We start from the raw sequence: 243,793 nt of genomic DNA, 5'->3' as shown, positions 1-243,793 counted from the left end.
GATTATGTATGTGATCTATGTATATAAAGGTCATACAGAACACAAAGAAGAATTTCTGAAAACATTAATAAAAGAAGATAAAAGGGTGCGTGCATGAACATACATCACGGCCAAGCACACATTACACCACTTCATCACATCTTAGAACACTAAGGCATTTCAGAGGTCAGTAACTTCTAACACCCTTATAATGTACAGCAGAGATAGGTCACACTGTGTAAATATATACTGTGATATAGTTCAAAGAGACCAGTAGAATTTCATTAAAAAAATCCTAAGGAAAAATAAACAAATTGAGCCGTTTGTAGGGTCACAGTACAAGTCACTTGGAGAAACGCTTGTCTTTACATTGTATATACATACGCACACACATACAAAGCTGGAGGATCTCACATACTGACTACAAGGCACAAAGACGTATTATTACTGAATAGTATTCTAGCACATTCCACTTTTATCATTTCAGGAAAAGAGGTACAGTACAAAATTAAGCCGTCAATAGTCGTCCTAATTTTCCTATGTTTTTTTTTTTTTTATGGATTATTTTTTGGGTCATAGCACAGAATATTGCATCTAAACATTCTGTAATCCAGTTCAAAGAAATGCATACAACAAAGCAAGGGGAGACACTATAGGTGCAGGTTCTGTTATGCATATATTAGTGCAAATCACTACTTCCACTGGTTCCTCTTTGTTAAGGCTTCACCCTGTTGTGACAAGTAGTACCAAGAAAAATGGAGGAAAACTTTAGCAGTGCTGCCATTAATTGCTTTCCTTGTGGAAGTAATATCTCACGGGGGGTCCAGGTAAATCTTCATCTTCATCGGCTTCTGGGGCAAAAGACACAGTCAGGTCGACATATTTTCGATCAGCTCCAGCCTTCACAAGCTTGTGCATTCTAGAGAAGGAAAAAAGTGCTCAATATACAATCCAAACAACCCTACCGCAAAGGGGAAAATTTAGGAAAAAGTGTCTGTAAGATAAAACTCACAAAATACGTGAAGACAAGAAGAAGAAGTATCTCCCAGTCGGCACCTTTCTAGTTGAAGACGAAATGAAATGTTTGTTGTGAAATAACTATTTCAGGTGATTAGCATTCAATGCGCTTTGGGTATAGACTGCCCCATTCATCAGTTCTTTACCTGATGAAGGGGAGCAGACTAGCCATTGTAGGCCAACCACCTGTAATAAATAAGTTATTTCACAGCCAACATTACAGTTATTCCTAAACAAGACATATGCCAACTTGGAGATCACTCTCTTCCTCCTAAACCAATGAGGAGGAGTCTTTGAAAGCAGGTCCGCTCCAAAAATGCCTGGGAAAAAAAAACACATATTCAAAAAGCACTTGAGAGACTATATTTATTTCTTTGGCGGTTACCGTAATATGTACAGTTGTTAATTGGCTTCAGTTTTTCAAAAATGTCAAGAGTTTAAAAGAAGCGACCCGCCAATTCTTCTAGTGTTTTCTGCTATAAGACCGCTTCATACTTACTTTACAACAGAAGTCAAGGTTGCAAAACTCCAAAAAGACGCCTGGGAGTCTGAGCGTTTTGTAAAAATGTTCTTCTTTGCTTAATGGATTTAAAAAAAACTTGAGCAAATTGCTGACAAAGACAGTAAAAATAATAAATAATAAACAGTAAAATAATAAACAATCCTACTCACCTTATATGCGGGCGCCATTCAGCAGCGTTGCCATTAGCTCAATATGTCTCACGATCCTTGCGGCCAATCAGCGCTGGCTTCGCTCGGCTACCGCTGTAATGGACATCGAGAGGAGGTGAGGGCAGCCACAGCGCTGACTTCCTCTGATTTGTAAGAAGGTGGGAAGAGTGAAGCCAGTGCAGATTGGCGTGACAATGTGATGCGAGTCCAGGAGAGCCAGTGCAGACATCCCTGTAACAGTGCTGGCACCAGCGGTGAGAAGAAGTGTTATTTTACTAAGGGGAAACATAGGGATTGAAAGGGGCTTGTCTGAATAGTGGACTATCCCTTTAACGTGTGACTTACAAGTTGGACCAACACAGGCAATCGGACAGGAAAGGACCAGCATCATCCATCATCTGGTTTATGACAGGCATCCATTAGGTTATGTCTCAAGCCCAGAAAGGTTAGAGTCTCAAACACCTGATACACTGCTGTATCTGGAGTCTGGTTATTGTTTTTTTCACTTTCCTATATAGATTACGTGTAACATATAAGGATGTCCCAAAACTGCAAAAGAAAGTACATGGACCTCACATGCAAATATACAGAACTGACCAAAAGTTTGGACACACCTTCTCATTTAAAGATTTTTCTGTTTTTTCATGACCATGAAAATTGTACATTCACACTGAAGGTATCAAAACTAGGAATTAACACATGTGGAATTATATACTTAACAAAAAAGTGTGAAACAACTGAAATTATGTCTTGTATTCTAGGTTCTTTAAAGTAGCCACCTTTTCCTTTGATGACTGCTTTGCACACTCTTTGCATTGTCTTGATGAGCTTCAAGAGGTAGTCACCGGAAATGGTCTTCCAACAATCTTGAAGGAGTTCCCAGAGATGCTTAGCACTTGTTGGCCCTTTTGCCTTCACTCTGCGGTCCAGCTCACCCCAAACCATCTCGATTGGGTTCAGGTCTGGTGACTGTGGAGGCCAGGTCACCTGGCGTAGCACCCTATCACTCTCCTTCTTGGTCAAATAGCCCTTACACAGCCTGGAGGTGTGTTTGGGGTCATTGCCCTGTTGAAAAATAAATGATGGTCCAACTAAACGCAAACCGGATGGAATAGCATACCGCTGCAAGATGCTGTGGTAGCCATGCTGGTTCAGTATGCCTTCAATTTTGAATAAATCCCCAATAGTGTCACCAGCAAAGCACCCCCACACCATCACACCTCCTCCATGCTTCATGTTGGGAACCAGGCACGTAGAGTCCATCCGTTCACCTTTTCTGTGTCTCACAAAGACACGGTGGTTGGAACCAAAGATCACAAATTTGGACTCATCAGACCAAAGCAGATTTCCACTGGCCTAATGTCCATTCCTTGTGTTCTTTAGCCCAAACAAGTCTCTTCTGCTTGTTGCCTGTCCTTAGCAGTGGTTTCCTAGCCGCTATTTTACCATGAAGTGCCTGCTGCACAAAGTCTCCTCTTAACAGTTGTTGTAGAGTTGTGTCTGCTGCTAGAACTGTGCGTGGCATTGACCTGGTCTCTAATCTGAGATGCTGTTAACCTGCGATTTCTGAGGCTGGTGGCTCGGATAAACTTATCCTCAGAAGCAGAGGTGACTCTTGGTCTTCCTTTCCTGGGGCGGTCCTCATGTGAGACAGTTTCTTTGTAGCGCTTGATGGTCTTTGCCACTGCATTTGGGGACACTTTCAAAGTTTTCCCAATTTTTCGGACTGACTGACCTTCATTTCTTAAAGCAATGATGGCCACTCGTTTTTCTTTACTTAGAATTTTTATTATGGCAAGAAAAAAAGCAGCTAACAGTCTATTCAGTAGGACTATCAGCTGTGTATACACCCGACTTCTGCACAACACAACTGATGGTCCCAACCCCATTTATAAGGCAAGAAATCCCACTTATTAAACCTGACAGAGCACACCTGTGAAGTGAAAACCATTCCCGGTGACTACCTATTGAAGCTCATCAAGGGAATGCCAAGAGTGTGCAAAGCAGTCATCAAATCAAAAGGTGGCTACTTTGAAGAACCTACAATATAAGACATATTTTCAGTTGTTTCACACTTTTTTGTTAAGTATATAATTCCACATGTGTTAATTCATAGCCTTCAGTGTGAATTTACAATTTTCATAGTCATGAAAATACAGAAAAATCTTTTAATGAGAAGGCGTGTCCAAACTTTTGGTCTGTACTGTATATTAATCTATTGCTGCTAAGCAAAATTAGCAAAACTAAACCTGAGGCACATAGTTTACATTTGATCAAATTGTATGACACCTTCTGCCATGAGTCAGCGAACCTCTGTAGTGCTTCATTTAGTATAGCACTGCACGGGGACCATCGCTAACACCACACTGCCACAGCAGAGGGAGCAAACCAGCTGCCCAAAAGTGCCTATGCTGCTACATAAGGGTATGTGCACACGTTGCGGATTTCTTGCAGAAAATTCCTGAAGAAAACCGGAAATTTTCTGCAAGAAATCCGCATTTTTTTTTTTGCGTTTTTTTTCCGTTTTTTTCGCGTTTTTTTAGCATTCTGCAAGCGTAATTAGCTTGCAGAATGCTAAAGTTTTCCCTGCGATCTGTAGCATCGCTTGGAAAACTGACTGACAGGTTGGTCACACTTGTCAAACATAGCGTTTGACAAGTGTGACCAACTTTTTACTATAGATGCTGCCTATGCAGCATCTATAGTAAAAGATAGAATGTTTAAAAATAATAAAAAAAATAAAAAAATGCTTATACTCACCCAGACATCTCACCGGCGTCCGTTCCGTATAGCTGGTCTGTGCGCACAGGACCTCCCGTGACGTCACGGTCACGTGAGCGGTCACATGACCGCTCACGACCAATCACAGGACAGTGACGTCATTCGGCGAGGTCCTTCAGCGCACACCAGGTACAGAAACCGAACGGCAGCGTGCGAGGAGGCGGCAAGACATCGAGGGTGAGTATAGGACTGTTTATTATTTTATTTCTTATTTTTTGACCACTTATATGGTGCCCAGTGCGTGGAGGAGAGTCTCCTCTCCTCCACCCTGGGTACCAACCGCATATAATCTGCTTACTTCCCGCATGGTGTGCACAGCCCCGTGCGGGAAGTAAGCAGATCAATGGACCCCTAGGTGTGCGGAATCCCTGCAATTCCGCATTTTTAATGAACATGTTGCTTTTTTTTCCGCTATGCGATTTTTTCGCGGAAAAAATCGCAACATTTGCACCAAAAATGCGGAATACCCTGTAAATAATAGGAGGCTTATGTAAGCGTTTTTTTTCGCGTTTTTATCACGTTTTTATAGCGAAAAAACGCGAAAAAAACGCTAACAATCCTGAACGTGTGCACATGGCCTAAAAGCTCCCATGGCTATGGATCAGACCACCCCACTAGACACAGCAACAATGACCAATTCACTAGCTGTGCAATGTGATAAAAATCAAAACAAAAGAAAACAAAAACTAAAAACATCCCACCTCACCTTGGACAAAAAAAACCTGACAACAAAAATAGGTGGGACCCTGCTGCTGGAGCAGAGTTTGGTGGCTCTCTATGCATTGCTTCACGTAAGACAGCAGGTTCGGCATGATGTGGCAGTGGGCTTATAAACTTTGATCAAAATGTTACTAAGAATCTCAGATTCAGTTTTGAAAATGTTTATTTTAATCAGTAGATTAATGCATATAAATTGGATGTGCGGTCCACTTTTTGTTGTTTACCAGTTTTGCCTTATTTTAAATTGTCTTTATTGTCGACAGCAGTCAATCACAGCACAATGCAGTATTTTGTATTTATGAGTAAGAAGGCGGAAACTTTAAAATAACAGCAGTTATCGGTGAAACTTAACTTATAATAAAGCAAAAAGGGTGCCCTTCCTCATCAGTGCTTATTAAGTAGTAGTTTACAAAATATTAGTCTATGGTGATAATGTCCTTATAAAAAACCTGCAACATTACAACATTAATATTGTTATTTTTCACTAAATACTTACGTAAGTTTCAGTCTTTTTGCATGACCGGGCATAACTGGGATGTACAACATTTTGACTCCTTGCACAACCATTGTTGGTTCTATTCCATAGTGCTCCTGTGAAAAGTGCACACATGTTCATTATATATTATAATGAATATATATCTGTTTACATAATTGCCTTGTAATATTTTCATTTCCTGTTCTGTCCAGATGTCACCGTATCCCAGAATTCCAAGCGGAGGAAGGTCACTGACCGCCATATTGGGACACCCAATTCATGTAGGAATGCTCGGACATGACACCCAAGATGGGTGCAGTTAAATGCAAAGTCTGCTTGTGGTCGAGCGCATCAGTTCCCTTTGAACCCCTAGCAACTTGATCACAGGGGACAGATCAGCTGCTACTGTAATCTGGCTCCCGCCTGCAAAAAAAACCCCATCACTGTCATCTCCACACTCCTGTAAAGCGCAGCCATAGGTTGAGCTCAATAGGAGGCTGAGATTTGCACTCTATGCTATAACAGGGGTGAGGAATCTTTTTTACTGAGAAGGGCCATTTGGATATTTATACCATCCTTCGGGGATCATACAAACTCTGCCCACAAAGTACATCCTGACTCTGGCACTGGTGTCAGGACGTAATCTTTCATTGCAGGCCCTTCAGTGTTCAGTAGTGAACACGGTGTGTGTGCTAACAGAGCAAGAAGAAATTAATGAGCTGGTTGTAATCAAAATACAGCTCCCTGCCCAAGAATGTGGTCCCTGAGAATCTGCTCGGGGCCTGATAAAAGGTCATCGAGGGCCGTAAATGGCCCTGGGGCCTGAGATTCCCCACCCCTGTGCTATAATATTCTGCACTATATGCTGCAATAAACAGGTCACAGGTTGAAGTGAACTAAAGAATAATGTAAGAAAAAAAAACTTAAAAAAAACTTAAAAAAAAGAAAAAACCAAAACAAAAAAACCAAAAAATTTTGTATCACTATATTTGTAAAAGGCCAATTAAACATGGAATTAACCGCTACACTAAGTCACTTAAAAAGAAAAAAAAAAGAAAAGAAAAGAAGAAATGAAATACACCAGAACCGAGAATTGTTTCGGAAAATGGTGACACAAAGCAAAACATTATTTACAATATTCTGAATTTTTCAATCACTTAAATTTAAAAATGTATATACGTTTGTTATGGTTGTAATTGTAGTGACCTGGACAAGGACCTTTCCAGGTTATTTTTACCATACAACGAACGCCAGAAAAACAAACCCCCAAAACAATGGTAGAATTGCATTTTTTTATTTTTTTTTTAACCACTTCATCCCACCTGGATATTTTTTTTCCATTTTTCATGTCAAAACGAATATTATTATTATTCAAAACTACAACTTGCCCAGCAGATAAGCTGTCATACATTTATATTAATACAATAAAATGAAGTTACGGCTCTTGGAAGAAGGTGAGGGAAAAAATAATAATAATGAATTCACTGGTCCTTAAAGAGTTAAAAGGTAGTTCAACTTTTTTATTCCACAGCAACTTCACTTTAATTACATACGTTTCTACAGTTTTAACTAATGCAAGCTATGCTAATGTATCAAAGGACATAATCTTACTTTGACAGCGTTAATAAAGTCCAAAAGCGTAAACTCTTCTTTGCCGTATATTGTCCATCTGTCCCAGATTGTAAAGGAAATGCCATTTCTGGAAGACAGAAAACAATCAAGTTATTAATCAGAACCTTTACATCAGGGGTGGGGAGTCTAATTTCTGCCAAGGGCCATTTGGATATTTATACCATCCTTCTGGGGCCGAACTAACTCCGCCCACAAAGTACATTGTGACTTTACGTCCGGACACCAGTGACAATCTTTCATTGCATGCCCTTCAGTGTTCAGTAGTGAGCACTGAGTGTGTGTGCGCTATCAGATGGTGGCAATCAGAATACTCCTCCCTGCCCAAGAATGCGGTCCCTGAGAATCTGCTCGGGGGGCCTGATAAAAGGTTATCGAGGTCCATAAATGGCCCGGGGGCCTGAGGTTTCCCACTCCTGCTTTACATGGACATTCTCCAACTACAGCCCAAACTTCTAAAACAGTTTTGGCTAAGCTTGGAAGATCATTGCATAACAACATATAACTATTCTAGTCCTTTTTTCAGATTTGGTCAGTGTCCCATATTGTCTACAGATGTTTTTGAATCCCTAAGGCCATGAACTAGTCATAAATGGTTCCTTTAATGCCTTATAAAGCACCTATGTACTACCTTTTTACTTTCAAAGGGAATCTGTCAGAAGGATTTCGCTATGGAACCTGAGAGCAGTTTGATCTAGGCAGAGAGCCCAATTCCAGCTATGCATCACTTACTGGACTGTTTGGCACAGTTTTGATAAAGTCCCTGTTTTCTCTGCTGTAGATGTAGCAATGATCAAAATATGGAGCTGTGTATAACCCCGCTCACACCACCGACTGGCACTTTCATGTGTACACAATACATTATCAGCAAGCTGCCAATCAGTGGCGGGGACGGGGTTACACAGAATAGACTGACTGCCCAACACGAGACACCTAGTCCTGCAGTAATAATCTCTTACTGATAAAACACTGATTGTATTGAAATTAAAGCAAGCTGCTGAGCAAGTTCAATTGTACCCTTGTATGACGTCTGACTGGTGAAAAGTGGCAAATAAAAGGAGGCTATGTCGGATAAATAAATAAATATAAAAAAAAAAAAAATACAGCTGGATCCAAAAGTAGTGGTGGTAAGCATTCCCTAATATGAAAAAAAATAAAGAAGACTAGTTCAGATGGATAAAGAAGGGAAAAAACTGGATAGATAGGTAAACTTGAAGGTCATTGAGCTATGCACGCATTGGGCTACAACTTAACTGATTGATAGCTTGGCATATTATTTCAATGACCCTTGCTTCATACACTAATTGGCACAGATTATTCGGTCTTCTCCCCAAAAAATAGCACGTTTAAAGGGAACCTGTCACCCCCAAAATCGAAGATGAGGTAAGCCCACCGGCATCAGGGGCTTATCTACAGCATTCTGTAGATTCTGTATATAGACTATCCTTAGATACCGGGTAGATCAGTTTAGTGCCAAAAGCAGTAGAGTAACTCGAAAGATATGAAAAATTCTAAAAACAAGAAAACAAAGACAGGAATCAACATGACTTGCACCCAGGGATGAAAAACTTATAGGCCACAGGCAACCAGAACTGTTCCAGAGCCAGGAACAGTGTGGGGGTTATGTCCCCAACGTGATTTTATGGTAAGTACAATGGAACATCTCAGAGCAGTCCCAATGGGTGGGAAAAAACAACAGGCGCCCATGGGAGCCGCCAAGCAGACAGTGGTCTGCAGCACACTAGGCCCCGAACGTGATAGTCAACAGAGGCGACTCAGAAGTTGAAAAAAGTCCCTGCTGGTTAGGGATAAAGTGACTCTTAGAAAAAAAGAAGACCGTTGTGGTCACTAAAACTCCAATGCGATCGCATGTATAGGGTACAGGTAAAGATCACAATGCAGGTTAGGCCTCCATTAAAAGTGATTGTGAACTGGAGGTAGTGGGCCATTTGCAGACTCAAGTGGCCGGAGAAGGAAGAATATATAGATAAGAAGGCCACAATGATGGCAGAGCCCTAATTAGTTTTGTGGTCATGACGCCAGCAAATTTTGCCATGTTTGCATAATTCCATTTTCCCATCCCATGTTCTTTCTTTTCACATAGGCTGGCATGGAAGATAAATAGCACCCCCCCCCCAATCAGCGACTAACAATCTTGTGAGAGCACACAGAGTATGGGGGGCATACCCATTGTAAACCCATGGCTGGCAGAAAACGGAAGCTAGACTGTTCTGCTCCTGGAGAGTAACAGTCTGAGGATTCAGCACCATGTGCCCTACCCACTTAGGGACAATTAGGGAGGCCATGTTGTCCCAGTTTCCCACTTAGAAGCAAAGAAAGAAAAAATAACAGCAAACAATAACTTATTTTATACATCTGACCAATGTTCACAGCTCAGAAAACATTGTTTAACATGGTTGTAAAATTTCTACCAGTGTTGGTTTAGGGTTTGCTGCAACTGGTCGCATAATTGGAAAACTCAAACCAAAGGAAGGCTTTACACAAGAATGAGGAAACGGATAAAAGGCCTCATCTGGGCAGGGTACCTGATCGGGGTCCTTTTTACTTCTGCAGTCTCCGTGAATACTATTATTGGAATTGCTAGATTAAAGAAGCAGTTCTTGTAAGCTTCAAATGGATGTCCTCCAACAACTTTAATCAACTCCAGTGCAACCTGCAAAAGTAAAGGGAAACCCAAGCTTGAAGAGGGGCACAATTCCCCAAATATTTACAAGAAAAAAGGACCACAACAATGAAACGACGTGGCGCTAACGTTAATGTGCAAAATCGGCAAATGTCCGACATGTGGTGCACTTAAGGATAGACCACCTTGTTCCATATGCAATTAATTTCTGTAGCAATTCTGTAATGTTTCCTGCATGGGAAAAATTGACATGATGCAGGAAAATATGTGCAGAAAAAAAAAGGTGTTCAAATAACCTTGATATTAATTTTAATAGGTAACGGCATCTATACTGAAGTGCATTCATTACATGGATATCGATACAAAATCCAAATAAATGATGGATATTCTGGGCATAGGTACAATTTAAAGGCTAGAAGAGAGAACACAAAACAAAAGGTTCAGATTTCCACTAACCAGGCCAGACACGGCTGCCGTAGCTGTAGCTATGGCTGGGATGATCTTCCCTGCAATACGCTTGGTCTTTAGTCTGTCGGCTGGTTCAATGCTATACATTTTTGCTCTCAAATTGGAAGCTGCTGTGATAAAGTTGATATGTTCATTGCGGTCATCATCCTTTTCAAATGACAACATCTTCATTTGAAGATCCTCTACCGGGAAAAAAAAAAAAATTGTGAAAGGAAAGCAAGAAAAGTCATGACGAGTTATATATAGAGAGTTTAGTAATTAATGGGGTTGTCCGCCCTTGGGGTACAAGTCTGTAGTCACTGTAGAATCCTCACAGCGTGTGCACTTTGAGGATTTTCTGATGCTGGGAATGGGCAGTCACAACAAATATTGCGATTTGCATACTTCTGGCCACATTCCGACTAGACGTGTCTGGCCTTGATCAATGCACTTGCATTGAGCGAGGCCGATAATGTCTAGTCGGCACGTGGCCACGTGTATGCAAATAGTATCATGAGAGCAAGCACGAAGTGAGGATTCAGATATCTGCACTCACAGAGTGACTGCAGACTTGTACCCCAAGGCCAGAAAACCACCTTATAGGGTTGTTGCAAGTTTGAAAGCTATAAGGGATAAACTTACTGATTGCTGGGGGTCTGACCGCTGGGACCCACACTGCTCCAGAGAATCGGGGCTTTGAAAAGCCCTGTACGAATACAAATAGAGCAGTGGTCAATCATAACAGGACTGCCAGAGATAGCGGAGTGTTGTGTTTGGCTGGTCTTCATCACACCCATAAGAATGGAGAAGTAGCGCACATGATTGATAGCCGCCTTATTCACATGAATATCATCAGAGCAACGGTAACTGGGATTGGTGGTGGTCCCAGCTGGCACACCCCTAACAATTGGGAAATTGACTCCTATGATAGGGGATAACTTTCAATGCCTTTAATCAACATTCAGGAATACCTGATGATCTGTGACATGAGCGGTTTGTAGGATATAGTCAAAATCTAAGTTTTATTTAGAACTGACCTTGTGAGGCTCGGCCCTCTGCAATGACTCTTTCTAACTGCAGGACAGCCAGCCTCTCATCTTCACTGCTTACTGGCATTTGGTCAGGCTTCTTCGCATTTTCATCTGTTTCTACAATCTAAAGGGAAAAAAAACACAATGAAAAAAGGTTTCCAATTGTTAAAAAACAAAATGTAATAACAAATCTAATATATTTATAGAACATTACGTAACAGATTCTAGGAGGTCAGCATAAACTGCAAAAACCTATCAATTTAATTGTACAAACTACAAAGTACTTCCAGCCTTTACCAAACGGGTAAAAGTAGAAAATTGTGAACAAAAACAGAAGAAAAAAAAAAAAAAAAGCTAGAAAACACAATTACGGTATTATTGCTGCCTGTGTTTAAACACCTTCCAGCAACAGGACATAACTGTGCGTCCAGACCAAGTATCTTACAGCAATCAGACAGTTCAGTCACCGGCATAGCCATAGAAGATGGCTTCAGTGTCTCCCATATGTATCTCTCAGCATATCGGATTGTGGCGGAGGAGGGGTCTAATAGGCTTCACTGACAGTAAATTGTACTATCATTGCAATCAAAGGACTGCAAGTTTAAGTCCCGTCACGGAACTAGAAAGAGGTGCAAAAAATACAATTTTAAAGTGTAAAAAAACAAAAACTCTAGAAATTTAACAAAGTTTTAATACAAGAATGTTTTTTTCTATAAAAAAAAAAACCTTGTAAAAATGCCATATCTTTAGTACTGCAGCATTTATAATAACCCACAACATAAGACTACAATGGCATGTTAAACTTTGGGCACCCCAGGTTAAAATTACTGTTATTGTGAACAGTTAAGCAAGTTGAAGATTAAATGAGCTCTAAAAGGTCTAAAGTTAAAGATGATATTTCCTTTGTTTCAGGCGAAAACACATATACCGTATATACTCATGCATAAGCCGACCCGAGTATAAAGCCGAGGCACCTAATTTTGCCTCGAAAAACTGGGAAAACTTATTGAGACGAGTATAAGCCAAGTATGCATTATCAGCTAATCCCCATCCTGGCATGCATGGGCTACTTATTGCCATCCTTGTATGCATGGTATATACATATTTATTTATTTATGTGTGTATGATTATAATATTATATATATATATATATATATATATATATATATATATATATATATATATACACACACACACATACATACACACACACACACACATATATATATATATATACATATACACACACAAAAAAGAGAAACATCCTACTCACCTTCCCTGCGTACCCTCGCAGCATCTGTTCCGGTTTCCAGCAGCTCATGTGGTCGTGTGTCCCCGCTTATTAAGGTAATGAATATTCACCTCTCTCCAGTCTATAGGAGTGGAGAGAGGTGAGTATTCATTACCTTAATGAGCGCGCACCCGTGAGAACCCGACAGCTGCTGAAAGCCGGCGGCTGCAACTGTGCTCACGCTATAAAAAAAATTAATATTCATTGCCAATGCAGTGAATATTCATTTTTTTTTTTTTTTAGCAGCTGGCACAGTTAGTCGCAGCCGCCGGCTCCTGCCTCCTGTGACCCGCTGCTCCCCCGCTTTAAACTGGGACAATGACTCGTGTATAAGCAGAGGGGGGCATTTTGAGCACAAAAAAAATGTGCTGAAAAACATGGCTTATATGCGAGTATATAAGGTATATCTTTTAATTTTTCACATTTTTAAAATTACAAAAAGGAAAGTGGGCTGATGCAAAAGTTTGGGCACCTTTGGAGATGTGCGTGCTCAGATAATTTTAAATGGAGTCCGTCACCCCCAAAATCGTATATGAGCTGCTGCCACCGGCATCAGGGGTTTATCTACAGCATTCTGTAATGCTGTAGATAAGCCCCCGATGTATCCTGAAAGATGAGAAATAAAGGTTAGATTATACTCACCCGGGGCGGTTCAGTCCGATGGGCATCGCGGTCTGGGGCCTCCCATCTTCATATGATGACGCCGTCTTCTTGTCTTCCTGCCGCGGCTCCGGCGCAGGTGTACTTCGTCTGCCCTGTTGAGGGCCCGGGAAAGGTCAGAGAGGCCCAGCGCCTGCGCACTGCAGTACTTTGCTCCGCCCTTAACAGGGCAGACAAAGTACGCCTGCGCCAGAGCCGTGGCAAGAAGACAAAAAGAGGACGTCATTGTATGAAGATGGGAGGCGATTGACCGGACCGCGACACCCATCGGACCGGGACCGCCCCTGGGCGAGTATAATATAACCTTTATTTCTCATCTTTCAGGTTACATCGGAGGCTTATCTACAGCATTACAGAATGGTGGCCACAGCTCATATACGATTTTGCGGGTGACAGACTCCCTTTAACCAATGTTTCAGACCTTAATTAGCCTGTTAGGGTTATGGCTTGTTCACTATCATCACTAGGAAAGTCCAGGTGATGCAAATTTCCCAGCTGTATAAAAACACAGCCTCCTCTAATCTTGTGCCAAAAAGGAGCAGACATGGGTTCTTCTAAGCAGTTGCCTAGCACTCTGAAAATAAAAATGGTGGAGACGCACAAAGCAAGAGGAGGCTATTAGCAGATTGAAAACACTGTGCTAGTTGCCTTTTCCTCAGTTAGAAATGTAATTAAGAAATGGCAGTTAATAGGAACAATGAAGGTCAAAATGAGGTCTGTAAGACCAAGCAAAATTTCATTGAGTGCTGCTTGTAGGATTGCTAGAGAAGAAATCAGAACTGGCAAATCTGACTTGACCGGAAAAAAAACAAACCACACCTTCAGAAACATTTAGCAGACTCTGGAGTTGTGGTACATTGTTCTACTGTTCAGAGACACCTGCACAAATATGGCCTTCATGGAAGAGACATCAGAAGAAAACCTCTCCTGTACCCTCACCATAAAATTCACTATGAGAAGTTTACAACAGAATATCCAAACAAGCTTGATGCATTTCGGAAACAAGTCCTGTGGACTGATGAGGTTAAGATATAACTCTTTGGCCACAATGATCAAAAAGGTATGTGTGGAGAAAAAAGGGCACATAATTTCAGGAAAAAAACATTTTGCCAACCATTAAGCATGGAGGTGGATCAATCATGCTTTGGGGTTCTGTTGCAGTCAATGGCATGAGGAACCTTTCAAGAGGAGGGAAGAATGGATACAATGAAATTTCAAAAAAATTCTTGATGCAACATTACACCTGTAAAAAAGCTGAAGTTGAAAAGAGGATGGCTTCTACAAATGGATAATGATCCTAAACACACGTCATAACCCACAATAAACTACCTGAAAAGGTGCAAGCTGAAGGTTTTACAATGGCCCTCACAGTCCCCTGATCTGAACATTATTGAAAATTGTTTGTTTAGTTCATGCCTTGTACCAGAAAAAAAAAGTAAAGGCAATTGTGTGTGCAAAAGTAGCAAATAAACTATTTATATATAATACTGACCCACATAAAAATAACCATGAACAATGTTTTTTTAATAAACAAACAAAATAATAATCTAAAATTGCAGTTTGTTTATTTTGCCTTCCAAAGAGTGTAATAAGTGAATAAACAGTCACATGTACCACGCAATGGCACCAAAGAAAACAAGCTATTGTCAGCTAATAAATAAGCTCTCACACAATTCTGCCAACTGAAAAACAAATCAACTATTTTAAAGTGGCCATATTCCGAGAACCATAAGTTTTGCCGAACATATTTATTATACAAAATAAATAGAAAAAAAAACAAAACTAAAGCTTGATATGACCATAAGCGTACTAACCTACAGAATAACGTTAAAACCTTATTTGTGCAGTAGGGCGAATAGCATAAAATAGCATAGCATAAAATGTAAAATGCCAAAGACACCAGGGGCAGAACTGCTGTTTGATTTATATTTCTCCCCATAAAGAGACAATAAGTTTGTTAATAAGTTATATGGTCCCCAAAACAACTGACAAAAAAAAAATTGTTCAGCATAAAAAGGTACCAGTGGAAAAGATAATACCACATCAAAATATACATTCACAGATAAAGGAAAAAAACGATGTAAAAAAATCTGCAGAGAATACAGTGGTCTCACTGTAACAATAATACCTGCTGACATGTCAGAAGGACCCCCAATACCTACAAGGGCACAGGATTATAGTCCTTCGTGAAGCTTTGTACAGTTTCCCTTACCAGGACTGTAAAGACCATTAGATTACTTTTACACATCTTTATGTTGCAGAGAAAGTAATGCCATTGGAGTGTTAGCGATGTGCATGTAACCCAGCTGCTGGAAAAACAAAGCATGTTGCGGACTGAACGCACGTACCTTATTGGATGGGGTAAACTCTTTGATGTTCACTTCTGAAATGATTTTCTTTACCATATCTAGAGACAAGTCCTGGAAGAATATGAATGGTAAAGAAAGTATTTGCTCAGTGTAAAACAAGTGATCAATACAGGATACTGTTACAGGGAATATAAATAATGCACAAAGCACCATTACACCAGCCCTGACAAAGATTATTCCCTGCTCCCCAGTCACTAACTAAGGTGCAGTTCACATTTGTGTATATGTGCGCAGCTTATTATCAGCATACACAAACGCATGCCAAAACACACGTTTACACAGAGTTTATCCGCATCAGCTTACGCATAACGGCAAACAAAAAGCTGCGTGTGCATGCGTTTTTTGCCTGCGTTTGCGTTTTTTATGCACATGCGTTCGATATTTCCGGGAGGGCGTGTCTCAATCAGTTCCTGGACATGGGCAGCCTGAAGTACGCAAGCGCATAGAACGCCTGCGTGCGCAAGGACATGCATACGCCTGCGTTCCTATAGACAGTAATGCATTTTTTTAACGCACTCATCTGCATGTGCATGCCTGCGCATATTTGACGGATTTTTGATGCCTCCAAAAATGCAACATGTTGCGTTTGTCGGACCCCAACGCACACCTCGAAATGAAGCATGCGTACGCATCCGCAAGGGAATGCATGTCTATGCGTACATCATGTTAAAGGTAGGTACGCATGACACATGCGGATCAATGCGGATGAAACGCAGGGCGCACAGACGCAAACGTGAAACCAACCTAACAGATGGACTCGATAGGATAGATCGATTGACTAGACAGACACACCCGATAGATAGATAGATAGATAGATAGATAGATAGATAGATAGATGGATGACTGGATAGATAGAAACAAATGTGTTTGCAGCAGCAGGTACAACAGTAACATCTGTGGACCCAGCTGAATGGAGTGTCACCCACTCATGAGACAAGCCACGCCCACATGAGTTTCCAAAGCTCAGAATTTAGGGAGATTTTCATGTGACAGCAGAGGAAGCCAGGAGCTTCTGATCCAGAGATCATTCGATCATTAGAGCAGCTCAGACTATAGAAGGATTTGGCACAGCAAGGTACAGTATATGGTGACGTGCTTGTCTATGGCAGTTAGATCACACAAGGGACTTATAAAGCAGTGGCCAACCCCTTAGGCTGGGTTCACATTACGTTTACACCAGCCCGTTCAACACATACGGTAACGGGCTGCTGTAAATGTAAGTGCCGGTATGGCAGCACGCTAGCGCAGATAGAGCATCTGCCAGCTCTATCTGCGCTACCAGTGACAGACCTGGAAACGCTGCAGCCCACACTCAGGGTCCGTCACTCAATGACGGCACATGGCTAGCGCACGCCCATTGTGGGCGGGCGCTAATGATGCGTCCGACATTGGAGTCAATGGCGGTGTTAGACTACATTACACCACGTTATGCCGCGGTGTAACGTAGTCCGTCTAACGGATGCCAGCAACGCAGTGTGAACCCAGCCTTAAGCCCATGACCAGTATGTTAATAGGACATAAAGGGAACCTGTCACCAGTATTTTGCCACCTAATCTGAGAGCAGCATCATGTAGAGAAAAAGATCCTGATTCCAGTGATGAGTTACTTACTAGGCTACTTAGTGTAGTTTTGATAAAATCACTGTTTTACTCAGAGGGAGATCACCACTACAGGACTAGCAAACCTGCTACTAAGTGATGCTCTATATTCATAAGCTCGGTATAACCTCACCCCCACCAATGATTGGCAGGTCTCTGTGTACACTGGGCATAAGGACAAAGCTGTCAATTAGTAGTGTGGGTGTTGATATAAAGAACTCAGCAGAGAAAACCGTGATTTTACCCTAACTGGACCAAGCAGCCTAGTAAGAGATACACTGCCGGTATCAGAATTTGTGCCTATATCATGGCGCTCACAGATGGGAGAACAAAAAACCTGGTGACAGATTCCCTTTAAAGGGGATTCTCCAAGAAATGTAATAAAATGAATACATAAAATAAATGATACATATTTAAATCTAATATATAATTGCCTAGAATACTACTTCCTGCAATTTGTGCCAACTTCCGTGGCTTTGTCCAGAGCTATTGTCCGGAGCTAATGTCCGGAGATAAGTGACGTCACCAGTGTCCTACCCCCAGGCAGAGCACAGGGGCCCCAGGCAGAACATGGGGCCCCAGGCAGAGCACAGGGGCCCCAGGCAGAGCACAGGGGCCCCAGGCAGAGCACAGGGGCCCTAGGCAGCATATGGGGCCCCAGGCAGAGCACAGGGGCCCCAGGCAGAGCACAGGGGCCCCAGGCAGAACATGGGGCCCCAGGCAGAGCACAGGGGCCCCAGGCAGAGCACAGGGGCCCTAGGCAGCATATGGGGCCCCAGGCAGAGCACACACCAAATCGGAGGCCGAGGGGCCCCGCCAACCAAATCGGAGGCCGAGGAGCCCCGCCCACCAAATCGAAGGCCGAGCGGCCCCGCCCACCAAAGCGGAGGCCGAGGGGCCCGGCCCCGCCCACCACATCGGAGGCCGAGGGGCCCCGCCCACCAAATCGGAGGCCGAGGGGCCCCGCCCACCAAATCGGAGGCCGAGGGTCCCCGCTCACCAAATCGGAGGCCGAGTCCCCGCCCACCAAATCGGAGGATAAGGGGCCCCACCAACCAAATCGGAGGCCGAGGGGCCCCGCCAACCAAATCGGAGGCCGAGGAGCCCCGCCCAACAAATCGAAGGCTGAGCGGCCCCGCCCACCAAAGCAGAGGCCGAGGGGCCCGGCCCCACCCACCAAAGCGGAGGCCGAGGGTCCACACCAACCAAATCGGAGGCCGAGGGGCCCCGCCAACCAAATCGAAGGCCGAGGAGCCCCGCCAACCAAATCGAAGGCCGAGGGGCCCCGCCCAACAAATCGGAGGCCGGGGGTCCCCGCCCACCAAATCGGAGGCCGAGGGGCCCCGCCCACCACATCGGAGGCCGATGGGCCCCGCCCACCAAATCGGAGGCCGAGGCTCCCCGCCCACCAAATCGGAGGCCGAGGCTCCCCGCCCACCAAATCGGAGGCCGAGGCTCCCCGCCCACCAAATCGGAGGCCGAGGGGCCCCGCCCACCAAATCGGAGGCCGAGGGGCCCCGCCCACCAAATCGGAGGCCGAGGGGCCCCGCCCACCAAATCGGAGGCCGAGGGGCCCCGCCCACCAAATCGGAGGCCGAGGGTCCACACCAACCAAATCGGAGGCCGAGGGGCCCCGCCAACCAAATCGAAGGCCGAGGAGCCCCGCCAACCAAATCGAAGGCCGAGGGGCCCCGCCCAACAAATCGGAGGCCGGGGGTCCCCGCCCACCAAATCGGAGGCCGAGGGGCCCCGCCCACCACATCGGAGGCCGATGGGCCCCGCCCACCAAATCGGAGGCCGAGGCTCCCCGCCCACCAAATCGGAGGCCGAGGGTCCCCACCCACCAAATCGGAGGACGAGGGGCCCCACCCACCAAATCGGAGGCCGAGGAGCCCCGCCCACCAAAAGTAAGTGCGGTCCCAAAAGTAAGTGCGCCCCCGGGTGCAAAAGTAAGTGCGCCCCCGGGTGCAAAAGTAAGTGCGCCCCCGGGTGCAAAAGTAAGTGCGCCCCCGGGTGCAAAAGTAAGTGCGCCCCCGGGTGCAAAAGTAAGTGCGCCCCCGGGTGCAAAAGTAAGCGCGCCCTCGGGTGCAAAAGTAAGTGCGCCCCCGGCCCCGGGTGCAAAAGTAAGCGCGCCCCCCAGTCCCGTGTGTGAAAAGTGCTGCTGTAAAGCTGGTAGCGCTGTTCAAGCACCATGTATTTCCTTCAGGAAATGCCCATCTAATATATAATTGCCTAGAATACTACTTCCTGCAATTTGTGCCAACTTCCGTGGCTTTGTCCGGAGCTAATGTCCGGAGATAAGTGACGTCACCAGTGTCCTACACCCAGGCAGAGCACAGGGGCCCCAGGCAGCATATGGGGCCCCAGGCAGAGCACAGGGGCCCCAGGCAGAGCACAGGGGCCCCAGGCAGCATATGGGGCCCCAGGCAGAGCACAGTGGTCCCAGGCAGAGCACAGGGGCCCCAGGCAGCCTATGGGGCCCCAGGCAGAGCACAGTGGCCCCAGGCAGAGCACAGGGGCCCCAGGCAGCATATGGGGCCCCAGGCAGAGCACAGTGGCCCCAGGCAGAGCACAGGGGCCCCAGGCAGAACACAGGGGCCCCAGGCAGAGCACAGGGGCCCCAGGCAGCATATGGGGCCCCAGGCAGAGCACAGGGGCCCCAGGCAGAGCACAGGGGCCCCAGGCAGCATATGGGGCCCCAGGCAGAGCACAGGGGCCCCAGGCAGCATATGGGGCCCCAGGCAGAGCACAGGGGCCCCAGGCAGCATATGGGGCCCCAGGCAGAGCACAGTGGCCCCAGGCAGAGCACAGGGGCCCCAGGCAGAGCACAGGGGCCCCAGGCAGAGCACAGGGGCCCCAGGCAGAACATGGGGCCCCAGGCAGAGCACAGGGGCCCCAGGCAGAGCACAGGGGCCCCAGGCAGAGCACAGGGGCCCCAGGCAGCATATGGGGCCCCAGGCAGCATATGGGGCCACAGGCAGAGCACAGGGGCCCCAGGCAGCATATGGGGCCCCAGGCAGAGCACAGTGGCCCCAGGCAGAGCACAGGGGCCCCAGGCAGCATATGGGGCCCCAGGCAGAGCACAGGGGCCCCAGGCAGCTTATGGGGCCCCAGGCAGAGCACAGTGGCCCCAGGCAGAACACAGGGGCCCCAGGCAGAGCACAGTGGCCCCAGGCAGAGCACAGGGGCCCCAGGCAGAACATGGGGCCCCAGGCAGAACATGGGGCCCCAGGCAGAGCACAGGGGCCCCAGGCAGCCTATGGGGCCCCAGGCAGAGCACAGTGGCCCCAGGCAGAACATGGGGCCCTAGGCAGAGCACAGGGGCCCCAGGCAGCATAAGGGGCCCCAGGCAGCATAAGGGGCCCCAGGCAGAGCACAGTGGTCCCAGGTAGAGCACAGGGGCCCCAGGCAGCCTATGGGGCCCCAGGCAGAGCACAGGGGCCCCAGGCAGAGCACAGGGGCCCCAGGCAGCATATGGGGCCCCAGGCAGAGCACAGGGGCCCCAGGCAGCTTATGGGGCCCCAGGCAGAGCACAGTGGCCCCAGGCAGAACATGGGGCCCCAGGCAGAGCACAGTGGCCCCAGGCAGAGCACAGGGGCCCCAGGCAGAACATGGGGCCCCAGGCAGAGCACAGGGGCCTCAGGCAGCCTATGGGGCCCCAGGCAGAGCACAGGGGCCCCAGGCAGCATATGGGGCCCCAGGCAGAGCACAGGGGCCCCAGGCAGCATATGGGGCCCCAGGCAGCATATGGGGCCCCAGGCAGAGCACAGTGGCCCCAGGCAGAGCACAGGGGCCCCAGGCAGAACATGGGGCCCCAGGCAGAACATGGGGCCCCAGGCAGAGCACAGGGGCCCCAGGCAGAGCACAGGGGCCCCAGGCAGAGCACAGGGGCCCCAGGCAGCATATGGGGCCCCAGGCAGCATATGGGGCCCCAGGCAGAGCACAGGGGCCCCAGGCAGCATATGGGGCCCCAGGCAGAGCACAGTGGCCCCAGGCAGAGCACAGGGGCCCCAGGCAGAGCACAGGGGCCCCAGGCAGAGCACAGGGGCCCCAGGCAGCTTATGGGGCCCCAGGCAGAGCACAGTGGCCCCAGGCAGAACATGGGGCCCCAGGCAGAGCACAGTGGCCCCAGGCAGAGCACAGGGGCCCCAGGCAGAACATGGGGCCCCAGGCAGAGCACAGGGGCCCCAGGCAGCCTATGGGGCCCCAGGCAGAGCACAGTGGCCCCAGGCAGAACACAGGGGCCCTAGGCAGAGCACAGGGGCCCCAGGCAGCATAAGGGGCCCCAGGCAGCATAAGGGGCCCCAGGCAGAGCACAGTGGTCCCAGGTAGAGCACAGGGGCCCCAGGCAGCCTATGGGGCCCCAGGCAGAGCACAGGGGCCCCAGGCAGCATATGGGGCCCCAGGCAGAGCACAGGGGCCCCAGGCAGCATATGGGGCCCCAGGCAGAGCACAGTGGCCCCAGGCAGAGCACAGGGGCCCCAGGCAGAACATGGGGCCCCAGGCAGAGCACAGGGGCCCCAGGCAGCATATGGGGCCCCAGGCAGAGCACAGGGGCCCCAGGCAGCATATGGGGCCCCAGGCAGAGCACAGCGATATTTTGGACCACTGTGCGGTGTTTCAGACCCCCTGTGTGATGTCTGGGGCCCTGTTCTTAAGTATATTAAAGATTAAAGTAACGTATATTAAAGTATATTATAGATCAAATTTGACACGTTTATGAGCACCATTGAGTGATATACTCAAGAATGACATAATTTTTCAACATTTTATGGTTTCAAACTGTAAACACTCAGAATTTTTTTTACTTCAACCAGAAAACCTTAACGGTTCATAAAAAACTTGACTGTTCAGGATATGATAAAAGTCATAGTATTCTGAATCTTTAACTTATAAAGATACCTTTACATGGGGTGATTATTGGTTCCAGAGAGGCTTTCGGCCGATAATCGTACACATGGCTGGTGACAGGACAATACAATATAAACGTTCAAAGGTAAACACTGATAACATTAAAATCTAATATATAATTGCCTAGAATACTACTTCCGGCAATTTGTGCCAACTTCCGTGGCTTTGTCCGGAGATAATGTCCGGAGATAAGTGACGTCACCAGCGTCCTACACCCGCTCAGGGTGGACAAAGATATATGCCTTCGTGGTGCGCGGCACTTTTCTGATTGGTTGCCGCCTGCCGCGAGCGACCAATCAGAAATGTGCCGTACTGTCAAGAATTGTCAAGAGCTGGTGAGTGCAGCCATTTTTTGTTCTTTCTTACTATTATTTATTAATTGTATTATTCTTACATTTGAATAAATAAAGTATATATGGATTCTAGACTCCCGATTCTTTAGAATCAGGCTGCCATCTAGTACAATATATTTGTATAAATACATTTATTTAGCTAAAAGGTTTTCTTCATCTAGTGCACTATGTCAGGATTGTCACCATGGCGACTGCCAGGACACGCAGTAGGACTGACTGTGAAGCAAGAGACAGATGCACTAAAACGGACAGGCTGACAGACGGAATCCCTGTATGCTCTGTCGGACATCATTTTCAGCTGTATCCGCCTATCTGAAGCAGGAACCAAGATACGGCCGACTGTATTTTGGTGCTTTCATCTGTGAAAGTCTTCTCTAAAAGTCCAGAAAAACAAGATTGCTCACGTGCCATCATGCCGCCTGCATGCCACTTATCCACACAGTTCAGAATTGCATAGATCAAGTTCAACCAGGAGACTCGATTCGGGGTTAATTAAGAAAAAAAAGCACTAACTAACAGGAGAGTGCAAGTAAAGCATGAGTGGCGAGCATACGGCGGTGTGAGAACGCGCACAAAGGTGTCATGCTCTGTTAGAACAGTGTGGCCTTTCATTTAACAGACGGAATCTGCATTCTTCTTTCATCACCTGCAGGGGACATTTTACCAATTACAAGTCCTTCCCGGGACTTTTCCATTTGTACTTTCATTTTTCCTTCCCCTTCTTTCAAGCGCCATAACATTTTCACTTTTCAGGCCACATTGCGGTACGAGAGCTTGCTTTTTGTTTTTTTTCTTCTTTTTGCGGGACAAGTTGTAGTTTTCAATGACAACATTCCTTTTTATGTACAGGAAGACGGGAAAAGAAAAATTCTAACAGCAGTAAAATGTAATTTCATCATTGGTTTTGTGGTTCTGATTTTATATCATACACTGTGTAGTAAAAATGATCTGGCAGTATAGGTCTTTTTTTTCCAAGTGGTGAACAGTTCTTTTTTTTGCTAGTGTTGTCATGTTCCAAGACCCATAGTGATTTCATTTTTTGGTTTATGAGGAGCGAGCAGGCATTTTCATTGATACCATTTTAGGGTAGACCCGATGTTTTGACTAGTTTTATAATCTAATAGATCGGACTTTTACAGACAAATGATGATAAAACTGTATATTTTTTCCAATTTCTTTATTTTTAATAGGGGAAAAGGGGTGATTCATATTATGGAATTGCAGTATACAGTAAAAATTACACTCCATTACACAACACATTGGCCCCACATGATTATGATGTTGGGTATCAATGCCTCCTCCTCCAGTTCACACACTTTAAATGCTGCGGTCAGAGATCGACAGTTGCATTTAACCCCTTCCCGACATCAAATGTACTGCTATTCCAATGTCTGGTTTCTGACTTTGATGCAGGCATAGGAGACGAGTTTTTTCATTGCTGGCGGCAGATGATGGCTGCGTTACATAGCCATGATAATAATAATAATAATAATTTTATTTATATAGCGCCAACATATTCCGCAGCGCTTTACAACTTATAGAGGGGACTCGTACAGACAATAGACATTACAGCATAACAGAAATCACAGTTCAAAACAGATACCAGTAGGAATGAGGGCCCTGCTCGCAAGCTTACAAACTATGAGGAAAAGGGGAGACACGAGAGGTGGATGGTAACAATTGCTTTAGTTATTTGGACCAGCCATAGTGTAAGGCTCGGGTGTTCATGTAAAGTTGCATGAACCAGGTAACTGCCTAAGTATGTAGCAGTACAGACACAGAGGCTATTGACTGCATAAAGTGTATGAGAACACGATGCGAGGAACCTGATTATTTATTTATTTATTTTTTTAATTTTTATTTATTTATTTATTTTTTTATTTGGCCACACAGGGATAGTTAGGTTAATGCATTGAGGCGGTAGGCCAGTCTGAACAAATGCGTTTTTAGGGCACGCTTAAAACTGTGGGGATTGGGGATTAATCGTATTAACCTAGGTAGTGCATTCCAAAGAATCGGCGCAGCACGTGTAAAGTCTTGGAGACGGGAGTGGGAGGTTCTGATTATTGAGGATGCTAACCTGAGGTCATTAGCGGAGGGCACGGGTAGGGTGGTAGACTGAGACCAGAGAGGAGATGTAGGGTGGTGCTGAGCCATGGAGTGCTTTGTGGATGAGGGTAGTAGTTTTGTACTGGATTCTGGAGTGGATGGGTAGCCAGTGTAATGACTGGCACAAGGTAGAGGCATCGGTGTAACGGTTGGTGAGGAATATGATCCTGGCAGCAGCGTTCAGGACAGATTGGAGCGGGGAGAGTTTGGTAAGAGGGAGGCCGATTAGTAGAGAGTTACAATAGTCCAGACGAGAATGAATAAGTGAGACAGTAAGAGTTTTTGCAGAGTCGAAAGTAAGAAAAGGGCGAATTCTAGAAATATTTTTGAGATGCAGATAAGAAGAGCGAGCCAGTGATCGGATGTGGGGGGTGAATGAAAGCTCGGAATCAAGGATGACCCCAAGGCAGCGGGCATGTTGCTTGGGAGTAATGGTGGAACCGCACACGGAGATGGCAATGTCAGGCAAAGGTAGGTTAGTAGAGGGAGAGAACACGAGGAGTTCAGTTTTTGACAGGTTCAGTTTCAGATAGAGGGAGGACATGATGTTAGAGACCGCGGTAAGACAATCACTGGTGTTTTCTAAGAAGGTCGGCGTGAAAGCAGGAGAAGAGGTGTATAATTGGGTGTCGTCAGCATAGAGATGGTACTGGAACCCAAATCTACTGATTGTTTGTCCAATAGGGGCAGTATACAAAGAGAAGAGGAGGGGGCCTAGGACTGATCCTTGAGGAACCCCAACAGTAAGGGGAAGGGGAGAGGAGGAGGACCAAGAGAGAACGGTGTCCTTGATGCCGATGGAGCGGAGCATAGTGAGGAGGAGCTGATGATCCACAGTGTCGAATGCTGCGGAAAAATCCAAGAGAATTAGCATGGAGTAGTGACCATTAGATTTAGCTGTTAGTAGGTCATTAGAGACTTTAGTGAGGGCAGTTTCAGTAGAGTGTAAAGAGCGGAAGCCAGATTGAAGAGGGTCGAGAAGAGAGTGATCTGAGAGATAGCGGGTAAGACGGGGGTGGACCAGGCGTTCCAAGAGTTTAGAGATGAAGGGAAGATTAGAAACAGGTCTATAATTAGCAGCACAGTTTTGGTCGAGGGAGGGTTTTTTAAGTAATGGATGTATGATGGCATGCTTAAATGAGGAGGGAAAAATACCGGAAGTGAGGGAAAGGTTGAATATTTTTGTTATGTGAGAGGTGACAGCCGGGGAAAGGGACTGGAGGAGATGTGACGGAATGGGGTCACTGGTGCAAGTGGTCAGGCGAGAAGATGCAAGGAGCCTGCTTACTTCTTCTTCTGTAACTGGTTCAAAGTCAGAGAGTGAACTAGATGCAGTGGGGGAGGGAGGACAGTGCCTGGTATGAAGAGATTGGGAGATGATTTCCTGTCGAATGTGGTCAATTTTTTCTTTGAAGTAATTGGCCAGATCGTCAGCGCGGAGATCTGTGGTTGGGGCCTGCTCTCTTGGGTTGAGTAGGGACTGGAAAGTGTCGAAGAGACGTTTAGGGTTATTGGACAGTGAGGTGATGAGGGTGTTGAAATAGGTTTGTTTGGAGAGGTGAAGGGCAGAGTTGTATGTTTTTAGCATGAACTTATAATGGATGAAATCTTCGGGTAGATTAGATTTTCTCCACATACGTTCGTCGCACCTGGAGCACCGCTGCAGGAAACGTGTTTGCAGCGTGTGCCACGGTTGTCGCCGTCTGTGTCGAGTTGCTCTATGTATAGGAGGAGCAGCTTCATCCAGGGCACTTTGCAGGGTTTCATTGTAATGCTTCAGAGCAGAATCAGGACATGAGATGGAGGAGATTGGGGCCAATGAGGACTGCAAGTTCTTCATAAGTTTCTGGGTGTTAATGGCCTGTATGTTTCTATAAGTGTGGAAAGTGGGGGTGACCCGAGTGGGATGGCAGTTCTTGATAGAGAATGAAAGAAGGTTTTGGTCAGAGAGCGGGAGAGGGTAGTTTGTAAAATCATCCACTGAGCAAAGCCAGGAGAAGACCAAGTCAAGGGAGTTTCCATCTTCATGCGTTGGAGAGTTAGTATGCTGCGAGAGGCCGAAAGAGGAGGTTAGAGATAAAAGGTGAGAAGCAGATGGGGAGAGGGGAGAAGCAATGGGGATGTTGAAATCACCCATGATAAGGGTGGGGGTGTCACAGGAGAGAAAGTGTGGAAGCCAGGTGGCAAAATGATCCAGGAACTGATGAGAGGGGCCAGGAGGACAATACACCACCGCCACTCGCATGGAGAAGGGGACGTAGAGTCTGACAGCATGGACCTCAAAGGAAGGGAATACAAGTGAGGGTACTTGGGGGATAACTTGGAAGGTACATTTGGGTGAAAGGAGCAGACCAACGCCTCCCCCTGCTCTGTTGTCTGATCTTGGGGTATGAGAAAAGTGTAGTCCACCATATGAGAGAGCAGCAGCAGCGGTGGTGTCTGACTGCTGGATCCAGGTTTCAGTAAGAGCCAGGAGATTAAGAGAATTAGAAAGGAAGAAGTCATGAATGAAGGAAAGTTTATTACACACAGAGCGAGAATTCCAAAGAGCACAATTGAAAGAGACAGAAGGCATGCATGGAATATTAATAAGGTTAGAGGGGTTTCTGGGTGTAGCAGTTGGGAGGTTTGACTGGCTATAACATGGGGGGCCGGGGTTTGGAGAGATGTCTCCAGCGACTAGGAGAAGGAGGATAGAAAGAGTGAGCAGATGGTTAAGTGATTTGTGACAGCGTCTCTTGGGTTGGATGGTGGGACTGAATGGATCTGCGCTGTTCAGCAATGTGAACAGAGCATGAGTGCTATACATAGGAGAGGCAAGGACAGAGGGGCCGATATGGATGGAGTTTAAAGAGTTTATGCAAGGGCGGTGAATGTGAGTGAATGCAGCAGCCAGGATATAGATTATACAGATACATATGGTGTGTATTTGTTCTGTTTCAAGTGAATAGAGAATAGATTTAGATTGTCTTACCTGTCTCCTGCCCTGTCTCACTGCCATGTTATAACTGCCAAATACTTATAAAAAAATACTTTGAATAAAACTACACGAATAATAGTGCACGAATGCACCCCTGCATGAATGCATCCCCAAGCTATGTCTACATTTATAGAAGGCTGGCTCTTAGATCTCATTTTTTTTTTTTTTTAAAGGGTGTTTCTCTCCCTCTCGTTACCAATCAATCTAACTCAGTTGAGACAGCAGGACACAATAAATGTAGTGATCAGATAAACAAATGTCCAGGTCTACATGGATCATAAACCCCTTTGAAACAGTTATGTGATCTCTCTACATAGGGACATGCAAAAGTGAGTTAAATATCTATAAACACAAACAAATGCATAATAAGATGACTAACATATATAGATATATGCAGGATTCAATGCCGAAGATAGAATGACTCAGATACCATCCAAGCCGCTTGCTGTCAGGGAATGGAGCAATAGACATGCAGGATATTTCAGTTCAGGGAATGAATGATATGTTTACCATCCAAGCCGCTTGCTGTCAGGGAATGGAGCAATAGACATGCAGGATCTGCCTCCAACAGCAGTGAGCAGAGCTGAGCTCCACCTGCTGCTGTTAGCTTCTTAAAAGTAGCTACAAATTACGTTTTCAAAAGGGAAAACCTGCTTAAAACAATCTAATGATATGATGTACTTGTGAGAAAATCTGGCACAGATCTCAAAAATTAAACAACTATGCAACCATTAAAGGAATTATCGAGGTTTATTTTTTTTTACTGTGCGCCTAAGAACCAACATGCAAATAACTGCCAACTACCTGACTGTTCTGCCCTGCACCCATCTCTGCTTTCTCAGAGCGGTCATGCTCCTGTGGCTTTCACTGACATCACGTTGACAGAGCAAATGCTTCTCCTCGTCTTTGCTCTGTTGATGGGTTGTGACTGTTGATGTCATGCTGACTGACAGCCGCCTGCCCGCTTTGTGACTGTGAGAAGCCAGCTGTTAATCAGCATGATGTCGGCAATCACGAGTCGGAGACAGAATAGCCCTAAAGCAATGGATCCAAAAGGTCTTGCATCGATAATGGGTTTATTTATTAATGGCTGTAAGATGTGGGCATTACTCCAAAAGTGACGCCTGCATCTCCTGTAAACTGAGCATCCACCATGGCTGACCATGAGATGCGACTGAACACTGACAGCAGTGACTGCTGCAACTACAACTTGAGCTATGGTACACACAATACAAATACACCAAGAAAACACCAATCTGCTTACTGTACTTTACCTTTTCAGTGAACTTGATGCTGTAAATTTCTGCGAATAGTTTGGCTGCACTGAGTATGAAGCTGGTATGCCTAGACAAATGGCAAACACGCTGTGAGAACACTGTGTAAGTAGCACGCTTATATGGCAAGAAACACTATGGCCTTTTATCCAAGGACAGAATCAGTGTAAACTTAGAACCACCGCACTAATATTATGCAAGTCCTCCTCGCACTGCCAAACAGCTGAGACATGGATTAGTGATGAGCGAGTGTACTCCTTGCTCGGGTTTTCCCGAGCACGCTCAGGTGATCTGAGTATTTATGACTGCTCAGAGATTTCGTTTTCCTTGACGCAGCTGGATGATATACAGCTACTAGCCAGCCTGAGTACATGTGGGGGTTGCCTGGTTGCTAGGAAATCCCCAAATGTAATCAAGCTGTCTAGTAGCTGCAAATCATTCAGCTGTGGCAAGGAAAACTAAATCTTCGAGCAGTCATAAATACTCGGAGATCACCCAACTGAGTACACTCGCTCATCACTAGTCCTGTGCCATCCGGTACAAAGTCATTACAGATGATGATCTTTTAAGTGCATGTTTCTCCAGCATATCCCACAGATGCTCAATCAGGTTGATCCAGGGAATTTGGAGACTTAATGGGATTGTCCCAATCACAAAATACGTTTTAAATCAATAGATCTTGGAATAATAATATGTTCCACAATTGGATGTGTTAAAAAAAGTCCCTGTGCTAAACTAATGTTAGAGATGTGCCCCAGCTGTGTACTATGTAATGGCCGTGTCTGACTGCAGGAACATGGTCTGATCATACCACAGCTCCTGGGCAGGGAGGGGAGGAAGCAAAGGAGAGTCTACAGACATTACAGCAGGGGATCACAAATTATTATTTTTGTGAGGTAAAACATTTTACTACTCATTTATTTTTACACTGTTATCTCATAGAAATCAGCTGTGATCCCCTTCTGTTCTATCTGTATACTCTCTTTTGCTTCCTCCCCCACCCAGGAGCTGTGGTATGATCAGACCATGTTTCTGCAACGTCAAATGAACAGTATGGGCACTTTTATAAGAGTATCTCAGCACAGGAACATTTTTTTTTGTTTAACACATCCAATAGTGAAACTTATTATTCAAAGTGTTGATTAAAATTAACTTGCTCATGGGTAAACCGCTTTAAATGACTTTCTCTGTCTGCTCCACAGCTGTGCTGTGATTCTCTCTGTGCGGGAGGCTCGGAGCACAGACGCATGACACTCGGCTCACGCCGGCAGCAGAGCAGGAGCCAAGGGTAATTAGCACATCGCATCTGATGCTCTCGCATGAGAGAATCATCGGATGCCATACGCTAATGGCAAGCCGGCCTAAGACTAATATTTGTCAAACCTGCCGATATCGATGGGTTCAGTCAATGGTCTAATGTGTATGCCGACTGATTGTTGGTGGACATGTTGATTTCAGACTGAAGATCAACTTCTATCACTTAATTACCAAGTTCTGATATGGTCATGTCTGTTTTAGGCAAGATCCAGCATTTCCAAAATAGTTAAAATCACACACCTTTATTTAAAAAAAAAAAAAAAATCATAGTCATCATGGTGAGGGAAAAATGGGAGAGGAAAGCAGGCGATTAGACAATTCATAGAGTAGGTGACGTGTTTCAAACCAGCAAGGGTTCTTAGGTAGTGATGAGCGAGTATACTTGTTGCTGGGGTTTTCCCGAGCATGATCGGGTGGTCTCCGAGTATTTATGACTGCTCAGCTGTAAATTATGCTGCTGAGGCGACAAAAACTTAATCTCTATTACCCAGCTTGACTACATGTGGGGATTCCCTAGCAACCAGGCAACCCCCACATGTACTCAGCCTGGCTAATAGCTGTAAATCATTCAGCTGCCGCGATGAAAACTAAATCTCCGAGAACTAAAATGTACTCAGAGGACACCCGATCATGCTCGGGAAAACCCCAGCAACGAGTACACTCGCTCATCACTATTCTTAAGCAATTCATAGCTGGGGCTTTTTGGTATATTTGCTCTTAGTGGTTCTATACATTTTTTTCTTGTTCAGATATTCAAATAATTTTTGCCTTTCTTTTCCTAGATACATGGGGCTTAATTTCTACATATTTATTTATGGTATGAGGAGAAAACATTAAAGGGAACTTGTCACCCCCAAAATCGAAGGTAAGGTAAGCCCACCGGCATCAGGGGCTTATCTATAGTATTCTGGAATGCTGTAGATAAGCCCCCGATGTATCCCAAAAGATGAGAAAAAGAGGTTAGATTATACTCACCTGGGGCGGTCCCGCTGCGGTCCGGTCCGATGGGTGTCGGGGTCTGGTCCAGCGCCTCCCATCTTCTTACGATGAAGTCCTCTGTTGAGGGCAGCGTAAAGTACTGCAGTGCGCAGGGCCTCTCTGACATATCCCGGCGTCTGCGCACTGCAGTATTTTGCTCTGCCCTCAACAGGGCAGACAAAGTACGCCGGAGCCGCAGCCTGAAGACAAGAAGAGGACGTCATCGTAAGAAGATGGGAGGCCCCGGACTGGACGCCCATCGGATTGGACCGCCCGCGTCAGTATAATCTAACCACTTTTTCTAATTTTTCAGGATACATCGGGGGCTTATCTACAGCATTCCAGAATGCTGTAGATAAGCCCCTGATGCTGGTGGGCTTAGCTCATCTTCGATTTTGGGGGTGACAGGTTCCCTTTAATGGCAGAGAACCATAAATATGTTCATTTAATTTTCTGGTTATACATTCAATATTTTTTTTTTTTTTTAACATTCATGACAGTTAGTGGCATACACGACATGTGCTGTGATATAAGTAATAAAGACATTGAGGTTATCAAATGTATTGGTTGGATTTGATTTCCTTGGATTTTTTAATTTTAGAGCATTTAGCACATCGAGATACAACACAAGTAAATGATCCTTTGGTAGGGAGTATCTGAGCATGATCATGTGCTAACCGAGTGACTTCGGCGTGCTCAAAGAATATGTTCGAGTCCCTGAGCCTGCATGGCTTGCAGTTGTTCAACAGCCACAACACATGCAGGGATTTCCTGATAGAAACTTTGTTCATCACTTGTGAAGTGTGTTTTGAGACTGAGTATGGAGTGTACAGGCTGGGTGAGACCAATATCACTAGTGATGAGCGAATATTCTCGTTACTTGAGATTTCTCGAGCATGCTCTGGGGTCCTCAGAGTATTTTTTACTGCTGGGAGATTTAGTTTTTATTGCCGCAGCTGAATGATTTACATCTGTTAGCCAGCTTGATTACATGTGGGGGTTCCCTAGCAACCAGGCAACCCCCACATGTACTTATGCTGGCTAACAGATGTAAATCATTCAGCTGCCGTGATAAAAACTAAATCTCCGAGCACTAAAATATACTCGGAGGACATCCAAGCGTGCTTGGGAAATCTCGAGTAACGAGTACACTCGCTCATCACTACAAATCACCAATAGGCAGACCATGTCTCGTGGCACACCTACCAATATTTAGAATCTCTGCCAAGTTGGCATCTTGACATGAGATGGGAATATAGTGTAATACCGATTGTGATATTTTTTAAAATCAGAAACGAAAGTGGTAGAGAAAACAATATTAGTGTTATTGATAGAAGTTTGTTTCGGTGAGGTAGAGAGGTATGGTCACGCCTTTTAAGATCTACAACATGTTTTTAAAGCTTTATTGTTGTAATGGTCCCCATCAGGTGCACTTAGACGTTTTTTATAGACCCATTTAGGTGATCTTTCTCTTGCTGGTGTACAAGGAACAGAGAGAGAGTTAACAGAGCTATTAGAGGGAGCAATTGTCAGCATACTTTTAATGAAGGAGGCACGTTGGATTTTTAACACGAAATCCCGCATACTGACAGATTCAAAACTGATCTAATGTATATTTATTGACTAAAGACTAATTGATACTATACCTGTGCTGGTATTAATTCATATACATTTCTGAAGTTCTTGATTCTTTAGCTACTCCCTTTGATGGAAAATGGTATAAATACCTTGGCTATCAATAGTTTTTGGCTATGACTGGAAACCATTGGAGGTTCGAAACTCATCAACTACACTTAATTTTTAATCACCCACTCTTTTTTAAAAAAAATTTTTTGGAATAAAAGGTGTATTTTTTTTCCAACTACCGTATTTATGGGAATGCTGGATCACAACTCAACCATTTTCTAACCACATTGCTGGCCAGAAACCACAGCAGGGTTTCATGATCCGTTCCAAACGAGGACTCTTCTATGGATTCTAAAACCAAGGAAGCTCTGAGAGAGGTAATACAGTTAATTACTTTTTTTCCACGTTTCCAGAGGTGAACAAAAAAACAGCCATTCCAGAAATTCTCCTAATGAATCATTCAGGAGTCAGTCCCTGGACCACTTTCTTGGTTTGTTTTTGAAATGCTCTGACCCAATGTAACTATCACAGTTTGTCTCATCTCAAAGTTATTCAGATCATTAGTAGGACCAGCCTTCGTAAGCCGTATAAATGGACATTGTGATCCAAGGTCTTATTGCAGAGAAATCAACATTTTTCTTAATTTGTAAATTGTTAGGATCTAGGGGCTGAACAGAGATCTGAAGAGTGTGCCGCCAGATCTGGTTTTAAATGAAAAAGAGGTCTTACATGTGTGAGGCATGTAAAGACTGACAGTCAGCTCTCCTGATCTACATGTCTCACACTGGTAACGCTATCTTACATTTAAAATAAGCTCTGGAGGCAGATTTTTCAGGGAGATCTATGTCCGGCTCATCAATCTTAATTCAATTCATTTACATTTTAAGAAAAACATGGATTTCTTGGGACATTGGATTGAGGATATCAAGATATCATTTTATTCAACTTTCTAAGACCTACATGCCTATGCAGATGGCTTAGGAGGATTGATCCTACTGACTGATTCCCTTTAAGCTTGCTCACTTTTTCTGCTTCCAAAAATCAACTTCAATAACTCTGTTGCTACCCAATATATCTCACCACTCAACAGGAGCCATCATGACACTCAGTGTTATTCGCTTCAACGAACAGTCATTTTAATGTTATAACTCATCAACTTATGTAAAGCACAAATAGCAGCAAATGTAGGTCTCACTTTAAGAAACCATTCCATGTACCCACAACCCAAATACATACTTACAATTGATCGTCTATATCAAATTCTATTGGAGTAGGTGGACGTTTTGGAGATTGCCAAAATAAGCCTAAAAAAAGGGTAAAGAAGCATTACAAACATAATAAACAATTTAATGTTGATTTGCTGGATTTAATATTACTTTCCAGTTTAACCTCTTAGTGACGGAGACAATTTTTCATCTTCATGACAAGGCTAAATTTTACAATTCTGACCAGTGTCACTTTATGAGGTAATAACCCCTGGAATACTTCAACGGATCCTGGTGATTCTGAGATTGTTTTTTTCGCGACACATTGTACTTCATAATAGTAGTAAATTTTGTTTGATACGACTTGCCTTTATTTGAGAAAATATCGGAAATTCGGAGAAAATTTTGAGATTTGCAAACTTTTAATTCTTTTTAATTCCCTTAAACCAGAGAGTTATGTCACACAAAAAGTTAATAAATAATATTTCCCACATGTCTCTTTTACATCTGCAAAACGTTTGAAACATACATATTTTTTTAAGTTGGGAAGTTAGAAGGGTTAAAAATTGACCAGCAATTTCTCATTTTTCCAACATAATTTGCAAAGCCATTTTTTTAGGAACCACAACACATTTATAAAATGACATTGAGGGGTCTATATGACAGAAAATACCCAAATGTGACACCAATCTAAAAACTGAACCCTTCAAAACCACATTCAAGAAGTTTATTAACACTTCAGGTGCTTCACAGGAACTAAAGCAAGGTGGAAGCGATTCTCATTGGCCCCGATTGGTTGCAAAATCAGCTGGGGCCGATACTGCAAGGTGTCAGCTGTCATGTACAGCTGACACCCGCGGAAATTGCTGCCACCGGGAGTTGCTATTCCCTTATTCCTGATCGCCATTTTAAATCAGCGATCAGGGAATAAGACCCCTTAACGATCGCAGTTTTAATGTGTAATCGGTGGCTGTTAAGGGGTTAATAACCTGTGGTACTAATGCCGCTGCATTGCTGATCCCCACTGGTCTCTGTTTACATCCTTGTAACTAATCAAGTGCTGCTTACCCAGGTGGACATTGCAGCCAGTCACTGACCTCAATGATGATTCCTGCTTGTATAACATAAGCCTACGAAAAATTGCTGCATCGGTCAAGTTTATAGAAGGTCAGAAAGGTGGCTCAGTGGTTAGCACTGTTGCTTTGCAGAATGGGGGTCCTGGGTTTAAATCCCACCAAGGACAACACAATCCGTCTATTTCTGAGAATGCAGGATCCTGCAAAAAAATTTGCAGGATCCTGCATTTTCCTATAGACTTGTATTAGTGATGGATTGTGACGGATAGCCATCCGTTTCATCCGTCGTGCACTGGATCCGTCGGAAAATAGCGGTCCGTCGTGCAGAGAAAACGTTCATTGTAACGTTTTTTGTGCACGTCGGAAAATCGGTCAGCGACGCATCCTGCGCTGCCCGTCGTCGACTACAATGGAAGTCTGTCTCTCTCTCTCCAGACATTTAATTTCTGTACGACATCATTACACTGGATCCGTCGCACACGTTTTTACCTATTTTCATGACGTCAGTCGATGCGTCATTTTACTGGACCACGACGGACCCCAGAAAACGGAAGTGTGAAAGTAGCCCAAGTCATACTAATAGGGAATCTAGATTGTGAGTCCCAATGGGGACAGCGATGATAATGTCTGTAAAACACTGCAGAATACGATGGTGCGAAACATCAAAGTATCCACTTCTTATAGGGTTTTCTAAATGATTTGCCTAAGTAGTACATTTATATCCATTGGAAGAAAACTTAAAAGTCTTACAAAGCTATCCTAGTCTGGAAGGAGCTTTTATATAGATAGAACGTTTGGGGTTTTAACCACTTATTGTTAAAGTGCTTTTTTTTCTTTTTGCTTAAAAAAACCAAAACAAAACCTTTTTCAATTTTTCCACTGACTGTCATATGAGAGCTTCATTTCTGGGGGATGAATTTTAGTTTTGAGAGACACCATTTATTTTATAATATGAAACTCAAAAAGAGGGAAAAATGGTAAAGAGAAAAAACAAATCTGCCACTGTTTTTTTGGATTTTGTTTTTACAACGTTTATTAGGTTTTAAAAACAAACAATAATAATACTTCAAAGATGAGGTTGGGGACCACAGCAGGACACCAGACTAGTATGGCGTCACCCCTGGCCGGGTCTTCCAAGCTCTGCTACAGGCGACTGAACAGTCTCTCCCTGTGTACACAAGAGGAAGACTTGTCAATCACCTGCAGCGGCACTAAGAAAAGGGACGGAACTGGACTAGTCTGGTGTCCAGATATGGTCCCCAACCTGATCTCCAAAGTATTATATTTCTGTAATTTCAGAGTGATCCGGAGAATTATATACCTGGCTGCAATCATGCAGGCAAGCTGGGATTCATACTGCTCAAAGTACAGGCAGCATGAATCACCAGACAGTGTAGCATTAAAAAAAAATAAAAAACTCGTGTGTCAACATTTTTGAGACCCCTAACTTTTTTTTTTTTCACTTTACTATCGACGAAGCAGTGTGAGGGCTTTTTTTTTTTAATTATTATTTTAAACTTGCACTGTATACTATAGGATACTTTGATAGAACGGACATTTGCAGACATGCATACCATACATATTTATTTTTACATTTCTTTATGTATGTACTAGCTGAAGAGTCCGGCGTTACCCGGGCATAGTAACTAACTGTGGTTACTTATAGCACCTCACTTCTCTCATTTTCCCCCTCATATCTCTCATTTTCCCCCTCACATCTCTCATTTTCCCCCCTAACACCTGTCATTTTGACCTCACACCTGTCATTTTCCCCCTCAGTATAAACCTGTATGTCATCTCCTGTATATAGTATATACTATGTACTTGTATGTCATCTCCTCCTGTATAGTATATACCTGTATGTCATCTCCTCCTGTATATAGTATATGCCTATGTCATCTCCTCCTGTATATACCTGTGTCATCTCCTCCTGTATATAGTATATACCTATGTATTTTATAAATCACTCCGGCACACCAAAAATAAACAGAAAGTGTATATTTATTTCAATTCAACAGACAGCGGGATGCCATAAAAAAGAAAAAAGCGGTCACAATTGTAGACGTATAATGGTATCCCCAACGTTTCGGCATTAAGTTGCCTTTCTCAAGGGGTATTAAGTATATTTGTAATGTGACCAGCACGGTGAGCGGCTCCCTCTTCACATAATAATAACAGCGTCTGGAACAAGGCTCCAAGGTAGGACAGGTTGCTGTGTGCAGGTGATGTAAATCATTCCGCTGCGGCGAAGAAAACTAATTCTCCGAGAACTAAAAAATACTCGGAGGACCCCCGAGCATGCTGGGGAAATCTCGAGCAACGAGTATATTCGCTCATCACTAGTTGTGGTGTGGGCGGGGCTATGTGGAGTGGGCGTGGCCGATACACACACACACACAAAGCTTTATATATTAGATTGTGAAAAGCAGGCTAATCAAACTCTTGTTTTTTGAATTTTATAAGATTGTTAACGTTTTTGTTTTTTTTGGTCTCTCAAACCAGCTGTCATTTGAGCACTTATACTGCAATAACGCAGTATACAGTACATTCTAAAATATCATCATGATTTATGAAGTCCCAGGTCTAATGAGGACTGGAATGGATGCCCCACTTAAATGACAGCAGCATTTACAGAGTTAAACAGAAGCGATTGGAGCTAGCACCCAAGTCTGTTCTGAGCGCCTACATTCAGTGTTGCAGAAATACGTACGTCCTACGTTGGGAAGGGTTTAATCTGTATACACAAATGTGTCTAAAACATTAAAATAAGCAATTGACTAAAATTATTGTTTGTCGCAAGTGTGCGGAACTTCAATCTGTGAAGCCACGCGTCCAGGTTTCCATACTCTTTTTTCCCAGGCATTGTGTTGTTCTGTCCAGAATGATATTGCAGATGGAGGGACATGTCACGAGACCTCTGTCCGCAACTTAAAGGAAATCTGTCAGCAAGGATGTGTCACTTAGTAGGCTGTGTGCTATAGTTTTATTGCAATCAGTGTTTTATCAGCAGGAGATCATCACTGCCTAACTAGGTGTCACATGCCAGACAGTCAGGCTAATTTGTGTAACTTCGCCCTACCACTGATTGTAAACGGTGAATTATTATCAAGCTGCCAAAGGAAGCCGCATATCAGAGGCATGCGAGTGAGATGTGAGGGTTTCTGCACAGCTCAGCATTCATAGCACTGCAACAGAGAAGACAGTGATTCTAACAAAACTGCACCAAGCAGCCAAGTAAATGATACATCACTGGAATCAGGCTCTCTGCCACTACACCATGCTGCTCTCAGATTACATAGAAAAAAAAACCTGATGACAGATTTCCTTTAAGATACAAATCCGCTGTGCATGCAGTATTTCCTGGACTGTACAAGACCTGAGCATGCAAAGAGGTTCATTGTAGGTTGCAATTAGATGTCCCTCCATCTGGCAGCCATATTATATAAGGATTGCTGTGTTGTTGGAAGGGGGGCAGGGTTTCACTAACCTTGCAGGACTTCTACAAAAATCTGTTAATGTAGTTGCCTATTTTAATGTTTAACTCACATTTACACATTGTGTACCTCACAAAGTAGACCCTTTTAAAATGGTAGAAAATGACAACATAAAAGCAATAGTTGCATAATGACAGTACAGATCATTATTAATATCAGCAGGTACTTACTGCCATCTTTTAACCGGGTGTCAAGAGGGAATGAATGCAATAACTGCTGAGCCTAAGATGACAAAAATATTGAATAAGACTTAAAGATGCTTTAATGTGCAAAAACAGTATAAAAAAATAAGAGCTTTTCATTTAACGTGAAACTAAATCGCTATGACCTATTCAAATAAGGACACCAGCAGAACACCATAAGGTACAGAACTGGATGGCTAAAAGTACAGATTTTAAATGGGTTTTCTACTATGATACTGATGACCTAGCCTCCTTGGTTCTAGGAGCTGAGCTGCAGCACGTGGAATGGTCCACTAGACAGTGTGACGGAGCTGTAGTGTTCCACTACTATATACATGGATAACATACAGGAAATAATAAATAAATAAATAAGTTGAAAAGATGGTTCCAGCTTCTTAGAAAATGTAAAAATATATTTAGATTAAAAACACGGCGGTGTTCTTTATCTCAGCTAGATATCACAAGTCCCAGATTGCCTCAATGTGCATAGGGAAACAATGTTTCATTACTGATAAAACAGGATTTTTGGTTGCTTACCGTAAAATCTGTTTCTCGGAGCCTTCATTGGGGGACACACGAACCTTGGGTGTATGCTGCTGCCACTAGGAGGCTGACACTATGCAAAAGAAGTTAGCTCCTCTCTAGCATTATATACCCACCAACTGGCAGAGAGATAATCAGTTTTAGTTTAGTGTCAGTAGGAGGTGGACACAAGGATTCCCCCCCCGTTTCTACCTTATTTTTATTGTTTTTTTCATTAATGATTTCCATTTTTGCAGGTTCAGATTAGGATTTGGACAACAGTGTTTAATTCATCACTTTGTTCTCCCCCCTAAAGGCTGAGAGCACAGTGTGGAATTGCGTCCATCCAGCAGGACCCTATCGCCCTAACACATCAAGTGTGTTCAGGGCATCTGCACTGAGGATAGGCGGACTTGGTCCCTCTGGTCAGACCTTGTCCGTATTCCAGAACTGAAATCCATCTAATATGCCACCTCAGGAGCCCCCCACTGCCCGTGACAAGTGTGCGCCCCACCCTGAGTAGGCTGCATCTCTCTCCCATTCAGTAGCCGACCTTACCAAGGTATCCAAGACCCTGGTTTCGATCTTAGAACAACTGTCCAGTCTTGCCTCCACCACGGGTCCCCTGATCGCTTCCCTTGGTGTTCCGGACCCCGCAGCCTCTCAATCCCAAAGGGTTACACCACGCAGGCACTCCAAGGGTTCTAAAAAGCGTGCCTGCAATATCTCCTTGTCTAGATCCTCATTATCCTCCAGGATCCCATTTCTCTCCCCATCCCTCCTCTCCAAGGCTCCAGCTCTGCTGGAGTCAGAACCTCAATCTGTTGAGATTCTGATTTAGACTCCCAACAGATCTCGAAGCTCGACTCACTCTTTGGATCGACTAATCACGCTCCCTCCACAGATAAAGAAGTCCCTGGAATGGTGGACTCAATCTCACCTAGCCCATGAAGGGAGATCTTTTCAGACACCTCGTTGGATGATAGTTACAACAGATGCCAGTCTTCTCGTTTGCCAGTCCAGCATCGTTGGACCACCCAGGGATCATCTCTTCTCAACATTCTGGAGCTCAGGGCAATTTTCCTTGCTCTAGTTCACTGACAGGATCTTCTCCTCAACCATCCGATTTGGGCCCAAACAGACAATGCCATGGCAGTGGCATACATAAACCACCAAGGAGGAACCCGAAGAAGTCGAGCAATATTGTCAGAAGTGACGCGGATTATTTTATGGCCAGAGAAGAACAAAATTGATCTCGGCACCACACATCCCAGGAGTGGAAAACTGGGCCACCAATTTCCTTAGCCGAGAGGGTCTTAATGGTCCCTCAACCCGTTAGTCTTCCACAAAATTTGTCTACGATGGAGAACTCCTGACGTCGACCTGATGGCGTTCAGACTAAAATCATAAGGTTCCTCTGTTAGTCTCCAGATCACGTGATCCGCTAGCAATCGGTCACTGACTGGTAATCCCTTGGTCTCGGTTCTCCCTTCTGCCACTGATCCCTAGGGCGGTGAAGAAGATCAAGATTGAGAGAGTGCCTGTCAGTCTCATCGCTCAAGACTGGCCCAGAAGACCCTGGCACTCAGAAGAATCAACCTCCCTGTGGACACTCCGTGGAAACTCCTGGACCTTCCAGACCTTCTCTAGCAGGATCCGCTCTTCCACCAGAATTATCAGTTGCTAAATTTAACGGCATAGCTGTTGAGACTGCCGTTTTGAAATCCGCCGGTTTCTCCAATTTGGTTGCTCAGTCCATGATCAGAGCTAGGAAGCTTTCTTCCTCTGGCATATACCACAGTGTGTAGAAAGCTTTTCTCCGCTGGTGCAAAAGGACTCAGAGCTCCCCAATGGTTTTTGTATCTGCCTTCTGTTTTATCCTTCCTATAATAGAGTCTGGAATCTGGCTAGTCACTTAGTTCTCTCACGGTGCACGTGTCTGACCTTTTCATACTTTACCAAAATATACTAGCGTCTCGTTTGCAGATCAAGACTTTTCTGCAGGGAGTCTCACACTCAGTTTCCCCCTACCGGCATCCAGTAGAACCTTGGGACCTCAATCTAGTACTCTGTTTTTCAAGAGTCACTATTCGGACCTCTACAAGAAATTTCTCTTTCACTCCTTTCCTTTTACAGCTGCGGTTATCCCGGTTGCTTGTGCACCTTTTTCTACCACTCATTTTCCTTCCACTCAACTTTCCATTAATATGCTTGGATACAGCACTCTGAACAGCCAGCTTATTTAGCAATGACCTTCTGGACGTCTGTCAAGTTAGCAGTCTTCTCCATGATTGTGGAGCCTACTGAAACAGACTAAGGGACCTTTTAAATGCTTAGGAATCCTTTGCAGATGTTTTTTGATATTTATTCTAATTTACTGAGATAATGACTTTTGGGTTTTCATTGGCTGTCAGCCGTTATCATCAACGTTAACAGAAATAAACACTTGAAATAGATCACTCTGTTTGTAATGACTCTATATAACATGAATCTCACTTTTTATATTGAACAACTGAAAGAAATGAAAACTTTTTGATGATATACTAATTTTGTAAGAAGCACCTGTATATCCAGCCCACTCGTCAGTAAATTGAGTAATCTGTCTACTATATGCACTATCACTATTCATTTGATCTGTATACAACAGCCTGGGCAAACAGGTAGCCCACAGATTAGAGCCCCTATTAGTCACTGTTGTCCAGATTCATCGATAACACTTTAATCAACACACCTGGATAATGTACCGAAGCTCTGCAGCGCTGACTGCTATTTATGCAGTCAGCTGGAGCCGCCGACATTCAGTCTCAGTCATCGCTGATGGTACACAGCTAGCACAGCGGCTGTAACTGTGGCGTCTGACATTCAATCCTGCATGCGGCTGGCGAGAGAGGCGGCGTGCAGCTGTATCGCCATGCATGCAGACTCAACTAGCAGATAAGCACAGCCCACAGCTTGTAGGTTACAATGCTATGCATGGATCAGTTCAGAGCTCATAGGAGAATTAGGGTATGTGCACACGTAGAAAGGAGCTATGCGGATTTTTCCGCAGCGGATTTGAGAAATCCGCAGGTAAAAGGCACTGCGTTTTACCTGCGGATTTACAGCGGTTTTTATGCGGATTTTGTGCGGATTCCACCTGCGGTTTTACACCTGCAGATTACTATTATGGAGCAGGTGTAAACCGCTGCGGAATCCGCACAAAGAATTGACATGCTGCTGAATGTAACCCGCAGCGTTTCCGCGCGTTTTTTTCGCAGCATGGGCAAGGCGGATTGCGTTTTCCATAGGTTTACATTGTACTGTATACACATGGAAAGCTGCTGCGGATCCGCAGCTGCAGATCCGCAGCAAAATCCGCAACGGGTGCACATAGCCTTAGAGTGCACAACATGTTGATTGGCATTATGCCCCTAATCTCAGTCTGGGATCTATAATTATAGGGACATTCGACCCTGACGCGCACAATGTACAATGCTATTAATATGATCCGTTAAGAAGTCTTGAGTATTAAAAATCCAAAATGTGGCAACATTCTACATGCTCCCCAGAATCCAAAAGGATGTTGAGAAGCCACCAGGTAGACCGATTTCTCTAGTATAGGGAACCTGACAGAGAAAGCCAGTCAATGGCTGGATCAGGAATTAGGAGGATATGTACACGACCCTCCCTCCTATACCAGAGACACAAAGCAAATACTGAAGGAATTGCAGGGTATTATATTAGATCAGTAGGAATTCTATCGGAAATTATTGGGCAACAGTGGTGAATATAATATAACAACACCATCAACGGTGACCCAAAATACATCTTTAAATTAGATGTACCGTATATACTCGAGTATAAGCCGACCCGAGTATAAGCCGACCCCCCTAATTTTGCCACAAAAAACTGGGAAAACTTATTGACTCGAGTATAAGCCTAGGGTGGAAAATGGAGCAGCTACCGGTGAATTTCAAAAATAAAAATAGATGCTCCATACCGTTCATTATGGCCCCATAGCTGTGCCATATAGTGCTCTGCACCATTCATTATTGCCCCACAGCTGTACCATAGAAAGCTGTGCCATATAGTGCTCTGCACCGTTCATTATTGCCCCATAGCTGTGCCATATAGTGCTCTGCACCGTTCATTATTGCCCCATAGCTGTGCCATATAGTGCTCTGCACCGTTCATAATTGCCCCATAGCTGTGCCATATAGTGCTCTGCACCGTTCATTATTGCCCCATAGCTGTGCCATATAGTGCTCTGCACCGTTCCTTATTGCCCCATAGCTGTGCCATATAGTGCTCTGCACCGTTCATTATTGCCCCATAGCTGTGCCATATAGTGCTCTGCGCCGTTCATAATTGCCCCATAGCTGTGCCATATAGTGCTCTGCACCGTTCATAATTGCCCCATAGCTGTGCCATATAGTGCTCTGCACCGTTCATTATTGCCCCATAGCTGTGCCATATAGTGCTCTGCACCGTTCATTATTGCCCCATAGCTGTGCCATATAGTGCTCTGCACCGTTCATTATTGCCCCATAGCTGTGCCATATAGTGCTCTGCGCCGTTCATAATTGCCCCATAGCTGTGCCATATAGTGCTCTGCACCGTTCATAATTGCCCCATAGCTGTGCCATATAGTGCTCTGCACCGTTCATTATTGCCCCATAGCTGTGCCATATAGTGCTCTGCACCGTTCATTATTGCCCCATAGCTGTGCCATATAGTGCTCTGCGCCGTTCATAATTGCCCCATAGCTGTGCCATATAGTGCTCTGCACCGTTCATAATTGCCCCATAGCTGTGCCATATAGTGCTCTGCACCGTTCATTATTGCCCCATAGCTGTGCCATATAGTGCTCTGCACCGTTCATTATTGCCCCATAGCTGTGCCATATAGTGCTCTGCGCCGTTCATAATTGCCCCATAGCTGTGCCATATAGTGCTCTGCACCGTTCATTATTGCCCCATAGCTGTACCATATAGTGCTCTGCACCGTTCATTATTGCCCCATAGCTGTGCCATATAGTGCTCTGCACCGTTCATTATTGCCCCATAGCTGTGCCATATAGTGCTCTGCACCGTTCATTATTGCCCCATAGCTGTGCCATATAGTGCTCTGCGCCGTTCATAATTGCCCCATAGCTGTGCCATATAGTGCTCTGCACCGTTCATTATTGCCCCATAGCTGTACCATAGAAAGCTGTGCCATATAGTGCTCTGCACCGTTCATTATTGCCCCATAGCTGTGCCATATAGTGCTCTGCACCGTTCATTATTGCCCCATAGCTGTGCCATATAGTGCTCTGCACCGTTCATTATTGCCCCATAGCTGTGCCATATAGTGCTCTGCACCGTTCATTATTGCCCCATAGCTGTGCCATATAGTGCTCTGCACCGTTCATTATTGCCCCATAGCTGTGCCATATAGTGCTCTGCACCGTTCATTATTGCCCCATAGCTGTGCCATATAGTGCTCTGCACCGTTCATTATTGCCCCATAGCTGTGCCATATAGTGCTCTGCACCGTTCATTTTTTCCCCATAGCTGTGCCATATAGTGCTCTGCGCCGTTCATAATTGCCCCATAGCTGTGCCATATAGTGCTCTGCACCGTTCATAATTGCCCCATAGCTGTGCCATATAGTGCTCTGCACCGTTCATTATTGCCCCATAGCTGTGCCATATAGTGCTCTGCACCGTTCATTATTGCCCCATAGCTGTGCCATATAGTGCTCTGCGCCGTTCATAATTGCCCCATAGCTGTGCCATATAGTGCTCTGCACCGTTCATAATTGCCCCATAGCTGTGCCATATAGTGCTCTGCACCGTTCATTATTGCCCCATAGCTGTGCCATATAGTGCTCTGCACCGTTCATTATTGCCCCATAGCTGTGCCATATAGTGCTCTGCACCGTTCATTACTGCCCCATAGCTGTACCATAGAAAGCTGTGCCATATAGTGCTCTGCACCGTTCATTATTGCCCCATAGCTGTGCCATATAGTGCTCTGCACCGTTCATTATTGCCCCATAGCTGTGCCATATAGTGCTCTGCACCGTTCATTATTGCCCCATAGCTGTGCCATATAGTGCTCTGCGCCGTTCATTATTGCCCCATAGCTGTGCCATATAGTGCTCTGCGCCGTTCATAATTGCCCCATAGCTGTGCCATATAGTGCTCTGCACCGTTCATAATTGCCCCATAGCTGTGCCATATAGTGCTCTGCACCGTTCATTATTGCCCCATAGCTGTGCCATATAGTGCTCTGCACCGTTCATTATTGCCCCATAGCTGTGCCATATAGTGCTCTGCGCCGTTCATAATTGCCCCATAGCTGTGCCATATAGTGCTCTGCACCGTTCATTATTGCCCCATAGCTGTACCATATAGTGCTCTGCACCGTTCATTATTGCCCCATAGCTGTGCCATATAGTGCTCTGCACCGTTCATTATTGCCCCATAGCTGTGCCATATAGTGCTCTGCACCGTTCATTATTGCCCCATAGCTGTGCCATATAGTGCTCTGCGCCGTTCATAATTGCCCCATAGCTGTGCCATATAGTGCTCTGCACCGTTCATTATTGCCCCATAGCTGTACCATAGAAAGCTGTGCCATATAGTGCTCTGCACCGTTCATTATTGCCCCATAGCTGTGCCATATAGTGCTCTGCACCGTTCATTATTGCCCCATAGCTGTGCCATATAGTGCTCTGCACCGTTCATTATTGCCCCATAGCTGTGCCATATAGTGCTCTGCACCGTTCATTATTGCCCCATAGCTGTGCCATATAGTGCTCTGCACCGTTCATTATTGCCCCATAGCTGTGCCATATAGTGCTCTGCACCGTTCATTATTGCCCCATAGCTGTGCCATATAGTGCTCTGCACCGTTCATTATTGCCCCATAGCTGTGCCATATAGTGCTCTGCACCGTTCATTTTTTCCCCATAGCTGTGCCATATAGTGCTCCGCACTGTTCATTATTGCCCCATAGCTGTGCCATATAGTGCTCTGCACCGTTCATAATTGCCCCATAGCTGTGCCATATAGTGCTCTGCACCGTTCATAATTGCCCCATAGCTGTGCCATATAGTGCTCTGCACCGTTCATTATTGCCCCATAGCTGTGCCATATAGTGCTCTGCGCCGTTCATAATTGCCCCATAGCTGTGCCATATAGTGCTCTGCACCGTTCATAATTGCCCCATAGCTGTGCCATATAGTGCTCTGCACCGTTCATTATTGCCCCATAGCTGTGCCATATAGTGCTCTGCACCGTTCATTATTGCCCCATAGCTGTGCCATATAGTGCTCTGCGCCGTTCATAATTGCCCCATAGCTGTGCCATATAGTGCTCTGCACCGTTCATTATTGCCCCATAGCTGTGCCATATAGTGCTCTGCACCGTTCATTATTGCCCCATAGCTGTGCCATATAGTGCTCTGCACCGTTCATTATTGCCCCATAGCTGTACCATAGAAAGCTGTGCCATATAGTGCTCTGCACCGTTCATTATTGCCCCATAGCTGTGCCATATAGTGCTCTGTGCCGTTCATTATTGCCCCATAGCTGTGCCATATAGTGCTCTGCACCGTTCATTATTGCCCCATAGCTGTGCCATATAGTGCTCTGCACCGTTCATTATTGCCCCCATAGCTGTGCCATATAGTGATCTGCGCCGTTCATTATTGCCCCATATCTGTGCCATATAGTGCTCTGCACCGTTCATTATTGCCCCATAGCTGTGCCATATAGTGCTCTGCACAGTTTATTATTGCCCCATAGCTGTGCCATATAGTGCTCTGCACCGTTCATTATTGCCCCCATAGCTGTGCCATATAGTGCTCTGCACCGTTCATTATTGCCCCATAGCTGTGCCATAGAAAGCTGTGCTGCTGCTGCTGCAATAAAAATAATAAAACACATACTCACCTCTCTTGCTTGCAGCTCCTCAGCGTCCCGGCGTCTCTCTGCACTGACTGATCAGGCAGAGGGCGGCGCGCACACTATATGCGTCATCGCGCCCTCTGACCTGCACAGTCAGTGCGGAGAGAGAGACGCCGGGAAGACAGAGCGGCGCCCGGCGTGTGGAACGCGGACAGGTGAATATGTAATACTTACCTGCTCCCGGCGTCCCGCTCCTTCCCCCGGACAGCTGGTCTTCGGTGCCGTAGCCTCTTCCTCTGTCAGCGGTCACCGGCACCGCTCATTAGAGAAATGAATAGGCGGCTCTGCCCCTATGAGATCCACTCCCATAGGGGCGGAGCCGCCTATTCATTTCTCTAATGAGCGGTCCCACGTGACCGCTGACAGAGGAAGAGCTGCGGCACCCGGAGACCGTGGGACGGGCAGGGGGAGCGCCAGGAGCCCCGGAAGCAGGTAAGTATACCTCAGCGCCCTCTCCCCCTCACCCGCCTACCATGACTCGAGTATAAGCCGAGAGGGGCACTTTAAGCCCAAAAATTTGGGCTGAAAATCTCGGCTTATACTCGAGTATATGCGGTATATTAATTCTTTTATAAATTCAATTATATTAAAAGAATAAAACTTAATTTTTACTCACATTTCCCCTTTCCCTTTATTACTTCTATAGTAGATTTATGATATGCGCTGCTGATTTAAACACAATCCAAGTCATAGAATGAAACAGTGGTTTAATGTCAACGCGTTTCAGAGACCATCTGACTCCTTCCTTCCTTATTTGTGGTTGTCCTGAGGAAGGACTCTGATACGCGTTGACATTAAGCCACTGTTTCATGATATCCCTTGGATCATGTTTCAGTCATTAGCGCATATCATAAAGCCACTCTACCCTGGTATCTCTGGATATTGCAGGACATTTTGCGCCTCATCAGTGGTTGTGTCTTACACAGCCTTGTCAGGTTAATTTATAGCGGTTTTGTCTTCACAAATTTTCTAGGAGAAGACCAGATTGCGCTTTGCATTTTTTTGTTTAGCAATGCCTTAATCATAGAATTGATTATCTTAATCTATCATTAAGGAATTGCTGGTCTGACAATTTTTAATGTCATCTTTGCACATGGAATTTCAATAAAGAATTTATTTGATGAGTAGAGTGCCGACCTTTATAGAATTCATATGCAAACTGAAAAAAGCGGGTGAAAAATAGAGACAAAAGACCTGTCATAGGGACAACAAATCGTCATTTTTTCTGCGAGTTAAAGAGATGATTTAGCATATGCTCGTGTGAACCATCCTAAAGACTAGCCAAAGTTATTATCCAGCAGGGGTCAGTGCGATCAAGTTAGTGCATCCAGTGTAATCCTATGCAGTCTACACTTAAGGCCGAATTGGTAAATGTGGCCCAGACTAATTCATCCCAAGGAATTAGGAAATCGGCTGCATCTTCTAGCTTTTAAGGAGTGCAAAAAAGCTTCAATAAATTTATAAGGAGGAAAATAAATGTGACCAATGTAATCCTGGTGACTGGAATGGTTTTACTGACCTTGTGATCAAAATACTTTTCGAACTTTAATCTTGCGAGTTCCACACACTGCGACCAGCATCTGGGTTTCCTGCTTAGTAGTTTAACAACATGGAAGCAGCCTTCCAAGCTCTCACAAGACTTCATTTTCTAAGAAGCATGGTTACAAAACAATAATATCATTACGGTTAGGTCTAGAAGATTGATTTTTCTTTCATTTTCTGTGTATTACAAATGACACGGACTTGGTTTAAAAGTTCCTTGATGCAGCATGAATAACATTCCTGGGGGTGGCCATACTGGAGGCACACTGTTCCTTCACAAGTCAGCTGTGTAGATGCAGCACAAACTACAGGTAAGTGGCAGAGACATGGAAAATATGGCAGTCTCCAGGAAGTGCAGGCATACAACCCCTCCCCTGAGGAGCAGGGGGTCAAAAAAGAAATGGAGTCTGTATGGTATGTTCACATTGCATCTGCAGGACATGTTTGATATATGAAGCTTTTCCTGCACATATGCCAAACGTATTCATAGGCCCTATGCACGCCATAAAGGCTAAAACAATCTTTTTTAGCCTCAGTGGGGGAGATATATATTAACTATATCTTTTATTTCATGAATAGCAGTGTAGATAACGGAGCTTTGTATGCAGAGGCATCTCAATGAATGGAGCAAGCAATGTGAACAGAGTCTTGTTTGTGCACCCTGTGTTGCTATCCTGCCTTATTTAGGTTTGCATAAAAATATAAGTCATTAAGTCCGTGTGAGAACAAAGCTTAAAAAGAGGTTGTCCAGCACAGGACCACCAACCCTGTTAGGCCTCTTTCACACTTCCGTTTTTACAATCTGCACAGGATCCGTCAAAATGTTGAAAAGACGGATCCTGTGCAGATTGTAAAAAACGGGTGCACTGGCCCGTCTTTCTGACGGACCCGTCGAGGCTATGTGCACCTGTTGTGTATGCGTCTTTGCAGGGGTTTTCCGCTGCGAAAACGCATACACAACACAACCCAGGTTAAAAAAAAAATAAAAAAAAAAAATTGCAATATTCTCACCTTCCGGCGTCCCGCACAGCGTTACCGATGCTCACGGCAGCTGGCGTTCCCAGTAATGCCTTGCGTGCAATGACCTCTGATGACGTGCAGAGACCGCGACGTCATCGGGTCATTTCGCAATGCATTATTGGGAACGGGAGCATCGGTAACGCTGCGCGGGATGCCGGAAGGTGAGAATATTGCAAATTTTTTTTATTTTCAACATTATATCTTGTTACTATTGAGGAGAGAGAGAGAGAGAATTTCCCTGACTGCAAATTCTTCCTCGCATGCTCAGTTTCAAAAGACGGAACCAGTCGCTGGATTCCTCCTTTTCACAGTCAGCGACGGATCCTGCGTCCATAGGCTTCCATTATAGCCAACGACGGGCAGCGCAGGATCAGTCACTGAGCGATTTTCCGACGACGTACAGAAAAAAACGTTCCTCTGTGCGTTGTCCCCGCCCGACGGTCAACAATTTTCCGACAGATCCAGTGCACGACGGATAAAACGGATGGCCATCCGTCACAATCTGTCACTAATACAAGTCTATGGGAAAAAACAGGATCCAGCAGAAAGATTTGCTGGATCCTGTTTTTTCAAAAATCGACAGATGTCGACAGGAGCTCAAAGATGTAAGTGTGACAGAGGCCTAAGTGACCCCAGTTTGCTAAATAAAATGTCATGAGATCACCGGCAGACAGCTCTGGGAGCAGCACAGGCTTTCAAATAGGTTAGTTACCTAATAATGGACAGTTCCCTTATTACCATAGATAATTGCACTGAACATTTCCTGACTAAATGTTAGTTACTAATGTGTGTATATGTGCAGGAGCCTAGGAGATCAGTGTGTAGCGGTAGGGGCTTCAGCCCATTTGTTACGGGGCTACATACATACCCGTAGAACGTCTTGTGCAGTTGAATGTGTCTGCCAAAATTTGCTGTATAGAGACGGCTTATGGGTAAAAGAGCTCTCAAACTGGAAATACCAAACAATAAAGTAAATGAGTGACCACAAGGCTCAAATAAAAAGACAGATTTTTATAGAACTGCAACTAGTCATAATCTCGTACCTTATCTCTGGCCCACTGAATTGTGTGTTCAATAGTTGCTGGAAATGACTTTAAGGTGCAAAATGGGATTTCTTCATCCGGAGGGTCTCGCTACATAACAAAAGGCAAGAATGATTTTAAAATCTATTGTTTTCCGTAACATTTCTGCTTTTTTCCCCTGACTTGTAATAACCACTATTACTAGTCACCTCCGTTACGACAACTCCTACTGACAAACCATGAGATGTTGCCAGATCACACCTTTTATTGGTTGCTAATCTATATCCATGCGCTCAGGGAACGCATGTAGAAAATATTTAAGTGCCTTTTACACCCAATGTGGCGTCTGTCAGCCACTTGCCAGGTCTCGTGTGTGGCTAGCAGGCATAATCTAACTGTCCTATTAGAATAGGACAAGTGCACAATTTATATATTTTATTTACTTTATATTGCATTATTATTTTCACACCGTTACAGACCATCATGGTCCCCATTGGGGCTCACCATCTAAAGTTCTGTAGGAAACCCACCCAAACAAGGGGATGAACCAAGTTATCCCTTTAAAGGGAATCTGTCAGTAAGATGAACACCTTTGAAATGTAAATCCATTGACACCTTTAAAACATATATGAAGCTGTATTTTTAACAAATGAGTGTTTTCATTTATTATGCAAATGTGGTGATAAGTGCTCTGGGTGTGACCCAGCTCTTAAGGAGCCTCTGCTTACAGAGCTTGTTTCCTGCCCAAGACCAGTCTCTTTAGCTTAAAGGATAGCTCTCTGTCTGTATGACATCAGGTGCCAGGATAGGAAATTCAGGCAGGAAGCCATCAGTCAAACTAAGGAGGCTGGTACTGGACAGGGAAACAACCTTGGGAGGCAAAAGCTCTTTAAGTGCTCAGTTGTGCCCAGACCACTTGATGCTTCATTTACATATGAAAAAGCTAATTACTTTCCAATGCAGCAATAGAAAATATAAAGGAGTGAATGAATTTACATTTCATAGACCTGCAAGCCCATATATGTTGTTGAAGGGGCTGATGTTACTGACAGATGCTGCCCTTTAAAACACTTGAGGACGCTGATGCAAAAGATGGCAGAGCTTTAAGAGATGGGTGGGTAATTTATATTTCTGAAAACAAAATTAATGGCATGTGATTTGATATTTTCCTTACATAACTGTTATACGACTCTGTTAAGCAAGGTACAATAATTTCTGTGTGTCCTTTCGTCCCCATGGTCCCGGAGTCAAGTAAGGAACGCATGTTGGATACAGATCGACTGTGGGGAGGGAAGAAAAAGAAAGAAATGACATAAAAGTTTCCAGGATATCACACAGCTTAATGAATACATCTGCTTCAGACACAGAAACGGTCACATGTACAGCTACCTGTCTACGTATCTTCTGGCTTCCACGTTGTCCAGTGCGGTCACAATGATGTCCTGCTTAGTGTAAAAATCATCTGTGTAGATATTCTCGGTGGCAGGACACACCTTATCTAGACGTGGTTCAATTTTCAACTGGGGATTAATGCCCAATGTTACAGCAGCAGCAGTGCAGCTTTTAGGTTTCTGACAAAACAAAAGGAAAAAATATAAGACTATAGATGCTTAGAAGGTGTCCTAAAGCATACTCCATGAGTCCACTTGTCCATGCTGAACACTTCCCCTAGGCCAGCCGACAAATATTTGCATTACCTCATTTGTTAATAGTGATTTAGAAATACCATATATACTCGAGTATAAGCCGAGATTTTCAGCCCATTTTTTTAGGCTGAAAATGCCCCTCTCGGATTATACTCGAGTCATTGTCCCAGGGGGTCGGCGGGAGAGGCAGGAGCCGGCGGCTGTCACATCATACTGACCTGCTCCCGGCGCGTCTCTGCATGTCCCTGCTTCTCAGATGGTCTCTGGCGCCGGCAGCTCTTCCTGTGTTCAGCGGTCACGTGGTACCGCTTGTAACGGAGTACCACCCCCGCCCTGATTTCATAGACCATACTTCATTAACATTTCCTACCCTGCTTCTGGTGGGGGGCATTGTGTTCATTTGTTGCTCTCTGCAGGGGGCTTCTCAGACTGGCTGGGACAGTGGGACTGGACATCTGGAGCCTCTTTTGTACTTTCAGCTCCAGGTAACAAATGTTTGAGGGTGGGTGTGAGCCCCTCCACCCATCCAAGGGGCTGATCCCTAGAGGGTGGAACAATAAGCCCATGGATATACTATCATTCTTCTGGGACCTGTGTGGTGTGAGGAGCTAGGATCTGCTGCTGCGGCCAGATCCTGGTGCCTGTCTATGAACTAGTGTTTTGTTTTCCCTGGAGTCGGATTATCGGGTGTCGCCCTGGATTTGTTATTTTGTTGCGGCCTTATTGTAAGTTGAAGAACCTGATCACTGTTTGCCGGAATATTCTCTCAGTTGCAATAAAGGTCTCTTGGATTATTCATCGGTCTGCTGTCCCTGCTTGCTCTGTCACACACCCCGTCACACCGCTCATTAAAGTAATGAATATGCAAGCGACTCCACTTCCATAGGCATGGAGCCCATATTCATTACTTTAATGAGCGGTACCACGTGACCGCTGAACACAGGAAGAGCTGCTGGCGCCAGAGACCATCTGAGAAGCAGACACCGCGCCAGGAGGGTGAGCCATGCGATATTCACCTGTCCCCGTACCGGGCTGTGTCTTCCGGGTCCTCTGGCTGGGACATTCAGGTCAGAGGGCGAGGATGTGTTTAGTGCACGCGCCGCCCTCTGTCTTAACAGTCACTGCAGAGACCCGGAAGACACAGAGGCGCGCGGCGGTGGAATGGGGACAGGTGAATATCGCAAGTGATGGGGGCCTGAGCCAGCGGCGACTCCAGCACCTGGGCCTCATAGCGTGCTGCTGTCCCCGCCTGCTCAGGACACCGGCACCTGGCACCCAACAACGAGAGGTGAGCATGTCTTTTTTTTTTTTTTTTTTTTAAATCACAGCAGCATATGGGCAATATTATTCTACGGAGCATCTTATGGGGCCATCAACCTTTATGGAGCATTATATGCGGCATATTTTAATATGGAGCATCTTATGGGACCATCATTAACCTTTGTGCAACATTATTTGGGGCATATTATTCGATGGAGCATCTTATGGGGCCATCATTAACCTTTTTTGGAGCATTATATGGGGCATATTTTTGTATGGAGCATCTTATGGGGCCATCCTTAACCTTTATGGGGCATTATATGGAGTATATTTTAATATGGAGCATCTTATGGGGCCCATCATGAACTGTATGGAGCATTATATGGGGCTCCTGATTCAATATGGATTCAAAAACATTTAACCTACTGATGTCTCAATTAATTTAACTTATATTGGCATCTATTTTTATTTTTGAAATTTACTGGTAGCTGCTGCATTTCCCACACTAGGCTTATACTCGAGTCAATAAGTTATCCCATTTTTTGTGGCAAAATTAGGAGTCTCGGATTATACTTGGGTCGGCTTACACTCAAGTATATACGGGTATATTTACTTAGAAAATTGGTGATATGTTCAACACTTATTTCACCAGGTGTATACTTTAAGGAAATGCTGCAGAGAAATTCTGCATCGTGCAACCAAAAGCTAAATTTAGGCCATGTTCACATGGCCAGTAATCAGTAATCATCCATTCGAATCGATCCAGCAGCAATTCGTTGACTAAAAAGTTGTGCAGATAACTTTTTGTCCAGCTTAAAAAAAACAAACAAAAAAAACTGATTTAAACTGGATTTGTTATTTTTTTATTTATTTATTTTTTAACATCGAAGTCTATGGAAAAGGATCTGTTAAATAGCCATCTGTTTTTCTTTAATTTGAAAAAGATTGGTTTTAAATGGAAGAAAACGAATGGCTAATTAATGGATCCGTTTTCCATTTTTTGGCAAACGGACTGATACGGATGATTACTGAACGTGTGAACATAGCCGTAGGGTACGTTCCCACCATCAGGAAGTAGAGGTGCTTTGGATGCAGCGTATCTTTGCAGCGTCCAAAATGTTGCATTCTAATCACGCAGGTAATCCGCATGTGTTCACCGATTTACCGCATCCAAATACATTTTTATTGTTGAAGTTTCTGTTGTGTAGACTGGGGTCTCCGCAAGAGAAATCGACATGCTGCGGCTCGTAAACCCGCACCGCATGTCAGTGTCTGCAGGGCACATACACGCATAGTGGACATGGGAGTTCTAGAAATCCTACCCCCTATGCTGTAACATGACAACTGTGGTTTTGACGCTGCATAAGTAGTCTAAACTGGCTACACCCGATGATCAAGCAAGACGCTTGTTTGTAGGATGAAATTATCTTTTGGTTTGCAAAAAAAAAAGATCACTGTTCATGGCAGCACACCGTCAAAATCAGCAACTGCCTACGTGTGCTGAATGAACTATTACAGATTGTTCTGTGCATTCCGGAAGCGCGATCAGCAAACATGTTGGGGGTCGCTAAAACTCTGCATCGCATACTGTAAGCAGACGCCATGAGGCCATTCACTACAATTTCTCAAAAATCATCATTTTAAATGTTATCATACCTGAATGTGGTAAGGCCGGAAAAGAAACTGTCTGTTCAAGTTTGATTTTTCAATTAAGTCAGGGTCTGTTACAGTAATCTAAAAAACAAAAAACAAACCAAATAAAAAAAAACAGAAAAAAAAAGCAGCAGCAACAAACAAATACAGTATCTCTAGAACAGATCTCAGGGTCGTTGTCATTTCATCAAAACGTTATTTAAATAGTACAATCATTAATAAAAGCAAATGTTAGAAACTATGCACTAAATCACAGTGTGGAAGTTCAGGTTTGTCCAAACTTTGGACTAAAGTTCAGTTTGGGTACCAGAACTGTACCCGAACCCCACAGAAATCAATGGTGACCCGAACTTTGGATCTCTCTCTCGCTCTATTCCCCAGACTGGAAAACGGACCCCAATCTTTACAGTTCCGGCTCACTAATCTCCGCTTCTGTGCTCCATAACCCATGATCTCATTCTGCCGAAATTGGTGGAATGTCTATAGCAAGTCTACTGGATGACAGGCATAAGTAATCAGTTTTCCTATACACTATGTGCACACATATTAGGCATTATTATTAGAATTTTGACCATATCATTTTATGCAGATTTTCCAACTCCAAGCTGTATAAACTTGAATGCTTATTGGATAAAGCAGATCAGGTGATGTGTATCTGTGTAATGAGGGAGGGTGCGGCCTAAGGATATCCACACCCTTTATTAAGGAGTGGAGAATTATTAGGCAGCTTGCTTTCCTCATTCAAAATGGACCAAAAAAAAGATTTAACTAACTCTGAAAAATAAAAAAAATGGTAATAAGTCTTACAGAGGGCCACAGCACTCAAGATATTGGGGCGAGATCACAGAATCAAAGGTTTTGTTGCAAATAGTTAACAGGGTCACAAAAACGTGTTGAGGAAAAAAGCTGCACATGAATAGGGCTGTCCAGGTTTGGCACAGAAGTCTGTAGTCACTCTATGTAACTGCAGACTTGTGAATGCTCACAGTGCGTGCGGTCTGAGTCTCTGGTACCAGCAGCGGGCAGTCATGTAACCACAAGTATGCAATATATATATATATACACTGCATGGATGTGCGCGTCCTCGCTCAATGCAAGAGAAACGAGCAAGGTCCCGCATGTCTGCTCGGACTGTGGCATATTGCATACGTGCAGCGATATGACTGTGTGCACAGTGCGGATTCACAAGTCTGCAGTTACATAGACTGACTTCAGTGCCAAACCTGGAAAATCCCTTTAACTGCATAAAATTTGAGAAAAATCAAATGTGGAGTGACCAGGAAGCCATTATCCTCCGCTGCTGCCAACGTTCAGAACTCTCTCTCTGGAGTGCCCAGAAGTAACAGATGTTCAGAGACATGGCCACGGTTAGGGAGGCCGAAACCCGACCACCACTGAACAAGACACAAAAGTTTTAATGTCAAAACTAGGCCAAGACGTATCTGAAGACGGATTTTTAAAAGGTTTTATGGACTGAAGAAATCAGAGTGACACTTGACCTAGATCAGGTGTGGGGAACCTTTTTTCTGCCAAGGGGCCATTTGAATATTTATACCATCACTTGCGGCCCGTACAAAAATTATCAATATGAAATGTATTCAGCTATATTTGGTCAAACAAACAATTAATCAACTACCCCCCTAATGTGATGGCTGGAGCTGGTTTGCAATTGTGAGAAGTTAGGCGGTAATGATGATATTACTTGCAACTGCTTTTCCAGGTTTGCGTTGGTCTGGAGTCAATTGTTTTTATGAATTTTGAAAAGAACTCACAGAATGAAGTTCTTAACAGAGGAGAAGCTAGAGGCATCACAGGAGGGGGCTGCCGAGGGGAATATAGGAGTCACAGGAGGGGGCTGCCGAGGGGAATATAGGAGTCACAGGAGGGGGCTGCCGAGGGGAATATAGGAGTCACAGGAGGGGGCTGCCGAGGGGAATATAGGAGTCACAGGAGGGAGCTGCCGAGGGGAATATAGGAGTCACAGGAGGGGGCTGCCGAGGGGAATATAGGAGTCACAGGAGGGGGCTGCCGAGGGGAATATAGGAGTCACAGGAGGGGGCTGCCGAGGGGAATATAGGAGTCACAGGAGGGAGCTGCCGAGGGGAATATAGGAGTCGCAGGAGGGGGCTGCCGAGGGGAATATAGGAGTCGCAGGAGGGGGCTGCCGAGGGGAATATAGGAGTCACAGGAGGGGGCTGCCGAGGGGAATATAGGAGTCACAGGAGGGGGCTGCCGAGGGGAATATAGGAGTCACAGGAGGGGGCTGCCGAGGGGAATATAGGAGTCACAGGAGGGGGCTGCCGAGGGGAATATAGGAGTCACAGGAGGGGCTGCCGAGGGGAATATAGGAGTCACAGGAGGGGGCTGCCGAGGGGAATATAAGAGTCACAGGAGGGGCCTGCCGGGGGGAATATAGGCGTCACAGGAGGGGCTACAGGGGGGCATATAGGTGTCACAGGAGGGGGCTGCCGAGGGGAATATAGGAGTCACAGGAGGGGGCTGCCGAGGGGAATATAGGAGTCACAGGAGGGGGCTTCCGAGGGGAATATAGGAGTCACAGGAGGGGGCTGCCGAGGGGAATATAGGAGTCACAGGAGGGGGCTGCCGAGGGGAATATAGGAGTCACAGGAGGGGGCTGCCGAGGGGAATATAGGAGTCACAGGAGGGGGCTGCCGAGGGGAATATAGGAGTCACAGGAGGGAGCTGCCGAGGGGAATATAGGAGTCACAGGAGGGGGCTGCCGAGGGGAATATAGGAGTCACAGGAGGGGGCTTCCGAGGGGAATATAGGAGTCACAGGAGGGGGCTTCCGAGGGGAATATAGGAGTCACAGGAGGGGGCTGCCGAGGGGAATATAGGAGTCACAGGAGGGGGCTGCCGAGGGGAATATAGGAGTCACAGGAGGGGGCTTCCGAGGGGAATATAGGAGTCACGGGAGGGGGCTTCCGAGGGGAATATAGGAGTCACGGGAGGGGGCTTCCGAGGGGAATATAGGAGTCACGGGAGGGGGCTGCCGAGGGGAATATAGGAGTCACAGGAGGGGGCTGCCGAGGGGAATATAGGAGTCACAGGAGGGGGCTGCCGAGGGGAATATAGGAGTCACAGGAGGGGGCTTCCGAGGGGAATATAGGAGTCACAGGAGGGGGCTTCCGAGGGGAATATAGGAGTCACAGGAGGGGCCTGCCGGGGGGAATATAGGAGTCACGGGAGGGGGCTGCCGAGGGGAATATAGGAGTCACAGGAGGGGGCTGCCGAGGGGAATATAGGAGTCACAGGAGGGGGCTGCCGAGGGGAATATAGGAGTCACAGGAGGGGGCTTCCGAGGGGAATATAGGAGTCACAGGAGGGGGCTTCCGAGGGGAATATAGGAGTCACGGGAGGGGGCTGCCGAGGGGAATATAGGAGTCACAGGAGGGGGCTGCCGAGGGGAATATAGGAGTCACAGGAGGGGGCTGCCGAGGGGAATATAGGAGTCACAGGAGGGGGCTGCCGAGGGGAATATAGGAGTCACAGGAGGGGGCTGCCGAGGGGAATATAGGCGTCACAGGAGGGGCTGCCGGGGGGAATATAGGCATCACAGGAGGGGCCTGCCGGGGGGAATATAGGCGTCACAGGAGGGGCTACAGGGGGGCATATAGGTGTCACAGGAGGGGCCTGCCGGGGGGAATATAGGCGTCACAGGAGGGGGCTGCCGAGGGGAATATAGGAGTCACAGGAGGGGGCTGCCGAGGGGAATATAGGAGTCACAGGAGGGGGCTTCCGAGGGGAATATAGGAGTCACGGGAGGGGGCTGCCGAGGGGAATATAGGAGTCACAGGAGGGGGCTGCCGAGGGGAATATAGGAGTCACAGGAGGGGGCTGCCGAGGGGAATATAGGAGTCACAGAAGGGGGCTGCCGAGGGGAATATAGGAGTCACAGGAGGGGGCTGCCGAGGGGAATATAGGAGTCACAGGAGGGGGCTGCCGATGGGAATATAGGCGTCACAGGAGGGGCTGCCGGGGGGAATATAGGCATCACAGGAGGGGCCTGCCGGGGGGAATATAGGCGTCACAGGAGGGGCTACAGGGGGGCATATAGGTGTCACAGGAGGGGCCTGCCAGGGGGAATATAGGCGTCACAGGAGGGGCTGCTGGAGGGCATATAGGCGTCACAGGAGGGGCTGCTGGAGCATATAGGCATCACAGGAGGGGTTGCTGGGGGAATATAGACTTCAGAGGATGGGATGGAGCTGCCGCTGCTGTTTTTTTTGTTGGTGGGACTAGAGCGCAGAGCGTGCTGACTCCAAGGTAAGTCAATGTCTTCAGTGCATGCGCCATCATGTTCTTTACTGAACGCTGCATTTATGCAGTCTCAGGAGCAATTAAAAGGCCCATGGCCGGCAAAACGCGGCCACCGGCCCGATCACTGCGGTCCTCGGGAATATGCCCAGGGGTGGAGAAAAGGACACCATGGGCCGGAGGTTGCCCACCCCTGGACTACATGGATGGGCCAATGTCAGTAATGGGCAAAAACACACACTTCAACTCAGACGCCAGCAAGGTGGAGGTGGGGTACTGTTATAGGCTGGTATTATTAAAGATCAGCTAGTTGGACCTCTACGAGTTGAAAATGGACTCAATATGAACTCCAAACCTACTGCAGGTTTTTATAAGACACTTTCTTCAAGCAGTGGTAGAGGAAGAAAATAGGGATTTTTGTGTACTCACCGTAAAATCCTTTTCTCCGAGCCATTCATTGGGGGACACAGACCATGGGTGTATGCTGCTGCCACCAGGAGGCTGACACTAAGTATTACAAAGAAAGTTAGCTCCTCCCCTGCAGTATACACCCCTCTGCTGGCTCCCAGCTAACCAGTTCGGTGCAAAAGCAGTAGGAGATCAATAACAACATATAAGCGTATAGTATGTCACATTATATATGAGAGTATAACATATCAAATGATAAAAACAAATACAACTAATAATAGGGAGGGAGCTGTGTCCCCCAATGAATGGCTCGGAGAAAAGGATTTTACGGTGAGTACACAAAAATCCCTATTTCTCCTTCGCCTCATTGGGGGACACAGACCATGGGACGTCCCAAAGCAGTCCCTGGGTGGGGACAACATCAGATCAGGCCGTGTAACCGCTACTTACAAGTGCGCCAAGGCGGCCTGCAAAGTCCGCCTGCCCAGACTCACATCTGTGGAAGTGTGTGAATTATAGTGCTTCAAGAATGCATGCGGACTGGAAGAGTTCGCAAGCTTGCGGTCGTGCTTGCCGACGCCTGGTGCCTAGAGCCCTGAGACAGGGAGATAGGCTGACATCTAGCACGGAAGGACTCCTGGATGGTGAAAAGAATCCACCAGGCTAACGTGGCCGATGAACACGGCTAAACCCTTCCTGTGACCGTCGGGAAGCCTACTTACCATCGAGAAGCCCAAGCAAAGTGTCCAACCTTCGGAAGGACGCCGTCCTCGATACGTACCCACTTGGAGCACTCACTTCTTCCAGATTATGGAGAACCCATTCCGTTGTGTGGACTGGAGCCGAAAGAGATGAGAGGACGATGCCGCTGCAACAGTGGGAATACAAAACCACCTTGGCAACGAGGGAAGGGGATGGCTTGAGGGCAACGATGCATTGATGGTAATAAGGAAAAAAGACTGAAAAGAACAGAGTGGCAAGCTCTGAAGACTCATCAGGATGACAAGAACGCAGAGAAAAAAGGGGAGTGACGTTCCCTGATAGTAAAGTCTTTCTGGATCGAAAAAGGAGTCTACTGTAAGATCCCCAGGACCATTAAGGTCCCCCAGATCTAACGGTACGCGGTAGGGAAGAACTACAGGTGAAGGCTCCCTGCGAGAAGGTCCATATTTCCAGTTTTGATGAAATAAGATGGAGAAATACTAGTACCGCAAGCGAGAAAACCTGACATGGTCAGTGCGGGTCTCCCGGGATCACTGGGGGCCTTTTCTGCTTCCAAAAAGATCTCAAGACGTAGTGGAAGAGGAGTTATGGAAATTGGTACCGTGGAAGAAACGGAGTATGCACTGCGATGGACTTGGATCTTGAAGCCAAACCTTGAACTGGAGTACATAGGCGTTCAGCTTGGACGCCATCCGACCTACATCTGGAGTACTCCAGTGAAGGCAGATGTGAAGGAAGACTTCCGAGTGAAGTTCCCACTCACATGAGGAGAAAAAACCCTGACGGCTGAATATGTCAGCCGCCCAGTGTTCTACTCCAGGGACATGTACTGTTGAGATCACCGAATGATAGATCTCGGCCCATCAGAGAGTGCGAGGTACCTCGGCCATGGCGCTTGACTGTGGGTACCTGCGAGATGATTGACGTATGGCACAGCCGTGGCATTATCCAAATTGAAGATGGATGGTTGACCCGCCTAAGGGCAGTGGACCTGCTGTAGGATTAGCCGTACTGTTCGGATCCCCAGAGAAATGATCGGGAGAAGAAGACGGGCATTGGTATCCCTAAAAACCATTGGACCAGAAGAAGGCTCTGGATGAGGAAGGAGCTTAGAGACTACCTTTTGAAAGCCTGATTGACTTGCTGAAAACGAGCGGAGCAAAAGAAAACTACTTCCGTTTTCGTCTTATTGCTCAGAACCCTCCTAGCTAATTGAATGAACCGAGGGAATGAGTGATCAAGTGCACAAGCTCTGTGTTGAAGGGCCACGACCTTGACTCGAGAGAGAGAATTACCATCCTTCTTGTGCAGGATCATCGTCAAAGAGGATCTGCTGGGCTGGGAATGAGGAAAAAACTTGTCTAAGTTTAGCTGCTAGCCCAAGTGAGAGGGTATTGCAAGTGATATAGACAACTTAGCGTAGTCCTTGTAGAGCGGCTAGAAAGTCGACCGAGTAGGGCAGGACGACCATGTTTCTAGGGTGCAAGAAGCACATGACAACTGCTATGAGCGTTGCGACCACTGTGGTGCAGTAGCCAGGCTGAAGGGCGAGGTCGTGACTTGAAAATGCTGTTCGCGAATGGAAAGGAGAAGAGATAATTGTAGAGGGGAAAAAAGTAGGCAGGTGAGGGTAAGAAAACCGAATGTCGAAGGATGCCAGAAAACTCCACTTTTTTTTTTTTTTTTTTTGTTGTTGTTGTTGTTGTTGTTGAAGTAATGGCTGAGCGGAGGAACTGCATCTGAAAAAGGAGGGCCTTGTCAAAGGTTGTTAGAAGTTTGAGGTCCAGGAATGATCATACTTTTCATTTTCTCCTTCGTGAAACCAAGATCTCTTAGATCTAGACTGTCCAGGACAATGCTTCTACTGCTGGATGGGTCTGTAGAAAAAATACGATCCCTTGTTAGTCTCCCGCTCAGAAGATTTGATTTGAATTGAAGTAGATAAGGTCTCTGACCAGGAGACTATTGGTCAAGCAACATCATGTGGCGCTAAAGAAGGGTAGAGCGCTGAACCCGAAGCCACAAGACAGAACGAACCAGATTTGCTATCCGACCGTCTGTGGTTTTTTAATTGATGATACATCGGGCAGGGATACTGGTAGGTATACCACAAGAAATTCCACCCGGTTAGACTGCCAAGTGGCAGAATGCGGGGCTGCAACCAGCAGGCCTCTTGCCATCTTCGTGCAGAGTAGAAAATTAGGAACCTTCGATCCACCATTCTGTTAACAGGGACGAGGAGAGGAATCGTCCGCTTTCTTGCATCATCCCCTAAATTGATACAAAGGGGGGTGCTCGGACGCCAAAGATGTGTGCCTCTGTACATCCCCAGAGTTGAGGTCTCCGGGTGGACAGGGCAGGTTGTTTGGCATTAGGCCTGGATGCAGAAGAGGATACATGGAGGCAACACTGCATGTGTTCGTCTGTTGAAGATGTGGGGGGAATCGGTGCCCTTAAAAGGACCCGTCGCCCATAAAAATCAGACCAGGTATGGCAACCTACTTAGCGGCTTCTGTCCAGTGAATTGCTCGTCGATTTGTTGATGGTATAAATAGGAGAGTCCCTCCTTTTCTGAAGCTCTTGCAATCCAAGGCAATATGCGATCCATATTCAGCGTTGTTCTCAACAAATCATGGGGGAGAGATTAGGAAATGAAAAACTTCCGTTTTGCAGACGCCTGTACGTTTTTCTAGAACACTTGCGGCCCCTGCTAGCGGACGCTCCCATGTAGGAGAGGGACCATGTATCTCGGTCCTGCGAGCACTCCGAGCCACAGAGGGTTCACAGAGGGATTCAATCTCTTGGTCTGAGAAAACCATGGGTTGCGGTTAGGGGATGAGTGGCGAAGGCTCCAGAGCTCAGTTAGGGTGACCAGCTTCGGATTGATGATGTGCCCTTAAGACCAGTAAATACTGGTCATGCGCCTTTAAGACTAGGGAATACTGGTCGTGCGTCTTTAAGACCAGGGTATACTGGTCTTGTGCCTTTAGGAGGAGGGCATGCTGGTCATGTGCCTTTAAGAACCAGGACATACTTGTCATATGCTTTGAAGACCAGGGCATACTGGTTATGTGTCTTTAAGTCCAGGGCATATTGGTCACGTGCCTTTAAGACCAGGGCATACTGATCATGTTCCTTTAAGACCAGGGCATACTGGTCATGTGCCTTTAAAAACCAGGTCGTACTGGTCATGTGCCTTTAAGACCAGGGCATACTGGCCAAGTGTGTAAGACCAGGGCCTACTGGTCATATGCCTTTAACCCCTTCCCGACATGTGACGGAATAGTACGTCACATGTCGGGACCCCCGCTTTGATGTGCGCTCCGGCGGTGAGCGCACATCAAAGTCGCGACATGTCAGCTGTTTTTTACAGCTGACATGTGCGCGCAATAGCGGCGGGTGAAATCGCGATCACCCGCCGCTATTAACTAGTTAAATGCCGCTGTCAAACGCAGACAGCGGCATTTAACTACCGCATCCGGCCGTGCGGCCGGATATGAGCGCATCGCCGACCCCCGTCACATGATCGGGGGTCGGTGATGCTCCTCCATTGTAACCATAGAGGTCCTTGAGACCTCTATGGTTACTGATTGCCGGTGGCTGTGAGCGCCCCCCTGTGGTCGGCGCTCACAGCACACCTGCATTTTAGCTACATAACAGCGATCTGATGATCGCTGTTATGTAGCAGAGCCGATCGGGCTGTGCCTGCTTCTAGCCTCCCATGGAGGCTATAGAAGCATGGCAAAAGTAAAAAAAAAAAGTTTTTAAAAATGTGAAGAAAATAAAAAAAATATAAAAGTTTAAATCACCCCCCTTTCGCCCCAATCAAAATAAATCAATTTAAAAAAACCCCAACCTACACATATTTGGTATCGCCGCGTTCAGAATCGCCCGATCAATAAAAAAAAAGCATTAACCTAATCGCTAAATGGCGTAATGAGAAAAAAAATCGAAACGCCAGATTTACGTTTTTTTGGTCGCCACGACATTGCATTAAAATGCAATAACGGGCGATCAAAAGAACGTATCTACACCAAAATGCTATCATTAAAAACGCCAGCTTGGCACGCAAAAAATAAGCCCTCACCTGACCCCAGATCACGAAAAATGGAGACGCTACGAGTATCGGAAAATGGCGCAATTTTGTTTTGTTTTGTTTTTTGCAAACTTTTGAATTTTTTTTCACCACTTAGGTGAAAAATAACCTAGTCATGTTAGGTGTCTATGAACTCGTAGTGACCTGGAGAATCATAATGGCAGGTCAGTTTTAGCATTTAGTGAACCTAGCAAAATAGGCAAGCAAAAAACAAGTGTGGGATTGCACTTTTTTTGCAATTTCACTGCACTTGGAATTTTTTTCCCATTTTCTAGTACACGACATGCTAAAACCAATGATGTCGTTCAAAAGTACAACTTGTCCCGCAAAAAATAAGCCCTCACATGGCCAAATTGACGGAAAAATAAAAAAGTTATGGCTCTGGGAAGGAGGGGAGCGAAAAACGAAAACGGAAAAACGGAAAAAGCTCCGGGGGTGAAGGGGTTAAGACCAGGGCATACTGGTCACGTGCCTTTAAGACCAGGACATACTGGTCATGTGCCTTTAAGACCAGGTAATACTGGACATGTGCCCTTAAGACCAAGAAGTACTGGTCATGCGTCTTTAAGACCAGGGAATACTGGTTACGTGTTGTTAAGACCAGGAATACTGGTCACGTGCCTTTAAGACCAGGAATACTGGTCATGCGCCTTTAAGACCAGGGCATACTGGCCATGTGCGTAAGACCAGGGTATGCTGGCCATGCGCCTTTAAGACCAGGGAAAACTGGTCACGTGCCTTTAAGACCAGACAATACTAGACATGCGCCTTTAAGACCAGACAATACTGGACATGCTCCTTTAAGACCAGACAATACTGGACATGCGCTCTTAAGAACAGACAATATTGGACCTGCGCCTTTACGACCAGCCAATACTGGACATGCGCCTTTAAGAACAGAGAATACTGGACATGCGCCTTTAAGAACAGACAATACGGGACATGCGACTTTAAGACCAGCCAAAACAGGACATGCGCCTTTAAGACCAGACAATACTGGACATGCGCCCTTAAGAACAGACAATATTGGACCAGCGCCTTTATGACCAGCCAATACTGGACATGCGCCTTTAAGAACAGAGAATACTGGTCATGCGCCTTTAAGAACAGAGAATACTGGTCATGCGCCTTTAAGACCAGACAATACTGGACCTGCGCCTTTAAAACCAGATAATACTACATGTGCCTTTAAGAAGGGAGAATACTTGCGCGTTTAATGCCTTGATGTAGAGTGGTTGTGCCCCCTTAATGCTAAAAATCGTTGCCCCAGTGTGAGCCGGCCGGGTGGACCAAGATGGCCACTGTGAGCTGCAGAGTAGATAAAATCTCGCAGAGAGCGAGAAGCGCCAACTCGGGGGGCGGAGCGACGGACACGATGCTGAATAGGCCCAAGCCGGGGCCTAAATTTCTGTAGCAGGCGGGCGACACCAGCGGGGCGTTTCAGGAGACTTCCGGGATGCGGCCTACACATCGGCCGAAGCCAGGGGCTAAATTTTTGTAGCCGGCCAGAGCGTTACCTCAGAGAGGTGGGCCACAGGAAAGTGGCTAAGGCTGCCTGCGCCTTTATGGATATCCCTCTGAAGATGGATCCACTCACCATCGTTGCGCGTCCCGGCATGGAGCCGCCGCGGATGTGGGTTTCAGCGTTGTTCTGTGCAGCGTGGACGGTGTAGGGATAAACCTCAATCCATCATCCGTTTGTTAGGGAGGAGGAGAGGAACCGTCCGCCTCCTTGTACCATCCGCTCTTAATAGTGGTGGTGCAGTGGGGGCTGCTCGGACGCCACGTTGTAAAGTGCCTCTGAACAGCCGAGGGTAAAACCTGGTGGTCAGGGCTGATGTCCGGCAATAGGCCTGGCTGCAGAAGAGGATACTGGAGGTGACACTCCAGTGCTCGTCTGATAAGTGAGGGGGGAGATCGGTCCCATGAAAGGGCCCGTCGCCCCTAGAATCAGCTCAGGCAGTGGCTTCCCACGTCGCAGGAGAGGATACGGAGAGGTGAAACTCCCGTGCTCGCCTGTTGTTGGTTCGGGGGAGATCGGAACATGAAAGAATCCGTCGCCCCCTTCGTCCGGTAAAAGGTAAAAGTAAAAAGATTCTTCGGGTCTGAATAGCAGACCAGTCCGTGTGCCTCCTACGGACACTAAGCAAGAACTGGTTAGCTGGGAGCCAGCAGAGGGGTGTATACTGCAGGGGAGGAGCTAACTTTCTTTGTAATACTTAGTGTCAGCCTCCTGGTGGCAGCAGCATACACCCATGGTCTGTGTCCCCCAATGAGGCGAAGGAGAAATTACATTTTTCGAGGAAATCAAGATTTTTATGCAGGACAATGCTCCATCACAGGCATTAAAGTATTCCACTGCTTGGCTGTCAGTAAAGGTCTTAAAGAATAATGACATGGCCCCTTTCTCACCTGCCCTAAACCCTACTGAGAATTGGAGGCTCTTCTTAAATGGGAGATTAAGGCTACTTTCACACTAGCGTCGTGCACTGCACGTCGCTATGCGTCGTTTTGGAGAAAAAATGCATCCTGCAAAAGTGCTTGCAGGATGCGTTTTTTCTCCATTGACTTGCATTAGCGACGCAGTGCGACGCATTGCCACATGTCACAACCGTCGTGCGACTGTTGCGTCGGTCCGTCGCCACCAAAAAACGTTGCTTGTAAAGTTTTTTGGTGCATCGTTCCCGTCTTTTCCAACCGCGCATGCGCGGCCGGAACTCCGCCCCCGCCTCCCCGCACCTCACAATGGGGCAGCGGATGCGTTGGAAAACTGCATCCGCTGCCCCCGTTGTGCGGCGCTTTCACAGCTAGCGTCGGTGCGCCGCAATGTCGCATAGCGACGTGCAGTGCCCGACGCTAGTGTGAAAGTAGCCTTACAGTGAACTAACACAATACACCTCTCTGATCAGTATCTGGGAGGCTGTGATTGGTTGATAGTCCACACGTTAAACTGGCAGACTCCATGGATGGAAGGCTTATGACTTTTACTGAAAAGAAGAAATGCCTTTTTTGTACATGTTGAGCCGTTTATTTTCATCTATTAACTTGAGAATAACTAAAGAACAAAAATATGACAATTTACATTTTTTATTTAGTTACATAATAATTCTGCACACTTAGGCCACGTTGCTTTTTTTAATGCTTTTTAGTTGCATTTTACAGTACCAGCAAAGTCTATGAGACTTCAGAAATCTCATGCACACAGCTTGTTTTTTTTGTCCTCAGTATTTTGTTCTATTCTGTAAAACCCAAGGTTTTGTACATGGCACTTCTTTCAGCATTTTTCACACACTGAAAGCAATGGGTGGTACAAAAAAACACTGCAAAAAAAAAAAAATAAAAAAAATCAGGAATCCATTTTTGCTGCGTTTTGGTGCCAAAACCTGATGAAGTAGAATCAGAATTTTTTTTATGCACTAAACTTTATCAGCATGCACAAAATGCAAAACGTACCCTGACAAAAATGCAAAAAAAAAAAAAAAAAAAAAAAAAAGCACCAAAAACTAAGCAAAACCTTTTTTCAGGCAAGTTTCTGAAAGCAAAGAGAGCAGGTTTTGCCTGCAGAAAAAACACAACGTGGAACATAGCCTAACAGTGGCCCAATAATTATGCCCACAGAGATTCTTTTCAGACAGATAAAACCTCTCTTTTACCTAAATATTTAGGTTTATTAACCTTTTGGATTGTCCGACAGCACTGTAGTTGTTCAATAATATAATTAATCAGCAAAAATCCAAATTGCCTAATGATTGTGCACATAGTGTAAATCTACATTTTGCAATCACTTTTGGATGTATTATGTATGGTCTGTGTACTTACCAAACCTCTGTTGGAGTCAGAGCCTGCCCCCAAGAGTGCAAAATTTTTCAGCATTTCACAGCCAATAGCACCGCATCCAACCTGTCGATAGAAGTCAATCAAACCCTTAATATATGTGCAAAATAGATCAATGCACTAAATCTAGTCGGCAAATGGAAACTGAAAATTAAAAAACAAACAAACATAGGCATCTCATTAAAATAAAAAAATACAAAGATAAAATACTAGGATTCCGTGTCACAACCCCTAGAATATTTTCACAAAAATAATGGTCCGTTTCTGAAAACTGCATGTCCATCACTAATTCATGCTGTCCAACATAAAGCTGGTGGCAGATTCCCTTCAAACAATATACGGTAAGCTAGTCCCCATTGACCAATAGTAGCCGTGGGGTCCTTATACAGACAGAAATGTGTGTAGACAAGCACCAATCAACAAGATTGCAAGTGGTTAATGCTTTAAATACATGTATTTATATTGAATCATGATCATATCAACCCATGCGGTTTTGATCACTTTTCCAGTTTGGTATGCCAACGACAAACCTGATACCTGTTTACACATGGGGATATACGGTTGACAGAGTCTTTTTAGGCTATACAATCACTGCCTATTTACTAGCCAGTGATTGCAATGTTATATAAGAAGTTATACAAGTTAATCACTGCTAGATTTCAACTTTATAGCTGTGGGCAGGAAGAAGGGAACTGTGTGTTCAGATAGTCAATCTGTAAATAGGAAGGTCATGAAACGAATGAGGTAGGGACGTTACTTACTAAAAAAATATTTAAGCTGTGAATCTTCCGGCAAAAAGTATCTCCTATACAAGCTCGGAGAGCATCATATCGATCACCTCTGTGGATTAAACAAAAATGCCAACAAATTAGCACATCGGGTTGGACAATAAAGATTTAGTAACCATTTTTCTTTAATACTGGTAGCAATATCTGTAACTGTGCTTGAAGCACAATTTGGGATAAGTTTTTTTTATTTCTATGTTTTACCATTTTGTAAAATATAACACAATACAACCATCCTATTCAATCCCCCATTACAAAGCAAAGTGCACCCAAACCGAGCTAAATACATTAGGAAGAGGACAATGTATAGTACACAAAGAATTACTATAGGCATACAGTGGTTAGGTGGCCGTTTCAAAGAAAATAATTATATATAATAATTATGTCTATCAATCATGGGACCGTCGCTCTTCACCTCCGGTCTATCCAAAATACTTAGACTATTTGGAAGGCCACACAGGACTCAGAAAGTATACATGTTCTGCACTATCTACCTCTCCATGAGTGGGAAACAATCTATAACCCCACTGTAATCACTGTAATATAGTTGTCAGGACTGGTATCTACCACTACATGGTGGCAACATCAGTTTTTTTTTTTTATTATTTAGTAACTGTTTAATGCATCTCGGTCATCATATAGTATTAAGTGTATGGTGGTATTATTGGTCTTTGTATATTATGTTTTGTTATGCAGAGGTAATGGTCACATTATGTACTCACTGTAGTGGCAGTGATGATGGAAGAGAAAATTATGTAGCTGTATTATTTTGCCCTTGTACAGTACGAAGTTGATAATATTGGTCTTTGTATGGTGTTTAGGGTTAGTAACAGTGGTATACTGGAATTCTATATGTATAAAGCCTCTCTTAAGTGGCGGGAAGGTCTATAAGGAGACATGTGCTGTGGGGCTTGGGCCCCTGATCTTTCCGGACCCTATCAATGCCCCTGTATACAGTATAAATATTGCTAGAATTATGTCAGTTATTTCCTTCCAAAACCTTTCCAGGTCTGGACAGGTCAAAAACATGTGGAGCAAATATGCAGGTTGTGACCCCCATCTAGAACATAGGTTGTCATCTCTAAGCCTTAATTCACAGAGGAATTAGAGAGTTTCATAGATGTGATGTAATAAATAGAGATGTGACAACCTGTGCGCTTCGCTCAGTGGAGGTTGGGGGACCTGCTCTAACATTTCACTACATAGCCTTTCTTCAAGGGGCTATATACATCCCCACTCGAGTATAACCCCAGGTCGGCGTATACTCCAGTATATACGGTACATTTCTAATTGGAGGCATTTTCTAATATTATTACACCTACTACATATTGGGATAGGATCTTGGAGATGGGAATACCCCTTTAAGGATCCTCTAACCTCATCCAACAGGGTGGGGAAGGCACACCTACTCCATGATTTTTTTTAATTTGTGCACATTATGTTCCAGTTTAGACTCAAAGAAATAATCCCTACAATCTGAATAATTTGGCCAGTTTCATACAACATTCTTCTATCGCCATTATTCATGGAGTCCATTTGTGTTTCTCTTATTAAGGAACGTTATTGGAAGGGAGTGAAATGTTTAATTAATAATGCATATGTTGTGTATTCTGTAGTATGTTGAAGACCTTGACCATGATGAGTCAATGAAGATTGCTAAGGGGAAAATGCTTTATACGGCAAGAAAGTAATTCGCACAACACTGGATAGATGACAACGTCCGTCTGTACAAGACTTTATTGAGAAGGTAAACTGGATATTGACTCATGAGGGGATGTACGCTAAACGGGAGAAATACAATTAGACAATCAACTAGATTTTGATTAGAGCAGTTCTAACTAGAGGACAGTGATAAGATGTGCAATAACAGAGGGGCCGTGTCCCCCACTAATGGAGAAGTGGTCATGCAAGATATACAGGTCCTTCTCAAAAAATTAGCATATAGTGTTAAATTTCATTATTTACCATAATGTAATGATTACAATTAAACTTTCATATATTATAGATTCATTATCCACCAACTGAAATTTGTCAGGTCTTTTATTGTTTTAATACTGATGATTTTGGCATACAACTCCTGATAACCCAAAAAACCTGTCTCAATAAATTAGCATATTTCACCCGTCCAATCAAATAAAAGTGTTTTTTAATAACAAACAAAAAAACCATCAAATAATAATGTTCAGTTATGCACTCAATACTTGGTCGGGAATCCTTTGGCAGAAATGACTGCTTCAATGCGGCGTGGCATGGAGGCAATCAGCCTGTGACACTGCTGAGATGTTATGGAGGCCCAGGATGCTTCAATAGCGGCCTTAAGCTCATCCAGAGTGTTGGGTCTTGCGTCTCTCAACTTTCTCTTCACAATATCCCACAGATTCTCTATGGGGTTCAGGTCAGGAGAGTTGGCAGGCCAATTGAGCACAGTAATACCATGGTCAGTAAACCATTTACCAGTGGTTTTGGCACTGTGAGCAGGTGCCAGGAAGCATGAAGTGCTCCAAAATCTCCTGATAGCTAGCTGCATTGACCCTGCCCTTGATGAAACACAGTGGACCAACACCAGCAGCTGACATGGCACCCCACACCATCACTGACTGTGGGTACTTGACACTGGACTTCAGGCATTTTGGCATTTCCTTCTCCCCAGTCTTCCTCCAGACTCTGGCACCTTGATTTCCGAATGACATGCAAAATTTGCTTTCATCAGAAAAAAGTACTTGGGACCACTTAGCAACAGTCCAGTGCTGCTTCTCTGTAGCCCAGGTCAGGCGCTTCTGCCGCTGTTTCTGGTTCAAAAGTGGCTTTACCTGGGGAATGCGGCACCTGTAGCCCATTTCCTGCACACGCCTGTGCACGGTGGCTCTGGATGTTTCCACACCAGACTCAGTCCACTGCTTCCTCAGGTTCCCCAAGGTCTGGAATCGGTCCTTCTCCACAATCTTCCTCAGGGTCCGGTCACCTCTTCTCGTTGTACAGCGTTTTCTGCCACATTGTTTCCTTCCAACAGACTTACCATTGAGGTGCCTTGATACAGCACTCTGGGAACAGCCTATTTGTTGAGAAATTTCTTTCTGGGTCTTACCCTCTTGCTTGAGGGTGTCAATGATGGCCTTCTTGACATCTGTCAGGTCGCTAGTCTTACCCATGATGGGGGTTTTGAGTAATGAACCAGGCAGGGAGTTTTTAAAAGCCTCAGGTATCTTTTGCATGTGTTTAGAGTTAATTAGTTGATTCAGAAGATTTAGGGTAATAGGTCGTTTAGAGAACCTTTTCTTGATATGCTAATTTATTGAGACAGGTTTTTTGGGTTATCAGGAGTTGTAGGCCAAAATCATCAGTATTAAAACAATAAAAGACCTGACAAATTTCAGTTGGTGGATAATGAATCTATAATATATGAAAGTTTAATTGTAATCATTACATTATGGTAAATAATGAAATTTAACACTATATGCTAATTTTTTGAGAAGGACCTGTACTCGTTCTACGGCCTACCAAATGTTTCAGGTACTCCGGAGGAGAGATGAGGGGAGCGTTCCTGGCTGCGGATGGTTATACATCGCTTTATGCTCATCACTACCAACATTATATCATCTTCTAAATATTATACTTTATGCATTTTCTAATGTGACTGTACACAATAAGGATAATTTTTGTGGGGATTTTTTTTTCCTGAAAGGGAAAGTGGGCTGGAATTTGTATTGCTTGTGTTTTGTAAAAAATTTAACTCTTTCAAAAAAATAAAATAAAAAAAACAAACAACAAATTATTATTTAACCACTTCACGACTTTGGGGTTTCCTGTTTTTGCCTTTCCGTTTTTTTGCCCCCCTTCTTCCCAGAGCCATAACTTTTTGATTTTTTCATCAATATGGCCATGTGAGGGCTTGTTTTTTCGTGGGACGAGTTGTACTTTTGAACAAGACCATTTGACTTTACCGTATAGTGTACTAGAAAACAGGAAAAAAATTCCAAGTGTTGCGAAATGGCAAAACAAAACAAGCACAATTCCACCACTGTATTTACTATGTTCACGAAATGCTAAAACTGACCTGACATTAGGATTCTCCAGGTCATTACAAGTTCACAGATGCTAAACATGTATAGGTTCTTTTTTTATTTAGGTGCTGAAAAAAATTGCAAACGTTTGTAAAAAAAAAATAACAAAAAAAAAATGGCACCATTTTCTGAGACCCGTAGTTTCTGAATGCAGTGATACCAAATGTGTATTTATGGGTTTAGTTTGTATGAGAAAAAAAGGGTGATTTGAACTTTTAATTTTTTTTTTTAAACTTTCTTTTTCTACTTTTTGCTTGCTTCAATAGTCCCCTTAGGAGACTTGAAGCTGTGATGTGATTAACCAATCGCTTGTGCTACACATAGCAGGGCTAGCGTTCATTATTTGCTATGAACGCTGGCCACGGGACAGCATCCATAGAAGATCAGCAATGACATGCACGGGGTCTTCTGCACCCTGCGATCATGTGACAGGGGCGCCAATGGCGGGATTAGTGACACGCTTCCGGTAAGCGTGAATAAAGGCTATTCAACATACATGTGCTGCTATCACAATTGCTGTATAATGCCAAATGATAAATAAGTACGTCTCCAGCACATTGCTGTGCACCATAGATCATACATAGCCAAGCATAGGGATAACAAGTACAATAAGAATGGGGGCACCGAAGGAAGTGGTAAGATAAATACTTAGCTCTAGCCCGGTCAAGCAGTCACCCCCGGAACCAAACAGTCCAGCTGTATGTTGAATAGTCTGCATTCAGTCTGAGACTGGTATATACCTTGTACCTTAGGGACTATGCAACAATTAGAATCATCACTAGAAATAGGTCCTATGCTATCGCATCAGGAGTGCGGTGAAAATAACATCTGTGCGCGTCTCCGCTATTCCCCATGCAGGCGCAGTAACAGCCGCGTCGTTACCGCGCATGCGCGGGTAGAGAGCACAGTTGTGGCTGTTACTGCGCATGCGCGAGAACGTGAATGACACTGCCGTGGTGCCTTATGGGATTTGGGGACAGGGGCCGGAAGTCCCAACTTGCGATTATTATATAGGAAGTATTTATGATATAATGGCTTGTACGTCTACGAGTATTATACTCTTTATTGTGGATCTTTTTCTGTGTTATGTCATTATGGGATTTTTTTAAGTGAATTGTGTGTTGCATCTCAATAAAAATGTGTACATTTTATGGTGATCCCTGGCCATTTGCATATACTTTTTTCTTTTTGTGACAATAAGCCCTATCGTTACATTTATTAACCAAAGATTAATTCTATACAATATTAAAACAAATCTATCAGCAGGTTTCCCTATTTAATCTGTGAGTAGCATAACGTAGGAAGTGGAAACCTGAGGGTTATTTCTCTTTTAAATCTGTGTGCTATACTTTCAATACAATCAGCATTTTATCAGCAGGAGATTATCACTAGACGACTGTCTCACATATCAAGCTAACTGTGTAACCCCGCCCCCACCAGTGATTACCAACTTGCTGCCTATGCACAGTGTACACAGGAAGATGCCAGTCAGTGGTGTGAGCGGGGTTATACACAGCTCCGCATTCTGACCACTGCTACATCTACAGCAGAGAAAACAGGGACTTTATTAAAACGGTACCAAACAGCCAGTAAGTGATACATTGCTAGAATCAGGATTATTGTGTCTACATTAGTTTGCACAGCAGAAACATGCAAAATAATTTCCTTTGAGTGATAAAATTGAAAATAATAATCAGAACAAAGTTTAGCTGGTTGGTATGTCCCTCCACAACAGTTAAGGTTTCTCATGTGCCCCCTTGGGAAAATTTATTGCCCACCCCTGGGATACACAATTCCACTGACATCACAGGTAAAAATCATACCTAGGAAGGAACTCTTCTTGGCTTATCTGGTCTAATGGCTTCACAATTTCCATGGCATCTAGAAAAAGCTAAAGGAGAGAAAACAAACTATGAAAAAACAGGATTTTTGGTTGCTTACCGTAAAATCTGTTTCTCGGAGCCTTCATTGGGGGACACAGGAACCATGGGTGTATGCTGCTGCCACTAGGAGGCTGACACTATGCAAATAAAAAAGTTAGCTCCTCCTCTGCAGTGTACACCCTACCGACAGGAAGTAGGATATTCAGTTAGTGAGAAAGCAGTAGGAGAAGCAACGTGTAAACGAGAAAGAATAATAATAATATTATAATAATAATAATAATCTTCATTTATACAGCGCCAACAAACTTAAGCAGCGCTTTACAGTCTAACAGTTTCAAACACTCAAAGAGTGCTCAAAGAACACAAACGTTAACAGTATAACACAATAAACAGAGCTGTTCATCTTGGGAGGGTGCTGTGTCCCCCAATGAAGGCTCCGAGAAACAGATTTTACGGTAAGCAACCAAAAATCCTGTTTTCTCTATCGCCTCTCATTGGGGGACACAGGAACCATGGGACGTCCCAAAGCAGTCCCTGGGGTGGGAACAGCAGAAAAACTCCATTCAGGTCAAACACTCAAAGAGTGCTCAAAGAACACAAACGTAACCTTGGAGGCCGGCAGGCCTCTTGACGTAACGTCTGGAATGACAAAAAGACAGTCAGTCTTCCTAAAGAAGGCGGTCCTAGACAAATAGATCCTCACCGCCATGACCAGGTCTAGCCTGTTCAGCGAATGCCCCAGAGCAGGACAAAGGTGGGAAGGACGATCTTATTCAAGTAAAAAAGGAGGACACCACCCTGGGAAGAAAAGGCGACGAAGGCCTTAAAACTACCTTATCCTTGTGAAATACCAAGAAGTGGGGAGACAGGAGAGAGCCACCAACTCCGAGGCGTGCCTAATGGAGGTGATGGTCACCAGAAACGCCACCTTGCGGGACAGGACAGTGAGGCCTCATGGGGAGGTTCAAGGGGGGGAACCCCACTGAGCCTCCAGAACAAGATTGAGGTCCCAGGGATTCGCGGGAGTCTGGTACGGGAGAGCCGCATGCGCCACTCCTTGAAGAAAAGTTCTGATCTGAGAACGGGATGTATATAAATCTTTGTACCGTGATAGCCAGTAGCTAAGGACCTCTAAAAGGGACTTCAGAAAAAGGATGGAAAAGGTCGCTATCTGACCCTTCAGAGAACTAAGGGCAAGACCAGCATCAAGTTCTGCCTAGAGAAAACAGCCAAAATGGAAGGTTTCAACAGCAAAGCTGTTAACTTGAGTCACCAAGAACTCTGCGGCAGATGGGTCCCTGGTACAGAAGATCTGACCAGACTGGGGACCTCCAGTGGGAGTCCGCGAGAAGATGACGATCTCAGCGAACCAGAACCTTCTGGGCCAATGTGGTGCGGTCAGAATGACCAGCACCCCCTCCGCATTGATCTTCAACAGCCTGGGAAGGAAGGGAAGAGAGGAACAGAAAGGGAAGTACAAATTGCGACCCAGGAATGGTCAAAGTATCGGTATCCACAACAAGAGGATCGCGGACTTGGAAACAAACGGTGGAATTTTCCTAAGCAGACGGGCCGCCAGTAGATCCGTGTCCGGAGTTCCTCATCAAAGGCAAAATTGAAGGAAGACCTCCTGAAGCAGGAGCCCCTGTCCTGCCGCAAGGCCGTCGCGGCAGAGAAAACACTGCGGCCTAGTAATCCACGCCGGGGATATGCACTGCAGATAGTGCAGAAACCGTTGCCTCTGCCTAGAGGAGGATATTGGATACCTCCGCCATTGCAAAGAGACTGATTCCCTCCCTGGTGATTGACATAAGCCACAGCTGAGGCATTGGATGTCCGGATTCTGACTGGCAGACCTCTGAGAAGCCTTTCCCAGAGACTCAGGGATAGAAGACCCCTATCTCAAGGGTATCGATCCGCGGAGAGGACTCTTACTCTGACCAACGCCCCATTCAATGACGGATGGTGAGAAAACGCACCCCAGCCGGGGAGGCTGGTGACCGTCGTCACCACCTGCCTTGGGAGGACCGGACCTGGGGAATGAGAGGTGATGACAGCCACCAGTTGAGAGGCTATTAGAATCGGTCGGATTGGAGGATCCAGAGACAGTACAGACGTGTCCCACTGAGGAATGGGCTGCTGAATTGGTTTCAAGTGGAACAGCGCAAAAGAGAACGCTTACGGAGCTGTCACCATGCATCACAGTAACGTCGTAGCTGAACGGTAGGAAGGCAGCCGAGGACCCTACAGAGAGCAAACTCCGTATGGAGAATTGCCAGCTTTTCAAGAAGAAAAAACCCCCGGCGGTGTCGAACAACATGCGTAAGAGGACGAGACGCTGACTCGGAACAAGACAAGACTTTGTTCTGTTGGCCAACCACCAGAAACGGGACCGGGAGTCGAGGACGATGGTCAGACTCTTCTGGGCCTGAGACTTGATGAGGATGACTTCAAGGTATGGAAAGAGCACTAGGCCCTTGATCCTCAAGGAAAATCAGGACATGGAGCAAGGCATTTAGGATAGCCATGGAGCACAGGATGCCTGTGGATCCATGGAAGCCAGGACTGAAGAGAGGAACTTCATCCTGAAATGCCTCAGGCGGAGCCTTCTGTTCACTAACTTCAGAGACAGAATGGGTCGAACAGCGCCGCTCTTCTTCGGCACTACAAGCAGGTTTGAATAGAAACCTGTGAAGCGTACCTGCTGTGGAACGGAAACAATAACCTCCGAACAAAGAAAGAAGGAAATGGACGCAAAGAAACCCGAGATCAGAGGAGGACTTTTAGAGGTTGGGATTCGAAGAAGCAATTCCGGGCCGCGAAGCGAGCCGTATCTTGTATCCGGAGGATACCACCTCCCTGATCTAAGCGCCCTCCACCGGAGCTAGCCAAACATCTCTGAAAAAGACAGGAGATGCCTGCCCAAACTGGAAGAAATGCTGGGCCGTTGGCACGAGTTATGCCGAGGAAGATCTGCCAGGTCTAGGCCTGGTGGACCAACCATGGGAGTTGTGGGAATGCCGGGAAGGGATAGGCGTAAAGGGAGCCTTTTCTCTAGCCAGATGAGATTGCAGTCTGTGTTAGCTAGAGGAATATTCCGACGCCACAAAAGAGCGAAAGGACAAAGGGAACTCGTACCTCCCGTGGCATCATTAATAATTTGTTCCAGCATGTGGCCAAAGAGACAGGCCCCCTGGAAGGGGAGGCCGGTAAGCGACTTCTTGAAGACAAGTCCGCCTGCTGCGTCAGATGGCCACCATATTGCTGGACGCGTGAGCTGCAGAAGCCGCGCATCTAGGGAGGCAGATACTAAATATTTCCCTGCATAGGAAATTTGGTCCGACAGGTCAGCTAGCTCCCCCGGAGGAGCTCCAGCCGGGGTGCTCTTACAAGGCTGTTTGGTCCATCTATCTATGGTCCCTGAGACCCAGGTAGAGGCAATGACCGAGGCACAAAGTAGAAGCAGCCGTTCCAAAGGCTAATTTATCCAGCGGATCTATAATTGTATCCTTTGAACCCATGCCAAGTTGGCAGACAGTCTGGGAACTGACGAGTCCAGAATTGCCGAGGAATTAGTCCAGTTAGCGATGAGCTCAGGAGAGAAGGAATATAGGATGGCGAGATGCTTCCCTGTCTGAAAGCATCTGGTATGGCTCGCATTTCCCCTGGTAAGTACCACTACAAATTCAGTGTGTGGGGCAAAGACCTTGGAAGGTGGTTTGACCGTTTCTCTCGAGAGGAGGAGAGGAAGAGGGATCTCACTGGTCCAGACCAGAGGGCAAGATGGAGCGGGAAAGAAAGTTGTCAGACGTCCATGGGGCTGATGGTAGACATCCTGGTCTCCACCAACCGACAGGCTCCGGAGGGCGAGTGGGTGGGGAATGGAGCTGGGACCGAACCTCTAAGCACGCTTGTGTGCTAGGATCATGGTCCTGTTGTCGGATCAATGAGTATACGGGGTGGCGGTACATGCCGTACTCATAGTCCATAATGTGGGATTACAGGTGTGACTGTTCACCCTGTATCCCTTCTTGTGGCCTAAGTTGAACAAGGCTCGTCGGAAAATCCTGTGACCCACTAGCCATTGCGGTCAGTCACGGACACCAAAGGCGTGACATCCTGGTGAGGTCCGCCCCAGACTGAGACAGAAGGAAAGCCCACCAGGGATAATCATGGGTCTCGGTCTCACCCTTGGTAGGGACTCCTGGACAGGGAGTTGCTGCAGCTGACAAGAGGAAGCAGGAGGACAGGAACGCTCTCCTTATAGGATTAGGCCTGGGAGCAGACCCACTAAATGGATGCCCAAAGGTTAGGGAAACAGGAGAGGGGAGTAATAGACTGCATAGCAGAGTTACTCACAGTAATAGTAGAGTCCTGTAGACTGCTCACGGCTGTAGCTGCGACCGGCATCATGGCACAGGTCCAGGGCACCAGCGATGAGACGGCAACCTAAGGAGGATGCAGGGGACCCCGCTGGAGAAAGCGTGTGCTGGCCAATGTGGTGACCGCTGAAAGGGCGCTGGAACGTGCGCCCTGCTGCGAAGTTGGGGCAAGCAGCGGCATAGAAGTCATGGGCCCGGGAGCACCAAGATGGCGCCGGTGGGCGGGGAATAAATAGATTGTCGGGCGGGAGAAAGCCCGCCCGAAAAAAACGGAAGTGGAGGAGCGCGGTACCGGAAGTAGGCCCCGGCAGAAGCCGGGACCTAAATTAGAAGCCGGCGCCGCCGGAAAAGAGACCGCGGCTCCGAAGCAGTGCGCCGCAGAGCAGCGCGGCCACCTGCCAGGGCCGCCAGAGGGAATGAAATTGCCAGGGTCGCGGCGCCGAAGTAGGCCCCGGCCGAAGCCGGGGCCTAAATTAAGAGGTCGGCGCCGCCGGATATAGGAGACGCCGCCTCGCAGCGCCAAAGCCCGTAGGAAGTAAGTAGCGCGGCAGCCTGCCAAGGCCGCCGCGCAGGCACTGCATTGCAGCCGCAGGGGGAAGTGGTGCCCCTGTAAGAGGTGACATTGCGGCCGCCGAACAGAGCGGCCGCAGGGATGAAGGGGATAGGAAGGGGGAAGCGCGGCGGCCTTTACCACGCGAGATAAGCTCATCTAGGGGCCCCTTGGATCTCTATTAATATAAGATCAGCGCCGCAATAGAGGGTCATGCAGCGCCTATGGGAACTTCTACTCCCACACACTGTGAGGGTGGGCTTCAGGGAAAGATCTGGGGGATATAGGGAAATACTCACCTAAACATCCCACGTCGTCCGCTACTAACCTGAGGGGAATGAGACGTCCACGGCTCTGTGATGGACGTCCTCGTCTCCTCCAACCGACAGGCTCTGGTGGGCGAGTGGGTGGGGGACGGAGCCAGGACCGGACTTCTAAGCACGCTTGTGTGCTAGGCTCTTGGTCCTGGAGAGGGATCTATGAGGATACGGGGTGGCAGTACACGCCGTACTCATAGTCCGCTTTGTGGGACTACAGGTGTGACTGTTCACCCTGTATCCCTCCGGAAAATCTGAAAAGAAACGACGCACATTGAGGTAGATAAGGGTCTAATGAAAGACCCGTGTCCACCTCCTACTGACACTAAGCTAAACTGAATATCCTACTTCCTGTCGGTAGGGTGTACACTGCAGAGGAGGAGCTAACTTTTTTATTTGCATAGTGTCAGCCTCCTAGTGGCAGCAGCATACACCCATGGTTCCTGTGTCCCCCAATGAGAGGCGATAGAGAAAGATATAATTTAATGTAACTTCCAGTGGTTGCGAGTCGAGGGGCTTTCACAATAAATAAAATACAAGGGATGGCTTGCCAGAATCTCACAAATGAATTTGGTTTCTTGGCAATACATTATATCATTAAAGGGATATAACCTACAAGAAAGAGAAGGGAGCTAGAAATAGATGTAAATTTATAAAAATATATTTATTAAATCAGCTGTCATGTGTGGGGAAAAATGCGGGCTCCGGCATGGAGTTGGGGACACGACATATGACGTAAATATACAATCATATGTCGTGAAGGGGTTAAGCCATTAGTGGGACATACTTACCCATTGTTGTAAAGGAGAGAACTTCTCCGAGACAGCTTTCAGAACTTCTTGGCTGATAATTCCACCTGTGGCTGCGGCAAGAGGAGCAAGAAAACCTCGAGCTGTCCAGGAAATCCACTTCACCAAGTGATTGTCAATCGAGGGCTGGAATTCAGGACAATGAGAGAGTTGGGTGAGAATAGGTGAATCTACCAAATGTAGAAATTTTACACTAACGTCATTAACTTCTTTATTATACGGGTTGAAGAGGTAAAAACAAACAAACAAACTAAAATACTAGATGATGAATAAATAAATAAAAAAGAGCAATGATGTCACAACTTCACCACAAATCACTGGGCTCAGCCATTATCTCTATGTAGACATCATATGACTGCTCAGACCAGTGATTGGCTGTAAAGGTCACATGTGATGCAATCCTGATATCAGCGCTGCAGCCTGTCACAGACCTGAAGCAGCGGGAGAGCGGCATTGTTGGAGCAGCAATAAACCAGTACAGAAAATATTAGTTTTACACTCCCCAAGAATCCAGAATAATAAAAAAAAGTCACAGAAACCCCCCTTCAAAACCGACAATAAAAATTCAAAGTTAAAGGGGATGTCTGATTCAAATAATGTCTATTTGTCTCTGTATTAAAAAAACTAATCACACACACTGCTAGCACGCTCCACTAGCCAGGGTTAAAGGTACCTTCACACGAAACGACTTTGTAACGATATCGCTAGCGATCCGTGACGTTGCAGCGTCCTCGCTAGCGATATCGTTTCGTTTGACACGCAGCAGCGATCAGGATCCTGCTGTAATGTCGCTGGTCGCTGAATAAAGTCCAGAACTTTATTTGGTCGTCCGATCGCCGTGTATCGTTGTGTTTGAAAGCAAAAGCAACGATACCAGCGATGTTTTACACTGGTAACCAGGGTAAACATCGGGTTACCAAGCGCAGGGCCGCGCTTAGTAACCCGATGTTTACCCTGGTTACCAGCGTAAAAGTAAAAAAAAACAAACAGTACATACTCACCTGCGCGTCCCCCAGCGTCTGCTTCCTGACACTTACTGAGCGCCGTAAAATGAAAGTGAAAGCACAGCGGTGACGTCACCGCTGTGCTGTTAGGGCCGGAGCTCAGTCAGTGTCAGGAAGCAGACGCTGGGGGACGCGCAGGTGAGTATGTACTGTTTGTTTTTTTTACTTTTACGCTGGTAACCAGGGTAAATATCGGGTTACTAAGCGCGGCCCTGCGCTTAGTAACCCGATGTTTACCCTGGTTACCCGGGGACCTCGGCATCGTTGGTCGCTGGAGAGCGGTCTGTGTGACAGCTCCCCAGCGATCAAACAGCGACGCTGCAGCGATCGGCATCGTTGTCGCTATCGCTGCAGCGTCGCTTCGTGTGAAGGTACCTTTAGAGATGATCCTTTACGCTTTATTCACACATCTCAATTTGGTCCGTTTTTTTTTTTTTTTTTTTTAAACGCCATTCGTTTTCCAAAACCAGGTCTGTGATTTGGGGACACTCCTGGTCTTGGCATGAAATACTGATGACAGAGTGACCAAAAATACTGACGTGTGAATAAAGCCATAAAGGAAGACTTTGTTTACCCAAGCATCACAATGCGCAACATATATAGGTAGCAGTTGTTCAAACCCCAAAATCCATTTAGCCATGTCATTTATTTTTATTTTCTTGAGACCAAAGCCAATTTTGGCCTCTACGGCAATATGTTTTTTTTACACTTTTCTATTGTCAAAGTTTCAAGAGCCATGACTTTTTATGACAATTATTTGAGCATTTGTTTTTTAAAATGGGATTGTTGGTTTTGTGAAATCATTTTGGTGTATAAATTAATTTTTATTAAAGAGGTGGTCCAAAATTAACAATGATTTTAATCCTAAATGGTTGTAAATGGTTGGCTATTTAAAGGGAACCTGTCACGCCCCCGCAGGCGTTTTTAACTAAAAGAGCCACCTTGTGCAGCACTAATTCTGCATTCTGTCAAGGTGGCTCTTTTAGTTGGGGTGCCTGCCAACGCTGAAATATTAGTTTTTAGAATTTGCCTTTCCTACCTGTAGTTTGTCAGGAGGGCATGTCCTTTCCCCCTGACACAAACACATCCCAGTGGTCACTCAGGGCCTCCGTGTGCCGCCTCCACTTCCTTCATTAACGCCCCCTGCGTTGTGATGGGAGTCGAAGGGCAGCGCAAACTGCGCATGCACAAAAAAAAACAACTTACAGCGCAGGCGTCGGGGACGTTAATGAAGGAAGCAGAGGCAGCACCCGGCGCACGGAGGCCCTGAGTGACGGCTGGTAGGCGTTTGAGTCAGGGGGGAAAGACATGCCCCCCTGACAAACTACAGGTTGGAAAGACAAATTCTAAAAACAAATAGTTCAGCATTGGCAGGGACCCCAACTAAAAGAGCCACCTTGACAGACTGCAGCATTACTGCTGCACAAGTGACTCTTTTAGTTAAAAATGCCTGGGGGGGGGGGGGGGGGGGGGGGGTGTGACAGGTTCCCTTTAATGTCATAATCTGATCTTTTCTTATATATTTTAATTAAAAAGTCCCACTACATTATAGGACTTTTTTTTTTGAGAGAGAGAACCCCCAGTGCATGTTGGGATTCTCAAATGAGTCGTCCTCAGGGGGCAGAGGCAGCAGTCACTGCTGTAGCCTCTGATCCCACCCTGAAAGGAAGAGTGAGGTCTGGGCTAGTCCCTACTGTGCTGAACATGCATCAGTTGTCAACTCGGCTCTCTTGCCGCTTGTCACTGCTCATCAGAGCTGGCAAGGGAGAGCTCCGTCTTTGTGCATTAAAAAGAATATTGCATAGTGACAAGATCCTACTGAGCATACATTGGAACTGACAACCCACATATGCTTAGTAGAGAAAGGACTAGCCCAGCCCATGAAATGGAAGATATTGATGACGGTTCGTTTAAGGGTGGGGACTGAGACTGCAGCGGCGACCGGTGACTACTCATCTCAGTAATGCCGTGCACATAAAAGCCGTTCTATGCTGCCTGTCCACATTGGACATTACCTTTCTGAATCCTGCTCATACAGGTACTTATACATATGACCAGGTTTTTAAATACATCAGATAGGGATTGCTCAAATATAGGTATACCTTGACGTTTGGTAGAGCGGCTTAATATACATTTTTTGCAAAAAAAACTATTAGGCTGTGTGCACACGTTGCTGATTTTTCGAGGTTTTTTCGCGATAAAAACGCTATAAAACCACAAAAAAACAGCATACAATATGCATCCCATCATTTAGAATGGATTCCGCATGTTTTGTGCACATGATAAAAAACGCAGCATGTTCATTACTTTTGCGTTTTTTTTGCGGATTTCCCACTATAAAATGCATTGTGAAATGTCCGAAAAAAAAACGCACCAAAAACGCGTCAAAACCGCGGCAAAAACGCATGCAGATTTCTTGCAGAAAATTTCAGGTTTTTCTCAGGAATTTTCTACAAGAAATCCTGACGTGTGCACATAGCCTTAACCAAATACCCTGTATTTTTCCATCCTTTTATTAGCACTTGCTGTTTACTGATATTTTTTTATTGGTTTCACTGTGCTTTTTTTGTGCTTCAGTTTCCTGGTGGTGTGAACAATGTCCCTACAGGCTTGTTCACCGTGTGCACGGCTCATGTGTTTCTGTTTCATCTCAGTAATGCACTGGGGGCTCTCAAGCGAGGTGTTGCCACACATGAAGTAGGTGAAAATAATAATAAAGCAGTTAAATAGCACAGTGAGGAAACAATGGGGGCTTTTTAATTACAGTATATTAGAAAAGAGATGAGATTATTACATTAAAAAGACAGACATTTAGGATTAAAATTTAAGTTAGTTTCGGCCCACACGTTTAACTCTATTGGGATGAGTGTAAACCAACCAACAATCCTGCCATTTTTTCTCACATCTTAAATTTGACACTATTCACGATCCTGTATAGATACAGTGTTCATTTATTTTGTAGGTTTGTATTCATTTTTGAGATACCAAATTTCATAGAGTGATGCTTTACTATTTTATTATAATACATACCCTATTTTGAGGTATATGAGGGCTTATTTATGGAGTGACGAACTAGTTTTCATTGGTACCAATATGTTGTACATGAAACTTTCTTATCACTTTTATACACCTTTATCCTACAGTTTGATATGTTCACAACAATACCAACTCTAAAAACCAGATGTCTCCGTTCCTCCCGGAACCACTTTTAAGCTCCAGTTACTGGATTTCTTCACTGGAGGAGTGCCACCATTTTTGGCGATATTATGCACACAGCCATTTTATCTGTAGACAAACTAGGACTGTTCTTTGAGGGACAAGATGTAGTTTTTCCTGGTACCCCTTTTGGATACATTTGGCTTTTTGATCTCTCTGCAATTTAATTTATTTTAGGAGGCATGAACAGACAATACATCTAAAATTGCTGTTTTAATGGGATTCACATACTTGGGACACGATTGTTTTCATCATTTTTTTCCTTGTCATGAGGCAAGATAAACACAGACAGCAATTCTGTTTTTCATATTTTTATGGCTTTTACTGTGCAGGATAATCAATTTTTTTAGGTAGATGATAATATCAGTGCAGAGATACCAAATGTGTGTTGTTTATGCAGGTTTTTTTTTTTAAGAAAATGTTTTTGTTTTTCTAACACCTACCGTAAGTCAAAGGGGTTAAACTTTTGGGAATGGAGCTCGCGCTGGTCCCAACAAATGCAGCAGGCGCTTAGCTGTATATGGCAGCCGTCTCCTGTTGGCACGGGCACAACTCCTCAGCCTGTGCCATCTCTATGACATAACTCTACCCTGGATTGCCGGAAAGGACTTGCAATCTGCAACTACAGTTATGTCATTTTGCGGAAGGGGTTAATACTAAGAAACTAAGACAGCTATAAGATGGCAGTCTGCTGATAAAGTTGTGTGCCTGAAAACCAGAGATATCGTACATGTGAAAGTATTACCGTACTTCCATATGGAAGATAAATCAATAGTCGCAGATGTAAAATAATCAAACCAATAAATCCTTTAACCCGAGCAGCAATCTTTAGGCTGTGAAACCTACTTTACTCTGCAGATTCTCATTTACAGATGCCGCTAAGGTCTGCATCTCTTCGGCATCCTGAAGGCACCTACAGAAACAAGATTTCATATACATTCATAGTTTTACTCAAACTTGAGACTCAAATCCTAAAATGGTCTTGTTACATAATATGCAAGTAGGGGGCTGCATCACTATTAGTTATGTACAACGACCAGGATAAGTGAGGGGCTACCCTTGTGGGAGCTGGAACACCCAGCTGTGCCCAGCACTGGCCAACTGGAGAATTGTAACAAGATTTTCAATAGTAGCTATTTTTTCCAGGTTTTTTAAGTGCTTAAATTTACATAACCCAATTCCAGCACCAGGTCTCCTTTAGGACTGCACTACACACCAATTCAGGGCGAACGCAGGACCAGCAAGCCATGTTTGTTGGTTTACAGCTGCCCCGTGCCAAAATTAATTTAACACATCCCATACATGTAAGGATAGGGACATGCTGATGATATGAGAACCGATGTATAGTGTGTGTAGTTTGACAATAGGGATAGCAATAATTAATGTTTGGGACTAGCCTAAAGTGGGAGGGACTGCGTTGCAGGGAAAGTCACAATTTCTGGTCACATAGGGCCTGGAGTGTATGACAAGTGGACCCAAGGGTCCAAGGTGAGCAGTGCCACATTCTGGGGGGGTCCCTAAGTGAGAAGAGTCCAAAGTAAGGAGATAGTCACTTCTGTTCCAGATCTGACAAAGAAACAGAGTGAACTTCCGGAGACGGGTCCTGGGAGAAGACACCTAGCAGAGAGGCCAAGAAGTTACAGCTCGCAAGGTAAATGGGCCTGGACAGGACAGAGTACAAAAGATGCACAGATTGCCCGGGCGGGAGTTCCAGAGCGTCAGGGATCTGTAAGCCAAGTCCGGCCATAATGGCACCTTAAGGGGAAGAAAAAGGCGGAACGAGTAAAGGAGTCTTTTGAGCAGGACTTTAAGGTTAAAGCTGGCTTATGGTGAACTAGTGAGAAACAGTGGAAACAGAAGACCAGTAGAAAGAGTAAAAGAGGAAAAAAGTGAAGATGGAGCACAATAGAGAAACAAAGGAAACAGTGTGGAAAATGCTTCAAGATGTAATAGAAACGTTCATAAGACTGTGTACCCACTATCTCTTGTATATATTCCCTACAAAGTTTCTGTTCAGTAAAAAGTTCATTTTCGAATAGTGGTCTCCCTCATTGAGATGTAAAAAATCTGGTCCTGGCAACCAACATCAGTTACATGTGGCCTGCACGAGTGTAGCGCCCTCACAGCACAAGTCTACACACCCAGCCAGGACCCCCACGTTCACGTAATGTGCTGGGGCTCAAGAGACTAGTACCTCGCCCACGGCTGCCGCGCCACGTTACGTACACTCGTCATATTAAAGCGTGCTGGGTAAAACACGTCTGGCAGTTATCATTTACATTTTCAGTACTCATAATAATATATTCAGTGCATCTATTAATGTGGGTGAGGTGACCTAGCAACATTCATGCATAACATCCTAAGCATTGCACAATCAGCTCTTCATGGCTGCATCATACCGCAGTCTTACATTTACTAAAACTACCTTATGTTTGGCAGACGACCGTGCTTCTCCTGGAAATGATCCAATGCCAGCATTGCCACGTGGATGCTTAATGGTGCCTGAAAATTTAGAAGAAAAATAAGGCACACTTACTGAACTGCTCGGGCTTACAAAATACACAATACAAGCTCACATAACTCTCCAGCTTGCAAATCTTTGTTATTCTGCATTTACCAAGGACATTTGTACCGTATTTTTCGGACTACAAGACACACTTTTTCCCCCCCAAAAAAGGGGGGAAAATGAGGGGTGCGTCTAATAGTCGAAATGCAGGCTTACCCCCCCTATCACCCCTACTTTTCAACTTGGCCCTTGAACCCCTAGCCGAACACATTCGTAGCAATGCCAAAATTAAAGGTATCCATACCCAACACAAGGAACACAAAATAAGCCTATTCGTGGACGATATCATTTTGACTTTAACTGACCCCCAAAACTCTTCATCTGAGGTTTTTAGTGAGCTGGACGAGTTCTCAGATCTATCTAACTACAAAATCAACCAATCAAAATCGAACATCCTTCCTCTTAATCTTGACACTAAACAAACGGATGCAATAAAGGATAAAACATCCCTCAACTGGTGCAACAGAGAGATTCCTTATCTAGGTATTACTCTCTGCAACAATCTCCAACTTACGGTGAAGATAAATCTGAGAAATTTGACAGACTCAATAAGCAAAGACTGCTTAATCTTTAAAGAAAAAAATCTCTCTTGGTGGGGAAAAAATTATATCCTTAAAACACATACCCTTCCAAAAATTCTATATGTTCTCCGATGTCTCCCTCTGCCCATCCCGGTCATACTTCTAACAAATATCCAAACCTTGTTCAAAACCTTCTTGTGGGGAGGAAAAAAAGCCAGGACTTCTTCCTCATCATTATACAGGAGGAAAGGGAATGGTGGGATGGGCCTTCCTAACATTATTGCCCATTATCAAACCCTTCTGATTAAACAAAGTGTCCATTGGATTTCCCAACGTGAACCTCCGGCCTGGTTTGACTTGGAATTATTTTTAAATAATGGCAAACAGTTAAGTAATATCATCACTCAAGCAATCTCAAACCATCTTCCTAACTGCAACGCTCACCCTCTATTCCAGGCCATCGCCCAAGCCTGGCGTAAATTCTCCAAACCAAGCAGACGGACACACAAATTCTCCATTCTTAAAAACATACCCCTTACTCTTATCTTTAGTTTATCTAATATAACCCTCCCTACAATCTGGCCAGAATTTAAAATCACAAAATTGGGAGATATCCACAACGGCTCCAATTTCTTAGACTTTTCATCCCTGAGGAAAAACTTTAACATTCCTCACTCCTTTTTCTTAGAATTCATCCTCCTAAAAGATAACGTCCTCGCTTTTCTTAAAAAAAAAAAAGAACTTTACCCACTCCTCAATAAAAGTCTTACTCAATCCTCATCATAAAATCTTCTGGAGTCATGGTTTTCTCTATGACTCTTTCAACAATGACGATAGTTTGTCAAAAAGCCCTTATATGATCACCTGGGAAAAAACCCCAAAATCCACCTTTTCTCCTGAGCAATGGGAAGAAGCTCTCTCCAAAACGTACGACTCCACAATCTCATTCTCTCTTCAAGAAACATACTTTAAAACTATTAGTAATTGGTACCTTACCCCGGCAAAATTAGCACACTTCGGTCCTTCAAACTCATCCTCACCCCTTTGCTGGAGAGACTGCGGCTTCAAGGTAGATCTATTACATATGCTCTGGGAATGTCCTAGAGTCAAAATAGTCTGGTCTTGGATCTCTACCACTCTCAACAAACTCTCTAACAAAACTTTAACCCTCACCCCTCAAATGGCCCTTCTTTCCCTCAACCTGGACGAATTAGACTTGGCACTCCAACCCATTTTTATTCATCTTTGTCTTGTAGCAAAAAATCTCATCACTTTCCACTGGAAAAACAAAACACTCCCAAATCCAGAGGCTATCCTACACCTAGTCCAGCAACATAGATCACATGAACTGAAATTTGCTCTGATTAGCAATCAGTTTGCAAGATTTTACAAAAAATGGAACAAATGGGACAAGGCCTTTCCGTCCCCCATTACTTAATTCCCTCACCACCAAATTCTAGGTGCAATACCATTTAATTTTATACTCTGTGCACTAACGGTTCAATCCTTGTTAAATATTTGCTCACATATGATTGGCCTTAATTGGCTTGCAATCTCTCGTCTGTTTATTTGTCTATGCGTTGGTTTGCAGTTGTTTCGTTTAAACCTTATGACCTGGACATTATGTACCTTATAAGTGTATATCACTGTTATATTGATATTTTTCCCTATGCCCCTCCCTCTTCCAACGCCCCCCCCCCCCCCCTACCGTCCTATCCCACCCTTATTCCCTTTTCTTGCCTGTTATTTTAAAATCCAAATAAAATCTTTGGAAAAGAAATGCAGGCTTACCCGAGGCGGCAGAGGTGCGGTGGCAGAGGTGCGGCGGCATCCCAGCACCTCCTCATCCCAGCACCTCCTCATCCCAGCACCTCTGCCGGTAACCAGTACTGCAACCCTCCCATGGACACCAGGCCGTGGCGTCGCCCACCTAAGCAGGAAGGGACCCTGCTCAGGGGCACGCCGTACCGCATCACCCCACCTCTGCCGACACCATGCCTCCTGTGACCCTGCTCTGCCACCGCCAGCCTTCAGGTAAGATACTGTAAATTCGGACAATAAGACGGACAACCATCTTATAAAAAATCTTTTTTTCTGCAATTTTCACCCCAAATTTGGGGTGCGCCTTATGGTCCGGTGCGTCTTATAGTCCGCGAAATACGGTAATTCTCAGTATTAGTAATGAGCAATTTATCACCTGGATTGCTAGAATCTGGTGGTAGAATATCAGGACCCCATGGATGTATTTAAAATTTATCGTTAACCCCTTCATGACCCAGCCTATTTTGACCTTAATGACCTGGCCATTTTTTGCAATTCTGACCAGTGTCCCTTTATGAGGTAATAACTCAGGAACGCTTCAACGGATCCTAGCGGTTCTGAGAATGTTTTTTCGTGACATATTGGGCTTCATGTTAGTGTTAAATTTAGGTCGATAATTTCTGCGTTTATTTGTGAAAAAAACGGAAATTTGGTGAAAATTTTGAAAATTTCGCAATTTTCACATTTTGAATTTTTATTCTGTTTAACCAGAGAGTTATGTGACACAAAATAGTTAATAAATAACATTTCCCACATGTCTACTTTACATCAGCACAATTTTGGAAACAAATTTTTTTTTTGCTAGGAAGTTATAAGGGTTAAAATTTGACCAGTGATTTCTCATTTTTACAACAAAATTTAACAAAACCATTTTTTTTAGGGACCACCTCACATTTGAAGTCAGTTTGAGGGGTCTATATGGCTGAAAATGCCCAAAAGTGACACCATTCTAAAAACTGCACCCCTCAAGGTGCTCAAAACCACATTCAAGAAGTTTATTATCCCTTCAGGTGTTTCACAGCAGCAGAAGCAACATGGAAGGAAAAAATTAACATTTAAATTTTTAGACACAAAAATGATCTTTTAGCAACAATTTTTTTATTTTCCCAAGGGTAAAAGGAGAAACTGGACCTCGAACGTTGTTGTCCAATTTGTCCTGAATACGCTGATACCTCATATGTGGGGGTAAACCACTGTTTGGGCGCACGGCAGGGCTCAGAAGGGAAGGAGCGCCATTTGACTTTTTGAATGAAAAATTGGCTCCAATCTTTAGCGGACACCATGTCGCGTTTGGAGAGCCCCCGTGTGCCTAAACATTGGAGCTCCCCCACAAATGACCCCAGTTTGAAAACTAGACGCCCCAAGGAACTTATCTAGATGCATAGTGAGCACTTTAACCCCCCAGGTGCTTCACAAATTGATCCGTAAAAATGAAAAGGTACTTTTGTTTTTTTTTTTTTTTTTTTCCACAAAAAATTTCCTTTAGCCTCAATTTTTTCATTTTCACATGGGCAACAGGATAAAATGGATCCTAAAATTTGTTGGGTAATTTCTCCTGAGTACGCCGATACCTCACATGTGGGGGTAAACCACTGTTTGGGCACACGGCAAGGCTCGGAAGGGAAGGCGCGCCATTTGACTTTTTGAATGGAAAATTAGCTCCAATCGTTAGCGGACACCATGTTGCGTTTGGAGAGCCCCTGTGTGCCTAAACACTGGAGCTCCCCCACAAGTGACCCCATTTTGGAAACTAGACCTCCCAAGGAACTATTCTAGATGTGTGGTGAGCACTTTGAACCCCCAAGTGCTTCACAGAAGTTTATAACGCAGAGCCATGAAAATAAAAAATAATTTTTATTTTCTCAAAAATGATTTTTTAGCCCGAAATTTTTTATTTTCCCAAGGGTTACAGGAGAAATTGGACCCCAAAAGTTGTTGTCCAGTTTCTCCTGAGTACGCTGGTACCCCATATGTGGGGGTAAACCACTGTTTGGGCACACGTCGGGACTCGGAAGCACCATTTGACTTTTTCAACGCAAGATTGGCTGGAATTAATGGTGGCACCATGTAGCATTTGGAGACCCCCTGATGTGCCTAAACAGTGGAAACCCCTCAATTCTAACTCCAACACTAACCCCAACACACCCCTAACCCTAATCCCAACCCTAACCACAACCCTAACCCCAACACACCCCTAACCCTAGTCTTAACCCTAATTCCAACCCTAACCCTAAGGCTATGTGCCCACGTTGTGAATTTTTGTGCGGATTTTTCGCACCGTTTTTGAAAAATCTGCAGGTAAAACGCACTGCGCTTTACCTGCGGATTTACCGCAGATTTCCAGTGTTTTTTGTGTGGATTTCACCTGTGGATTCCTATTATGGAGCAGGTGTAAAACACTGCGGAATCCGCACAAAGAATTGACATGCTGCGGAAAATACAACGCAGCGTTTCCGCGCTGTATTTTCCGCACCATGGGCACAGCGGATTTGGTTTTCCATAGGTTTACGTGGTACTGTAAACGTGATGGAAAACTGCTACGAATACGCAGCGACCAATCCTCTGCGGATCCGCAGCCTAATCCGCACCGTGTGCACATAGCCTAATTCTAACCCTAATTCCAACCCTAGCCCTAATTGTAACTCTAACCCTAATTGCAACCCTAACCCCAATTCTAACCCTAATTCTAACCCTAATTCTAACCCTAGCCCTAAGTGCAACCCTAGCCCTAAGTGCAACCCTAGCCCTAAGTGCAACCCTAACTGCAACCCTAACCCTAAGTGCAACCCTAACCCTAAGTGAACCCTAACCCTAAGTGAACCCTAACCCTAAGTGCAACCCCAAGTGCAACCCTAACCCTAAGTGCAACCCTAACCCTAAGTGCAACCCTAACCCTAAGTGCAACCCTAACCCTAAGTGCAACCCTAACCCTAAGTGCAACCCTAACCCTAAGTGCAACCCTAACCGCAACCCTAACCCTAAGTGCAACCCTAACCCTAAGTGCAACCCTAAGTGCAACCCTAACTGCAACCCTAACCCTAAGTGCAACCCTAACCCTAAGTGCAACCCTAACCCTAAGTGCAACCCTAACCCTAAGTGCAACCCTAACCCTAAGTGAACCCTAACCCTAAGTGCAACCCCAAGTGCAACCCTAACCCTAAGTGCAACCCTAACCCTAAGTGCAACCCTAACCGCAACCCTAACCCTAAGTGCAACCCTAACCCTAAGTGCAACCCTAACCCTAAGTGCAACCGTAACCCTAAGTGCAACCGTAACCCTAAGTGAACCCTAACCCTAAGTGCAACCCTAGCCCTAAGTGCAACCCTAGCCCTAAGTGCAACCCTAGCCCTAAGTGCAACCCTAGCCCTAAGTGCAACCCTAACCCTAAGTGCAACCCTAAGTGCAACCCTAACCCCAAGTGCAACCCTAACCCCAAGTGCAACCCTAACCCCAAGTGCAACCCTAACCCTAAGTGCAACCCCAAGTGCAACCCTAACCGCAACCCTAACCCTAAGTGCAACCCTAACCCTAAGTGCAACCCTAACCCTAAGTGCAACCCTAACCCTACCCCTGACCCTACCCCTAACCCTACCCCTAATGGAAAAACAAAAATAAATATAATTTCTGTATTTTATTATTGTCCCTACCTATGGGGGTGATAAAGGGGGGGTTTATTTACAATTTTTTTTTATTTTGATCGCTGTGATAGAACCTATCACAGCGATCAAAATGTACCTGGAAAGAATCTGCCGGCACTGCGCATGCGCCCACCATTTTGGAGGATGGCGGCGCCCACGGAGAAGACCGAGGACACCGGGAGGGACATCAGAGCTCGGTAAGTATGGGGGGGGGGTGCGATCGGAGCACGGGGGGGATAGGAGCACGGGGGGAGCAGACAGGAGGACGGAGGGGAGCATGGGACATGACAGGACGGAGAGGAGATCGGTGGCGGTGGGGGCAGATCGGGGTCTCCAGCCGTGGCAGATGCTATTGCAGCATCGGCTATGGCTGGATTGTAATATTTCACCAATTTTCATAGGTGAAATATTACAGATTGCTCTGATTGGCTGTTGAAAGTGAAACAGCCAATCAGAGCGATCGTAGCCACGGGGGGGGGGGGGCTAAAGTACCATTCCCCCTGTCCCTGTAGGTCGGGTGAAATTGGAGTTAACCCTTTCACCTGGCCTGCAGGGACGCGATCATTCTGTGACACAGCATATGCGTCACAGGTCGGATTGGCACAGACTTTCATGAGGCATACGCTGTGTCACAGGTCGGGAAGGGGTTGAAGATTATTATTTTTATTCTTTATTTATATAGCCGTTATTATTCACTTAATTGATTTAGGGATTAAATCAGACTTTGCTGTTTTTTTTGCAAAAAAAAAAACAAAACAAAAAAAGGGAGCCAGGACTAAAGTAAAAGCATTATAAAAAACCTGCAATAAAAATCCTAAAATACAGATGAGGACAAATCGTTGGATGAGCCACTGTAAACACCCCAATAGTATGAAAATTATCAGTCATTTCTCTCTCTTTTTTTTTGCAGTTTGAATACCAAAACTTACACCAAAAGTGGAGCCAAACACAGAATGCTTTTTTACCAACGACTCGGTGATCTTGCAAGCCTTAGGGTACTGTCACACAGTGGCACTTTGATCGCTCCGACGGCACGATCCGTGACGTTGCAGCGTCGCTTGACATAGTTGCGATGTAGAAGTCATACGGGACATTGGGAATATAATGCACACCTTTGTTACACGCTGCGATCATGCCCCCACAGCGGGACACTTGACGACGAAATAAAGTTTCAAACGATCTGCTACGACGTACGATTCTCAGCGGGGTCCCTGATCGCAGTAGCGTGTCAGACACAGCGATATCTTAACTATATCCCTGGAACGTCACGGATCGTGCCGTTGTAGCGACCAAAGTGCCACTGTGTGACAGTACCCTTACTAGGGTACTGTAATAGACTATACAACAGATCAAAATCTAGATTTGCCCAATCTACCATTTCTTTTTGGAGTGTGAATCAAATAAAAAAAAGAAAAGAAAAAAGCGTAGTTACTCACCGATAACGGTGTTTCTCAGAGCCCACGACAGCACTACCAGAGAGGGGATCCGCCCTTCAGGGACAGGAAACCTACAGGATAAAAGGGCGGTACCTCTTCCCTGCATCAGTTTTGTTTACAGAGCATCGGAGGTCCTCCAGGTTAGTCACAACAACAAAAAATATACAACTTTATCATATTGCTTAACAAGTGAACACCGTGTCCGTGTCGCGTATAAAAAAACCCACATTTTATGCAAAAGAATGTGCTCAACGCACACGTGAGGGTGGAATAAGCAGGTGCTGTCATGGGCTCTGAGAAATACCGTTATCGGTGAGTAACTACGCTTTACTCAGTCGCCCATGACAGCACTACCAGAGAGAATTGCAGAGATTAATGCTTAGGGAGGGACCACAGCCTGCAGAACCCTTCTTCCGAAGGTTAAGTCAGATGAAGAGGCTAGGTCTAAGCGGTAGTGTCTAAAAAAGGTTGAAGGTGATGACCACGTGGCTGCCTTACAAATTTGATCTAATGGTACCTCCTTTCGGCCCAGGAGGTCGCCATAGCCCTTGTAGAGTGGGCCTTCAGACCCTCTGGAACTGTGTTCCCGGTGGACGAGTACGCCAGGGCTATCGCATCTGTTATCCACCGTGCTATAGTGCCTTTGGAAGCCCTGAGTCCTTTCCTGAAGAGACCCTTCCTTCTTATGCTGCTGGGTGGTTTTAATATATTGAACTAGACACCTTCTCACATTTAGTGTGTGGAATTTTTCTTCTTTCTTATTTCTAGGGTCTGGACAAAAGGAAGGAAGGATTAGTTCCTTAGACCTATGGAATGTGGACGCAATTTTTGGTAGATAGGCAGGGTCTGTTTTTAGTACAACCTTGTCATCCAGGATTTGTGTAAAGGGAGGGTTTGCAGACAAGGCTTGGAGATCACTTTTTCTGCGGGCCGATGTCAGGGCTATCAGGAGGGCCGTTTTAAGTGATAGAATCCTAAGGGGTACTGATTCTATAGGCTCAAATGGGGATTCCGTTAAAGCTGACAAGCCTAAGTTTAAATCCCAGGTTGGTAATCTATGTATAGTTACAGGTTTAGACCTTGCGGCTGCTCTGACAAACCGTATTACCCAAGAGTTGGCCGCTATGTTTTCACAGTACAATGCTCCTAGAGCTGCTATCTGTACTTTTAAGGTACTTACTTGAAAGGCCTAGGTCTAACCCCTTTTGTAGAAATTCTAATATTTCAGCAACTGGGACCCCGTCTTGCAACCTTACCCCGGAGGAGGACAAAAATTTGTTCCAGGTTTTGCCATATATTTTTGTGGTCACAGGTTTTCTACTTTTCATTAGTGTAGAAACTAGCTTGTCGGAAAACCCCCTTTCCTTCAATAGTGACCTCTCAAATTCCACGCTGTCAGGTGGAGATTCTCTGACTGAGGGTGGAACACCGGTCCCTGTGACAGGAGGTCCGGAAGATCCGGAAGAACCCAGGGATCGGTGATCGATAGCATCCTTAGCCAGGAGAACCATGCCCTTTTGGGCCAGAAGGGGGCTATTAGGATGAGCCTGGATCTGTCCTGTCTGATTTTCCGCAGGACTGCTGGAATGAGGATAGTGGGAGGAAATGCATATGCAAGTCTGTGTCCAGGGAATCGTAAATGCATCTACAGCCTGAGGGTTCCCCCTGGGATCAAGGGAGCAAAAGGTTTCCACCTTTCTGTTGTGTATGTTTGCGAAGAGGTCTATTACAGGGATTGCCCACAGCTCTATAATTTTGTTGAAGATGTCCTGATTTAGAGACCATTCCCCTTGCTTTAGTTGGGTACGACTCAGGAAGTCCGTTTTCTGGTTCTCTACACCTTTTATATGTAGGGCCGATAGGGATAGAAAGTTGTTTTGTACCAAGCTGAAAATTTCGGAGGTGATTTTCATTAATGTTTGAGACCTGCTCCCTCCTTGGTGGTTTAAGTAGGCTACTACTACTCTGTTGTCCGAAAATATTCGGACATGATGCCCTTGTAATTTGTCTAGGAAGAATATTAATGCATGACTCACTGCCCTCAGTTCTTTTTGGTTTGAGGAAGCCCCGAGTTCCTGACTTGTCCATACCCCCTGAGTGACTCTGTTGTCCAGATGAGCCCCCCCACCCTGTGGGACTTGCGTCTGTGGTAACTATCTGAGACACCTCTATCAGCCAGGGAATCCCTTTTGATAGGTTTGCTGGGATTTAACCACCAAGTTAGGGAATGAATAGTAGGTAAACTTAGAGTCTTACGACCCTCTAACCGTCCCCTTAGCAAATTCTGGTTCCTTAAAATGTCCCACTGGAGCGGTCTCGTGTGGAGCTGTGCCCACTGAACTGCTGGAAGGCAAGCAGATAGGGACCCCAGTAACGACATCACCTTTCTCAGAGACATGGATGGGTTTGAGCAAGCTTCCGACACTAGATGTATTATCTTTTGTCTTTTTTAGACTGGGAGGCAACATTCTTGAGAACTTGAGTCCAAAGTAAGACCCAAAAATTCCTGAACCCTGGTTGGTTCTAGTTTTGATTTTTGAAGGTTCACCAGCCAGCCTAATTTTTTTTAGAGTGTCTATCACTCTGTCGCATTGCTGACGGCAGAGTTGGGCCGAGTTGCTCACAATCAGAAAGTCGTCCAAATATGGAACAATCAAGATGTCTTCCTCTCTTAGATGTGCCATCATCTCTGCTATCAATTTGGTGGAGATGCGAGGTGCAATTGATATGCCAAAGGGAAGAGCTCAGTATTGGTACTCCCTTATCTGTCCTTTTATGACTACTGCCAGTCTTAGGAATTTTTGAGAGTTCTTGTGGATGGGGACGTGATAATAAGCGTTGCTGAGTTCTAGAACTATCATAAAACAGTTTGGAAACAAGTTTTTATTGTTGATTTTATTGACTCAATTTTGAATCTCTGGTTCTTTACATAAGTATTTAACTTCCGTAAGTTTATTATAGTCCGGAAGGTCCTGTCCGGCTTGGGAACCAGGAATAATGGGGAGTAAAATCCCTTTCCTCTCTCCAGAGGGGGGACTTCCTGGATGACAGCTTTGTCTATCAGTTTCAAAATTTGTAGTTCTAGAGTTTCTTGTTGTTTTGTTGTTGAGGAGAGGACCTCAGCGGTGTTACCACATAGTTCCGGGGGGGGGGGGGGAAATAAAAATTCTATTCGAAGCCCTGCTCCTATTAAATTTAGTATCCAAGGGCTGGTCGAGATTTTCTCCCAGGCCGGGAGGAATTGAGACAATCTCCCTCCCACCCTGGGGGAGACGTCACTTGGGGGGGGGGGTTTGTTTCTATCCCGTGAGGAATTACCGAAAAGGAACCCCCTGTCTCTTCTTTTCCCATCATCCCATCGGTTTTGTTCCCTTGGTGGTCTTTTCCTAAAAAACTTACTATTCCGAAAGGGCTGCTTAGTAAACGTTGGGGCCAGGTTGGGGAACCCTTTCTTTTAGTTACCTGCTTTCTGCAGGATATCGTCCAGAGTCTCTCCAAACAGAAACTTGCCCTCACATGGGATTGAACAAAGTTTTTGCTTGGTTTGTAAACCACCTGGCCAGCTCTTTAGCCATAAGGTTCTACGCGCTGCATTCGAAAGAAGAGCAGATTTAGATGCTAGTTTAATTGAGTCGGCCGATGAATCTGCCAGAAATGCCGCGGCTCCTCTAATCATAGGGATAGACTCTAAAATTTTATTTCTGGGCACCCCATCCCTTAGCTGTTTTTCTAAGTTATCAACCCAGAACATTAAGGATCGTGACGTGCAAGCAGCTGCTATGGCTGGTCTTAAACATCCCCCTGCCACTCCCAGGCCCCTTTAAGAAAAGTATCTGCTCTTTTATCAAGAGGATCTTTCAGGGTTCCCATATCCTCGAATGGTAATGCAAACATTTTTGAGGCCTTAGCTACCGCAACGTCGAGTTTGGGGGCTTTATCCCACGAAGTAGAAGCCTTCTCTTCAAAGGGATATTTCCTTTTTATCGAGGGAACCGATGTGTTCTTCCTCTCTGGCTTTTCCCACTCCTTTTTAATTATTAACGCTTGTATGTTTTCATTAAGGGGAAAAACTTTACGCTTTTTTTGGCATAGTCCTCCAAACATGATATCCTGTACTGTTTTGTCAGGACGAGGGTCCAATACCCCCATCGCCGATCTTACTGCCTTTACAAGGGCGTCAACCTCATCTAGGGGGAAGCAATGAAGACCTCCACTCTCATTATCCGAAGAAGAGAAGGAGGAGTCCTGTGTATCTGAGTTTCCACTCTCAGAGCTGGAAGAATCAGAATTCCTATAAGGAATAGGTTCCTACTGACTTTCTTTTCACCTTTAAGGGAGTTAAACACAGTTTCCACCTCTGATTTAATTACGGATCGTAACTCAGAGGCGAAGTTTGGGGTTTCCTCACAGAGGACTCGTCCTATACAGGAGTCACATAACTTCTTATCCCAAGATTGCGGTAAAGCTTTTTCGCACAAGGGGCAGGTTCTGTGTTTTGTTTTTCCCGTTCTCTTCCTTGCCTAAGATAAATGGAGAAGAGGGACCCCAATTACAAAAAATGAGCTTTCACGAAGATCACTCACCAATCTGACGCAGCCACAGGTACCGGTTCTGGAGGAGGGGTAGGATCCTGAAGTGTGAGATCCGTAGATGGTGGCTGGTTCACCACGCTGGAGTTCTGGCTATGCTGCGTGGAATGGCTACCAGACCGAGAACTCCGGGTGCCAGCAGAAGTTCGTTTCTTCTGTGCGTCCGGCTTCGGTCGCTGGTGGTGGCGCTGCTGCTGCTGTGGCGGCGGCTGGATCTGCTGATCGCCGTCTTCCATGGTACTACCTTGGGACGGCATGCAGCAAGGAGCTTCCATGTCCACCTTCTTTTTAAAGCTGGCGCTTATTATCAGCCCCGCCCTCTGTGGCTGCATTATTGAGGAAGCGTTCGTCATTTTTTTTTTTTTTTTTTTAAACTCTACTGCGCATGCGCGCGCAGTCAGGGACCCGGAAATGAAGAAATCTGGTTCCGGGGCAGCACCATCTTGGTGCACCTCACTCACTGCGCCGCCCCCGAACCGGAAGTCCTCTCACCACATCCGGTGCGGCACCATCTTGGAATGCAGGTGCCCTGTACGCGGCAGAATGCCGGGAGCCCCTAACTCCTATCCGGAGTGGCGGCTGCGCTTCCCCCCGCTCACGCTCCGGACCCATCGGTCGTAGCCGTGGCAGCCTCGGACACCGCACCATCCGTGGCAGGGGACCCCCAGCTGCCAGAACTCGGACTGGCCGGCTCCGGATTCCTCAGTCGGTCTTCAGGTTCCGGTCTTCTTTAGCAGGTACCGTTCTAGAAGGTTCCCCGTCAGGGACAGGAAACCAAACTGATGCAGGGGAGAGGTACCGCCCTTTTATCCTGTAGGTTTCCTGTCCCTGAAGGGCGGATCCCCTCTCTCTGGTAGTGCTGTCATGGGCGACTGAGAAAAAACACTTGACGCAATACAGTGGCTCAGTGGCTAACACATGTAGCCTTGCAGTACTGAGGTACTGGGTTCAAATCTACCACGGGCAAAATTTTTAAGGAGTCAGTATGTATGCCTCGTTTTTGCTTGGGTTTTTACAGGTTATCTCCTACACTCCAAAGTCATTTATAAAGAATTTAGATTGTGAGCCCCAATGGGGACAGTAACGACAATGTCTGTAAAGTGGTGTAGAATAATGATGAGCGAATGTGCTAGGATACATTGTTATCTGAGCATGCTTCATGTGCTAACAGAATGTCTTCGAAGTACTAGTAAAATATGTTCAAGTCTGTTCGACAGCTGCAACACATCCGGAGCTGGGACTCGCAAATTATTCGAGCACGCTTAAGACACTCGGTTAGCACATGAGCATGCTCAGATAAATTATCCGAGTATGTTCGCTCATTACTACTGTAGCATTAATGGCGCTTTATAAGTAAAATACATAAAAGCTCTAATGTACTGTATATACTCGAGTATAAGACGACCCGAGAAAAAGCTGAGACCCCTAATTTTGCAACAAAAAACTGGGAAAACTTATTGACTCAAGTATAAGCCTAGGGTGGAAAATGCACCAGCTACCAGCAAATGTCAAAAATAAAAATAGATACCAATAAAAGTAAAATTGAGACATCAGTAGGTTAAGTGTTTTTGAATATCCATATTGAATCAGGAGCCCCATATAATGCTCCATACAGCTCATGATGGGCCCCATAAGATGCTCCATGCAAAATGCGCCCCATATAATGCTCCATAATATTTATGATGGGCCCCATAAGATGCTCCATATTAAAAATATGCCCCATATAATGCTGCACAAATGTTGATTATGGCCCCATAAGCTGCTCCATACAGACATTTGCCCCATATAATGCTCCACGAATGTTGATTATGGCCCCATAAGATGCTCCATAGACTATTATGCCCCATATAATGCTGCACAAATGCGGATTATGGCCCCATAAGATGCTCTATATAAAAAAAAAGTGCCACATATAATGCTACATACAGTTCATTATGGCCCCATAAGATGCTCCATATAAAACTATGCCACATGTAATGCTGCTGCAATAAAAAAAAATAAAATGAAAAAAATGACATACTCACCTCTCGTTGCTGCCCGCTGCTCCTCAGAGTCCAGTCTCTCTGCAGTGACTGTTCAGGCAGAGGGCGGCGCGCACACTAAAACATCATCACGCCCTCTGACCTGAACAGTCACTGCAGAGGACGCGGAAGACGGAGCGGCGGTGGAACGAGGAAAGGTGAATATGAAATGCTCGCCTGCTCCCGGCACGGTCCCTGGCAGCTTCTCCTGGACAGATGGTCTCCGGGAGCCGGTAGTTTCATCCTCTCTTCAGCAGTCACTGGTACCGCTCATTACAGTAATGAATATGCAGCTCCACCCCTATGGGAGTGGAGTCCATATTCATTACTTTAACGAGCGGTACCACGTGACCGCTGAACAGAGGAAGAGCTGCGGGCGCCGGAGACCATGGGACATGCAGGGACCGTGACAGAAGCAGGTGAGTACGTGACAGTCGTCGCTCCCCCTCACCCGCCGACCATGACTCGAGTATAAGCCGACAGGGGCACTTTCAGCCCAAAAAAATGGTCTGAAAAGCTCAGCTTATACTCGAGTATACACAATATATAAACTCAGAGAAGGAAATATTGAGGAACACCGTATGCTTCTCATTATGACATTAGACTTTATACAATATATTTCTAATAGCATTCTCATTTTATTTACCTCAAGTTTGCTGAAATCTGCAATCAGATATTTTGGGTCCATTAACTGTTTTTCTAGTCTTTCCTATAAAAAAAAAAAAAAAAAAAAGGAAAAAAAAAAAAGTTTTCTATTAAGAACAGTGAAGGTTATGTTCTGCTGCTAAATATAAGCGGAGGAGGAAGCATCATTCAGTAAGGGAATATTTGCAATATACCGAATCTTTTATTGGGAATTCGTGGGATGATGCAATTTAGGAAAGTCCTTCAGCCAATTTTAGCGAGAAAGTTATTTATAAAAGAAAAAAAAAAAAAAAAAAAAGAGAGAGGTTTGGTGCAGTGTTAGCCAGTTGGAACATTAATGCTCTCAGTGTGAAAAACAAGAGTCTTGTAGTTATAATACCTTTTAAAAGGGAACCTGTCACCCCCAAAATCGATGATGAGCTAAGCCCACCGGCATCAGGGGCTTATAAGCCCCCGATGTATCCTGAAAGATGAGAAAAAGAGGTTAGATTATACTCACCCAGGGGCGGTCCCGCTGCGGTTTGGTCCGATGGGCGTCGCAGTCCGGGGACTCCCATCTGCTTATGATCACGTCCTCTTCACGCTGCGGCTCCGGCGCAGGCGTACTTTGTCTGCCCTGTTGAGGGCAGAGCAAAGTATTGCAGTGCGCAGGGAGCGAGAAAGGTCAGAGACCCGGCGCCTGCACACTGCAGTACTTTGTCTGTTGAGGGCAGACAAAGTACGCCTGCGCCGGAGCCGCAGCGTGAAGACAAGAAGAGGACGTCATCGTAAGAAGATGGGAGGCCCTGGACCACGACACCCACCGCAGCGGGACCGCCCCTGGGTGAGTATAATCTAACCTATTTTTCTCATCTTTCAGGATACATCGGGGGCTTACCTACAGCATTACAGAATGCTGTAGATAAGCCCCTGATGCTGGTGGGCTTAGCTCATCTTCTATTTTGGGGGTGACAGGTTCCCTTTAATGGCTAACAAAAATAAAATAAATGATGTTACAAAGCAAGCTTTCAGGATTTCTTAGGACCCATCCTCCGGTATTGTATAACAAAGTTTGTAACATCATTATTTTATTTTTGCTAGCCATTAAAATGTACCATAACTAGAGTTGAGCGAATTTCTTCTTGTCCCCGCTTATTCGGCAAGCTATAGTGCTTACTCAATAACCTGCAGAGGGAACCCCGGATACACGGAGCGCGCCGGCTGATCGGCACCACAGCTGCATGTGTCGCGGCTGTGTGACAGTCACAACACATTTATGGATAGCCCAACACACAGGCTCTCCATGCATGAGCTGTGAGTGACACAGCTGCGACACATGCAGCCTCGGTGCCGATCAGCTGGAGCGCTCCATGTATCTGGGTTCCATCTGCAGCTTATTTGGCAAGCGCTATAGCTTGCCGAATAAGCGGGGACCTGAAGAAATTCGCTCAACTCTAATCATAGCTACAAGATTATCTTGTTTTTCACACTGAGAGCATAGTTATATATAAGGAACATATACAGTATACTATATTTACATTGTTCTGTACATAACCAATATTATACATTTGTGGAATGGGAGCTCATTAGCTAGTAAACATCTCTGCTGTTTCCCTCCAACTGCTACCAAGTATTGCTTATTTCTTTATGACATGATCAGCGGTCATTGAATTGATTTTCGCCTTCACTCCTTGGCTGTGCTTACACGTTGCAGTCATGCTGCGTCTTTTAACCTCCTCAGCCCTGTGCGGTTGCGATCTTTCCACCGTTTCCCAATGCAAATCACCTATCTTTGGAAGAAAACAGCTGCTTAACCTGCAAAACCGTGTGGTTGAACGCAATTAATAACCATGTTTTGTAGGCGAAACAGTGTTTCCCTAAGTAATTGTGCAGGTAAACAGAGGAAACACTGCAGTGGCACAGGGCTGTTGTGGCTAAAAGCCGCAGCATGGCGCGTGTACGTGTGCGCATGCACGTGTATGTGGCCTACTACATCTACTTTTTTCTATTCTCCAAAAACCTCTCTTACCCTAAGAATAGAAGGGGATGTCTGGCCTTAGGGTACAAATCTGCAGTCGCTCTACTTGAGTGCAGACTTCTGAATTCTCATAGCACGCTGTGAGGTTTCTCTGGTGCCAGGAGTGGGCAGTCATGTGAGCGCTATTTGCACATTTCACAACCAACTACACTCAATACACTAATATTGGAGCAAGATCACGCACATCTAATCGGCACGTGACCGTATGTATGCAAATTACATATTTGCAATCACGAGCTCTCTGACGGCAATGGACAATCTGCTTAGCGAACAGTGTCATAACTGATAACTTGTACCCTAAATCCAGAAAACCCCTTTAATATAATTACTATTTCAGCTGAAAGCAGGTTTTTTTGAAGTTACACTTTACCAAACATATGCCTAGCGCATTTCTCAGGAGCTACTTACGAAGGTGAATGATTGTGGCATTTTAATCTGAACAGCTAGCCCACCATGCTCGTATGGGTCCATGTCTGACGTATCACCAATGCTGAATGAGTAAGGCGATGTAACTGCAAAGAGTATAAAAGTTATAAGAGACAGATATAGTTCACACACTGAATATATTCTGGGAAAAAAGAGAAAAAAAAAGTACAAATATGCAAAAATAAAAAAACAAAATATCACAGTCCTTGTACTGTGTGGGCGAGTACCGTATTTTTCGGACTATAAGACGCACCGTACCATAAGATGCACCCCAAATTTGGGGTGAAAATTGCAGAAAAAAAGTTTTTTATAAGATGGGGGTCCGTCTTATTGTCCGAATTTAAGATCTCTTACCTGAGGGCAGGCAGTGGCAGAGCAGGGTCACAGGAAGCATGGTGGTGGCAGAGGTGAGGTGATGCTGAGGTGCGGTGGGCGGAACGGCGTGCACCTGAGCAAGGTCCCATCCTGCTTAGGTGGGCGACACCATGGCCTGGTGTCCATGGGGAGGTTGTGGCAGTGCTGTGGCGGCGGCAGATGTGCGGTCACTTCCTCAGGTGGTGGCGGCCAGGGTCGCTTCCACATTTGAGGTGACGCCGCAGCCCGGTATTGAAGGAGAGCAGCAGAGCTGGGTGAGTCACGGTTTTCCCGGTGGCGGCGGCCATCTTCCTGAGGCCGCGCGTGCGCAGATTCAATACTCTGCTTCCCAGGGCTTCAGGAAAATGGCCGCGGGAGGCCGCGCGTGCGCAGATGGAAGCAGAAAACTCAATCTGTGCACGCGCGGCTCACCCGTAACTCACCCAGCTCTGCTGCTCTCCTTCAATACCGGACCACGGCGTCACCGCAAATGTGGAAGGGACCCTGCTCACGCCATACCGCTCACCGCGCCACATCATCCCCGCACCTCTGTCGCTGCCACAATGCCGGTAAGCCTGCATTCCAACTATAAGACGCACCCCCCATTTTCCTCACAATTTTTTTGGGGGAAAAATGCGTCTTATAGTCGGAAAAATACGGTTTTCAATATACGAGGATCTGTAGATAAGTCTTTGGCTTTGTGATCTTTTTTTGTCTCTATGGTAACGAATGTTACATCACATGAAGGCCTTGTGTCTAATATATGTTTTCAAAATTTTGTGTTTTTTAGCTTATGGCAACAGTGTTCTACCCATGTGGGAAAACAAAATGGTGGAGTCTAATGCGATATTCACAGCAAATGAGAGCAGAGGAGTGATAAAATTCTTGTTTCTGCAAGGAAAGTCTGCGAAGGATATTCATGGTGATATGTCGCAGACATTGGGGATCAATTCCCTTCATATTCTACAGTTAAGAACTGAGTTGTCAAATTTAAAACGGGCCACTTCAGTGCCAACAATGAGGAACGTCCTGGATGACAGAGAGTGGTTGTTCCAGATATTGTCGATGCTGTGCACAACCTCATACTGGAGAATCGGCGAATTTCAGCTAAAGCAATAGCATACATCATGGGGATTTCCCATGAACGTGTTTGTGTAAATATCCATGAACATTTGGACATGAAGAAGCTATCTGCAAAGTGAGTCCTAAATATGTTTGACAACAGATCAGAAAAGCATGAGAGTGAAAACTTCCCAGTCCATTTGTCAGCATTTCCAGACTGATAAGAACCTCCTGGATCGACTGGTCACTATGGATGAGACCTGGACTTATTTGTATGACCCTGAAACCAAGCAGCAGTTAAAAGAGTGGAGACACAGTGGTTCTCCTTGTCCAAAGAAGTTCAGGGTGCAAAAAAATCAGCCTTTAAGGTGATGGCGCCTGTGTACTGGGAAAAGGAGGGCGTGCTGCTAGTGGACTACCTTCAAAAAAGGGTTCCATCATCAGTGCAAGGTATTACATTGAACTTTTGGACCAATTGAAGGCAGCTCTGAAGGCCAGAAGGCGCGGCAAGCTGTCCAAAGGAATCTTATTCCTGCAAGACAACGCCTCTGCTCACACTGAAAAAGCAACCAAGGCAAAACTGTGGAGCTGGGCCTCCAGCTGGTTGATTACCCACCTTATTCACCACATCTAGCTCCCTCTGACTATCACCTGTTTCCAAACCTGAAGAAACATCTCAAGGGAACCAAATTTCACATAATTTCTGATGCCATGGCTGTTACGGATGCCTGGTTAGAGGCACAACCGAAATTCTTCTTTTTGCAAAGCTTACAGAACTTGGAATACTGATGTAAGAAGTGTGTTGACATCAGTGGAGAGTATGTGGAATAAATGTAAAGTTTCATCTTCCAATCTTGTTTCTTTCTGGGTAAAGCCAAAGACTTATCAGCAGCCCCTCGTTAATGCAGTGCTTTAGATGTAGCCCAGCCAAAAAGTCTGAAAGTTTGTGTATTTACCACCTGCAATACATTAAAGTACCAGGCAAGCAGATATTTGTTAACATAGCTCGCCTACAAGTTGCAGATATTTTCATGCCATGCTCTTTGTGTTGTGCATTGATTGAGGAGATACACTAAGTATTTTATGAATTGTACAAAAAAGAAAATCTGCATGTAAAGCACATGGATTTTTCTGTAAGATCAGCAAAAGAAATGGACCCAACCCTGAACACATTATTTTTCCTTACATGCGTGCCAATTCTATCAATATTTCTCTATTTGGTCAAAACTATGTTTTAGACCTTATCTGAAAAAGCAGCTTTATTGTATTTTTATGAAAATTTGGTGTCCTAATATGATGTTAATGACAATATAGGTACTACTTGGTTAAACATCAGAAATATGAATTCACTTAAGAAGCAAACATGAGATATACAGATAATCCACTTGTGCAACTCACCTGTAATCTGGTGCGTGGAGCCATTTAAAGAAGTCATTCCATTAACTTCACGAAAAGTCATAAACTGGCCAGATTCAAGATTATGAGGGCGATTATCAAAGCATGTGACCACACCAGGATTAGACTAAAACACAAAACCATCAGAAATTAGATTTTATTTACTACTAGACATTAAAAAAAAAAAAATATTGTTAAAATGTCAAGTATTTAACTACTTCTAGTCCGCCCATTAACTGTACAAGACTGGGCAGGAGGCACTTTACTCTGCGCTGACATTCTAAAATGTCAATACAGAGTAAGTATCCTGCATGACATTGTTAGGCAGTGGGGGCAGGGAACCGACTGTCAGACACTACCAGACTCCCCACAGAGAAGATTAAAAAAAAATTAAATAGTTAATTACCATGTTTACCTTCTTGATCTCTGTATACACATAGATGAACAAGCAATTGTGCATACAGATTAGAAGAAATAATATGATTGCTGGGTGGAGAGCGGTCACAGTAGCTGCTGTGTTCTAGGAGACCTAGTCAGCTCTGCTGTGCAGCAGGAGGTCGAATTTCCCCTGTAATTGGGGCTAATATACCTGCCCCAGTTATATGGGAAATCAGTGAATAAAAGTTTTTTATTAATATGTTAATATGGCCGTCAAAAGTCTTCCTTGCAGAGGGCATAGTGTGTAAAATAAAATGAAAAAAAGAAAAAAAAATAATATAAGGGAAACTAAAATAAATGTTAAACAAAAAAGCTGGCAGTCTGAAATGCTGTTTGTACATACAGGGTGATGAGATTTAAAATGATTTTAGTAATGTTTTGAGGTCGTAAAAGAAAAGATAAATGTGAAAAATAGACATATATTGCTTATTTTGTGTACCTATTCCCGATATCAACATGATGACCTAAAAATGAAGCTCCATTTATAAAAAAAAAAAAAGAAAAAAAAAAAAAAAAAATACCGTATTTTCTGGTGTATAAGACGACTGGGCGTATAAGACGACCCCCAACGTTTCCATATAAAATATGGAATTTGGGATATGCCTGCTGCATAAGACGGGGGTCATCTTATACGCCCAGTCATCTTATACGGCATGTGGTTCCCAGGGTCTGAAGGAGAGGAGACTCTCCTTCAGGCCCTGGGATCCATATTCATGTTAAAAATAAAGAATAAAAATAAAAAATATGGATATACTCACCCCTCCGAGAAGCCTGGCTGTCACCGCTGCAAGCGTCTGCCTCCGTTCCTAAGAATTGCAGAGCGTGAAGGACCTTCGATGACGTCACGGTCTTGTGATTGGTCCGTGACCGCTCATGTGACCGGTCACCTGACGTCATCGAAGATCTTTCACGCTCTGCAATTCTTAGGAACGGAGGCAGACGCTTGCAGCGGTGACAGCCAGGCTTCTTGGAGGGGTGAGTATATCCATATTTTTTATTTTTATTCTTTATTTTTTACGTGAATATGGATCCCAGGGCCTGAAGGAGAGTTTCCTCTCCTTCAGACCCTGGGAACATCCAGGATTGCTCCTTGCACACGCCGTATAAGACGACCGCCGACTTTTGGGACAATTTTTAGGGGTTAAAAAGTCGTCTTATACGCCGCAAAATACGGTAAATAAAAATGCACCACTTTTTTTTTCCTTCAGCGCTGGAGTGGTGCTTTAAATGTAAGCAACCTGCCCCCTTTCTTATACTCACCTTCATCTTTTACAGACACCGTTCAGGTCCAGTGACACCATCTTGTGCCCGTAACTTCTGACTGGCCGGAAGTCAGAAGCTATGTCACAAGAGCTAAATGCAAGTCTATGAGAACCAGAGCATGGCTTTTATAGAGGTATAGTGAAAAGGGACCTCCGGCGCACGACATAAAAGACTGGAGCTGCTGGAAGGTCACTTTTCACTATAGACAGACACTGGAAAAGGATGAAAGCGGAAGCCAGTGAGTAGGAGACAGGGGAATTACATTTAAAGCACCACTCCAGCGGTGCAATAAAGAAAAGAAAACAAAAAACTAAAACACTGGAATGGTGCTTTACAGAGAAAAATAGTTTGAATGTGAAAAATACTTCGAGTGCTTGCTGTTAAAAACCCAAAAATAAGGCCAGTCAGGAACATGAGAAATGGATGGGCTTTATTTAATGCAGATTTCACTTCAAAAACCACTTGAAAAAGTGCTACCCAAATGCTCAAAAGAAGGAACATATGCATTGTTATACAAAAAGCACTTGCAGTTCATATGTTCAGGCTTTTGAGCCTCTTTTAACCCCTTCACGACCTTGCCCTTTTCCATTTTTGCGTTCTCGTTTTTCGCTCCCCTCCTTTCCAGAGCCATAACTTTTTTATTTTTCCATCAATAAGGCCATGTGAGGGCTTATTTTTGCGGGACAAGTTGTACTTTTGAACGACATCATTGGTTTTAGCATGTCGTGTACTAGAAAACGGGAAAAAAATTCCAAGTGCAGTGAAATTACAAAAAAAGTGCAATCCCACACTTTTTTTTTGTTTGGCTTTTTTGCTAGGTTCACTAAATGCTAAATGTGACCAGCCATTTAGATTCTTCAGGTCATTACGAGTTCATAGACACCAAATATGTCTAGGTTTTACCTAAGTTGTAAAAAAAAATTCCAAACTTTGCTAAAAAAAAAAATAAATAAAAAAATAAAAAATTGCACAATTTTCCAATACCCGTAGCGTCTCCATTTTTCGTGATCTGGGGTCAGGTGAGGGCTTATTTTTTGCCGAGCTGACGTTTTAAATTATACCATTTTGGTGCAGATACGTTCTTTTGATCGCCCGTTATTACATTTTAATGCAATGTCCCGGCAACCAAAAAAACGTAATTCTGGCTCTTCAAATTTTTTTCTCGCTAGGCTGTTTAGCGATCAGGTTAATCCTTTTTTTTTTTTTATTGATCGGGCGATTCTGAAAGTGGCGATACCAAATATGTGTAGGTTGTTTTTTTTTAATTGTTTTATTTTGAATGGGGCGAAAGGGGGTGATTTAAACTTTTATATATATATTTTTTTCATATTTTTTTTAAACTTTTTTTTTTTTTTTTTTACTTTTGCCATGCTTCAATAGCCTCCATGGGAGGCTAGAAGCTGACATAGCCTGATCGGCTCTGCTACATAGCAGCGATCATCAGATCACTCTTATGTAGCTGAATTACAGGCTTGCTAGGAGCACCGACCACAAGGTGGCGCTCACAGCAAGTCGGCATCAGCAACCATAGAGGTCTCAAGGAGACCTCTGGTTGCTATGCCGACGCATCGCTGACCCCAGATCATGTGACGGGGGTCGGCGATGTGCTCATTTCCGTCCGCGCTGGTTAAATGCCACTGTCAGCATTTAACAGCAGCATTTAAGTAGTTAATAGAGGCGGGTGAATCGCGATTTCACCCGCCGCTATTACGGGCACATGTCAGCTGTTCAAAACAACTGACAAGTCCAGGCTTTGCGGTGGGCTCAGCGCCGGAGCCCACATCAAAGCAGGGGATCCGACCTCCGCAGTAATAGTACGGCGGAGGTTGTTAAGGGGTTAACTGACAAGGGGTCAAATGACAGATAGGTGTCTTTTTAAGCATTTTAGCAGTATTAGGCTGGGGTCACACTGGCGACTAAAACGGACGAGTGCAATGCTACTAAAAAAAAAAAAAAATCATATTGCACTCGGACCAATGTTAAACTATGGGGCAGCTCCCAGCAGCCAATTTTTTGGCATATAAGCCTATGGGTGTGAGTGAGACAACGCACATCACTCAGATATCATCCAAGTGATGTGCGTTAAACGCTGACCCCGGCAATGGAGGAGATGGAGAAATTAGTTTCTCCGCCTCCTCCGCAGCTGTGCTCCGATCCTCACTCTGCGAGAGGCTCGGAGCACAGACGCATGACACTCGGCTCCCACTCGCAGCAGAGCAGGAGCCGAGGGTCATCAGCATATCACATCCGAGCAATACGCTAGTGTGACCCCGGCCTTACTGTTGAAAAGACAAGTTTTTTTTCTTATTGCAGACAGCAGTGAGGGGAGGCTCCTGCTGCAGTGCTAGTCCTGTAGACGCAGATGTGTCAAACTGCATTCCTCGAGGGCCGCCAACAGGTCATGTTTTCAGGCTTTCCTTAGCATTCCACAAGGTGCTGGAATCATTCTGTGCAGGTGATTAAATTATCACCTGTGCAATACAAGGAAATCCTGAACACATGACCAGTTGGCGGCCCTCGAGCAATGCAGTTTGACACCTCTGCTGTAGAGCATGCACAGCACTAGTATATTTAATATGATGGGAATCCCTATAGCATATGTACATTAACCCCTTAAGCCCCGAGGGTGGTTTGCACGTTAATGACCAGGCCAATTTTTACAATTCTGACCACTGTCCCTTTATGAGGTTATAACTCGGGAACGCTTCAACAGATCTTAGCAATTCTGACACTGTTTTCTCTTGACATATTGTACTTCATGATAGTGGTAAAATTTCTTCGATATTACCTGCGTTTATTTGTGAAAAAAATGGAAATTTGGCAAAAATTTTGAAAATTTCGCAATTTTCCAACTTTTAATTTTTATGCCCTTAAATCACAGAGATATGTCACGCAAAATACTTAATAAGTAACATTTCCCACATGTCTACTTTACATCAGCACAATTTTGGAACCAAAATTTTTTTTTGTTAGGGAGTTATAAGGGTTAAAAGTGGACCAGAAATTTCTCATTTTCACAACACCATTTTTTTTTTTTTTAGGGACCACATCTCATTTGAAGTCATTTTGAGGGGTCTATATGATAGAAAATAACAAAGTGTGACACCATTCTAAAACCTGCACCCCACAAGGTGCTCAAAACCACATTCAAGAAGTTTATTAACCCTTCAGGTGTTTGACAGGAACTTTTGGAATGTTTAAATAAAAATGAACATTTAACTTTTTTTTTTTTCACACAAAATTTATTTCAGCTCCAATTTGTTTTATTTTACCAAGGGTAACAGGAGAAAATGGACCCCAATAGTTGTTGCACAATTTGTCCTGAGTACGCTGATACCCCATATGTGGGGGTAAACCACTGTTTGGGCGCATGGCAGAGCTCGGAAGGAAAGGAGCGCCATTTTACTTTTCAATGCAAAATTGACTGGAATTGACATGGGACGCCATGTTGCGTTTGGAGAGCCCCTGATGTGCCTAAACATTGAAACCCCCCCACAAGTGACACCATTTTGGAAAGTAGACCACCTAAGGAACTTCTCTAGATGTGTGGTGAGCACTTTGACCCACCAAGTGCTTCACAGAAGTTTATAATGAAGAGCCATAAAAATAAAAAATCATTTTCTATTCGCCACGACAGCACCCACTAGAGAGAGAGGGGATCCGCCCCTAGGAACAGGAAACCTACAGAGAGATAAAAGGGGCGGCCCCCCCTCGCTCCTCAGTTGGTTTCCTGTTCCTAGAAGGGAACCCACAGAGAAGCTCTATGGTGTAGCTAAGAAGAGGAAGGCCTGCCTGGACTGTCGCCTGTACGACTCTGCTGAGCGGCAGGGGCTCCAGAGCAGGTAGACAGTGTCGGGGGTTCCTGCTGGCTCCCCCCTCATCTGCTGTGGCTATTGTAAAGCCTGAAGATTATCAACGGTCTCCCTGCTGAGATACCGTTGTATGAGCCGACAGACAGAGCGGTGTACCTTGACCGGCCCGGACCTGGAGCAGGTAATGCTGCCCTCCTAGGTTATGTGGAGCTGAAGGCTGTATGGGTCTCCCCCCCTGATTCCTCCGAGGTAGAGGCGACAGGGTTGCGGGTGCGGCATTCACTGCAGTGTCTCCCGGTGTGCAGAGACACGCGCGCATGCGCAGTAGCGTCGGCGTCCCAGAAGCAGATGTTTGTACTTCCGGGGTCGTGGAGTTGGAGTATCATTTCCGGGGGAACCGCCATAGGGTCATTCCATGTCAAGTGAACCAATGATTTTTACCACTATATTTTTAATTCTTTTGAGATTTTGTTATTTGGTAACAGTGTGTCAGAGAATGCAAAATGTGAAGAAAAAAAAATTCTAGATTTTTTTTTTTTTTTTTTATTGATTTTCAAAGTTCGGAAAAAGTGCGAATTTTGGTGTTGCCTACCTTTACATTTCTCCCCATAACTCAGGCTAGAAAAGAGATAGAGAAACAAAATAAACACCATTCTACTCAGAACAGTACAGGCTTTCACCAGGTATGTCACAAGAGTATCTTTGATAATAATTTACCTATGCGAACGCAAGCTCAAAATTTTAAAACGCATTTCCAAAAAAAAGTTTAATTTAAAAATTTCAAAAACTGCACATGTGCCTGCTATGCTCCTATTCACATCTGTACCAAAATACAAGATGGGATCATGATGGGATCATATTATAAAAAATAAAATTATTACAGTGTCAGTTCAAAAATCTTGATTTCAGATCTGCTCAGCTTGTGGTCTAACAGTGTGGGGTCTAGATTTACCAAATAATCCATGATTGTTAGATATTCCTGTATTATTTTATTATGTTACCACTTAGAAGCAGGAGAGGACAGAGGAGAAACTGTGTTAGGGCTGAGGATGACCAGGGGTAGACGGTGACTGCAGAGCAGATGACAGGCCGGCAGCTCAGGCCATATTCACACCAAATCTTATCACCCAGGAAACTCCTCAAATGTAGGGAGAAAAATATTCCTAACATCTAGTTCATGTATTGTACAAACCAGGACTACGAAGAGGAGGAGGAGGAGTTTGTTATAACATCGGTTACAGGAAGCAGAACCCATCACAGGGACTCAGCAATACCACACTGTCATCCCATGTAGTGGAAATAAAGACAGTGACGTCCATGAAGTGGTAGAAGGCGGCACAAGATCGGCCATGGATGACAACTGGTGATGTGATCTGTGAATATGATTAGCGCTGACAGCTACTGGACTCTCCAAAGATTGTGAAAATAAAGAAGTAGAAGTGACTTTTCTGCACCTTCTGGTCCAGCGCCGTCCTTTGTGTATCCAAGAAAATCAGACATTGTAAAAGTGAACAAAAATCAGATATAACTCAGGTGGAGCCGAGCACCATGACAGCCGCACATACTCAGACACAAAAGGAAACGGCCATTGCTAATGAGCGCTTATGGGCAAGATGACATTTCACCCACTAGAAGGGACACATTGATGATAACAGGCCAGTGTAAAAACCTACTATTAATTGTTTGATTAGTTCATATTTTATAGTACGAGGATTTAACTACTGTACTATTCTTCTTAAACACTTCAGAAATGACATGTTTAGTGATATAGTAGAAAAAAAATTGTTCCATGTATAAATAGGTGGTAGAAATATTGGTTCTTTTAATCTTGTTTTTAACATAATTAGGACGAGACTGTATTTAGAAAACCACACTTGAGGATGTGATCACCTTTTATCTTTTGGCTTGTTCAATGAATTCAGGTTGAAAATGCAGAGCAAGTTATGATGATTAAGATGTAATTATTCTGGCACTTCGGTATTTGTTTTTTGTGTTTCTTTATTGTTACATATAAATGTTGAATGCAGTAAGTTGTAATTTGAAAAGAAAAAAGGAAGAAACTCACACAAACATAAAATCAGATGATTCAAGGATTAAAAAAAAATACAAATGTGATAGATCCCAAGTTGAATCCCTGTACAAATATAAACAAGGACACAAGTAACACACATGCATGTTTTCACAATTTTAAAATATACGTTTTTTTCAGAATTGCGCATCAAAATGTTTAATTTGATTTCTCCAAAACAAAATATAAAGAAACATAGTCTTGTGACATATCAAATGAAAGCCGGTACCGTTCTGAGAAAAATGATGCCTCTCCCACCTCTTTATCTTAATTCTAGCCCGAGATATGATAAAAAATGTAAAGCCATACCAGGCCAAAATCCATGCTTTTTCAAAACTTTAAAAATCTGTAAAAAATTAACTGATGAAGAAAAAAATTCTACACTTTTAATTTGTAATTAACTAAAGTTGTACTTCATAAAAACAAAAAATAAAAAAAAAATCTAAAGACGTAAGGTAAAAAAAATATTCATATTTGGATCACTTGATATGGAATGACCCCATATTGGATTTCTCCATGAGGTTCCCTTCTCCCTGGCATTATACTGGAGCAGGTAAAAAAAAAAAAAAAAAAAAGGGGTGTGTATTAAGGGATGCACTATAAATTGCACTTCAGCAATGTAAAAGGTGCGCTATCATGTCGGCCCAAGAGGAAGTCTGTGAGCGCTCTATGGAAGAGCCACTAGTACCCAGTGGTGATGCTAGGAAAAAGGGAAGTGGACGCTCTAAAATGAGTGACTCCACTGACAAATCAGGAAGGAGATCGTCCCGTTCCACACCCCAAGCCAAACGAACACCCCAGCAGCCGGTATACAAAATATACTTCGGGGTAAGTGTATACATGGCTTCGCTGAGGCTCATATTAGTTTCCTCTGCTTATGTTCTTCTGTAGGCAACGAGGACGGAGAAGACCAAGCACAAACAATGTGCTATATGTACCGAGCCCCTGCCTGACTCGTATTCTAAAAAACTGTGTCAGGCTTGTATAGATAACACCTTGCGGCAGGAAGGGTCCGTTAAGATGAATGAGATACGGGTAATGATTCGGGAAGAACTTCAGTCATTGGGAGGTGGTCCCTCAGTAAATATTGAAACGAAAAGCAGGAGAGTATCCTCACCTAAAGCTGACACATCAGCAGAGAGTGGGGAAGTTGACTCAGAAGTCTCTCAGCTGTCTGAGTCGTCAGATGAAGAGGACTATGTCTGTTTTCCAACTGATGGCGTAAACAACTTGGTTAAATCAGTGAGGAGTACGATGGGGTTGTCTGAGTCAAAAGAACCCCAAACGCCACAGGAGATTATGTTTGCGGGTCTTTCTCAGCGAAAAGGCCACGTATTTCTGGTAAACCAGGCCATAAAAGACCTCGTTAAGAAAGAATGGAGTAAGGGACAAAAGGGGTTTGTGCCAATATCCTGTAAGAGACGCTACCCCTTCGATGACGAGGATTTGAATTCATGGGCTAAAATACCAAAAGTTGATGCGGCTGTGGCGTCTACATCTCGCCGTTCTTCTTTACCTGTAGAGGATGCAGGTTCTTTACCCGATCCCATGGATAGAAAATCAGACGCACTTCTTAAAAAAATCGTGGGAAGCCTGTGTCACTGCATTCAAGCCGGCAATCTCAGCCACGTGTACTAGCAGGTCTATGCTAGTTTGGCTGGAGCAGCTGGATCAAAACATCAGGAGTGGCGTGTCCAGGGAGAAATTACGTGTGTCTATTCCCTTGATTAAGGGTGCTACGGCTTTTATATCTGATGCCTTAGTGGATTCTCTCCGCCTGGCGGCCAGGACAGCTAACTTCTCCAATGCTGCTCGGCGAGCATTATGGCTAAAAAACTGGAAGGGGGATGCCCAGTCTAGATCCAAATTGACTGCCATACCCTGTCAGGGTGAGTACCTCTTTGGTGCCGTTCTGGATGACATACTCACTAAGGCGGGTGAAAGGAAGAAGGGGTTTCCTAATCCCTTTGTTCCTTCTTACAGAAGGGCATTCAGGAAGCCATCATTTGGCAGGAAGGGAGGCTTTAAGGACCAATGGAGAAACAAAGAATTCAGGCAGAAGGGCAATTTATTCAACAAGCGTCCCTTCAGGCCAGCAGAAAAATTCCGGGAACCCTATTCCACCAGTGGGCGGTAGACTTCTGGGATTTATTAATCAGTGGAAGATGATAACTGTTAATCCATGGGCCATAAATTTGATATCTTCAGGCCTCACCCTAGACTTTATCTGAAAACCTCCGGATTCCTTCGTGCTCACCTCCCTAAAATCCAGACTGCAGCAAGAGGCACTGGAAATTGAAATTAAGTCCCTTTTGGCCAAACGGGTCTTAATAGAGGTTCCATCATCTCAAACAGGGAAGGGGTTCTACTCCCCCTTGTTTCTGATTACTAAACCTGACGGATCCTTTAGAACTATATTTAATTTAAGAAAGCTGAACACCTTCATAAAACCCAGAGCATTTAAAATGGAATCCATTCGGTCAGCCATTAAAAATTTGTTCCCTAACTGTTACATGGTAGTACTGGATCTTAAGGATGCTTATTACCATCTTCCTATACACCAGTCACACCAGCAGTTTCTTCGGGTAGCAGTTTTTATAGACGGTCAGGTTCGTCATCTACAATATAGGGCAATGCCCTTTGGCCTATCTATGGCTCCAAGGGTTTTTACTAAATTGTTTTTGGAGGTAATGTCCTTTCTGCGATTAAAGAACACACTGGTCATTCCATATCTGGATGATCTTCTGTGAGCAAAGGTTGGAGGAAGTGGTGTTTTCTTTACAAACGCTTGGCTGGATTGTCAACTGGGAAAAATCCAGACTCCAACCTGTTACTTGTCAAAAATTCCTAGGACTCCTTCTGGATTCAGTTGACCAAGTATGTTGGTTGCCTGACGATAAGAAAGCTTCCATAATTGACAAAGTAGGCTTAGCAATCAAAAAACATAGTATGTCACTAAGAAGTGCCATGTCGTTGCTGGGTTCACTAACCTCATGTATCCCTGAAGTTAAATGGGCACAATTTCATACCAGGCAGCTCCAGAAATTTATATTACAGGAGGACATTAAAAGTCAAGGACATTTGGATCAGACAGTTTTTCTAACATCAGAAGTAGTACACTCCCTTACATGGTGGTTAGATTGGGAAAACCTATCAAAAGGGGTACTATGGGTTATCACCCCTTCTAGTATAGTGACCACAGATGCTAGTCCTGAAGGCTGGGGGGCACATTTTCAGGATCAGGTGGTTCAGGGTCTTTGGTCCAGATCAGAATCTGATAAATCCTCTAATGTTAAAGAATTAAAAGCTATATATTATTCCCTACTCCAATTTCTTCCCCAGCTACGAGGCTCTCACACAAGGGTTTTCTCCGACAACTCCTCTGCGGTGGCCTATCTGAATCATCAAGGAGGTACACGGTCAGACAATCTCATGGAAGTCGCATCAGACATCATGATGTTGGCCGAAAATCTGTTGTCCTTGTCAGCGGTGCACATCAGAGGCATACACAACTTTCGTGCCGATTTCCTCAGCCGTCACACCCTTCATCAAGGGGAATGGATGCTAAACAGGAGAATTTTCAGATTGATAACAACCCGGTGGGGCATGCCTCAGATAGACCTGTTCGCAACAAGGGCCAACCGTGAGGTCAAAATATTTGCCTCTCTATGCAGACTAGACAACCCGGACATATTCGATGCCCTCCAGGTGCCATGGACATTCGACCTGGCTTATGCATTTCCTCCATGGAATTTATTGCCCATAGTAATAAGAAAAATAAGAGAAGAAGGGGCAAGAGTTCTGTTGGTAGCCCCATTTTGGCCCAAAAGGCCATGGTTTTCATGGCTCAGGGCAATGTCAACTACAGACCGTTGGATTCTGCCTCAGACCAGGGACCTACTGTCTCAGGGACCGTTTTTCCATCCTCGGGTAAAGGGCATGAATTTGACTGTCTGGAGGTTTTTCTAGTGGGCTTATAGATACCCTCATGAAGAGTAGAAAGCCTTCTACTACCAAAATCTATGTCAGGGTCTGGAGAAAATTTCTTGAATTTCATACAACACAACTTTCTTCTGAGGTGCCTATATTTTCAATATTGGAGTTCTTGCAAAAAGGGCTTTAATTGGGGCTTTCTGTAAATACTCTGAAGGTTCAAGTTTCAGCTCTAGGAGCTCTCTTCAGTTATGATGTGGCAGGTGATAGATGGATATCTCGTTTTATATCGGCATGTGAGCGGTCAAAACCAATAGATATACCACAGGTGCCTCAGTGGGATCTAACTTTGGTCCTAGATGCCTTGACGCAGAGCCTGTTTGAGCCTCTTCATACAGCCTCATTAAAGAACATCTCGTTAAAGACGATATTATTAGTAGCATTGGTATCTGCTAGAAGAGTGAGTGATCTACATGCCTTATCAATTGATCCTCCTTTTTTATCTGTGACATCTGATAGAATAATTTTGAAGACGGACCCTTGTTATCTCCCTAAAGTAGCCACTAGTTTTCATAGATCCCAGGAGATCTTATTACCTACCTTTTATGAAGACCACTCGACTCCAGAAGAAGTAAGACTTCATACCCTAGATGTAAAGAGGGCTGTTCTAGCCTATTTAGAAAGGACTAGGGACTGGAGGAAGAGTAGGGCTCTCTTTGTATCTTTTCAGGGTAAAACCAAAGGTTCCAGAGTCACAAAAAGCACGCTATCACACTGGATCAGAGATGCCATAATCTTCGCGTATAAAGCTAGAGGAAGAGATCCTCCAATGCATGTGGGCGCACACTCTACAAGAGCCTTGTCGACTTCCTGGGCAGAAAGGGCGAACGTGCCAACAGACCTTATATGTAAGGCTGCAACTTGGTCTTCGCCTAATACCTTCTATAAGCACTATAGATTAGACCTATCTGCTGCTTCTGATCTAACCTTTGGGGTTTCGGTTCTTGACTCAGTTAACCCACCCAATTTATAGTCTCTGTAAATCTCTCTAGTGGGTGCTGTCGTGGCGAATAGAAAATACCGGATTACTCACCGGTAATGCTCTTTTATAGAGCCCACGACAGCACCCATTCACATCCCTCCCTTTTCCTTTATTTAGTTGCACATGGTGCCTTGGTAAGGAGATGTAAATAATAGAGTAATATAGTATAAGGTTGTAAATATGTATATATGTCTGAACCTGTTAACTAAAACCTGGCGGCGGTTCCTCCTTTTCTCTGTAAAACAACTGAGGAGCGAGGGGGGGGGGGCCGCCCCTTTTATCTCTCTGTAGGTTTCCTGTTCCTAGGGGCGGATCCCCTCTCTCTCTAGTGGGTGCTGTCGTGGGCTCTATAAAAGAGCATTACCGGTGAGTAATCCGGTATTTTTTCACAAAAATGATCTTTTCGCCCCCAATTTTTTATTTTCCCAAGGTTAAGAGAAGAAATTAGACCACAAAAGTTGTTGTGCAATTTGTCCTGAGTACGACGATACCCCATATGTGGGGGTAAACTACTGTTTGGGCGCATAGCAGAGCTCGGAAGGGAAGGAGCGCCATTTTACTTTTCAATGCAAAATTGACTGGAATTGAGATGGGACACCATGTCGCGTTTGGAGAGCCCCTGATGTGCCTAAAAATTAAAACCCCCACAAGTGACACCATTTTGGAAAGTAGACCCCCTAAGGAACTTATCCAGATGTGTTGTGAGAACTTTGAACCCCCAAGTGTTTCACTACAGTTTACAACGCAGAACAGTGAAAATAAAAAATCTTTTATCTAACCACAAAAATGATTTTTAGCCCCCAAAATTTGTATTTTCCCAAGGATAACAAGAGAACTTTGACCCCAAAAGTTGTTGTCCTATTTGTCCCGAGTATGCTGATACCCCATATGTTGGGGTAAACCCCTGTTTGGGCGCACGGGAGAGCTCGGAAGGAACACTTATTTTTTCAACGCAGAATTGGCTGGAATTGAGATCGGACGCCATGTCGCGTTTGGAGAGCCCAAATGTAATCCAAACCCTAACCCTAACTTTAGCCCCAACCATAACTTTTAGCCCCAACCCTAAATACATTTTTTTAATTTTATTATTTTTCCCTAACTAAAGGGGTGATGAAGGGGGGTTTGATTTACCTTTATAGCGTTTTTTTATAGCGGATTTTTATGATTGGCAGCCGTCACACACTAAAAGACGCTTTTTATAGCAAAAAAGTTTTTGCGTCTCCACATTTTGAGACCTATAATTTTTCCATAATTTGGTCCACAGAGTCATGTGAGGTCTTGTTATTTGCGGGACGAGTTGACGTTTTTATTGGTAACATTTTCGGGCACATGACAGTTTTTGATCGCTTTTTATTCCGATTTTTGTGAGGCAATTACCAAAAACCAGCTATTCATGAATTTCTTTTGGGGGAGGTGTTTATTCCGTTCCACGTTTGGTAAAATTGATAAAGCAGTTTTATTCTTCGGGTCAGTACGATTACAGCGATCTCATTTATATCATTTTGTTATGTTTTGGCGCTTTTATACGATAAAAGCTATTTTATAGAAAAAATAATTATTTTGGCATCGCTTTATTCTGAGGACTATAACTTTTTTATTTTTTTGCTGATGATGCGGTATGGCGGCTCGTTTTTTGCAGGACAAGATGCGGTACCATGGTTATTTATATCAGTCTTTTTGATCGCGTGTTATTCCACTTTTTGTTCGGCGGTATGATAATAAAGCGTTGTTTTTTGCCTCATTTTTTTTATTTTTTTATTACGGTGTTCACTGAAGGGGTTAACTAGTGGGACAGTTTCATAGGTTGGGTCGTAAAGGACGCGGCAATACTAAATATGTGTACTTTTATTGTGTTTTTTTTATTTAGATAAAGAAATGTATTTATGGGAATAATATATATATATTTTTTTTTTCTTTATTTAGGATTTTTTTTTTTTTTTTTTTACACGTGGAATTTTTTTTTTTTACTTTTTGCAAAGCACTCTGTCAGATCAGCGATCTGACTTACAGCGCTGCAGGCTTACCAGCGCCTGCTCTGGACCCGGAAGTAATCCCTGCAGGACCCGGATGCAGCCCCGCGGCCATTTTGGATTCGGGGCCTGCAGGGATAGGAGGTAAGAGACGCTCGGAGCAACGCGATCATGTTTGATCGCAGTGTGCCGGGCGTTAATGTGCCGGGGGCGGTCCGTGACCGCTCCTGGCACATAGTGCCGGATGTCAGCTGCGATAGTCAGCTGACACCCGGCCACGCTCCCCACGTACTATCCCGCCGGTGGGAATTAAGGCCCACCCCACCTCGACGGGATAGTGCGTCATATGGGATTAAGGGGTTAATATCAATAATTAGAACATGGCTTTCTTATCTTCAATAATAAAACTAATAAGGGATTGTTCTTGGCTAGTTTGCACTTCATTACAAAAGATCATGACTGTGAAGCTATTAAAAGCAAACACTGTTAAATGAGAAACCTGCACTTACCTGTGTTATATTAGAAATAAAGATCTCCTTTGGCTCTTCCCCTGTGGTGTCGAAGACTTGAAACTCATCTCCAAAGTCACAAAACACATAGGAGCAAACACCGTAAGAATCGGAGCAGATAAACTGTAACAAAATAGAGTGTTACTAAATCCTGAATTTTGAGAAGACATCTTACTATGGACACATGTATTCTTTACCTTGATAGGTGGCTGTTGATCATGACAAAAATTATTGATCCGTGTCCTCATGGAAAGAATTGCCTCAGTTAATATTACGCACTAAAAGTTCAGAGAAAATATAAAATTCAGACATTTGTGTATGGTTCAAGTTTAGCAATGTAATGGATTTGAATTTGTGCACCTGTCAAATCACAGACGGAGGAAATCTGCCAGGTTTTTGCCATCTCATCTGAGAGCAGCCTGATGTAGGCAAAGAGACCCTCATTCCAGCAATGTATCACTTAGTTTACTGGGTGCAGCCATTCTGACATAATCAGAGTTTTTAGATTTAGCATGAAGCAGAGCTGAAGAATCTAACCCCGCCCACACCAGGCTCTGTATATGCAATGTCCATAGACAGTGAGCTGCCTATAACAGGAAGGGGCGTATCGGGACTAGCTTGCACAGCTGCTGCGTCTGAGCAAAGATAATCTCCTGGGTGCTAAATCATTGTAAGCAAACAAAAGGACAGAGCTTGATAAGATAGGCATCGTTGAAATATGCGTTTTAAGCCGTACATTATACTGTCTTCATATTATATAGCAAAAACCTGCCAACAGATTCCCTTTAATAGTAAAGGATTCACAATGACAGGAAGAGTAACATCTTTACCTGGTACTGCTTCAGGAATGACAGATCAGAAGACTCATCCAGAAGTATAGTTGATGAGATTACTTGGACGTAAGGGTTGAGCTCTTCAACGTGGTGAAGGCATGCTTCAGCCCTTTAAATTCAATTACAGAAAAAAGATAAAAAAATCTACATGGTATTTATGATCTTACATAACAACACTCTCGCACCCCTCCAATCTATTCTAAACTCTGCTGCCCGACTAATCCACCTGTCCCCCCCCCGCTATTCCCCGGCCTCTCCCCTCTGTCAATCCCTCCACTGGCTCCCCATTGCCCAGAGACTCCAGTACAAAACCCTAACCATGACATACAAAGCCATCCACAACCTGTCTCCTCCATACATCTGTGACCTCGTCTCCCGGTACCTACCTACACGCAACCTCCGATCCTCACAAGATCTCCTTCTGTACTCCCCTCTTATCTCCTCTTCCCACAATCGTATACAAGATTTCTCTCGCATATCACCCCTACTCTGGAACCCTCTACCAAAACACATCAGACTCTCGCCTACCATCGAAACCTTCAAAAAGAACCTGAAGACCCACCTCTTCCGACAAGCCTACAACCTGCAGTAACCACCGATCAACCAAACCGCTGCACGACGAGCTCTATCCTCACCTACTGTATTCTCACCCATCCCTTGTAGATTGTGAGCCTTCACGGGCAGGGTCCTCTCTCCTCCTGTACCAGTTATGACTTGTATTGTTCAAGATTATTGTACTTGTTATTATGTATACCCCTCCTCACTTGTAAAGCGCCATGGAATAAATGGCACTATAACAATAAATAATAATAATAATAATAATAATCTTAGTAAAAGCAGATAACTAAGGTACAAAAAAAGTCGCATTCCGAATGAGATCCTTTTAAATATTCAATGCCTTATACAGTCAAATATAGGAAAAAAAAATATTGTCAGATAGCACTAACCTGTTTTTCTTATTTGTGATATCATCTTCCCTGATAAAGAAATTAGTGCCAAGGTCCCATGTTTCACAATGTCTTGTGTCATGGATTGTCAGTGCCTAAACGAATAAAAGAAAAAAAAATTATATATCTAGCTCCAGTGGAAAAAAAAAAACCATACTCAAAAAAAGAAAAATGTGGATTTTTTTTGTCATTACCTTTATTCCAGCTAATACAATGTTCTTTGCTATGACAAAGAGAAAAAATAGGTGAAAAAATAATCTTAGATTTTATCTTTTTAGCACTTTAAAGCATCTAAAAATGTAAAGACAATTTTGCTACTGTGAAAATTAAACAGTGACCTGTAGCAGCAACAGTTGTAAGACATGAAGGCATCAAGGACCAGTATTTTCCCCTGGGCTCAACCTATGTTTATGTGCCCATGAAGATAAAGATTTTTTTTTGGCAGTCTTTACTAAAGGGAACCTGACAGCAGATTATGTAGTGAGGAGGAGGCTCCATTTCTCACCCCGCCCCAGCGATTTGGTCGCAGTATGCAAATAGTGATCATTGTAACTGGTAGCAAATAGATCAATGGCTGCACTCAACTGTACTAAAGCAAGGAAATGTGCGATACATGAAATGTGAATAGCTTAATGGCTTGTGAAATCTATGAAAAAACACATGAGATGCTTAGCACAAGATTTGGCCAAAAAATGTGAGCCCATCCACCAAAAGTCAAGGTAATTTCAGATCGGATGGGTCCCTGACCTGACTGCCTAGTGTGAACACTTACCTCTGGCTAATATCATGGTAAAGCCTGCATTTATAGGAAGGTTGGAACCAACTGTGTTTGGATGTAATTAAAATAACAGCATTTCACAAGTCTTAGGCAGTCAGGTCAGGGACCCATCCAATCCATGAGATTACCTGGACGTTGGTGGATGGGCTCACATTTTTTGGCCAAATCTTGTGCTAAGCATCTCAGGTGTTTTTTCATAGATTTCACAAGCCATTATGCTATTCACATTTCATGTATCGCACATCTCCTTGCTTTAGTACAGTTGAGTGCAGCAATTGATCTATTTGCTATGTAAGTCTTTTTTGGTTATGCACCAGTTCAGACTAGATTGCTTTTCAGTCAGTTTACGTATATTTACATAGTAACCGGTAGTCATAGAATATTACATTTTCTACACCTCTAAAAATATGGACACAGCCAAACAGAAGCATTAGAGAGTCCAAAGTGACTATCTGCCTTATTATAGTGAATGGTTCTGACTCAATCCCATATTACAAAGATTTAGAAGAAACCGTGATGTAGGTGCTCAGCATAGAGCACAGGATAAATGTGAACTGAGCCTTAAAGCAAGCCAAAATTTTATATACGGTACCCCAAAAATTGTATCAAAACAAAGCTTCGACCCACAAACAAAAAGCCCCCACTCAGGTCCCTTACTGTTACCAGACATACAAGTGGCTTCCACATTACTGGTAGCACAAAAACTGAAATAGCGACACTGCAACTTCCTCCTCCAACCCCCCCTAAAAATAATGTATCAAAACATCTACAATCCCTGCTGAGTCCCACACAATAGTAAAGGTAAGTGCACACTGTCTTTTAGATGCTGTGGAACCCACAACATTTGTGTAGCAGAGGATAGTATAGGAAAACAAGTTTTTCTGGAAGCTTTTTTTTTTTTTTATACATATTTTGCTTCAATTCATTTATTGTGGTTTTTATTTTAGTGCTTTTTCACTTCCAGGAGGGTTCTACACCGAATCTGTCAAAAAACCCATAAAGATGTTGTGTGCACATACCCTTAGCGTCCACATGTTTAGCATTACTGTAGCAAGGAGAGCCCAGTTAATTTACAGGGTGCGTCTCTACAAGTACAAGCTGGGCACTACAATGTACTGGGCACAACAATGGCATGTTTGCAATTTTTTTTTTACTCCACAACATCAATTACTTGCTTATTTTTTTTAAAACACCCATCAAAATAGTCACTTCACCAGTATATGAATTGCCAGAGGTAATGAGGGGATTTCTGCTGTTCTGGCACTTAGGGGGTCTGCAAATGGCTCCTGAAAACGCTTTCATGAAAATCTGTCCAAAAGTCAAATAGAACGTCTCTCCTGAGTTTTGACCTGTGGCCAAATAGTACTGTACAGCCACATGTGGGGTATTGCCACAATCAGTAGAAATTGTGTAACAAATTATACAGTTCATTCACCTATTGCTTCTTGATAAAATGAAACACTTTTGGCTAAACATGTAAATCCTTTTCTTCACTGCTCAATGATATTGTAAAGTGATGCTCCTTTTTGGAGAAGAGGGATGTGCCGTTTTGGTACCTTAGGGGCTCTTTAAATGGGATACCGAGTCCATAATTTAATTTGAGCTCCAAAATTCAAGTAGCGCTCCTTCCTTTCTGTGGCCTTACATGTGCCCAAACAGTAATATCCGACCACATATGGAGTATAGACGTACTCTGGGGAAATTCTACAAAAAACTAAGATGTCCTTTTTTTTTCCTGTTTCCCGTCAAAATTAAAACTTTAGGGACAAAGCAACATTTAAGTGGAGAAAACATAAGATTTAGTTTTCACGTCCTCTATTATAAAATTCTGTGAAACACCTGTGGATTTAAGATGCACATCATACCCTTAAAAGAATTTCTCAAGGGGTATACTTTCCAAAATGGGGTCACTTGTGGGAGATTGCAACTGTTTTGGCATCTCTGTGACTTACCAGATGCAACGTGGTGTCTGATCTATTCCAGACAATTTTGGGCTCCAAAAGTCAAGGGACTCCTTCCCTTTTTCACTCTGCCATGTGCCAAAACAGTAGTGCATGACCACATATGTAGTATCAGTGTACTCAGAAAAAAGTGGACTGCTCTATTTTTTGTGCAATTTCTCCTCTTACTCCTGGTGAAAACAGAAAAATTTGGGGCTAAAGAACCATTTAACAACAACAAAAAAAAGAGAGTAAATAATAATAATTATTTGGCTAGAATGTACACTGAAATGCTCATCAACGCCAAGGGTGCACTGAGCGACTGCGCTTGGTTTGAACAACCTCATTTATTACCATTTAAAGGGAAGGTGCCATAAAAAAAAAAAAATTTCCAGCGATTGAAAAAATGTAAAGAATTAATATTTAAATTTCCTTAAAAAATATTATCATTTGTTTATAATTTAGTAAAATATGAAAAATTTTTAAAAGGTTTGGCATTTCCACTTTTAAACACTAGGGGGAGCAGCTAATGAAATTTGACAAAAACCTAGTGTACAACTAGCTGACATTACTGCACTGCAGTAATTATGGGCGGAGTCTGCTGATATGGGTGTGATGTCTCCTCTCCTCCCCTTCTGGGTGTTTGCTAAGTGATAAGAGGATGATATTCAGGAACCCAGTGAGCAGCCATTTTGTTGGTGACTGCAGAGTTATACTGACAAGTAGACAGTCACCGAGGATGGCAGGCAGCAAGGATTCTGGGAGATATATGGTGGAGGGAGCAGGGTGACAGCAGCACGGAGTATTTCAGGAGAGCAGTGTGCTGGTCTATGGGGGGCACCATGTTCAGTGCGCGGAGCAGCCAGGGATTGTACACAGAGCACTGTCTTTTATACACATGGATGGACCGTCTCCTCAGAAATCCAGGAAACATTTCTGCGGATTGATGGCCTGTTCTGATCCAGACTTTGCATGCAAAGACCCCATTCCCCTCCTCAGATCCTGTCTTCTCCATCCTGTCCTGGCGATGTGTGAAAGCGAGGCGACAGGCGCAGTCCGGGGTGACGCTGGGAAGGAAATGTAGCCTTATAGTAACGATAAAAATGAGACCCCTCTCTTCAGCTGCCTCACCAGCCTCCCCTGACTGCACCTAACTGGAGGTCATGCTGCCCCCTCTATTACCCCAGACCCATGTGCAGGTGCTCAGCCAGAACAACCCTAGAATGGGTCCCCTTTATGAAGATAATACTGCCATAGTGTTCTCACATAATACCGCCATATATATCAAACATAATACTATCCTATCCTATAGTTCTCACATAATACCATCATATAGATTGCAAATAACGACACCATAGTGTTCTCACATAATACCGCCATATAGATCACACAATACCGCCATATAGAGCACACATTACTGTCCTATAGTTCTCACATAATACCATCATATAGATCGCAAATAACGACGCCAGTGTTCTCACATAAAACCAATATATAGATCTCACATAATACCGCCATATAGAGCACACATAATACCGCCATAAAGAGCACACATAATACCGCCATATAGATTTCACATAATACCACCAGTGTTCTCACATAATACCGCCATATAGATCACACATAATACCGCCATATACTTCTCACATAACGACGCCATATAGATCTCACAATACCGCCATATAGAGCACACATAATACTGTCCTATAGTTCACATAATACCATCATATAGATCGCAAATAACGACGCCAGTGTTCTCATATAAAACCAATATATAGATCTCACATAATACCGCCATATACTTCACATAATACCGCCATATAGATTTCACATAATACCACCAGTGTTCTCACATAATACCGCCATATAGATCACACAATACCGCCATATACTTCTCACATAACGACGCCATATAGATCTCACATACCGCCATATAGATCACACAATACCGCCATATAGAGCACACAATACCGCCATATAGAGCACACATAATACCGCCATATAGATTTCACATAATACCACCAGTGTTCTCGTATAATACCGCCATATAGATCACACATAATACCGCCATATACTTCTCACATAACGACGCCATATAGATCTCACATAATACCGCCATATAGATCACACATAACGGGGGAGAGGAGTGCATAGGAGAGGATTAGATACACAGCTCAGCAGTCAGTATCACACAGGACAGTATTAGATACACAGCTCAGTCAGTATCATACAGGATAGGATTAGATACATGGCTCAGCCGTCAGTATCACAAAGGATAGCATTAGATACACAGCTCAGCAGTCAATATCACACAGGGGAGGATTAGATACACATCTCAGTACAGTATCACACAGGGTAGGATTAGATACATGTTCAGCAGACTATCACACAGGAGAAGAGTAGATACACAGCTCAGCAAAGTATCACACAGGAGAGGATTAGATACACAGCTCAGCACACATTATCACACAGGAGAGGATTAGATACACATCTCAGTACAGTATCACACAGGGTAGGATTAGATACATGTTCAGCAGACTATCACACAGGAGAAGAGTAGATACACAGCTCAGCAAAGTATCACACAGGAGAGGATTAGATACACAGCTCAGCAAAGTATCACACAGGAGAGGATTAGATACATGGCTCAGCAGACAGCATCACACAGGAGAGGATTAGATACACGTCTCAGCACAGTATCACACAGGATAGGATTAGATACATGGCTCAGCAGACAGTATCACACAGGATAGGATTAGATACACAGCTCAGCAGACAGTATCACACAGGCCAGGATTAGATGCAGGGCTCAGCAGACTATCACACAGGAGAAGAGTAGATACACAGCTCAGCAAAGTATCATACAGGAGAGGATTAGATACACAGTCAGCACAGTAACACACAGGATAGGATTAGATACACGGCTCAGCAAAGTATCACACAGGAGAGGATTAGATACATGGCTCAGCAGACAGTATCGCACAGGAGAGGATTAGATACACAGTCAGCACAGTAACACAGGATAGGATTAGATACACGGCTCAGCAAAGTATCACACAGGAGAGGATTAGATACACATCTCAGCAAAGTATCACACAGGAGAGGATTAGATACACAGCTTAGTTAGTATCACACAGGATAGGATTAGATGCATGGCTCAGCAGACAGTATCACACAGGAGAGGATTAGATACACAGTCAGCAGACAGTAACACACATGGGAGGAGATAACTGCTCAGAGTCAGCACCACAAAGGCTAGGATTAGATTGCCTCTCCCCCTCCCCCACTGATACTTACTTCACGGCTCCCTGCTGAGTCCTTTCTCCCTCCTGTCCTTGGTCTCCTCCTCCTCCTATAACTGCAGGGCTCCTGTGATTATCCTGGGAAGCTGGAGCTCACAGAGGCAGTGTGAGCTCCAGGAAGATGGCGCCGATCTCCTGCCTCTGCTGTGATGTGGACGGCTCAGGGGGCGTGGCCAGATCACAGCAGGGAGCAGCTTATAATGCTAGGTATGGGGTCGGGAGCCGACCGCAGATCTCTATGCCCAGGGCTGCCGTATTTGCAGAGTATAAGTGTCGTGCAGCTACACTTACACTCCTGCAAAGCAAAATGGCGGCGCCCAGTGGCTGAAAAAAAAAATAATAAAAAAAATGTTAAAGTTAAAAAATGTAAATTTGTATTAAAAATAATTGTTTATATAAACAATCATTTTTAATACAAAAAAATAAAATGTGGCACCTTTCCTTTAACACAGTCAAATTATTGGATGAACTCATAATGCTTGTTCCCCATCATTTTTCTGTACACACATGTAAGATCAGCTGCACACATGTTCTAGGTGGATCTAATAAGGATTTTTACTCTGCAGCACATGGCCTCGTATAAACTATGTACTTACAATTGCTCATTTTGCCCTTCTACCCAACTAATCCTTCTCTTTTCCATTTGTCTATGACATCACGTGATTAAATACTGACTAGCTGAATCCTCTAAGCTCTATGTAGAAACAGGAGGTCTATTTTCTCTGCACAAGTCATAAGTCACTGCAAAAGTCTATAGCAGGGGGAGGAGCAGCTGGGGAAGATAAGTGCAGGGACAAGACACTTCCTGTTTCTACATTGAGCCGAGAAAAGAGTAGAATTAGTAGAGTAGAATAGCAAAATGAGCAATTGTAAGTACATAGCGCTATATAGTATGGTGACTGCAATATATTAAGAGGATGAAAACTTTGATGGGAGGAGGGCTTCTTTAATAAACACTGATCACCTTCCTATGTCATTAATCAGCATAGGGTCCCACAGCTGTATGATGGAAAAGCTGCGTCTACCAGTGAGAGACCATGAAAACACATTTTGCAGTAACACTCAAGCATGAAATGTACCTAAGCTCACTAAAGGGAGAAAGTTATCAGAAAAGTCTATTGTTTAACTCAGGTTTTTGTTTTATAGGTATTAAAAAAAAATATAAAAAATATCAAAACATTTTTGGGTATTCATTTCATGATTCTTACATAAAAAACCCACAATACAAAAACAAAATTCATAATTGTGCAATTTTCACACTGGTCACTGGAGCTAGTTTAGCCTCATACTTTATCCTTTCAGGAAGCGTTTTCAAGAGGCTAATTATCATCAGAGGCAGAATTACAGTGACAGGTAACACCTCTATACACAGCCGATAACACAGGATCCAAATCACAATAGACGATGTCACACCTGACCTGGCATCCTCTCCCTTCACAATAACCTTTGCACACACACATTAGATGCTTCAATACTAAAGAGTCTATTGCCAACAATGTACATGTGAATTTCCTGAAACAAGAAGTTAGAATCTAGATGAGCCTCTGTGACCAGAGTTAAAATTGCAAGATTCCTCTTTTTTTTTTTTTTTTTTTTTTATAAATGGATTTTGATATGGGAAAAAAAAAGACACATACTGCAATACAGTTGGCCCTAAAACCTTATTAAAACTATGGGTACTTTTCTGATAACACATTCCTTTTATGAGTAAAAAATGGATCTTAGATGATTAAATCTTCTTAAACATAAAAAAGGCAATTGGCTTCCCTTACCTATCTCAACACCAAGTCCGCCCATGCCACTAAGGAACACATGAGACTGGGCCATCTTCTGCATAGCTGTGTCTCCCAGAACATATCTTTGTCGGCTGAAAAAAAAAATTATTATTAATAATTTTATTTATATAGCGCCGACATATTCCGCGGCACTTTACATTTTAGAGGGAACTTGTACAGACAATAGACATTACAGCATAACAATAATCAAAGTTCAAAATAGATATCAAGAGGAATGAGGGCCCTGCTTGCAAGCTAATAATCCATGAGGAAAAGGGGAGACACGAGAGGTGGATGGTAACAATTGCTTTCGTTGTTCGGACCAGCCATAGTGTAAGGATCGGGTGTTCATGTAAAGCTGCATGAACCGGTTATCAGCCAGAATACGTAAAAGTACAGACAGAGAGGACTATTAAATGCATATGGCGTACGAGAACATGATACGAGGATCCTGGTTATGGTGAAAATTTTGAATGGGCAACACAGGGATAGTTAGGTTAATGCACTGAGGTGGTAGGCCAGTCTGAACAAATGCGTTTTTAGGGCACGCTTAAAACTGTGGGGATTGGGGATTAATCGTATTACCCTGGGTCGTGCATTCCAAATAATTGGCGTAGTACGTGAAAAGTCTTGGGAGACGGGAGTGGGAGGTTCTGATTATCGAGGATGTTAATCTCAGGTCATTAGCAGAACGGAGGGCACGGGTAGGGTGGTAGACTGAGATTAGGGAGATGTAGTAGGGTGGTGCTGAGCCATGCAGTGCTTTGTGGATGTGGGTAATAGTTTTGTACTGGATTCTGGAGTGGATGGGTAACCAGTGTAATGACTGGCACAAGGTAGAGGCATCGGTGTAACGGTTGGTGAGGAATATGATTCTGGCAGCAGCATTCAGGACAGATTGGAGCGGGGAGAGTTTGGTAAGAGGGAGGCCGATTAGTAGAGAGTTACAATAGTCCAGACGAGAATGATTAAGAGAAACAGTGAGAATTTTTGCAGCGTCGAAGGTAAGGAAGGGTCGAATTCTAGAAATGTTTTGGAGGTGCAGAACACAAGAGCGAGACAGTAATCAGATGTGGGGGGTGAATGAAAGCTCGGAATCCAGGATGACCCCAAGGCAGCGGGCATGTTGCTTGAGAGTAATGGTGGAACCAGACACGGAGATGGCAATGTCAGGCAAAGGTAGTTTAGTAGAGGTAGAGAACATGAGGAGTTCAGTTTTTGACAGGTTCAGTTTCAGATAGAGGGAGGACATGATGTTAGAGACAGCGGTAAGACAATCACTGGTGTTTTCTAAAAAGGCAGGCGTGATATCAGGAGTACAGGTGTACATCAGCATAGAGATGGTACTGGAACCCAAATCTACTGATTGTTTGTCCAATAGGGGCAGTATACAAAGAGAAGAGGAGGGGGCCTAGGACTGATCCTTGAGGAACCCCAACAGTAAGGGGAAGATGAGAGGAGGAGGAGTCAGCAAAAGATACAGTGAAGGAGCAGTCAGAGAGATAGGAGGAGAACCGGGAGAGAACGGTGTCCTTGAGGCCGATGGAGCGGAGCATAGTGAGGAGGAGCTGATGATCCACAGTGTCGAATGCTGCGGAGAGATCCAAGAGAATTAGCATGGAGTAGTGACCTTTAGATTTAGCTGTTAGTAGATTATTAGAGACTTTAGTGAGGGCAGTTTCAGTAGAGTGTAAAGAGCGGAAACCAGATTGAAGAGGATTGAGAAGAGAGTTATCTGAGAGATAGAGGGTAAGACGGGAGTGGACCAGGCGTTCCAGGAGTTTAGAAATGAAGGGAAGATAAGAGACAGGTCTATAGTTAGCGGCACAGTTTTGGTCGAGGGAGGGTTTTTTAAGTAATGGATGTGTAATGGAATGCTTAAATGAGGAGGGAAAGATACCAGAAGAGAGAGGTAGAAAGGGACTGGAGGAGATGTGATGGAATGGGGTCACTGGTGCAAGTGGTCGGGCGAGAAGATGTAAGGAGCCTGAAAAAGAAAAATTTGGTAAATGTGGAAGTGGAACGCAAATACATGTGTTTGCAATGTCCACCTGGAGGGTATTCCACATAACGGAATTGATGTAACTGGAATGCCTGTTAGTCCAGCGATCTGGAATCAGACGCTGGGGATGTGATGTAATGACAGGTGGCTTGCACGCCTGTAACCTGGAAATGATCCGGCTGGGAGCGTGTGTTACACAGGCCAGAAGTGGGGTATATGGAATGCTTTCACATATGAAATGAACGCCGGTGACGTGGCAGGACCCGTTACACATTAAGATATGTATATCTTACCATGGGATGGAGATGAAGAGGCAGGAACAGGTGAGGGATGTTATTGGGATTAAGCTTTTTGTGTCTACGCCTCATATGAACAATGAGCGAATGGGACGTCTTTTGACAAAGTTTGGATAACTCCCAGTATGATGAAGAGCCTGATTTAATATAAGTCAGGTGTTTTTGACCTTTGAAACACTAATTGATATATGCTATATAAGAGGGGTGTTGTTTGGAATGGACGCCATTGCCTCTTTGATATCCCTGGTGGAGGGAGGTGCTGCCCAGTTACTCCTGATGAATCAAGCTGTGGAAGAAATACGTCAGGAGGCACACAGGGTCAGTCCAGGGCTGGCTAGTGTCAGGGCTAGCTGTGGACTGCCCTTGTAAGGGCGGGAGTCTTGGGGTACCAGGGTCAGCCAAAATAATAGGGAACAACAGGGACTATACTGGGACCCCCACTCCATGAAGGTGCAGTTAAGAGAGAAAAAGGAAAAACAACAACTGGTGAGATTGTTCCTTTTCATTTTTTGCAACTTGTAATAAGTATGTGTGACAGATGTTACTCTTTGATATAATATTACATGTGTGAGCTAATTTTATCCATATTGTTCAATCTGAACTTCCCTTTAGTGGTGATTTGGGCTACTTGTTGGTTCACAGAATTATTTCATTTGATGTGACAAGTGTCCAAAACCTGTTCTTTCCCTAACAGGGAGTTGAAACATTTTGTTTTATGTGATGGTAAAATTGTTCACAATCTTGAGGTATGGACCCCCCTTTTTTAAAAAAACAAACAAAAAAAACAAACTGACTAGTAAAAGCTACATTTTGAAAACCACATCTTCTTGCTAAGATTTCTGAATTTTTTTTTTTTTTTTTTTCTTTAGTAGAAACTATGGAGGGAGATTTTGCCTATTACATTATTTCTCTGGCTATATACTAACATTCAGCAGCATTACACTACTCACCTGTATAGACCATCATCAATTTCCATTGAGTCTGCCGCCATTCTGATTCTTATGTGTCCTATAGAACACCAGAAATAATTATCAAATCAAAATATGGTTTTTAGTGTCAAAAACACACAACTGTAGCAATATGCTGTTAGCAAAGTGATACATCAGGGATAATGTGCTTTCAGGTGAACGTCTACATAGTCGCATTTTGAGAAAATGAGGAGTTTCCCATTTCGCTCATTTGGTCCATCATACCAGATGTTTTTTACCATACAACATGGACGGAGGGGGAATAGATGAAGCATTCAGAGTACACAGGATGGTCTACGTAACCTATAGAGGTCTAGGTTTGCTACTTTGAATAAGCTTTAGATATAGAACTGCCTAATGTGGCAGTATATTATGGATACAAGTCCGAACTCTTGGCAGCCAAAAAGTCACATAACATTGGGCCATTAGGCTACTAAGAGCATTGAATAAAAAATACTCCAGACACATGGTATGAGTTCAACGCAATCGTGAGAAGATTCTGCCTCCTCTTCGACCAGGCTGCTGCACGTAGTGGACCCCCAGGGCTGCCCATGCCATTTTTGTGCCGTTTTGGCTAATAGGAGAACGGATCTGTAAAGAGCTGCCCTTACATGTGGCATCACATTAAGCTGGCAGATCTGCGTTCATGTTGTCTATGTAGTGATATCGTGGAAAATGTACCATTTCTTTGGCAAACAACTTTGTTACCCTTAATGCCATTTTAGAAGCCCCTGTCACCCAGGCTGTAATGATCCCGTACTCCGCTATGTAGAGCAATCTGATGGTATATAGAAACTGACCTTCCCTAGGAAGGAGTTCGGCTATGGGCCAAACACCATGTCTGGCTACAGTGTTAACCCTTTAATATGCTGGATTGGCATTGAAGGGTTCACCCATATTTTTTTTTCTACTATGGACCAAAAACGAACTAGCTGTCTGTATCTGTACATTGTCATGACTGACACAGCAGTCAGCAGAGCAGCTCTTCCTCTTCCGGCTGCTCAGCCAGCGGGGTGTCACTGCCGATGTCACGCTGACTGACAGCCGGCCCCCGCACTTGGTCAGCTGCTGCTATGACAACCTGTTGTACCCGATGCTACTCTGTCTGAATTGCGGGCAGAGATCAGCACTGGGCACCAGAGGCAAGTAGGTAGCAAATGGCTGCCTGTGGAGCGTTTTTTTTTTTTTTTCTGGGTAACCCCTTTAAATCAGAATGACCTGCGCAGCTCCCCTCCGCTGCTTGCCGCCCACTTGGCATGGCAGGTGGCCTTTAGGTATGGATGAGGGCAGTGCCCAGATTACTACTTGCCCTGGAGTAGCCCCCAGGGGTGGGTCACTGCACTGAACACTCTGGGGGGCACAGACTAAGCTCCAGCAGCTTAGTGCTGGCTTCCTACATGGCTGCCTCCCCATGCACACTGTAGCCACGGAGCATGGTGCCGCACACAGCCTCTCACAGATGTCAGCAGGCTCCTCCAGCAGCGGCGCGTACAATGGGGACACTCACTGCCAGCACACAGACGGGCGCCGAGGCCACGGTCACACACGCACACAATGAATCAACCACGAACCTGAACTACAGCTGCTGCAGTTCCGTATCGGCCGGGAGAAGAGAAAGATGGCAAACTACAACTCCCACAACCCTTTTCACCAACAGGAAAGCGGGGAAGTTCAAAATGCTAAAACTTTATTAAACGGCAGACTACATTGATGCCACGTGACAGCGCTGACCGGAAGTGTTTAGTCAGCTTCCTGTGTCAGGGGATAAAAGCGCGGTGGCGTAACGCCACGCTTCAGAGACATAATGCTTGTATGACTGAGTGGTTCTATGATACTGGAGGCTGTAGAGAATCACCTCACGTTACTAACTACTGGCCTGTGCAATGGCTCTGTGGCGCCAGGGAAAGGGACTGTTACACGACCACTAAAAAGAGACGTGTAGGAATGGCGGGAGACCTGTTCCTAATCCTGAAAATAGAACAAACCTGTCAGTAACTACCGACTGCAGGAACTAGTGACAGGCGCCATATTGTTTCAAACCTTCCTCTAAAAAGAGCAGGTTTACTAGGAAGGGACCGAAGCAGTGGCACCTGCCATGTGATATGTGCTTCGCCCCGCAGTGACAGCCAAGTGTCACCATAATGACCAGGCCGATTTGTACAATGCTGAACACTCACTTTATGTGGTAACGCTTCCATGGGTCCCACTGAGTCTGAGATTTTTTTGAGATTTTTTTTTTTTTTTTTGTGGCATTGTACTTCATGGATGTGTTACAAATTGGTCGATATGATGCATTTGTTAACGAAACCATCCACCGTTTGACCCAAGAATTATGAAAATGTAGTTTTCAAACTTTAAATTTACCCTTTAAATCAGTTATACCCCACAAAATATTTAATCATTAACATTTCCCATATGTCAACTTTACATCTACATCATTGAAACGTTAATTTTTTTTTTTTTGTTAACGTGAGAGGGGTTTAAACTGCGCAGCAATATCTAATTTTTCTCAACAAATATACATAAACCTGTTTCTCTAGGGACATAATTCAGATTTAAAATGTCTTTATGGGGCTTATATATTGGAAGCTCCCCAAGGTTCATGCCATTTTCACCACTTCGCCCCAAAAACTATTTTCACCTTACTCGCCAAGCCAATTTTTTCTATTCTGACCACTGTCACTGAAGTATTAACTCTGGAACCCTTCAATGGATCCCAGTGATTTTAAGATTTTTTTTTTTTTTTTTTTTTTTTTGTGACCTATTGTTCATGATCGTAAAATTTCTACGATATGACTATTTGTGAAAATTATTGGAAATTTGGTGAAAATTTTTATGCCCTTAAATCAGGGCGTTAAATCACACAAAATAGTTAATGACCTTTCCCACAGGTCTACTTTACACCTGCACAATTTTTCAAACTTTTTTTTTTTTTTTCTTTTAGGAAGCTTAAAAGTTGACCAGCGTGTGGTGTGTGTGTGTGTGTGTGTGTGTGTGTGTGTTTTTTTTTTTTTTTTTTTGGATCACCTTGCGTTCAAAGTGACTTTGAAGGGCCAATACGACCTGAATTAACCATTCAGGTGCTTCACAGGAATTAATGGAATGAGAAAGGAAAAGATTAGCAATTAACTTTTTTTTTTCACAAAAATGTTACTTTAGCTCCAAATTTTTTATTTTCACAATGGTAACAGGAGAAATTGGACCCCAAAATTTGTTGTGCAATTTCTCCTGAGCACGCCAATACTCCATATATGGGTGAAAACACCGGGGTGCCCAAACAGTAGGTCTCAAAAGGGACGGAGCATCATTTGACTTTGAATGCAAAATTTCCTGGATTCATTAGTGGATGCCATGTAGCTTTTGGAGAGCCCCTGATGTGCCTAAAAAATGGAAACTCCCCATAAGTGACCCCATTTTGGAAACTAGACTAGCTGTAAATAATGCCGCAGGACAGGAGATTCTAGCTAAAAAAATAAAATTAAAATGCCCCGCTCCAATCTGTCCTGAATGCTGCTGCCAGGATTATATTCCTCACCAACCGTTAACACCGATGCCTCTACCCTGTGCCAGTCATTACACTGGTTACCCATCCACTCCAGAATCCAGTTCAAAACTATTACCCTCATCCACAAAGCACTGCATGGCTCAGCACCACCCTACATCTCCTCCCTGGTCTCAGTATACCACCCTACCCATGCCCTCCGTTCTGCTAATGACCTGAGATTAACATCCTCGATAATCAGAACCTCCCACTCCCGTCTCCAAGACTTTTCACGTACTACGCCAATTCTTTGGAATGCACGACCCAGGTTAATATGGTTAATCCCCAATCCCCACAGTTTTAAGCGTGCCCTAAAAACGCATTTGTTCAGACTGGCCGGGACGGACTAAACTGCATATTGGGATGATGGGCTGCAATACTAGACTCGACCACTAGATGGCAGCACATTTTACAAATGCAGCCCAGGAAATGACTTCTTGTAATATAGCAAGAAGGGAATTCAATGGAAATACTTAAATGAATCAGAACATCCACAGGGCTGGATTAAAGTTTAATGATAGAACCAGGGAAAAAAGATTGTAACTATATGGGATTATGTGTAGAATATCGGGTTACACACGCCTGGGGATATATCTCATCAACATCTCATAGGAATATGGGTATATCTATTGATCTGTATGGGGATTATGGGTGAAATATCACAAATACACATGCCCAGGAACATACTTCATCTACTTCTGATAGGAATATGGGTATATCTATTGATCTGTATGGGGATTATGGGTGAAATATCACAAATACACATGCCCAGGAACATACTTCATCTACTTCTGATAGGAATATGGGTATAATGGTTCTTTGTGGGTATTATAGGTGATATATCATGAATACACATGCCCAGTGTCATATTCGATCAATTCCTGGTAAGAACACGTATGTGTACAATTATTGTTTTATATGTTGATTATTGGTAAAATATGATGAAACCTTTCATTAACTTCTGGTAAGAATATGGGTATATTTATTATTCTATATGGGGTTATGGTCAGAATGCCATGCATATACAGATCCTGTAACCTATTTGCATCTGACAGGGTTACATGTCCATTGACTTCTCCCACCCCTGGGAGATGTGAGCCCTGGCATCATAGGTCTTTGACCCAGTGTTCTCACCTCCTTATTAGGCCGGCCATGTCATAGAGATGAGCAGTCTTGCACCATACTTCTTGCTTATATACCTATATTATTCTCAATACATTGTTCTTTATAGGATGTTGGATCTTTTGCAGGATTTTATTGGTTACTTAGGTTTGTTGACATCAATAACTTTTAATGGAGATATATAGAATTTAAAAAAAAAAAAACTTTTAATAAAATAGGTTTTATCTTAACAAAAATATTTGGAAATGGAACATGTATTTTAGTGTATACTGGTCTCTAGGTTAATACGAAGGCCATCATAACAAATCCAACAAAATAGCTTTCATGGAACAATAAATGATCCTGCTTACGTTCACATGTCTGATATAGGACTCAGTATTGCTTCTTCGTCAGTAGGCAAGGCATAATTGAATCTTATGTGCCTGTTTTCCATCCAGGTTCACTTGAATGGGAATGGAAACTTTCATATTGTTCCCCGCTATACAGGGCAGATTTTTGGTGTGGCTGTTTCTGTGCTGCCACTATCATCCTCTGCTGTGCTTCGGAAACCCAGGTCCAGTGCGTGGCATATTTCCTTCTACTTCTTCAAGAGAATTCTGACCTCTGCCGGAACACTCATGTGGAGGGGTGGACATCAGAGGAGGATGATGTCTGCCTGACATGGGTCACAGACATCATCCTCCCTCTCCACTGCAATAGGGATTGGCGGTGGGCAGACCTACCCACCCCTCTCCCTCTGCCCTCACTGCCTCCCTGATTGCACAGTTTAGCTGTGCCACCATCAAAAAGTCCTATGTTCAGCACATTCGTTCCTGATGTACAGAACACACATTATGCCAATTCAGAGCCTTTATATACTCTTTACTGTATTTTATGGGCACTTTTGGAAAATAATGAAAGTCTAAAGCGCCCATAAAATACAAATTACTTGTAAAATTCTGGATTCCAAGCTAAAAATACACCGGATTACGTACCGGTAATGCTCTTTTATAGAGCCACGACAGCACCCACTGAGAGAGGGGATCCGCCCCTAGGAACAGGAAACCCTACGGAGAGATAAAAGGGGCGGTCCCCCTCGCTCCCACAGTTTGGGTTACAGAGATTGCGAGGAACCGCCCACAAGTTTTAGTAGGTCATTCTATATTAACATTTCATCTTTGACTTAATCACGTATATTTACAAGAACCAATCACCCTTATCAGTGCTCATATGTAAACTAATATATAAGGGAGGGAAGTGAAGGGGTGCTGTCGTGGCTCTATAAAAGAGCATTACCGGTACGTAATCCGGTGTTTTCTCTTCGCCACGACAGCACCCACTGAGAGACTTTCAGAGACAGCTATTTGGGGGGGATTATCGTGTTAAGAACTGATCTACCGAAACACAAATCAGTGGAAGCAGATAGATCTAATCTATAGTGACTATAGAAGGTAATAGGCGAAGACCAGGTTGCGGCCTTACATATGAGTTCTATTGGAACCTCTGCTCGCTCTGCCCAGGATGATGCTATTGCCCGGGTTGAGTGTGCCTTTACAGTCTCGGGTGGATCTTCCCCTTTAGATGAATAGGCCAGGTATATCGCCTCCCGAATCCATCGAGATAATGTGCCTTTTGTGACACCAGCTCCTTTCCTTTGACCCTGGAAGGAAACAAAGAGAGCCCTGCTCTTCCTCCAGGCGCTAGTCCTGTCTAAGTAAGTCATTACAGCCCTTTTCACATCTAAGGTATGGTATTTCTCCTCTTCCTGATTTGTAGGATTATCATAAAAAGTAGGAAGAAGAATTTCTTGAGATCTATGAAATTTAGTACATCTCTTAGGTAGGTAGGAAGGGTCTGTTTTCAGGACGATTCTATCTGGAAATATTGACAGAAAGGGAGGATCTACTGATAGTGCCTGTATGTCACTTACCCTTCTTGCCGATACTAATGCGACAAGAAGAGTAGTTTTGAGAGTAACGTGTTTAATGTGAGCTGAGTGTAGCGGCTCAAATGGGTGACCTGTCAAGGCCTCAAGGACTAGATTAACATCCCAAGGCGGTATGCGGGGAATCTGAACTGGTTCTGACCTCTGGCAGGCTGAAATAAATCTAGTTATCCACCTATCACCCGCTACATTGTGACTATACAATGCCCCTAGAGCAGAGACTTGTACTTTTAAGGTATTAACAGAAAGACCTAAGTCACGTCCTTTCTGGAGAAATTCTAAAATGTTAAGTATAGGAATTTCGTTTGACAAGGCCAATGGATAAAGACTTAGAAACTTCCTCCATACTCTTACATATATAGAAGTAGTGGATCTTTTCCTACTTAATAATAGAGTATTAATTACTTGATCAGAGAAACCCCTTAATTTCAACAATTGCCTCTCAAATTCCAGGCTGTCAACCGTAGACCCTTCACATGAGGGTGGTTGAATGGCCCCTGGAAAAGAAGATCCTGATCCTCTGGGAGAATCCATGGATCTGAGATGGACATAGCTCTGAGCAGGGAGAACCATGGTCTCTTTGGCCAAAATGGGGCAATCAGGATTATATTGGCTTTGTCCTCTCTTATCTTCCTGATTACTGTTGGTAGAAGTATCAGAGGAGGAAAGGCATACGCTTTCTGAAATGTCCAGGGTACCTGGAGAGCATCGAGAAAATCGGGTTTGTCGGATTGGAACATTGAAGCGAACTTTTTTAATTGCCTGTTGTCTCTTGTAGCGAAGAGATCTACTTCTGGTAAACCCCATTTTACGGTTATCATTTTGAAGATTCGATGATTTAAAACCCACTCCCCTTGGTGGAGGGTATGGCGACTGAGGAAGTCCGCTTTTGAATTGTTCACTCCTCTGACATGTAGTGCTGATAGAGACAGTAGATGTTTCTCGGCTATAGTTAGGATGTCTTCGGCTATAGACATGAGTGTTCCTGATCTTGTTCCTCCTTGATGATTGATATACGCTACTGATGTCATGTTGTCTGACAGAATCCTTGTATGTGTTCCGTGTAGCTGCGGAAGGAATTCACAAAGAGCGTGATGGATAGCTTTCAGCTCTCTTATATTAGACGAGTCGTCTGACTCCGTAACCGACCATAGACCTTGGGCTACCTAATCTCTCATATGTGCTCCCCAACCACTAGGACTGGCATCCGTGAATATTGTGTTTGAAGGTTTAACTACCCAGGGGACCCCACTAACCAAGTGATCTGGTTCTAGCCACCAGGATAGAGATTTAATTACGTCTTCAGAAAGGGAAATTTTACCGTCTAGATGACCTTGTAATTTTATTTCCTCATGTAAAATTGCATATTGTAAACACCTTGAATGAAATTGGGCCCATGGTACTGCTGGGATACATGACGTGAAGGAGCCAAGGAGGGACATGCCTTGTCTTAAAGATATTAGAGGTTTATCTATTACCGACTGTACCTTATTTCTTATTGTCAATTGCTTGGATTGTGGTAAGAAACATTTTTGGCTTATGGAGTCTATTATAATCCCCAAGAATGTTTGTCGAGTAGTTGGAAGAAGTCTAGACTTTTCCCAATTCACCAACCACCCTAGCCTCTGCAGGGACGAGACCATATTACACAATCGTTGGTGACATTGTGACGGGGAACTTCCTACCACTAAAAGATCATCAAGGTACGGAATTATGAGGGTATCTTTTACTCTTAGGTATGACATTACTTCCGACATTAACTTAGTGAATACCCTTGGAGCTATTGATAGTCCAAAGGGCATTGCTGTATACTGAAAGTGTCGTATACGTCCATTCAACACAATCGCCACGCGGAGATATTGTTGATGTTCTATAAAAATTGGCAGATGGTAATACGCATCTTTTAGGTCGAGTACCGTCATAAAACAATGGGGAGACAACAGTTTTATGGTGGATCGGATAGACTCCATTTTAAAGGTTTGATTCTGCAAAAAGGTGTTCAATTTTTTAAGGTTCAATATGGTTCTGAAAGATCCATCTGGCTTTGGGATTAAAAATAGAGGGGAATAGAACCCCTTTTTTTGCTGAAGAAATGGGACTTCCACCAAAACCCCTTTGGCTAGAAGGTTCAATACCTCCTGCTCCAAAGCCTCCTGCTGTAACTGGGTTTTTAAAGAAGTCAATAGAAATGAGTCCGGCGGGACTCGGGAAAATTTTAATTTTAGGCCGAAGGTGATGATACTATTTGCCCAAATGTTCGAAGTTATTTTCTGCCATTGATCTGAGAAGGAAGACAATCTACCTCCGACAGGCAGATCTGTTCTAACGGGGTTTTTCCTCAGTTTTGTAAGGGCGCTTCCCAAAAAGTGCTCCTCTCTGTCTGGTGTCTCGTGGCCCAGCGATCTTGGCTCTTGAAATCCTTCCTCTTGTTAAACATGGGCTTTCGGAACGCCCTCCTATAAGATGGAAGGTAATTATTATTAGGGAAGCCCTTTTTCCTCTCCCCTGCTTTAGTCAGGATCTCGTCCAGCTTAGTACCAAATAGGTACTCACCCTGACATGGAAGACCACACAATTTGGATTTTGTCTGGGGATCGCCTTTCCAGCCCTTAAGCCACAGGGCTCTACGTGCTGCATTAGTCAGCCCCGCCGACTTGGCCGCTAATCGTATTGAGTCAGCAGATGAGTCTGCCAGGAAGGCTGTAGCACCCCTAATTAAAGGTATAGAGGCTCTCAACTTGTCTCTAGAGAGACCGTTTTTAAGTCTTTCTTCCAAGTCATTTAGCCAGACTAGCATGGACCTAGCGGTGCATGTAGCTGACACAGCCGGTTTTAGGGCTCCCGCACAAGATTCCCACGCTCTTTTAAGGAGAGAGTCGGCTTTGCGGTCCAAAGGATCTTGTAGTGAACCTGAATCCTCCACAGGTAGCAGGGATTTTTTAGATGTGGAAGCCACTGCTGCGTCTACTTTTGGGGCTTTTGACCAGGTCGAGAATTCCTCATCATTAAAGGGATAACGTCTCTTTGAAGATGGTGGTAGTCCCCTCTGCCCCTGGCTTTCCCACTCTTTTTTAATTAAATTTTTAACTGCTGCTATCACCGGAAAGGAGGGTCTTTTCCTTTCGGACAGCCCAGCGAACATTATGTCCTGCTGTGTTTTAGGGGTCTTAGAATCCTCAATGCCCATAGTGTTACGGACGGACTTCACCAGGTTATCTATACTGTCGGTGGGGAAGCACGTATCTTGATCCTCATCCGAGGAAACATAATCCCTAGAAACATCCGAATCTGCATTCTCTAATTCGGAAGATTGGTCAGATATGGGTGAAACATACTCTCTTGTCCCCTTAGGACGCGTTTCTTTTCCCGAACTATGCAGGGCTTGTAGTTCTTCTCTAATCAACACTCTAATGTCCTCAGATTTAACCGAGGCCTCTTCCCGTAAGGTGGAATCAATGCATGGTTTACAAAGTTTCTTTGTGTAACTATCCGGAAGGGGCTGAAGACATATCGCACACTGTTTGTGTTTCGTTTTTTCAGTACATTTTGCCTAGAGTGTTAGAGAAGAGGGGACAGCAATCGGCTTAATAGGGTAGATGTACACTCACCCCAGTGAAGCGTCTGTGAAGGTACCGGCTGACGGGGAGGAGACTGCAGAGGCTTGCTCTTTTTAGAAGATCCACTCCGCTTGGAGCGGCTGCTGCTGCTGGCATGGCTGCGAGGAGTAGTTGCGGTGGCCTCAATAGAAGACATCGCAGGGTCCTGTGCCGAATCCATATTGGACGCCGGAGCGTTACCGCCGGCGTCCTTTTCACATGGGGGCCGCCATCTTCTTCCTGTTGAACCCGGAAGTGCTAATCACTTCCGGGTCGCGGCCATATTCCATATGCCCGCGCTGTCACCGGCACCAGCGACGGCGCCGTCTCCTCCCTCTCCTCGGAAGCTTTTCAGCTTATACTTCCGGGGGGCATACTGGGGCTCCACGCCGTATAAGCGCTCGCCGAGGACGGCGCAGCGTTCCCCATTACAGCGCTAACTCCCCGCAGACGTTCCGGATGATTTTCTGTGAGCCAGCACTCTCCAGCCCTGGCCTCACAGCGTCTGCCAGCAGAGGGGGGAAGCTGACACCAGGACCCCCGACGCTGCTTCCAGCTCTGGAGCCCTTGCCGTCCTCACAGGTAAACCGCGCAAGCGGCATCCAGGCTAGGCATCCTCTTCTCCGTGGATTTCCCATAGGAACAGGAAACCAAACTGTGGGAGCGAGGGGGACCGCCCCTTTTATCTCTCCGTAGGGTTTCCTGTTCCTAGGGGCGGATCCCCTCTCTCAGTGGGTGCTGTCGTGGCGAAGAGAAAATCAATCTTCCTTGTTTCTGATCTGTTTAAAGCGTCAGTGTACTTTTTACTTGTCATTTTCAGCTCCGTGCCGTCCTCCAGATGCTTTTTGGACCCACGATGCCGGGTCTCCTCATGCTCCTTCACCGCTTCTGACCCGCCGCAGCTCCGGAGTCCGGTCTCAGCACTGCGCTCCAACAATTGAGAAAAATCGGAGCGCAGCACTGAGACCGTGTGCCTGATTGGCTGGCTGCTTGCAGGAGTTTGCAGCTAGCCAATCAGGATCGCTGTATTAGCGCTGGCACTTCCGTGTCATGTGACACAGCTTGCTCAGCGCTGATACAGGATCCGGGCTCTTCAGCGGGTCAGAAGCGGGTGAAGGAGCGCGAGGAGACCTGGCACCGCTGGACTGAGGAGGATCTGGAGGACAGTGCGGACCTGAAAATGAAAAGTTAGTAAAAAGGACAGTAACTCTTTAAAAAGTAAGTCCACATTAAAATATAAAGGTTTTTTTTTTTTTAATTATCATGTCTCTCACCGTAAACAAAATGGCAGTAACATTTTGCACTAGTTTCTTTTACATTGTAAACATAGGAAATATTTTGGTGGTCGGCCCATCGGTCCCGCACACTTCTGGTGATAACAATTTTGACACATTACACACAGGATCTGTTTTGCTTCATGATAAATGTCACCTGTGCAATAGCAAGAGCTGCAAAATGTCCACCCTTCTGAATTGTTGTAGCGGGATGCAAGAGTACTTATTTCCTGCTCTGTTTCCTTTTCAGTTATTTTGATCATTGATGGGCTGTAGGTCTTCATTTTCTCAGCCACAATTTTTTGTTGTGTTTGTTTGTAGCTGAAATGTGAGTAATTAACTTTCCTAATCTTCGTCTGTATCCACCTTCTAACATTATTGCTGTCAAACCAATGAACATTTAGTATGACATGCACTCCACAGTCATATGAATTATTCTGTTTTGGGCAGTCGGCGCTCACAATAAAAGTCCATTCATCTTCAAAAAACTCCACTGAGGAGCATAGAGAGTGGATGCCATAGAGAATTTTTTTTGAGAACAGCACAGTGTATGTTGTATTCGGAGATCATAGAGTCCATTATTGTCACTGTTTTAGATTTTAGGTCTGCTAAAGCCAAAAACCAGTGGAAACCTCATCCGTATAAAGTGAGGTCACTGTTTATTGGAAATGGCAAAATGTCATAGTTTAACATTGCTAAGGAATCAGCAAATCTTAAAAAAGATGCGTGTCCTCCATTACTAATAGCATTGAAAAAATGTGGAGGGACAGTCAAACAACCACTGGAAATTCCAGATTCCTTAACCAGCTGTATTATGGCACTGTCTATTACTTCTCCTTCAAGCCAGGCCTTTGGTTTTAGACAGTGTCAGACTGTCAATTAGGTCTACTGGTTGATCCCAAGGCTTTGTCTATAAAGCTATCAGACTTTCTTGGTGTGCTTTCATACTTTGGAGATTGTACTGCAATATTCTCATCAGTTAATTCTTTAAACGTGAGACTTTCACAGGAAAACGGTGACACTGGTTGGTTATCAATTTGTTTGTGTGAACTGGCAGACTGGTCTTGAGTATTCTCTATTAACTGCATAACTGTAGGTATCAAGATTGCATGAGATTCATTTGCTACATTCTCCTCTAGGTTTTTTTTGGTTAAGATTTGGCTGTGAAGAGTTTGGCTAAGTTGCCTTCTCGGAATCTGGTGCAGCCTCTATTTCAGTCATAATCTCTTTCTTGCCTTTTTACGTCCTGATTTTCCATCTTTCCGACGTTGTCGTTTCCTCAAAGTGGAAAGATTATAAGTGAAATTATCTGGGATAAAAATTCCACATGCCTTTTGGACTGCTATTAAATGGAAACACAGTCCAGAGCTATTACAGGAACATTGAGGTTTTCGTGACAAGCACACTGAATGGACATCATTTTTAAATGGACTCTTAACAACAAACACCTGTAGTTGCCCATTTAAAGAAACTAAATTGTTCTCAATGCATAAGTTTGCAATAGCTGTCTGTGTCATTCTGTTAGTGGATTCTTTTTTTAAGGCTGGGAACAATTGTGGAATTTTCTGATTTCACCTTCTCAACAATTTTCTCAACTGGTGTATATATAATGGGAATTGTGTGTACTCATTGGGGACTTTCTGCAATTTCTTGAATGTCGCTTTCAAGTGATACATTCCTAGACTATAGTAAGACCTTTGGAATTCATAAACATAAAACAATTGTAAATGGAGTAAGCACAATAGAAGGCAGTCCAAAGACAATTCTTTCCAATCTGTTGCGTTTTTCAATATTTTGTTCATGCTTTCACTTACATTATTTGTTGACCCTTTATCTTGAAATGCTGCAAACTTCTTAGTATAGAACCTGCTTGCAAATTTGAATGTGTTCATGCAAATTATGTTCAAAATATTCAGCGAACGAGTGCGACCACAGTATTTTGAACTCTTCATATTTGTTCCTCCATTCTTTTTCACTTTCAGAATCTTTAAGCTGTTCTACATGATCTTTCAATACATTTATGTCATCGTTTTTTCCTCTAGCAGACTTCACCCAATATTCAGTATCTCTCAAAATGTGATTTTCACATAACACAAGTGAAATAGATTGTGGCACTTTCTTCACAGCATTAAGAATTCCTTTTTCACAATCAGTCACAAATGGAATAGTTTTGATGTCTTTTAGATTTAACTGATTAACAAGTTCTCCAATGAAGAGTTCATGGTATTTTTGAAACTTCCTTTCATGAACCATAAAAGCTACTGGAAATATTGGATTTTTCTCCAACATTGTATTTCTCATAACAAAAGTTGACATGTAGAAATCACCAAGGTTAAAGGTGGTGTCATAGGCAAACATTTGTTCTATTTCAATGTCTTGTAAGGCACTTTTTATTAACTCTTTTCCAAAATCCAATAACTCTTTTGACCACGCAAACACCACAAGATCTGGATATATTGTGACATGTCTTACAAAATCTGTTTGTTCTGCCAGCTGTATTGTACTAAAAATTTCATCTTTACCAATTTTGCGTCTGATAATTTCTGAATAGCGAACATTCTGTACTTGTTTTAGATTTCTTGGGTGATTTACGGCTGCTCTTCCATCATCTCCTCCTGCAGATGCCTCACTATGCAATTTTGAGTGTGTTTTTTGGAGCAGTGGAGTAATGTCTACATTTTAGTAATAGCGATGGAGTGGACGGTATGAACATACGGTTAGATTTTGAACTTCCATGAGGGGTTGGAAGATTTACAGAATGATCTCCAAGATATTGTATAACTTTTATGTTTGTGTGGCCCAGTCATGTATTGCCATACCTGGGAAAAAATGAAATCTAATGTTAAACATCTTTTTGAGATGAGAACTAAAGAGACAGTAAAACATTGTCATAAGTTATTTTGCACATTCAAAATGCTATGCATGTTGTGTTGATCAAATGATAACAGTCCGTTTAAAGGGTTTGGCCCAACTATTGGGTCTTTTGGGGAGGTGTTGTGAACTCTGTTTTCAGGCTCCCTCTTGTGGTCACAGGTGGTATTGTGTGACTTTTGTTTTGGGCTCCCCCTGGTGGCTTTGTTTGTTATCCTGCGGGTCTTTGGCTGATCAGCTGCCTCGTTATTCACTTGGGAGTTTCCTATTTAGCTCTGTTTCACTTCCACTTGTTGCCGGCTGTCAATGTACTCAGTGCTATTCTGATTACTCCTGATTATCTTCGGTTTCAGTCTCTTCAGGAGAAACTAAGTTCTGTTTAATTATTTTTTGCTCATCAGTCTGCAATATGATTTCTGTGTATGATGAGTTTAGTCCAGCTTGCTAATATGTGATTTCTTCTGCTGGTTTGCTCTGGGGTACAGAGTTGCTTCCCCTGCACCGTTAGTTGGTGCGGGCCTCGAGCGATCTCTGCGTGGATATTTTGAATAGGGTTTTTAATTGACCGCACAGTTCCCTTTCTATTTTCTGCTTTCTAGTGTTAGCGGGCCTCATTTGCTAAATCTAATTTCATCTCTGCGTTTGTGCTTTCCCCTTAACTCACCGTTAATATTTGTGGGGGGCTATTCTATATCTTTGGGGTCATTTCACTGAGGCAAGTGAGGACTTATGTTCCCTCTAGGAATAGTCAGTTTCTCAGGCCGTGAAGAGACGTCTAGGATTTTCAGGTAACGTTCCACGGCTGCCTATAGTTGTTTGCGGATAGGATCAGGTTGCGGTCAATTCAGTTACCACTTCCCCAGAGTTTGTAGTCGGTTTAGTTACTTAGCTAGTCCTACTTGCGATCCTTGCCACTAGGATCATAACAGGGAGGGCTGCCCAGTCGCCCCAGCAGCCTAATGATGCGTGTTGCACTGTGGTGCCAGCTCCCGCCACCGCAGCGTGAACCACAAAAGTCCCGGCGCGCGCTCCCGCTGAACGTGGTGGATGGATGACCACCGCTAGGGGGAACGCGACTGTGTACCTGAGCTCATGGGAGACTAAATCTCCCATAAATGCTCGTGGTCATGGCACACATGGCACATGTGTGGCTATAGCAATGGCTATAGACACACATGCGCTGCAGCGAGCTATAGCCAAGAATGCTGGCCAGGGTATGCGCTAGTGCTCATGTCTGGCCAGCCCAGTTATAGAACTACAGGACATATACCTGGGTGATGCAAATAGCATTGCTCTAGGGGTGTCCTGCTTCAGCCCCCCCAGCGGCCACAGGGACATAGGAAGCATATTACAAAAAGTAATATGCTGCTGTGTTCTGTATAATGAGGGGGGATCTTTAAGTTGGTCCTACCCCTTTAAGTCTATTGGATTTGAATTTGTGTTTGACAGTAGCAAAAAGGACAAATGGTCCCGCTCAGCGCTCCGACTTTTCTGGTGGTGCATGGAGCGCTGTGTCGGGACTTAACCAGGCCAAGAAGAGGGTGAAGGAGCCGTCGGGGACCAGGAGAAGCTAATCCAGATGTGATAATCGTGCCGCTGTGGGTCTGAATCCGGCAGGTAAGTTAAACCTATACTTCCTCTTTAACAAGACCTCCGGCTGCCATGTGAGTTTCATGGACGGCCATGAATTTAATTGCGGGTGTATGTGTTTCTGCAAGACCATGTAAATGGCACTTTCAGTGTTCACAGTATGTTAAACAGCCACAATCAGTTATCTCTGGTCATAGCCGTTTGCAGGTGTCAGCTTTCACAGTAGACAAGCACCATGCATGTACACAGCATATACCGACACCAGACAAAAGATGTGTGTGTGTGTGTGTATATATACAGCTGATGTCAGGAAGGGGTTAAATATGAAAACATAAAAATACTGTATCGTTTGACAGTAAACTACAATTGCTCTTATTGCTGTACCTGCTTTCTGAATGTCAGTAGGTACTGTTTACCTTTGCCATTTGGATCCTTTAAAGCAAAATACCTGTAAAAGGAGTATTTACAAAATTAGTTGTAGTACACAATATAAACCTTTGACATTCACAGTATAAATGGAAAGAGAACATAAATTTACTTCAGGTCAAAATTGTACTGTCTTGTATTCATTTACTTTTTCATTTACCTGCAGCGCATGTCATAGGCACTCTGCAGCCGGCCTAAAGGTGTCGGCTCCTCCGAGGCAGCAGCGCTGAGAGGGTGCTCGCTATTGTCTGGTTAATATGTCATGCTTGATTGACACCGCAATCAGCCAATAGCCTTCTCAGCGCTGTTCCCATGCATGAAACCATGTCGGGTCGGCTGCAGAGCATCGCACCGGGACCCAAAGCTGCAGATAAGAGGGGAGAAAACAGTGTATTCTCCTATACTAAGGTTAGGAGAATACTGTTTCCAGGGGTCGAACAGTTGCAGCACATTGCTGCAATAAAAATTTTGCATTCAGTTGCTCTTTAACCCCTTCCCGACATCCGCCGTACATGTACGGCGTATTTTGTCCAGACCAATGGACAGCCGCCATACATGTACAGCGGAGTGCTTCTCTGCTCCCCGCACGCGATCGCACGGGGACCGGAGGGGGGCGACGGTACCTACGGTACCGTCGGGGTCCTCGCCTGCCGACAAGCAGTCTCTGTGCTTCCCTGCAGCTACGAGCGCTGCTATTGGCTGGGGCTGCTCAGGCGTACTTTCACGAGCAGATCTGGCAACTCTGGGTACGATTTAAGAAAACGCTGAACCACGAGGTTAAGCACATGAGCCTGGCATGGTACGTGTGTGTGATCTTACCTAGCCTCAGAGCCACCACCAGGTTACGGCCATTGTCACACACGACCATGCCGGGATGTAGGTTCAGCGGTCTCAGCCACAGATCTGTCTGCTCTTTCACAGCTGTCCACAACTCACAAGCAGTGTGAGGATTATCACCTAAGCTTATAAGTTTCAGCACAGCCTGTTGCCGCTTGGCGGAGGCAGTACTGCAGTGCTTCCAGCTTGTAACTGATGTGGTGATATCTGAGATGGAGGCTGAACATGAGGAGGAGGAGGAGGATGATGCGCGGGAGCTATACACTGTGGGGGCAACTATGACTGACATAGGGCCCGCAATCCTCGGTGTGGGGAGGATGTGTTCTGTCCCAAGGTCCGACTGGGTCCCGGCTTCCACTATGTTTACCCAGTGTGCCGTCAGATGTACCGTCCCCGGCCACAAGCACTTGTCCACGTGTCCGTTGTCAGGTGGACTCTCCCAGTAACTGCGTTGTTGAGGGCACGGCAGATGCTTTGGGACACGTGCTTGTGTACTGCGGGGATGGCACACCGGGCAAAATAGTGTCGGCTGGGGACCGAGTACCGAGGGACGGCCACCGCCATAAGATTGCGGAAGGATTCTGTCTCCACCAGCCTAAAAGGCTGCATTTCCAACGCAAGCAGTAGTGAAATGTGCAAATTTAGGACTGTGGCCTGTGGGGCGTTAGCTGCGAATTTCCGCTTTCGTTCAAAGGTCTGGGATATGGACAATTGAACGCTGCGGTGGGACGTGGATGTTGATGCTGTTTCTTGAGAAACTGCCATAACAAGTGAAGACTGAGAGGAGGGGGCATCTTTACATGCAGTATGGACAGGGGATTGCCTTGCACACACAACAGGGGGTTCTATTGCACGCACAACAGTGGAAGAAGCAGGGGTCACACCCGATGGAAAAAGGGTAAGAAAAAGGAGATTAGAACTGTGGAAGAGGAAAACCACAGTTCTATTTCTCTGGCCTACACTCGACTCTTTTACACAATCAGGGAGAAACTATTACTGTTTTTCTTTACGTAAAAAATACAAAAACCTGAATAATAGAGATTTATTTTTTTTTACCGTGGAACAGCAAAACCACAGTTATTGTTTACTGGTGTATATACCACAGTTTTTTAAATATATAGATTTGCAGCTGAACAGTGAGCGACACACTCAAACTGTGTTTTGGTTTTTTTTTTAGATACCAAAGGCCCAAAACTGGATAGTACAGAGATTTTACCCGTGGAACTGCAAAACCACACTGGGATTTGTCTGGCCTACACCAGACTATTTTCAACAGATATATTTTTGTGTCAGGAGACACTATTACTGTTTATGTAAAAAATAACAAAACCTGAATAATAGAGATTTTTTACCGTTGGATGGCAAAACCACAGTTATAATTTACTGGTGTATACCGGACTTTTTTATCTAGATATTTTTGGGCTGAACAGTGAGCAACACACTGAAACGGGTTTTTTTTAGATAAAAAAGGCCCAAAAGTGGATAACAGAGGTTTGAACCGTGGAACTGCAAAACCACACTTCTGTTTCTGTGGCCTACACCAGACTATTTTCAACAGATATATTTGTGTGTCAACTGTCACAGACACACTTTTTTTTTTTTTTGGGGGGGGGACACCAAAAGGTTAATAAGACGGGTATTTGTACAGTGTGAAGGAGGAAAAAAAAGAGGATTTAGATGAAAAAAAAAGGATTTTTCCTGTCCCCCGAGACTTGGAGCGAAGTCCAGAAATTTCAGCAACAGGAGCACACAGGACTGTAATGCAGCGTTTGCTGGTATAACCTCTGCGTCTCCTATACAGCCTGCCTGCCTGATATCTGGGATGGATATTAGTCCTGAGAAGGACTGCTTGTTTGATCTGGCAGCCTTTAGAGACCCTACACTAACTATTTTGCAGTATAAATCTCTACCTAGCTCAGCAGCGCTGTCCCTACACTGTCTAATCCGGAGCGACTGTTTCCAAGATGGCGGCGCCCGGTTTTAAATACTCGAGGAGATGCTGTGCGGCCAGCCAATCACTGTAATGCCCACAAACAACATGGATGCGGCATTCCAGTGACTGGCTGGCAATCTCTGCATGTTCATTGGCTCTGTAAAGAGCGCCAAACATGCAGGGCGGAGACCTGAGCTACTGCCCGAGTAACCCGAAAATGCTCGGTGCTCGCCGAACATCCCGAGTAGCGTGATGCTCGGGCGAGTAACGAGCAGTGTCGAGCATGTTCGCTCAACACTAGTTACGGTATGTATGCAAATCTATGGAAATTTTTAACGTTTGGATACCATAATCGTCACTTGGCCGCTGCCGAATAACGACCGAAACTTCAGTCCTGATGCGTCCGTTGTCCGGTGACCATTATTATAACTGTGTACATTCGTGCCACTTGTGTTGTCAATCCAAGTCGATGGAGATTAGTAACGCTCCGCTACTTCACCGTAAAGAATGGAGTTGTTACCCTCTGGTCTTAAGGGTGAACTAAAGCAGGTGCGAACCTAACCTAACAATACTGACGTACGATGTGGACCAGAAGCTGCCTTCTAGTAGCTGTGGGTGTGAAACGGCAATTTCAGCATTGACAATAGCCACCTGTGTTGAGCCAATGCTAATCAGGAGGGCTGCGCCGCATTGCATTACTCAGGTCTCGCTATGGCTGGCGCCCGCACTGAGTTTATGCTTCAGCTCAGTGTGTGCGCTATTGCAAGACCTGTGTGAAGCAGCCTGATGCTAATTTTGTGGCCGATGCTGCATCGGCATAATGCGATGCAGTGCCACCCATGAAATTAGAATCAGGCTGCCTCACACAGGTTTCGCGGTTGGGCCTGCACTGAGTTGATGCTAATGCATCAGCTCAGTGCAGGTGTCATAGCAAGACATGAGTAATGCAATGCAGCGCAGCCCTCCTGATTAGCATTGGCCCAACACAGGCAGCCTGTGTCGAGGCTGAAATTCTGGCTCATGGTCACTCGTCACTGACATGCGATGCAGTACAGAAGCCTTAATATGTGGAACTGTAGGTGTAAAATACAAGGTCAACCACTGTAGTAACATAAAAAAAAATTGGTCACAGTTGCTCTTTCCAGATAAACTGAAGCAACACATGACAAAAAAAAGACAAACTGATTTATTTTTAGTCAGCTTTGTTTTGCACAGATTTTTGCAAATTCCCTTTCACAATGGAAAAATGATTTAGAGCCCACCTTTTTTGAAGTTGTTTCCACATACCACTTGCGCTGCTTGTTGTTTCCTCTTGAAATCCATCTGTATTGATCTTTTGAATAATCATTTTCTTGGACTATTTAGAGGCACAAAGATGTAAATTTCTCCTCCTTTGGGAGTCACTGGTGGACCATGCATCGTTAGTTCTTCTGCAATTTCTCCTCTAGCTACCTTTTTCAATCAGGTCAATCACCTGTTGATTTGTAAGGTCATCCTTCTTGTCTCTTAAATATGGTTTGTTCGCCATTAGATTGGTACAATGGTCAGAGAAAGAAAACTCAGTTTAAGAATGTAGGCAGATTCTCCTTCATCCTGGGAGGGTCACTGAGAGGCTAGTAGTAGCATCTAATATATGTAACTTTGTAACTTTTCCCCTAAGATGTTGCTTTGGTAACAGGTGACCATCCTGAGCTGGATCTCTCCATGTATAGAGAAAGACATGCTGCAGTTGTAAAAGCCATTTAATCTGCCACCTCAAAATCATCTTTGCTTCTGACCTGCTGACAGAGCATAATGAGACCAGAGGCGCTCCGATCCAATGTACAGTAAGGGTGCTACGGCCCCTGGAATGGAGCACATGCTGGCTGTCAGAGCCGAGATTAGTCCCGGTCACGGGGTCTCCTCCCATTGACTTGAATGGGGGAGCTACATCACAGGACTAGTCCCAGCGCTGTGACAGCCCAGCACGCGCTCCGTTTCGGGGGCCGTAGCGCCCGAATGGCTCATCGGATCGGAGCGCGGCTGGGATCACTGTGCTGCTGTGCTGTGCGGCAGCAGGTCAATGCAGACCTGCAGAGCACAACACATGTGATTTGGCACTGGCAGTCCCTTTAACAAAAAAGACATTATATTCTTTTTTTTTTTTTTTTTTGGTGTGTCTGGGAAAAAGATGAGGGTAACGTATACAGTCATGGCCAAAAGTTTTGAGAATTACACCAAAATTATATTTTCACATGATCTGCTGGCCTCTGGTTTTTATTAGGGTTTGTCTGATGTTTATATCACATACAGAAATATAATTGCAATCATATTATGAGTACCAATAGGTTATATTGACAGTTAGAATGAGTTAATGCAGCAAGTCAATATTTGCAGTGTTGCCCCTTCTTCTTCAAGACCACTGTAATTCTCCCTGGCATGCTCTCAATCAACTTTTGGACCAAATCCTGAATGATAGCCGTCCATTCTTGCATAATCAGTGCTTGCATTTTGCCAGAATTTGTTGGTTTTTGTTTGTCCACCCGTCTCTTGATGACTGACCACAAGTTCTCAATGGGATTAAGACCTGGGGAGTTTCCAGGCCATGGACCCTAAATCTCTTTTGTTCCATGAGCCATTTAGTTATCACCTTTGCTTTATGGCAAGGTGCTCCATCATGCTGGAAAAGGCATTGTTGGGCGCCAAACTGCTCTTGGACGTTTGGGAGAAGTTGCTCTTGGAGGACATTCTGGTACCATTCTTTATTCATGGCTGTGTTTTTAGGCAAGACTGTGAGTGAGCCGATTCCCTTTGCTGAGAAGCAACCCCACACATGGATGCTTTACAGTTGGCATGAGACAAGACTGGTGGTAGCGCTCACCTCTTCTCCGAATAAGCTCTTTTCCAGATGTCCCAAACAATCGAAAAGGGGATTCATCAGAGAAAATGACTTTGCCCCAGTCCTCAGCAGTCCACTCCCTGTACCTTTTGCAGAATATCAGTCGGTCCCTGATGTTTTTTCTGGAGAGAAGTGGCTTCTTTGTTGCCCTCCTTGAAACCAGCAGCCCTTGCTCAAAGTCTCCACCTCACAGTGCGTGCAGAAGCACTCACACCAGCCTGCTGCCATTCCTGAGCAAGCTCGGCACTGCTGGTAGTCCGATCCCGCAGCTGAAACAGTTTTAAGATACGGTCCTGGCGCTTGCTGGTCTTGGGCGCCCTGGAGCCTTTTTGACAACAATGGAAGGTCTCTCCTTGAAGTTCTTGATGATGCAATAGATTGTTGACTGAGGTGCAATCTTTGTAGCTGCAATACTCTTCCCTGTTAGGCCATTTTTGTGCAGTGCAATGATGGCTGCACGTGTTTCTTTAGAGATAACCATGGTTAACTGAAGAGAAACAATGATACCAAGCACCAGCCTCCTTTAAAGTGTCCAGTGATGTCATTCTTACTTAATCATGACTGATCGCCAGCCCTGTCCTCATCAACACCCACACCTGTGTTAATGGATCAAGCACTAAAACGATGTTAGCTGCTCCTTTTAAGGCAGGACTGCAATGATGTTGAAATGTGTTTTGGGGGTTAAAGTTCATTTTCTGGGCAAATATTGACTTTGCAAGTACAGTAATTGCTGTTAAGCTGATCACTCTTTGACATTCAGGAGTATATGCAAATTGCCATTACAAAAATGAAGCAGTAAACTTTGGAAAAATTACTATTTGTCTCATTCTCAATAGTTTTGGCCATGACTGTACAGCACTTTGCCAGCCAATTTACTGCTTTATCCAAGCATCCAGGCGGCTGCCCAGGGCTCCCCTTTTAGACAAAGGGACAAAAGCGGACAGTAGAACATAAACGAGAGGTAGGATGACACAAAAGGAGGATACTCAGAGGGACAGAAGGATACAAGAGGGACAGGAAGACCCAAAGCGGGACAGCAGGATACAAAGGGGGGCATTTTATTCAGTAGTTTGAGTTATCCCAGTTTTTCACAAATCCAAGCACCCTCTGCTCCCATTTAGCTTGGATAAAAGAGACTCTACTGGATATTTTTATCAGGTAAAGGATAAATATGGGAGTTGGGATTTGTAGCCATGTTATCCAAATCATAATCCCCATATAAATGAATATTGATAATCAATAATATAATCATCCACATCTGATGATCATATCACATTACATTTTATGTGAAATTAGTGGGGTAAGGTGTTGGTTGACAGCACACACTATGCACGATTGAGCAGCTAAGTATTAAATTACACAAGGAAAACACAGGCTATTTTCAACTCGACGCTTTAAAGAGGACCTGTCATCACATTCAATGCCACCAAGCCGCAGCTATGGTGGCATAGTTGACAGGTCCAGCTGTGTGGAGAGACCTTTGTCCACCTCCCTGGGTGCCTCCTCGTTGAAATACTAAACTTTATTGCCCCCTTGGCGCGCGTAACGGGAATCAAGAAGTGATCCTGTTGGTGTTTTGGAGTGTGAACCAATCAGTGCTTGAGCCCTGCGCTGTGCCGCGTCATCAGTCGCTGGGCAGTAAAAAAATTCCTGCCTAGCAACTGATGACGCAGTGCATTGTAGATAGCGCAGATTTGTTCACACTCCATCGGACCGATACAGACACTTCATGCTTCCAGTGGTGCCCGTCAAGAGGAATAAAGTGTAATATTTTAGTACGGAGGCACCAGGGAGGCGGATAGAGGGCTGTCCACACTGCTGGACCTGTCAGCTATGCCACCATAGCTGCGGCTTGTGTTGTGAATTCTGTTTTTGGGCTCCCTCTGGTGGCTACTGGTGGTACTGGTTGACTTTGGTCTTGTGTTTCCAGTGCACCTGTTTTCATCAGGAAATTGGGAGTTTCCTATTTAGTCTGGCTTCTCAGTCACTCTAGTGCCGGCAATCAATGTTACCAGAGCATCTCTGTTGCTTGCCACCTGCTCCAAGTCTGCAATTCAGCTAAGTTGAATCTTTGGCTTTTTTGTGTTTGTTTTGTCCAGCATGCATTTATATTTCTTGTGCTGCTGGAAGCTCTAGTGATCTGAAATTACTACTCCGGTGTCATGAGTTGATAACGGAGTTAAGGTAGTTTCAGGATGGCTGCTTAGGGTTTTGAGGTAACCGCGAAGTCCTTTTTTGTATTTTCATCTATCTAGTCAGAGGGCCTCACTTTGCTGAAACTATATTCATACTGCGTTTGTGTTTTCCTCTTACCTAACCGTTATTACATGTGGGGGCTACTATAACTTTTGGGGTTTCCCTGGAGGCAAGCCAGGTCTGTGTATTCCTCTTCTAGGGGTAGTTAGCTCTCCGGCTGGCGCGAGGTGTCTAGAGATCAACGTAGGCACACCCCCTGGCTACTTCTATTTGCGTGTTAGGTTCAGCATCGCGGTTACCTGAGTTACCATCTTCCTAGAGCTAGTCCGTTTTTGCCCATGTCCCTGCCATTGGGAATCATGACAGGCTTGGTGGCATTGAATGTGACAGGTCAGCTTTAAGCCTTTTTTTCAGTACTGAAGATAAGCAGTTAAAAGTCTCTTAAATCAGCCTTTATTTACTTATTTCAGCAACCTTGACGTCCAACCACAAAATATATCAATAAAGTCACAAAAGCTATTTTCAAGTCGATGCTTCAGACAGTTTTCACAATCTTGAAGAAAAAAAAAAAAAAAAGCAAAAACTTTGTTAAACCCGTCTTTCCAGGCCTGTTTCAGCATCTTTGAGCGTATAAACACTGCATATGTCCAGGAAATCAATGCAGATATTTTCAAATTAATAGTTCAAACTGTTATCGCTATATTAATGAAAAGCCGTCATATAGACAAACAGCCTATACTGACTTATTACAGCGCTATTGAATGCAGAATTACCAAGCTGTAAAAGGAAATTACTTAGCCTATTTGACGCTGTAATATAAATGTACATATAGGTATTCAATTATTATGGAGCTTAGGTGCCCACAAGTTTTTAAAGATATTTTTTCAAACAAAGCTGCAAAATTATTTGGCCTCTGTAAATATAATATTTCACATTGAATTACCATGGAGGTGAATAATTCTATTCATATTATTATGGGAAATTCATCAAATGTGGTACTGGGCATGACTATTTGGGATAAATATATATGTTCTTAAAATAATGATAAAATATGTTCCTGGGCATGTGTATTTGTGATATTTCACCCATAATCCCCATACAGATCAATAGATATACCCATATTCCTATGAGATGTTGATGAGATATATCACCAGGCGTGTGTAACCCGATATTCTACACATAATCCCATATAGTTACAATCTTTTTTCCCTGGTTCTATCATTAAACTTTAATCCAGCCCTGTGGATGTTCTGATTCATTTAAGTATTTCCATTGAATTCCCTTCTTGCTATATTACAAGAAGTCATTTCCTGGGCTGCATTTGTAAAATGTGCTGCCATCTAGTGGTCGAGTCTAGTATTGCAGCCCATCATCCCAATATGCAGTTTAGTCCGTCCCAATGGATCCCAGTGATTCTAAGTTTTTTTTTTTTTTGTGACATTGTTCATGATCGTAAAATTTCTACGATATGACTATTTGTGAAAATATTGGAAATTTGGTGAAAATTTTTATGCCCTTGAATCGGGGCGTTAAATCACACAAAATAGTTAATGACCTTTCCCACAGGTCTACTTTACACCTGCACAATTTTTCAAACTTTGTTTTTTTTTTTTTTTTTTGGATCACCTTGCGTTCAAAGTGTCTTTGAAGGGCCAATATGACCCGAATTAACCATTCAGGTGCTTCACATGAATTAATGGAATGAGAAAGGAAAAAAATTAGCAATTAACTTTTTTTTCACAAAAATGTTACTTTAGCTCCAAATTTTTTATTTTCACAATGGTAACAGGAGAAATTGGATCCCAAAATTTGTTGTGCAATTTCTCCTGAGCACGCCAATACCCCATATATGGGTGAAAACTCCGGGGTGCCCAAACAGTAGGTCTCAAAAGGGAAGGAGCATCATTTGACTTTGAATGCAAAATTTGCTGGATTCATTAGTGGATGCCATGTAGCTTTTGGAGAGCCCCTGATGTGCCTAAAAAATGGAAACTCCCCACAAGTGACCCCATTTTGGAAACTAGACTAGCTGTAAATAATGCCGCAGGACACGAGATTCTAGCTAAAAAAATAAAATTAAAACGCCCCGCTCCAATCTGTCCTGAATGCTGCTGCCAGGATTATATTCCTCACCAACCGTTAACACCGATGCCTCTACCCTGTGCCAGTCATTACACTGGTTACCCATCCAATCCAGAATCCAGTTCAAAACTATTACCCTCATCCACAAAGCACTGCATGGCTCAGCACCACCCTACATCTCCTCCCTGGTCTCAGTCTACCACCTTACCCGTGCTCTCCATTCTGCTAATGACCTGAGATTAACATCCTCGATAATCAGAACCTCCCACTCCCGTCTCTAAGACTTTTCACGTACTACGCCAATTCGTTGGAATGCACGACCCAGGTTAATATGGTTAATCCCCAATCCCCACAGTTTTAAGCGTGCCCTAAAAACGCATTTGTTCAGACTGGCCTACTGTCTCAACGCATTAACCTAACTATCCCTGTGTGGCCCATTCAAAATTTTTACCACAACCAGGTTCCTCGCATCATCTTCTCATACACTTTATACAGTTAATAGCCCTCTGTCTGTACTGCTACATACTTAGGCTGTTAAGTGGGTCACGCAGCTTTACATGAACACCCGAACCTTACACTATGGCTGGTCCGAACAACGAAAGCAATTACCATCCACCTCTCGTGTCTCCCCTTTTTCCTCATAGACTGTAAGCTTGCGAGCAGGACCCTCACTCCTCTCATCACTTGTAAAGCGCTGCGGAATATGTTGGCACTATATAAATATTATTAAAAATAAAAAAATAGACAAAATGGTGGGATAAGACCTCCAATGGGGGTCCTTGATACAATACAAGACCGCTATGCATGTGATCTAATTGCAGAAAAATATGTAAATAAGCTATATTTAGTAGTAAACATAATCTCTGCCTTAGATATTGGTTAACTGCTATTGCAGAAAATAAAGTGCATAATGCCTACATTATAAAGCAGTCTATGCTAATATTGCACATATTAGAATATAATGAATGCTCATAACAGTTTTTGAACATGTAGCCACTGCAGTTTAACAAGGGGGGTGGGGGGGAATGCTACTCATGGTACAATGAATAATACCAAAAAATCCTACATACAAATAGTGTCCACCTAAAGTGGTATAACACTCAATGCATGAAGATATACAGCGCTGGCAAAATTTAAGAGACAACAACAAAACCCTGTCATGGGCTTGGGCATCTGCAGACCTGAACCCCATTGAAAACCTCTAGAATGTAATCAAGAGGATGATGGATAGAAGAACTGCTTACATTTTTGCACCAAAAGCAGTGGGAAGCAAGCCAAGATGCATGAAAGCTGTGATTAAAAATCATGGTTATTCCACAAAATATTCCTGAACTGTTCCTGAGTTAAAACATTAGTATTGTTTGTAAATGATTATGAACTTTTTTTCTTTGCATTATTTGTCTGAAGGCACTGTTTTTTGTTTTTTTTTTGTTTTTGTTTTTTTTTTTTTGCTTTTTTTTTTTTTGACCGTCTTTTTCAGAAAAAAATTCAAACTTTATTGCTTGGAAATTCAGAGACATGTCAGAAGTTTTGTAGAATGATTGAAAATTTACATTTTACTCAAAAATATACCTATAAAGAGAAAAATGAGACAAACTAAACATTTAGCAGTGGTCTCTTAATTTTTGCCAGAGCTGTATATGGTATCAAAATAGTGAGTACATCACCTAAAGCAGTCACTGTGGCCAGGACCTTGCAGCAAATATGTGAACAGTCGAACCTTCCCAAACCCTTCGCCGTTACACTTTCGCTTCTTCTGGGGGGTCAAGGAACTTGTCTAGATGTGTGATCACCCTGAACCACCAGGTCCTTCACAGTAATTTATGCTGTTGAGCTGTGAAAATTAAGAAAAACAAACGTTTTAGCTCCAATTTTTGTTTTTTCATATGGGAAAAAACATATAATTTGTTGTGCAAGTTCTCATGATATGTGGAGGAAAACTGTTTGGACACACAGCAGGGCTAGAAAGGACGGAGCGCTGTTTGACTTTTTGAATGTAAAATTTGCTTGATGGCATGCCGTGTTTGGAGAGCCCCTGATGTGCCTAAAAAGTGGAAACCCCCGCAAGTGACCCCATTTTGGAAACTAGACCCCTCAGGTGCTTCACAGACGTTTATAACATTGAGCTGTGAAAATAAAAAAAAAATCAAGTTTTTCCCACAAACTTTCTTTTTCTTGGGACTATTGCTTGATATAATGTACAAGGAAAAACAAACTACAGTATATAGCAAAAATAAAATATTCAGGAAGCACATCCCAAAGAATACAATGCTGCCAACTAGACAGATTTCAAACTAAAATAATAAAAAAATGCATAAATTACACTGCAGATGGTAAGGGATGGTAGTTTGTGCAGTCCTGCAAGGTAATTTTAAGCAGTTTCCTGTGGTCTGTTTCTGGTCTGTTTCTTCATCAGTCTGTCCCTCATAGCATCAGAGGAGGAAAAGAAAGCAATCCGAATTTCTGTAAAGTTAAAGACAGATCGGAATTTATAATAAACTGAAAATGATGGTGTTCCCTACAGGACTACGTAAGCAAGAAGTTGGTAGCAATCATATAGAAGGCCTCATTACTTAAATCTCATGCTATGAAAATAAGCATATTGGATGTGGAGCGCCCCCAGTAGGGCATTGGGGTACTCGGTTCCGGGCCCCTCGGTTCTCAAGGGGGATGTCACGGTGGCTGACCCGGTCCATGGCCCTAGGGACGTCCGCTGTGAATGGGGGGGGGAAAGGTCTTTAAAGGGATAATGTTTGTGACGCCACCTGTGGTATTCGGTCAGGGTGACCAACGCTGCTTAGGGGTCCGCTGGGGTGATGTGATGGCAGCTAGATGGTATACCTTCCCACAGGTGAAGTGTATCCCCAGGGCTTCCCAGAGTGTAAATGGTGGATGGTGTGAGGCACAGTGAAGAACGAGGACACAAGGTTGCAGTCTCTTTACATTTTTACCGATGGCTTCAGCATCCACAGTCTAGGGTACGGACCACAGGGTAGGCAGAGTCCGGCCGGTCTGAAGGCAAACCTAGAGTCCCTATATCCAGGTGGAAATCAGTAGCCTTCCTCTAGCGCCTGGGTGTTGTAGTACCTCCCTGCTGAGCTTCTCGGTAAGGTCCTTACAACTGATGTTGGTGTTCTAGATGTTATGTCTCTCTCTGTCCCCCTGATGGTAAGGATAGGACAAACCCGTATGACTGATGGCCTGAGGCTTTTTACAGGGACTCTAGCACGCCCCGGCCCACACAAGTTGCCACCGTGCCTCCTGGGTATAGGTCAGGCAACTAATATGGAATTAGCTGTCCTGCCGGTCTCTGGAGCAAGGCTTGGGAGACGATGACTCCCTCGGTGTTCCGGCTACCGGATCCTGAGCCTCAGAAAGGAGGCAGCCTTTTGCAGGGCAGAACTCCTTCTGGCTTCCTCTCCTTTTGCTATGACTTCGTTTCTCACTCTCTACAATACAATTCTCTTAGGATGCTGCCGCACGTCGGGCAGGCGCAGCTCTGTGGCCTTCTGTCTAAGCCCCTGTCAGGGACCACTCTGTCTGCAGCTCTTAGATGTTCCTCATTCTCCTCTGGCTGCCTGACAGGTGCTACCTGGGTGAAGCCCAGTCAGCTTCTGCCTAACTTCTATCCAGACCACCAGTTTTACCTAATTGTGAAGAGTGCCCTATTGGACAGGAACATAGCTCCCCCTGGTGGACTGGAGTGTGAAGTGTGTTGTATGGTTTGTGATACCTGGTAAAGAGATCTCCTTTATTGCCTTCAGATGTAACATCACTCCCCCTGGTGGAAGAATGACATCACTGCAACGACCAGGACCCTGGGGCGCTGCAGATGACTGTGAATAAACTTGGGCCTCTTACTGGGAGGTTCTTGCTTGATGTCTCCCTTCTGCGTAGTCACGATTAACATTCCTGCAGCCAATTGGGATGTATCCACCACGTCTTGTGGCTTGTCAAAGTGCACATATGCATTGACCAGGTCTCTTTCCACCTAATTAGACTTTCTTCAGCCCAATTTTTGTAATACTTTTATTCTTCCGTGGGCTCTCTAGGGTTAATTTTGATCTCCAAATAGCCAGCCCTGATGGCAATATTTTTTTGTTTTGGCATGAGGGGGGCTGGCTCTAGGGTCAATTTTGATTTCCAAAAGCCAGCCCTCAATTTTCGTCAAGACCAGACAAAAACAGTTTTTGAAGGAGCAATTGAACATAGTTTAGCACAAGTCTGTGCATTTTTTTTATAGCCTACTACACAAACTGTGGCAATATAGTGTCAATAACACATGCAGGTTTTTTAACATATGCATGTTCATAGACCTTGCGCAAATCTGATATTTTGCAACAATTATGCAGATTGGCAAAATACATATGGTTTTGATCACGCAAATGCTTATACAATTTTATATATGACAACACTCATTTTTGGTCAAAACCAGGACAAACATACACTGCAACTTTTCAGTGGCATTTTTTTTTTTTTTGTACATACTTTTCAGGCTATCCTCCTTTAAGCACTCCATGGTAATCAAAAACAATGTCTCCCTTTTTAAAACCATGAGTTGTGTGCAATACTTTAATAATTTGTTTTCCAATAATTTTATATTAACATTTTGTCATTAGCAAAATGTAACAACTTTAGGAGAGAGGTGAAGGTGAAGTAAGTGGGTAGAGGAATTGGAAGAAAAGGGGAGGGACACAGAGGAGAGAACTCAAGTTTTGGGTTATAAATGTAAATATATGTAGATATATATTCGTTTGTATTGACTGAGATACCTTAGAATTATGTAAATTTGTTGACACAGAATTACATTTTTATACAGTTTATATAACAATTGGAATCTATAACACTCTAGAAACAGATCTGGGGCACAAATTCACAGATGGGTATCAGACCAGCATGTCCATTTTGTTAGAGTATTAATCAAAACAATTATTGATTATTGCAAATGTATGTTCATAAGTTTTATGGAGGGAAATTATTTCTAATCTGAAAATTTAGGTGGTTCTTGTTTCTTCCAATGAAATGCGATTGCATTTTTTTACTACTAAAAAAATATGAATTAGAATAGATCTAAAGGAGGGATCAATTTCTTCCATGTCTAAAGATAGTAAAACCATTTGAGGGGAGATCTTGATCTTGTTTGATAAATTATTAAGATTAAAAATTTGGGCCCATAATGGTTACATTTTAGGGCATTTCCAAAAGATATGTAGGAGATTACCATTTGGCCACAGTTTCTCCAGCATATTGATGAATTATTTGGGTTGATTTGATATAGTCTGGCAGGGGTGTATTACCACCTTGAAAGAATTTTGAAAAAATTATTCCTTAAGTAATTTGGAAATATTGGAGGTGTATCAGTATGCTAAAGCATTTTCCCTTTTTTTTTTTTTTTGGAGGAAAGGACACCTTTGTAGGCCTGCTTTCCATTTGACCATATAAGGATTTTTAATTCGCTCAGTATCATTATTAAATCAATTATATATGCTCCAAAATACTTTGATGTTGCATAAGAGGTTTATTGTAGCCTCGGAAAAAGGTGTGTTTTTTTTTTGAGAAGGAAATCTCTAATTTGGTGCTTCAAAATCATATAATTTAAGAAGGTTGTTGAAGGAAGTTTAAAAGTATATTTTAAATTCCTAAAAAAGAAATTTTTCTCTTCGCCACGTTAGCACCCACTTGAGAGGGGATCCGCCCCTAGGAACAGGAAACCCTATGGAGAGATAAAAGGGGCGGTCCCCCTCGCTCCCACAGTTGGTTTCCTGTTCCTAAGGGAACCCATGGAGAAGAGGATACTTGGCCTGGACGCCGCTTGCACGGTTTACCTTGGAGGACAGCAAGGGCTCCAGTGCTGGAAGCAGCGTCGGGGGTCCTGATGTCAGCTTCCCCCCCTCTGCTGGCAGGCACCATGAGGCCAGGATCGGGGAGTCGCCTGGCTCACGGAGGAAGATGACTCATCAGCGTGCCTGCGGTGGGCAAAACGCTCTTGGGTAAGCGTGACGCCGCTCTCAGCGGTACGCACGAGTGTGGAGCCCGGTATTTACTCCCCTGGGAAGTGAAACAAAAGCTTCTGGGGTGAGTGAAGAGAGATGACGCTGGGCATTGTGCAGGTACACGCAAGATGGCCGCGACCCAAAAGTGGTGAAGACTTCTGGTTACAACAGGAAGAAGATGGCGGCCCCCAGTGTTAAAAGACGCCAGCGCTGATCCCCCGGCGTCCAAGCATTGCATCGCCTCAAGACTCAGCAGTGCCTTCGTTAGAAGATACAGCTAATGTACCTCGCAGCAGCACAAGCAGCGGACAATCCAAGCAGAGCAGATCCTCCACAAAAAGCACTAAAGGGAAAAGATCCAACCGATCCTCTCAGCCTGTGCCTTCATCTCCTCCTCTCCAGCCGGTACCTTGATCGACAGCTTCACTGGGGTGAGTGTGTATCCCACCCTATTAAGCTGATTATTGCTCCCTCTTTTTTTTATATGCACCCTAGGCAAAAAGATACGAAAAATCAAAGCACAAACAATGTGCCTTATGAACCCAGCCCGTCCCGGATAATCATATAAAGAAAATGTGTTATATTTGAATTGAAAATACCTTATGTGAGGAAGCCTCCGTAAGATCAGAGGACATCAGACAGATGATCAGGGACAAATTACGTGCCTTACGTAGTTCAGAAAGTATTCCTGAAAGTAAAAGCAGGAAGTATAATTCAACAAAATCAGACTGTTCTACTGATAACTAAGATACGGTTATTTCCCAGGAATATATTTCCTCGGAAGGTGAACAAGATATGTGCTTTCCAACAGAGCATTGATAATCTTGTTAAATCTGTTGGTGTCCTTAATACCCATAGTGTCACCAAAGACCCCAAAACACCGCAGGATATAATGTTCACAGGATTGTCAGAAAGGAAAAGACCTACCTTTCCAGTAATAACAGCAATCAAAAATTTAGTTACAAAAGAATGGGAGAGCCAAGGGCAAAAAGGGTTGCCTTCATCATCAAAGAGGCGTTATCCCTTTAAGGACGAGGACATTTCTACTTGGGCTAAAGCCCCGAAGGTAGACGTGGCGGTAGCATCCACGTCCAGAAAATCCTTACTTCCAGTAGAGGATTCTTGTTCTTTACAAGACCCACTGGATCGCAAAGCCAACTCTGTTAAAACGGACATGGGAATCATGTACAGGGGCATTTAAACCGGCTATATCAGCTACATGTACGGCAAGGTCCATGTTTGTCTGGCTTAATGACCTAGAGGAAGGTCTAAAAGGTGGCCTCTCCAGAGATAAGTTGATCTCTTCTTTACCCCCAGAGGCGCTACGGCATTTTTGGCGGACTCATCTGCTGACTCTATCCGATTAGCAGCCAAATCAGCAGGCCTAACTAGCGCAGCACGTCCGGGCCCTTTGGCTAAAGGGTTGGATAGGAGATGCCCAAACAAAATCAAAGTTGTGGTCTTCCATGCCAGGGAGAGCATTCCGGAAGCCCGTTTTTAAAAAGACAGAGGATTTTAGAAACCAGGACCGCTGGGCCAATAAAGATATCAAACAAAAGTTCTTTTTTTGGAAAATGCCCATTTAGAAAAAATGGAAGACAAACTACGTTAGGATAGATCTACCAGTAGGTGGTAGATTGTTTTATTTTTGATTCCAAAACCAGATGGATCATATAGAACCATAATAAATCTTAAAAAATTGAATATCTTTTAAGAGAACCAAACTTTTAAGATGGAGTCAATCAGATCCACTATAAAACTTCTGTTTCCCGGGTACTTCATGGCAGTCCTTGACTTAAAATATGCATATTACCATCTACCAATTTATATCGAACATCAGCAGTATCTGCGTGTGGCAATCATGATGAAGGGGCAAATATGTCATTTTCAATATACAGCAATGCCCTTTGGACTGTCGATAGCTCCCAGAGTCTTTACCAAATTAATGTCAGAAGTGATGTCATACTTAAGATTAAAATATACCCTCATAGTTCCATACTTAGATGACCTTCTAGCAGTGGGAAACTCCCCTTCACAATGTGAACAGCACCTATTTAATACAATCTCATCCCTACAAGAAATGGGATGGTTGATTAACTGGGAAAAATCCAGATGTCTCCAACAACCCGTCAAACATTCTTGGGTCTTATCTTAGACTCTGAAAGTCAGAGGTGTTTCCTTCCAGAACCCAAACAATTAGCAATAAAAGATAAAGTACAATCAGTAATTGATACCCTCTAAGGGAGATTACAGGGTTATGTCCCTTTTTGGGTTCCTTTGTCATGCATTCCAACGGTTCCATGGGCTCAACTCCCATACTAGACGGTTGCAGTATACAATATTACAGGAAGAGAAGCCACTTAGGTAGCCGTTTAGACCTTCCATTAAATGTAATTGAGTCTCTATCCTGGTGGTTAGAGCCGAATCACCTTGTAGGTGGGGTCCCTTGGGTAATTAAACCTTCAAAAATAATTTTTACTGATGCCAGTCCTACTGGTTGGGGAGCACATCTAGAAGACCATATAGTTCAAGGACAATGGTCTTAGCAAGTCAAACGATTCACCTAATGAAAGAGACTGCTTTTAGTTCCATCATGCCATATGTAAATTCCTTCCGCAGTTACACGAAACTCACACAAGAATACTATCAAACATGACAACTGTCGCATACATAAATCATCAAGGAGGAACGAGATCAGGCGCTCTCATGTCTATAACAGACAACATCCTATCTATTGCCGAGACGCATCTTCTATCTTTATCAGCGCTGCATGTCAGAGGAGTGGACAATTCAAAGGCAGATTTCCTCAGCCGTCACTCCATCAAGGAGAGTGGGTACTCAGTCGTCGTATCTTCACAATGATAATCAAGAAGTGGGGTACTCCTGAGAGACCTTTTTGCAACAAGAAACGGACAAGTCCAAAAGTTTGGTTCATTGTTCCTGTCAGACAACCCCAATATCCTCTGCTCTCCAAGTTTCGTGGATAGTGTTAATCCAAAATTTTATCAAGAACAAAAAGCAAAAAAATTTTTTTAAATTGCATCAATACGCCGACGCTGTGAAGGAGGGCTCCCAGAAGACGTGTTTTTTTTTTTTTTTTTTTTGGGGGGGGGGGGGGAGAATCTGCAAGTATAAAGACACACTTGTTAGCTTCTATATACAGTGGGGCAAAAAAGTATTTAGTCAGTCAGCAATAGTGCAAGTTCCACCACTTAAAAAGATGAGAGGCGTCTGTAATTTACATCATAGGTAGACCTCAACTATGGGAGACAAACTGAGAAAAAAAAATCCAGAAAATCACATTGTCTGTTTTTTTTAATCATTTTATTTGCATATTATGGTGGAAAATAAGTATTTGGTCAGAAACAAAATTTCATCTCAATACTTTGTAATATATCCTTTGTTGGCAATGACAGAGGTCAAACGTTTTCTGTAAGTCTTCACAAGGTTGCCACACACGGTTGTTGGTATGTTGGCCCATTCCTCCATGCAGATCTCTAGAGCAGTGATGTTTTTGGCTTTTCGCTTGGCAACACGGACTTTCAACTCCCTCCAAAGGTTTTCTATAGGGTTGAGATCTGGAGACTGGCTAGGCCACTCCAGGACCTTGAAATGCTTCATACGAAGCCACTCCTTCGTTGCCCTGGCGGTGTGCTTTGGATCATTGTCATGTTGAAAGACCCAGCCACGTTTCATCTTCAATGCCCTTGCTGATGGAAGGAGGTTTGCACTCAAAATCTCACGATACATGGCCCCATTCATTCTTTCATGTACCCGGATCAGTCGTCATGGCCCCTTTGCAGAGAAACAGCCCCAAAGCATGATGTTTCCACCACCAAGCTTTACAGTAGGTATGGTGTTTGATGGATGCAACTCAGTATTCTTTTTCCTCCAAACACGACAAGTTGTGTTTCTACCAAACAGTTCCAGTTTGGTTTCATCAGACCATAGGACATTCTCCCAAAACTCCTCTGGATCATTCAAATGCTCTCTAGCAAACTTCAGACGGGCCCGGACATGTACTGGCTTAAGCAGTGGGACACGTCTGGCCCTGCAGGATCTGAGTCCATGGTGGCGTAGTGTGTTACTTATGGTAGGCCTTGTTACATTGGTCCCAGCTCTCTGCAGTTCATTCACTAGGTCCCCCCGCGTGGTTCTGGGATTTTTGCTCACCGTTCTTGTGATCATTCTGACCCCACGGGGTGGGATTTTGCGTGGAGCCCCAGATCAAGGGAGATTATCAGTGGTCTTGTATGTCTTCCATTTTCTAATTATTGCTCCCACTGTTGATTTCTTCACTCGAAGCTGGTTGGCTATTGCAGATTCAGTCTTCCCAGCCTGGTGCAGGGCTACAATTTTGTTTCTGGTGTCCTTTGACAGCTCTTTGGTCTTCACCATAGTGGAGTTTGGAGTCAGACTGTTTGAGGGTGTGCACAGGTGTCTTTTTATACTGATAAGTTTAAACCGGTGCCATTACTACAGGTAATGAGTGGAGGAAAGAGGAGACTCTTAAAGAAGAAGTTACAGGTCTGTGAGAGCCAGAAATCTTGATTGTTTGTTTCTGACCAAATACTTATTTTCCACCATAATATGCAAATAAAATGATAAAAAAACAGACAATGTGATTTTCTGGATTTTTTTTTCTCAGTTTGTCTCCCATAGTTGAGGTCTACCTATGATGTAAATTACAGACGCCTCTCATCTTTTTAAGTGGTGGAACTTGCACTATTGCTGACTGACTAAATACTTTTTTGCCCCACTGTACAAATTATATGCCAAGCTTTTTGTGTTCTTAATTACTTGCATCAGGAGTTCTGCTTGCTGGATTGTTGGTCCCGATGTTTGGTTGGCCTGGTACTGCAAGTATAAAGACAATTATATTATGTGTAGGCTGCTGAATTAGAACAAAAAGTTGCTCCACAGCTAGTCAGATTTAAAACCCTCCCCCTAAATTAATCCCTATAGGACCCACAACCAAAAAAATGCAAAGTAATTTAATAAGTTTATCAACCACCCCTCTCAAATTTTATATCTGAGCAATGTGCAAGCAGGCAAAAAAAATCACCCTTCTGTAACCCCAAAAAATATACCAAAGGCACACAAGTCTGAACTTGATATCCTCCTTCCATAATATGCGCAAGCTGTCAAACCCTTACCTCCCAAAAAAACAAACATAAACCTTGCAAACAATAACTCCTTCAAAGTTTAAATGCCTAAACCCCAGTTGAAAATCTATTGACCACATATGCTATTTTTAAAAATCCACTTAAAAAATTAAAATGCTCAATTTCTGTTCTCCATATTTTCATACACCTTTTATTTAATCAAATATACCCGCAAACAACTGTATTGCATGTGTTGTGTTCCAGTTTTACATAAACCACACTGTAAAATTTACCTTTGTAAAATGATACTACGTACAGTTTTAGGAGAAATTTTTATGATCTTTTATTTATATTTTTTTAACATCACAAGGAGAGGCTTCAGTGCTCTTTATCTCTCTATTTTAAATACAAGTACATTAAATGTAAATTTTGTAACAAAAAAGGAACACCACACACACACACACACACACACACACACACACACACACACACACACACACACACACACACACACACACACACACACACACACACACACACACACACTCGTCTTTGCTACTGTCTGTGGACACCCGTCTGGATCACCCCTTGTGTGGACGTGCCTTTCCAGAGGCACCATCAACAGGAGTTTTTGATATTTCTGTTATAAAAAAAAAATTGTGATTACAGATATCACTTGAGATTTTCAATTATGTGAAATAAAAAGTTTGACCTGAAACTTGCCATCTTTGTGGGGACTGTTTCTGGTAGGGTCAACCATGTGGGGACATCCATAGACACACACACACACAGTGTCATGGTTTTTACTACCATCTGGGGACTGTCAGCACTTTGAGGACATCCATAGACACACACACACACAGTCATAGTTCTACCACCATCTGGGGACTGTCAGCACTTTGAGGACATCCATAGACACACACACACAGTCATAGTTCTACCACCATCTGGGGACTGTCAGCACTTTGAGGACATCCATAGACACACACACACAGTCATAGTTCTACCACCATCTGGGGACTGTCAGCACTTTGAGGACATCCATAGACACACACACACAGTCATAGTTCTACCGCGGTCTCCGTGCAGAGAGAGGAACAGATCCTGTCTGCAGTACTGATGTTACCGCGGCGGGTGTGCGGAATGGACCGCTAGTATGGAACCCGCAGTACATTGTTTACTGCGGGTTCCGTACGGGCAAACCGCCACACACCCGCCACGTGTGGACAAGCCCTTAGGTCTCTTGAAACTAGCTTTCTGATTGACTGCAGGCGGCTCAGGCTCGGAGAGGTGCAAAGCCTCTCTCACGTTATCAATCAGCAAATCCACCTGGGTAGAAATCTTTGAAGCCTGCTGAGGATCCCAGTCTGAATCAGAGTCAGAGTGGGATGAAACACTCCGGGACCTAAGGGACTCCTGCCTAGACGCCCGTGAGTCATGAGACCGGGTTGGAGACAAACATGGAGGAGAAACTGAGGACTCCGAAGGAGACCTACGCGACCTCTTAGAAGCCGGGCGGGTAGATGCCCCCTGAGACAATTTTTTCAAAACCCCTAAAGAGGCATTAGTGCTTTTGGTAAGTGCCTCCTGACCCCGCAATAATTGTGCTAAGGAGCTCGCAATTATCCCCCACAGAGGACTGCTAGTAGCAGACTCTTTAGTGGATTTAAGATCCTGCAGGATTCCTTCCTCAGGCTCAGAGTCAGACATGCTCCTAGTAAGGATACACGAGGTAGTAAATCAACCGACAAGCTGAGCCTGTAACCCCCTTCAGAGGCCGTGCTAAGTGTGCCTAAAGCCGCAAAAGCCAAACGACTTACCCACCCAGGACCGGCAAACAGTAAGGCCAGGGAAACGCTGTGCACAGGGAGCCTGATCTCAGCCACCAGGAACCCGTGATAAGGCCTATCCTGTGTGATACTGTCTGCTGAGCCGTGTATCTAATCCTATCCTGTGTGATACTGTCTGCTGAGCCGTGTATCTAATCCTATCCTGTGTGATACTGTCTGCTGAGCTGTGTATCTAATCCTATCCTGTGTGATACTGTCTGCTGAGCTGTGTATCTAATCCTGTGTGAGACGATGATGTGAAATTCACTGTTTTAGATGCAGAAAAGAATATCAGACTGCTCAGATGCATTACACAGTGTTATATGCACTGTTACACATATGCCCAGTACGGGCGTCCCGAGGGTACATACAAGTTCGGCTGGGGAATACTATATTTATGGGAAACGAGGTGTAGTGGGCGGGGTTAGCAGCTGAGGAGGTGTAGTGGGCGTGTATGAGCAGAGCTAGGGGCGGGGTGGGTGGATACTGGGGAGGGCTTTCTGCAGAAGCTCTGACACTCCCACTGCCAGGACATTCATATTAACACATCACCTGCAGGGTGAGATTCAGCTATTGTACAAACGCTGCAAAACAGACAGAGAGGTGCTCAGGTATCATTATTTATTCATATCAGACATATCCCAGGTGGATTTAGAAAATTTTATATCCCGGACAACCCCTTTAAACAAACTATGAAAGTGTTCTCTTTAGTGCAGTTATCCGGTTTTTGATATAAAACTTAACAGCTGACCAGTTACGGGCTTTCAGTGCAGTGGGTTCAGCCATAATGCAATTCTCAGTCTCTTTTGCCTGGAACCCTGCATGTGGTAATAAAACGGAGCATATGTTTCTCCACCGCTTTAACCTCTTCTGTGTTCCATTTTCTTCTCCCCAGTTTACGACCTTGAAAATAAAGCAATGGTGTCATTTGAAAGTACATGAGATCCTGCCAAAAAATAAATAAAAATGAGCCCTTGCACAACTGTCTCGACCAAAAAATAAAAAAAGTAATGGCTGTCAGAAAATGATTTAGCAAAGTCTTAAAAATTTATGAAAAATACTAAAGGAAAAGTACACGTTTGGTATCGGAATCTAACTGTACTGCAGAATAAAGATGTAATGTTATTTGTGACAAAATATATACACCATATAAATAAAACTGCTGCAAAAGTGGTGTAGCCATGTTTTTTTTTCGATTTTGCTCCACTTGGAAATTTCTAAGTTTTCAGTACATTTTATGCTACAATAAATAGCACGATTGTAAAGTACAACTTTTCACACAAAAAATAAATCATCCGGCTGCATTGCTCCAAAAAAATGGATGCTTAATGATTTTTTTTCAAAGGTGGGGAGAGAATAACAAATTTGGAATTTAAAAAAAAAAAAAAAGCCCGCTCCTCAAAGAGTTAAAACGTGTCCTACACATTTTGTGGACATTAACACATATATACCTGTAGAGCTTTCTGGTTCTGGCGATTTCTCAGGTTCTGGCGATTTCTCATGCACCGCCTCGCTGCTCTCAATTTGATCTGATTCGAAAGAAAAATTGAAATCTAAATGAACAATTTAAAGAATGCACTAAACATACTATAGAACAGGGGTCTCAAACACGCGGCCCACTGCGCTCCCACATTCATTGGCCGTAACCCCGTTTCTATCCTTGTCCCGTATTTTAGCGTCACCCATGGGCCATGGCACCTGCCACGGGTGACGTTAGCTGCTGCGATGAGACAGCACAAGTAATCTCCACGGCTGGAACAGTGGAAGAAGGAGCTTGCTAGCAGAGGGGCAGTGCAGGAGGGCGCTGCGATTGGGCACTGCTCTTGACACTCGAGTCCCGAAGCCTTAAGGTGCATGCGTCATAATTTTGTAATTTCATAGCTGAAATTAATGCGACCCAGCTAGAAACTTTCAATGTGCGGCCCATACGTCTGCCCGAGTTTGAGACCCCTGCTGTAGAAAATCTGCACCAAAAAAAAAAAAAAAAAATGGCCCACATTTCCTAATTTTGCCTTAGAAAAAGGAAAAATTTAGAAATTCTGAAAATTCTTCTTTGGGAAGAAGAATCTGAAGTCTGACAAAGGAATAAATTTATAAAGCAGGTGTTTGGCTATTTGTTTTAGCGAATCTTAAGCCAGGCAAGTTATAAAAGTGTTGAAATTTAGCACAAATTAGTGTGCATCAAAAGACTGATGGATTTTCTTTCACACAAATCCATTGCAATGTGATTTCCTCTCTATCAGACTTGGTAGTTTATCACTTCAGTGATGTCCCATTAAAATCACAGACACAATGTTAAGCACCGATTTTCACAGCTTCACGCCTGTGAGGCTGAGAAATAGTTCATGTTTTAAAAATGTCATGTTGCCATGTGTGACAAAAGGTGCACTCTAAGTTTTTCACAATCCCATTGAGATTTGAGATACAGGAAAATCACGTTTGTGTCAGTGCAGCCTCATGCTGTGGATTTTCAAATTTAGCAGACCACTGTATAGATTTCCAGGAGGCTTTTTCACGGAATTCATATAAGTAATTCAGTGGCACAAGCCACAAGTATTCGTGAAAATGCCGCAAAAATTTATGCAGATTACATCAAAATCCACATGCAGATTTGGGTATAGAATTAGTTTGCAGCAGGTTAGCCTGGTCCAAGTCACTACAATAAACAGTACAATCATAATATAGTAAATATCTGCACATGCCATGCATCATTTCTCTCACCATATCCTCCCCAACGATCCAGTCCACTATCTGACAAGATGGTTTCACAATTGGATAGTTACTCACGAAACCCGTTGAAAAAATTGTGTTTTCCTGGTGTGATTAAATAACTGAACAGAATTCAAATAGAAAACAGCATAGAGAAAACAAGCCGAAGTTGTTCGAGAAATATTGCCATCCTAAGGGCTAAAACACACTACAGAATTTCAGTCAGAAATGCTGATCAGAGCAGGTGAGTCCCGCAGTTCAGTCCGACAGAACACACTACAGGTATTATTTCAGATCCGGATTTCTGATCAGAATTTCTGAGTGAAATTCTGTAGTACGTTTTAGCCCTTAGAATTAGGGTACATGCACACGTGGCGGGTTGGTGGCGGGTTTTCCGCACGGAAAACCCGTCCGTCAACCCGCAGCGGTGCTGACCTGCATTATATTCAATGCAGGTCAGCACCAGCCCGTGCAGACGTGGCGGTTAGTTTCCGTACGGGAAACTGACCGCAGCGTCAAACCGCACAGCCGCAGCATGTCAATTTGCTGTGCGGAACCCGCACGGCAAATTTACATGCTGCTGGTGTGCGCCGTGCTTTTCTCCATCTTCTCCCTCGTAGCGCTGCTCCGCTTACCCCAGAAGCCGGCGCCGGCAGCAGTGTCCTGGTCCCGCTCCCAGTCTGACGGCTGCAGAAAAGATCAGGCAGGAGCGGTGATCTATTACTCCTGCCTGATCATCATTTCTTCAGTCAGACTGGGAGCGGGACCAGGACACTGCTGCCGGCGCCAGCTTCTGGGGTAAGCGGATCATAGCAGCGCTGCGAGGGAGAGCTGATGGCGGGTTTCAGTGGAGAACCGCACTGAAACCCGCCATCAAACCGGGCAAAAAACGCCACAAAACCGGGGAGAAACCGGGACAGAAGAGAAGCGGTTTTCTCCCGGTTTCAGTGCAGAAAAACCCGCCACCAAAACGCCATGTGTGCACGTACCCTAAAACTTCCTCGGGGTGTGTGCACATTAGCTGCATTTCATTGGCATATATTCAGTCCTCTTACAAGCATATTTCCCAATAATATGTTCTAATTAAGACATCACAATTATAACCACTAAAAAAAATGTTAAAGGGGTATTGCCGTAACAAGTGGATATTCATAATTACCTAATGTAATGTGGTGTCCAATGTGTAATAATAACTCACAAGACCTTACTAATCTTGCTGTAATCCATTTTGTTTATCAATCAGTTATCTTGGGTCACAACTTGTAGGCTCTTGTATGCATACAGATTCTAGTTACTCCTAACAGTGCACATGGCGAATTTGGATAAGTCCTGCACTAGGAAGAAACCATTGAATGCTGTATGCAAGAGGAGAGTCAGCAAGTTGTCAGCTCACTCTGCAGTAAAATGATACAGGGGGTATGGAGGAAAAAAAAGGCAGAGATCTGTTGACTGCTTGTTTTCCAATCTCAGAAACATGTGGAGGCTAACCATTCCATTTAGATTCGACTTAATACCAGGATGCCAGTTATGGTGCCGTCACACTGTACAACTTCAGTCCGCATGAGCGCACGATTTATGATGTTTGAGATTTCAGCAATGTCATTTATGAAGCTGCAACATCGTAAACACAGTTGTCACACTTCATGAGGCACAACGAAAATCAGGGAATTTCAGTGTATTTACGATGTAAAGGTCAGGTTACAAAGTCACAGCAGGACATTTAAGACTAAAGAAAGGTCTGGACATTCTTCAGCATCTTACAACTCTCAGCAGGTGCCTGGTCGTATGGAGGGGGTCAGATATCGGTAAACTATATCGCTGGAACGTCATAAATCGTGAGCTCGTGCGATGTGTATCGTTCAGTGCAACGGAGCCATTACTCTACTAGGTCAATGTATTATAACCAATGGGAAAGCAGATATATTTGGGGACATGCACACTACAGGGAGGATGAGAAATGCATTATGGGATTTGTAGTCAGAGTCCACAGCCATGTTGATTTGGGCATAATTTTACAACGACTGCAGCAGTTTTAGAAATAAGGTAATGAAAATATTTTTTTGTTTACACTATTGCATTTCAGTTGTAGTGTGCGCTCCTAAATATATAATTTTTGTTCTTATTAATTAGTTGCGGCAGTACCCCTTAAAAGAGGTTTTCCCGGATTTAATATTAATGATCTATCCTTAAGATATATCCTTAAGAGAGAGTCCCGGAGAACCCCTTTAAATATCAAAGAGTAACAGGTTTTTTTTTTTCATCCCCCCCAGCAATACTAAGCTCGGCGACAGGCGAGTACTATTGCTGCAGCATGCTATAGGAAAGCCATAGCATGCTGCAGATTTTTTTTTTTTATTACATAAAGATTAAAAAAACTTGATAAACATAATATAAAAGGGGTTGGCCCGAGTTGCCATCTCGCAGCTCCCCAGCAGAAACTACTGTTTAGTTTAGTTTCTGCTGGGGGCCGGCACGGGCGCTGATGGACAGTTCAGTCCATAAGTGCCCGCGCGCACTGATTGGCTGAGGCCCAGCCTGGGGGTGGGACCGTGGACGTCATAATGACGTCCACGGAATCCCGCTTCAGACCGGGTCTCGGTGCCGATCTTAGCGGCTCCAGGGGCTCCGTGGGCACTGTATGACCGGCGCGCGTATGCACGCTGACCATACAGTGTGCGCTCTGCCGTGTAGCAGGGACGCTCTGTCCCTGCTGCCCGGCGCGTCCTGGTACGAGCCCCAGGACGGGAGCCATGGAAACCCATGTAAACTATTACATGGGTTTCCATGAATATGTTAAAAACAAATTTTTTTTTTAAAATAAGTATATTGCAAATATACTTCTCTTAAAAATAAAAAAAAACTTGGGCCAACCCCTTTATTAACAGGAAAAAAAAAGGAAATTGTTCTTTAAACTGAACAATTATCGACCAAATAGTTGCTATAATGACCATTCACCAATTATCAGATCATATGTATTTGCCGCCAATGCACACAGGCAGACAAGCCCTTATTTATTTGTTCATTCTCTCCATGGAAAAAGGCCATTTATTTTGTGAACATTAATGAATATATACCGGCTGTATCCGATTCAGAGGATTGATCATCTTCCGACTCTATCTGCAAGTCAACGGTTTCTAAAAGAAATGATAAAAATGACTAAAAGGACCAAATATACTGTAGAACAGGGGTGTCATACTCCAGCCCACCAGGACCACTAACAGGCAATGATTTCCTTGTGGCTGATTGCAATTAGCGATGAGCTTATCGAACCAAACATGTTCGATTTCCGCACTTTGTCGGACATCGAGCATGTTCGATTCTATTTGACATATCGGACATTTTCTGCAGATCCGAAAATGTCCGATATGCCATTCTGCACAGAGGTGCGCCTCTGTGTAGACACATCGGCATGTGTGTGTGTGAGGAGCGCAGGGCCCGCCATGATCTGCCATTCCCCTGCATCTATCCATAAAAGGGCAGGGACGTCATAGCCATTTCATCAGTCACATGGCTGGGACTCCCCTGTATGCCCCTTTATGGGGAGTGCAGGGGGAGAACAGAGACGGGAGCCGCTGGCAGGTTTTCACTTCACAGGTGTGCCCTGTCAGGTTTAATAAGTGGGATTTCTTGCCTTATAAATGGGGTTGAGACCATCAGTTGTGGTGTTCAGAAGTCTGGTGGATACACAGCTGGTTTGATGCTACTTGATGTTTTTTCCAACTGTACTTTGTGACACTGAAAGTTTTCCAATTTTTCAGACTGACCTTCATTTCTTAAAGTAATGATTGCCACTTGTTTTTTCTTTAATTAACTGCTTTTTAACTTAACGTACCGTCACACTAGCAGATCTCTGCAGCGAGATCGCTGTGATGTCACGGATTTCCGTGACATCACAGAGACCTCGCAGCCAGGTTGCCGTGTGTGACGGCGCCTTCCGAGCAGCCCCCTGCTGCGGGATCGCTGCTTGGCGAAGAAAGGTCCGTACCTTTCTTCGGCAGGGGGCAGATCGGTGTGTGTGACGCCATCAGAGCAACGGCATCACACACGCACCTATGGAGCGCAGCAACGCTACAGCGACCTCTGGCTCGCTATAGCGCCGCTGTGGAGAGGTGTTTGACAGCTCCACAGCGATGCGGGACAGACGCTACAGCGATCCCGGGGCGGCGCTTATCGCCGTCGGGATCGCTGTAGTGTCTGTCAGTGTGACGGTACCTTTAGTCTGTACTGTATATTTAAGGGCTATATAGTGACAAAATCTGTTTTACTGGATTTGCACATGTTGCTTCATTTCTATGTTTAGTGTGTCCTTAATTCTAATGAAATGTAAAGTTTAATATTTAAACTTACCATTTGGATCAATATTAATATCTTCCAATTTCTTCCCTTTAAATTTGGCCATTGTTCCTTTTTCAAGAGCCATCAAAATTTTGCTGATCCTGGCAAGTTGCAAAGTGCCTTCTGGAAGTCTATAATATTGCCGATGCACCCTTATATCATGTCCCATAAAATCTGCCAGTTGGTCTAATTCAGTATCATTTAAGTTTGCCACTACATCAAAAGTGTTAATGTGCTTCCTAAGCCTTGTAGATGAGAGTGCGTTTGGGTTTTTTGCTCCACAGTCCTGAGCAAAAAATCTTATGCAATCTGAACCTCTGAAATACGATGATGACATTGGTCTTGCAAAAAAGTAGGGGTTGTCTTCGATCACGCCACATTCTGTCCGCTTCTGTACAAGAAGATCCATCGAGCTCTGCATTGTTGGGGTCAACAGAACTGGGACTTTTCGCCCTCTTTTTCCTTTTATCTCCAGCCTTAAGAAATGGTGGCAAAGTTTTTTTCTCCAGTTCAGTAAGTGCAAGTGCCACATCATCGTGCAGATCAGAGGTATCTCGATTAATATAAGTAGTAACCAACATCTTTGAGACCTCCCCTTCTCGTCTTCTATTAAATAATATGATTTGTGAAAGTGTCACCTTTGAAAGTAGAGCCCAGTTTTTATTTGTAGGATTGGTTTCCAAATTGTTTTTGAATTCATACTGTTTTGTATCGAGGTATAGGTGCATTTTTTTTATGTCCTCAGTGAAGGGTAACACTTGTGGAGCGTTCCATTTGGCTTCCTTAAGTGTTGTCAATGCTGCGAAGGAAATTAACTCATTCCATCTAGTTTCATAAATTTTTCTAAAATTTCTTGCATTGTCCACCAAAACATTTATCCCATCCATCAGTCCTCTACATTCTAATATACTAGAAATTTTTGTCAAACTATGACCAAGTTTAAGTGCAAGGGAAGGCACTTTAAAAGTATGTCTATCATTGTCATACCCTGCAACCTCTTTCACAGCGTCCACCACATGAAAGAAGTTAGAGGGTATGATGAAATCCTCTACTTTTAACAGCGAGGCATTTGTATTTTTTTTGGCTACTAACAGTAACCGTCCGACTTCCCTGAGCTTTTGCCGAATATATTCATGCTTGTCCAAATCGGATTCAATCTTGTTATAGAACTGCTGTCCTAGCGGCATTATGCAGCTGTCATTTTTTATAGCAGTAAATATCTCGTCTTGCATCATCTTTGTCAGAAGCTTCCAAAAACCACTTTCAATACCTGATGGTACTGGTTGAGCAAAGGCGCACAGAGCCTGAGCTCTATTTTTGCCCGGTTGGTTACTTTTTTTTTTAAGCGGACATTTTTTCATGTGTCGCCACATGTATTTTCTTGCAAAAAGGCCCTGACAGTTGACACAATGCAAGTAGTTTTGGGAAGCTTCGTCTTTCTTTGGTTGCTTACAGGGAACCAAAACTCCAGATCCAGATTGAATTGACGTACAATTATGATGAAAGTTCCCTCTGTTACGGAGGTGCAGAAAATGTAACCTCCTTTCCTTCGAGCACTTGGGGAACATCAGCGCCTGTGCCACTTCAGGCTCATTATTATGAACATGCTCCATGTGTCTTGAAATTTTGCAAAATGCTTTTTCACAATATAAACAGTATTGTTTTTTATTATATACCCTTGTTCCATGTTCTTTATTTGAAACAGCGGGGACCGATACTGGACCAGGCCTCTCGTCTATTTCTTCACCACTGGTGTCATCAGAAAGCACAGCATTTGGGATAGAGTCACCCCTTTTCTCTTTTATGCCTGTTTTGCTTTTCTTCCATGGTACCGCCTCACTGTTGCTGCTGTCATCTGAACTCTCTTCTGTAAGGTCAGGAACATATTCCGCTTCACTATTATCCAGTGAGTAGTCAGAATCGTCATTATAGCAGCTTATATGTTTCATTTTCTTTAATGAAGGGGGAGAAAAAAAACACAATAGCCATAATAGTACCGACAAAGTTAAATTGACAGGACATTGAAGGCTGCAGAATCTGTAACCTTCCATATCTGGATTCCGCTTTTACAGGCTGAGATAGAGAGGGATAAAGATCTGACCTCTCCATATGCTTTTGTCCCCCTCTGAACTGTAATTCCCTGTGCACACGACGCACCGGATTTTTCAGACCGGATTTGGCCGCAAGTGCGGAAAAGCCTTCCGCAGCATGTTGTTGTTGCGTCCGGATGCGTTGCGGAGCTTCGATGGGGGTAATATATGGGCAAAAACCCGCATCTAAATTCCGCAGGTAAATACGCAGCAAAAAGCAGTGCTGCGTATTTACCTGCGGAATTACAGCGGCCAATCCGACTGGACAATCCAGCGGAATTCTGCCCTGTGTGAACCTAGCCTTAGACTATGATGTATAAGCTGAATTGGTGTTGGGGATTTGTACATTCAGCTCCCCTCCCCCGTCTGTGCTGCTGCTGTTTCTTTTTACAATATTGATACATTCTGCAGCAAGAGCTCTTCTGATCACCCAGAAACACAGCGGGGGATGGGAGATTTCTACTCACAGTTAAAGTCATGTCCACCCGGAATTTTGTGCGGATATTGAACTGCGGCTGTAATCACCAGCGTAGTGGGTGGGATTCATAGAAATCCCAGCCACACGCTGCAGAAGATTTCGGAATAAAAATGATATGCAGAAGTTCTACAGCGTGTCATTTGACGCTCGATAAGGTGCGGAATACAGACCGTTTTAATGATGTGCATTATGTTGCACCTACTTTCCACCGCAATTGCGCACAAATCTTGCCATCTATGTGGGATTTATTTTTTGTGCACAGACCATGTGTAGACACCCATACACACACATCATGGTTTTACATCCATCTGGGGACATTTTTTATTGATTCTAATGTATCACAGGCAGTTTACTTCATCGCCAGAATATATGCAGAATTTCTGTCGAACTTTGGGCGTACATTGCGCTGCGTCCGTGATCACCAGCATAGTGGATGGGATTCATAGAATTCCCAGCCACGTGCTGCGGAAGGTTTCAGGATGGAAAATGACATGCAGAAGATCCGCAGCGTATGTCATTTGATGCTCCGGATACGGCACCGAATCCAGACCATTATAATGATGTGCAGGATTCCGCACCTACTTTCCACTGCAACTCCACACGAACTCTGCTGCAGGAATTGTGTGCAGAATTTGGTGTAAAAACTACCCATCATCTTTCTGCTACATGCACCCCTCGTACATCACTGATCAGAGAACAAGTGGCTAATTTGCCAAGGACTTCAGAAAGCGACATTTTATCACGCATGCGCGGAAATGTCCTTATGTCACACAAGCTCCGGCCCTGCGTCTAGGCTCGTGAACGCACACTCGCACCCCGCGAGCGCTGCAGGTTAGGGTTACAGGGCCGCAAACGGTTGAGGTTAGGGTACCCATTTAGCCCCAACACTAACCCTAAGGGTACATGTACCGGATCTGTTGCAGTCAAAACCCGTACGGATCTTCGTACAGGTTTTGAACACTATGGGAGGTGTGGAATTAGCGGCAGTATTCCTGTACCACCGCTAATTTCCGCCAAATAATTCCCATAAAGAATCTCTGTTTGCTAGACGGGTTCTGTCTGGCAAATAGACATGCTGTGGTTGAGAAATGGGCACTGTGTGGCTATTTTCCGTACAGAAAATAGCCACACAGGTGTGAACGCCATTTCTGTATGGTCCATTGATTTCAATGGACCGTACTGCCGCCAGCGGGTTTTTCTGTACAGAAAACCCGCGGCACACCCATCACGTGTGCATGAGCCCTTTGGCTTCATGCACTCAATGCAGGTTATGTACAGGTTTCCCGTATAGAAAAAACCTGTACCGGCAATTTGGTCCATTGGAATCAATGAACTTTGCTGACATGTCATTCACGCACAAAAAATGAGGTCTTAGTTGGTATTTTGGCCAAAGTACGGAAGCTCACAGCCCGCGTCCAGGGGCCTCAATCCTGTGAGTCCTATCTAGTGACCTACCTATCAATATGAACAAAGACAAACACACAAAAAATGCCTCCAGCAGCCCATACTAAAGCCATACTTACCAAGTGAGCACAGATGACTGGTGTGTTCTCAAAGCTGTGCAAAGTAAGCAGGGCAGAAGTGCAAAGGAGTGTGTGCTCACTTGGTAAGCATGGCTCCAGTATGGGCTGCTGGAGGCATTTTTTGTGTGTTTGTCTTTGTTCATATTGATAGGTAGGTCACTAGATAGGACTCACAGGATTGAGGCCCCTGGACGCGGGCTGTGAGCTTCCGTACTTTGGCCAAAATACCAACTAAGACCTCATTTTTTTGTACGTATATATAAAGTGGCAGCCTGACTATGGTATTGGAGTATAGTGTTCCACTCTTGGTTGCATACAGCTTTGGGCATAGTACCCACTTCAGCCAGTCAGCCATGGGGTAGGTGTTTCGTTTTATATCTGTCCATGCACTTCTGTATAACAGCTCCCCACTTTAAAGCGCCTATCATTCGCTGGGGAGCGTGGGGTATACTTTATACATGACACTGCATGATACCCTTGTATTTATCAATATACATATACATTATCTGGTGCATGGGCGATATAAAACACCTTTACACACCCCTTGCATACTGCTGTTAGTGACCGCTCATTTGTTATTCATGCACCTGGACTCACTCCTTTGCACTTCTGCCCTGCTTACTTTGCACAGCTTTGAGAACACACCAGTCATCTGTGCTCACTTGGTAAGCATGGCTCCAGTATGGGCTGCTGGAGGCATTTTTTGTGTGTTTGTCTTTGACATGTCATTCACACTGTACAGTTGTTTTCCGTACGGAAAACCAACTGTATGTTGGGCATTTTTTAACCGCGGCATGTCAATTTACCGGACAAAACCCATCCGACAAATTGACACTTTCTATGGAAAAAATGTCTGGAATTAGTGGCAGTACAAGAATACCGCCGCTAATTCCAGACCTCATTTACATGTTAAAGCCCGTACTGGTTACAACCTGTAGCATACCCAGGTCATGTGCATGAAGCCCCTGGCATTGTTCACACTTTGCGTATTTGCTGCGGAATGTTCACAGCGGATCGTCCGCACCAAAACTTCTGGATTCGGCCGCAGCATATATTGACATGCTGCGGCCGATCAAAACTGCTGTTGTGGTACAATTCGCACAGAAAAACTGCACGCAAAGTGTGAACGAGGATTCCGTTAACATGGGCTTCCTATGTGGACAGCGAACGCAGCAGATTTGACCTGCAGTCGATCTGCTGCGTACATTCCGCAGCAAATACTCCAAGTGTGTTTTTAGCCTAAGGCCGGGTTCACACGTGGCGTAAACCCGGCGTATTGTGCGCAGTGTATTATCAGTATGTGTAGTGCTGCGGCGCCCGGCTTCACTCCGCTCCGTAGGAGACTGCAGTGCTGCGGGCAGGATTGCATGGATCTCCACAATACGCCGGGTTTACGCAACGTGTGAACCCGGCCTTAGGGCTCATGCCGACTGCAGCTGTTAAACAGCAGTTTGCAGGAATCTATGATCTGCAAACTGTATTTGTTCTAGGGAAAGAACAGCCACCTAGCAAAGCTGGTGGGTATAGGCGGCTGCCTCCCGCCAAAGATTTTTTTCTTCCTGCCGCAGCTGTCTTGTGGGCGGAGGTGGCCGCGTCATCAGTCTGACGCCGGCCAGCTCTCGCGCGGGAGAGCCTGCTCAAGATCTCGGCACGTAATCACTCTGACACGGCCGAGATCTCGCGAGAGCTCGGCCGGTCTCCTCAGAATTTTTAGCCGTAAGGAGGCGTGATGGCTATTCCATCCCATTGTATGTTTGCTATCCTGTAATAATGAGACGCTCAGTCAAATCGTTAACAGAAAGGAAACATTTAATCGAACAAATAAAGTAAATGGCTCCATAAGTCAGAGCACTGCCATATAGAGCTGGAAAACGATCAATTGTTGAACGCAAAGTATTGGGCAATACTATTGCCCGGGTCCATGAACGTAAGGCTGTATTCACACTGACGTGACCGTTGTGCCGTGCATACGGCCGGCAGAGCAGGGAAATAAAGTCCTTGCTCTGTCACGGAGTGCCGTGTGCACGGCACAACGGAGAGAACACAGACTTGTGTTCTCTCCTGACAGCCGCGGGCTTCATTGAAATGAATAGAGCCGTGGCTGTCACGGGCGCCGTGAGCGTGAAAAGATCGAGCATGTCCGATCTTTTCAGCTCACGGCGGCTGAAGCACTTTTGTGTTGCCTCCGCCGTTTTTGTGGTCCCCATAGAAGTCTATGGGGACCGCAAAAACAGACGTATTACAGCTGTATTCACGTCAGTGTGAATACAGCCTAAAGTCCGTTTAAACGTAAAACCAAGGAACTCTAGAAGTCTTCAAATTGAAGATGGGTCTTTAAGGTTTCTTATCTTGTGAAGGCTGGTCTCCTCGTTTTTGGCTCCTGACTTGACCTGAAAATGAAACCAGAGGTCAGTGATCGGGTAACATCAGGAACAACAATCGGGAGGGTGGGAAAAGTGGTGGGTCACTTTGCTAGGTGGCTGTTCTTTCCCTAGAACAAATACAGTTTGCAGATTGGAGAGGTGAACACCTCAGCGCTATATAAAGACCCATGTAAGAAACCTGAACAGGCTTTTTTAGGGGTCTGGGGCATGCAGAAACTTTGAAAGAGCCCCTCATCTTCCCTCATACTTTGCCCTGTACTAGGGCAGGGAAACATAGGTGTCCCACCTGGGACAGCACGCTTGCGGACCACCCTGTTTTCCTGAACAGGAAGGGGGTCCGCGCGTTCAATATCCTCCGAGGAGGATATGTCCGGGAATCTCCTTCTGCAACTCTTAACAGAGTTTTTTGCGTATTTCCCGGTGTAGGATGCAGCCATGGAAAGCGAGTCTTCCTCCATCGCCGCCTGAAAAATTCTGAGACCACCAGCCGAGCTCTTGTGAGATCTCGGCTGCGTCATCAGAGTGATTACGCGCCGAGATCTTGAGCAGGCTCTCTCGCGTGAGAGCTGGCCGACGTCAGACTGAGGACTCAGCCAGCTCCGCCCACAAGAGAGCCGCGGCCGAAAGAAAAATTCTTCGGCGGGTCCCAGGGAGGCAGCCGCCTAACACCCACCAGCTTTGCTAGGTGGCTGTCTCCCTGGAGACAAATAGCGGGATCCCCATGTGGGAAAGCACATGGGGATCCTGCAGTTACACTAAGGGTACATGCACACGTGTTTTCTCTGTTTTTACAATACGGTTCCTGTAGAGGTCAAATCGAAGCGGCTGCGATGTGCATGAAAACCAATGAGAACTGCAAAACGTAGTTCACATTGGTACTGTTCTACCTGGACGGAAAATGACAGTAGAGCGGTCGTTTTACAGCCGCAGCATGTCAACTTTAGTTCTATGGACGTGCATAAATTTCTGTACTGCCGCTAATCCGCCCTAATTACCGGCATATTAACGCTGATTATCCGGCATTAATACGCCGGCAAACAGCAGCAAAACCCGTATGGAGACCATGGGGACTCTGTACGGCTTTTGCCCATCCTAAACCCAGGACGTCTGCATGTACCCTAAAGGTACCGTCACACACGGCGACCTAGCAGCGAGGTTGCCGTGTGTGATGGCGCCTGCCGAGCGGGCCCCTGCTGTGGGATCGCTGCTCGGCGGAGAATGGTCAGGACCTTTCTCCGTTGGGCGGTCCCCCGCAGCGGGGAGGGGGGGGGGTGGATCGGTGTGTGTGACGCTGTCAGAGCGACGGCATCACACGCGCCTATGGCGCCCAGCAACGCTGCAGCGACCTCCGGGTCGCTGTTGCGCCGCTGGAGAGTCGCTGTGGAGATGTTTGACATCTCCACAGCGACCCGGGACCGATGCTACAGCGATCTCGGGGCGGCGCTTATCGCTGTCGGGATCACTGTAGTGTCTGTATGTGTGACGGGACCTTAAGGAGATGCAGTTAGGGATAGGGTGTATTGTAAGCTTAGGAAACGCTATCCTAACAGTCTGTGTCATAAACTGGGAATTCATACTGGGAGTTGTAGTTCTATAACAGCTGAAGTGTCACAGCTTAGCCAACAGATGAAGAAATAAGTCATGTCTATGTTATTGCTACCATTCCTCACTACATTGCATGTCTACCAATGTGCAGATGACCTGAATACACAGTGACTTTGTGGGGACAATGTATGGTGTGTGTGTGACTTTGTGGGGACAATGTATGGTGTGTGTGACTTTGTGGGGACATCGTATCATATGTGTGCTATCTGTAATAACATGGCAGCTAGTCTAGCCAGCAGCTTCCTGTCCACTCCTCCCAGCCCCCTGCAGTCACACATGTCTGCTCCATATCTTCACTATATTGCTATACTTTGTTTCTAGCAATGTGCAGATGACCTGACTACTCACTGAAGTTGTGGGGACAATGTATGGTGTGTGTGACTTTTTGGGGACATTGTATGGTGTGTGTGACTTTGTGGGGACACCGCATGGTGTGTGTGACTTTGTGGGGACACCGTATGGTGTGTGTGTGCTATCTGTAATAACATGGCAGCTAATCTAGCCAGCAGCTTCTGTCTACTCCTCCCATCCCCCTGCAGTCACACATGTCTGCTCCATATCTTCACTATATTGCTATACTCCTGTTTCTAGCAATGTGCAGATGACCTGAATATTCACTGACCTTGTGGGGACATCGCATGTGTGTGTGCTCCCTCTGTAATAAGAAGGCAGCTAATCGATGTAACAGACTCATTAGCTAAGCTAAATCCCTCCCTAACCATTGTCCTTTATGCTAATGAGCTGGCTGAGATAGCAGATTTTCATGTGTAAAGCATAGAATCATCAGTGAAGGACCTGAGCCAATCAGAATGAGGGGCGTGATCTTAGTGTGTATGTGTGTATAGTTAGGACAGCCCTGCTGCAGTACCTGTCCCCTTATCCAGGGGTCTCACTCTTAGGCCTCTTTCACACTTCAGTCGTTTGGCGTCAGTCACTTCTGACAAAGTGACGGATCGACGGATCCGTCACAATTGTTGAAAAAACGGATGTAACGGATCCGTTTTTTTGACGGATCCGTTACTCGGGGGTTGTATATACTTTTTGGAGCATGCGCAATTGAAAAAACTTGAAAAAACGGATTGGGGCGACGGATCCGCCAAAAAACGGATCGCGACAGATCCGTCGCCCATAGGTGGCCATTCTATGAAATGACGGACGCGACGGATCCGTCGCGATCCGCCATTTCAACGGAGACAAAAAACGTCTAGATGAACGTCAATGTCTAGATGACGTCCGCTAAATTTTGACGGATCCGTCGCATGACGGATGGAACGGACGACCATCCGTCACAATCCGTCGCTAATGCAAGTCTATGGGGAAAAAAACGGATCCGTCGAAAAAAAAACGGATCCGTTTTTTGAGGAAAATGACGGTTTTAGACTGACGCCAAACAACTGAAGTGTGAAAGAGGCCTTACACACACCGCAATCACATAGGAATATTTAGGTGCAATGTGTAACCACAGTTATCACTTGAGCTAATCAATATTGCTTAAAATAAGGGAAATAAGGAACCTGACTTTATCCTTGTGAGGACCGTTTCATGACCAATGACCATCTGAGGACATCTGTAAATACACACATCTCAGGGTTTTAACCACCTGGGGACTAAGATATTTTTCTGCTGTTAGGTCACTAACAATGGACGTCTATAGGAGAAATTACATTTAAGGCTCGCCCACACAAGCGTATTTGCCCGTCTGTGCAGTGTCCGCTAATAGGGACCAAAGCTTTGGTCCCTAATTGCGGACACTGCACAGACTGGCAAATACATTTGTATGGGAGAGTCCTAACTTGTTGAAGAAAAAAAATCACCACACCAAGACCATGCTGTTTTTTTAAACAAACTGCCAATTACCCAAGAAATACAAAGTGAGAAAATGCTCCATCTACAATGCTTTTCATTTTGTGGTTATTATATTTTCCCTGTTCAGTTCTAGCCAATCTGTCAGCAGCATTTTTCTGCGAAAAAAAAACCGGTATAAACATTTAATGATCTGTTTGAGAACAAAAAATGTTTGATTTGCCCATAATAACCAATCACAGCTTTGGTATCCACCTCTGATTAGTTGCTATAGGTGATTAAGACAGAGTGATAAGTACAGGCCAATGGATTTTTATAGAAAATGGTGCGTGTAACACCAGCCTTACCAATGTTACCATTGATGTTGCATTCAGGCCCTTAAAGTTCATGTATTTCCTTCCCGCAAAATGACCTAACTCTACATTAAAGGGTTATTCTGGGAATACAGAATTCCCAGTACCTGGCAGGACACCTGTAAGGAGAGAAGGGGGACTGGTGCTTATAGTCTCGTCACCGGCGGCCTTCCATGCCATGCAGCAGCCTCCATCACCGGCGCCGCAAAGTCCCAAAGTGTCGGGCCGGCATCTATCGTTCATGTTACCGGCGGCTACTCACGCTTCACTGGTTAGGCTCGATCTGCTTCTGAAGCCTGTGAGTGGCTGGCAATCACGTGTACAATGACGTGGTGCCAGACACTTCCGTTTTTTGTAGCGCCGGTGACGGGAGCTCCTGCTCAGGACAAGATACCACGGGTGATGGTAAGTACCAGTCCGCCTCCTATCCCTACAGGTGTCCTGCCGGCTGACAAGAATTCTCTATTCCCGGAATACTCCTTTAAGTTTTTAAGAGACTATTTTACAATTGACATATGGTAACATGATTTGGATGAAGTGAGCACAAAAGCAGTACTAATATACATTTGGGCTATTGCTACAATGGATGGGGTTGGAGCGAACTATGATCCCAGTACTGAAGTTAGACAGTAATACAGTTAGACCTACAGTGTAGGTAAATTAATAAATAAATGACAGACAAATATTGAATGCCAAAGTAACAAATTTATTCAACATTTTATATAAAATACATATGTAAAACAATTGAAGTTGCAGGGTTGAAACAGAGTGGAGTAAGAGCAGTTCACAAGTTCTGGAAGGAGGGCGAGTACACTGAGATCACAAAAAGCCTTTGGTAAAACAGATCAAAATCTTGGAGTTTCTTTTAGTAATACCTTTGTTGGTCCTGGGTTTCTGGGAAACCTTCTTTCCATTTAAAATTTAAGTTGAAATTAACCCAAAAACTATTTAGTCATGTTGACCTATGTATCATCAACTAGACACAATGTTAGCAATGGTAAAATGCTTTAGAGAAACCGAGAACAAAAATAATTTCATTCTATCTAATACTTACCATTCAATATGTCCAAGTAAAAGCTTATGTACCTGAGCAACATAAGCATACAGTACTATGAAAATAAGTGTGAAAAACAAAACGCACAGTCAAGATTTACAGGTGTGCTATTCATATAATAGGGCCTATTGATATCCCTAGTGTACCATATCAAATAAAGGAAAAGCGGCTATATTGCACACCTGCTTGTACTATACCACTTTCAGACATGCAGGTACAAGTCTTTTATCATTAAACCTAAAGGGGTTCTGGAACCAAAGAGGTGTACTCGCCTATTGTTGCGCCCCTAGGTCCTGGTCCGGACAATAATGGTGTTCCCAGAACAATTCTGGCATCCTGGCTCTCCAGCACCTCTGTTAGAAACGCTCTTCTTGAGCGTTTCTAGCCACTTGTGGCTGAAGGACTAAAGGCCGGAAGGTGCAGTGTATCCGAACATCATATGATGGCGTTCCAACCCATGAATGGGGCGGCACCTTCACGAAATCCCAGGCATGCACAGTGGAAGCATTGCCTGGGATGGTGGTGCAGAGCATGTGACCACTGTAAACATGAGATTTGCTCCACAGGAGCCAAATGCTCCGCACCAATGCATCCTGGAATACCTGCCAGTAAACAACGGCAAAGAGGACCGGAGAAGACCTGGAGGAGCGGTGGGAGGAGGTAAGTCGCATTTCTGCAACATGCTATGGCACACCAATTACCATATCATATTGCAGAAAAAAAGTTGTGACAACAGAACCCCTTCAACAACTCAACAGTTATTGTTAGCCCATATTGATCATCATGTGTTACACACACTTTTGGGATTATAGTGTTTTTTTTTTTTTTTTTACACAATTGCCACAAATGTTTTCTGTAATAACTGTTTCCAGCATATTAATCTTATAATTTTACTTGCCCATCATCTCTTGCATTTGTATATTACCATACATTTTTTGTTTTATTGACTAGGGATGACTTTGAAGACTGAAGGAAAAAAAAGTTTTTCAAATTAATGCTGGAGAGAGAAAGATCAGATTTGGGCATCTCAATCCTGATTATAAGTGAAATCAGGTCAATCTGGTTTGACCCGAACATCAGTGGGGTCGCTTGTTTTTATTGATCACTTACAAACATTTCATTATCATGGCGGCAGTTGTCCTGCTGCTGGGTAGGGCCAGCTGTTCAATAAAGGGACATTAATTGGCCTTATCATATCAATAACTCACTTGCAATGCTTGACTGTGTATTTGCTATTTATATTGGTTCATTTTTGTAGTTATTTTTATGTTGCCCAGGTACATGGACTTTTATTTGGATATATTAAAGGAGCTCTGTCAGCTATTATGAATCCCATAAAGTAACATATAGGGCTTAAAGGGGTACTGTCATTTGACAAGTAAGATAGAGAGCTGGGGCCATGCCGTACTGGTTGCAATACGTACGGCCCCGTTCTCCGCCCGCCTGCTATGTGTCGGGTTGTAATACCCAGGCACATGCTCTCCGCCCAACAAAGCAATGCAGTACCCCTTTAAAGTAGGGGGACCAAGGAGTCTGCAAGAATGGGTGACCATATTAGTATAAAACCCCACTGTTCTAAAACAAAAATAGTTGACTAAAAAGGAAGGAAAGAGTGGTGCCACTTGGGGATGACCAAAGCAGTAAAAAATATATACACACAATAACCCCCTGGAAGGACTTAGCCAAATTAAATGGCTACCCCACACTTGGTGGTGGGACCGCACGGTGTATACCAGAAAACTGATACGTGTTTCCGTAGAGTTTACAACAAGAGAACCAATAGTCACCCACGATCAAGTCGATGGAACCATTACTTCTGTAGGTCTAAATTTACCATAGGGGTATAACATGACAGTTGTTACACGGATATAAAATGAAAAGTTTTTATTAACAATGAATACTAGACCATGGTAATGTGGCTGTCACTGTTGTGATATTCCGAGAAGTGGCGTGAAACACTTTTTATGATTCAGAATCAGGATACCCCGGTTTTATTTATATTATGTACGACATGTAAACTTTTTTATATCTTCTTATGTGTTTATTAATATTTTAATTGATTATATGTATTTTATCATTCTAGACCCTGCACATTTTATGTTACGGCTTGACAAAGGGCTTGTAGCCCGAAACTTTGCCACATTACCATGGTCTAGTATTTATTGTTAATAAAAACTTTTCATTTTATATCCGTGTAACAACTGTCATTTTATACCCCTATGGTAAATTCTTGCACTGTGTCGTTCCAAAGTTTGAGCATAAACAGAAAAGTGACTTTTCACTCTGCTTTCCCATAGAGAATAGAATGAAGAGTCACTCTTCTTGTACATCTACTGACTGTGGAGTAGCACAGTATGGGAATGGGGGCAAGTATAAAAAATACATCCCCGGATTTCCTGTTCCACCTACTATAAGCCCCATGAGTTTGAGGCTCAGAGTAGGGGATAGAACTGTTAGGTTTTAGGTAGAATTACATTTCTTTTGTTCTTTTCTAGTATGCTAACCTATAATTTAACCAAACTTAAAACCCGGTGCCTGGCTCAAAATGTTGTGTTTTATTCTATCGGATTGCGTTTTAGAGCTGTTATGCGGTTCTTTATGTAAAACTTAACAGCAAGCCAGTTTGTCTTTCAGTGCAGGTGGTTCTGCAGCGATACATGCCACAGTCATTTTTTCCAGGTACATATATATATACTCGTGTATAAGCCAAGGAGGCTTTTTCAGCCCATTTTCTGGGGTGAAAAAACTCGGTTTATACTCGAATATGTACGGTATATTCATATTTATTTTGTGGACATCTTTATAAAATTGAAAAGCTACATACCTTCAGGGGATTGCTCATCTTCTGACTCATCACTGTAGAGGTGTACTAGTTCTAAAGCAAAAATACAAATCACCAATGTGAATGAATATGCTATAGAAAATGTTCAAAAAGTAAAAAATAATCCTATCCTACAAAGTCTATATATTATGTGAACCCAGTAATCAATACATTATATACTAGGTCAACATAATATATACAGATGGAGCAAATAAATTCCTGTGTCGCATGGTGTGCCAGTGAGAAGCACTGGCACGCCATGCCACACAAGGCATTTACATTCACTGTGCAGCCACTATTGTTGGCTGCACAGCGACTGCTAATAGAACGCAGCCGATTCTTTTGAGCCGGCCGCGTCCTATTGTATTCTCTGCGGCCGCCCGGGGTTTAAGTAAAGAGATTGCGCTGTATCCCAGGCGGGTAACTGCTGCATCTTGCAGCAGACACCCGCGGGCAACACCTGCGATCGGGTCCCTAGCAACCACTTGCTGGCTTCTCTGGTTACAGGGAGTCAGCGGGCAGCTACAGGCAGCAGTGCTGCAATGTTAATTTAACATTGCTGTGCTGCTGAGGCCGCAGCTTCCTTGGCAACCCTTGTTGGCCAAGGAAGCTACGGTTCCGCGGCCGTGGTTAACACGGCTGTTTTTGTACAGATCTGTTGCTCCGTGAATCACGGAGCAACGGATCCGTAAAAACGGCTGTGGATAACCACAGTCGTGTAAACCTGGCCTAAACATACCCAAGATAATAACACTGATATCCATCAAACAGAGTTGTTTAAAATAGAAAGAAGTATTTCTGGAGACAGTCAAAGGCTGTGCAGGTAAGCTGTAATTTTACAGAACAAAAATTACATACTCATAAATGGATATTTTCCTCAATACTAACCCTCTGGATCAATGCTGATATCCTCAAAATTTTTGCCTTTAAATTCAGCCAGTCTTCCTTTTTCAAGAGCCAAGAGAAGTTTGCTGATCTTGGCAAGCTGTAAGGTTCCTTCTGGGAGGGGGTAATATTGTCTGTGCACCTTAATGTCGTGGCCAAGAAAGTCTGCTAATTGATCTAACTCTGTGTCTAAGTTCAGAACTTTTGTTAGAGTAGCAACGTGCTTTCGTAGCTTGGTGGAAGTCTGTTTCAGGATTTTTAGCTCCACATTCTTTAGCAAAAAAGCGTATACAATCACATCCTCTGAAATGTGACAAAGCCTCTGGTCTGGCAAACGTGCACATTTTCAGACAGCACTCCACAAACTGTACGCTTCTCTACAAGAAGTGTCATTGCATTTTGCACTGCTGGTGTTAAAAGGATTGGAACTTTTCTACCTCGTTTACCTCGGATTTCAATTCTTGTGAAATGTTGGCAGAGCTTTTTTCTAAGTCAGAAAGTGCTAAAGCAACATCATGCAGATGTGAAGTATCTCTTGAAGTAAAGCTACTTAAGAACATCTTAGAAACTTCACCCTCTCGTCTTCGATTGAATAAGATTAGCTGTGCAAGTATAACTTTTGCAAGTAATGTCCATTTTTTTTAACTGAGGGAGCAGTTGACAAAAGGTTATAGTACTCCTGCAGTTTTTCGTCAAGATACAAGTGCATTTTTTTCACATCTTCAGTGAAAGGTAAAAGCTGAGGAGTGTTCCATTTTGTTTCTTTTAGAGATTTTAAGGCAGCTGATGAGATTAGCTCATTCCATCTTGTTTCATACAACTTTCGGAAGTTACATGTGGAGCGCCCCCACACCGCCGCAGGGCCGAGGGGTACCCGGAGCCGGGCCTCTGAGTCTCTGCTCTGGGGTTTTCACGGTGGCTAGACCCGGTCCGTGGCCCTGTCTGTCAGTGGGGGACGTCCGGTGCAATAAGTGGTGGTGTAGCAGTGCAGTTGTGGGGTGCAGGTCGCGGTAAATAACGAGGACACCAGGTTGCAGTCTCTTTACCTCTTTACTGAAGATCTGAGTCCTCAGTCCAGAATACGGTTTACCAGGCTGCGCAAGTCCGGCCGGTCCAATGGCACCTCCAGAGTTCTCTTCACAGGTGGAAATCTGTGCCTTCCTGCTTGCACTATGTGTTGTGGTCCTTCCCTGCTGTGCTTACGGAAAGTCCCCACAACTGTTGTGTCTGTTTCTTAAGTTCCCTCACAACTCGACTAGATGTTCTGCTAATCCTCCGTCCCTCCCTGAGGTTCGGGTAGGAACGGCACCCGTTTGATGGGTAGGCTCGGAGCTCTTCCGGGACCCTAGAGACGCCCCTCTCCACAAGTTGCCCCCCAAGACTTCATAGGTGATTTGAGTTAGACAGCCCGCCTGAGACTGACTGTCCTGCCGCTGTTTAGAGTATTGCTTGAAGCTGTATGTTATAATACTCTCTCGGCGTTCCGGCCACCGGTTGTGCGCCTCAGTAGGATGTTGCCTCGGTCTTACAGCACGACTCCTACTGGTATTCTCCTATTGCGATGATCTCGTTTCTCACTCAGCACAATCTATCTCGCTTCTGATCCCTCCTTGGGCACCGCCGCTATCCTGAGCAGGCACGGTCCCGTTACGTTCGTTCAAGTTGCCAAGCCTCTGTCAGGATCCCACCCCTGACAGAGACCCTACTGTATCTTCCCCCACAACACCCTCTGCCACAAGGTGTTGCCTGGTTCCAACCCAGTCAGCTTCTGACTAACTTCCTGCCTGACCCCCAGTTTACCCACTATGGTGGGGAGTGGCCTAATGAATAGAACCCTTAGCTCCCCCCGGAGGCCCGTCTGTGAAATGTATTGGTGTCTGTGATACCTGATCAGATGAACTCCTTCAGTGCCATCAGACGTACCATAGCTCCCCATAGTGGCGGAGCCACAGTACTGCAACGACCAGGACTCTGGGGCGCTGCACATGCATTCTCCACTCTGTCTTAGCATCCCTCCACCATTGCTTGGCATTCCAGAATACTGGAAATTTTCACCAAGCTATGGCCAAGCTTCAGTGCCAGTGATGGAATTTTAAATGTATTAGTTTCTTCGTCATAGCCAGCAAGAACTCTCACAGAATTTATGGCATGCATAAAGTTTGATGGGACAATAAAGTCTACAAGTTTGAAAAGAGGAGAACATTTTCTGGCCTCTAGTACTAACCTTCCAACTTCTCTAAGTTTTTGACGGATGTATTCGTGTTTATCAACTTCCGATCCGATTCTGTTATAGAGATGCTGACCCATCTGTACAATGGATCCATAACTTTTAATTGTGGATGAAATTTCCACATGACGAATATAACCCTTGTGTATATATACTAACCAATTACCTTCTGTAAATTAACAGATGTTTTGTTACCTCACCATGTGATATAATTGGAGGTATTTAACCTCGTCCATTGTAATTATACAATACAACCTTTTCCAAAACTCTACGACATTGTGTGGCATAGATTTATTGGGCTCGCAAGCAAAGGGTAAAGATAATTGCGGACACGAGTTATCCAAGCATGGAGATATACCTTTAAAGCATAGGTGTATATCTCCCATTATTTCCTTATCAACCTGAAATGTATACATCATACTTTACAGCTGTTTATACATTTCTCCTGCTACCCTGTGCTCATTACATTTTTGACAACAAGGGCTCAAACACACAGGCATCTGTCTTCAGTTTTTTTAGACGCTTTTTTGATATTGTCATTTAAACTGATGCTTTTAAAGAGCATTCAGCTTTTTCAGCTGCCCCTCATGTTAATAGGTGAGGAGAACAGGCTGCGCTTAAATGGCAAAGTGTGTGTGTGCTCCCATTGAAATCAATGGGACTGTAATACATGCCTTTTTTTGATAGTCAATTAAACGCGTCAGATACGTGTGTGTTCAAACACTGAATAAATACTTCTATTCATGCTTATTTTGGCCAAGAACTGATGTGAACAGAGGTGAATAAGGTACTGCAAGACACTTCTGTGGAACAATAATCGCCATGTTGATATTGATCTCACCAGGCCCTTAATTCACTTGATAGCTGTCATCAGTAGATAGGACACCTTCCATACACTGTACATTAAATGGGTGTCTGGTCTTTGTAGTGATACATTTAGTAATTTGTAGTTTTAGACACCTAATAAATGTCTTTAGATTGAATATTCTAACAAAGTAATATAATTATACCTTTTCTCTCCAAGGGAAACTACTATCCCCATAATTGTATGTAATTTCTTCTCCAGGGTTGATGTCGCTAATGGCAAAAAGGCACAAATGTGGCTTTTTTTCAACCATAACTTTCTTCATTTTGCAATTTGGGTTTTTATATTCATCATTAACTAACTAATCTTCCTAATGAGTCATTGTCTTGGGATGCATCAATGCTGATATAAAAGAAAAAAATGTACATGAATCTTGACATGTAAAAATAACTGGTTGATTATAATATAACTAAGATAATACAAATGTATTTAAAGGGAGTCTGTCACTAGTTTTTTAGCGTGGAGTTTTACTAAAAGATAGGTAAGCCATGGAACAGTGGGCAGAGTGCAGAGGAAGGCAACATCTTATTTAAACTGGTGACAAAATTCCCTTGTTACAGTCATCTTAACATAAGAAATGACACTGGTTGACATCTATTAAAGGAATCTGTCACCAGTTTGATGCTAGCTAAACTGCCAACGGCCATAAAAAGGAAAGTCTACATCTCTGACTTTACCAGCACAACAAAGGCAGCAAAATGTCTAAATTAAAAGCAGAGAGGCTAAATCTTCACTGTAATGAGAGATTTCTGGGTATATCAATATGTTTAAAAGCCCTAAATCTACCTGCTATAGCTGTTAAATAGCAAACTAACCCCTATTCATATTGCCCTCTTAAGGGCTAAAATACGTCCGAAAATATTTCGGACCCCATTGAAATGCATTGATTTCAATGGGGTAAAACACACGTCCAAATTTTTTTCGGATCTGCAGATCCGAAAAAAAAAATTCGGATGCATGTCCGAATTTTCATTTTCAGACTGAATTTCAGCCCCATTATAATAAATGGGGAAAAAAAAATTTCAGTCCGAAATTCGGTTGTACTTGTAAACGGAACCGAATTTCAGGCCGAAATTTTTATTTATTTTTTTTCTTTTTCCCATTTAATTTACATCCGAATTTTGGATGGCCCAAAAAAAATTTCAGATCCAAAATTGCGCAAATTCAGACCCGAATTTCGGATTCGAAATTCGGATCCGAAATTTTTTTCGATGTGTGCCTTAGCCCTAAGGGTGCTTCTTTGTTACCTGATGTTTCAAAAATGGTGCTGCCTCAGTAACTGACTGCAGTGCATTGACATGATCAGCAGAGACAGGACATAATCAGGACTGGCTATCAACTGGGGAAAGATGGATACCCTCTAAAATGCATTAAAAAAAAATGATTACTTACCACCATATTTTTTCATTCCACTGAAATTCGTACACAAAGTTCTTAAAATTGGGGTCCTTTATGGACCTTTTCTGGCTCTCATCCAAATTGATGAGCTCGCCTCAATATTCTGCAACAAAACTCCCTTTTTCGATTTCAGTTTCAGCAAACACTCCTCTTCCTGTAGAAAATATTTCTTTACCTAAGACAGTCATTCTAATGCATGACAATATTAAGGCAATTTAGTTAAAACTTGTTTTAACTCACCTTTAAGGGGATTGATGTATTTCATGGTCAATCCAGGTTTGTCAGTGATGGCACTGACATAATGTATGGCGTCTTTTTCGGGCGTTATCCTTCGCCTTTTCATTGTGAAAATCCAGTTGCCTATATCAAAGCAAATTCTACTACTTGTAAAGTATGCAGAAAATGAAATGTAGAACATATAACATGAACTGCTTAGGAACGCATCATAGGCTAGTACTTAAAAGGATATTGTCATGTTCTAGTCATAATGCAAGCCGGACATTTTTCATGTTACCCTGTAATCGCCGGCCTGTTCTAATGCTCACAAGCCAAGATATAGGCTCCCATCTGCCTTCTGTCTGGGTGCCCTGAGTTATGTCCTGTAAACTGTCACAGCGACCCAGACACACATGTGCAGTAGGGGAATATCCCTGCTGAGATGCCAGTGCTAGAGCACTCGTTTGCTGTGGAGTTGAACCCTATGTGAGCAGTTCTTACCTTCAATGAGCAGAAGTCTCTTTTTTCAGATTTCAATATCTCGGTGGGTATCTGGCAGAAATATGGAATACTCTTTACTGCTAAGACTCTGCACACCACTCCCACTAAGTCACATGACCAAGACTGTATCTGTGTCCCTACAACACACTTTAGACAAGTGTGTGTGTGTGTGTGTGTGTGAGCCTGTATTGTGGGGTATATATAATATATTATAGAGCTGGGAAGGATCGTTCTAAGCAGTGAGCTGTTACAGTATTTGTAGGAAAATACCCAGTAGACGCATCAAACACAGCACCAATACCTCCCATCAGTATCCCACCACAGTGCCATGTAACCCATGCCCTACACTCCCAGCTACACCAATACTATACAGGCACAAACTAGTGTATCTGACTAAAAGCCCCCAAAATATGAAGAACGGCCTATAGTTGAGTGTGGATATAAAATCTATGTGAGCAGAGCTAGAATAGAAATCACTGATCGCATTGAAGTCATTCTGACCATAAATCACCATGATATCAAGGTGAAAAGTTGTGTGTTACTGCTGGGAGGAAAGGGTTAACAGTGGAATATGAAGGCACATTTCTGTGTGCTGTGTTACTAGTCAATGTAACAATTCAGTATGAGCTGCTCTTGGTGACGGGGGAGGGAGATGCTCTCCTGAGCAAGATTGATGGGGAATGAACATGATATCTATATAGTGTATGGGATATATATTCCACATACTCCGCTTTCGAGCGGCCACAATTGCGGCCCACTTTTGCAAACTCGGGGGTCGCAAGAACAGACTGCAAATGCGGCCACAAAAAACAGCGGCAGTGTGAATGAAGCGCAAATAGTAAATTTGATGATGAATCATTTAAGGGTACGTTCAGACGTGGATTTTTCACAAGGTTTTGCACAGAAATACCGCTGCGGCCACGCCCTCCATTATACCCTGTGTGAACTGCAAAAAGCAGTTCACACAGGACGGAAAAATTGCTGCCGCGGAAAGCAGGCCGCAGTGCGGCAATTTTCAACCGCATCTTGTCAATTTGCCGCTCGGATTTCTTGCGGAATACAAACAAATTGCTTATAGGTTAGAATTGAACCGCAGTCAGACCGCTCTTGCAACATCTTAGCAGCGTATTTTTTGGCGCTTTTGCCGCACATCAGAGCGCCAAAAAAGCACCTCAAAACCTGCAGAAAAGATGGAATTAATTTTGCCAATTGCAATAAAAAGCATGAAGTCTGTAACAGAATTACCTAACAGATGAGAACTATGGCTCGTCCACACATGCCGGATTTGTGGCGGATGATCCATAGCCGCCAGCAAAACCAGTACTGATGTCATAGGTCGGATTATTTTCGTCCAGAAATTGATCTGGACTGCCGTTATTCTCAACCGCATCATGTCAATTTGACGGACAGGATCCGTCTGATAATTTGACATGCTAAAATGGCAGAAACCGTGGCTAAATATCAGCCGCGGCTTCTTGCGGGAATTAGTGGTGGTAAGGAACTACCGCCGCTATTCCACCCTATTACTGCCATATATACGCCGACCAATTGGTGTATATATACTCCAGAATACCGCCGCATTTAGCGGCCAAAGTCCGTACGGAATCTGTACAGAATCCATACAGATTCCAGACGCCATACACCCGCAGCGTGTGGACGTACCCTTAGACTTAACTCAGATTTAGGGTCCGCTTAAGAGGTCCCCTTATCCTTTATATATTACACATATATCATGTTTATTCACCAACTATTTAATCGCTTAGGAAAGTTACTGGAAAGCTGGGTATGTGGGATATATCCATTACACTGTATACTGTACATATATCATGTGGAGTTGAACCCTATGTGAGCAGTTCTTGCCTTCAATGAGCAGGTCTCTTTTTTCAGATTTCAATATCTCTGTGGGTATCTGGCAGAAATATGGAATACTCTTTACTGCTAAGACTCTGCACACCACTCCCACTAAGTCACATGACCAAGACTGTATCTGTGTCCCTACAACACACTTTAGACAAATTTGTGAGAGAGCCTGCATAAACAAATTTGTGTGAGAGCCTACAGTACCTCGGTTTGCCAGATGACCAAGACTATCTGTGTCCCTACAACACTCTTTAAACAAATTTGTGAGAGCCTGCAGTACCTCGGTTTGCCAGAAGTGGAATCTTGAGGCTTTTCTGAAGTGTGTATCAGCTTGCAGTACCACAAAGGCACCAGAGAGGGAGTTTACACATATTGAGCACACACACTCATACACAGTCTCTTATATATGTGTATAAAGAGGACACTTGAGATTTTGATGCTAGGTGTATAAACAAGGTCTTCTCCATTGATTAGCATTGGCAGCTTCGTGGGGACCTGATTTTTGGTCCCCACAAAGACAGAGGTCCCCACACTGTTGGTGTGTATTCAGGTCCATGTCCCCAAAAGTATAGCAAAACAAGTGCGTGCACACACACACACACACACACACACACACACACACACACACACACACACACACACACACACACACACACACACACACATACAGTGGGTATGGAAAGTATTCATACCCCTTTAAATTTTTCACTCTGTTTCATTGCAGCCATTTGGTTAATTCATAAAAGTTCACTTTTTTCTCTTTAATGTACACTCTGCACCGCATCTTCACGAAAAAAAGCAAAAAAACCCATATTGCATCATATGTATTCAGACCCTTTGCTCAGTATTGCGTAGAAGCATCGTTTTGAGCTAGTACAGCCATGAGTCTTCATGGGAATGATGCAACAAGTTTTTCACACCTGGATTTGGGGATCCTCTGCTATTCTTCCTTGCCGATCTCCAGTTGGTGGACAGCCATTTTCAGGTCTCTCCAGAGATGCTCAATTCGGTTTAGGTCAGGGCACTGGCTGGGCCAGTCAAGAATGGTCAGAGTTGTTTTCCACTTCTTTGTTGTTTTACCTCTGTGCTTAGGGTCATTGTCTTGTTGGAAGGTGAACCTTTGGCCAAGTTTGAGGTCCAGAGCACTCTGGAAGAGGTTTTCATCCAGGATATCTCTGTACTTGGCCGCATTCATGTTTCCTTCAATGACAACCAGTCATCCTGTCCCTGCAGCTGATATACACCCCCATAACATGATGTTGCCACCACCATGTTACACTGTTGGGATTGTATTGGGCAGGTGATGAGCAGTGCCTGGTTTTCTGCACACATACTGCTTAGACCTTTTTGGTAATAATTCTATCTTCATCTTATCAGACCAGAGAATCTTATTTCTCATAGTCTGCAAATCCTTCATGTGTTTTTTAGCTAACTCTATGCAGGCTTTCATATGTCTTGCACTGAGGAAAGGCTTCCGTCGGGCCACTCTGCCATAAAGACCCGACTGGTGGAGGGCTGCAGTGTTGACTTTGTGGAACTTTCTGCCATCTCCCTACTGCATCTCTGGAGCTGAACCATCATGATCTTGGGGTTCTTCTTTACCTCTCTCACCAAGGCTCTTCTCCCACGATTGCTCAGTTTGGCTGGACAGCCATTTCTAGGAAGACTTCTGGTGGTCCCAAACTTCTTCCATTGAATGATTATGGAGGCCACTGTGCTCTTAGGAACCTTGAGTACTGCAGAAATTCTGTTGTAACCTTAGCCAGATCTGTGCCTTGCCACAATTCTGTCTGAGCTCCTTGGCCGGTTCCTTTGACCTCCATGATTCTTATTTGTTCTCACATGCACTGTGAGCTATGAGTTCTTAGACAGGTGTGTGTGCCTTTCCCAATCAAATCCTATCAGTTTAATTAAACACGGTTCTACTCCTTCATTGGAGTCCAGATATCTCAAGGAGGATCACAAGGGAATGAAGAGCATAACTTTAGTCACAGCAAAGTTGTAGTAAAAGTTATTGAGCTAGTATGTCACCCAAAACAGGTTTAAAGATGTCAACGACTAACACTGACGGGCCAACCTTAGGGTAGGTGATCCATGACTTCGACACTTGGCACTCCCATCAATCAGCTGTTTCTGGTGTCGGCGCCTAACCTGCTCAGTTAAGGATCTACAGTCCACTATACATTGGCCGCAACTGGGTACCAGACATCTGCCCCCTGTTCAAATCAAGAGGAGGTGGATGTGCAATACCCAGCTGCGGCCACCATTCAGTAGTGTGTAACTCTGTAACTGAGCAGTTTCGTGTGCCATAGACATCGTGAACAGCTGATCGGTGGGAATTCTCACCTCCACCCATCAGTCATGGATGACCTATCCTAAAGATAGGCCGTCAGTAGACCACTTCTTTAAACATAAATAGCAACATGTAAGAAAACAGCATAAAATTGTTTCATATAGTGCAACTAAAATAATTCACTGAAAAGGTGGCAGGGCCACTAACAGGTTTAAGGGCTCATACTCACTTGCGAGAAACTCGCACGGCAAAAACCCAACACTGCACCCTGCACTCAGGAGCGGAGCATGCGGCTGCATGTATTCCTATGCGGCCACACGCTCCGATCTGAGTGCTGGCAGCAGCGCCGGGTATTAACATGCGAGACTCATCCGAGTTTCGCACAAGTGAGTATGAGCCCTAAGGATATGTGCACACATTGCGGATTAGCCTCAGGTATTTTTTATTTTTTTTGTGTGCGGATTCTGCATCTTTTGGCAGAAATCGCAGGTGCGGATTTGGTGTGTATTTACTGCGTTTTTTTTACCCCTGTGGATTTCTATAATGGAATGGGTACAAAAACACTGCAGATCCGCACAGAAGTGACATGCTACTTCTTTTAATCTGCAGCCTTTTCTGCAACCATTAATTAGCACAGCATTTTTTTTTTCCTATTGGTTTACACTGTACTGTAAATCGCTTGCGGATCTGCATAGTTTCTACAAGGCAAAAAACGGTGCGGATCCGCAGGAAATCTGCAACGTGTGCACATACCCTAATGGTTTAGTCCAAAGAAAATAAGTTATTACGGTACTTATCCATAAGATAGGTGATAACTTGGTCACTGGATTTTCACCTCATACAATGGTGCGGCAGTGTGGCGCATGTGTGACTACTATTACAGTCCTCTATGAAGCTGCAGAGCTCGTTTTTCAGCAGGCCCACAGAGAATGAGTGAAGCCTCAAATCCACCATTCCAATTTTGTAACGGCATTGACAATTCTCCGTTCTGTCAATTGGTGCAGGTGCCAGAGGTTGAGCACCCACTCATCACCAAGTTATCAACTATCCGGCAGATAGGCACTACTTGTGTTAACCTGCAACACCTTTAAATATTACTTCTAGTAACTGTTAGGAAAACATCCTAAAATAGCTGAAACTGAAAACAGTACAATTATAGTAAAAAGTCAGGTGGTCTTGTCACCGTCTACAGGATTAGATATTTCCCATGTCAAGCTGTGCAAAAACAGCATTAAAAGTGCAAAACCATATTAAATTGAATATCCATTTACAAGGCAGTAAGATTCACTTTTTCCATAAGTTGATGGTCACCTCATGTGGACCTGTCACGTTGAACACACAGTCCTATCTGCGGTCAGCATGTTAAAGAGCAGAAGTAGATGAGCAAATTAACTTGCTTGTTTTTGAGAAGTTAATTAAAATAGTAAAATTTTATATTTCTAAATACCCGCTCATTTTGGTATTACTAGCATAAGGGTGTTCCTTATATGTGACTGACAGTTATAGCTGTACTGCCAGAAACCCCATCACTGATCAACCGTGCCTCCTCGACGTAAAAAGAGCAGAGCTTTACATGAATGAAATACCAGTTATTACACATTTTATGCTTCAAATTTGTTTTAATCTGCTGAGCTCCCCCTGCGCAATGACATGCTTTCTACAGACCAGACTGCATTTTCAATGTGAGAAGATCACTTGAAGATTAGTTTTAAGGCAGATTGGCATTAAGAAAAACTAGGCACTTCAACTTATCCAAGCTCATCTGGTTTCTTAACTCTTATTATCTGTCCTGTTTTTGAGATGACTCTTTCAGAATTTACAGATGTTGCTTCGATGCACAATCTTTTCGCTATCACCTTGATAAGTCGGGGTTATATTGAAGCCTTGGATTCCCACCAGGTCAGTGGGTCTGCAGATGTTGTAAAAGAGGCTCTTCAACAAAACCTCTACTTCAAGAAGGAATCCCACTGCAGATTCCATAATCGAAATTTCACCTGTTGCTCTTTCATCAAAGAGCCTCCTTACAGAAAACATCTCTAATGATGTTGCTTCAGCTTCTTTCTCGTTACCTCCTGGTGGATCTGGTTGGATACTGAAGCTGCATCTGGTTGCTGCTGTTATTCTTTTGAGTCCTTCATCAACAGGTCGAGCATCATTAAAGGCCATCTTTTTGAACCTTGGATCCAGGATGGTAGTTTCAGAAAGTAGAATGTTGTACTCTATTCTATGGAACTTTCTATCCATAGATGCTGAGTGCAGTCACCATCTCTGCTGCCTTTAATGTGGATAAAGTTCCATCTGTCTGATGGTGGGTAGTGACTCTCTGCAGATCCCTGCACAAAACTAGAATTTTAAAGTAGGTCACATAGCTGAAAAAGAAACAGTAAACAGTTTTAAAAAGATCTCAACAAAAATAACATTAAAAAACAAAGGGAGGCAGCTGTATTTATCAACACAGGTCAAGATACTAATGTACTACAGGATGCAGCAGCCTCAGGTTCATGGCGGAGGCAGCATGAGTGAAAACTATTGATTAAAAACCACTCACACTGACCATTCATGGCATGCAGGAGGCTGAAAAGTTTTATAAGTAAACACAGAAAAGGCTTGCATATCTCGGTATTCACAATCTTGCTAACTGCTTATCGGTCACGCCCATGCTATTATACATGACTTGTTCATATATGAGGGGTGTTCATTAAAGATTTTCCCTGATCCACTTCCTGTTGACTGAGAGCAATGAAACTTGGCACAGTTATTAGTCCTTCTCTACATAGGTGCCACCTAGGGACACACACTTCTCCCATCTCTTTAACCAACTGTAAAAACCTCACTTGTAGAAGTCGACAGTTTGCTCCAAAAGCCAACTTGTGACTTCAGAAATCAGAGTCTCATCATCTGGAAAATGCTTCCCCTTCAAAAATAACTTAATTGTTGGAAAGAGGTGGAAGTCTGATTGTGCGATGTCGGGTGAATAAGGGGGATACGGTAGAATTTCAAAGCCTCAGGAGCATGCTTCCATTTGGGCAACATGTTAGTTGTGAACTGGTGTATTGTCTTGCAAAAGGCGGACACCTTTGGTGAGCTTGCCACATCTCTTGGTTTTGTTGGCCTCCTGCAATTTCCGCAGCATTGAAGCATAACTATGCCCCAGTGATCATGGTTCCCTTTGCTAAGAAATCAATCAATACTATTCCATGTTGGTCCAAAAACACTGTCAGCATGACCTTGCCTTCCAAGGGTTGGGCATGTGCCTTCTTTGTAGGCAGTGAGTCATGATGCTTCCATTGCATCAACTGGACTTTAGTCTCAGGATCATGATGAAGGACCCAGCTTTCATCCTGTTTGATCAGTTTGTTGAAAGTCCTACTGGTTTCCATGGCACATCGTTAATAGAGCTTGAGAGCATTAGAGTCGTTCCAGCTTCTGAAAAGGTGTCACTATGCGCCTCATGTGAATGTATTATTCCAGTGGACGCTGTGAGTCATAGAACACACATGGAGATGCTTGCGTGTCACCATGCGCCTCACGGAGATATACTTCCTGATGGGGCGTTCTGAGGTATAGATCATGTGACCGCTCGGCAACCGGAAATGGAGCTCCGGCGAGCCACACGCGCAGAAGGATCGATACTCCTATAAAAATGAAGGTATCGCACGCGCGGTGACCCACCCTCCTTAGTGTGTATGGTGAATGGCACACTTTTGAATATATCAAGCGGCCTCTCCCCTGATGATTGGGAAACAAGAAACACGTTGGGAGAACCTGTTATGAAGGAGGACGCAACGATGGTTGGATGAAATCTAGAGCAAGGAGGTTTTGAAAGGGCACGTGGAGAGCCCCCCCCTTGTGTAAAAGCATCACAACTCATCGCGTTTTAAGCTGCGAAGCAAAGGGACCTGTATTTGGGTGAGATTGTTCCTGTAACTAGCGGCTAATATAAGTGGCATATTCTGAACAATATAATATATAGGCTACTTTTAGAAGCATCTTTTTTGTGGTGTGAGATCCCGAAAAAAAGGTGTATTATGCTGGAGTTTATGGTGCCTGATTGAAGCACCAGAGAGTATTTGTATGTTGTCTGTTATGTGTTTTGTGGACAATATGGATTTTGAGACAATATGGCTCGTTTTAATAGATAATATTAAAAGTTATATTTTAATTAACTACAGCCCTACCTTGCTAAATATCTTGAAAAGGTGTGAGCAGTCAGGGAACCAGGCGAGCAGAGTGGATACCTTATGCATGTGAAGATGGTCTTGGATGATTTTTTCCATGGACCCCACACCAATCAAGTGTGGTATCCGTGGATCAAGTAAAGGAACTTGATGACTGCTGTGTTCCACTGGGTCCATTATCAAACCTCACACCACTTCAGCACCTGTAAAATCAAGACCGTTATCAGTTGAGTTGCAAATTGACATGTAACCTATAGAAACCTATCATTACACATGTGCAGTTTCAGCATCCTGTGATAAATAGAAGTGAGTCAGGGGACACCTTTAATCACCCCTCGTACATTTATAATACTTCACAACCCATACCTACATGAACTATCATGTGAGTGGTTGTTTCATTAGTATTTTGCAACTGTTACGTCAGCCTTTATTATTGGGAACTGATCCATTCTGCAGTGCATTAATATTTTGACCCAGGGTTGATAAATAAGAGTGTTCTCTGTAACGTTTTGTAGAATTTATTAAAGCCTACAAGCAAAAAGTAAAAAAAAAATCAAACAGTTGTTTTGCAAAAATATGAACTTTTACACTTTTGTCACCCCAACACTTATGTAAAATGTGAGAGTGCAAGGGGAAGGACAAGGTGTTGTCATAGCAGTCCAACAAGGATACAAAATTGTTTCTAATACCCATGTAACTGCCATGTAATCAATGTCTATTGCACCAAGGACCTTTGGAGATGCACCACTATTAAGAGGTGTGTGTCTTAGGTTTGGTCATACATCTTCTACCAGAGAATATAAAGACTTGTGAATCCTCACAGCACACAGTCAAGATTCTCCGGTGTGTATGAAAACAAGTCTGTGATTTGCATACATAGTCAGGTGCTAACTAGACATGTGCAAGTGAATTGAGTGATGCTGGACATGTCTAGTTGAAATGTGGCCAGAAGTATGCAAATTACACAATTGCGATCAAATTGCTGCCCACTCCCAGCTCTAGAATTAACGACTCGCACAATGCACGCTTTGAGGATCTACAGGTGGCATGCACCCCAAGCCTGGACAACCACGTTAAGCTCCAACTTGTAGTTAATAACTGTCTATTGTACCTTTCTGCACTGATCTCCATAGTGACCTGTTCAAATGGCCCCATCACAGTGCAGGTCTCTCACTACTTCCCATTCTTTTTGGTTTAGAGTGTTAACATGTGCACAGATAATGGCCAGGGTTGAGATTACTGCATCTTTAGACTCCAGAACCCGTTTAAGCATGTAATATGTTGAATTCCATCGTGTAACGCAATCTTGTTTGAGCCTCAGCTGTGGAATACACGTGGTGTTGAGTAGACTTCAGTTTCTCTGTGGCTATTGTGCTTTTATGTAAAAATAATACGATTGAATTGACTATCCAGAGTGAGCTTCATAACCGTTATGGCATCTCTCACTATGAGGTTAATAGTATGTGCAAGACACAGGTGGTGGGCCCAATTTAGAATTTTAATAGCTTTAGTAATATTAGCTGCGTTGTCCCTAACACAGCAAATCGCTTTGTTTTCTATGTACCACTCTTTTGTGACTCTTTGCAATTTTTCTGCCAAGTTATCTGAAGTACAGTATGTCTTTCGCTAAACTCAAAACAGTCTAGAATACAGGACACCATTTTATAGTTTTCTATGAAATGGCCCGTAACAAATGAATGCAATGGTAGTCCTGGATGTCCAGCAGTCGGTTGTCAGGCAAACTGCTGTAGATCTTTAAACCCTCTTTTGCAATAAGGCATGTTCTCAGTCATATATTCTTGTAAGGACTGTCTTTGAGATGGTTTTCCTCCTTGGAAGAATATACCGTACATGGGATTGAGAGCATAAGTGTATTTTCTAAATCCCTTGTCGTCCACAATTCAAAATGGTTTAAAATCTCTGGCAATCATTGCAGCCATTTCCTCATCAATCTGTGCTTTGCTTTAATGGAGTCATGGATTTATTTGTCATAAACTGAGTGGAACAGAGTTGTTGCAACAAATCTGGGATTAAATTGCGCAGGAGGGGTGGATGATGCTGTGGACGCTGCTGCTGAAGCTGTTCCTATAGCATCTGCTTCATGTTCATCATCCAGCACAGTAACATTAACAGTAGCTTGCCTTTTATCCTCAATCTTAGCTGTTGGGTGAAAGCTCACATGCCTGGGAAGGTTATTAGTAGTGATGAGCGAATATACTCGGTACTTGAGATTTCCTGAGCACGCTCAGGTGTCCTCCGAGTATTTGTAAGTACTCGGAAATTTAGTTTTCAGCGCCGCAGCTGAATGATTTACATCTCTTAGCCAGCATAAGTACATGTGGAGGTTGCCTGATTGCTAGGGAATCCCCACATGTACTTATGCTGGCTAACCGATATAAATCATTCTGCTGCAGCACTGAAAACTAAATCTCCGAGTACTTACAAATACTCGGAGGACACCCAAGCGTGCTCGGGAAATCTTGAGATTACTAGTTATTATTAGACCCTGCTTGGTGTGTGTGTGTATGTATGTATGTATGTATGTATGTATGTGTGTGTGTGTGTGTGTGTGTGTATATATATATATACTCACTCACCGGCCACTTTATTAGGTACACCATGCTAGTAATGGGTTGGACTCCCTTTTGCCTTCAGAACTGCCTCAAATCTTCGTGGCATAGATTCAACAAGGTGCTGGAAGCATTCCTCAGAGATTTTGGTCCATATTGACATGATGGCATCACACAGTTGCCGCAGATTTGTCGGCTGCACATCCTAAAGATGCTCCATACAAGGCAGGATGGATCCATGCTTTCATGTTGTTTACGCCAAATTCTGACCCTACCATCCGAATGTCGCAGCAGAAATCGAGACTCATCAGACCAAGCAACGTTTTTCCAATCTTCTACTGTCCAATTTCGATGAGCTTGTACAAATTGTAGCCTCAGTTTCCTGTTCTTAGCTGAAAGGAGTGGTACCCGGTGTGGTCTTCTGCTGCTGTAGCCCATCTGCCTCAAAGTTCGACGCACTGTGCGTTCAGAGATGCTCTTAGGCCTACCTTGGTAGTAACGGGTGGCGATTTGAGTCACTGTTGCCTTTCTATCAGCTCGAACCAGTCTGCCCATTCTCCTCTGACCTCTGGCATCAACAAGGCATTTCCGCCCACAGAACTGCCGCTCACTGGATTTTTTTTCTTTTTCGGACCATTCTCTGTAAACCCTAGAGATGGTTGTGCGTGAAAATCCCAGTAGTTCAGCAGTTTCTGAAATACTCAGACCAGCCCTTCTGGCACCAACAACCATGCCACGTTCAAAGGCACTCAAATCACCTTTCTTCCCCATACTGATGCTCGGTTTGAACTGCAGGAGATTGTCTTGACCATGTCTACATGCCTAAATGCACTGAGTTGCCGCCATGTGATTGGCTGATTAGAAATTAAGTGTTAACAAGAAGTTGGACAGGTGTACCTAATAAAGTGGCCAGTGAGTGTGTGTATATATATATATATATATATATATATATATATATATATATATATATATATATATATATATATTTTTTTTTTTACACTTTAACATACCTGGGGCCTTTTAGGCCTGTGTGCAAATATCATGGAATGACTCACATAAAAATGCTTTTCAAAGTTTATTTGAAAATTGCAAAGTAAGGATGCATTCCCACTAGCGCTAGGTCCACCAGGAGGGGATCCGTAATGGATCTGACCTCCTGGTGACCCCAGCTAAGGCTGGCAGAATTCCGGCATTCTGGCAGCCTAAACTGGAGTTACCAGGAGGTCAGATCCATTACGGATCCCCTCCTGGCAGACCCCAGCGACAGTGGGAACGCAGCCTAAAATGTTTATATTTCAAAACATAATTATGTGCAAAAAACAATAAGTTAAGTACACAAAGCCCAATATATGCATTCTATATAATTCTTTATAATAACGATTTTTTTTTTTTTTTTGTCTAAACGTTTTTTATGTAAAAGTTGTAGTAAACATGGTGCAGGAATATTTCTTTTTCAACTTTACTGATGACCCCAACAATTTTCACTTGTTATCTGTTCGGAAGAATGTTCCTTGCAGACATTTTGTCCACAAGTAGTACAGATACGCTCAGATTTCTTTTCCTTATTTTTTAGACAAATATAACAACACTTTCTTTTTTCTCTTGGCTCTGGATGTTCCTGAAAATGTATACCAAATTGTGTCATAGCTTTCGTAGTTTGCCTCGGCAAGCATTTCATGTTGCTTCGCTCCATCGTGGTAGGCATTAAAAGTTCATATCAAAATCAATCAACTTCTCTTGTCCTTCCTGTTGGCATGGAATTCTGGTTTAGATTCACCATAAACAATATAGTTATTGAGGGCTGACACATCAAGCATAGGCACAAATACTCTCCAATCATTTCGTCCATCTTGTCCACACCTCCTTTAGTTTTATTATAATGCAGGATGATTTCTGGTTTCTGTTTCTTGTCATTGGTGTCAATACTTCCATCATGATGCATGGTTCTCAGTAATCTCATGGATTTTTCTTTCTTGTCTTTATAAGACACCATTGTCGCTTGATTGCAGAAACCAAAGACCCTCTCATAAAGTGTTCGCTGTGGTTTGGGCTTCATGAATGGAGGGGTTTCTCGGCAGTTTGGCTTCATAGTACCAACAAGAGTAAGTTGTTTCTGAAGCAACAATTTGCCCAGTTCAAGATTGGTAAAGTAGCTGTCCATTGTTATATTTTTTCCAGAATTGAAAATTGGTACAGCAAGTTTTCTGGACTGGAGCATCAACTTATTTGTTGCAGTAAATCAGACCATTCATCCCATAATAGCTTGCAGATAGTGATGGACGAGCACTAAAATGCTCCTTGCTCGGGTCGAGTAATTTGGAATACTTGGGTACTCGGCCAGAACAGCAAGCCCAATGCAAGTCTATGGTAAACCTGAGTCCGAATATTTCCTCTCCAACTTAGGCTTAGTTCAGATGAAGCGTTTTTTAAGCGTTTTTCAACTTTAACATTGCTTTCAACCACTACAAATGCATTCACTGGGGAATGTAATTGTAACATTTAGCATCTGGCCATGTGGTGTGACACATAAGCAGACCCATCTTGTTTCATTTATGAAGGAGGGACTCTTAAAGTCACAGGGCCTATTTTTACTGGTGCAACAGGTGGCATTAATCTTCTTAAAGGGCCATTATGAAACAGTGGGTCTCCTAAGCTGTTGTATGCTATGCTGTGAGTGGATGGGCTTCCAAGAATTACGACGCACCACAATACCCCTTTCATAAGATGTCCAGGGGGGGGGGGACTCCTGAAAAAGTGTTGCAAGAGGACTTTCTTTCCCTCCAGGAATAGTCAGTTTCTCAGGCCGTGAAGGGACGTCTAGGATTTTTAGGTAACGTTCCACGGCTGCCTATAGTTGTTTGCGGATAGGATCAGGTTGCGGTCAATCTAGTTACCACTTCCCCAGAGCTAGTAGTCTGTTCAGTTACTTAGCTAGTCCGACCTGCGATCCTTGCCACTAGGATCATAACACATTAGGCCTTGGAACCCACATACTGGATGCGCCCATGAAAATCCACTTCACAATATGCATTTTGGGCTCAAAACTCCTTTGTTTTATACATTGGCAGGAAGGCGAGCCCTGCTGCATAGTCAGTCATATGCACCCCATTAGGCCTTGGAACCCACATAGTGGATAGGCCCAGGAAAATTAACTCATATTTTTTAATGATATGATGGTTCCTTCTTTGCACAATTATTTACAGGAGAATTTGGCAATTTAACCCCTTAGTGCCGGAGCCAAATTTTTAAAATCTGACCAGTGTCACTTTATGTGGTAATAACTCTGGAACGCATCAGCAAATCCCAGTGATTCGAAAATTATTTTTTTCGTGACACATTATACTTTATGATAATGTTAAATTTAGGTCGATATGTTTATTTAGAAAAAATATCAGAAATTTGAGAAAAATGTAAAAAAAAAAAATTAGAAATTTTCAAACTTTTAATGACTATCCCTTTAATCCAGAAAGTCATACCACACAATAACATTAATAAATAACATTTCCCACATGTCTGCTTTACATCCTCACCATTTGTAAAATGTTGTTTTATTTTGTTAACATTTTAGGAGGTTTAAAAATGTAGCAATATTTTTAAATTTTTTCAAAGAAATTTGCAAAATGCATTTTTTTTAGGGCCTACCCAGGACCCTTTAGGGGTCCTATATATTGGGAAACCCCCAAAAGTTATACAATTTTAAAAACAGCACCCCCTGACATAATGAAAAGTGCAGTTAGGTAGTTTATTAACCTTTCAGGTGCTTTTCAGAAATTAATGCAAAGTGGCTTAACAGAAATGAAAATGTATTTTTTCCACCTAAATGTTGCTAAGGCTACGTTCACATTAGCGTCATGCGACGCAGCGTCGCCGACGCACGACAACGCATGCGTCATGCGCCCCTATCTTTATCATTGGGGACGCATGCGTTGCGTTGTCGTGCGTTTTCGTTAAAACGCACGACGCATGTGTCGTTTCACCGCACCTGGCCGGCGTCGGAGACGCTACATGTAGCATTTTTGTTGCGTCCAAAAAACGCGCGCGTCGCACTTGCGTCGCTCGTGCGTCGTCAATGCGTTACAATTTCCCATTGAAACCTATTGACAATGCACTTGCGTCGCGGGTGTGCGTCGTGCGTGCGTTGTGCGACGCATGCGTCGTTAGATAAAATGAAACAAAAAAGTGTCTAGACAGTGTCTAGACAGTGCAAACAGTGAGAAAAACATCCCACATATATAAAGAAAATGTTGGTCCCTCATATGAGCAATCTCCACAGTTGTCCGCAGAGGATGAGCTTGATAATCAGGCAATGGATTTGGTATGGGTTCATCGAGTTCCACGTTGACTCTCTTTATCAATAATAAAATTGTGGAGAACCACACACGCCTTCACCACCTCATCCACTGTCTCAATTTTCAAATTTATAGCGGATCCTAAGATACGCCATTTGGAGACCAGGATGCCAAAGGCGCACTCCACAGTTCTTCTGGCCCTGGACAGTCTATAATTAAAAATACTTTTGGTGCGGTCCAACCCCCGACTGGAGTACGGTTTAAGTAGGTTGCCACTCATTTGAAATGCCTCATCCCCAACCACAACAAATGGCAGGGCCGGTCCTTCGGTGTTGGGAAGAGGTCGTGGCTGGGGGAAATTAAAATTGTTCTCGTATAATCTTTGGCCCATGTCTGACTCCTTAAATGTCCGTGAATCATTGGCACGGCCAAATGCTCCAATGTCCACGGCAAGAAACCTGCAGTCAGCACCTGCAATGGCCATGAGGATGGTGGAAAAGTTTTTTTTGTAGTTAAAAAACAGCGAACCACTTCGTGCAGGCTTTAAAATCCGAATGTGCTTCCCGTCAACTGCTCCAATACAATTAGGGAAGGAACACACTTGTTCGAATTTTTGGGCGTTGGCCTGCCATATTTCGGTTGTAGGGATGGGTAAAAAGTCCTCCCGGAGGTTGTCCCACAATGCGCGGCATGTGTCGGCAATAATACCAGACAGTGTGGAGACTCCAATCCGAAACTGGAAATGCAGTGATCTCAAGGTCTCAACAGTAGCAAGGAAACTGACAAGAAGAAAAATAAAAAATAATGTAATTAATTAAATTGTTTTGAAAGAATTTTTCATTCTTAATTACAATCCCCCACCCCACAAAACCAAAACACGTTACTTTAACCCTTTCACGACATGCGCCGTACATGTACGGCGCATGCCGTGTCTCCCCCTTTGATGTGGGCTCCGGCGCTGAGCCCACATCAAAGTTGCAACATGTCAGCTGTTTTGGACAGCTGACATGTGCGCGCAATAGCGGCGGGTGAAATCGCTATTCACCCGCGGCTATTAACCTGTTAAATACCGCTGTCAAACGCAGACAGCGGCATTTAACTACCGCATGGAATTTTTTTTTTCACCATTTAGATAAAAAATAACCTAGTCATAGGTGTCTATGAACTCGTACTGCCCTGGAGAATCATAATGGCAGGTTAGTTTTAGCGTGAACCTAGCAAAAAAAAAAAAGTGTGTGATTGCACTTTTTTTTTGCAATTTCACCGCACTTGGAATTTTTTTTCACGTTTTCTATTACATGACATGGTAAAACCAATGATGTCATTCAAAAGTACAACTCGTCACGCAAAAAATAAGCCCTCACATGGCCATATTGACGGAAAAATAAAAAAGTTATGGCTCTGGGAAGGAGGGGAGCGAAAAACGAAAACACAAAAACGAAAAAGGGCCGCGGGGTGAAGGGGTTAAAAAATGGCAAGAACATATAAATCCTTCACATTGCATTACGTACCGTAGAGTCACCAGCAGACGTTCCTCGGGGGAAATCGATTTACGGAGCTGCGTGTCCTGCCTGGAAATGGTTCCTTCCACCAGACGCAACAGATATCGGAAGCTGTTTTGTGACATCCTTGTGTATTCAAAGTATTTCTCCTGGTTCTCATTTAATTCGCCAAACAGACAATGGTAGGCTCCACGACTCTCTCGGACTTCCACTATAGGGTGTAGCCAAAAACGCCGACGACTCCTTCGCTGTAGTTTGTCTCTTTTCCTCTGTTCATGACAGGCAATAGCATAAGCAATAGCAAGGGCTAATTCCAGCTCAAAATTGAGGTAGATACTCTCCATGGGACGATCCATCTTGATGCTCTATGGTTGGAAATAATCTATGCCGGGGTATATATACCACTATTACATTAATACCCACCCTCATCTACCCATTGGTGGCATTATCTATTGTCTAAACACTAGACCCACCCTCTTCTATTCATTGGTGGTGTTTAGCTAGTGTCTAGACACTAAATTGTTACATCATTGTTTCACAATGCATGCGTCGTTAAACGCTGCGTTTTTTTGTAAAACGCACCAAAAACGCAGCGTTTTACGACACATGCGTCCGACGCTTGCGTCAAAGGTGCGTTTTTGCGTGCGTTTCCGATGCGTCGTGCGTTGCGTCGGCGACGCTGCGTCGCATGACGCTAATGTGAACGTAGCCTAACTTCTGCACAAGTTACAACAGCCGTCAGACTCTAAGGCCGCTATTTGGTCATGAATTGCCATCTCAAACATCAGGACCACACAATCATGATCTGTGGGCACCAATTAGGATAATGAGGAAACCCCCACACTGTTAACCATTTATATGATGTGGTCACTATTGACAGCAGCATCTAAGGGGTTAAACAAATTTGGACGGTGCAAACACTGATCATGGCTGATGCAGCAAGTTGTCAGCTATAGTGTACAGCCGACAGCTGCTGGATTGTCACCTGTATGTGGATATTATTCTCTTATATCGGAGGTCAGTTAAAAGACGTATTGGCTGTCATTAAGGGATTAAAGGCAAATACTTGCAATACAAGGCAATTTTATTGCAAACTACAAAATTCAAGGAATAGCATGATACAAAAGTGTACGCACTCAAACTATTCAATGTGTTAACATACACAGGTTAATAAGTACATATAAGGATTAAATAAATATAGTGATTACGCATGTATGAAGATTAACTACATACAGTATAGTTAGATCATCACCAAGAGGCTTTTAAACATCATCCTTCTTTAATATCAGAAGCAACACCAAGACAGGGAACCCCTGGGAAATTACCTACACTGAATGGGCGTCGCCAATTATGCAGGTATCAGCACACTGTACATGGACAGGTACCCGAGTTTTGGCATCTGTCTTCGTCATGTTTCTCTGGTCTTATATAGTGAATAACACTATGTAGTAACTCTAGTTTCACCCACACCTTCAAGTGGCCACTTTTCAAGGTTGGATGAAACTGAGATATCATGGAGTCATCAGACGAGGGGCCATAAACCCCTAGAAAATAAATGAAAAGCCACAAGGATTTAGATCAAACCACCACCGGCATAGTTTCAACAAATCTTAATGTTTTACAATGACAAACAGCAAACATATAGAGGCTTGGAACTGTTTGTGAAGTGAATAAACAAACATTTATCAAGATTGTATCACAATGAGCATTGTCTGTCACATCTCTAAATGTTTTACAAGAAATGCAGCAATGTGATTGTCTGAATGCATTCGGTATACAGTATTTCAATCTTGTTTACAAATCGCTATTTGTATATTCTCCATTTGTACATTTGAGACAGACAAAGTTAAGGCTTGCAAAGAGAAACATAGTGGACAAAGCTATATTTTTAATGAACTACTGAGGCAAAGTAACAGCATTGCTTTTATATCAATTTATATGAAGTGTATGGTGTCCAAAGTTAGCAACCAGGAAACACACAAAGGAGACTTTCAAGTGAGCTCTATAAGGTACACAAATGTTAAAGTGTTTTCCAACAAGGATGTGGTTCCCCCAATAGACTAGTTCCATCACAGCCCCCCTTGACCAAACTTCACCGGCCTATAACAGTACTAAGCATGTTCACCCTGGTGATCTAGTGGCAGTTATTCAAGAGACATTGCAGGAGACAGAGTTAAGAAGTAGGCGCTATGAAATGCCATGCCCAATTCACCAATGTGTTGTCCTTTTTTAAAAAAAATAGAGTACTATCACAGCACCCTTGGCCAAAATGCACTGTACAGAGCACGTTTACCCTGGTGATATAGTGGTTCTGGATGAGGATTGTTGTGAATTCTGCTTTTGGGCTCCCTCCGGTGGTTGTAGGTGGTAATGCAGTTGCCCCTGAGTTGCAGCCCCGGTCAGGTGTATCTGCTGATTGCAGTTCTGACTGGGGTATTTAGGCGTGCAGGATTCATTTGTCCTTGCCAGTTGTCAATTGTTCTTGGGAGGTTATGGACCTCTGCCTGGTTCCTCCTGCCTTTCTGCCAAATCAGCAAAGATAAGTGTCTGGGTTTTTTTTTTTTCTGTGGCACACATGCTGTGTGCTTCAAAATTCAGTGCTATTCTTTGTGTTTTCTTGTCCAGCTTCGATTGTCAGTATTTTCTCAGTCTTGTTGGTTTCTCTGGAGTGGCAGATATACATTCCATGTCTTTAGTTAGATTGTGGAACTTTTTGTATTATCTGCTGTGGATATTTTTGGAAGGGTTTTAATACTGACCGCCTAGTAATCTGTCCTATCCTTTCCTATTTAGCTAGAGTGGCCTCTTTTGCTAAATCCTGTTTCTACCTGCGTGTGTCTATTCTTCTCCTACTCAGTCATTATTCGTGGGGGGCTGCCTATCCTTTGTGGGTCTGCTCTGAGGCAAGGTAGCATTCCTATTTCCATCTATAGGGGTATTTAGTCCTCCGGCTGTGTCGAGGTGTCTAAGTTCATGTTAGGCACGCCCCACAGCTACTTCTAGTTGCGGTGTTAGTTCAGGATTGCGGTCAGTATAGATTCCACCGACTCCAGAGAAAGTTTCATGCGGCTCCAAGGTCACCGGATCATAACCGAGGATAAAGAAGGATAAAAACAAACACCAAATCTGGAAGCGTATACCCATGTGTGGTTGTGAAGCGGTGCATGAGAATACACCTCCCCAAGAGAGAATGTATTTGAGGTTATGTTTCGCTGGTTTCACTTGGTGTACAGAAGTCTTTCCCAATCCAGGCCTTGTTCCTTTAAGAGTCAGCCTGTCAGCATTTTCAGCTGACAGGCGGATGTTCTTACCTGTTAGAATTCCACCAGCGGCACTAAAAACCCTCTGACAGAACGCTAGAATTCCACCAGCGGCACTAAAAACCCTCTGACAGAAGGCTAGAATTCCACCAGCGGCACTAAAAACCCTCTGACAGAACGCTAGCAGCAGGGCAGGCCAGGACCTCCAAGGCGTAGAGAAGCCAGTTCATGCCACATGTCCAGCTTGGATACCCAATAATTAAAAGGCACAGATGAATAACGGAGGACGTTTGGAAAGATGGTGAGGGAGTACTTTGCAGATTGTACAAACATGGCACTTCTTGTGACAGCACCCCTTGCCTCTGTGCCGCCACGATGGGAGGGTCTAAGAAAACTGTTCCAGAACTTGGCCATTGTTCCCCTGCCTGAGCTGGATTGTATTTCTGTCTCTCGCTTGGAGTCCTTGGTTGTACAACAAACTGACGTCTACTGCCAGCGTTCTCACATGCAAATTTTCTAAGTAATCCTGCTACAAGGGCCCTGTGGTACTGCAACATTTTAGTACACCTCCCTGCCTCAGGCAGAAGAGATTGAAAATTCTCCTTGTAGCGTGGGTCTAGAAGTGTCACCAACCAGTAATGAGTGTCACCCAAAATTTTGATAATCCGAGGGTCACGTGAAATGCAGCGCAACATAGCAGTCTGGCATGCATGGCTGACTTTAACAGGCAAGAATTCCGTGTCCTCACCAACAGGACTGACCATGCTGTCCTCATCCTCCTCCTCCCTGTCCTCAGACCATCCCCGCTGAACAGAAGCTAATACAGATGTTTTTGTAGTACTGTCTATAGCGCATGACAGGATCTCCTGTTCTTCCTCCTCCTCATTGCCTACCAATCCACATTGAGAAGACATGAGGCTGGGCTGAGTGTAATCCCCCTGTATGTTTCCTTTCTTCATGTCCTCGTGCTCCGCCTGCATTGCATCCTCTTTGATTGTGAATAGTTCTTCAGAATGCTGAGAAGCGCGATGGTGATGCTAATTATGACATAATCGCCTCTCATCATCTTGGTGCAGTCCTCAAAGTTTTGGAGGATGTTACATATGTCTGACATCCGTTTCCACTCCTGAGGTCTTATGTGGGGAGTCTGACCTGAAATTTGACAGCCTTGTTGATGTTGGTAGTCAACAACAGCCCTCTTCTGCTCACAAATCCTTTCCAACATATGCAACGTAGAGTTCTAGCATGTGGGGACATCACACAACAGTCTGTGAGCTGGAAGCTGAAACCGCAGCTGAAGCATGGCAAGGGCAGCTGAAGCTGTAGCTTACTTTCTGAAATGGGCAGACAGACGGCATACTTTCACTAGCAGATCCGGCAGCTCTGGGTAGCTTTTCAGAAAACATTGAACCACGAGGTTAAGCACATGGGCCAAGCAAGGTATGTGTGTGAGCTCACCTTGCCTCAGAGCCGCCACCAGGTTACGGCCATTGTCACACATGACCATGCCTGGCTGTAGGTTCAGCGGTGTCATCCAAACATCTGACTGCCCTTTCAGCGCTGTCCACAACTCTTCTGCATTGTGCGGTTTGTCACCTATGCAGATTGCATCAGCCAAGCGGCAACAGGCTGTGCTGAAGCTAGTGCTGCAGCGCTTCCAGCTTCTGACTGATGTGTTGATTTCAGACATGGAGGATGAGGAGGAGGTGCAGGAGTTGTAGACTGTGGTGGCAATCCTGATTGACGTAGGGCCAGCAATCCTTGGCGTGGGGAGGATGTGTTCCATCCCAAGGTCCGACTGGGTCCCGGCTTCCACTATGTTAACCCAGTGTGCCGTCATTGAGATGTACCATCCCTGCCCACAAGCACTTGTCCACGTATCGTTGGTTAGGTGGACTTTCCCGGTAACAGTATTGTTGAGGGCACGGGTAATGTTGGACACATGCTGGTGAAATGCCGGTACAGCACACGGGGAGAAATGGTAAAGACTGGGGACCGAGTACCTTGAGACGCCCGTCGCCATCAGGCTGCGGAAAGCTTCCGTCTCAGCAAGCCTAAAAGGCAGCATTTCTAGCGCAATCAGAAGAGAAATATTAGATTGAGGACTGTGGGGCGTTGCCTGGGTATTTCCGCTTGCGTTCCAAAGACTGGGTTATAGACAACTGAACACTGTGCTGGGACAAGGACGTGGATGCGCTTGCTGATGGTGCTGCTTGACTGTGGACCACAACCGGTGAAGGGCTAGAGACATCTTCACATGTACAGTGTACTGGGGATTGGCTTCTATGCAAAACAGTGGAAGAAGCAGTGGTGTGACAAGCATGCAGTGGTCCTGGAGCCTGGGGTTCGGCCCACAAAGTCGGGTGCTTTGCTTGTATGTGCCTGATCATGCTGGTGGTGGTCAGGCTGGTTGTTTTGCTACCCCTGCTGATGCAGGCATGGCAGGTGCTGCAAATGGCCTGTTTGGGGTTATCAGCAGAGTCTTTAAAAAAAATAGCCAGACTCGGGAAGATCTCACAGGTGGAATAACAACTTCACTCATGTTGGTGTTACGGGGGAACGGATGCACGCCTTCTGTCTGAGGCCACCACACTGCTTCCTGCCTGTTGGGGGGATATGCCTCCTTCCCCATTTGTGCTGCTGTCCTGGCTATGCATGTCCTCCTGCCTGGTTGGGTCAGTCACTGTCATCCACCATCTCGTCTTCCACATCTTGCTCCTCCTCCTGACTTTCTGGCAATTCTCTCATGATCGTCCACCTCTTGTGACACTTTCCCACCATCGCCTTCGTGTGATCGGGGCTGGTCAAAGCTTTGGGCAGCTCTACCTGCGATCTCATCTTTCCCCACTTCCAAGTTGACTGGCAGAAATTTATGAATCTTGAAATTTAAAAACTGAACAGCTCTTCAGAGTGTCCAAGTGTGGGATCAGTTGTCTCAGGGCACTCTGCATGGTGGGAGGAAGGAGGATCAGGGTGAGGAATATCCTGGCCACACTCACGTCTACTCATACTTGACCATGTGGAAGATAAGGTGGTAGTGATGGCTAAGTGATTGGAAGCATTATCCGCTATCCAACCAACAACCGTTTCACAGTGCTCAGGCTTCAATAGTGGTGTGCTGCGGTCCCCCAGAAACTGGGACAGGAAGGTCGAGTGAGAAGATGTGGGTCTTTGTTGTTGCCCACTTTCACCTTGCCCACGGCCTCGTCCTCTGGATGCACCATCAGCATCACGTCCACTTCCTCGTCCCTTGCCTTAACCATTTTAAATGGACTACTGCACTATTTCAAATGCGAAACACAAATGCCCAATCTTAGAGCACAGAGATATATGGCGGCTGTAACAGAAATACCACACTGGCAAATCTGTGGCCTTTCAATTTTTTTTTTTTTTTAGGCGAAATAGTGCTGTATAGAATTTGACTATCATACAACAAAAAAAAAAAAAAAAAAAATACACCGGCCTCCAATGACCAAACTTGGAGCACGTAGATATGAGGCCTTTTTTGATGAATTTAAAACACCAACAAAAAAAAAGGGGCACAAGGGTAGCACACAACTATGCTACATATGCCTGACAAACTATAATTTTTCAACAGGCCTCTGTCTCTCAGAACATACTGTGTGTGTGTGTATGTGTATATGTGTATATGTGTATATGTGTATATGTGTATATGTGTATATGTGTATATGTGTATATGTATATATATATATATATATATATATATATATATATATATATATATATATATATATATACTCACTGGCCACTTTATTAGGTACACCTGTCCAACTTCTTGTTAACACTTAATTTCTAATCAGCCAATCACATGGCGGCAACTCAGTGCATTTAGGCATGTAGACATGGTCAAGACAATCTCCTGCAGTTCAAACCGAGCATCAGTATGGGGAAGAAAGGTGATTTGAGTGCCTTTGAACGTGGCATGGTTGTTGGTGCCAGAAGGGCTGGTCTGAGTATTTCAGAAACTGCTGATCTACTGGGATTTTCACGCACAACCATCTCTAGGGTTTACAGAGAATGGTCCGAAAAAGAAAAAAAATCCAGTGAGCGGCAGTTCTGTGGCGGAAATGCCTTGTTGATGCCAGAGGTCAGAGGAGAATGGGCAGACTGGTTCGAGCTGATAGAAAGGCAACAGTGACTCAAATCGCCACCCGTTACTACCAAGGTAGGCCTAAGAGCATCTCTGAACGCACAGTGCGTCGAACTTTGAGGCAGATGGGCTACAGCAGCAGAAGACCACACCGGGTACCACTCCTTTCAGCTAAGAACAGGAAACTGAGGCTACAATTTGTACAAGCTCATCGAAATTGGACAGTAGAAGATTGGAAAAACGTTGCTTGGTCTGATGAGTCTCGATTTCTGCTGCGACATTCGGATGGTAGGGTCAGAATTTGGCGTAAACAACATGAAAGCATGGATCCATCCTGCCTTGTATGGAGCATCTTTGGGATGTGCAGCCGACAAATCTGCGGCAACTGTGTGATGCCATCATGTCAATATGGACCAAAATCTCTGAGGAATGCTTCCAGCACCTTGTTGAATCTATGCCACGAAGAATTGAGGCAGTTCTGAAGGCAAAAGGGGTCCAACCCGTTACTAGCATGGTGTACCTAATAAAGTGGCCGGTGAGTGTGTGTGTGTATATATATATATATATATATATATATATATATATATATATATTTTTTTTTTTTTTTGGGGGGGGGAAAGGTATATAGACAGTAAATAAGCTGCAGCAGGCAGTTATGGAGCTTTGGGAAGGATGCAGTGGGACCATTAGATGCATATACAGTGCCTGCAGGCTATGCCCTGCCTACCTGGCTCTGCAATATCGGGACTCAAGAATTAGCCCTAAAAAGGACTTTTGGTTTCTGAGGAGTTGTGGATGTAAGAGTTGCAGACCTACACTAACTTTAAAAACCTTGATTCTGACCCTATCTCAGCAGCAGCTCTCCCTACTCTCGCTGAATCAGAAACAGAATGTAGCGAGCAGGGCGGGGCCAGGTCTCTTATACTCGGGGTAATGCTGTGCGGCCCAGCCAATCACTGCAAGACCACAACAAAGATGACTGCGACGTTTCATGGCCTGGCAGACAATCCCTGCACCGTGATTGGGTCTCTGTCTCCACCCAGCGTTTTTGGCGGACTTCAACCAGTTACCGCCGAATAATCCCTGAAATGCTCGCCCAGTACACCAAGCATAGTGATACTCGGGCGAGTACGAGTAGTGACGAGCACGTTCGCTCATCACTAATCAAGACTAAGACGATTCATTTCTTTCTTGACAAATGCAGTTAACCCGTTTTGCGAGCCAGTCATGGCTGGAGCTCCATCTGTAGTAAGGCCAGTTAACTTTTCAAATGATAGTTGAAGTTTCTTCAATGATGAAGCAAGTCTTCGCCTATGGTACTGCCATGCATGGCTTGCAGTGACAGCAGCTCTACTCGTGTGTCAAACTCTGCAGTGATTCCATGAACGAAAATGGCCAGTTGGGCTGTATTTGTCTGTTGTGTCATCACAAGCCAGAGAGAAAAATTGGAAATCTCCTGCTGAGTCCTTGAGCATTTTTTTCAATGTCTTGTGCTAAATCAGTAATCCGATCTGAGACGGTTTTCCGTGACAAACTAACATTTAACTTTGGCTGGTGCCAACAACTCTGCAGCAGCCACCATGCACTATTTCACAAACTTTCCCTCTACATGAGGTCTCCGCTTCTTTGCAATTCGCTCGCTCACTACATAACTCGTCTGAATAACATTGCTTCTGTCACAAAGCAACCTAGTAAAAGCCGATTGTTGCAATTCCAAACTTCGCCGAAGAGCATTGATTTTATCCAAATGCAGTTAGAGCTGCGTGTTTTGTGCTGTAATGACGCTCCAGATTGGCTTTTTTCATTACTGGTAATGCATTACCACAAACCAGGCACACAGGTTTACCTTTAACTTCAACAAAAAAAAAATAACCATTTGTCCATTTATCTTGAAAACCTCAACACTCTGCATCAACTTTTTTTTTTATTTGCAGTGGCCATTTAGATGTCTCACCACTACCTGAATATATTTGAAAAATAAAAAGCATGACTGAGGAAAATTTCAAGAGAACCTGTCACCTGTAAAAATGCTGTTAATCTGCAGGTTAATAGCGTTTGAATCCTGCTTGTCGCCTGCAGATTGAACTCCGCTGCCCCACTGAACTTAAATTCTCCAAGCAACGTTATGGTTTCCGTCATGTAGGTGGCATCGGTGAGGGTTCAGTCACCGCTCTGTGAATGGAGAGCAGCGACTGTAACTGCAGCCTCCTGCACTGACTGACAGCTGCTCTGCATTGGAAGCCATGTGGGGGGGCACAGTTAGTCGTTGCTCTAGATTTACAAAGCCGTTACTGAGCACTGCTGGGAGGATTAGAGTTCATTTCCTCCCAGCAGCGGGGTTTTATATGCAGGAGCCAGGCAGGTTCAGAATGCTACTAACCTGCAGAGGTATACATCATATGGGGGAGTAAACGGGACCTGAGGTATTCAGCACATGGGGAGTACACGGGGCCTGAGGTATACAGCACTTGGGTGGTATAAGGGGCCTGAGGTATACAGCACATGGGGAGAACACTGGGCCTGAGGTATACAGCACATGGGTGGTACAGAGTCTGAGGTATACAGTACATGGGAAGAACACGGGCCTGAGGTATACAGCACATTGGGGTACACGAGGCCTGAGGTATACTGCACATGAGTGGAACATGGGGCCTGAGGTATACAGCACATGGGTGTATGTATGTGTACAGCACATGTATATAGTGTATGCATGTGTGATGTGTAGATATGTGATGAATCTGTGTGATGTGTGCATACTTGCTCCGTGTTGTGTATGTATGCTCCTGTGTCCTTGGTACCCCTGATATAATCGGTGCCTGCAGTTGTGCCTGGTACAGCAGAGCTGTGTTTGTCTCCTGCCCCCCTTACACTACTACACTTGCCCCCCCTGCTTTCTGCATGCCGTGATTACCCTGCACACTGCAGCCAACAAGCTTGGCTCTGCTACCTCTGTGTACATGGGTGATCTCCCCATCGCAGTGGGGCTCACTGACAATGCAGCAGGAGATGCACAATATGCTGCCAAAACTTCTGCACTGCTCATGATCCCCAGTGTCTGACCCCACTACCCACCCAGATTACAACTTGTTCCTCACCTGGAGCCGCACCACAGGATTCTACCCACTGAGCAGTGATGGAAAACGCCGAACAATACCGTGTGCACCTCTTAAAGGGCCCGCGGCCATTAAACGGGGAAAGTAGTTGCGGGCCACACAAGATGATACTGGACGTTCTTCACTTCTGGTCTAGGACCTTCATTAATAGGACAGCACATAATTTGATCAGAGGGGCAAAGTCTTTTGACTTATAAAATTCACTGTAGTTATATCAATTTGCTAGTTATAGAAATTAGTTTCCAGTCATATTATTCTTAATAAGTAGCAATAGGTCTAATGTAATGATTGTCAGTGAATCTGTTTTCAAGAATTTGAGGACACCTTTCTTGTTTTTTTTTTACACATTTCGATTTAAGAAGAATACTTAAACTTAAAGCAAAGAAGTGATGATAGATCAATATCCACAATTTTCAATGCAGTGAGGGTATAGTTTTAATCAGTGATTTAAGCCAAATGATTATGTGCTGTGCTAGAGTGCAGCATTATCTGTGCTGGAGAAAATTTTCTGTGTTTTCCCCTCTACACTATAGAGTAAAATAGAGCCATGTGCTCATAAACAAGCTCTACCATCTTAGATATCTGGTTATAAAAAAAGCTATTTTTGCTAGATTTTGCATACTTTGCCAATGTTTTCTCGATTTACATAAATTCTGTAGCTTGTCAGTTTAATGCTTTGTATATTATTTGCATGATGTACTGTACCTTGGCAAAAGGGGTATACGTGACTCATGAGCTTGTGCACCTAAACCATTTAACCCTTGCACTTCAAAATTGCTCTTAGCTCCAATAAACACCGGATACTTATCTTGTATTAAATGGCCACAACAGCCTTTTATTAACATTTAATTACAAACAATTTAACAAATATCCTCCTGGGGGTGGTCCTCAAAGCCCCAAAATATACCGCAGATATCTGAAAATTCCACCTTGGCCCCCCTGCTGCTATGCACCAGCTCTGAGGCAGATAGTGACCAACCCATCCAAACCAACAAACCGATTAACGAGTCCCTTAATCATCTTTTCCGCAGGATTATTTAAACCCCGTCCACCTGCGTTAACCCAGGGGGAGTCCAGGATCCCATGAGATTTCCCCCCCCCCTCCAATCCACCATTCCAAAACTCCACCAACTTCGAGGACCTCCTCCCCAATACCACTAACATAAATGTTGTGACCCCTTAAACATTTGTCCCTCCAAACCTTTTAAACATGTTTCAATACCGTATTGTATAGCTAAACACATGTCTCTGCCAACAGCATTTAAATGTACTCTGTCCATTCTCCAGAATTCCCCGGCTCCCAAGTCCACGTGTCGCACCACTACCGCACCATTCCTAGCCATAAAGCGAGACACCGCCCTGTTTACTATAATTCTCGCTCTACTCACCCCTTCGATGGACCAGTCTTCCCGCCACACCTTCTTGGGAATAATATCTGTTATGGGTCTGGTGGTTAGGAGACCCAGAATGACCTGATGGTTAAACTGGAAATCGGGACAAGCTCTGGGGAGTGGGAGCTCTGCTGACCGCAAACCCTAATCCTATCACACAAACACTAGAAATAGCCGTGGAGCGTACCTAACTCTCCCTAGACGCCTCTTCACAGCCTAAGAGCTAACTACCCCTAAAGATAGGAAATAAAGCCTTACCTTGCCTCAGAGAAATTCCCCAAAGGAAAAGGCAGCCCCCCACAAATATTGACGGTGAGTTAAGAGGAAAGTCACAAGCATGAAACAGGTATTAGCAAAGGAGGCCAGTCTTCACTAAATAGGCAGAGGATAGTAAAGGGATCTATGCGGTCAGCACAAAAAACCACGCAGAGTGTGCAAAAAGCTCTCCACACCGACTCACGGTGTGGAGGTGCAACCCTGCACCCCCAGGGCTTCCAGCTAGCAAGGAAATATCATGATAGCAAGCTGGACAGAACTTAGCATGTACTAAGAAATATATTCAGAACACAATGAACAATAGCAGGGACTTGGCTTCTGTTGGAACAGTCAGGTCATCAGAGAAATCCAAGAGAGATCTGAACCAGCACTGAAACATTGACAGCAGGCATGAGGTAACGATCTGAGTGGAGTTAAATAGAGAAGCAAGCCTAGCGATAAACGAGGGCAGCTGGGAAATCCAACCTCAAGGATCAGCAGTACCACTCAAAGCCACCAGAGGGAGTCCAAGGACAGAACTCACTGAAGTACCATTCATGACCACAGGAGGGAGTCCAAGAACGGAATTCACAACAAATATCTGACCAAATAACCAAGACCTTTGGGAACATTGCACATAATCTCAGCATATCGAATTTGATGTCCTTAATTAATTCCCTGCAAGGCCTCTTTCCTGAATCATTACCGCCCAAATGTATGACCAATACATATGGCGCACGGTCTAAACGAACAAAATGAAGAAATTCTGGTAGAAACGGTCTCCAGACCATCCCTCTTTTACCGATCCAACGCAGGGTCGCAGTATCCCGAGAAACTCAACTGATGTCCGTCCGGACGAACTGCTGCCCACATCGCAGCCCAGAAAACAAACGAATGACCCATTTTCCACACTAGCCGCTGACCGCGGTCTGTAATAAAGGAACAACAAATTTATTTTATTACAACCACCTAAATAACACCCACATCATTGCTAAACTCAATCAGGGCGGATATACCACCGAAACCTTGCCGAATCCCACTGCCCAATTCTCTTAACTAATTCCTCACCCAAACCCCTTCTAGCAGCCTCTGTGGCTGCTCCAATTTGAAAAGAATGTCCACTGTACTCTTATGACATGATGCCTCACAATTCCAAACAACGCCTAAATATTGAAATTAACAGAAGGCGAGATAAAAATGACCCATCTGAATGAACCAAAAACGGATTATCCAATACGCCTCCCCTCCTCATGAAATTACTTACACAGACCACCGGACACAGAGTGGAACCATTGTCCCCAAACACCACCTTACAGCCCTTACCGCTCACATCCGTCTTGGAAGAAAGAATAAACACCACCACCACCCTATCATTAAAACATCCAAATCCTCTCTCATCAAGCCCCCTTTTTTAAACTTGGAGGGGGATAATCAAATCTCCTAAATGAAAGGCTCCAAAGAAAGCCAATGCAAAAGCCGCTTTGAAAAGGTCCACCTCACACCGCGAGGAACATACTTCCGACAATTGATTCTCCAACACCAATAACACCTCATACGAAATCGGACGTATACCATCCACAACGCTCCAACCCTTCTTCCAGCCCTGTAAAGCTTGACGTACTAAAAATGACTTAGTCTCGTCCCTAAGGCCTCTTGCCTTAAAACCAAAAGCCAATCCTATCAGCTTATTCAACTTTGCCACTGACCAACCCGATTCCCAACAGTGCCCTACCAGCAATAGCAATCTCTCATTGACCATCTCCGACCTTAAAGACACCGTCTAACTTTCCCACGTGTTCCAAGCCTGCCCGTATTGCCTCCACAACCTATCAGTCAGTGACTTAACAGATAAATGCCCTACTGCCCACAAGGTAGTCTCCACAACTCCCCCGGACACTCCAGGCCCGATGCATCCGCTCAAGATGCCAGCTCCTGAAATCTATCCCACTGTAAATGAGAGCGCATCAGTAACAGGATTATAGACTACTGTCCTGACCTGCGCCACAACCCATAGATTAAACGACAGCCCCAAAAGACCCAAATGCTGCAACACTTTTACCACTGCCGGAGATGCTGAAGACAATGAATTTATAGCTGTCACCACCCCAAAACGAATCTTTCTGTTTCACATCTTTCCGTTCCATAATGACAGTGCCACTACAACTGGAAACTTGAACAAAAATCATTTCGACAACCAGCCCTGATCTCTGCAAACACTCGGCCAATCCGCCACCATCCAGCTGCCCTGAAAATACAAGACAAAACCGCGCTCCTCAACAGTATTGACAAGAAAACCCAAAGTATATGCATTCACCACCGGCTGAATCCAAAGAGATTTGCCGTTGTACTCTTCTAAAAAGAGTGACCACACCTTCAAATCCTCCAACTCGTTCCATCTCATAAGATGTACCCGCGATCGCACCCCAACTGTCGGTAATGATAACCTGCGACAAAAAGCACTCCCCATAGGCATTATCCTGCAAGCAATGTTTAGCTTGCCCAATAACGATTGCAAATCAAACATTATCTTCCATGAACTTCCTGCTTTCGACACCTCCTCCCGCAAAGCGATCACCTTTTCATCAGTTGGTTTACACTTCATTGCCACTCTATTAATCTCAATCCCAAAACACTCAACGAATTTACTGGCCCTACTGTCTTCTCTGCCGCTAAAGTAACTCCGAACCTCTTTGCTATACTTTCCATCGTGTGCAACAACAGAGAGCAATCAGAACCCTGAGCTGGACCGATAAACTAAAAATTGTCGAGGTAATGAATGCATAAATTCAACCCTGACACGTCCTTCACAACCCATTTTAAGAAAGTGCTAAATGTCTCAAAATAAGCTCAAGAAAGAGAAAAGCCCATCGGAAGACACCGATCAACAAAAAATCCTCTGTCCCAAAAACAGCCCAACAAGTGCATGCTATCGGGGTGTACCGGTAGTAAGCCTCTGTCCGTTTTTGCTAACCACGCCCTCTCCACACAACCGCACCCAATCCATCAAATGATGTATACAACATGGAGCACAACTGAGGATCAATCCCATCATTCAATAAATGATGGATTAACCTGATTTGTTGGGCTCCTTTTTTGGAACCAAACCCAGTGGAGAAACCCTCAAACGCTGACTTTAAATTTTTTGAAGAAAAACGAACTGCCGTTTCAACAGACGGAATCTTAAAACCTTCCTTAAACCCCTCCTTTAGCAAAGCAGCAGCCGCTGCGTCATGATACCTGTGTCGTAGCTGTTTTCATTCTGACCCATTGTCAGTACGCCAGATCACCAGTGAGGCCAAATCAGGTAGTTACGCGCATTATTTTACAAGCGCGCTTGGAGACAGACACCTCACACATATCCTCTGAGCAAGTCACTTTTATCTGATATATTAAAACCAAGGCCATGTTTTATACCATTTACAACATATGCATTTGGATGTAACTCATGTAGCCCCCACCATCACCCAGGGTCATACTTTATTTACCATAACCCAGAACATGTTGTGGCTGACTATTGAAAGCATACATGATAAGAAGTATAGTCTCCTTGAAGAGGAGACCATCAGACTACTGCGTCAACAGATTCTAGTAATTCTAGCAATTAAAGGCAACAGGCACTTAAAGGCAACCTATTAACCCTTCTATAACAATTTCCCCCTTTTGTAAATGGTATAACCTTTGCTACGGGGTCAGCTGATGTCCACAAAGGAGCTACTGTCTCATGGGTCTAGTACCCACAAGGGGGCTTTCTACCTGCTTCGCCCATCCACCCTCAGTGTGGACACTCGCCTCCCCCCGTCAGCAGTGGCTATACGGGGCCTATGATACACTACAGAAGGTTCAGCCTTAGGTAATACATATATTAGAGCTTTTACAGCTACATAAAACAATAAGCAAAGCAACAAAATTTGCATACAAGTCAGTCAAGTCAAAAATAATCCATCCCTCTAGGCCGCTAAGCCAATCGGCTGGATTTAAAAAGGAGTCTCTATATTGTATTAGTCTTATTAAGAACCTTAAGGAACCTAGAAACTCTGAGTCCAAGTCTCATTGGGTATGCTGTGTGGTGTTAATACCTTCCTTGGCTCCAGGGGTAAAGGCTAAGTACAGCATAGTCCTTACAAATACTGGGCTGTGTATACAGATCCAACAGTCCAGCAGTTTTTGTCCTTCCGCGTCGTTTGTAAGAAAAGCAAGATGTTGAATAAGTTGCTGTCCTTGTCAACATTTAAAAGTTTATCCAGTGTCTCTGTGAGGTGCCAACATCCTACCACTGCCAGCAAGGTGATTAGAACAACAGTCTTTCTGCTAGTGAAAAGATCTTTTTGCAGTGACTGGCATGGATCCAGGTGGGCTTTCCCTCAAGTGAATGTGGTCAGCTGGACATTACAATGGGCCGTCAAACTGTGGATATAGGCTCCTTCTCACGTGTCTGTGTATGACCACCCAATCACCTGGATTCAGCAGATGTGCGTCTGCACTGGCATTAAGATCTGGAATGGATGAAAACACATGTTTATGCACCACATTAAGTCTTTTCTGCAAGGCCTGGACATGGGCTGTCATAGCACCGTGTTGCATTTGTAGCACCTGTGGGTAGTACAGACCAGTCTCTGGCAAACTACTAAACATGACTTCAGAAGGAGACAAGCCTGTCTTTCTATTTTGAGTGTGTCTGACTGAGAAGAGTGCAAGAGACAAGCACTCTACCCCATTCTTTCTTGTGTCTGCCATGGCCTTTGAATATTTAGTTTAAGTGTCCCGTTTAGTCTCTCCACTTTCCCACTACTTTGTTGTCTATATGGTGCATGATATGCTCGCTGTACTCCCAGGGCCTGCATGACTTCCCTCAATATTTCTCCCGTGAAGTGTGTACCCCTTTTTTTAAGATATGAATAAAAAATGTTTGATCTTTATTGAATAATTTTTAAAAGAGAAATATCCAACATAATAAACATAGACTTTAATGGTGGGTGAGTCAATAAAAAGAACGGTGGAAAGTATAACTAGAGAAAAGAATTACCCCAACCATGGAAATCATGGAATTGTTCCAAAATTATGAGTAAAGTATATAAACTAATATGCAATTAAATGTAAACACTTAATGAAATCAAATCTAAAAATGAGATAAAGAAATAAGAATAAAGGTGGCAACAGTATTAAGGTCCCATACGATAAATAGCAAATAGTGCACATGATAATGAGGACATGTTCAGGCTCAGCCACCAGACACACAGCGCGCTTTTCACCAACCAGACCCCTGATGAAGCAATGGTGAAACGCACGTCGGGTGTTTGGTGGGTGAGTCTGACAGTGAGGTGTTAGGTCCTGCTCATGGCAGAACCTTAGAGGCCACTATAGCTGGGTGACCATCTGACATTATTCAGCCTGGGGTCATCATGTCTGCCATTGGCGCCGCGTATTGCTTTCTATGGTTTCTGGGACACCATACCTGCAGATCAGTTCTTTCATCAGTTTGTCTGCAGTCACTTTAGCATTTGCACATTTTACCGGATAGGCTTCCAGCCAACCAGAGAAGAGATCTACACATACTAGAACATTTTTTTTTCTTTTTCCACACACTCCTACCTTGGGTAGCTGTATGTAGCCAGTCTGCAGTCTCTGAAACGGGTAGAGAGGCCAGGGTGTCGCTTTCTTAGGGATTTTTACTGTTTTACCTGGTTTGTGCTGTGCACAGATGAGGCATGACCGTACGAGCTTTGCGGCTGCGTAACTGAAACCAGGAGCAATCCAGAAGGCATCTACCATGGACACATGTGACATTTTGAGGTGTGTGTGGGGCCAGGTGTTGCTTGCGCCATAATTAGGAACAGGGACCTCGGTATATACAATTTATCCTTATTCTCCCAAAACTCTTTTTGAGTTCAGCTCCGCTCCCATTCTCCCCTGTGTTCCTTCTCTGTTTGGGCAGCTGGAGGGATTTCAGGACATCTAGGCTCAGTGTGGCTGGAATACGCTGACTCTCCGCCACCGTCCACTGCTCCCTAGGCCGCCTTGCTGCTACTTTAGCAGCCTCGTCCGCCCTTCTGTTGCCCTCTACCTCCACAGAGTCAATGTCCGTGTGTGCTTTTACCTTGACGATGCCAACCTGGACTGGTAACGTCTATGCCTCCACTAATTGTTTCACCAGCTCTGCATTTTTAATGGGCTTACCGGCTGATGTAAGAAACGTTCTGCTTCTCCAGATGGGGCAATAATCATGGGATATTCCCCATGCACAATTCGAATCTGTGTAGATATTAGCGACTTTACCTGCCGCAGCTCTACACGCCTCAGTGAGTGCCTTCAACTCTGCCTCCTGCACCGACATGTGAGGAGGGAGTGGTTCAGCTCAGATTACCTCATGTGAGGATACTACTGCATGTCCAGTGTAGAATCGCCCATCCTGGTGGTATCTGGAGCCATCTACAAAAATAAAAACCTCAAAATATGCATTAGGAACAGGTTTTTCATGAACATATGTAAAACATACTGTCTCCTGTCATCAGTTCCTATGCAGTCATGTTTGTGCGTCATGTCAACGTACCAGTTTACTTTATTTTTTTTCTTCTAATGCTGTCACCAATCCCCCTTTTCTGAATCCACAAGCAGATGAGTGGCTGGATTCAGAACATTGTATCTTTTGAGGGTGACGTATTCATTAAATTAGTATTAGAGCATATTCAAGTCTAATCTGTCTAGCCATAGACAGGTGTTTTGGTTGAACTTGTACGAGTATGGCATTAATGTCATGTGGGGAACAAATTGTCAAAAAAAGTGTCAGTGTGAGCTCACATGCCTAGCAGTAATACAGCAGCTCTACAACACGGACACACGTAGGAGACCCTCTAATCACTGGGTCTAATTGTGCTGAGTAGTAAGCTATTGGTCTCTGTTCCCCTCCACGTTGGTGTCAGTACTGCAGTAGCATGTCCTCCCTGCTCTGTTAAAAATAAGAATGGCTGATCATAGTTTGGAATGCCTTAGGTCGGGGCTTGACACAATGAGCAGCTTCAGAGAATAGAAGGAATCAATTGCTTCTTGAGTGAGATTGTAGGGGTCTGATGACAACCTGTCATAGAGTGGTTGCTTCATTTGTGAAGCAGACCTTATCCAAGGCCTACAGTAGGTCACCAAACCTAGGAAAATGCGTAGATGCTGGTGTGACCTGGGTAAAGGGAGATTTTGTATTGCCTGTTTTCTGTCTTCAGTCAGGTGTCTTGTACCTTCAGAAATACAATGTCCTAAAAATGTCACCTTTTGTTTGTAATACTGTAATTTGTCACGTGAGACCATGCAACCCTTCTCTGCCAAAAAAAAACACAGCAAGGAAACTGTAGCTTCCTTGCAGGACGTCTGGTCCGGGCAGCAGAGCAAGAGGTCCTCCACGTACTGCAATAGTACAGTCTGTGGATGAGGTGGTTGCCACTGCTCAAGAATCCCTGCCATTGCTGTTGAATAGATGGTTGGGGAGCTCTTTCTCCCTTTGGGGAGGACCGTCCAACAGTATTGTTTACCTATGTGAGTAAAAGAGAAAATATACTGACAGTCAGAGGGCAGGGGTACAGAGAAGAATGCATTTGCCAAATTAATGACTGTGAAACATTTTGTGACCGTACGGTGTGTGTATTCGGGACAATTGAGATCACACTCACTGCAACATCATTAATAGCCTGTAAGTCATGAACTTTTCTGTCAGGGGAACCCTTGGGTCCTTTTTCTTCTTAATGGGATACAAAGGGGTGTTGCAGGGGGAAGATCTTTGCACCAGAACCCCTGCCTTAACGTACTCTTTAATATCCCTGCTCAGGGCCATTGATTTGACTAGACTTAAGGGGTATTGCCTTAAAAGAAGGAACCACTCCTTTTTGGTTAAGTTAATCATGACAGGGAATGGGCAGCTGACCCACATCAGGTTTTCCCCTTGCCCAAACGGTGTCTGGTACCTGACTCTTTTCCCTGTCCTCAGACATTCTGGCGTCAGGTGTTACTTTCACTACTCTTGCCATATACACCATTTCTGCAAATTTACACAAGTGTTTATATTAATCACACATTAATGACCAAATATTATTTATACCTGTATTTGATTGGGTAGAGTACCCCTTAAGAACTAAATTTGATTCACAGAATGTTACCAAAATAAAATTATATATATATATATATATATATATATATATATATATATATATATATATAACATATATATATATAATACATATATATATAATACTGAGTCATAAAATGGGGGAGCACAATGCCATAGGCCACAGCAAAGCACAAGCTTATTCTAAGAAAGTAGCAGCCCTATATAAATCCATAACTAACAGTTCCAAATATAAAAAAGAAGGGATTTGAAAAATACCAAATATCAATACCAGTTGCTTGTGATAAGGTATAAGAAGTGGAAAGGACAAATAAAACAGTGACTATGGTTTGAGCCAATATAATGAATGGCTAAAAAACTATATCATATGAAGACAACCTAGAAATACATGGTAACTATACCATCTTGTGTAAGGAAACTACTAAACTAATAAATTAATGGAATTAAGTATAACTATAATAGGGCATGATTCACTTGTGGTATAATGTGCATGTGGAAGACCCTGGCGTCCCTCTGCCCCAAGTGTTTATATAAAAGGGGGCTTGTGACTGTAATACCCTCAGGAGAGTACTGTATGGTGGTCTAGACAGCACTCAACTCTGCTCCCAGCAAATTCATAGGGGAATTGTTATTAACAAGAAGTTTCTAAGCACTTCTTGGCGGTCTCGTGATTCTAGTCTTATTTGTTTTAGTCATAGGGGCTTTAGTCGCTTGTCCTTCTACACTCACGCATTCCACAGTCTCGTCAGTAATCATGTCTGGCGTTATCAAGTCTTTGTGTACCAAAGTTCCGGCTGCCCCAGTGTCAATCAAGAATTCTGTCTCTTTCCCTCCCGGCATTGGTATGGTGGTCATCAAGGCAGGAACAGGTCCGGAGGGGACAAGAACCGGGCACACATTTGTCACTGGGTTGTCAGTTTCCTAGTCTGAAGGTGAAGGAAGTGGTAAATTGGTCTAAGTGTCCATTTTCTCCACAATTCCAGCACTTTACTGTTTCTAAGTCCTTAGGTCCCTCACTACGTCTCTACTGTTTTCCTTGTACTCCAGCATACATGACACGTCTTATTGTCCTAGTTTGTTCAACTCTTTAGCGACTTTTGGTTCTACATTTCTCCATTCAGGTCTGGCTCTCTGTATTGCATCTCGTAAGTCTTTGGTCATACCGTCAATGAATGTATTTACCAATACTTTAACATCAAGTGGGTTTACTGGACTGTACCCCATGTCTTCCCATTTCTGCTGTAACCGTCCAAAGTACATCTCTACACTCTCTCCTTTTGTCACATCTGTAAAAGTCTTAATTTGCATCCTAGTACGTCACCTGCTTTTGTGCTCACTAACTCCCTAGGCCTGCCCAGGTGCACTTATACGTCCATCATATTGTCTTTATCTGAAAAATGGGAAAGGCTGGTTCTCAGGGTCAGCCAATTGTTTTAGCGTAGCTAGCTAGTCAGAGGGCCTCCAGGGATAATACTCCTGTATCTGTTTTACCCTACCTGATGTGGTTGGTTCTCTGGTGGTGGGGGTGACTAGATGACCGGTTGGGGGTGACATAACATGCTGGTCTACAGCTCCTTCCCAAAAGGATTACGGTCAGCCTACTCCCAAAAGTTAATGTCCCCACTATCCACCAACCACAATCCTGTGTCAGCTTCTTAAGTCACTACATGTGATCTTGTCTGGACAGGATTCAGTGCAATTCTCTTAGGTCGGGTTGCAGCACAGATCATACAAGTATTTCTCCAGTCTGGGTTTGTCTGACCACAGTGTTTAGAAATCCATCTGTCTTGTCTGGGTCTCTGGTTATACAAAGGTATGACCATAGCAGTAATGTGTCAGTCATAGTCGGACTTCATCAAAACATTCATAATACACCTTTCTTCCATTCTGCTGCACTCTCTGACGCCATTTACTCACTTGCTATTTTTCTCCTTTGTCTGTGCCTTTTTCAATCTCTTTCACTTTCAAAGGCAACCTATTAACCCTTCTATAACACCTGCTTAGAAATCCCTCTATCATGTCAGCCGAAATGACGTCACTCCTTTTTTCAGTGACTTTGCCCCCTTTGTTTGCCTCCTCTAACAAAAAACTTTGCTGCTACGTGTATGCCCCCACAAGCTGAACACTCATGCTTGAATTTCCTTTGGTATCAAATTTACTTGACCCTGGTGCCCCCTTAAAAAGGTTGACTGCTCTGACCCATCCTAGATGGAACCATAACCCTCAGGACACAGCTTTGTGGATATGTTCCCAACGAATATTAGGCTAAACTTCTTTCCGCTGACGAAATTCCTCGTCGTACCTTATCCAACCCTGGCTGCCATACACCCGATAAGCCTCACCTATGGGGTCCATGTACCAAAAAAGGCCAGAACAATTTTCCAGGGCCATCTCACCGATCACACTAGCTAACATGGAGAACACCTGTAGCCAAATAGAGAAGGTCCTGTGAATTAAACGATCTACTCCTCTCCTCATCCTCTTTTTTTGAATCATCCCTCCTCAACCTGTCTAGATTAAAACGTTCCAATGGCAACAAAGATAATATTTCAATATAATCCCCTTTCCATATTTTTTTTTATCTAACCTCTTGCTTCAGATGATCCTCCAACGGTCCCTTGAAACACACATATACCTCCCCTTTCACTGCATCATCTAAACGCACTGCATCCTCCTCTTTTTTCCCCGCTAGCCGCTTGGCCCAAACTTGTTGAATTATCCTAAGGTGTAGAAACGCCTGATACTCCAATCCTCTCACCCACATACGCTGAAACCCCTTCTTCTGCACCCACATTACCGTACCCCAATGCTTCCCGTTAAAATCCCGGCCACTAAAGCCATCCCAGAATTCCGTAGCCAAGCTGTAGCCGGTGATAACCCTGCTTGAAGTCCCCCAGACTCCCACAACATAGCCAAATCTCTCAATCCATGCATAATTAACCCTAAACCCCCGCCAACAACCTCCTGACTCGTAATCTCAGGGAAAGGTAACAATGGGTTATTCATAAGTAGATGATTGATCTCACCTGGCTGCCTAGGTGCTGTGAACCCAGCAGCCGAAGGTCTGGAATCCTGTAGGTGCCCACTGGAGGGTCCCCAGAGTGGCTCCTGTAACAGCGCTGGACCTGAGGGGGTGATATCTGGACTTAAGCACGCCGGAGGCCTAGACCTCCGCGGCCGGCATCCATTCGCAGGACCCTGGACATCACCGGTCGTCACCCCTTGTAGCAGGCTGCTCACCGATGCCTGCAGCCAGATCATGCCTTGAGTGCCTGCCACATCCCTCAGTCTCTGCAGCAAGGCCTCAACATCCATGTATTCAGGTACCCTTGAGCTTACTATTCTCTCCAGGGGGTTGCCACGCAAAATGGCTGTTCCCCTGTATAGTAAACCCCTTGACCCCACCTCTAACACCTATCCCTCATGACCTAAGCCAGGCTCCACCTATACCAAACTGCTAATCCCCGATTACCCACCTGCAGCTCTATACACTCCCACGTTACCCGGTCATGTTGGCCTCCCTTGAGGGCCGGGGGCCCAGTACGGCCTCTCTTGACACTTGTATGCATTGTTGTATATAGGCATCTTCCTGTTAATCTGACGAAGTTCTCATTGCTTAAAAATATTCATAATCTGTGAAACCTGGGAATCCACACAGTTAGGTATACCATTTTTTTTCTTTATAAATGCATCTAATATGATGCACCTCTGTTTTTACAGAAGTAAAGTAATAAATGAAGACATTTTTCATTAGACCTCAGATCAGACCCCACCATAGTTAAGTAGACTAAACATTGGACCTTCAAATGTTAAACAGACATCAGATCCCCCCCATTATTAAATCAGACTCCTACACCTCTGATATTTTTCTCACCTCAGGTAAGACGCCCAAATCAGACCTCCTTTGACCAATCAGACCTCCCTCAAATTGAACCCCCAATGAGGCTTTCTCTAATACTTATCAGACCCCACCAAGCAGACCTCCGCTTTAATTATAACCCTTCCACGCACTATACCTCCCCAAAAGATATTAGTCCTCAGATCTGACAGCACCTTCAATCAGATGCACCTTTCTTCTGTAATCATACCCTAAATGTATATCAGACCTCGGATCAGACCCCCAGTAGTAGTCAGACCTTAGATCATACTTAAAAAAAGGGAACTCTCCTGATCTAGACATTCAAGGTGCCGTTTCTGCAGCCCTGCATTCTGAAGTATTGGCACTCAGTATTAACTTATAGTCTAAAGGTACCGTCACACTCAGCGACGCTGCGGCGATATAGACAACGA

General features: G+C 44.2%; 2 protein-coding genes and 1 long non-coding RNA gene across 4 annotated transcripts; all 3 read right to left on the bottom strand.

Moving 5' to 3' along the window:
* Positions 1-535: 535 nt before the first annotated feature.
* Positions 536-137,826, bottom strand: UBA6 (ubiquitin like modifier activating enzyme 6). 2 transcript variants are annotated; one of them, XM_077274974.1, is made up of 33 exons: positions 137,702-137,826; positions 136,113-136,170; positions 132,862-132,956; positions 125,264-125,292; positions 125,070-125,164; positions 124,120-124,231; positions 123,487-123,567; positions 123,290-123,412; positions 108,258-108,381; positions 105,426-105,529; positions 103,002-103,064; positions 88,189-88,265; positions 86,610-86,676; positions 81,526-81,669; positions 75,426-75,493; positions 69,518-69,596; positions 68,742-68,822; positions 55,422-55,499; positions 52,249-52,430; positions 52,034-52,139; positions 50,881-50,970; positions 50,706-50,786; positions 48,795-48,923; positions 38,807-38,858; positions 34,102-34,165; positions 28,941-29,010; positions 15,695-15,766; positions 11,402-11,519; positions 10,374-10,567; positions 9,820-9,947; positions 7,256-7,343; positions 5,666-5,760; positions 536-898 (listed from the first exon to the last, which is right to left on the bottom strand). In XM_077274974.1, the coding sequence occupies exons 2-33, from the start codon at positions 136,151-136,153 to the stop codon at positions 763-765; spliced, it is 3,066 nt and encodes a 1,021-aa protein (XP_077131089.1). In that variant the 5' UTR covers positions 136,154-136,170; positions 137,702-137,826; the 3' UTR covers positions 536-762. The 2 variants fall into 2 exon arrangements, with proteins under 2 accessions (XP_077131089.1, XP_077131094.1); XM_077274979.1 differs by lacking the exon at positions 137,702-137,826 and adding an exon at positions 137,638-137,679.
* A 38,108-nt stretch (positions 137,827-175,934) lies between these two features.
* LOC143785824 (uncharacterized) lies at positions 175,935-182,571 on the bottom strand. Its single transcript, XM_077274965.1, has 4 exons — positions 182,384-182,571; positions 181,111-181,170; positions 176,779-176,856; positions 175,935-176,230 (listed from the first exon to the last, which is right to left on the bottom strand). The coding sequence occupies exons 1-4, from the start codon at positions 182,538-182,540 to the stop codon at positions 176,124-176,126; spliced, it is 402 nt and encodes a 133-aa protein (XP_077131080.1). The 5' UTR covers positions 182,541-182,571; the 3' UTR covers positions 175,935-176,123.
* A 13,914-nt stretch (positions 182,572-196,485) lies between these two features.
* LOC143785817 (uncharacterized) lies at positions 196,486-202,663 on the bottom strand. The gene is made up of 2 exons (XR_013218096.1): positions 202,098-202,663; positions 196,486-196,536 (listed from the first exon to the last, which is right to left on the bottom strand). It is a non-coding gene; the product is annotated as an uncharacterized LOC143785817 (long non-coding RNA).
* Positions 202,664-243,793: the final 41,130 nt, after the last annotated feature.

This window comes from Ranitomeya variabilis, chromosome 1, assembly GCF_051348905.1.
Source record: "Ranitomeya variabilis isolate aRanVar5 chromosome 1, aRanVar5.hap1, whole genome shotgun sequence".
Classification (NCBI taxonomy): domain Eukaryota; kingdom Metazoa; phylum Chordata; class Amphibia; order Anura; family Dendrobatidae; genus Ranitomeya; species Ranitomeya variabilis.
This window is presented reverse-complemented; position numbering and strand designations above follow the sequence as displayed.

Excerpts from the sequence above, each read along its gene's own strand:
- UBA6 (XM_077274974.1), bottom strand. The coding sequence starts at position 136,153 with ATGGCGGCAGACTCAATGGAAATTGATGATGGTCTATACAG. Across the intron at positions 55,500-68,741 it reads CTGACTCCAACAGAGGTTTG|ATTACTGTAACAGACCCTGA; the intron begins GTAAGTACACAG and ends TTTGTTTTTTAG. Across the intron at positions 9,948-10,373 it reads CGGCAGCCGTGTCTGGCCTG|GTTGCACTGGAGTTGATTAA; the intron begins GTTAGTGGAAAT and ends TTACTTTTGCAG.
- LOC143785824 (XM_077274965.1), bottom strand. The coding sequence starts at position 182,540 with ATGGGACATGATATAAGGGTGCATCGGCAATATTATAGACTTCCAGAA. Across the intron at positions 181,171-182,383 it reads TATTAATATTGATCCAAATG|AAACCGTTGACTTGCAGATA; the intron begins GTAAGTTTAAAT and ends CATTTCTTTTAG. Across the intron at positions 176,231-176,778 it reads AGAACCAGAAAGCTCTACAG|GTCGTAAACTGGGGAGAAGA; the intron begins GTATATATGTGT and ends TTTATTTTCAAG.